The 288,358-nt window shown below is 35.7% G+C and overlaps 1 protein-coding gene across 1 annotated transcript; it reads right to left on the bottom strand.

Annotated features, from left to right (window-relative positions):
- Positions 1-117,200: 117,200 nt before the first annotated feature.
- On the bottom strand, positions 117,201-255,767 carry Rpt1 (26S proteasome regulatory subunit Rpt1). The gene is made up of 10 exons (XM_090394746.1): positions 255,567-255,767; positions 246,824-246,861; positions 240,158-240,239; positions 216,782-217,013; positions 190,720-190,888; positions 175,288-175,452; positions 156,249-156,336; positions 152,474-152,676; positions 146,026-146,122; positions 117,201-117,423 (listed from the first exon to the last, which is right to left on the bottom strand). Exons 1-10 carry the CDS (start codon positions 255,640-255,642, stop codon positions 117,266-117,268), a joined length of 1,308 nt encoding a protein of 435 aa, XP_090250872.1. The 5' UTR covers positions 255,643-255,767; the 3' UTR covers positions 117,201-117,265.
- Between the last annotated feature and the right edge of the window lie 32,591 nt (positions 255,768-288,358).

Here is a 288,358-nt window from a genome sequence, read left to right as displayed (position 1 = left end):
ATAGCTTCTTGCAAATATAAAAGTGCTCGTTTTACAGTTAGGTGTCTGTGTAGTCCTGTGGAAATGGCGCTGCATCCACAGCGCTAGGCAGCCTGAAGAATGATTGTCAGGTTCTAGTCGCCGACTGGAGGAACATTTTCTAAGGCATTTATTCGGCAAGTTCTTGAGTTAACCGATCTTTGAAATGTGCAAGTAGTGTTTTTCTTCATGAATCTCGGATTTTGTTATGATATTACATACAATAATAGAAGTGTTAGGATTTAGGATTGCCACGAGATTGCAACGGTTGTCTGCCATACTCTCGCTCCTGAAAAACTTCATTCATTGCTAGCTTGGGCTTAGTAATTAAGGCTAGAAAAATGGAGACTAGCTGCCAGTCTGTCTTCAATATTAAACTGCACAAGCTTCTTTTGTCTTCCGGATAAAAGTTGATTGTCGACTTTTATAATTTGGGTGGAATCTACATTTCCTCTTCGTTAAAATAAAATAAAAAAATAAATAAAAAAAAATAAAAAAAACGGATATTTGCGACAATAGGTGCATTAAGTTTCAAAAGCACATAAATGTATATTGCATATCTTGAACAAAGTAGTTGGAAATTGAAAAGTTCATTCCTCATCGGCATTTATTTCATTCACGCTTGGGCCGACAATACAGGTACGTCTTTCTTCCCTGAATAAATCAATGCCAGTGAAGGGAAATTAACTGCTGGAGTATCAACCTTTGTTATACAACATAAACTTCTATGAATTAAGCAAAATCAACTCTTAGCGAAAAATGCATTCGTATTGCTTTCCTAAGAGCTGACTTTGCTTGATTTGCTTACATTGCTAGTTAAAACATTTTGAACAGTTTTATATTGTGCAAGTGTACGCAAATCTTTCACTTTAGCATTCATTTAGAGTTACACAAAATCAGAGTAAACATCTGTGAATCACTAAAGTTTCAAAACAGATTTAAATTAAATTCATTAAATATAATAGATATAATTAACTGTTTCAAAGTTGTAAGAGCTGGAAAACAGTCCAATGTTTTCGTTGATTGTTATGGTAACGCTGAAATACCCACATTACATTGTCGTTGTTAATCTCTCATCCCAATAGTTGGTGGTTTCCCATTGTCTTCCTTGTCCAATAGTATCCTATGCTTGTGGATATGCGTGTTCAGGGGACAGTTTTGAGGAATAAAAAAAACGAGTTTAAGAAGCTCAGATTTTTCGTCCCTCACCTATGTATGAAACTAGCTAGCTCACCTTTGGTTGAAAAGGCGCTGATAAAAGTTCCCCATGCCATCAACGAGATTCAAACCCAGCTCTTTCCAAACAAAGGGCTTGATTGAGCCAACTGAGCTACGTAGGCTCACACATTACGTTAAATAAAATTCTATCACGCCTTTTGATTCTCCAAAAGTAGTTAGAAGGAACTGTTTCAGTCCTAACTCTTCAGAAATCTGTACGCAGCTGTCTCCATTCTTCGCCGGCATCCGAAGTCATTTCTACCAGTTTATTATATATTAAAGCATAGTTGTTCGTAGTGTATGTCATGGCCCCACAAGGGTGGAGCCGACAGGGTTCTAGGGGGGCCTAGAACGCTGTCAGCAAATTTTACGAAAACCGAGAAGCTACTGAACAAGATTTCAAAATATTCGTAATTTATCCAGTATTGAATTTCATTATGAATGATTTAAAAACAAAGTTGGAAGCAGCAGATAATATATGTGAATTATTTCTATTTTAAATTTCCACAACTTGAACGATGGTCAACTTATCGCAAAAGCAAAACTTGTGAGTATGTATGAAAAAGATCTGTTAGACGAGTTACTGAATGAAATTCTTCACCTTAAAAGTATTCATAAGATAGTGTTTGGCACAGAAACAAGTCCAGTGAGACTTCTGCACGCAATTTATGACAAAAACCTGTAAGGTATATTTGCCAATATCTGCCTCGTCATTAAACTATTTTGCACAATACCGGTTACTGTTTCTTCAGCTGAGAGATCATTCAGCAGACGGCCAATTCATTGAAAACATGGCAAAGAAGCACAAGTTGCCAAGAACGACTTAATCACCTAACAATTTTGTGCATCGAAAATGATTTTACTGACATTATGGATAAATTTGCGTCGACAAAAGCTAGAAAATATGCTTTGAAGTAATTTTGAATATTATTATTAGTTTGTATTATGTATGTTGGTAGTTTTTTAAATAAATATTGCTTTTGTGTTATCACTTAAACTAATTGATCCTAAACCCTATAGCAATGCGTTGTCCTTAACCAGAGCGACAGGTAGGGGGGCCCGCCAAAAATCCTGGCCTGGGAGCCCGCTTCAGGATGTGGAGGCCATGGTGTACGTGCATGTGTCATGTCCGACTAGCAGTCTGAAAAAGTTTCTCATAAACAGATTCGATGATTTTTCTTTCCATTAATAATATCGATGTAGGAATTCAAAGTCCGCGCGGTTAGCGTAGTGGCTTTGCGCTTCGCAACCATATGCCTGGGGAAGGAGTGTCCTAGGTTCGATTCCAGTCGATGACGTGAGAAGATGAAGGATCTTCCACAGCCATAGCCAAGTTAGTCGGTCTTGGGCGCAGGCAGTAAGGATTTTTCCTCCAGTTTAGCTGAGGGTTTTACATTCTGCAAAGCAGGTAAACTGGCCCCGTGAACACACACGGACTACAGTTCATGAATACCTCCAATAGGAATGCAGCAGAAGAGTGGCGTACCGGCTGCATTATTTCGCCGTGATTCCTCATTAGGAGGAGAACCAACTCATCTGAATCAGATGGAAGAAAGACATAGATAGATAGGAATTCAAAAAGCATTCTAAAACTGGTGTCTTGTTCTGGAAAAGCATCCGTTTGATTGAAGATAAAAAAGCGTGGAAATGGGTAGAGGTTATATAAGAAAAGAATACAAATATGTTGCATATCTCTGTAAATATCGAAATATTTACAAAAGGTATATGATCGGAGAAAAACATACCTATTTTAAAATTCGGGTAAAAACATTAACATAAAGTATATACTGTAAATACGTGCTTAAAAAAACCTGCATGTGATAAAAATCGCATATAATACTCCATTTGTGTACCATTTTTCCATTCCATTTCTCTAAGAACTCTAAAGCAATCTACAAAAACACATCGTTTATTATTCTTCTAACAGCTTCTGTTGTACCATAACGATCAATTCTAGAAGTTGATGCAGCACTCTCCTGACACTCAGCATTAGCTATTTTTTTAAAAAAGTATCAAAAAAAAACCACACCCATTTCTGTTTATGTTGATCTGTGTTCTGCAGAATATGCGCGTATATTACTTCAAGTGTGTTAGCATCAGATATTGTTATGTGAACGCTAGTGGTATTCATACGCTTTTCAGCAAAAACCCAAGATATTCTTTTAGGAAAATTTTGATCTTCACCAGAACTATCTGAATTGTCATTTTCCTTCTTAGGATTAACAATATTATCGATGATTTATTGGTCTGAGAAAGACAACTATTTCTGCTTCTTCATCAAAAGCTATTCACTTCTCGATGTCTTCATCGTTTAGATTTTAAGCTTACGATTGGCTACTGACTGCACTCTTTGTATCCTGTTGCAAATGGTTCAGCAGAAGTTGCTACACTGTACATCTAACTCCGAAAACTTCATCGTCAGATGTAGTTTAGTGTTAGATGTTTTCATTCAGTAAAGATTACATTTGGCGGCAACTTTCAGGCTTTCCTTCGGAGTAGTTTAATGATTTTTACCTTTAATTTTAATTTTAAAATATCCTCAGTGAAATAATTGCAAAATTTTCTCTAATACATCCAGTTTTTTTTTTTTTTTTTTTTGTAATTTTGTAATTTTTGTTCATTTGACGAGCAAATTTGATAATTTTTTTTTTTTTAAGTCTATCATCCATCAGAAAACATACATTCGACATTTCTTCCCATTTGTTGTTTAAAATCTACCGGTCCTCAAATAGTTACACCTTGTAACAATTTTCATAAAAATTACTCATGCGCCATCAACTCATGTTGATTTTTTCAAATCTCGTATAATGAAGACTTTTTTGTTATGCTGTTGGCCTCGGAATAAAACAGATATTCTAATTTTTTTTTTCTAATGTTTAATATAACACAATGTTGATACTCCAAAATTATATTAGATCATCGATTTACTCCTAGTTTCACCCATTTCTAATTTCTTTATTATTTCAACTTGATCACTAAGCTTTAATGTTGTTCTTGGTTCTTTGTAGAATGAGATTTATCGAATTTTGATGCCATCGTTTAGAGAGAAATTGAACTTGTTATTTAGTACATTAAAAGGTGAAGTAAATACGAAGTAGCGAGAGGCGGGGAATGCACTTTCCTCACAGCAGCGTACACTAAACAAACACGTGTAGCGTTTGTAAACAGTGGTGATTGCCGTTCGTTAGTGGCATGTGGGTACCGGATTAAGAAAAGTATCATTATATATATATATATATATATATATATATATATATATATATATATATATATATATATATATATATATATATATATATATATATATATAAATAATGGATTAAGAAAAAAAAAATATATATATATATAATATTCATCAAAGCTTGATTTGCTTCCTCAGTCTTAAGAAAAGGCTGGTTATATTCCACTAATTCGAGCCCTACCCAAGGGCCAATAAGTTGTGGAAATACTTTCTGAAAATGAAAGGTGTGCCGAACAAAGCGGCCTTTTGCAGCTGCCCAATTTTAAATCCATCTAACTCGAGTGCTTCTAGATGTTTTTCAATGTTTTAGGGATGGCGCCTAAAGCATCTATTATTATGAGGACAACGTTCGTTTTCTTTTGCCAGATTCGTTCAACTTCGATTTGCAAATATATTTGGAGATCTCTAAATATATCCTACATTACTATAGTTATTTCACAAAAAAGATAATAAACCATTTAGTTTTAGAAAGATGTTGAACTTATGTTCAAACATTACTGGAACTAAGATGTTGAACTTATGTTCAAACATTACTGGAACTATAGCATCTTGTAATTCCGTAATGGAGGAGGGGTGGAAACGAGAGTTCAAAAGGGCACAATAAAATGACTTATTGTCCCAATGAAATCTAGTTGAGGTGAGACAGAAAAATCGTAATTCGCAATTAATTCCATATCACACACACACATACACACACACACACAAACATAGATGTATTTTGAAAATGTTCGATATTGATTTCTTCGCAGTAGAGTGACCTCACTTTGTCTCTTTGGGGTGTATTTTTAGATTCCTGGTAAACAACTTGCTCAACCAACTGTTTTTATGTGTTGATTCTTCTGTGTCATTGTCCGTTGCCTATTAGAACAACAACATGCTAATACAACATTTTTTTTTCTTTTATAACTTTGCCTTTTCTGACGTCATTTTAAAATTAAATTTGATTTTTTAAGGGAGATTAACAGAACTCTCAGATTGGGAATATATTTACATTAAGTAAAAAGAACCATTCGGGTGTGAAGTTTTTTCATATGCTACTTTTTTAAATAATAATTAGCATTTTCTTTTAATGCATCAACCTTACCAATAGTGCTTCCCTAACCTTTTCCGCCTGTCTCATATCGTAGTGGCGGGTTCTTTAACGGGCAGAAACGCGGGATTTTCATCTTGCAAAATAGACAAAACATACGCAGTAACAGACATAATACTACTGTCTTCACATGGCTGGTTGTTTCGGCTGCAGTTCCAATTAAACCAAACCAGTCTCATATTTCCGGCCAGCGGCACTTTTGAAAATCCAAAAATAATCGCAGTATATCAGGAAATAAAGGTTTCTTGATTGGTTCATTCATGTTACTGGAAGTGAAAATTCGAATATGAAAATATGTTTCAAAGTGCAGTGCATTACACATAGAAGAACAGTTGTGAGGGTGTACATAATTGTATGTATATTGTCTTAATTAGCAGGGCCGCGCCAACCCGAGAGTGCAAGGGGTGCACCGCACCCGGGCAGCAACATTGATAGGGCGGCATTTTATGTAGCTAATATCTAATTTGAATTATACAATGCAGTATTAGAGGCGGCCAATAAAAGTTTGCACCCAGGCGGCAAATACCCTTGGCGTGCCCCTGTTGATTACATCATATTTGGACTACTGCACAAGTCTGATTGCTTGGATTTCGAGAGTGTGGACTGTGGAGTAACTTTCGACTGGGGAAAGATGTATAGAGAAGGCTAACAAAGATAATATCGGCACCTGGATTGTCGACTGTAAATATCAATTGAAAGCGTGTAATCTGTAGAGTTTGGTAGATAGAATGAGACTTGATATATTGAGCCTTATAAATTGAGAAGTATTTGCCTGGATAGCTGTTGGGAAGGTTTTTCAAAGAATGGGGGGAAGGGACTATTTCTTTTTCTTTTTAATCATTCTGGAGGTTATGTAGTGGAACAAGACATCATTAACCCGCTAAGCAAGTAAGACAATGCCTCGAAGCGCAAGTTCAGAGAGCGGGTAAAACCGGAAAAATTTGTATCTCAACCATAAACACTCCATTATTTTATTTATATATATTTTTGAATTTTTGCTTTATAGCTTGAATTTAGGGGCTGCAAAATAATGCTTACTTATGGGTGGTATATACCCTAACAAGTGTTCTGCGAAGGAATGAGAAATAAGTTTATTACATGACAAGTGGTGGGCGCGCTGAATGCACTGCTGAGAAAGGGGTGAGAGTGCAAATATCAATCAAGTACCATAGCGTAATTTCAGTATACGTTCTGCCGTCTAGAACAGTGCTTCCCCAACTTATGAATGTAGAGGCTCCCCTTGAAAAAATTAAAATATTTCAAAAAAAACATCGTAATACAGACATATATTATTCTAATATTTATTGTATTTATATTCAATACAAAACATACACAGCGAATATTGCAAAAATCAAATGCAAATATTACATTTTTAGCATCTTACATACACATTTTACATGGCACACATTTAGTCTTAAAACATTTTAAATTTGATTTCAGTATTTCACCGCCCCCCCCCCCCCCCCTCAACAAAACTAACGGCCCACAGTTTGGGAAGCGCTGGTCTAGAACAGACATCCTGATATGAATTTCCTTATTCTATGAATCTTGGTTTCTCTGATTCTTTCCCATCATTCCTTGCACGAACAAGAAGGTTGATACTGCAAGGAATGATGGGAAAGAATCAGAGAAACCAAGCGGGGAGATCGGTGTCATTGGGTTTCGTATGTACCGAAATTGCTGATCTCAGAAATAGTGTGCTCGCTTGTTATTTGTTTTACTGTTTGGCATTTCTAGGAATCCACGCTCTGTTATTAGTGAAAGGAGACGACTAAGGGAAGATATGCCGATTTTTGGAACACATTTGGGATAAAACAAACGCCGTGGATGTCTGAATAATATTTCAAGTCTACGAGTCAACCAGTGCTTGAAAGATCAGTATTCGGTTGTATCCGTGTCTAGAAGACAGACCGGCACATTTCAGCACAGATAAGTATAGTTTTTGTTATTATATAGGGAAGACAGTTTCCGTAAATGTATAATGGGTAATTAGTATAATTACTTTTCAAGTTTTACGTCACGACTACAGTTGTACTTTGAAGGTTATAGACAGGTCCATGTGTTTTGTTAGGAAAGCAGATAGCTGGACGCCACGTGTTTGTTTCCTAGCGCACGTAGTACTCATTAACGTTAGGCATTTTACCAAAACTTTGCTTATTAACATGTCTTTTGCCGCAGACAAAAGGAATGAGGAACAATAACTATGGAAAATATTAATAATATTTACTTTCTATATCAATTAAGAATTAGATCTCTAATTCTTAACCAACCTACGGCAACTAACATCCTATAGGTTTATTTCGTCGATATCATAAAATTAAATATAAATAATTGCATTATCATTGTAGTATTGCATTGGATTGTTATAAATGGTTTCAAGTTTTATTTTAAAGTAATTTATTTAATGATTAATATAATCTACTGTTAAATTAATATTTTAATGCCAGTCCCTCCTATGAAAGGATGGGAAAACTATTGTATTAGTATCGTGATTGTCTTAAGTATTACATGATCTGTGGTGGGGGTTGCTCTAAAGAGCGACCATGAAACATTTTTCAAACCGCTTAAGGTATCCATAAGAAAGTGGTCTTACATTACCCCATGAAACTCGTTTACCATCTTATGCACATTTACCAACATTGGAATTTGAACCCACACCCAGGGCCGGATTTAAGGTTGCTGTAACTTCCCCTCATTTATAACTAAAGTTCTCTAGTTATAACTTTTCGGAGATTTTTGTAATGATTTGAAGCCCAAAGATGTAACTTGTTTAGCTTATGCGTATTCCGGCCATGCTTACAGCCTGTTCATTGGAGGACAGAAACACTATCCACTCAAGCACTCGGGCTAATATCAGATTAATTTACACATAGCAACATTTCTGCTTTTATAATGTGCTATACCGTCAGAAAGAAAGACCGGTGCAGATACGATTCTAGTTGCCGATGAATGGAACTTATATAGCTTTTCATAAAGGATGTAACAAAGGCCGTAATAAAACAAAAGTGACAGATGCTAGTACTAGTCGGGACTAATAATTAAAGTAGTGACAAATATAGTAATATGCACGAGAGGATATTACAGACTTGATGAAGGAAGTAAGAAAGTAAAAATTAGTTCGTTTATTACCGAGATACGATAGTACTGAGTTAAGGAAGACAATGATAGCAAATGATTCTTTGTGCAGGCTATGTAGAAAAAAACGGGTGTGAATTTTTGTATCTGTGGAGTTAGTTTGATGGAAGAAAATATTTTTATGAGAGAGATAACCTGCACTTGAATGGATTTGGCATCACTGCCTGGAGAAATTGCTTATTGGAATGACGCCTGATGCAGAGAAACTAGATCATCCTGGTAGGAATATGGCAGCGTTTCTGCTTGTGGATGTGCAGACGTAGTAGTGATTGATACGAATTTCGATGCGCATGGTTATCAATCTGAAGGGATGGATTACGCTATGGATTTGGGCATTCTGAGTGTACCTTGGGAGGAAAAAAATTCAAAGCTACACACTGCCAAGCAGTGTGTAGCTTTGAATATATTAAAAAAAAACTGAGATGGTAGCTTATGTCTATGTACAAATGTCAGGAGCATTAGAACAAAATGGTTGAGTTTGTTGCTTTAGTGATTATGTTGTGGCTTAAAATTGTTGGCATTAGTAAAACCTGGTAATTGGAATCGAGTGTAAAGAGTACAGTATTGTTAGGAATGACAGAAGAGATACTCGTAGGAGAAGAGAAAGAGTACTACTAATAATATCGGATGACTTGGGTAAAAACACATGGAAGAAATGATTGTAATAATTTCCCATGTAGCACTGAGTTGGAAGCTAACAGAACGAAATGTGTGGTATTGCTATAGACCCGGCGGTTCTTTTCCTGGCGATGAAGAAATGCATCACCAAATTATCCAGATGAGTACTAAACGAGTAATTATTGTGGATCACTTAAATTATACGAATATTGATTGGGTATCAGAGGGATATTATGATAGAAAAAATTAGAATTTATTGAGCTCTTACGTGATAACTTTCTCAAGCAGTATGTGAAAGAAGCAACTCGAGGACAAAAAGTGTTAGATTTGATCAGAGTGTCATAAGGTGGCTCAATTAAAGATGTGACTATTTTGCTACCAGCTGGCGACAGTGATCATGGCGTACTGATATGGGAAGTGGCCAATTGTATGGATCTTATCCATACAGTTGTAATACAGTGATGTAATCAAAACAGGTTATATGCTCAACTACAAATTTGGAAATTATGAAAAACTCAGAAGAATACTATCATTGGTTCCATGGTATCAGTTAGATGGGAAATACATCAGCAGCGCATGGAAAGTTTTGAAATGTGCTTAAATAATACGGTATCTGAATGTTCCCCTAGAGTTCGTAAAACAAATAGAATGGGAGTGAAATCGATGTGCACTCTCATTAAACAAGAGATCCAAAAGAAGATGATAACATGGAAGGAATATCTTGAGAATATGAGTTAGAGGAAGTATGAAATATATAAAGCTCAGGCCGGAAAATTGTACGGAGAGTATGAAAAGAAGTTTGCTGCACAGGCTAAAGGCAACAAAGAACTTTATCGTTATGCCGCAAGTAAAAGAAAGAATGACTGCGGATCAGAAGCAGATGAGATAGTTCAAATAATGTGTGATTACTTCACCAAGATAAATCAACCTTGTGTATGCAACATAATGCTCAGTGCTGCCACTATATTGGATGAAGAGAGGGATGCATGAGGAGGTTCTAGAACTGTTACATAACCTGGATAAGATTCGGCAATTGGTACAGACGGGATATCAGCACGTGTGCTAAAGAAATATTCAGCTGAACTGGCTAGATCCTTGACGTGTTTGTGTAATTTGAGTCATATCTCAGGAATGATCCCATGGGGAAGAAGGTATGATAATCCATTACGCAGGAATGGTGCAAAAACTGATATGTCTATCAATCTGTCCGTATCTCCAGAGTAATTGTAAAGTTTTAGAGACGTCGGTAAGAATCCTCATACAGAAATGGGTGGACAAACATACTTTACAAGGAGCAGCATAGGTTAACTAAAGGGAGGTCATGTCTGAACAGTTTGCTCATATTTTATAACAATGTTACGGCCGAGTTGGATAAAGGGAATGGATACACTAATACTGTTTGATTTTGCTAAGCCATTTGATAGGATACCACACGAAAGGCTGTTGCATAAACTAGGGATTATGGGATTGGAATATAAACTATTGGTTTGGTAAGGGCGGCTGAGACGGGTATCAGAAACTGGTATATGGGGAGATATGATTCTGCCAGATTTAAGATAGCCAGTGGTGTGCACCAGAGATTATTCCTTTGACCATTATTTAATGTATACCACTGCACACAACCAGTCACTTTGAATCTGACAGATTCACATCTCGCATATACCATTTTCTGATACCTTGGACAGGGCTGACAAGAAATCTCAATTTGTTGCCGATGATGCAAAGACAGGCAAGGAAATCAGAGATTCTACCAATATACAGCATTCACAGGATGATTTGAATAGGCCGGAATTTGGAGAGACGATAATGGCTATCAATTTAACATTAGTAAGTGTAAAGTTATGCGCTTTAGTGTGTTGCGCTATCCAATAGCAAATTATATTAGTGGGATTACGCTTGGTAATATTACAAAATTTTTTGCAAGTTGGAATTTGCAAAAATTGCCAAGACAACTCAGAAGATAATCGCGATGTTGAAACGAACATTGATATGGAAGTCATTTTGTCACTTTAAAAGGCCCTGATACGACCGCGCCAGGGCTACTGCGCACAAATTTGGTCTCCTGGGTTCCAAAGGAATAAACAACTTGTGAAAAGGCTGCAAAGAAGAGTTACAAATATGATATCGGGATTATGGAATGTAGATTACGAGGTAAATCGCAAGTATGTGGACTGCAGGTACTAGTAGGTAGCGGAAGAAAGAGGAGTGATACGTTAGAGGTGTATGAACTTTTGAGAAGGCGTTATAGGATATCGGTTGACATTTTTTTTCCCCCTTATATGGAAGGTATAGAAAAAAAGGCAAGTGGATTTATTCTTGATTCTAAATTTTAATTAATTTTTATTAATTAAATACTTGTCCACATTCCACATCCATCTGAATGTCAGCCAGATAGGAGGCGATGTATGTTCAGTAATATCGTACAAAAAAAAAAAAAAAAAAAAAAAAAAAGAAACTTTCGAATTACATTTAACTTGATAGAAAAGCTGAACATTTTTCTTAATGCAGTTAAGCTTATTGTAATAAACACGTTTGTATTGGGCTAAAAATACAGCCACGTAAATTTACAAAAGACGTAAGTAATAATTCGTTTTTGAGTGTAGGTAATTTTTTAAGAATGATTCATTAATAAAGAAATTAAAAAAAAAAACATTTCACGCAGTACTTGTGAAGGGTATTCTTCTCGAAGACGAAGTTGCCATAAAAATGTTTCGAAATTACTGGATATTTCCCACCATTCTAAACCCGTATTCTCGGTAGCTGGCAATTGTTTTCACTCTCAGAAACTTACTTTTTGTGCATTTCCATTTATTTTCTAGTATCCTCTTGAAGAGCCATCTTAGATCAGTCGGTGGCTTTGGTTGGAAAGAACTAGGTTCGAATTTCATCTACCACGCGAAGAATCTTTTATTAAGGCAATTCAGTTGAAGGGGAGGTAGGTCTTTTGTGGAAGTCGAAAGGCTTTTCACCCCCTTCAAAAAAAATAGCTAGAAGAACACACCCAATTTACAGACTGAAGACTTAAGAGGTATGGATTAACCACCCTATTTCTTCGGATCTGATTTGGGATGCTTGCTCGATACAGTGTCGGTCTTCGTGTAAGATGTTCTGAAACAGATGTTCCTCCTATAGAATAAACAACTAGGGGAAGCTTAATGAAGTTTTCAAGTAATGTTTTTTTTTATATACTTATTGGAGTTTGTGAATAAATGTGCTACCTGGTATTACATTAAATTATGTATGGAAAGTTGGCATTCGTCTTTCAGTGGTGAGTAATTGATATCACCATAAAAGTATATTTATGTATATATGAGCGAGCGCAAAGCAACAGGCATCATAACAGAAACAGTTCATAGTAAATAAAGAACTGGATGTTAATATGAGAGCGCGCGCACTCACGTGATCAAATGCTTTCAAAAAAAAAAAAAAAAGTTAAATCATTAATGAGAACGGAGCCGCCACGTCCTGTTGTGCAATGTGTGTGCGATGCATACGGCGACAAAATAAAATTCCGCTGCAATCCATCACCTTGATTACGAAATTATACATTCCAACAATAAATATTAATCCGAAGAAAAACTGCTACATTATCATTTTAAAGTTGTAAATTAAATAATTTTATAAATAATTACGTTGTTATTCTAATTCTACTGATTTTCTTATGCGTTAAAGAAAATTTTGAGTGTGTTCATTCAACAAAAGGATTTGTTCTTGTCCTAAAGGACACCTTATTTTATTTGACATGCTTCATTTTTTAATCATATAAGCGAATAAAAATCACCTTGAAACTAAAATATTACTTGCATTTCTCTTAAACAATAAATATAAGATTAGTGTTTGCATTTAACAGAGCATCCTCTGCTTTGATTGGTCTACTTTTGAGGACTCATTTTTCAGTTTTGTCTTTTTTTTTTTTTTAATTGTCTACATGAAACGAGAGAGAGAGAGAGAGATGAAAGGTGGGGTGGAGGAGGATGAGACATGCAGAGAGAATTTACTCGAGTAAATCTACACGTAACCAAACTACTGAGTCAAATAGCCTTGCTCCAAGATCAACATTCTCGGAACATGTTTTAAGGATAGTGTACATTAGTTTTGATGTCATGCTGATTAACAAGCGAATCTTTTTTTTTGGACATAAAAAAAAACTACATTATCAAAAATTATTATTATTATTACGTGTCCAAGGACTCGTTGCTGGAGGGCACTTCACTCTATGCAACCCACCGTCTACACTACGCAATTATTTATCCACACAATACACCCATGAATCTAATAGTTGGCTACGATGAACAACCAGTATCCGAAGATGAGGGAGGCGTGTATATTTGCTAGCGGTACGCTTAGAAGCTGCAGTTATTCGGCTACGACAATCTCGTGTGTTATATTAAAAGGAAAGGTCGGGTGCGTGTAGCTCGAAAGGAAAGTAAGAGACTTGTGTCTTCGGCTGTTCAGCTAAACACTACAATTCCATTTTTATTTGTTAGCGTATCCAGAAGAAGCAATATAAAATATCACATGAAGATATGGAATGTTTAAAAAAAATTTTTGGAACATTGTTTAAAAAAAAAAAAAAACTTATTGTTCTATTTTGGAACACACAGTAATAGTCGAGAGATTTGTTAAAAAAGTGTTGAAATCAATCAATGTGGGAAATGTTCCATTTGCCTTAACCTTATCGATCGAGATGTCAAATCCGATTAAGAATAACAGCAATATCACATCGAAGTATCCGTGTGACAGAGAGAATTATCTGAGTCTACCCTTCCTCCCCCCCCCAACAATGTAACAGCATCTTACAACTCCACTTTCATTCACAGTTTTCGTGTCGCAGATTTATTGATCTTGTTTAGGTAGAAGATTAATAGACTGTACTTGCACAGCGACTGCGTCGTTACGTATTACGCCGTCGCTAGAGTAAACTAGAGTTCATGACATTTATTATGTTAGTGGTGCAGTTTGAAGAGGTTTCTCATAGGGGTGTCATTAATCACTTTTGTAATAAATATGTACTAAAACCAAACAGGAAAACATTTTAACGAATATACTTCTTTATAGCTCCACCGTAGCGCACTTGGAAGTCGTTCCCTATTACTGGAAAAGACTTGAGTTCGAGTTTTTTTCGGGACCTTTTGCAGTTTATATTAGTAGCATATTCTGACATTGAAAGTCTGCTTAAGACGTTCTGTGAGCAGCGCGGAAATTAATCTTCCTTTCTTAAAGACTTTTTATTTTGTGCTGAATAACATAAAGTACTGAATTAAAAATATAACTCATCATTGTGCCGCTGCTCAATATCATGAAGACGTCGGTAATGAAGTACGCAGGATCGAATTATCCTTCAGGTATTGATGTTCTGGTTACGTTTAAAAGGCGGGCGTTCCATAATCTTCTTACCAGTACTCATTCAGTTATTTATTTTAGGCAAAGTATCAATTCCTGTCTGTCACATTTGTTATGTATATATATGTGTCCTACTTGCCTCTACGCGGAACGTGACATACACGTGCAACAGGCGTGTCCATCAGATACATAAACATACCGTTGGCACTGTTCCAGTCTTTCGGGTTTCAGTATGCGTTTTACAGCCGTTGATTGTACGCTGAGAATTCTTGTTCCCTTTCAGAGGTGAGCCGCCAGACCTTGTACAAGGTCTAGAAAAAGGATGGAAAATAAGAATGCAGGTCATTTTCTATAATAGACAGGTCTAGGCATCAAAATTCTGAAGGAAACATACTCATTTCATGAGTGTTGAGGTCACGATTGTTCAAGCAATGAACCTAGCAAAATGATAATCATGGAAGTCATACTGTATGAGACAATCTCCTCGGCCAGTGACGGTCTTTGCAACGCTTTGTTTGAGAGGGGGAGAGGTCTTTCCTTATCAAAAGTAGATGGAATCAGATATCCTAGACATAAAAAAATAAATAAATAAAAATAATAAATAAATCCCATGTATTCAAAGTGTCCAGTCTGAGTCAGGTAATGATGTCTTTATTTGGCGGTTACCTATAAAAAAAAAAAAAAAAAGGTCCGCTTTCTTGAAATACGAAAGCAAATTACCAGATCAAAGGCATTCTTATGATTAATTAATAACCGTCTTGTTAACTATTCTGCATTAGGAAATAAATCTGTCTTAATTTACTCATTAATAGCAAGGCTATTAATGAGTAAATTTCCTTAGTTTTTAGTACTCGCTCTTAGAAAGTTTTAGTGTTTTAAGTTGTTAGACTTTTCTTTGTAGTCCCTAGTTCAATTAAAATTACTACGTCCTCTTTACAGTGAACGATTATCAGATTTTTTTTTTTTTTTCATGTTAACACCTCCCCTGTGCAAGGCTAAGGGTTAAATGAACTGAAAATCCTGTTTTTGAGATCAAACATGGCATTTTTTTCCCAAGCCATTTCAATCCTCTAATTAAGTAAGGTCGTCTCATAGCAGGCTTTTTGTAATTATGGCCAAAGCAGCTAATGATATGAAACTAGTGTTTTTCAGTTAAGTTAGTGGTCTTCTGGCTAGTTTGTTTGTCAGTATTATGGGATGAAAAATGTGTATTTTTAGAAAGAAACTGCCGTAAGAAACAGCTAACTCATTTTCAGATTGTTAGTTGTATATTTTCAGATACAGCAGTTTACTAAAGCCTTAGGTCCTTTCCCAGATAACTGAAGAAGCACGTGAAAGTTTGAATATTCTTCTCGAGCAGTCTGAGATTCATGTCAGTCTGCTCAGAAGCCAGACACTGATCAAACAATCTCCAACATCTTGTCCGCCATCTTTGTCGCACTTTGGTCCCTCAACCTTCACATTGAGAGTTTTGAATATATGGTTAAGTCGGGTTTCTTGAAATTACAGCGGAAAGCACTCAGGTCATGAGGTCTATCATTCTGTTTTAATTGTGTGTTCGCTGGGCAGTTTGGCTAACTTTCTAGGATGAAAAATCCTGCCATTCTCGTGACCGGCTAACTTAACCTCAGGTAAAAACTCTTGAAGATTCTTTGTGTCCCAGACGGGATTGGAACGCAATTTCCAGGCGAAATTGGGAGTATGTCGTGACGGCCTCTAACTCTTTACCTCTTCTGGGTAAAGTCATTCTCTACAGTCGTAGATACTAGCAGTACAGTAACTAGGGTAGGATATTTTTCCTAGTGCACAGCAAATTATACAGAAATAAGTTTAATTTTTTTTTTCTGTGGATCTTCGCGTTAGTATCAAATTATTAAAGTAATGTTTCGAACGTTATCTAAATGAAAAGTGAAAACTAATTATCACATATCTGAGGGGGAAAATCTTATGCCCGCTTTAACATTGGCTCACTTATTACCGAGTTCAACATGCTCGCATTTCTGAATGATTTTGCTGGTTTCTTCCAGTCTCTCTTTGAAGTTAATTAAAAAATAGCATTCATAAGAGAACATAAATAATTTAGTGACACAATTATAATACCCATTTTTATTTTATCGGTTTTGGCAGCTTACTCAATATTCAGAAATGCGAAATATTAATCGTTTAGTCCAAATATACACTGAAGACTAATATGCCAGCAAGGTTATAGAATTTAAAATGATAAAAAAATTTTCGTCCAATCATCTTAAGGAATTTTTAAGTTAGAAATGTTTAAGACTTTTTTTATTCGCCTACTGTTTTGGTTTGTAGTTCTGCAGTTTCTTTCCAGGAGGCTACTGAGTTTGTGGTGTCGATCAGACCAGTTCATAGAAATCTGTATTAGCTTAATTATTATAAGATAATACTTTAAAAACACTTGGAGATTAAATCATCCATACGGAGCAAGGCTATTAATGTTTACAGTGTAAATTCTTTTTCATGCTCCATCATTAACTACATTCACTAAGTAGACTTGAGCACTACTAGTGTTAACTGTATTTTCATAATGCAAGTGCGTGCTCATAAAAAGAAACAATATAATATGCTTATTTATAGCATTCCAAGAGCATATTCTAAGTTATGTCCGTATTAGTGAATAGATAATTTATAGTACGCTGTGTTTTAATTAATATTTAGAATAAATATCAACTACACAAATGTTCTTTCCTTAATAAAACTTGGCTCTCAACCGGTAGCGTACTCGGGATTTAATCTTGGGGGAGGGGGGGGAAGTTGAGTAGACGATTTGAGAATACACACTACGCATCGCATACGATCTCTGACTGAGCATCTGCAATGATCGCTAATTCATAAGTGGTATAGAAATAGAAGACACGACACAACATAAATAAAAAAAAAAATAATTTTAATTAGGAAAATATTTCTGGAAAACTTTCTAGTGTTTTTTATCTTTTTCTTTGGGGGCAGGGCGCTCCCCCCTCTAGGTACGCCACTGCTCTCAACATGAGTTTAGTCAATTTTTAAGAGACCCACCTTTTGAAAAATTGGAAACTTTATTTAATCCACGATTGTAATTATATTAAATCCCGACTCGTACTTCTATGTATTTTTTTTTTAACCTCGAGGTTAAAATTTAATTTGAGAGGCATTCTTACTGATTTCGTAATCTTTAGTATCAAGTATCTTTACAAAGTTTGTAACAAAACGTGACATTCATCTTTTTGCAGCTTATCTACAATTTGAACACGAAAAAAAAAAAAAAAAAAAAACGAACAGTGGGTTTAAGCATTCCAGTATTTTTTTTTCTAATACAGAAAAGGTCATACAAAAGCTATAATGTTTTTGCACTCGTTTATAACAATGTTAATAATACTACTATCATTATTGAATATTGATATATTTTAACACACGTTTTGGAACAATTATTAATCGGCAGAACTAAATGTGTGTGTGTGTGGAAAGTATTTTACCTTGGGTATAAAAAATGTTAAAGATACCAAGTTATTTTAAACTTGGTTTTTCTCCATTTCCCAAGTAAGCAAACAGACAAATAAGTCAAGTTTGCGCCTGCACATAATGCAAGTCTAGCTGACCCTGCAGATAGTGCAAGACCAAGGTAACTCATGGTAAAAGTAGAATAAGCTCTGATCACTAATCTTAATATTTACCCATAATGCAAAGCACATCTCCTGGAGGAGATGTATGATGCTTTGTATTAAAGGCAAGGGGCCACTACCCAGACCGGTTTCGACCTTTATTGAGGTCACATCAGTGGGAGCCAGGTTAGAAATACCAAGATTTTAGTAATACAGAGCTTATAAACCAGAACAAGTTACCATAAGGTGTTTTAACCTTATTAAATAAAAATCTCAGGAGGAGATACTCTTACCATGAGTTACCTTGGTCTTGCACTACCTGCAGGGTCAGCTAGACTTGTATTATGTGCAGGAGCAAACTTGACTTATTTGTCTGTTTGCTTACTTGGGAAATGGAGTAAACCCAAGTTTAAAATAACTTGGTATCTTTAACATATATATAGGTATCCATTAAAGCTAAACCCACGATGCATTCCTAAGGCAGGTAGACTGTGATAATATATAGAGGCAATGAAATTGCAAACTGGTTTATTGCCTCTATACACACACACACACACACACACACACACACTTTTTGATTAATGATTTAAAAAAAATCAATCTCTAGACAAAATGGTGGCACATTAGTAATATAATACATTAAAGTCATTGTTTGCGAAGAATCTTTGATGTTGCTTACATAACAAGTGTGTTATGTAAGCAACACACTTACATAACAAGTATGCAAGTGTGTAGCAACTCCACGAGTCCTACCAACTAGCACAATGCTTTTCTTTTTTATTTCTTTCTTTCATTGACAGATGCATTCAACATCTTCTGGCACCCACTCTTTATTTCTGAAGCTGCTGTATTATACACGTGTAGCAAAATAAAGAATGTAATACAACTTTCATTACTACTACCCGCATTCTTATTCAGTCTTCAGATATGGCTTCTTGTTCTCCCCCCCCCCCAACCACCACATATATTGAAAAAAATTCATTCTGCTCCTATTAAATCTCGAGTAACTTATTTTTATCTCTACTCTTTCCTGTCAAGCAACCCAGTCCAGCAACCTGCGAACTTTTAATACATCCTCATAGCGAGCATTCCATAGGCTTGTTATCGTTTCGTTTCATCCCCCCCCCCCAAAAAAAAATCCTGTTAATTACTCCATCACCTTTTTAACAGGCTACGATTTGTATTACAGTTCTTTGTTTTGGTACATACACGTGTATAGTACAGCAGGTTCAGAAATAAAGAAACGAAAACAAACGAACAATAAAAACGATTAATTATATTTGCCTACACATACGCTGTTTTTACAAATGACCACTTAACGACAATTTCCTAATAGTAAACGTTCGTGTTAACCTCTGCGTCATATTTCTGGCAAGTTGCCAGATTGGGAAACGCATTCGCTGTCATCTACGGAGAGCGCTTTATCTCATTTAGAATTAAAGGTTTTTGTTTTTTGCTTTTCGCCAGAAGCAATGAAAGGTACTTAGCGTACATCAAACATTACTTTTACTACGGCTTTTTTATTTTTCCTAAGTGAGAGTGTCCTTCAATAAATTACCTGTCTTATCCCCTTTTTCTCTTGATTACATTAATAAAAGATGTTGGTGTTTATTTCTATTTGCGTGTGTGAAGACTTTTTGAAAAATAATTTATTATAAAATACGTTTACTATGTCACTTCTAACTAAATGAGATATTAACCTTCTTCGATTCCTTTTTATTTAATACTTAACATTTATATTTTTGTAATTACAGAAACTACTTATGGTCATCCTTTGAATATTCCCCTGCTTGGGTCGCACTCATGTATTGCAGGGCGCGGTCAATCCCGGTCTTCGCCCTGGTTTTTAAACACTAGTTTTACAATGAAATATCTGCCAACTCTTCCTGAGATATAATTAAGCGTTTGAATAAACTAGGAGATAGTTTTCTCTCGGTAAACTGCTGTAGTCAACATAAATTTCATTGCTGTAAAGTGACTGCTCATTTTTGGTATGTAGAGTCTTTCCCTTTCGGAAGAAGTCGGAGATCTTACGGCAGACATCAAAATGGTAACCTCTCTCCTCTTAGTACTCTTGCCGCTGGCTGCAGCTAGTTGTGCTAACAATCTCTGTTCCCACATCTCATTTTAATTAAAGCGGCAGACTACACGCGTCTTCCAAGCATTTGTTGTGATGTCAACTATTGTGATTTCAAATGTTATTAACCCTTGGATGATGCGACCTGAGTCATACTGATTCAGTTCTTTTAATATCCAACTCTACTACAGAGAGCATACATGTACATTTCTCAAGCGATTTCTTTCAAGTTTCTAATAAAAGTGATAGTTCCCAACCGACGAGGAAATTCATCCGCTATCGAAAGATAATAAACTTTCATATCTGCAGCCTGTTAGTTGGGGAGTGGTAAGTAACCGGGGCTAACCATGTGGCATGTCGTGTATACTCATCCCAAGTTAAAAGCCATATATTGCTTTGGAGCAGGAAACACTTTAATAACATGATTTAATAACACAATTTACTGCTATTAAGTGTTAAAATATTGTGATTTTTCTCTGCTTATACATTGAATTTTATAAAAAAAGAATAATATTTATCTTTCTGATGACGATTTTGCCATTGCTCTGCTTGTTGATTGAGAATGAGAAGCCATTATCAATCTGTCCACACAATGGATGAATAGTGCATATCGCATTATTAACTACCACGACAGACAGAAAAAGGAAGGTATTACATTTCTTTGACATCCTTTTTACAACAATCTCAGATTACATTGAAGTGTTCCGTTTTACCGTAGACTGAAGCATTCAACGTGTCAACCAGTACCATTAGGCATTTTTAAGATATGGCCTCCAAGACGAAAATTTCTCAATAGGACCCAGCTCAGCTCAATGAATAGCAAATCATTTAAATATATTGAAATTTTATGGCCACATGAACAGATAAAAATAAAACTTACTAAATTTGCTTAACCCTTCAAACCTTGAAAACAGCACGCATGTACAACTACGTATCCTGCGTAGAACTCGCAACCCATAAAATAATACTAAAAAATCTTACCACAGTAGACACATATTTTCATTGTGCTATTTCTAAAAACTTTATTTGCAAGTATTTTTTATTTTTATAGCAGGATGAACAGCAAAGAGAAACGCAATAATTAACAGATCTGCCTCATATTCGAGGCATACAAAATAAGTATAATAAAATAGCTTTAAAATATATTAAGTAAAAGTAATTCTCCTGCATTTGTTGATTTCCTAAAAACGTGATTTTAAGTTATAACGTATGATTAACATTGCTTTTTAAAGAGCATTCAAAAGATGTAGTAAAGCAGCACACAAAAAAAAAAGGTATATAAAATAAATAATGCGGCTTAGAGTTGGACAATACATGTATTAATTTAACGTTAATAATCAAATCTTAATTTTAACCGGACAGCCTACACGGAAACAACAAATTGGCATATAACAGTGTGAACTGGCGAGGGGGGGGGGGGGGAAGAAACCGCAGAACTACCGTTTACATATTTAAATTTGTGTGCTGTGCAGGCTGTCATTTGGAGAACCCTGACATAGATGAAGAGAGAATATCCCTGTACTTCTTAGATTTGCAGCATTGCCATTTCCCCTTCCCCAAATGTTAGCCGTCTACAGTCCAGGTATTCGTTCCAATTTATCTCTCGACTGCCAATCAAAAATGTCGCAAACTTCTTTCCCAAATTGTCCTTTAACTCGAAATAGCTCCTGCAGCCTTGCCTGCCGTAAATGCCAAGCACAGCGTTTACTGAATGCAGTCATTGACCCGTCTGTCGTCTCCGGTACTTTACATCTACCATGCATGCACATTGGTATTCAGAAATAGTTAAAAAGGCGTTCTGACCGATTCCGCATATTGAATGAGTCTTATCACTCTGTTCGCTTCCTTATCCTCGTTTCTCGAGGCGCGAACTCAAATCACTGGGATGCACAGTGGATCGTGTCTTCAGTCACGTTTTCCTCCCCCACCCTCCACATTAATGGAAAAGAGGGAAGGAAGGTGGTAAATGACACTTAAAATGAAGGCTTACGTCTTGTCCGAAATACAGAATAATTGAAGTATCCCACACAGAAATCGATGTTTGCTCTCAATTAATCAGAGGTTACTTTGATTGACTGAGAACTCGTATTGAATCCCTACCTGCAGCCGGAGTTTGGAAACTAGATAACTAATGTATATAAAATTTTGAAGGCACTATTTTGGAACTTCGTTTTATATCTCTTGGTTATATACATTATACTTTTTTATTAGTTATAAATGCTACACGTTTATCAGTCACTACATCATCTATCCATTTAAAATCTGAAGTTATAAACTACATGGAAGATGCAGTGCAGTAGTTATTTATTTTGCTATTCATACATTACATATCGTGGTGTTCCACGAAGACAGTACCGCCTCCTACTGGATGATAACGATACTCTGCTGTATTGTACTGTGTTTGGTGGTGGGGAATGAAACCAAAGCGTCGGAAACTAGGATGCCAGAAATTCAATCGTAGGATGTTAACTGACAAGGAAGCTCAAGATTATTAATGCACATACCATCTATGTGCAGACAATCGCAATCAAGCGTGTTCCTTTTTAAAATTAGTAAAACCACAAGACCGAAACGGTTTGAGATTTACTTAGTAGAATTCGATCGTCGTTAATTTATAAGAAATGTTGTTTATTCGGCTGGTAATGATTTTTTTTTTTTTTAATATCATCGCAGTGTGCAGGATGATATTTAATATGGAGAAACTTTCCTAATTTGGCCTAAGCTCAAAAAAAAAAAAAAAAAAAAAGTTAAAACACTTGTCTTCATTTTTTTTTTTTTTTTTCATATTTGCAACTTTAGGAACGCAATTGGAAATTTTTTTTTTTTTTAGTTTACTTTTGCAATTTCATTATTTTGTTATTCTTTAGTGGCATGTACAGCTGTCGAGCCGTAACATTGTCTTTTATGAAAATCGCAGGCAGGTATTTATGCTTTGCTTTCGAAATATATATTTTGGATTGAGTAGCACATTATTTCCTTTTCGTTCTTTATTAACCCAAATGGCATGTTGACAGCTAGTCAAAAGCAAAACTAAGTTTATACGCTCTATTAATACAATATAAAACATAAAAAATATAAAAAGTGGTCCGTTTAAAAGAGGTCTCTCTCTCTGTTTTTAAGTTATTTACATGACGCCATATGTGATGATTAATATGCGACCCGACCTACTGGCATCTGGCCAATAATCTCTAACGAAACATTAGACTAGACAAATTTGTTTAATTCAGAAAATCACGAACTCGTTTTTAGCAGTCTTTTGGTGTTTTTACTTTTTCTTGCATTTTATTTTAAAGTAAAGAACCGTGTGGAAGATTTACTGAAAGAAAACACTGTAAATTCGAAATCAGATGAATCCGTACAAAAAGTAACCAAGTAGGTTAGGTGAATGGAATGAAGGATCTGATAAAACTCGTGACATGCGAAACTGGACATACGCTCTGTGTGTATCCTTATCTTATAACTGTTGTTTATAATTATGCCAAAACGACTACGGGCGCGAGTCGAGTACTGTCTACATTTCTCCGAAAATGGCATCTATTCCGGTAGGTTTGGCTATTTTTCGGGATACGGTGACCTATTTGAATTTCAGAGACGGAAACTTCCCCCCCCCCCCCTCCCTGTGTTGTGAGATCGATTAACTCGCCTTCACTTGAAACGATCGTAATAAGGAAAATAAAGCAGAATAAATCGTCAGGACTGGCGAAAGAAATTTCATAAGGCGAACCATTTGCACATTTTCTGGGATTCATATTTTTGTCCTCAAAAAGTGGATCGAAGAGAAAATAAAAAATAGTAAAGCTTCGATTACATTCTAGTTGTGTATACAGCGCATGAAGTGGCTAATAAAAAGAAGAAAAAAAACAGTCCCGATGTTGTGAGGCTTAATGCTAATAAAATTGAAATAAAAGACCGATACGATAGGTCTTGGCAACCTCAGTATGCTTCAGCGTTAAGCGAATTTAAAAAAAAAAAAATTAACTATTGGAAGATAATTTCAAATCGATTTAATAAGTCCATAGTTTCCGAATCCCTTTGTGACTTCTTTAAACTCTGTGCTGTAAACGTTTTTGCTTTCATTACGTAATGAAAGCAAAAACAAAACAGGAATCAAAATGATATGTCGAGGGTGATCAAAACTAACAAAAATATGAAATGACTATGATAATTGTGTCGTATTGTAAGATGACGACCTTTGTTAATATCTATTCAGTTTAGGTGGGCCTACCAAATATACATTTTAAAATTTGGCTTCTTTCGCCAGATACGGCTTAAGCTTTCTTGAAGTTTTGTTGTATCAAAATAACTCAAAGGAGAGAACAGGTTCAAATAATTTTTTGTTAGAAGAATGAATGAGCATTGCCATATTTTTTGGAAATTTCTCGAAAAGAGTTGCGTGTGGGCGTGGTCAGCTAGAACAGTGTTTCTCAACCTGTGGTCCGCGATGATGAAACAGGTGGTCCGCAAGCAGACTTAAATTAATTAAATAAATATATATTTTTTAATTATCCAAACAAATTAAAATTGAATAAGTAAGTAATTGAAATCAAATGGAGACTTATAAAAACAACAAATAGGTCAGAATGTTCGAAGGCGGAAGCCATAAAACTATATTGTTGTTCACTTCGCCCCTCTTTTATTACTGATCATTCTGGCACTACAATAATTTGTAGCAGCAGAATGACGAATAATAAGAGGAGTGAAGTGAACAACAATAGAGTTTTATTGTTTCCACCTTCCCTTGCTGTTTTGTCAGAGTGCAACCAATTGCTTGTTGTTTATTGATTTTTATTACTGAAGGTTTTCCTCCTTCAACCAAGGCTTCAGAAGTGCTAAATGATACTTGGACAAAGTGTGTCGTGAGTTAATCCCAGTATATATATTTTTTGGTTTATATATTATATACATATATAATATATATAATATTTATATATTATATATGTATAAGAGCACAAGAAAGTCGTTTACGATTAAGTGTATGAGAAAGTTGTTTGTAAGCTCTATGCATGAACACCTTCAAAGCTAGTATCAAAGAGGTCCGCTAGTTTTAGAGAAGTTTCTGCTGCCCGACAAGACAAGAAAAAAAGAGCGCATGGAGGAGAAGAAAGAACGGGCAGGCCTGAACGAAAGGATCATGGAGAACTGCCGATTCCTTCAGGGTTTACAACCCTAAGTACAAGGTCCTGAGAAGGCGAAAATAAAAAGGGACTGAGCCGAACATCGGGGGCAGTTTTCGGCAGAGAACCAGAGGCAGTCGAGAGGAGGCTAGGTCCAGTTGCTGACAGAAGGGAGAGGCAAAGTCCAGTTGCTGACAGAGGAGAGGGGAGATCCAGCTGCAGAGAGGCGAGGTCCAGTTACTGAAGCAGGAGAGGCGAAGCGCTGTTACCGAAGAGAGCCAGCGGTAGTAGGCGGAGAGAACCAGAAGCATACTGACCCAGAGAAACAAACTTTACGGCGAACCCACGCAAGAGGAAAAAAAATTGGGAGAACAGCTGGGTTAAAGCCAAGTGCTGGTCGGATGTCCTATTTGTTGCAGGAAGTCAGCCGAAGCCAAAAGCCACAGAACGATATTCAAGCCTGTATGCTGAAACTTCTTCCCTGAACTTTTGAGTACCGGGAAAATTGCAGTCCAAGAACCACTAATACTCCGATGAAACATCCCCTGAAGCAAGGCCTGAAATGAAAGAAAAACAATGGAGACTTTGATGCAGGATCTTTGGAAGGTGTCACGACGAAGAGCCTCCATAAGTGTGTACCTCCATAAAGAATGTACCTTTAATGTACATTCTTTTTGTAATCTAAGAGATATGTCATAGATGGACTGATAAAAAATATCTATAAGAGAGTCCTCTGATTTGCTGTTAACTGGAATATTAATTGCAAGATAACTTTCCATAGCTAGTTAATCTCTTTATGAGTAAATTAGTGTTGGCAATTTGGTTTTCTTAAGCAGAGAAGTAACAGAGTAATTATATTGTATAGTCATTTAATATTGAAAGAGAGTTTGTTTATGCCAAGCATCAAGGATAAGTAGAGAAGAGTAACCTCCCTATCGCTTATTTAATGTACTTTATTTTAAATGTAAATAAATGTGTTTTAATTATGTCAATAGGGTGCTGCCTGATTGTTTGTTTATTTTACAATGCACTGTTCCTAAAAAAAAATATCGGACTTGTGAGTGGGAAACCAAGTGAGATAGCCGAAGCATATAGTTAAGTGCAAATAGACCACGACTGTTTGTGTAAAGTTTTACTTAAGAAATTTGTGTTAGAGAAAGAGAGAGAGAAATCAACCAGCCGTATTACTGACTTTTATGCCAATTAAAAGATATTAGTGGCGCATTCTCAATAAAGTAAATTTTCTAGTATCCATAGACATAAGACTCATAGTGCGAAAGGTAGATAAACTAAGTATGCAATAGTAAGATGGAATAGTGAAATAAGAAAGGGATATTTTTAAAAGTAATAATAACGGTGGCTTTATAAATAAGCAGTAATAGCACACAGATTACAGTAGTAACATAATTATATCATATTATTTATTTGGACTAGAGTTTCCGATTATTCTCGTTACTGGTTTTGGAATTAATCCATATCCAAAATCGGTAATGAAACGAATGTTATGCAAAGTGACGTCACGGTGAGACTCAGCTCTGCTGGTGAGGAGGATAGCTGCCTGCATCCCGTTTAGCGAAGTTCCGTATCTCGTACGGTCGCTTGCAGGAATATGCGACTGAGCACACCGAATCCGTCGCATGCAGACAACATCCATACGTCCATATGATTATACAGAAACACACATCACAACGTAATGAATGCAAGCAGCACACAGGACGTATATAAATAAAACCACCACACGATTAATGAATCTACCAGATTTACGATGACCACTGTTGTGCCTCTGGATGAAACAGGATGGATATAATCAAAACCACCATCATAACACGATTAGTACAAATTGCATGCATACACATAAGGTTGCTGGCGGGAAAATACGCCCGACCACGTGGATGGCACTTTGCGACTGACATCTTGGGTTGGACTGTTTTATAGATATCGGGAATGACCTCGCATAACAGGATGTCTTAAATTTCTTTGCTGGGTCATGGAAAACTCCTCAAGGAAATAAGGCGATTCGTATCGGCTGGAAGTGTGTGTGGATGGGGCATTAATGGCTTTGGGATGTTCTGAGTGAAATTTTTGGGTATATGCAGGGAATGGTTTGGACAGGACAAGGGATGTCATCCATGATGGAATCCATCGATGTGAAGTTCCTATTCAGTATTATGATGAATGGAGTAAGATAAGAACAACATTTTCCCCTCGTCTCGCGATGCACTTAGCGAATGGAACAGTTTACATGTCGCAGGTCGAATCAGAGGGAACGTGAAGATAAAAGTTGTTGTGGGGTGAACTTCATGAGTATGGTCAGATGGATGGGGATTACGGTACATATAAAATATAAAAGTTGATGTCGGTAGATGAATGGGGATTAAAGATAAACGTCATTGTGGGCAGATGATTGAAGGTATCAACAGGACGGCGCTGACATTCCCCATTCATTTGCCCATGGTACCAACAGCGCTAAAAATGTTGTTGTGGGGTGAACTTAATGAGTGTGGGCAGATGAATCGGGATTTCAGCGTGACAGAGACATACCCATTTATTTGCCCACAGCAAATCGGAAACTGTTACCTTTTATTTGTTTAATAAAAATTAAAACTTTGTTCAGTGATGATACACTTCAAATCGTTTACTTCCAACTCAATTATGTTTCCATATTTATTTGTAAATGTTGTATGTATATGTGTGTGTGTGTGTGTGTGTGTGTGTGTGTGTGTGTGTATGTAAATGTTGTAATCCCCACATACATTTAAAAAAATTACATAATTTAATGGTCCATAGAATTGTTTTAGGAATTTTACTGGTTCTTGGGCTTAGAAAGGTTGAGAAACGCTGATCTAGAAATTTTGCTTTTGTTGGATTGGCCAACTGATCGTGTAGCTTGAGTTTTCTAATTAAAGAGTATTAATGTAACCATTCATGCAGTTCCTTAAATAGAAAGAAAGTGTTACAGAATTAGCTATAATGTGCAGGGAAATTTCAAACAAAACAGTAATTATACTCTCATTTCCTGGGTCAGATGATTACGAAAAAAAAAGCAATTCATTTATATTATAGAAATTATTGCATTGCATTTGGCTTCTGTCGTCGATTTCTTGCTAAAAGTTGAGCAAGTCCATAAAAAAAGAACAAATTTTAGAAATAACTATTTTACACCGAGAATTTACCTTATGCTACCGACAGCATCCGCAACATGCGAGTGAAGCTTCATCAAAATGAGAATCATCAAAAATTATTTGATAATCAAGCCTAGCATTCCTTGCCTAAAATGAAACAGCACTTATAATGAACTGTGATCAAATTGCTGATTCATTCGCAGAGTATATATATATATATATATATATATATAGAGAGAGAGAGAGAGAGAGAGAGAGAGAGAAAGTTTTTTACCTTGGGTGTGCTATACGTTAAAGATACCAAGAAATTTTATATACTTGGTTTTAATCCTTTTTTTTTTCCCCCCAAGTAAGCAAACAAGCAAAGTTTGCACCTGAAGTAATTTCAGGTCTGAGGCATCTCATGGTAAAGGTGGCATAAGCTCTGATCACTTGCCAAAGTATCCCATAATACAAAGCACATATCCTTACGGACATGTATAATGCTATGTATTATGGGAAGAGTCACTACCCAGACCGGTTTCGACCTTTATTGAGGTGTCTCGTCAGTGGGAGCCAGACCAAACTCGTATAGGTAAATATGAGTTCTGAATTACTTCAACCTTGGTATCACCACCTCTGGGTCGGTCTCCCACTGACGAGACCTCAAAGGTCGAAACCGGTCTGGGTAGTGACTCCTCCCATAATACATAGCATTATACATGTCCGTAAGGATATGTGCTTTGTATTATGGGATACCTAGGCAAGTGATCAGAGTTTATGCCACCTTTACCACGAGATGCTTCAGACCTGAAATTACTTCAGGCGCAAACTTTGTTTGTTTGCTTACTTGGGGAAAAACAAAAGATTAAAACCAAGAGTATATAACATTTCTTGGTATCTTTAACATATATATATATATATATATATATATATATATATATATATATATATATATATATATATATAATTGTATTTTTGCCGACTAGAAAAATACATTAATTCTTACACATTTTCCTTGCCTGAAAAAAATTTGTGGTTAATTTTATTATTTAAAATTTTTTTTTAAATTAAATTTTCCAAGCTTTGTGATGGGAAAGACAAAGGGCTCTGTCCTCACCCTCAGCTTTTTTGTAGTCCAACCTTGGCAAAATTGTTTCATTTCTATTTAACCGACTCTCTCGAGTTCTGTCTCCCTAGCATCAGAATTCAAATTAGAACTGCTTTGCAATATTTTCGATTGCGTTATTTATAGATTTCCACAACGGTCATTTCTGAATAATCCTTGCCGAGATAGTTCCTCTGAATTTTTCACGACAGTGTCATCGGCGAAAAGCATCTATACGCGCATGGTACTACAGATAGGCTAAGGAGTAAATAATTTAGGAACCCTACTGTACAAAACAAGCACGACACTTTTTCAGTTCTCCAAATAAGTGAGGTGGTGGTGGCCACCTTACTTATTTGGAGAACTAGACGATGATAGCATCTATCGCCGTATGTGTAGTTCCAGTTGGTTTCCATCTAGCGTTCATAGTGTGATGCCAAGAAATTTCTGGTCTTGATGAACAGAAATTGTGCATTATGAAGTAGCGCTATTTAAGTGTATTAAAATTTCTTAAAGCTCACGTTGCCATTTATGGACAGTTTCATACGTAGGCAGAAGGGTGTTTCATCCCGCATTGGCACAACAGCTACAAGAACAGACAATTGACAGACTGTTCTCATAGCTGTATTTGCTTTAGACGTAATTCTAAACAACCTAACTCATCCTGTGCATCTTCACTAAACTTTTTATTATCATTTCTTTTTGATTGGTGTCGCTATTTTCTGTTATTAATACCGAAGACAGTATGACTCACTCGAAATCATCTCGGCAAATATTTGTCGAGATGATTTTAGTGCTTACATGACTACGATTTGACATCTTTAAATTTAGGTTGCGAGGTAATTATGTCATTAATGTGATCGCTGGATTGAAGTTATGGAATGCGTTCCTAATACGGAATACCGTTGTACTGGAGGAAACAATGTACCAATACACCGACATAAAACCAGCAGGTGACCTCGAGGTCTTGTTAGATGGATTTATCCCTATTTTGTCATTCTTGAACATCGATTACATGATATATCATATACCGATTTAGGTCAGAGATGAATTTAGTACCCCGGTATGAGACCGTCTCGCTTTTTGAAGGCCTGAAGTGGCTTGAAAAAGTTGCGTGTTTGGTCTCAAAAGCAAGGTTTCCGGGCTAAGTAAAAATAAATAAAAAAAATATATAAACTTGATAAAAATGGAAAAATCCTAGTTCACTCAGGATATAAAATATACTATAGGTTTGCAAATACCATTTCGTGAGTAGGAGCAACATAAAAAAAAAAAAAAAAGTATGTGACATAAGAGTTTAATGTAGACATCATATGTGATATAGTCAGTATAGACAATGTAGATGCCACCGACAGAGGCAATTATTTATCTTTAGATATTTTGTAATTTATTGTAATTTAATAATTCATATCAAAATTTATATTTTTACAATTATTATAAAGAAATCGCCACACTTGATATGTATAACACTTGATCAAATGTCATGTACTTCTAGATGAGGCAAAGTGCACTGGAAAAAAAAAAAAAAGTGTACTGGGCCCCAAGATGGTAGGGTATTTCTTGGTCGGACATACAGATAGCATAATATGTTTATCAGCAATAAGAGCTTAGGCTAAGCAAGTAATTGCTTGCTCAATTTCCTAAGAGACTTCCTACAAAAGCTTGAATTCAGCACTTGACCAGGCACCAAAAACTGAATGACATTTAAGTATATATGGAGTCATCCTTGATATTACTTTTAAAGGTTTTGATTTCTTGCACACGCAGTCGACAGACTGTACCTTGACCTAATAACCTTAGCTGCTGAGGTCGTAATTCCAAGCAATCATAACACCTGCTATGGTTACAAACTGTCAATACACGATTTCAAGTTGTAAATGTATTAGGCTAATAATTCATATCAACGGATTGACGGTATTAGCCGCCTGGAAACAAACTCAAAAAAAAAAAAAAAAAAAAACGATGTTTATTAATTCTTAATTCAATGCTTTTCGCGTACCTTGAGATGGTATGTTTTCAGTGTGCGCGCGCGCAAGAGAAATATAAAATTAAGAATGTTACAATTCAGAGACGCAAAGAACAGTAAAGAAATAAATGGATAGTTCTTGTTAATAAAACACCCAAGGTTTGTGTCTCTCGCAAAAATATTTGAAAAAGGTTATTTCATGTCTCGAATAAGCTGAGTAATGAGTAGGCTCACACTGAGCGATGAAGTTCATCTCTCACCTACAGATATTTGCAAATATTCATGCCCGTATTGGGATCGACCCGACGTTCTATTGGTTCAAGGAGCTGTCCATTCGGCAAACTAAGACGGTAATAATCTGTCATATCCTAGATCTCCAATAGTTGGTATGTTTTATGGGATATAAGATGAAAAATAATCCTCATTTGTATTACATGGGGATTGGATATGTAGCATTTCGGAGGCCTCTTTGAATTTGCAGTGTTAATTGTGGTAGGCAGTTTAGGCGATTTTAGTTTGTTGGTGGAGCACTTAATGACTCTTTTTTTTTTCATTCTCTTTAATTTTCTTTCTCCCCCCCCCCCCCCCATTTGTTCTGTACTTTTCGACATCGTTGTTTTCTACCTTCCAGATCTCTCCAGAGTGTTTCATTTGTCCCACGTAGCAGGTTACGCAAGAGTAGTAGATTTAGTAGCCTCTCGGTGCTGAAAAAGCATGGAGGTCTTTTAAAGCTGCCTTTATTTCATGTTGCCTTAATAATCTTTTATATTTTATCCATCATATGTTAGATATTAAGTACATTTATAGCTCTTTTGTAGTCCTGTTTACTCAAGACCTTTGGGCTGCAGTTTTACATGACTTTGGTTTGGGCCCATTTTGTGTTAACTTCTACGAGGAGCTTAAGATCTTTTTTTAGATTCTCATTGTCACTTGAGATGTTGAACTGTTTATTACAATTAACCATTTTCCACATTAACAGTTGTTTTAAATGTCGCATTTGCCTTGTTTTGGGAGCATCCTTGGTTTTTTATATACAGGGTGGCCATAAATAAACTTTACCTCTTTGGAGGTATCTGTAGCTAAAATTAATACACGGAATGTGACTGCATTTCATATTGAGAAGGCATGGGGAGATGAATTCCGCGAAAAAAAAAGATTTAGTACCAAAAGTCGCCGATAGGTGAAATTTTGGCGCTGGCGGAGCCCAAAGCAGTCAAATATTTGCAGTAAACGCAGCTAAAAAGGATTATGCAAATTTTACTGTGCGTACGTGACAGCAGCGCCACCAATTCCACTTAAAAAGGGATTGGGAACGTTCAGGAAGTTATTCGAATGACTGACGAATTGTGCTCAATATGCGTCCTACCTTGCCTCAGCGTGCTTTACTTGTTAAGTTGTTTTACTTTAAACAGTGCAATGCCGTAGCGGCCCTTCGGGAATTTAGAAGGCTTCATAACCTGTGTACAGGTGCTATGTCAGCTGTAGCACTGAGAGCTATGATTAAGAAGTTTGAAGAAACTGGATCACTAGGAGTTAGACCTGCCAGAGGACGGAAAGCAGTGCAAGAAGAGACAGTAACAGACGTAGCTACTGCGGATTGAAAATCGTGTATGTGGTCCAGGGGACCCTGATTCTGATGAATAAAACATTATTTCCTGTGAGTTCAATCACTACATTAATTTCTGTGTCTCTCACAAGTTGTTGTTTTAGTTTAATTATTATTATTATCATCATTGTAACGTGCCACATATCCAGTTGGAATGAGTGACGCGGCTGTCGCTTACACCGTCGAAATGTTATTATTCCATTTTATCTGACTTTAATGTAATTATCTGCTTGTTTTCAGCTCCGCCAACGCCAACATTTCCCTACCGGCGACTTTTGGTACTAAATCTTTTTTTCGCGGAAATCATCTCCCCTTGCCTTCAAAAGCCTCAATATAAAATTTGTTCTCATTCCGTTTATTGGTTTTAGCTACAGATGCCTCCAAAGAGGGAAAGTTATTTTATGGCCACCTTGTATTTCTTCTGAAGAAGAGTACGCTAAACGTTGTAGATTTAAGAATTAATAAACGTAATTTTTTAAAGATTTTGTTTCCATGTGACTGATACCGATAACCTGCGACATTTAAGACAAAATGTCAGCTTCGCAGGCGGCAAATTAAATGCCAGAAAGGATAACATTAGGGAGTTGGTGATTTTTCCGCTAGGGGAAAAAAAGCAGTTGATGAATTGTATATATCGAATCGGAAAAAATATGATTTAACTAAACAATATATTAAGTGACTGTTGTTAAAACAATTTTACAAACTGTTTAATAAAGATAAAAAAAGGTGATGGAATTAAAGTTGCAAGTAATGCGTTGTTATAGATTATTTCCATCCGAAAACCGAGTTGTTGCTTTATAAGGCGAACAGATTTGTAAAATTGTTTTAACAACGTTTTTGGAGGATGAAGATACCCTCCTCTTAAAAAATAATTGTCCATGAATTTGCGTATGTTCTTGGAGATAACTTGGGTGTGAGAAGTAGTAGTAGTAGTTTCTGGGAAGAGGGGAAGAAAAAAAAATTTTTTTTTCAGTATTCCGAGATGTAGTTTGATTCACTATGATGACAGTAGTTCTGCAAAATTCCCTAATTGGAAATATGGTGGAGATTTAGTTCTGAGAAATATCTGCTTGAAACATCAGAATATTGTGTGTATATCATTTTCGCACTGTACGCCTAGAAAAGTTATGACTCAATGTTGAAACTCGGCTGGGTTATCATTAGAACTGGATTGTTGAAATTCCAAGAGCCCTGGCTCTTCATAAGCTGTTATTTCAGAATTTAGCTCTTTGTTTAAAAATCATATCAAGATGATTATCAGACATATTTTCCTAGCACCAACAGCTCATTAAGTTGTGGAAAATATTCTACCAGCCGGTGTTCTACGAATTAGAAATAGTTTTATGGAGTGTACAGATTTTATAATTAACAACCTTCGTCACTGTGATTAACTTTCTACCCTTTTATAATTCATTAATCTTCGACAATCGTTTACCATGAACGATACGTAATATCCAGGACATTATCAATAATGTAAAGAAATTATAGCGAACGGTTTGTCACTTCTTATCAGTAAAATACACTGATGGTGCTCACACCAGGAGAGTGATGAAAGATGACGAGATATTGAAGATAACTCTAAACAGCACGTGAAATATGCGTAAGATGTTTTTCTTATTTGTTCTTTAGATAGCGCAGTTCTCATGGCGCGAGGTCAGCAAAAAGATTAAATTCAAAGATCAAAGGTATTGAATCAATCAGCAGTCCAGTGCTATGAATGCTAGATCTCATTATAGACAGAATCGACAGTTATTGGGAAATGAGAACCCTGCGTTGACAGAGTAGTTGACGGAAAGTATGTATATTAAAAACACCCACAAAGTGCATAACCAACAGTAATAGAAAGAGGCACGTCATAATTACTATCGCTCTTCTCGAGACTACTCTGAGAGATGAAAAAGGCCATGTTTGGTTTCTGATTATTTTCCTCTTTATCTAACCTTCGTTTCATCCATAATTGGTAATGTGTTGTAGGTTTCCAACCTTTCATGGGTGGATCGCCTTAAAGAAAAATAAAAAAATAAATATATGCTAACCAGATGAAATAATGATGACTGCTTGTATAACCAACCCTATGGACAGTGGTGGTCAACCTTTTTTTTTACTAAGCGATTACTTTTCTATAAAAAGTTATTCGGCGATCTCTTATATAGATCACGTTCCCACAACCTGATATCTGATTACGCACAATAAACAACTAAAAATTTTATTTGTGTATTTAAAAATTTATTTATCACTTTTAATTATTTTAATGCAACAACAACAAAAAAAATATTGGAATAAAATATTTATTTCTCTATTTTGGAAAACTAAAGTTAGAAAGAACAACAGATTGATTACAAACTCACAAGTTACAGGAAATGCTGATTGATTAAAAAAAAAAGTTAATGTGAAATTTGGTATTGTTTGGACCTCGCAATATTTTCATAGTCAAGTTGATATGAAGTGGCCAATCGCAGACAATCATCCAAATGATCATTTGTATAGATGGCAGTACTAATTTTCCAATACAGTTTGGGGTATTTCTTTCCTGTTAAAGGTGGGATCTCTTAGAGTAGAGTCGTGATGCCAGCAATGATTAGGATTTTTCTGAATAATTTAATTATATGCTGGTGTCCCTCAAACACAATTTTTTTTTTTTTTTTACATAGCTCATATTTTATTCTATATTCATATTCTAAAGACTATGGGAATTCTTAGAGTATAGTAGAGTCTAGTGGCGGCAGCGTTTAGGCTTTTATGAATAAGTTAATTATATGCTGGTGCCCCTCAAAGACACACTTTTCCCCCATAGCTCATACATATTATATTCTATATTCATATTCTAAAGACTATGGGAATTCTTTCTAGAAATTCTAATGATAATTTAAATTACTTAGTCTTTCCAGAATGGCTCTTCTAAATGTGAATATTCCAAAAAATATATTCCAAAATAGTTGAATTTTATATCCACAACACAAACGCTCACACAGAACAATATTTCTGTAAACAACCAGAAAATCTAGCTGACTACATTCTTTCGATTTCCAACCGTTTGGTTCCATTCGTTAATTCCTTCCCACAGTTCTCATGCTATGTTTTCCCAACCTGTCTGTCCCCAATGACATCATACTGTTGACCTTACTAGCGATTTCCTGTTTTCGGAATTCTGGTAGATTTGTTATTAAGACTGAATCATCGAGCATTAATTCCCCATCTTGGCATTTTACAATATAACACTCACTGAGGTCCATTTCATAGTCAACTCTTCTTTGCAAGTAGCCAAGGATATCAGACCGCTTCCTGTGTAACTTTTCCCAAGTGGTCCTGGATAAATACATCACAATGTATGTGTCTTCTAAAATAATAATCGGTTTCCATCCTTTAAGAACTATGTGAAGAGTTTTGTCTCATGCTATTTTCCGGAAGAAAAGAAAATTTCAATGACTTTTGTGGCTCACCCATTATTTTACTTTACTGGACACAAATCACCACAACACAATATGATAGCTGAATGAATTGCCATAACTGCAAAGACACTTGACTCGTTTGTTTTTCCTTATAGTATTGTTTATCTGACCCTTACCCTGACTGTTCCTTCCAAAATGAAACTTTCACGCAGATGATTTGGAGTGAAAAAATTTTTTTTGTTTTCCTCCAAAGTTATCGGTATCAGTTGGAGGTGACATCACTAAAAGATATCTACAAATAATGAGCTCGCTCATCTCCACTAGGCTGAGCAGACATCTTCTGGAGGAGACGGGCGAGAGAATAGGGGGATGATGGGGGGGGGTTAGGGGAGCATTGCAGGGAAGACCCCCTGTCACCCTCTTGACTACCCTTTCACTTCCACCAGCTAATGCTATTTCTTTTTCCATCCCAACAATTTCGGACATATGAGTGAGAGAACTAGTCACATGGTCTAACATCAAAAACGCTGCTTTAGGATAAAATACTTAACATAATAAGGACAAATAATATAGAATACCCTTCAAGCCACAGATATAAGGTTTGCCCTATGTGCCACAAAGTAAGATAATCTCACATCATCATCATATCCAATACCATGTAGAAACATGTCTGTGAATCATCTGCACAAAAGTTTCATTTTGGAAAGAACGGACAGGGTAAAAAAGTTTTTACACGAGCTTTTACGAGTGCTTATAGTCGTATTCACTTGGCTCGCTGTTTGACTTCCACTGATCCAAATTAATTCATTTACCCGGACTTATAAGAAAATTACTGATTTGACAATTTTAACGAAAAATAAATAAACAATAGCAATACACTTAAAGCAAATAAAAAATAATACAAAATAATGATAAATAAAATAGTATGTTTTCAGTTTTAATTAAATTTGTAAGGAGGAATACACAAGAGATCGACCAAAAATCGCTCTGCGATCGACGGGTTGAATCGACCGGTCCTATATCATTGCTATAGGACATGCAGCATTCAAATTTAATGATGACAGAGAGGAGGAGGAGGGGGGGGGGTAGGATATCAGCCAACAATAACTTTGGACAGTGAAAGATATTTGTAGAGCATCAGGAAAACTTCCATTGGAAGCGAGGAGAATGAGCCACCTGAAAAGGATGCATTATATTCTCGTGGATGAATTCAGTATAATTCCGTCCTTAAATTATGGCCCTCTTTTAGGAAGGTTACGAACAGCATTTTCTCAGGGAAAAAAATCGAATTAAAAATAGAAATCAAATATCTTAAAAAAATTAAAATAAATGCTAATAAGCTTGTTACTTCTTGTTATTTGCGAAGTAACAAGAAGGAAAAGGACCGGAGTCTGCGTTACTCTGATGGGACTGCGAGTGCCCAGAGGTATAGAAAAAGCATTCTGTTGATCGCTGCTGCCAACACTGCAAGTTGTGACATCTGCCTACTGGCCGTGTGATAGAAGTGATTCTCTGAAGTTTTAAACAATACTAGTACGATTGCCTAGAACTGAAAGTTAAGTGATACTTGAGCGTGATTACTTTTCGAAATTTTCAGTGCTGTAATACTGATTTGTTATTTCTTAAAATTTACACCCTTATAACATGCGCAAACAAAGATCATTATTCGATTTCCTAAATGTAAATACAGTAGAGTGTTCACGTAATATTTAAGTAAAGTTTATTTCTGTTTTTTTTTCTTTATCATTATAACCAGAAAGTAAACCACTATTTAAAAATAAAATTATTATTATTGTTACTACAAACTAGGGGGCCGCGAAAATATTTTAGGATACTTAGGGGGCCGCGATTATTAAAAAGTGAAGAGCCACTGTGTTAGTGGATGCTGAAGGAATAATGGGCTCAAATTCTCGTTCATTATCAAATACTAATGGAAAATATGCTTAGCATAACAAAATGTAATCCGCAAGAACACACGGGTCTCATAGCCTTAGCTGCTCATGCAATGATTCCAACCAAACAATCCGAAATACAAGTGAGTGCTGTTCTGGCACGTACTTGAACTTACTATGCACTCTTTGCGAATGGTGAATATGTTAGCCATAAACTGAGTGCTTGTGGATATATTGCTTGAGTTAGAAAATTCATCATCATCAAAAGGAAATGAAATTTGGAAGAATCTATTTATTTCTAAAGTAAATAAGACAAAATAGCTGTTTTAAATATTTTAAATGGAATGAATATTTACGTGTTGATGAGATATCGAAAGTGTGCTAAAACAAATTATACTATAATAGTGGCAATAATCGTTTATACTTTATAAATGTGGACAATGGTAATTTAAATATATATTAAAGTACAGTGTAAACGTGTAATAATTTTTAAAAACAAAATTGTGTCTAGACAAATCCCACGAAAACTGGAACGCCTGAAATTCTACTTTTATAACTCGTCTAGGCATCAGTTCAGTCATTCACCTGCATTTGTTGGAACAACAGAAAGCATTGATTATAAATCTTGAACAACTATGGTTAGCATGGAGTGATCGCTCTAACCTAACGCGAACACGCTGTAACATATTTCTGCAACAAAAACACATCACCACAAAACCGGTTTTGTTGATCTATTAGTTTCTCCAACCACAAGCATATTTTTGCGAAATAGCATCAAATAATTTCCAATTAATTAGTCAAAAATAATAATACAGCATGTGACTCTAGATACAAACCTTGACAAGGCTAACCTAGTCTTGAAGATGCAATCGATAACCACCTGGTGGCATATCAGAAATATCGTCCCCTCCAGCAAGTAGTAGGTCAGATAAGGGGAGAGAAAGAAAAGAAGCAATCTTCAATTATCTGCATGTTATTAACGAAATTAGGAGAGAACATTTATATATATAAATGTATCACTGTTTACTAAATATAAACAAAATTCCCCATTATCTACAAATTCATTTTTATTCGTAGTTGTACAGTTAAGTATAACAAACAATTACTGTATATTTGAAATATAATAGGGGGGATGTTAATTCCTAACCACTCTTATTTTAAAAGTTCAGGAATGAATGGATTCTTTCATCTAAAGCTCATAAATTAATATCATAAATTAAGTTTGGAAAATTTAAAAATTTAAAGAAATATGTATTTATATATTTCTATTTAAGAATGCGGCTGGTCAGTAATAGTCACTAGTGTTGATCGCAATGGGAAAAACAAAGGATCTCCCGGAGTTGATAAAGGGCTTATTGTGGATGCCCGTCTGGCTGAAGCCACGATTTTGAAAGCAGCACAGCTGACCGGTTTCTCAAAAGGTGAGATATCCCAGGTGTTTAATGAGCATAAAAATAACCCACATTACATTGCTTGTGTAAAGAGGCGTAATTGTGGTCCTAAGACAGTGTCAGGAACGAGATCGCCGTCGTCTGAGAAGGTATATAAGTTCTGAGAAAGACAGAATTTAACTTTGCTGCAATTGACCGAAGCATTTAATGAAAGCTGTTCCCAACCCATCTCAGAATTGTCCTCAGGGAATCGTAGAAGTAATCGTATTCCATATTGGCAATCGTATGCCTATACGGAAACCACTGTATGAAATAAGTTCTTTTAATTCAGTGGCCGGTATGTGTAGCTTTCAGCGAAGTAGGTCTAGTTAGAACTCAGAAATAATAAAATAAAATTCGTACCTGCAGAAGAGCGGACAAAATGCTTCTAATAGGTGTTGCACAATTAGCGAAATTCATGTAAAAAAGGTCAAGTATAGTAAAATACTGACTTGGTGGAATTTTGCAACTAATGCAATAATAATAAATCAAAAACGGTGTTTGGCCTCACACTGGGTTTTGGACTGAAAAGAAACTAATCTATCGCTTCTAGATGAGCTTTTTGACAGAGTGATACATAAATGTCTTCTCCTCCCCTCCCCCCATTTTTTAAAAACTTTTCAATCCCGGCTTCCTGAATTTTTTAAGAAGCAGCTGCATTGCTAGAGTACTAACACATTAGATTCTTAATTTAAATTTTCAACTTAAATAATTTCAGTTAATTTAATAAATTAAATATGTATTAAAAACAAACGTCATCTGAAAATTAAACCCTTGTAGTATAATGAGGAACTTATCTTATTTTATTCCCATCCTGCATTATACCATTTAAGTCATGTTATGACGATTCTTCAAAATCGTCTTATCAAGAAATATATTTCTGACGTAACTTAGACTCGCCGTATCGTTTTTTCAATTGATCGTACAAAAGGCCGTATTTATGCCCTCGACCTTTATTTTCGTTATTAACCTTTGCCGACTTTGAGCTGGAGCATGTTATTTTCCTTCATCAATACAGCTAGCCTTGACTGCAACAACCTTTCATAGCCTTGACTGCTACAAAACAGCTTTTGGAAGTCAAGGAAAGAATAACTGACTGACGGTTATCAGCATAGTAGAGTCTGGAATGCCATTTTAGGTCTGCTTTAAATGCATACGAATAAGAATAACTTTCAAGAATAACGCACATTTAAATGTGCGTTATTCTTGAAAAAAAAGTAATCAATAGCGTAATATGCAGAAATCTAAAATTTCTTATTTTCTGCTTGATTATCAGAAAACCGCCAGAATTCATTATCTGTTTAATTTTGATTTCATTTTCTTTCTTTATAAGAGTGTGTCGAATTTGATTGAACCGTGTATTTGTAAGTTGATTATTAGTACCATCGCAAGCTTATATAGACTGCTGCAATGTGCCAGAGCATTTTTTTTTTTTTAAATAATGTAACTCCATGCACGAAAGGTCTTAAACCTATGTATATTAGTACCGTGACTGGGAAAAGGAATTTTTCCTATTTCTAAATAATCTTTTGTATTATTTCATTCATTCTTTACGTATTCCGAAAAACCTGCTCTAGTCATTCAGACCTCCATTGAACGAGGAGGTAGTCTCGCATTTGGCGAGGAAATTCATCTCTCAGCTAAAGTCTGAAGGAAATAAGTTTCTCGCATCCCTTGCATATATTTTTTTAGTATCTGTATAATTTTAAGTATATCGTGTATATGCCCAGTACATATGCCGCTAATTGGTGATGCCGAAGTTTTATAAGGTTTCTGAAGTAGTGGCAGCAAATAATTTTGCTACCATTATTTATAAAACCAGTAATAAAAATACACGCGCACACACACACAGTTAAAGGGAGTCTTGACTCTGCGTGTGACTTATTGAAGATTTCATCATTTCACATTCCATGATGCCTCCAATTTAATCTTTATCGAAAAGTCAAAGAAATATTAATTATCAAGGAAATTAAATGCAGATCTTCTAATTCCTGCATTCCTCATTAACACATGTTTTGACAGATCACAAAAAAATAAATGGTCACAGATGATACAGGTTCTTATTTCGAGTTTATTACCGAAAATCAGTTAAAGGAATCTGGGAATTCAACTACGACGACTTATTCGCTTTTGTAATGATTCCCTTTATATCTCTACATGTAAAGTGAAGATGAGCCTTCGTAACTCAGTCGGTATCAACAATGTGTCCTCTAGTTGGAACGGCCTGGTTCAAATCTCGACTAGGATGCGAAAAAATTTCTCAGGGTTTTTCAATGAGCATGAGAACACACGCAGTTAACAGATAGTCCAATCCAAATGAAGATGACGCTTGCTTTTTCATATCCCACCGCAAAGTGTCCAACCTGGAAAAACTTCTGATCGTCTTTGGTCCATAATTTCTTGATCCTGTTTTGTCAAATACCTCTCTAATAATAACAACAAATCTTTACCTGTTCGGGTGACTATTTACACCTCCCCATTTTTTTTTTAAACTTAAATCTCGCAAAAAAACCTACATTGGTTGTTGTGATCTGTCAAAACATGTAGGGTTTTTGAAATATCCACGTAATTCAATATGCTTATCTTAATGCTTACATTTTTAATACAAGTTGAAACACTGGCAATAAATCCAAAATCATTTTCCCTTCCTAAAGCTATAAATTCAGAATGTCCACAGTTCGATGTGCTGTATAATAATCCAGGGGCTAATTTTGGTCTTGAAATTCACGCTTGCTCTTGTTATCATTCAGGGAATGAGAGGTGTGATTGAAGTCTGATTAATGGAATAATGAATTACTGACCATTTAAAACTGTATATTTAGAAATTTATATACATTTAATCATACAAATACAAAACTTAGTTTACAAATTATATTCTATCTTTTTCAATTTAGCTACTTGAATACAAATTCTACCCTATGGTTCTTTATGAACTGGTCAATAACATCGTCATAAAAAGTTGGTTGTAACTTAATTTTCCCAAGCAACACGCACACTTGTAAAGGCTGGCTGAACTCACTGGCTAGAGCTACGTTGACTGCGTATGGCCTGTGTTTAAGACGACGTGAAGGGAGCGGAAATGGCTATGCGCGCGCATGAAATCATAGTGCTGCTGCGAGGACATGGAAGCTCCGACAACCGAGCAAGCCAAGGTAGCTTTGACTAGACCAGGTGTCAGCAAACTTTTGAGATGGAAGAGCCAAACCTGTCCCTCACAACATTTTAAAAATTATTCGAGAGCCATAAATATTTTTACAAATAATGAAAATTTAGAGTAATATTATAGTAAATTTATAGTAATATATAACAAGTTATAATATTAATTATATCTTTATTAAATGAAGAAAAAAATCACAAAAAATTGCTCTCACTGGTTTTAATTAGTGTGAGCAATGAGCTTGCATTTCCTTACAAAGTTTCTGTATGTCCAGTTTGTAACTAGTCGTTTTTAATTTAAGACACGATTCCAAGTTGGCATCAGTAATTTGGCTCCTCAATTTACATTTAATGAAATTCATGTTAAAAAACGATTGCTCACATAAATATGTAGACTCGAAGATACTGAGAACACCAAATGCGAATTTTTTCAACTCATGATATGAGTCCGGAAGACTATTCCAAGTATTGAAAATCATTGAATCTGCCTTCTGTAGTTCTTTTATAGCAGTCTGCTTGCGCTGTGAAATCAGACTGCATTTTTCTTTTTCCCGTTTTTCTATTTCAGTACCAAGACGTACAAATGTGGAGCTCCATAAGTCTTTGCTTGTGAAGTCCAGCAATTGTATTTCAAAATTAGCCGTGTCAATATCAAACAGAGAAAAATTTAATTCCTTGACATTGGCATTAAGAGGATTTGTAATAAAAGCTAGATTCGCTTTATTATTTCTGAATTCCTGAAACCTTTGAAAAAACGATTCTCTCATGTTTAAAACTGCTGTCTTGAAATAATCTTCGTTAATGAGGGCATTGTTTTCTCGGCGATATTGAGACAAGTTTGGGAAATTAACTGAAGTTCCCATCTCTAAATCTTCAGCGAACAGATTCAATTTCTTTTCAAACGAAACAACTTCCTCTAGCATTGAAAAAGCAGTATTTCCCTTGCCTTGTAATTTACGATTGAGCTGATTCAGTTGTGATGTAACAATTTTAAAAAGTACAATTTTTGCAACCACTGATCTTCTGTTAATTCTGGATATTGAACATACTTGTTGTCGAGGGATAGTTTGATTTCATTTAGGCAAGATGCAAAACGCTTTAACATGTCGCCTCTGAAAAGCCATCGAACCCTGTTGTACTGGAGATCTGAATACTCGCTCTCCATTTCACTTAGCAACTCTTCAAATTGTCGATGGTTAGGTCCCCTTGTTATAATGGTGTTGGTAATCTTAATTACCAATTCCATAATTTTACCAATTTCTTCTGTAAATGTTTGTGCACAAAGTGCTTCCTGGTGGAGTATACAATGGAAAGTAATCATTTCATGATTAATTTTTCCTTTTAAAATTGAAACAAAACCCTTTTTCGCTCCCGTCATACTTTTTGCACCATCGGTTGCAATTGATCCAATTTTATTGAGTGGGATATGATTTTTTTCCATGCATTCAAGGACGGCATTTGCTATGTCTTCTCCACGCGTTTAGCCCTTGAGTGGCAATAATCTCAGAAGTTCTTCTCTCGGATCCTCTGATGATACATACCGCACAAAAAGAGAAACTTGGGCTGTGTCCTTGATGTCGCAAGACTCATCTACCGCAATTGATAAAGCTGAAGCTAATTTAACGTCTTCGACTTGTTGGTTGGTCACATTTGAGGACATTATAACTGTCCTATCTGCTACTGGTTTGGCAGATAACGGCATGTTTTTAATTTTATTTAAAATCTCTGCTTTGTTTTTGAAATTTCGAAAAAGTTCTTCAGATGCATTAACAAAACAACATTTTATGTATTCACCATCTGTGAATGGTTTTCATCTCTTAGCGATCTCCTGATTCACTACGAAGCTTGCAATAATAACATCATTGGCAGACTCTCTCCAATAATTAAATACAGAACATAATTTTTCAACATTTTTCTGAAGTTCTTCAACTGCTCTCTTTCTCGTGTCACCGATAGGATATTTTCTGGCAAATGTGGCATGTTTTGTCTTGAAGTGTCTCTCCAAATTTGACTTTTTGTTGTGCGCCAGTTTTTCTTGGCAAATAAGACAGGATGGAAGGCCATCTGAGTTCGAGATAAACGCGAAAGATTCAGTCCATTCAGTTTTAAAGACACGATGCTCACTGTTGTTTTTCTTAGTTTTTTCTTCGTAGCCATGTTGAAAAGCACCCTAAACAATATATTTTATTTAACACGTTATATAAATACATTATATAAAAAGAAAATAAAAATAACTAGGTGATTATTCAAAATAATAAATGACAATAATTCGAAAATATAATAAAAATAAATCTCACCAGTAACACGTTTTATTGTAACAGTTGCACGTGAAATAAAACACGCCGCGGTAAATCGCGACCGTCAACGTATCTAAATATAATAAAACCAATATTATATATATATATATATATATATATATATATATATATATATATATATATATATATTTATTTAAAATAATTGCCTTTATAATAATAATAATAATAATAATAATTGGCATGTTGCGGCTTTAAAACCTTAATGCAGTTTCTGGATGCACCCAGCAAAAGAGAATACTAAGTTGCAGAAACAGCAAAGCGACACGAAATCCGCTTTCACATTTTGCCATTGACAACGTTGCCTTGCCCGGTAGAGGGCGCCCTTTTCAGAAAAACGTTACTAATAAGATCGGGAATACAACAAGAACAATCCCAAACACAGCCTTGATGATAGCGTTGAAACTGACCGCTTTGGAAAATTAAGTTTGTAACAACTAGTTAACGTAAAATCACAAAATTTAATTATCAGATGATTTGATTCCTCTTGAAGTTAACACACGAATTATGCAACCACAAATAACTAGAGACGAACTCTCATTATTGATGCTGTGAGAACGACAGGCCAAATGACACTAATTCCCCTAAAAATGCTTCCCTTTTGCAGGAAAGGCTTGGAAATATTCTTAGAAAAAATTTCCGCGAACCTCACACTTTGTAGCCCTTCCCTATATTGTTCTCTACATCTGGAAGCCATTAAAAGCTGTTTCGTTTTACCCCTTAACCGGAGAAAAGGGAAAGATTGTTGGTGACCCGAAACCTCGTCTATGATCAGCGTTCGATCACTTTGTTAAGAGGTCAGTAAAAAAATCAGAGGATATCAGCGAGAATGTTAAGACGCATAAAGGAAACGCTCAGTTTTCTTTTCGCTTTTTAGATTGTTGTCTCCAAACGACATATCCAAACGTCTTCATTCCCTTTACCAGCTGAATATCTTTGCTGATTTTCCTCAGCTGCCAACACAATGGAATTTTCCAAATAATTTCGAATCAATCTGCACCCCCAATATTTGTTGCCCCAAGCGATGCTTGGTTCACTTGTATGGTAGGGTCGGTCCTGTCTGCACTATGAATTGGAGCATCAACCCTATTCCCCAGATTTGGCTCCCTCTGACTCTTCTCAAAACAAACTCTTCCTCGCTGGTCAGCGTTTTTCTTCGAATCAAGAGGTGATTGCAGCTGTAGATGTCTATTTTGCAGATCTTACTGAGAATCACTACAGGGATGGGTAATGGTGCTGGAGCATCGCTGGAATAAATGTATTAGTCTTAAGGGAGATTATGTTGAAAAATAAAAATAATTTGGAAAGTATAAATTCATTTTTTCATTGTTAGGCAGAGAACTTTTCAGACCACTCTCGTATTTGAATAATAATAAAATTTGCTTGGAAAAACCAATCGGGTTTTTTTAAAAGCTATTTCAATTGAAAATGTTAGGAAGTCTCGCACGGCTAATGTAGGGTTTCCTCTCCTACATAAAAACTGATGTTCTACTCCACAACAGGCGCACTGGCAACATCGAGCATGCTCAATTTAGACATAAAAACGTATTTGTAAGTGAAATCATTAATACCGAAACTTAGATTACACATGCACTCAAAATTCAAAACATGTTACTTCTTTTATTTCTCTTTTCTCCTTTCCCTCCATTTAATCTGCTAGGCTTCAAATTGCTACTATGTTCTTGTTTGTCGATATACAGTTGAATTAGTCGCCGAGATCAAGATGGAATGAATGTCTGAGGCAATAGGGGGCGATTTTCTTCCCTCCCAAAAAAACAAACAAAAAATAATCTATTGTAAATTTTAATTAAGTAAATTTAATTATTTTTCACTTATCATATAAAATTTAAAAAGCTCAAAGTAGTCTGTAGTAATCTCATTAGCGGGAAATTTTCAGCTGTGGTGCGAGGCTGAGATCAAACGCCTGTGGATTCTAAAAAGTTAGGTCTAAAAGAATGCTGCATACTTCCTTTTTTGAATGAAAGGATTTATTCATTTTTTGCATGTTTTGTAAACAAACTTAAATTGTATTAAGAAACTGATTAATGTTAAAAACATTAACCTTGAGTTAGTAAACTAGTCCCTGGTATCCAAATCTTATCGCCACTAGCTATATCTGACGAAAAGGCTTGAAATCATTAATCACAGAAAGGTCTGTGGCAAATTGGTAATTCTAGTGTTGCAAATGTTTGTTTATAAACAAATATTATTGCAAAAATTCTGCGTAAAAAAAATAAAATAGGAACATAATGTAAATTCCTGGCTTGGATAAGTGGATGATTGACAGACAGGTATCGGAATTGATATACGGCGCATGTGAATCTGCCAGATTTAAGGTGAGTGACAGAAAATGTTCAACTTTTTGCGGATGACGATACAGAGACAGGCAGGGCAATCAGGACTGTTACTGATATCCAGCAGAATGATTTGAATAGGGTGGAAATGTGGGTAACTGATAATGGCAGTCATTTGAATGTTGGTAGGTGTTTAAAGTTATGGTTGGCGTGATGAGATTTACAACGGCATATGAATTGGTGGGATTATGCTACAATAAAATGATGAGGCTAGAGTTGTCTTTGAGTTATGGTGGGTAAGGAACATGAAGTTCAAAGGTCACACATAGCGAAAGTTACAAACACAACTCATCGGGTAATTACAAATATTAAAAACGAACGTTTATGAACGAACATACGACCCCACCCAGACTACACAACGCAGATTTAGTCTCCTGGGTTCAAAGGGGATAAAGAGGCTGTGGAAAGGCTGCAAAGAAGAGTAACAAAGATATCTGGATTATGGAATTTAGATTACGAGAGCAGATTGGGAGTATGCCGGATTTTAACATAAGAACTGTATACGGCAATGGATACCAGCCCATGTAAATATTGAAGGCAATGAAACAGCAGACAGTCTAGCCAAAGAAGCAAGATATTTACCTAAAAAATTACACCCACTATCACTAACTGATGCCAACGCTGTCGCCAAAATAAGATTGGTAAAACAAACACTCAAGAAGAAGAATGAATTCAGTGAAATTAATGAAAATAGAGAAATAACCACAATCATCAGCAGACTAAGACGGAACATTTTAAAGTCATGAAAATTCAGCCAGACGGTAGTAGGAGCTACGAAGCATGCAACAACTGTCCAAGAGTTGAACTAACACCAGCCCATATCTATTCTTGCCCAGCTATTCCTGCTCTACAGAAAATTGACAATAACCCCATAATAAGTTCCACTGTCATATCTAGAAGCTCTTCAATGGACTCGACAACAACAAGGGTGCTATAGGATATCGTCTGATGAAATTTTTCGTTATATGGAAGGTGAGGAGAAAACCATAGAGCATCCATGGAAGTTAATTTTTTTGCTCAGTTAAGGAATGGGTAAATGCCAGATTTTTCTCTCAGAAAGCGGTAAGCGAGTGGAACAGTTTGTCTCTTGAAGTAGTGAGTGCATCTGGTGTGAATGAGTTTAAGAAAAGATGATATGTTTTCCCTCGATGAGTCCTTGACTTTCCCTGGAGGTCTAACTGCCACAATTACTATCTTTGATATTCACCCATATCAAAATTACCCTCATCTTTATCACAAAATTACAACTCTGCCGTTTTGCGATTTTTTTTTTTTGACGTTTTTCTTATTAACTGATATCTCGTTGCATATTATAGCAGACAAAATGTTTAAGAAAACAGTTTGATCCTTCCTTTGGATTGGATTAGCTGGGATTATGGACGAATCGACTAAATCTATGAGGCCAGTGTGTTGTGTGCGTAAACTGCGTATGTTCTTCTCGCCGATTTTCTTGTTTTGCGGGACGTAAATTCTTGTTAACTCGAGTATGACACTAACCGTCAGTCGAAAGGACTGTTTGTATTAGTTACTATGACGTAATCATAACTCTTGAATTTTTAACTAAAGCCACTCCTAATTATAAATGGCATGGTCCTAAAACAATGTTTCCATTAAAAAAAAAAAAAAAAAAGCGGGTCAGCAAAATAACAGAAAGCATAATAAACTTGAACTCAATAATTGGAATAGTAATTAATGCATTCGGGCTAGTAACTGGGTCAGTACTCCATGGCTTAATAAATGTTACTTATCGCAGGCCTTCACCTGCTTCCCCAACATTAATCGTAGCTTTCTATCTTACCGAACAATTAGCTAAAACAAAATTTTAAGTATCTGTATTTCTTTACGGTTGTATTAATTTTTACATTTGCCAATGCGTACTTAATATTCATAGGAATCTAGAAAATAAATAACTGGCTCATAATCTGCAGTATCATTGTATAATGTGAATCCCTCCCAAAAAATCTAGCCGACATTTAGTGCCATGAATGAGCCGAAATTTAAATAATATGGAAAACATGCTTCAAAAAGTACACATTAAAGTTTTTAGTCAGGTCTCCAAATAAACATATAGCGAAATTCATCTATCTAACGACTTCACGTGCATCTCTGCTGGGATACGAAGCAAAACCTGTAGGTTAGAGTCTGCGTATTCTATCTACTCGGCCAACCAGGTCGTTACTTCTGATATAGCAGTCAGATTTTTTTTTCCCTACTAGAAGAGAGTGCAAGGTTGTTTTGTAATTATTACAAGTATTTTCCCTCCCCCCCATACACACATGTGGTGAAATTTTCAGGATATTGTATGTTTTTTATTTGTTTTTATGTTTTTTTTATTATTATTATGCAATCCTAAAGTTGACTTTATTTTTCATTTTTATAACAATCTTTTATGGCCTTCGAGAGCAACCTAATAAAAACGTGCATTGTTACACGAGTTGCAGAATAGCATATCCAGATGTAGAACATATTCGCACTAATATTTCAATTACATTTTAGCATTTATATTATAAATGCTAAAATAATGAATTGAGCAGTATTTTATTTTATAATTTTATAAAATTATTAAATAAAATATTTATATATAAATGTATATATTTATAAAATTTTATAATTGTATAATTTTTTAATAGTCAAACAGGTTTATTATCTTTGAAGTAAATTACCTTCATATGCCGCAGAATTTAGGCAACAATGCATTTCATTACGAGTTGTTCAGTATTTTAGCCTAAGGATAATAAAAAATTGGGCCTCAAAATATCAAAAATATTTCAAATGTGGAATATTATTTCACATTTGAAATACAATTTTTCATTTTTCATGAAATTGTTATCATCATCATTATCATGATCTCGCATAGTTAATAATATAAAGATATAATTATTTAAATTAAGGGGATATTAAATCCCACATTGTTTCAAAACCGAATAAGAAACTCAGAGATCAGAATCAAAGAGTTTCATGCCGAATATAGTAAACTATAAAAGTATCGGCGAATACTAGCGTAACCCAAAGCACCTAGTACAAACTAGGGCAACTCGTAGCAAAGGTGGTTAATATGAAACTCTTTGATTCCGATCTTTGAGTTTCTTATTCGGTTTTGAAACAATGTGGGATTTAATATCCCCTTAATTTAAATAATGTTTACATCGCCGAAATGAAGCCTATTGGCTCTTTATTTTAATTAAAGATATAATTAATGCATCATTATTAATAGGATGATTTTAGATGAGAGGAGCCTGTGCAACTCAGTATCGACGGTCCCTTCGTTGGGAAGACTCGGGTTCGAATCTCTTCTGTGACGAGAGGAATCTTAATCACGTATTTTCAATCAAATGGTGAGTTAGCGGTCTGGTAATGAGGTGTGTGTGTGTGGGGGGGGGGGTTCCTCCCGGAAACTCGGTTTTTTCTCTCCCTCAAAACGCCGATCCCGTGAACACACATATCAATAGACATAGGATACTAACTGCATGATGGAAGAGATTAGAACCTCACCATCGTTTTACTGCTCATTATGAATCTCAGGTAGAGATCCATAATAGTGAACCTTTGGATGGAGATGACTCTTGACAGAACAGAAACGGATGAGATGGAATGAATTAGTAGGGAAAGAAGAAAGTAGAAAACGAATGACCAAACAAAAACTCCTTAGCAAGTAAAGAAGAAAATAAAGTATTTTCTAATTATGTGTAAAAGAAACTAAATAGTAAATTTGTAAAGTGAGTGTGGAAGAATGGTAACAGTAATGACAGATCCAACTCTCGCTGAGTCTGAGGCTGAGTGAGCTTTTATGAAGAGTAGAATTAACACATCCTATTTATAGATGTAGAAAGTTTTTCAACTTGGGTATATTATGAATGCACATCCTATTTATGTTGGTTGGTGCCTTTTATGGATGAAGTATTGGTTTTTTAATCGTGCTTTCTATGCTTTATATGTGGTACTAAATGTGTTGAAATAACTACTACCATTAGTGTTTTAGTGTTCTATAACAGTTTCGGTGTCTTGGACTGCGTGACGGGTTGCTGAGCAGTGTGGGTTATGGAGATGCTCCCTCACAGATGAACCACAATAGTTGTCATGTGCACCTATTCGCGTAGGGTTTTGATGGTAGACTTTATATACTTTAGTAAATGACCTTTTACATATGGTGATTATTATGTTAAGCAAAGAATAATAATCGCCTTTCGCTGTAAGTTGAAAAAGTTGAGCAAACGCGAACCGAAATATGAATTGATATTTCAGTCAAATTACGATTCTTGTATCTGATTTAAGAATAAGTTCAGTAAAGTGCTCCGTATATGAATGTTCATAAAATAAATGTTATGGGTGAAAAAAAAAAGGTTTTCTGGCATTCTGTTTTTACTCAAATTTCGTAGCATTGCCAACGAGAAGAAATTATTATTTTTACACTAAACTCATAACACGAAGCTTTAAAAAAAAAAAAAAAAAAAAAAAAAAAAAAAAATCAGCTCTCTGAATAGTCTAATTCATTAGACTACTTCTTTCCACTTGTCTGTGCTAACAACTAAAATCGATTATTTAAATTTAAATTCAAACATTAGTACGATAAAAAAAAGAAAATGTAAAGGAGCAATAAATTATCACGTTATCTGTACTATCAGCAGGTGACAATGTCTTAATACAACATTAAGGTACGCCATAATCTCTCACGTATGAAGTTCCAGAACCGAAAGCCCATGATTTAACCAAAGCAAAGACCATTGTCGAAAGCAGCTGTTGTGGTGTTTTAGCAGCACACTTGGCCATTAGAATGGTAAAAGATGTTCCTTTGGCAGCCCATTTCAAGTGATCCCATGACTGTGTGTGTGTCTTGGCCTATACCAATCGATGGACGTGTATTGATGTTAAAAAATGTTTTATCTCTTAGAGCTCTTTCGTAAAATTCCATACTATGCGACTCGCTATATGTCATGGAAACCATTATAGGATTGCTGGCGAATGCTTCCATTTCTCACATTATCTAGGCTACAATGATAAGATGAGCTAATTCGTGTTCTTCTCAAGGAGCTACTTCAGCTGTCCCGTATAGTTTAGGCCTATCGTGAACAGCATCTATAAGCTTGAATTTCTTCATTGTATTGCATTCTTTGCTGACCGTTAGAATGGCTTAATTGCACAGTAGCAACTATAGATATCTTTTCCAAATGATATGGAGGTGTCACGAATAATAATAATATACGACCGTCATCTCCTCTGAAACTTGGTAACGCTTTCCATTTGTCATTGTTCAGCATACAAGATAGAATTGGAGATCAGAGGATCACTCAAAAGCGATATATGATGTTGACCTTGCCCTCTTATTCTGTGTTGGCGATAAGTAGCGTCAGCGCCGTGCCGTGACAAAATAGATAAATATCCTGGGAAATCCTGCAATTTTTGTTTTTTCTGCATCCAAAATAAGAAGGCATGCTAGTCTACTCGCTTAATCGACCAATTGGTATCTCAGGAGTGGTGGTGAAGATTTTGGAAAAATGGGTTAAGGCTCACATTCAGAAATGGGTTGACAGTGAATCTCTACTTTGCAATGAGCAACATGGGTTTACTAAGGGAAGGTCATGTTTTAGCAACTTGCTCACATTCTATAACAATGTTTCCATTGAACTAGACGAGGGGAATGGATACACCATGTTACTTTTGGATTTTGCTAAGGCTTTTGGCAGAATACAGCACATGGCAGACTGCTACATAAATTGGAGAATATGGGATTGGATTATAAACTATTGGACCAACAGATATCAAAAAGTGGTATACGGGGAATGTGAGTCTGCAAGATTTAAGGTAACTAGTGTTGTACCACAAGGATCAGTGCTTAGTCCACTGTTATTCAATCTGTACATTAATGATATTGGGTAAGATTTGACAGGCGACATGCAGCTATTTTCTGATGATGCAAAGATAGGTAGGGTAATCAGGAATGCTGCTGATATGCAGTACTTGCAGAATGATTTCAATTGGCTGGAATTGTGGGCATGGGAAAATGGGTGTCAGTTCAATGTCAGTAAATGTAAAGTCATTTCGGCGTGATTAGATATCTAATGTCGTATTATATTGGTGGGATTAGACTAGAAGAAACTTATGAGGCTAGGGATCTTGGAGTGTCAATAGATAGGATTTTGAAGTTCAGGGGGCCATGTAGCAAAGATTGCAAATACAACTCAAAAGATAACTGCAATGCTGAAACGAATTCACAAGTAAAGATAAGGATGTTATTTTGCCTCTTTACAAGGCCTTGATAAGACCTCACTTGGACTATTGTGCACAAGTCCTGTCTCCTGGTTTCCATTGTGATTCTGCTATATTGGAGAGAGTGCAAAGAAGAGTGTTGAAACTGATATCAGTATTGTGAAATACTGATTACGAAGACAGATTGAGAATTTGTTGACTGCAGAACTAGCAAATAGGAGAAAGAGGGGGAGATATGATTGAGACTTACAAATTTCTGAAAGGGTCTTACAGGATTTCAATTCATGGAATTTTTCAATAAATGGAGGGTATGGAAAGGAAGAGAGGGCATCCTTGGAAGCTGAATGAAGGCCGCTAAGAAGGGGTAAGGGTAACATTTTTCTCTCAGAGGGTAGTGCGTGATTGGAATGGATTGCCGTTGGATGCTGTGAGTGTAAGCAGTGTGAATGAATTCAAGAATATGTATGATAGCTGGTATGTTTAGTACGTGGCCTCCCTCGATGAGTCTGACTCATCGAGGGCGGACGTCTGACTCTCTTAATAATAATAATAATTACCCATGAAATTGTACATATTTTCTTAGTCTTGAATGAATAATAATTTTTACTCTCATGTTGCAATATGTAGCTTTAAAATTCTAGCAAATTGTTCCCACATGAAGAATTGTTTCATATACCAAGTTGAACGCAACACTAGTATTAGTGAGAGAAGCATCAATTGTTTATGAAACTATCTTAAACTTTTTGATTAACTCTTTAAATATTTTAGAATTTTAGACTAATAATATTCTTTTTTAGACAGTATGTGTGTGCGTGTGTGAAATCTTTATATTGTATCAGCTTTAATATTGGAATAAACGAAAAGAGATTTTTTTTTTTTTGCATTGCTAAATTTAAGACAAAATATGTTGAGATAAAAAAAGTTAAATTTTTTAATGTCTATTTTTTAATGTATATTAAGTGTATTTGCAAATACACTTAATTAGAATGACTTTTTATTTCTCTTTTTATGATGATAAAAATTATATTTAATAAATAGCCATCACTGATGGTGAATACGATTCCTCTACTTACTTATGACCATTTATGCATTGTAATAAATACGTGTAAGTAACGCATAGGTAATCAATTATCCTAAATTCTAAAACGATATCTTACAGAACAATAAAAAATTTCCATTTTCTTAATATACGACCATTTCTTGGTGATATATTAAGAAACAATTCCCAGGATGAAGAAAGCTATGTATAAAGAGAAAGTGAAGAAAATGACCATGGGAAAACTTAAGTATTACCTAAGAGCATAAACAGTATTATCAAATAATGAGACAAAACACAAAATCACATAAAAGTGGCATTTGTTGCATAATACAACAAGGACTACTTTAATGTTTGTGAATATTTTCTGATTCATCCAAACCTAGCGAATGGCAAATAATAAAAAAAAAAATTCGTTCTTATAGAATCCCAACACTAGCCACAAGTTGGTTTTCCTTATTCTTCAAGCAAAGAGGTTCTCGAATCGAAACAAAGAACAGTTTCAGATCTGCCTTTACAGAACATTACTGAGCAAATTTTGAACACCAATGTGTCTAGACGCACTCCTAATTACCATTACAGAACAATTTTTTAAAAAATTAAAGTTACTACACATAAAGCGCCATGGATTGTTGCCCCTCCTTGGTTTATGACTTGACACGTCTTCATATCGGTCATTTGCCGCAAATGAATTTAATCACAGGATTTTTTTTTTTTCACGGAGTATCTATAATAGTAGAAACAGCAGAAAACTCGCCAGCATTATGGTTACTTTCCAGAAGCGAATCTTCATCACAGGACCAACTGACTTGCTGTTTCTTTTTTAGTTGCTTCACACGTTTCGATTTCTTGCTTTTTAATGTTGAAGGCATTTTTTTCTTTTTTCTTCTTCCTTCTCCGTGCACTGGTTATTTCATTTTGCGAGAATAAAAAGCTGTCACTTTTGTGGAGTCTGTGGAGGTCGTTTTCTTGCACATTTCACCAATGCTATCGTTCACTTCCAGCAGTTACATCCATAATACGATCGGATATGGTAAACGTGAGTTCACCATAACTTCTGTTACTTGTAATGGTAAATTCCGCAAGCTGAAAACAAAACCGCACCGCCATTTCCTGTTGATGCTGTTTGATTCCACGTTTTACATTTAACAATTGGCAACCTGGAGTGATATTTATAAACAGATCTATGGCACCACTACTTAGCGCTTTCCTCCAGAATGTTTAACAGCTTGAAAAAAACCATCTGTAAAGGCTACAAAGAATGGAACAGTAGCATGGTTATCTTTCCCGAGAAAGAAAGGAGCGAGAAAGCTCGGTCTCTAAATCCTCGATGAACTTTTGCACTTGCTAGACCTTCATTCTATAAAAACGGAATCGCTTCTTTGGTATATGCAGTGAGCGGTTAAACCCGTTTACTCGAATTAATCAGTAATACAATGATTAGTCAAGGTTCAATACTCGCTCACTTAACAATGACATGTTTAAGTTTGTGCAAATTCAAAAGTGAATTTGCACAAGTCGGAAAAATTGAAATTAAATATGCGTATTTTTTGCCCTGCTCTCGTAGAAGCAGGGCCGGCCCTACCATACAAGCAAACCAAGCATCGCTTGGAGCAGCAAAATATTGGGGGCGCAGATTGATTCGAAAATATTTGGAAAATTCCGTTGTGTTGGCAGCTGAGGAAAATCAGCAAAAAGATATTCAGCTGGTAAGGGGGGGGGGGTGAAGACGTTTGGAGACAACAATCTAAAAAGCGAAAAGAAAACTGAGCGTTTCCTTTATGCGTCGTAACATTCTCGCTGATATCCTCTGATTTTTTTACTGACCTCTTAACAGAGTGATAGAACGGTGACCATAGACGAGGTTTCGGGTCACCGACAACCTTTCCCTTTTCTCCGGTTAAGGGGAAAAAGGGAAAGGTTGGCGTGTGAGGTTCGTGAAAATGTTTTTCTAAAAATGTTTCCAAGCCTTTCCTGCAAAAGGGAAGCAGTTTTAGGGGATTAGTGTGTGTCGTTTGGCCTGTCGTTCTCACAGCATCAGTAGTGAGAGTTCGTCTCTAGTTATTTGTGGTTGCATAATTCGTGTGTTAACTTCAAGAGGAATCAAATCATCTGATAATTAAATTTTGTGATTTTACGTTAACTAGTTGTTACAAAGTTAATTTTCCAAAGCGGTCAGTTTCAACGCTATCATCAAGGCTGTGTTTGGTAAGTAAAGTTAAATTTTTCATGGTGTGGAATTGTTCTTGTTCTATTCCCGATCCTATTAGTAGTGTTTTTCTGAATTATATAAGGCTCAGCGACCTCAAGTAATTTAAACTGATTGCATATAATTTATAGTAGATCTATATTTGCTTTTTAATGAATTAATTGCGCAACTCGTTAGAAATAAACTTAGAGGAATGAAATTAACGGAGATTAAAGTATTTGATCGTTACGATGACGATGATTGATATTTACAATTTTATTTTAAATATTACTGCCGTAAAAATATCTAATAATATTACAATAATATTCCGCTTTATACTATATTTTGATTTAATTATCATAAAAAAATTAAAATGCTATTTCTACTTTACAGTTAAACAAAAGATGCTTCGTTGTAAAAAAATTATCGGGTGCCCAATATCGCAAGAGAAAAGCTCAGATTCAATTAGAAATAAAAAAGCAATTGGGGTCTTTACAAGAATTCTTAAAAGAAGATCCAGCTTTGAGAGAATCCGCAATAAATGAAAATGTGGTCCTCGAAGACAAGAAAAACAAGCCTCCTTTGCATATCTCGTATCACCGTTTCATTGGGTGAAACTAGATGGGAAAGTAGAGCAGAGGCGATCAAACCCTTCAGGTTTCATTCCGGTGAAATTTATGATTCCCTTCATGAAAAAAGTCAAGATTCTTCCTTTGATCAAATTTCTCGACATGAAGCAGAAACACTGGCAAATCAAATGAAAGATTTCCGTTTTATTTGTTGCTCGTTGTCTGGTATAATATTTTAAAGACCATTAACATAGCCAGAAAGTATTCACAGGAAGAAAAAATATGCATTTCTCAAGTTGTTGATATATTAAAATCAACCCTAGAAACCCTAAAGAATTTTGTCGGTCGGACATTGCATTTGATCAATGTCTAGAAGAGTCCAAAAAAATTGCCATTGATCTAGAGGTACAACCACTTTTCTCCATAAAGAATCGTATTCGTCCCCGACGAAAAACTTTTACCTCTGCTCCTGATTGATTTGAAGATACAATTTAAAGTAGATTTTTATTTCTATATCTATGACGTAGTAATCATTTCCGTAGAAGAAAGATTTATGCAATTACATAACCACAGTAATTTATTCAGTTTTCTTTATGATGTAAATAAATTAAAAAACCTTTCTAAAGATGAACTTAAAAAAAAAAAAAGGTTTGGATCTACAAGCAGCATTAACAAACTCAAATTTCATCAGTGAGACTGATTTGGATGGCTCGGAAATGTTAGAGGAAATAACAGCACTGTCCCCTTTAATAAAATCAGATTGGACACCATTCAATGTGTTGCAATTCATTTTGCCAAATGATTTTGCTCCTAATATGGCAGTTGCATTGAAAATCATGTTAACTCTCCCAATAACTGTAGCGTCATGTGAAAGAAGTTTCTCTAAATTAAAACTTATTAAAAATTATTTGAGATGAACTATGTCTCAAGAGCGACTGTCAGGACTAGCAACTCTCTATAGAGCACGATATATATATATAAATCAAATTTGAAGATCTACTTCACGACTTTGCATCTGCGAAATCCCGAAAACAGAAATTCTTGTAAATATAGATGACTTTTACATAGAATTCAACTTTTGTTATTTTTGTTATCATTGTCATTTTAATCTTCTTATTATGTTTATTAATTTTTTATATCAGACCTTTAGATTATTAAATACATGAATTCAGAACAATCAAAATGTAAGGTTTTTCATTAGTGAAAGCATGAAAAACTAGGGTTGCCATATTCTAAAATGGCAAAATGCTGACACCCCCATCGCCTGACCAACTCGTTCCAGATACAAACATCTAACACAAAAATAAATACGTATGTTTGAAATCTTTACCTATGTAAGCTTTAAATTAATTAGATGTGATGAGTATGCTTATTAGAACACACAAAAATATGAGATTTTAAGTGTCATAAGTCTTATGAAACAAGAGTAGGCCTACATGAAAAAGAATTAGACTTATCACACTACACACATCACTTTGCAGCCCATACATATTTTTCACTAGACCTAATTTTCTTTAGCAGTTATTTGTTTCGACACAAATAGTCGAACATATTTTTACATGTAAAACGTCTGTAATTAAATTTAACTATAGCAAGTCCTTTCACAGATTCTATGGTAAGTCTGTTTCTTTCCTTGGTCCACTGAGCTTGTATTAATGAAAAAAGCCTTTCAACACTGGCATTGTGACCTGGAATTGCAAACAGAAACCGAGCCATTTTCACAATTTCATTGTACTGTTCTTCACTCTTGCAGAATTCAATGTAGTCACACCATTGACGCCTTGACCACTTGCAAGATCCCCAAACATGGTATTACAATTATCATCCCCCCCTCCAAAAACAACACATTTATTTTGAAGTCCCAAATTGTTTAGTGTTTCACTGACATAAGTTGAAATAGTTTATGCAGTTTCATTTGGTTTGCTCTCAATATTCACTATTTTAATCTGAAAACCTCATTCTTGTAGTCAAAATATTGAATAAGGATAGGAAATACTTTCACATTACCATGGTTACTCGCATCTATTGAAACACCTATAAAGGGAATATCTGCCATGGATTTGATTATAGTTTAAATCGAATGGGGAGAAAGAACAGAATTTACAAGGACTTGTGTTTTTGTGTGACCACTCGACACTTGGGCTGCAATTTTTGAATCGCTGAAAATTTGTTTCAACAATCCAGGAGCACAGTCCATGGAATCGTAACTGTTGTGATGAACAACAGTATTATATGCAAGGGCCCCCTTCAGCAGCACTTACACTGTCTTCCAATTCTGAATTTGGCTTGATAAAATAATCACTTAATTTTCCTGTTGAACTCTGTCCCCTAACACACTTTAAATGCTTTTGATTTTGCATGTAGTTCCAAGTCTCTTATCCTATGCTGTGCGACCGAAACCTATGTACCAGGACTGCATACGATACATTCAGCCTCCCATGGCTCACGTCCAGGGCGAAAACATGGAAATTTTTTCTTATGATTATCACTGAAGGAGCACTTTCTTTTAGTTTTAGACATCCCCCAGATAATTTGAAATAAATATAAGTAAGATGATAAAAAAATTATATCGTAATGTTTAGGTAGGCCTACATAACGGTTATGTCATAACCTAAAACGTGGTATATATTTTAATTCTAATATAATTTGATAATTTAATATCTTACTTACTTGGTAAGGTCATTAATACTAATTAAGAACGAACAAAACTAAGGATGCGTCTTGATTTCCACTTCAAACACCACCACTATCATAGCACTGAGCACGCAGTAACGCCATTAACGTGAGGCCAGCGCCAGCCAGAAAGAACGAAAAGTTAAAACGAGTGCGGATATCTAGAAGCGCAATTCGATTCGATTCGATTATTGATTCAATTGTTCTATAATATAACCAACCTCCTGCATTCTTGTTTCAGTAATGTTACCAACACAGGAGCAACGTCCGGGAAAAAAAAATCTAAAATGCTCCAACAGAAATGCGGACAAAACGGGGGGGGGGGGTTCGAAAATGTGTGCGGACAGATATTTTCATTATCAAATTGCGGACATGTCCGCATAAATGCTGACGTATGACCCTATGAAAAACGCATTGTAAAAATCTATGTAAATTTAATATTAAATCTGTGTAACCTTCAAAGGCTCCGCGCTTTGGGCACAAAAATTCCTTGGACCGGTCCTGAGTGCAGAACCCTTAATTTTCCAGTTGTCAGTACACCCTTACGGGCAGGTGCATTATCCTGATGAAAAATTATTTTTTTTTTTTTTCTGCAAACCGGGTCTTTTCTCACAAATTTTTAGTCTAGTCTGGTTAAAAGATCGGAATAATATTCCCCGGTTATTGTTTTATCCTTTACAAGATAATTAATAAACAAAATGCCTTTAGCATCCCTAAATACCGATGCCATGACCTTTCCTGCTGATGGAAACGAGTTTGTCTTCTTTGGCGCTGAACAACCGGCTTCGTTTTGAATCCACTGTTTTGACTGCTGTTTGGATTCTGGTGTGTGATGGTGAATCCAAGTCTCATCCATAATAAATCGACGTACAAAATCAGTTTTATTCTTGTTAAAATGCTCCAAGCACTGTTCAGTGATTTTCATGCGAGTACGTTTTTGATCTGCTGTGAGCAAGCGACACCCATCTTGCACAAAGCTTTTTCATTTGCAATTCTTCATGCAGACATATTCTACACGTTCTTTTCAAACGCCTATAGTCTCAGCAATTTCATGCACTTTGACTCGCCAGTCATCCAGTACATATCGTGCACGTGATCAATGATTTCTGGTGGTGTTACACTTTTTTGAACGTCCTTCACGTGGATCGTTTTCAAGGCTAGTACGGCCACGTTTAAACTCGGAAGGGTCCATTTCTCAATTGTCGAAAACGAAGTAGAAGAGTGTCCATAAACTTTTATGAACTTCGAATGAATTTCTTTTGGCGTTAAACCTTCTTTTACAAAGAATTTTATAACCTCACGATACTCAATTTCAAAGGATACAGACAACACTTTTGTTTCAGACAGCTGTATAAAACAAACTACTTGATAGATTCACTTGCAATTTCACATGGATGCTTATGACAGATGTACCAACTTAGAAAAAAAAATTGTGCCGATAGTGTTGCCATCTATGGTCGAGGCCGGGACCTTTTCAGACCACCCTCGTACATGTACTGTTATGAATTGCAATAAAACAGGGCTTTTATTAAAGTGTAAATAAGTTTCTGAAAAAAAATTACAAACCTTATTTACAAAGCGGGTAACAATGGCCTATTTAAAAGGAGCAGTGCTAGTATTATTTTTCATGATCAGAATATATAATTAATATTTGCTACTGCTCATAGAGGTGGAAGAAATTTTCCGCCAAGAATTTCATCCCACAAAACAGGCCAGAAGAATGCACACAATTAACAGAGATAAATATACTTGTCTTATAGTGCAAAATTATTTTCAGCGCTCCCATAAAATAAGTTTCCATAAAAAAATTTACTTTGTTAAAAGTACAAAAAGTTTATACGCATACATAAAAATAAATTTTATTTAACAGTAGTAGAACATTGTAATCACTGAAATTCATTAATAAGGAATTTTTAATAATAAACATTTTCAAAAATGTATACAAGAGAATATATATATATGTGAATGAATATATATATATATATATATATATATATATATATATATATATATATATATATATATAAACAAAAATTACATTTATTTTAATATAAAAAGAAATACTGTATTACATATCAAAGATAATTTGGATATATGCTTTTAACTATATAACAATTAGTATAAATGTGGATTTATTTCAGATATTTATCCGTCTTGCTTTAGCCGCCACAAAATTTTTAATAATATCTTTAATGTCTAATGAATCCATAATATTATTTTCAATTGATATAATTGATAAATCCTTTAGATGCTCTCCAGAAATTGTTGACCGCAAATAATTTTTTATTAGTTTCAGTTTCGAAAAACTTCTTTCCCCTGATGCTACGGATATTGGTAATGTTCAATAAATACACATCACAATCGCAGTATTCGGAAACGTGTCGGTTAATTTATTTTCGTATATATCATTTAAAACATCCTAAGGAGCCGACTCTTTTTTAATAAAACATTGCAAAGTTTTAATTCCTTAAATAAAGTCATACCATCAATATCGCGATTGTCGGAATCTTGATTGCCGCTCAGTTTTAAGTGCAAATCTTTACAACGTTTCATTAAAATCTTCATCGCTCCAATCTTTTAATTTGCTAATGTCTCTTATAACTTTAAAGTCCTCGCTATGTTGTTTTAAGAGTATGAATCTTTCCGTGACTAAAGTTATTGTCGTGTCTAAAATCGCGAAGAAAAAATTTATTTTAAAATTTTGTTTAGGATCATGCATTGTCTCATCTGATGCTTCGTAACCAAACATTTTTGTTTTTGTTCTTCTGCGAATGTCTGGAAAAATAGGATCAATCTTAAGATCGCTTGCTACTTCTTTTGCAGTTCTAATATTTTCAAAATATTGGTCTGTTCGGCGAGTATTTAATTCTTGTATAACATAATCAAGATTTTCTGTAATTTTTCCTATATCAAATGTCGGATTCTGCATTACTTTGCTCGCAACATTTACGAGATTTCGTACCAAAAATGAACAGAGCAAATAAATTTAAACGAATAAATCTTTGAAATTAAGTTGTCTGCCTGAACTCTAGAATCGATATCTTTAGTTTCATCTTCCGTAATATTAAAAAGAGCCTGGTAAATTTTCTTGATATTATTTTTAAATGGCTTTATTGCTTCTACTCTACTTTCCCACCTAGTAGCAGAAAGTGGTTTCAAATTTAAAGCACGAATGTTTTTTTTTTTAATATAGCCCAACGCTTCACAGATATTGAAAAATAATTATATAATTCCTGTATTACCTCCCAAAAAAATGTAGTTTCACAGGATATCTTAGCTGCATCATTAACTACCAAATTTAATGAATGAGCAGCACACGGAATAATAAAAAAAAAGCCCTTGAATTTATTTCAAGGATTTTTTTCTGCTGTCCATTTATGTTTGTCTCGCATATTTGAACCGTTATCATAAGCTTGGAAGCGTAAATCCGAAACGTTAATATTCAATAATTTTTTATAAATTGAAATAGTCCTTGCCCTTCTACAGATTGAAAATCCAAAAAATGTTCATGAATTTCTGCTACATTTGTATCTTTATTTTGATTAACAAATCTAATAACAATAGATAATTGTTCTGTGTGGCTTATATCCGGAGTAGTGTCAAGAATTAATGAATAATATTTCGCCTCTTTAACCATTTCTAAAATTTTTTGTTTATAGCTTCAGAAATTATATGGATGATTTCATTTTGTATTTTATCACCTAAATAATGAGCAAAGTTCCTTTTTTGTGATGTTTGGATGCGATGCAAGTGTTCTGCTATTATCGAATCAAATTTAGCGACAGTTTCTACTAACTTTAAAAAATTGCCGTTATCATTTTCAAAAAGTTTTTGTGAAGAACCTCTAAAAGGTTCTTAACGCTGTCTTGATAAATATTGTATTATGTAGATTAACTGTTCTATAACAGATTGTCAATATTTTTTCACGGTTTCGTATAATCTTTGTTGTGCAATCAATAATGCATTTCTTAATCAACGACATTTGAAGTTCGCTGTATTTTGAACAGTTTTTAATGATCGCGGAACTTGTCTCGTGTATTTTTAGTATATGATTCAAATATTGCCAATCGTTACAACCGTATTCATTAGTAAGCTGGGAATTTTGACTACCAAATATTTTGCAATAATAACAGAAAACCGAATTTCGCGATTCTGAATAAACTAAACAACTCCGTAAAAGTTTTTCTCCATTTGCTAATAGTATGAATCGGAAAACTTGCAGCCAGATTCTTCTTTGGGAAATTCTTTATTATTATTATTATTATTCCTGATACCTCCAAGGAGTCCGAAGACTCATCGCGGGAGGACATCTTCAACTGTCTCTACACCTTACCTCTACTACGAATCAACGCCATCTACCGCCCACCTCCACCACCACAACTAGTAATTTTTGTCTGTAAATTGCATGTGTTCTGAAGGGCCGAGCAATGCTCAACTAAACAAGCTCTAACTTTGGTAGTTATATGATTCGGCCAAGTACCTGGATTAACATTAAAATTTAAAGTAAATTTTGAAGTTTCGTGTTTCGCTGAATCGGAATCCAATATTTCTTCTGCTGCAACTTCTGTAGACAGTCCAGTCAGGCCAGTTTCATTTTCGCATGTAACATTTATTTCTTCATAGTTATCTTGTGTCCTCTCTTTTTCTGTAGTAGAGTTACATGGAGTACTTGCTTCGTCAGAACTTTCTGTTCTTTTTTTTTATGTGGTCCTGAAGTTAAAAATTTATTCAGCGATCCAGCCAATTTACGTTCCAGTTGTACTCGTTGCAATTGTCTTTTCCTGTTTTGTGCACCAGATAACTTCTTTGTTTTTTTTCCCCCGTCATCTAGGGGTTAACACACTTGGTTAGACTTTAAAATAAGAAGAGCGTTAAAAGTTGTCCACCGAAATAAATAATTTCTGAAATTTTCCCTTAAACTTATTTTTTAACCCCTTCACCGACTATTATTTTTAAGGCCCAAGACTGGTATTTTTTTTTTATTATTATTACAGAATTTGATTTTTCAGATGTTTTGAATAATAAATATGCTTACATTTTAGGTATTTTTTGAAAATTAACGTGTAGAGATATTAGCCACTGATTGATTTCTCAGTGATATTTATTTAATATTTTTTACATTCTGGTAATTGTTTAATAATTAAGAAATTTCTAGAATATTAAAATGTTATTAAATAAAATTAGTAAAAGGACCCCAACCCCAATGTCTTCCAACCAGAACAAGAACAAATATATAAATAAATCTCTTATTGAAAATTATTTATTTTCTAGACGTCTACCCAACATAACATAAAAATCTTTTGTTTTCAAAATAAGATAATTAACTAAAATGAAACAATTTAACTGATTTTCAAACTTAGCAAAAATATAATAGATGTCTTACTTTACGTGAATAATAATCCAAATTCACAAAAAATTTACTAAACAACCATAAATATATTTTATAAAACAAAAGGCAACTGCACAGTAACACTGTTACTGTAACGCACAAAATGAAATGATGCAAAAATACACCAAAAAAGTATCAAGAAAGCCAATTGCAGTATGTGTAAACAAAGATCATCGAAGGGGTTTTATAGCTCATAAATGACCTATGTTTATTAATTTAATTCGAGCCGCGTCAGCCTGACGCGCAGATAGGCTACCCCACATATATACGGGATTTTTAGCTATGGTCCCTCAGCTGATTAATATGTTTATAATTTATAAACTATTATCTTTAAAATTTTATTTGTCTATCAAAAATCTAAAAATAAGTACACAATTAAAATCAAAGTCGAATTGTCCAAAGTCACTTAAACACAGAATACACAATACACTCAATATATTTCACATTCAAAATTGAAATAGCTCCGAAAAAAATGTAAGAAGTGCGTATTTGGATAGACGCTATTTCGTCTATCCAAATTCGAAGCGGAATTTAAGAAAACGAACATCGTAATGTATACCTATGTTTCAGACTAAATATTTTTGGATAGATCAGTGTTTCTGAAACTTCAGATATCAGGTTTTTTTTCTCCCGGAAACTCGGGTTTTTCATCCCGCATACAGACAAATCGGCCCTTTTAGAACACACGCAATTTACAGACAAAAAATACTAGTTGTGGTGGAAGTGGGCGGTAGATGGCGTTGATGGAGATGATTGTAGTAAAGGTTCAGTGTAGTGGTTGAGACAGTTGTGGGTGTCCTCCCGCAATGAGTCTTTGGACTCCTTGGAGGTGTCACGAATAATAATAATAATAATATCCGTGTACCCTTCTTTAATTTCCATTATTACCAAGTACCTTTTCAAAATACCCTTATCAAATTTTTTTAACATTTTATTATTTATGTGATAAATTACATACATTATATGAACACAATTATGCATAACAAATACTTTCTCATACATAAAGTTTTTTAAATAATAACTGTTTACAACGCATATTATTATAATATTCATAATGCTGATTATTACAGATGTTTCTTTGCAATTTTACACTCTATATATACAATATTAATGGATATAATCACTATATTGCATACTTTTGTTACAATTATTACATACATTACATACATTTGATTACATATGATACATTACTTACATTTGTTTACATATGATACTTACATTACATATATTTGTTTACATATAATACATACATTAGTTTACATGTTACACGCACATTACATGCATTTGGTTACACATGATACATCTTGGATGAGAACTAATTTCTCTGCTTTCATCCTCGAAGCTTATATGTAAGCTTATCTGAGGATGACACTAGTTGATTATTTATTGTTTTTTTGCTGTGTTGGGAAGCTACAAAATCTATGGTTGAGAAATTTGCGCGCGCACACACACAATAACTGGAATGTATTGATGTCGCTAAACTGGAAGCCTGAACAAATATATTGTTTCATTAAGTTTGTATGGTATTTTGGGTGCGTGTTTCTTGTTCATAGTATGTCCTTAGAGCTCTTTTCAGGCTATTGTAGTTTGTAAGGTTTCTGTATTCAAAAGATAATTTGTTTATCATGTCTGGGATGTAGAAGTTTTGCATGGCCTTTCCGTAGTGATTATTATATTTATATGTGATATAATTAGTTGTCTGAGGCCTTGTTATACGGTATGTATTTCTGACTGTCCTGTAGTTGGCATCGAAATAATGTTTTAGCAAAGCTGCATAGTGACATAAATGTTTTGCTGTCAGTATTTTGTGTTCTGACATTGCAATGTATATAAGGTTGTTATTTTCTCTTTGTTCCCAAAAGATCAGTTTTATCATTTTATACTGTAGCGACATTAATCTATTTAATTTGTGGGGTGCACAGAAAGCATACGTTGTTATAGCGTATATTTTGGTATAGTGCTTTGTATATCAGTGTTTTTAGGTGAATGGGAACTATGTCTTTTAAAAAACTATCTGCATCGAAGTAAATTCCAAGGTATCGTATTGTTTCAACCTGAGTGATTTTAGTGGTTTTGCTGTTCTGTGTGTTTTTTATGTTGGAAAGTGGATGTTGGATGGTTATATATTTGTTATCAACTAGTCGAGTCAGTGGATTTCTGAATATCATTAATTCTGTCTTTTCTGAGTTTAGGTGTATGGAGTTTTTCGTGAGCCAGTCTATAATCAGATTTGTCATGTTGCATATTTGTTTGGGCTAGGCTTGCGTTATCACGGATGGATATTATTGCTGTATCGTCTGCGTATTGGAATTTTTACCTTTGAGTGGTAGCTGATTAATATCGTGTGTGTAAATATTGAATAGAGTTGGGGAGAGTGCAGCTCCCTGTGGTACTCCACAGGTTACTGGTAGCTCTCTGCTTCAGTTTGACCTGATACGTGTGATATGCTTTCTATTTTGAAGGTAGTTTGTAAACCACCTGTGAAGAGGCCCATCTATTCCAACATGCCTTAGCTTTTCTAACAAGGTTTGATGTGTGAGTGTATCGAATGCTTTAGTTAGATCAATAAAGACTACCATGGCAATTTTGTTTTTGTCTATAATAATAAATAAAAATATATTTCATTGTAAATGTCTGTTTTATTTGAATTTAGATGTACATTTAAACAAAAAAAAAAATTTATTTTTAATAGAACAAAATTTATAAAGATACTATACATTTTTACTTAATATAAATAATTTATCATCAATGATAAGAGTGAAATTGCTTATTTCTATATCTGCTATATTGCTCTTTTTTGTGCGTTTTATAAATCCAGTCTTTAACCAATCATCCATACTTAACAATTTGAAAGCTAAAAAAACTACCGTATTTACTCGACTATAACTCGCACTTTTTTCCCAAAATTAAAGCTAAAAAATCGTGCTGCGAGATATGTGGGGATTTTCGGAAACTAAAGTTTTCAGAAAGAAAAAAACATGGAAATGGGTATGACGTACCAAGAAGCTTCTATTCTCCATCAACTTCTTCTGTCCTCAAGAGCGGTTTCCTTGTGTGCAATCAAAGTTATCTACCCAAATAGTCTTCTTTCCCATTATATCAAGCAAAAATTACCAGTAATTTAAAACTTGAGATAAGTAATGAACAATCCTTGACAAATTACTAATGAGAAGTGAAAGATGTGCGCGATTGTAGGCCAGTATAATAGAGAAAAAGCCACTATTAAGAAGTGCATATGATTGGTGCGGTATTAACAAAAGATCGCACTACCCAAACAAAACAAGCTGACAATTGAATTAAAATGCTAATTCTCTTAAACCGATTTCCATAATATCTGAAATGCATTCACTATATATTTCTTAGTTTTAACACGTTCATGACGGGGGGGGGGTAGTGTCAAGCAAAACCATATGTTGCACCTGCTGTATATAGCAATTTCTGTTGGAGGGAAGATGTGATTCATTAGTTAGTGTTTATATTTCCAGTTGTCTGTAATTGCACTATTTGTTGAGAAATATATTACACAGTCTGCAAATGATATCTGTGAACCTTATCCAGTGACATGATAAAACTAATTGGTTTTCGTGTTTCTGCAGTATAATGGCTGTTGAGGATGGTGTTTACTGCAGGGAGCAAATTATCGCTCAAATCTGAAATTCGGGGCGATAGAGACTCGCAATTTGAGTAGGAGAATTCATGCATAATATAATTTAATATATATATATTTATATATAGACTATAAAAGTTTATGAAATAAACATCGTATGATACTTTATGGGATGCTTACTTCAGTATCTAATAAGTGGGTTCTAAAATGTTTAGTTTTAGTAATGTATGACTATAATTTTTTTATTAATAAAATATAATAAGTACATATCTAACTGTCAATGGGAAATGGTGCCTTTTTTATTTAACGCTGTAAAAATACAACGTTAAACTAAACGCTGTATTTTTGTAAAATATCTTGTTGCCGTAATACGGCTGAACGAGCGACCTTAATTAAGCAGCGCCGTGAGGCAGGCTGCCTCTATGCCACATCCTGTCGGTACTGGGCAAAGCACCACTTAAGGATGAATTCACGGTCAGTCTTAAACTAACAATTTCCACTAAAAATATAATAAACAATGGAGAATATTTCTAAAATTTTCGCTGAGTCAATGCTTACTCTGAGAAATAAAATCTGTAGTAATATTGATAACGTTTCGCTTCAAACGATATAATTCAAGAATAAGAAAATTTATATATTTTTTTTATTATTTCCCGTGGTGAAATGGCACCCCTATCTTCAAGCACCCTTGTGCAGCGCACAATCTCCACAACTGCACGTCTCAGCTCTGCTTGGAGTGCAGTCTTCCAGATGAGATATGGCTCATTCTTGTACAACTTGAGAGCTCACAAACATCTTTTACATTGAAGATCATTGTCGAAAACTGCTGCCGTTTTTGGTTGGATATGAGAGAACTGGGAAAAAAAGTGTGCTGTCATTGGGCCGTCCTCCTGTACCATGAAGATGTATTTCTGTGTTTTAAATTTCCGTAACTATTTTAATTTTTTTTGTCATGTTGTACCATCATTTTTTATTTTGACAAAAAAAAAAAAATCAACATGACAAAAAAAATTAAAATAGTTACGGAAATTTAAAACACAGAAATACATCTATGGAATAAGAAAGAAATTAGTCGGAACACTAAATTAGCTGTATACAAGACTGTGTTCAAACCAATTTTAACTTATGGATCTGAGAGCTGGGTCAGAAGTAAAACACTTGACCAAAGACTAGAGACCACAGATATGAGAGTCCTGAGAAAGATTAGAGGCGTGAACAGATGGCATCAATGGCAATATCATATTAAAAATGAGGATATTAGGAAAGAACTTGACATTGTCAGCATCCAGGAATGCGTTAGCAGAGCTAATCTCAGATGGTATGATCACTTAAATAGAATGGGAGAGGAAAGATTAGCAAAACAAGTGTTCTCTGCCAGGTTGGCAGGAAAACGACCAAGAGGAAGACCAAGATATAGGTGGATTGATACGGTACAAAGTGCCTTAGACGATAGAAATATAAGATCTGATAATGTTGGAGTCTTGACAAGTAACAGACTGATTTGGAGGAAAATTGTAGATAGGAAGTTAGTAATGATGTAATTTTTTCATGTAGTACTGTCATATCCTGTACACCCCTTGAGAGTACATGGCAGGAATTTGATGATGATGAACTATTTTAATGATCCGCATTGATGTTTTTTGAATTAGCACAACATGGAACTGGATGAAAATCAATAATTGGATAACTAAATTAAATATTTAATCGTTTTTGTATCCAGTTTTCGCTGTTTCTTTAAAGTGCCTCAGATAAAGCTAGCGAACTGTCGGCGTGTAAATATTTAAGTTAAGAAATTATTTTTATACCAATTTCAAGTAAGTTTTCATTCCAGAAACTTCATCATAGATCGCATCATTAAGCTGGGCAGCCATTTACAGTTGGGTCTCTTTTAGCAAAATTTAGACTTTCGATAATGAAAAGACAAACACTTACTCACATGCAAAATTAAAATTCACGGACACTCACTGCTTACACGTTATTCACGTTACGCCATAATGTGCTGCAACACGCTGTTCATTATGTACAACGGTATGAAAGTTTTGAAGTTATGCACCGCATAACTTCAAATCCGCATAAAAAGAGACCCGAGTGTATATGGTGCAAACAACCGGTCATTGAGTTTCATTGACTTGTGTGCATGGTTCCACTGTTCAGGCTGTTAGAAAATATATTGCGGTGTGAAGTACGTTTGCGAGTGAGGACTTATTCAGTGCTAGTTGGACTCCTGTTGTGTATGACCGATATGTCTTCAATAGCTCGTAGCAGACCACCTGCATTGCACGTTTAGACTACTGAAACGTAACAAAAATGAATACCATGGAATTTTTCCGTTAACATCTTTTAATTGCATGAAATTTTCAATTAGGTATCAAGGGTATTGTCAATATGAATTCAAAATTAAAGAAGGCACAAGTAACATAATGAAGAATCAACAGTGGGTCAGCCACACATGAATAAAATAGTGTAGTACGGCACAAACGAAGATCTTTGCTGTTCTCCCCCTGCATACAATTTATTTTCGATACTGAAAAGGATCAAAACATTTCCTTCCTAGACCTGCGTAGACTTCGTCAGCTAGATGGGAGCTTTTCTGTTTTTAGAAAAAAAACGCACAATGGATTTTATGTTCATGTTTGATCATTCAACCATCCTAGTCAAAAATCAGACACCTTTAAATCTTATGCACTGTTTTGCACTGAGGCATTACTAACACAAAGAAACATTTTCTCAAACTCAACTTAATGTCTAACTGCTATACTGAGGGTTTCTTCTTCTTATTTATTATTATTTTTTTTTTATACAAGACCATTATGGAGTTTGTCCATCACCATTCGCTCAATAAGTTATCGACCATATTGCCAGTCATATATCAGAAGTATCATCAAGTTATTTATATGCGTTGGTTTCAGATGGGGTTTCCTCTTTTGTAAGCTCTGCAAAGGACAACCTCCCCTCCTCTTTTCCGGCAGTCCGAGGCTGTTCGTCGTGATGAACATGTAGACTGTATTAGACACTATCAGCTGGAACAATCTTTTCCAAACATAAAATTTTTTTTTTGGGGGGGGGGGAACACAGTTTTCTTATCGAGCGAATTCACCAGTGTTGTATAGGAAAAGCTGTGAAAACTTGCCTACATCGTCCAATCGGAATAGGTCTTATGGAAAACTGATCTTCACACGGTCCACTGTAATGAGGAACAATTTTCCATAAAGAGGATACGTTCTCATGGTTTTCTTTGTTACTTGTACCTTGTTTAGGTCTGAATTCGTACTGAAAATTAAAATGATTTTTAACTTAAGTCTTCCGTTGTATTAATTTTTCTTTGTATGTTGTACATGTTCCCAGAAAGAGACTTTCAGAACGATAATGTGACATGTCACTGGGTCAGCACTGAAGAAACTGGTTCAAGTAACATTACTTTTCTTGACTGAACGAATTCACTTCTCTCAATCGAACAAGTGCGATATATTCTGGAATGTACTGTGAAATGCATATATACTACACTCTCCTTGATTAAGAATCTGGGGAATCAGCTCAGTTGAGCTAGTGACAACGTTTGTCAATTTTCCAAGTAGTGAACTCTTTTTATACATTTATTATCATGCACTATTCACGAATACAGATCCTTTTAATCTGTTCTTCTGGTCTTTCTCTGTCTTACTTCTAATCTTTCGTGTTAGTTTGTAGTTTAATGTTTGTTGGGGGGGGGGGGTGGGGGGGGGGGGGGGTGGGGGGGGGGGGGGGTGGGGGGGGGGGGGGGTGGGGGGGGGGGGGGGTGGGGGGGGGGGGGGGTGGGGGGGGGGGGGGGTGGGGGGGGGGGGGGGTGGGGGGGGGGGGGGGTGGGGGGGGGGGGGGGTGGGGGGGGGGGGGGGTGGGGGGGGGGGGGGGTGGGGGGGGGGGGGGGTGGGGGGGGGGGGGGGTGGGGGGGGGGGGGGGTGGGGGGGGGGGGGGGTGGGGGGGGGGGGGGGTGGGGGGGGGGGGGGGTGGGGGGGGGGGGGGGTGGGGGGGGGGGGGGGTGGGGGGGGGGGGGGGTGGGGGGGGGGGGGGGTGGGGGGGGGGGGGGGTGGGGGGGGGGGGGGGTGGGGGGGGGGGGGGGTGGGGGGGGGGGGGGGTGGGGGGGGGGGGGGGTGGGGGGGGGGGGGGGTGGGGGGGGGGGGGGGTGGGGGGGGGGGGGGGTGGGGGGGGGGGGGGGTGGGGGGGCGCCTTTCTCTATTTCTTCCACTCCCCTGCTCCTTGTATACTTAACCTCAAGTGCAGCGATTTTTCCTCCTCCTGGCAGCTGTCCCAAGATGAGCGGGGAAGTACTGGGGTATCCCTCAAACTAACAATCAGTGATCGCGACTAACCAACTGTTCTCACTTCTTATCTTCGTTCCCTATAGACTTAGTTCTGTTGATTTTTAGATTAATCCCTGTTTTTGCAAGCTTTCTGAGGTCTGAGAAGTTGGGGGATTACGTCATTCATTTTCTCACAGAATCGTATTGTTAATTCAGTCAGTTTATTCCAAATCTATGAGAATGCCGTGGGAATTTTCCTAGAATTGCATAGGCAGGGATTCTGATTGGTAGTATTCATGAAACGAGACCTCTGATTGGTCTTTCTCTTCGCTCCCTTTACTTGTCATCATCCCCATTTCAGCATTCTTCTACTGATTTCAGATTAGTTTGGTCATACTTTTTCGTAGGTGACAGTTGAGTCCGATGGTTTTGGTACTTGCGTATATCTAACATTCTTACAGCGGCTGAAGAACGTTTGTGGCAAAAATAGTCAGTGTTCTCCATAGAACAGTATTTCTGTAAGTAAACCTGTGTAGGTGTACGTGTGCTTGTGTCAGTATGACAAAATACATATAGAAACAGTGTATAGGGGGCGCCTAAATTTTCTGTCTAGGGGGCGTCAGATACTCTCGGACTGGCCCTGCTACAAGAGATATAATCATTTACATATTTCAGGTAACTTTGTTCGTTTAGGCAAAAATGTTTAAAAAATTAGCATAACTACAATTAGCAAATAATCCTATTGAAATTGTTTGACTATATTTATCTCGGACATTTAGTTAGTTTTTATAGGGGGGGGGAACTAGAAAAATCACACAAGGAAACAAAGTGTTTTGTTCGTAAAGAGTATCTGTTAGGAGATGTACCTGTGTGTTTAAAAAGAAAGCAATTTAATGTGTGTTATTCCACTGTTGACCTGCAAGTGGACATGGCAACGACAAAAAAACAAGAACACGCATTGCGGGTGCCTCAAAGAGCAGGGCCTGCAATATTAGTAGATTAACAGTTGAAAGACGGACAGAATTAAATCACTGTGTGGAAAGGTCACCAAAGAACAAGATGGAAGAATGATCTACAAAGGCTTCACATGAGATAGTGAACTAAAGAGAAAAACAACTGGAAAGAAGAAGGCCAGGATCCAGCAGCGGATAGAAAGAGACAGAAGAAGGAAACTTGACATACAATAATTATCCTGCTGATGCGTTTATTAATGATTTAAAGTATATGAGTATGCCAACACTTCATCTGTACAATTTCTAGACTTTAAAAGTATTTTACTTAAGTGAAATTTTTATCTGATCCCATCCACGAAGATTTATTTGTAAACCTTTAGTACATTCGTACCGTGGGCGAGCTAAGGACTTTTCCGCATTTTTATTGATTATATATATTTGTATTTTTACTTATTTTTAACCTAATCAGGAAATCCTGCTCTAGACACAAAACATGGAACCTTTTCAAGCCACTTCAGGTTTCCAATAAGTGGGGAGGTTGTTTCGCATTACACGATGAAATTCACCTCCCTCACTTACTTAGAATGGTTTTTAGATTGAACTGTGTGACTGCATTGTTTTCCTGGGAATTTTGTGCAGTTATCTTTAATTATATTTATTAAATTTTATCACATAATGAAGAGTTTGAGCTCAAAGTAAACGGAAGTGTGTGATGGCTTAAGTACTCGAGATGCAGTGCGAGATCCACCGATACCAATCGTGCTATCTCAGAAAAACACGTCAGTCATCTTCGAAACGTTTGTTATATCATGAATACAAATGTTTCTCATATACTATATAAATAATGTCTCTTTAAACTAATAAACAGAAATAAGTGAAAAATCTAGGTTCACCATTGTATATGCATCTCCTTTATCCTTTACAAGAACTCATTTGTCACCTTGTTGTAATATGTAAGCAGACTGCTGAAACTTGATTCCCCTCCCCTGTAACATACCCATGCTATCATAAAGAATACTGCTGTTATCAATTCACTTCTGAATCCATTCCTCACCCACTTCTCTAATACCTTAATAACAACCCCAGACACACACATTGACCTGTAATTTCATACCAAATTTATTATAGCAGTCATTCAGTTTAGTCTGCAGGATTCTCTGAAAAAATTTCCATAACATCATCTGCATTAAAGAGCTGAGATTAACATCTCCAATTTTACATTAGGCTAAATAAGACTTTCCTTCATAATGCGATCCATACAGATGATGAATAACAGTAGAGATATAATGTGCACCCTTGTCTCACACCTGATTTAACATCAAACCATCTTTCTGTACCTCCTTCAATTCTAACTGCTGACTTAACATTGAAATACAGACTGATATTACTTGATATAATGTGCCATTCACACACTATAACTGTAGCATTTTGATCAGCTTTTCTCTCTTGGAACATTGTCATATTCCTTGACATCTACAAAACTTAAATACTAATCCTTGTTATAGTCACAAGATTTCTAAACTATGTCTGATGGTGAAAATCTGCTGATAACCTCTACGTAAATTCAGTTCTTCTCAGGTTCTATTTCATAATTTTTCTTAACCTTTTATGACATATACTTGCATAAATCTTACTCGGAACACAAAGTTAAGAAATTCCTGTATAATTCTCATATTTAGTTTTTATTTCCCTTTTTAATCAAATACTAAGAGAAGTTTTACAGTGAATAACTGCATAATTAAAGAAGGCTTGGTCAGAGAGTCAAATTCTACCAGATCTTGAATTATGCAGTGTAGCCACTGTAAAACTTTTATACTTCTATATTTGGTTAAAATCACACTCTCTTAACTTTTTCTGTCTTCTTAACATATAACTGAACAAGCTTTGAGCACATTACTTTAGACTATATATTTATTTCAAACAGTTAATAAGTTTTATTGATTCTCTCATTTGGTCAATCAAGTATGCAATTATTCTGTCCAGCCCTTCTGGACAGAGGGACGGACTATGCAGTGCAGCCACTGCATGACTTTTATGCCTTCATACCCGAGCATTTCTGGTCGAATATCCTCTACTGTTGCTGCCTTTCCACTTTTAATGCTTTTTCTGCTTCAAATAATGGATATGTATTCCTGATTATATGCCTGTTGACTGTTTTTTACTACTGTGCTGTCACTGCTTGTTTCATTTAGCAATTTTATTTTAAGTAATTACTCCATACATCAAGGATTTCTTTTTCTCCAGTTTTCATATCTCCTTTTGCAGCTCTATTTCTGAGCTTTTCAACAGCCTGCAGAATATTTTGCCACCTTATTTTCTGTGTTCTTACAAACAAACAAACAAAAGTCTTCCTATGACTTTTGTTTAGCTAGTTTTACACTTGTCTCTGTGTTCTCTAGGAGCACAAGCTGGCTTATTTGTCACCAACTTTTGATATGCTTTCTTCTTTTTCTTCACTGCCTCTTTAACTTTCTGTGTCCACCATGGAGTTCTGATTTATCTATCCTTGCAAACAACCTCGCCACATGCCTCTCTGGCTGAACTATGGCTATGTTTTCTTCAGCATTTACCACTAAACTGAACCTCCAAGGTTTGGTTCCTGTTCCCAAACTCTCTTATTTTTTTCTTGAATAATGTTTGTGTATTTTAGTCTACAGTTCACAGCTGAGAGCAGCTCAACTTTTATTTGATTTAAAACTTTCTTACATGTTCTTCTTTTCAATGTGAAATTGAGTTTTACCCTGCTCAAGACTAAATTTTCAAATCCTCTGTACACCCTGCACCAGTGAGAAAACATCACTATCAATAATAACATAGTCAATGAGACTTTTCTTATTCCTTGCCTGTTCTTTCCATGTGAAAATGTGCACATTTTTATATTGGAACATTGTGTTAGTAACAACCAGTCCATGACCTGAGCAGAAATCCAACAGGTGTTTGCCAATGTTATTAGCTTTGCTCTTTTCTCCATATTTTCCCAAAATATTTTTGTATGTCTGACAATCATTTCCTACTCTCTATTTAGATCTCTAACAAGGATCAACTTTTCATTTTTTATTGTGTCAGTTGCTTTCTCTAAAGCCTTAAAAAATTCCTCTACTTCTACCTTAGTAGAACCTTTTGTGGGACCATAGGCACAAATAAGTCTCATTGTCCAGTTCTCATTCATATATTTACTCACATCACTCTACTTGATATTGCCTGCCACTCAACTAGATTAGCCTCGTATTTATGGTTGAGTACTATGGCTACTCCTTCTTTTCCCTGATTGTTCTTGCCTGAATATAGCATTTTGTGTTTATTGCTTAGAAATATCTCACCAGTTTTTGTATTTTTTGTTGCAGTCACCCCCTATTATGTTGATCTGATAATTATCCAATTCCTCAATGAGTTCCATTTCTTTGCCATTCAAGCTTCTTATGTTGATAGTACTTGACGAGCAGAGACAAGCAAGTTATTGTACCTCTATACCGAGTCTTGATAAGACCTCATCTCGATTACTGTGCCCAGATTTGGTCACCTCGGTTCCTTCTTGATGGGGAGGAGGTGGAGAGGATCCAGAGGCTAGTGACTAAGATGATAACAGGTCTATGGAATGAACCATATGAGAACAGGTTGAGGATTTGTGGGTTGCAGAAACTAGTTGATAGGTGGAGGAGGGGAGATATGATTGAGACATTCAAATTGCTAAAGGGATTCTATAGGATTAATTCAGAGGATATTTTTGAGATCAGGACTGGTGGTGGGAGAACTAGGGGACACCTATGGAAGCTGGGCAAGAGTGTGGTTAGCAGGGGTGTTAGAGCTGGGTTCTTTACTTTTAGAGTGGTAAATGAGTGGAATAAGCTGCCAGAGTCTGTTGTGGGTGCTATGACAGTGAATGAGTTCAAGACAAGGTATGATAGATACTGTGAGAATGTAATCGCATAGTTGTGTGGACATGATGTTTAGGGCCTCCCTCGATGAGTCTAAGGACTCCTGGAGTCGCCTGAAATAATAATAATAATAGTACCAATCTTCAACTGTGGTGATGTTGAGTTAGGATGCGTTTCAAGATATGTTCCCTAGCTGACTTTTTGCTGTTCGCCTTGTTTCCATGCTGAAAATGAAGTGGGCCTTGTTTAACCAGTAAATCCCAAAATTGCATGAAATTCTGTCATGTACTATCATTTTATTTGCAGTTTAAGCCAATAAGAATACAATTTGGTCAGCTAAATCCCAAATTACCATAAAAAATTTCCAAATTCCCATCCTCATTCATTCAGTATCCAGGTAGATGCCTAACAAGATTCACCATGAAAAGGTGAGGATTTGACATTACGTTAGAAGCCCCTGGTCATTTCACCCTGTCAAATGGCTTTGTAAAATGTAAAAAAATGGCAGAATATGCCTTTCCCCTCATCAACCACTCGTGTTACTTTATAATAAAAGGCAGTCATATTACTAAAGCAAGAGTGCTCCTTAACAAATCCATGTTGACTCTCACAGATAACACAACATTTCCCTCATTTGCCCAATGCTGTATATGATTCCTCACTAATTTCTCTAAGATTTTATCAACTACTGATGAATCATAAACTGGTCTGTAATTTGACATTTCCAATTTTCTACCACGTTATGCAATGATACTATCTTACCCTCTTTCCACTCCTTGGGTATCCGTCTCTCATCTAGACTTTCTCTTGAAAAGCCAGTTCAACAGAGCAAAAGTCGTGTCAGTTCTTTAGCACATTCTCTCAAAACCATGGCAAAATTTCATCCAGTCCCACTGCTTATTGACATCTAATCTCAGTATTTGAAACACACTCTCCTCTCGCACTTCTAAACCTCAAACTCACCCTATCCCTCTAGTATTAAAATCTACTTCTCCAGGATGGAATACCACAATGAATTGTACATTGGACAACTCCACTATATCCTTTCATCAGTCACTTTATTCCAATTTTTATTCAATAGTGTCATTCTTCCACAATAATTTCTTTTCCTACTGGATGCATAGCTAAGTTTTCTGTGGATTTAGGATTTTCTGTGGGTCTCGGGGCCAATGTCTTCAAATATTCCTGTTTGGCCTTCCCTACCATACTATTCGCACTCGTGGCATGATTTTTATATCTGCTCTCCACTCCCGCTTCTTATATCTCTTTTATAACCTCTTTTTAACTTGCAGTTGTTTCTGTTTGATATTGTTTGACATCCACTTTACACCAAATTGTGTCCTCTACTTCACTCGTATACATCTTACTATTGCTGGTAATAAATATTCCTTCACAATTTTCCAAGCACTAATAATATCCTGGCCTTCCAATTCTGCCCTCCATGGAACTGCCCCAAGTTGATATCTAAGACTATTATAATCACCTGCCTTATAATTCCACATACATTCCTTTCTCTTTGAACTCCTGCATGTCTGTTCATCTTCCAAGTCAAAACCACATGGTCACTCTCTCCAACTGGGGGCAGAGATCTCATCTGTTATAATCTGATGCTATGACAAAATCCAAAACTCTTCAACTTCATGTTCTTTCTACTACATGTTGCCTATGATATTTGTCCCTCAAGAATTCTAGAAATTCTATTCCCTTATTACTACATGCAGTTTCCTCTTCCCAATTCATATTGCTTTAGTTAAAATCTCCCATAACATCCTTCTTGCACTTGCTAAGCCCAACTACCTAAACATCTCTTGCTCCTCACACCGTATGCTTTCAAAATCTTTAGTGCTATTGCCCTACAAATTCTCCACTCTGAGAGGACATAAGGCATCGCTTATCATAAGCAGTACTCTGCCGCCACCACATTTTCCCTTCCTGTCCTGTCAAAAATTGCTGTACCCTGCTACTTCTCTTCCTGTTAGCATATCTTCTTCCATCAAACATGTCTCAGAGATCCCAATAATCTTTGGACAGACTGATGCTATCTGCACCATCAATTCATCTTCTTTATTCTGGATTTTCCTGGCATTAGTATAAAGAATAAAAATGTCACTGTTTCTATACCTATCATTATCCCTTCTCCTCCAGACTCCACTGAATACAACATTATCCAATGTGCGCCCTCCTTCTCTCTAGCAACTATTCCCACCAGAGGCCACCCCTTCTACCATCCACGCTGATAATTCTAGTTTCTCTGCATTGACACACTGACTCATTCAGAGAACAACAATCTTTCCAGATGCCTACGTCCTTCCTCATTCAAATGTAAGTAGTCTCTCGCATACAGTTCATTTATGTCCTCAAATGCCCTCCAATCATCCACATATACTAGTGGATGATTGAAGGGCATTTCTTTCTTTGTTCCCCTACTTAAGTCTCTCTATTGACACATTCTGGTTATCATGCTATTCATTATTAATGCTCTTCATTATCATACGTGGACAATACACACACATTATGTTCGCTCTCTGAGTCTTTTTCCGTACAACCTCAAGCATGAACCTCAGATCTCTTGCCACCTAATTCACACTGCCTCTCAAGTCATTTGTGCCCACCATCACAATCATCTCATTACCCTTTCACTCTGCTTAATTGTCACAGTCACACTTTTTATTGTTCCTCCAGGCAAACACTCTTCATGCATTCTATCTTGCATACCACGAATCATCGAGTCTCCATAAATCACACCTCTTACCACTTTGTTCCTTCCTTGTTCACCTGCATCTCTCACTCTCTATCCTCTAATACTTTCTTTCTTTGTTCCCCCCTACTTACTTGCTGTCCCTGCATCTCTCTATTCATGGTTCCAGCACTGCCTCCCTCACATTTTTCTCATTCCCTATCTTCTACTGCTTCTATTCTCTCCTCTTCTATCATTCCATAACTCTCTCTCACTCCTACTCTGATTTCCTTTGCATTCATCTCTTCTTTCACTCTTCTCAACTCATTCCCAAGACATTCCACCTCCTCTTTCAGCACATCTCTCTCTCTCTCTACAAGCTACCCACTCTTGCGTGCTATTCATTCTCCCAGCTAAGACTATCTCTGAAAACTTGACAGTGATTCAAACTTTCCACTTTTATGCTCCACTTTATTTTTTATTTGCATTCCGCTTGTTATCCTTATCCTCTATCATTACTGGTGTCTCTAGGTCAGTACTCTCTTGCCTCTGACTGCTAAATATTTCACTAGTATATCAACCAGCATAACTAGAATTGCCAGGTTTTCTAGATAAATGCACTCAATATTTATTATCATTACAAGACCTGTATGGAATCATGAAAAAACATAAATGTCATTATACAAATTACAACTTCCCAAATACAGGACATGGGATCATTTTTAAGTTTTATTGTCACAAGAAAGGAAGAAGGTGAAGGAACTGCTACTTATTGTCTTTTGATTTAATCATCAGTAGTCAAAGTAGGGTTGGCAGGTTCAGACTGCCCACATTCTTGAATATGGATATAATTCATAATGTTCTTATTGTAGCATCGTAATTTTTAAACAAACTTTCTCTTCTTTGTTGGACAAAATTTATAAGAGTCCAGGTTAAGTTTCATAAACTATCATTAGTGTAACAAAATACAATTGGGAAATTTAAACAACAACAATGTATGCACATGGGGAATGGTATCTTTCAGTTGATCTGAAAAGCAGAGTAGTAAATGAATCCCACCAGGCATATAGGAACATATTGGGAAAATTTGGTGAAAAGAGCAAAAGCTAATAATAATGGTAAGTATTTACTGGACTTCTGCTCAGGACACAGATTAATCATTATAACACAATGTTTCAACATAAAGATGCGCACAATTTCACATGAAGAGAAGACATAAGAAAAGCCTCATTGACTACATCATTAATGATAATGATATCAGCATACTGGTTTTTAGGATACATGAGGGTACAGATGATTTGCAGTTGGAAGTGGCCATCACTTAGTCATAAGCAGAATAAAAATGGATATCACATTGAAAAGAACAATAGGTAACAAAGTTTTTAAAAATCATTAAGTTGTGCAACTTTACAGGTAAATTGTAGCCAACAATACAAACATTATTGAAGAAAAAAATGAAACAAATAAAAAAACAAGAACCTAATCTTCATTTGAAAAAAATTCTGTTTTTCTGTATAATTATTTTTATTTTATAGAAAACTTTCTTAAAAATAAACTTAGTTAAATTTTTGTTGTATGCTGTACCTTTTTTAATTTTGTTAATACTTTACGTACATTTTTCCAACTGTTGTACAAGCAAAATAGTTACACTTTAAAAACTGCAGTGTTCGTAAAAGAAAAGCTAAATTTTCCGACCTGTAATAAACAAACACATCCCAGAAGACAGATTGATTACCCTATTATCGGAATGGATTCTCCTTTTTCTGACATGCGCAGAAGTGTCGAGGGACCTCTAATCGGTGGGCGAACTGTACATTATTATAGATCTTAAACATGCTGTCTATAATTTGCAACTTTTTAATATCTTTTTCACTGTCATATAATATTTCACGTTAAGATAATTAAAAGTATGTCTGTTCTGTTGATACTTATTTTTGGCTTAATTTGTCTACAAAATGTTTATATTTTCTAACTAACCATATTAAGAGAAATACAAACACTGAGCGTACTCTCATTACATTTTATGACATTAAAATAAAAAAAAAAATTCGCTGTCCCACTGCCTTTCCTTCTTCAGCCAGTAATGTCACAGTGGACTTGAAAAGAAATAATAAAACACAGAATGCAGAAATATTCACTCAGTGAATTCTTATTCTATTCAGACCAAATAATTACGATCTGACAGCACTTCAGTGTTTCAAATAGTTCGTACGTGGTTGTTTGGCGTAGTGACTTGCTTCTGAACGGAATCTGATGATGCTATCAGAAAAGTAGTGAAATGTGTAGATGCTTTGTTTGAAATAGGTTTAATGAGTATCCAGGGGCCATGATATATATATCTAATGATATATTTATGCACACACATACTTTTCTACTAACCTAGTGTTTAAATTATCTACATTGATGCAAACATTTTTAGGAGCTTTCAATGTTGATTATTTGCACAGCAATGGTGGCCAACAAGTCGATCGAGTTGAACACGGCTTTAATGTCGTTTGTTGACGACGAAAATTTGTGAATGTAAGTTTCATAAGGATGGTGCAATTTGCATGAATTTTAAATATTACATATCAGTCGGTTTCGACGATAGCCTTTGAATAGAAAGACCCTGGGTTCGAATAATCCCATCTAAGAGGTAACGAACCTGTATCAACTTGAAGTTGAAACTTTATCGCCTTTTCACACAATTGACAAACAATGATATATTATAACCAGTTGGTTTCATCAGATGGTGCCGTACCTGCCCGTGTGGGCCTCGCAGCCATTGTATCATCAGATGGTAATTCACTCAATAATCCAAATGTTAAAATAATCCAAGTATTCGAATTATTACATTATGATGCAGTGTTTTCCTAAAAGCCGTCATTTAAAATTTTTGGAAATGTATTCGTTGAGAACTGTAAGAAAATGCAGTGAACTTTTACATTCCTGTTTCGGTTCTCCATAATTATGTGAATCGGGATTTTTATATTTAAAAATCTGATTAGATGCAGAAGAACTATTTACGTTCTTAGAGGTTTGCAGACAAAAATTCTTTAAGATTGCCCTTATCATAACTCCCTCCCTTATTTTGGAAGCTTGGCAGAAGGCACAAATTTTCATTAATCATTTAAGAATAAGTTTAAAATAAGACTACATTTAACATGGAATGATGTGTTTTAATTTTAGTTACTTTCTTAATCATGTGCAGTGAATATAAATGGTAGCTTCTCGTTTTCTTCTTCTCTTCCGTCTAAGACGGGCTGAATCTTCTCTTGAGCAGGATCTTCCAGTTTTCTCTATTCCTTGCTGTTCGAAAAAGTTTCTTATCTGTTCTGCATCCTGAGATGTTCTTTATTAATTTCAGCCAGGTGATTCTTGGTCTTCTTTTTTTTCAGTTGGAAAAGTATTGATTAGGACGTTAGGCAGTCTATCTGCATTCATGCGTACAGTGTGGCCAAACCATTTCAGTTCTTGTTTCCTAATTTTTTCTATTGTTTTTTTATATAATAATTCTTGTCTGACTATGCTGTTTGTTTTCTTTTCTATCCAACTTGTTCTATTTATTTTTCTTAAGCATTTCATTTCAAATGCCAGCAGTTATTTTCTCCTCTCTTTTTTAACTGTCCACGCTTCTGCTCCATAGATGACTGTTGGTATAATTATTGATTCATATAATTTGATTTTGGCTTGTTTAGATATCTTGTTTGTTTTCCAGATTTTCTGTAATTTTCCCATGGTGGTCCATCCTATCGCTATTCTTGTGTTTGATTGTTTTCAGTTCATCTATTGTTTCTGTTAGTTTTGATCCAAGGTATATGAAGTTGTCTTCTTGTTCTATTTGTTCTCCATTTAGGTTGACTGAGATGGTAGTTCTGTTCCTACCTATTTTCATCACTTTTGTCTTTTGTATATTTATTGTCATGTCATATGTTTCACTAGTTTCGTTTAGCTTGTTTATCAACCTTTGTAGTTCATTTGGGGGGTTCTTGCAATAAGGACGAGATCATCCGTATTTGCTATTATTTATGTTTAAACCATTGACATTGATTCCAGACTCATTGTCTGTTGCCTTCGTCTAGATATATGTTAAATAGGCATCCTTGCATTACTCCTTTTTGGATCTCTATGGGTTCTGTTGTGAGTGTGTCCTTTTTAATTATTGCACTTGTCTTAGAGTAATATTTTATCAGAAACTGTATTATATATTTGTCTATTGATTTTTCTAGTAGAACTTTAAGTAGGATTTCTCTGTTGATGCTATCGAAAGTTTGTTTAAAGTCCACAAAACAAAAATATAGTTCTTTATGGTCTTCCCAGCTGAGCTCTGCTAGTTGGTGCAATGTGAAAATCTGGTCTATCTATTGTTGAATAGTTTCCTCGGAAACCAGCTTGTTCTATGCCTATCATTTCTTCATAGGTGTTTTTTTAATCTATTTTGTATAATTCTTACGACTATTTTATAGGTGTGGGAGAGTAAATTGATTGGTCTTTAATTTCTGCAGTCTCTTGTCTCCTTTCTTGTATATTGGGATGATATTTCCAGTTCTCCAGTCATCTGGGATCTCTCCTGTTTGTAGTATTTTATTGAATAGGGTTGTTAAATATTCTGTTGATATGCTGCCTCCATATAACCATAGTTCAGTAGCGATAGTATCAATGCTTGGTGCTTTATTGTTTTTCATCTTTTTTATTGCGTATCTAACTTCTTGTAAAATTTTTGGGTGGTCGTTATTATCTTCCATTGTTGGCATTGTAGTTTTGTTTCTTTGGTGAAAGATAGTCTTAAAATGGTTTGACCAGATTTTTCTTATATCTTCAATATTCCCGGTTTCAGTCATCTTGTTGTTTATCATTGTTACTGCTTTTGCTGAGAATTCCTTTGTAATTTCTGTTATAGAGTCATGGAAGACTTTTAGGTTATTTTGTTGGTATGGTTCTTGGCATTTCTTAGCTTTTTCTTCTAACCAATTTTCTTTGACTTTTTTTTTGCATAGGTTATCAACTTTATTGTATAGTGCTCTCTATTCTCCTCATTGTTTTGCTGGTTTACAAGTATCTTAGCCTCTCTTTTCTCTTCTATTGTAGCTACTATTTCTTGGGTTATCCATTGTTTGTTTATTTTGGGTTTCGTACCTAGAGTGTCTTTTGCAATTGATAACACTGTTCCTTTTTCCCAGTATTTTCCGCTATTCTGGAAGATGGAGGGTTTTAATTTCAAGCACATCTGTTCTAAAAATCGACTTCTGCTTCAGCTATCTTTTAGTTTTGATAAGTTGATGTTTTCTTCTTTTCTGATATTGTTTTTCCTGTTGAATTTTATCTTCACTTTAGCAGTTAATATTTCGTAGGCAGTGTCGAAATCAAAGCTTCTTAATGTTCATATATTATTTACTGATCTTTTTCATTTTTTCATTGAAAGTATTGTTAAAGGTAGCGAAAGAAAAGATTGACAGAGTTAGAATGGTGAGTCTGTTACCGCGGTATGACAGAGAGGAGTTTAGAAGGAGGGCCATAATCGCAAATGATATTATGCGCAGGTTATGCGGACGGTGTGGTGTGGAATTTGTGGACGTGTGGAATGAGTTTGATGGGCGAAAGGACTTATACAAGATGGATGGACTGCATTTGAATGGACTTGGTGTGTGGAGACTGGAAAAAGTGTTGCTGAATGAAGTGAAAATGGATGTGCAGAACCAGGGAAACTAGAACTACCAAGGAGGGGGGGAAGTGGATATCCAGACATCAGTGAGACAGTTGAGTGTAAAAATGTATATAATGTACCTGAGCCAGCAATAAGGACAAAAAATGGGAATGGGATATTTAGAATAACGCATCAAGATAGGGGTGGGACAAAGGGAACACTGCAATTCATGTATACTAATGCCAGGAGTATTAGGAACAAGAAGGAAGAATTTTTGGCCTTGATTGGCTCTTCCTGGCCACAGGTTATTGGCATTAGTGAAACATGGCTGATGGAAGATGATATAGTTAGTGGGATAGAATGTGTAGGTTATAGTATGTTTAGGAGGGACAGAGAGAATAAAATTGGGGGAGGGGTGTTATTGATGATAGCTGATGAACTGCAGCCAAGGAGAATTGAAGTATTGCAGGATAGTGAAAGGAGCTCATTTGAGGCTATTTGGTGTGAGATTGATACTGGCAGAATAAAATATACAGTTGGGTGCTGCTATAGACCAGGTGATGGAATAGATGGTGGAGATGGTATGCATAAACAAATTGATGAAATGAGTGGAAGGAGGGTAATTATTATTGGGGATTTCAACTATGGTAACATTGATTGGAAGGAGGAGAGGACACGTGTGAGGAAGGAAATGGATTTTATTCAATTATTAAGGGATAACTATCTGAAACAGCATGTAATTGAAAATACTAGGGGTGTGAGAGTGCTTGACCTGGTAATAGTATCTGAGAATTTGACTGTAATGAATATGACCATGTTGCCACCTATTGGTGAGAGTGATCATAAGGTCTTGACCTGGGAGGTGGCTAAAGGTGTGAAATTTGTGATTAAGACAGGGTATATGTGGAATTACCATGCTGGCAAGTATGACAAGCTTAGGAGATTGCTTGGATCAGTGCCATGGCATGTACAACTGCAAGGGCTGGACGTCGATAGAGCATGGGAAGTGATCAAAGAGCATTTACAGGAGGTTATGGCTGATTGTATACCTAAGGTCCGAATAGTGAAACAAGGAGGGGTTAAATGGATGAATAACACCATTAAGCTTGAGCTGCAAAAAAAGAAACAACTATGGAGGGAATTTAAAGAAAGGGGTGACCTGCAGGCACACGAACGGTATAAAGTACAGGCTAGAAGGGTAACGAGTGTGGTAAAAACAGCAAAAGCCGATTATGAAAGGAAACTAGCTATGCAAGCAAAAGAGAATCCCAAACAGTTCTTTCAATATGCTGCAAGCAAGAAAAAAACTGTACATGGCAAAATGATTTTAAGGAATGACGATGGTAAAGAGTTCACTGAACCAGTCGATATAGTGGAGTTACTGAGCGCGCACTTTGCAAAAGTATATCATCCAGGTGGTGACGTTGAAAAAATGAAGGAACCATTAGTTTATATGGGAATTGTGATGAATGAAGTGGAGGTGAATAGTCTATTACAGAACCTTAATGTGAATACATCTGTGGGATTGGATGGTATACCGGCACGGGTCTTGCATGAAGCGGCTAATGAATTATCAGAGCCCTTGACCATGTTGTTTAATCTGAGTCTCAGGTCTGGCTTAGTCCCGAAGGCGTGGAAAGAGGGGAAAATAGTTCCACTGCATAAAGGAGGATCCAAGACTATGGTTGCAAATTACCGACCGATCAGCATATCAGGAGTCGTTGTCAAGGTCTTGGAGAAAGTAGTCAAGGGAAAAATACAGGAATGGATTGAAGAAAATGAGATACTGTACAGGGAACAGCATGGCTTTGTGAAGGGTAGATCATGCCTCAGTAACTTGCTCAAGTTTTATAACAAGGTGACGGCTGAACTGGATAAGGGAAATAGGTTTACAGTGATACTGCTGGACCTGGCAAAGGCGTTTGACAGGATACCACATGGAATTCTAATCCGTAAACTACAACATATGGGAATGGATATAGGGTTGGTGAGATGGATAGCTGGATGGTTGATGGAGAGATATCAAAGAGTAGTTTATTCAGGAGTAGAGTCCAAAAAACGGCCTGTGACTAGTGGTGTGCCACAGGGTTCTGTTCTTGGACCACTGCTGTTTAATCTGTTCATTAACGATATAGGGAATGGTCTAAGTGGGACAGTTCATTTGTTCGCTGATGATGCAAAGTTGGGTAGGGCAATAGTGAATGCAGAAGATGTCAAAGTCTTGCAAGATGACTTAGATAGATTGGAGTTCTGGACTAAGAAGAATGGATGTCAATTTAATGTGACAAAATGTAAGGTTATGCATTTCGGAGTGAAAAGATTAGCAGAAGTATACCACATTGGTGGAACTGTACTCCAAGAGATTGATGAGGCCAGGGACTTGGGAGTGTTGGTGGATAGGGAGATGAAGTTTAGGGGGCACATTGCGAAAGTAGCTAAATCAGCTCATCAACTCACTTGGTTGTTGAAAAATACCTTGACGAGCAGAGAAAAACAAGTTATTGTACTTCTGTACCGAGCCCTGATAAGACCTCATCTCGACTACTGTGCCCAGATTTGGTCACCTCGGTTCCTTCTTGATGGGGAGGAGGTTGAGAGGATCCAGAGGCGAGTGACTAAGATGATAGCAGGTCTATGGAATGAACCATATGAGAACAGGTTGAAGATTTGTGGGTTGCAGAAACTAGTTGATAGGCGAAAAAGGGGAGATATGATTGAGACATTCAAATTGCTAAAAGGATTCTATAAGATTAATTCAGATGATATTTTTGAGATCAGGACTGGTGGTGGGAGAACTAGGGGACACCCATGGAAGCTGGGCAAGAGCGTGGTTAGCAGCGGTGTTAGAGCTGGGTTCTTTACTTTTAGAGTGGTAAATGAGTGGAATAAGCTGCCAGAGTCTGTTGTGGGTGCTATGACAGTGAATGAGTTCAAGACAAGGTATGATAGATACTGTGAGAATGTAATCGCATAGTTGTGTGGACATGATGTTTAGGGCCTCCCTCGATGAGTCTAAGGACTCCTGGAGTAGCCCGTGGTAATAATAATAATAATTGTTTGTTTATGATGATATAGTCTATGCAGTTCTTTATATTACCATCTGGGGATTAGGGCGTTGATAGAACAATGTGTTTGTAATCATTAGATCGTTTGCTTTACAGAAGTGGAGTAATTGTTCTCCTCTGTCGTTAAGCTCTCCGTATCCAAATTTCCCATCACATCTTTTTTGTCTGTTGTGAACTGTCCTATTTTAGCGTTAAAATCTCCCATCACTATCATGAGTTCTCTATTTTTGGAATTATGTATTTCCTGTTGTAGTTCTTCATTGAAATTTTATATTTCTTCCTCTGAATGGTTAATGTCTGGTGCATATATTTGGATTATTTTAATTGTTTGACCTCTTTCTTTTGCTTGAAGTTTGGCTGTGATTATTCTAGGAGACACTGGTTTTATTTCAATTACTGAGTGTGTAAGTTTCTTCTCAATTAATAATGCAACTCCTTCTCTGTGTATGTTATCTTTTCTTCCTGAGAAGTGCAATAATCCCTCGATTAATGCGCCCCCGATTAGTGCGTTTTCGATTAGAGCGTCATTTTTTTCCGATACCCAAATTCGATTAGTGCGCATACATCTTAAAAATAAATGTTACAGATTTTAAAAAAATGTTTATCTATACATTTTTATGGCTAACTATTTTAAAAAATCACTCACCAGAATGAAATAATTTAGTTACCGATTTAAAACATTTTACAAAGTTATTTTTAATGGCATACTTCCATGTATAATATGTTCCAAATTTTTACCGCCAAAATTTGTCGTCTGTTATAGTAGCCCACAGATTGACCCTTCGACACTTCTGCGCATGTCACAAAAAGGAGAATCCATTCCGATAATAGGGTAATCAATCCGTCTTCTGGGATGAGTTGTTTTTTTATTACACGTCAGAAAATTAACTTCTCTTTTAGGATCATTGTAGTTTTTAAAGTGGTAACTGTTTTGCTTGTATAACAGTTGGGAAATTTTATCTATAAAGTACGTGATTTCGCGTGTTGGGAACCAATTCGTACGTCCTTCATTTCTTTTTCCCCTTCAATGATAACGTCCAAGAGTTAATTAAATCTCATTCTGAAGAATTGATTGATTCCAACCTGCTAAATTTAGATGCACAGCGGGAAGATCCCGACGAATATGAAGAAAATTTAACCACTGATAATCAACCAAAAGAGATTTCACAGAAACAACTTGAAAATATTTTTCGTATAATCGAAGTTTTTAAGCAACAATGCTTAAAAACTTAAAGTAGAATAAGCAGTGCTTATTATACTTCTTTGTTAATAATAAATTTATATTCTGAATATGTTTTATTGTCTTTCAGCTTCACTTTTCCCCTTTAACTAGACCCTGAGACATATCCTAATTCTTTTATAAAAAAAAAAAAAAAAAAAAGGGTCAAAAAAAGAAATCCGAGGAACGAATTATACATTTTCCCGTAGGTTATTATATTCGATTAGTGCGTTTTCGATTAATGCGCCTGTTTTAAAGAACGCATTAGGCGCACTAATCGAGGAATTGCTGTATAGTCTTCCTTCTGGTAAATCCATGAATCCATCTGATAAACCTAAAATACTCCATTTCGGTCTTTTTAAATTTTCCTAGCCTAATTGCAATTTTCCAGGTCGGTATAACGATCTTATGTTGAGGGTTATGCCACGTGTTTCACATCCTTGGCTGACCACATTGCTGATTTCTTACCTACTCTATGCGGTCTTCGAGTAGGCGCGTCGGCTGTCCCGTACGCTAGTAGCTTACGGGACAGCCGACTCTTTGGTCCACGGCTCTTTATTTATTTATAGCAGTGTTTCTCAACGTGGGGTGTACTCCCCACAAGGGGCAATTTGAATATTTGGGGGGGGGTTAGAAAATGTATATGTACATATTTATATTATACTTTTTCAGAACTTGCTCACTATTATGCTGGGGGGGGGGACATCAAAATCTTTGAGACGTTCAAGTGAGGCATCAAAATCTTTGTGACGTTGAGGTGGGCATGATCCAAAAAAGGTTGAAAAGCACTGATTTAGAGAAACCCATTGGGGTTTCCCCCATCCGCCACCCGGGGGACGCGTCTGGTAGGAGTGTGGTCTTCCCCAAGCTGTTAGATAGCTTCTCGTTTTAAAGGGGAAAAAAGCTATTACATGGTAAATAAGTTGGTCGTAACTAGACTTGAGAATATGCGTGTTCAATAGGGGAAAAGGAGAAGACAACAGAAAAATGTATTTTTTACTTTATCCCCTAAATCGCGTTTTTGTGTGCGCAAAAAAAATGGCGGTTTCTGGAGTCCTCTCTTCTCATAAGTCGTTTTAAACAAATGGAGAATCTTTTGCGTAATGTGCCTCCCAAATTTCCATTATTTTATTTATTTTACAATATTCTTTTAATTTCTGTTTTATAGCATGCATCTATTAAATAAATTCCTCTGCAATTTAATCTTTTTATTTATTTAACGTTTAACATTGATATGCTTTTCTTCCATTTTGGTTGGCATATATCTATATCCATTTTCATATATTTTAATACATAATTTTTCATGTGATTATTAAATTTTTATACCATAAATTTGTATAATTTGGAGTTTTAACCCAACGTCATTTTCTTCAATCCTCCCCTTACATAAAAAAACATATTTTAATATTCTCTAATTTATATTAGTTTTCCATTCTTGTTTACTTAAAAAAAAAAATAGAAAATAATCTATCTGAACAAAAATCTGTTTTTGCCTATAATAGATCTGTTTTATTTCTTCTCTTCTTTTTCTAATGTTGTTAGGATCAATGGCCAAATAGCCCAGTTCGTTTTCTAAAAATTTAAGGAATGCTATGACAAAGCCGTTAATCACACTTCAAATATACACATTTGTTCAGTACTTGAATTTTCTGGTCAGTTTGTCTATATTGCAAAATGAAAATGCAAGTTTCTGGGAGGAGGAAACAACAAAAAAAAAAAAAAAACAGCTAACTTATTTTCAGTTGAAAAGCCCTGATAAAGGTTGTCTTAAATGGATTCGACCCAGATTTTTACAGACAAAGGCATAATCTTCTAATTGAGCTACATAAGCTACCTGCTTCTATTACAGGCAGAAATATAGCTATTTCTATTTTAATTTAAACAGCTGAGAAGAAGCTTGCAGACTTTGCATTCTATAGTAGATATGTTATTCACATCTGTCCTCTTGTTCATCACTTACATTCTATGTATATATATATTTTTTATATTTATAGAATGAACTCATTATTTGTCTCTTCCACTATTGTTTATTGTCTGAATTCTTTTATATCATTGCCTTTGTTCAAAACATTTTTGGAGCTCATCTTCTGGAATGCTTTTCATTACTGTGACACTGTCAACATATGACGTTGGATGTCAAAAAGTGATTTCTTTCAAAGAATTATTCAGTTTTTGTAACAGTCAAAAGTCGCAACGATAATAGAACACAGTGATGGTCTAATTTTGTAATTGTTTTAGTCAAAAACTCACGGACAGCTTTTTTTGCATTATGTGCAGAGACACTGTCTTCATGGATGATCCAATTGTTCAAAGGTCAGGTCTCTTCTTATGAACAGCTTCACACAACCTTGCCAGCACTTCTAAATAACGATCGTATCTTTCGTGCTTTTTTTCGATTTTGGTGAAAATCATGTTTACCACTGCATGTTTTGTTTCATGATTGTACTGAAAGCCCCAAGTTTCATCACTAGTAGTAATTCCATGATGAAGAAATAATAGAACAAACATGATGCCATCGCTACTTTTCATCTACACTGTTTCTCTGTCTAAATTTAATTATTCTCCATTAATCGTACACTTAATGTCGGCAGAACTAATTTCCAAGCTCTTTTCACATCGTTCGATGAGTTGTAGTGGTCAATTCTTTCTCAAATCTTCCTGGCCTTCTTTAATCCTTTTATGCCACCCACTACACTTTTATCAACAACATAAACCACTCTTAACATGCCTCGAGATTCACTTGCGCTTTTGCCCAACTTTGCGCAAAACGATGTCAGTGCACATTTCTAAATTTTGTTCTAATTTTTCCACCGAAAAACTACACACAGGTAGGTGCTAACTCTACCACAACTCGTCAGCTACTGGCTCAATTGTTTTGATAGACACAAGACAATGGCTAGTTGATTTGGATTTACGGTCGAGGCAACTCAGGCTAGGAAGTAAGTGTATGAGACCGGCTCACCTTCAGGGTATCGTCAAAAACGACTGAGCTACGGAAGCTACTCAGGACAATAGCACAGACGTGTCCAAACATGCACAGTGACATCGTTCCACTTGATTTGCCATTCCGAGAATGTTATTTTTGAATTCAGTGGATTAATTTATAACACAAGATGTTATAACTACTTAGGATAAATTTCAGAGGTCTTAATATTCCCTTCATTTAGTCTACCCATCCAGAATATTTTTGCTATTCACACAAGTCAACTGGCAGTTTGTCATGCTTTTTGCTTTGTCAATGCTGAAATCATTCATGAGGAATGTTGAAGGAAGATTAAGTTGTGGATAATTGTTTAACATTTATATTGTTTAACAATTGTCGTATTAAATTCAGTAAGTAGTGTTCCATGTTTTGGGACCGACTAAATTGTCCTACAGATAAAATGCATGTAGTGAAACTTTGAGAGATAGAAAATGGTCCCTTGGACCATGCTAAGTTCACTGTATTTATTACATTTATCACCTGTTATTTTAAAAAGTTATTCGCTGCTTCAAAGACTTTTATGTTCAGCACATCTATCGCAGGAGGGAGATAAAAAAGTAATATGATTATGAATAGGTAATTTCTGTGATTTAGCAGTTCTGTAGACAGTTTCCGGTATTGTGACCACATGTTTTACAATAAGTAACGAGAGGCAATAAGATTGCCAATGTATAGTATACGCTGAAGCAAATAAATATGGCAGGCTACTTTATAGTTATTATTATTATTACGTAACACCTCCAGGGAGTCCAAAGACACCTCTACAACTCTGTCTCCACACTCAATCCACCAACTACAACGAACTGCAACTACCATCATCATTTACACCAACACTATCTACCGCCTATTATACATATCGACACTGCAATTGGAGACTTTAAGATATAAGCAGGACGACCAAATGGAGGACAAATATGAAATAGCATAAAGCACTTTAAATGTTTCTTTTGTTGGATTACCCCAGTGGTTAAATTCTAAACGAATAAGTTCCGGGGCTCTATACAAAATAACCAATTGTATTTACCTATGGATGCTATCCAGGGAAGCTCCAAACCTCTCCGTCCCTTTCATCATGCATTCGTAAACAGACGACTGTTGATATTGACTTTATATACACATTCAAAGCTGTAAACAGTTGTTGAATAATAACACAGTAATGTAGGCATGATTACCGTAAAGGAAGAAAAGTCACAAAACAGAGAAATGTTCCTACAAAATAACCAATTGTATTTACCTTTGAATGCGATCCACTGATTTGCTGACTTGCCGAGTGTCCAGCAAGTCAGCAAATCTTTCCTTTCGTTCAGCGTATATTAATATTATCGCATTGCAACTGATGGGAATTCTGTGTGGGTGGATTTGCTACAGACCTCTTTCTCTTCAGAAACTACACATTGCAAACTCGTTTTGTATTATCACTGTTATCCGAGCTATTTTTCCATTTAAAGAAGGTGCCAATGTACTTATCCATAGTTGAAATGCCGTATTTACTAGAATATAACTCGCAACCCTGATTTCCCTTTTCAAAAAAGGGAAAAAGTTTCACATATACTTCGCACATGAAAAAAAGCTTAACTACATCGCTGCCAATATGGATAAAATACATCACTCCTCTACACCTTTGTATCCATCATTTCAATGTAATATCAATGGTATTACAATTTTAATATGCATTTTGCATCCATGGTAACCCGTACATATATACTTGGCTGGTTAAACACGTTCACATCCAGGCAATAGTAACTTGCTCCCAATAGCCAGTATACTGAAGAAGCAAGAAAAACAAGTGTAATATATTTCTCAACAAACGATGCAATTAGAGACAACTGGGATAAAAACAACACTGATTAATGAATCACATGTTCTCATACAGAAACTATGCTGTATAGACTCAAGCAAAACCATATGCTGCACAGGCAAACACAGGATCTAACTAAAAACTATTGTTATTAATTAGATATGTGTGAGCGTTTGCTCGCTGCAAAGCAGTAATAAAATTCAACAGAACCTGTTAAAATTCGTAAACGTGTTAAAACTAAGAAAAAAACAATATATATATATATATATATATAGTGAATGTTGTTATGGCAGTTTCACATATTATTGGAATTCAGTTGAAGAGAGTTAGCATTTCAACTCAATTGTCGGCATGCTTTTATCTTTCTGTCGTGCAATCTTTTGATAATACTGCACCAATCATATGCACGTCTTAACCTGCCATTGCTGTCTGTTTGGCATTAGGCTTAATTACTGTAAATTACAAAACAGAAAAAATGTTCCAGGTCTTCTCCCCCCGAACATTTTTCTGCAGGATAGTCTGCATTAAAAAAGTTCTTGGGCTGGGCCCCGGCTGAATTTAAGTACTGGAGTACCCTGAATACGAGAACTGTTCTAAGTTAGAAGAAATATAAGATTTGTAATGTTAAGTAAAAAGCAGGGCCTTGAATGAAACTTGTGTGGGAAGTTGAAGGAGTGCTGCAAGGTTTGCCAAATTATGAAGAGGAATGGAGTTATTGCTATTAGCTACTATATAAGAACTATAAAATTTCAGTTTAGTAAAAGTTCATTAATGTATTAAACAGGGGATGAGCAAAATACAGAGTACTCAGGCATTGGTGAGGAAAGAAGACCATCTGTCATTACATACATACAGTAAATAACCAGAAAGTGATGATCCAATTCTGCCAACCTGGTTGAGTGGATATCTGTTCTCTGACCACCTAGTTTCGAATTTCACTGTAGCATGGACATTTGTGCAACTCCTTAGGTGATAGGATTTCCACTGCCCATGTCATGCCCCCACCTCTTCTTACTGGAGGCAGGCTTGAGAAATTATCATGCTTGGATGGTGGTAGGGAATTTTGGGCAAAATTAGGGGAAATGACAGCATTAATTATTTCAGTTATTTGAAAGCTCATTACCAAGAGTAGTAATTGATCAGACCCTAATATGAATGTCACTGAGATCATCCTATTAGGTACAGCTGTTGCAAAGAATGCAAGACTCAGAATGCCATTGTTCTGCAGAAAAAGTCATTATATGAGAATCACTAACTGCAGAAAGGGAAGGACGTCCATTTTTTCCAAAAAAGGTTTTATTGAGATCTCTTAGTGCTGATTAAATATGAATAATACTCGAAATTTTGATATCAATGGACTATAAAGATATTAAGCTCCAGAAAATTACTTAAGTAGTTCAAAAATGAAACTTTTTTGGTATAGTTTTTGTCATGTTCTTCAATAACAACTGAAAGTATAGTTTTAGGTTGTTCTTGTAGAAATAATTTACAAAAAAATAAAATGTTTCACTCCGAAATAATTGTCTGAGGATCAAAAAGGATTCGTTCTTCAGATATTTATTTCAACCCGTTTGTGCATACGCCAGGTATGTACAAAAACCTAAAATTCATCATGTGCGTGTGGAGTACAGGTAAGGACCGAGAAAGAAGAAATCTCTTGACAATTTTCTTAGTTGATGGAAAATGCATTACGAGTAAGGCGGTTCTAGAGGAGAGATAGATGGAACAAATGAAGAGGAAAAGCAGTTCGATGTGTTTGCAGTTGTATACTGAAAAGGAATGTTGGGCAGCTGATGCTCGTTTTAACAGGTCTAACAGAAAGCAGAGGAATGATGATTAGTTCACTAGAACAGTAACCACGGAAGTAAAATACTTCTAGAAGAAACAAGTGAGTGTGAGAGGGCTAATGAACCGAATCTCTCCTCTGGACAGCATCAAAACTTTTACTGATGTTTTAGGTGCACCATGCAAATGTGTGAACAGCATTCTAAGGTGGGGCACATTTTGGATTTGTATAGGCGAATGTAAAACGGCTTCTTGACTAGAAAAGAGTGCCAAATTTCTTAAAGGCTGAGGAGGATACTAATGTGATGCGTTTATGCTAGGAGAGACTGGAGGTAAATGTCAGTTGAATGAGGCAGTTCTGATCCTGTTTTGTGTATTACCAAGGATAATGGAAAGTAACCCGAGATCCCTTTTGCGAAAGAAATGGCAGGACTGTATTTTGGTGACATTGAAGATGAATAGGCTATCGTTGTCCCCCCCCCCCCATGAAGGATGGTATAGAGACTGGAATGTAAGGCATTGGTTGCAGATGACTTTAAAAGATTGCTATGACTGCAAACTTACATGGTTTGTCAAAAGAATATGATGGAATGTACTCGCACCAATGAAGTTGTGGATAGAATTAGTAGTGATTGAGACAGGTCATTTATGTAAGGGGGAATGAAGGTTGGTGATAGAATAGAGCACTAAGGCACTCCTGCATTTGTGGCATAGCTCAAAGAGAGGGTGTCATTCATCATGACACGCAGTGAATGACCAGAGCGAAAGCTGGCTATCCAGTTACAGAGGGTAGCAAGCAGACTCAAAGGAAGGCAGTTTGCAAAGCAGGCCTCGATGACAAACATGAACTTTTTCCAAACTTTTTGCTAAAGTGGGGCTCTAAAGCAAGCAATTTTTTTTTTGTAGGGGGAAGCCCTCTGAACTCAATCTTTAAAATGAACACGAAAAAAGGAAGAACTCGATAAACACTCACCATTTTACAATTTAATCCTCCATAAATTAAAAAAAAAAAATTCATTTTAATGACTACATTGCTGTTGTTTTGATTTAGCATACTGCATTTAGCCTGTTTCTATATTTAGTTTTAGTAGCTGCATATAGTGAGAACGTCTTTTCACAGAGATATGTTTGCATGAATTAATGAATTGCATTCGATTCATTAATTTAAAAAAATAAGTATGTTTATTTGTAAACAAGTTTCGCAGAGCTCTAGAATTTCATTTGTGGAACCTGCTTTGGGAAACACTAGGCAGAGATTGGTGGTTGCTGATTAATTCAACTCACCATTTATTTTGCTTATTTGGAATTTGAATTTAAAAGTTACTCTTCCTCATTTCTTTCATAATGAGTGATGTTTTCAGAATTATGACAGATATAATAGAGATTGACATTTCTCCTTTCTGAGGGTACATCTTTAAAATAGTTGTTCTGCAATGCTGCTAGAGAATAGCAGCATTGTAGAATATACTAGACTGAATCTAATGGTAATGTTAAATTTAGGAGGTTTCTGGGTCAGGTAGTGAACAATCTTGCTGATTATTCTGCAATAGTCATACAGCATCCAGGTATAACTGGATGGTGTATGAATAGTAGTAAATTCGCCTAACTCCTCTGCAGGGGCCAACATCAGCAGAGGAGTTAGGCGAATGTATATGTCCTATCAACTAAAAAAAAAAAAAAAAAAAAGCAAGAAAAAAGTGAATATGGACAGTCCAAGCTCCAAACCTCACCTAGGTTCACAAATATATGTGAACCTAGTTTCATATCCCGTCTGCAAAACCATACATGCTTTTCCTAATTTCAGCTTCAAGCACTCACTACTTACCTTGCTCTTTTTCTTTCTGCATTTTGATTAATTTTTCTATAAAATGTGCATTTTTGCCTATGTTCACTCTGATATACCATGTCAGTGTGTTTGAAACTTAGATTCTGCCCTCCAAGATTTATCTCTAGTCACCTATGTAGGAGATTTTAATATTGATGGCTTTCCTTTTCTCCAGGGGTGCTAGGTGTGCAGTGCACACCCACGGCATAGCAATATCACCGATATTATATTTTTGCATTTACTCCTGTTAAAGACTCCAAGATTCCTAAAATTAAACACAGTATACTAATACTTCATGAAGAGGGCACTTTTCGACAATGGTAAACATTGCATTGCATTCGCGTTAATAGCCTGGGTGTGTGCGGTCACATGTACTGACATCTTTAAACAGACGTGCAGATGGTGCAGCGTGTCAAATTCTTATTCTTAGCGTTCCAGTGGTTTTAAATGGCTCAGAAAGCGAGGTAAGGTGTGTGTGCTGAGACAATAGCACACAAGTCATTAGGGACTGTGATTGGTTATTGTGTGAAGTAATCCATTTGAATGTTGTAATTTGTCATGAATTGCAGTTTTTATTTTGAGTTTCCTGTTTTACAAAGTATAAAGTGCCGTGTTTATGAGACTAATATAGACAAGTTTTTAATATACTAAGGGAAGGTCGTGTTTTAGCAACTTGCTCACATTCTATAACAATATTACCATTGAACTAGACAACAGGATACTTTTGGATTTTGCTAAAGCTTTTGACAGAATACAGCATGGTAGACTGTTGCATAAATTGGAGAATATGGGTTTGGATTATAGAATATTAGGGTGGATAAGAGGATGGCTGACTTATATTAAAAAGTGGCACATGGGGGATGTTAGTGTGCAAGATTTAATGCAACCAGTGGTGTACCACAAGGATCAGTGCTTGGTCCATTTATTCAATCTATACATTAATGATACTGGGAAGGATTTGACAGGTGACATACAGTTATTTGCTGATGACACAAAGATATAGGGAGGGTAATCAGGAATGCTGCTGATATGCAGTACTTGCAGAATGATTTGAATAGGCTGGAATTGTGGGCATGGGAGAATGGATGTCAGTAAATGTAAAGTCATGCACTTCGGCATGATTAGATATCCAATGTCGTTTATATTGGTGGGATTATGCTTGAAGAAACTGATGAGGCTAGGGATCTTGGAGTGTTAGTAGATAGGAAGTTGAAGTTCAGGGGCCATATAGCAAAGATTGCCAATACAACTCGAAAAATAATTGCAGTGCTGAAATGAACGTTCACATGTAAAGACAAGGACATCACTTTGCTTCTTTACAAGGCCTTGATAAGACCTCACTTGGATTATAGTGTGCAGGTCTGGTTTTGGTTTCCATTGTGATTCTGATATTTTGCAAAGGAAAGTGTTAAAAATGATATCTGGATTTATGGAATACTGATTATGAAGACAGATTGTGAATTTGTAGACACTAGCAAACAGGAGAAAGAGGGTGATATGATTGAGAGTTACAAACTTCTGAAACTGTCATACAGGATTTCAACAGATGGATGGATGGTGGGGAAAGGACAAGAGGGCATCCTTGGAAGGCCCTCTTGTCCATATTTACAATGGGGAAACAGTGTTGAAGATGTACTGAATGTCCCGTTTTCTGCCAGAGCTTTGGCGGATTGTATGATTATAGTCGAATGAGTATGGAACTTGTGTATAAGTAAGCAAAACAAGTTATTTCAGCATTTCTTTGGTTCAGTCCAGAAAAATTATTTTCTAAGTGATCACTTTTCCAATTTCTGTGCATATATGGCTGTATTTAAAAATCATATCAAAATTAAAATGATCTGTGTCTTAATCCAGTATTTGTCAATGATAATCTAATCTCATCACGAAGCGTAAACCCTTTCTGCTTCTCACATAAATGGTGCATGAAGCATAGTTATTGTTCATTTGACCTTTATGCTTCCCATATTTAAAATCATATTAATTGATAAATTATTCAAAGTTATCATACAATTAATTGCATTGGACCAATTAAGATGGATGCTGATGCGCTATACACTCTTAAAACTTTCATACATCAATAAAAATGCAATATGGCCAAACTGGCATGAATTTTATAGCATGGGTTGCATACAACAGCAAACATCCAACCTAAATGGATATGTGACACCACTGTGTGCAAATCAAGCAGCTACAGATGCTGAAACATTTGCTATCACATTCAAGAAGAAATTAACATCATATGTGTTGATTTCTTCTTTCATGAAACAACTATACAGTTACTATCATCCATGTGCTGACTGGCATAAGAACCAAGTGGAATGATCTTCATCTACATTCCTTCAAATTTTCAACTCTTATTTGGTTCTCTAACAAGCTTGTCAAGGCACTACACAAAAGAACCGGGCATACTGCAATTACCTCTGATCAAAATCTCCATCTTCCTTCTTTGTTTATACCAAACCCACAAAATTTCTGCAAGCGAATATAACTGGTTTTTAAAGGACCAAGAGGAGAAAAATTGTAAATCAAAAATGCCAAGAAATTATACTCCCGGTTTAATCTCTTATCCACATGCAAACTTTGTTTGTGCGTGAAGCAACTCCACAACTCGCACAAGCGAGTTGGCCAGTAGGGAATGGTATCCTTGGATGTTAAAATGTGAAAACTGTTCAGGCGTCTTCCTATTTGAACATAAATTTACTCAAATGGGAAAGAAAAGATCAAAGGTATCTAAGTAAGATGTTTGTGAATAAGGAGGATACATCATAACTGACCATCAAATTAGAGGAGCTTTTTATATGTGAAGTGCTACAAGTAATATGAGCACTTTGGCTAGTTTGTAAGGGTGTAAGTCTATGCCATTGCCTTAGAGATACATTTTACTTATGAATTTTCAGAAGCCTATATACCCGGGAGTGATCTGGAATTGTAGGGTTATTTCTTGACAACCACTACTGGCCAGGAGGTGACATCTTTCAGAGGTCTACGGATGGTTTGATCTGTGTGTGTCGGTGGAGGTATTATTTAATTGGCTGCATGTGGACTGGTCTCTTTTTGTGTAATTTGAGGACCACAGTAGCATTGTCTGTTTTTTATAATTATTACTTTTTATTTTTGAGACTCAGCAGGGCTTTAAATTCTCTGTTGAAGCAGGCTACTTTTGGAAGGTTTTGCCTGAATACTGTTCTCACATTTGGGGTGGTACTCACCTCAATACAGAAATAGTTTCTGCTTAGCTTATTTGCATTTTATACAAATATTACCACATGCTATTCATCAGAACTGACATCGATTCTATCACTTCTAAATCTGTTAAAATATATGCAAAGCTAGTCAGTATTTGTTTACAGTTCATCTGCAAACTCATAGAATAAACGTTTCTTCCATCTATTTCTTCTACTGCTGTCTTTTGGAACAGTCTTCCTTCTTATAATGTATTATATTATATCCTACAAAATAAAATCTATTTTCTTACCACCACACTAATGCACTATTAGTTTTAACTTCTTATGGATGGAATTACTTAAAAAGCCACCTTTTGAAAACTCTCTTCCTGAATTCATCAGAAAGAGAAGAGATACCTTATAAAGATGTGGAGCTTGATATTATTGTGACCTATTCTTCATTCTGGAATTACTAGTAAGATATAAGGAGAGATTTGATTGCTCTGGATACAGCTATAGCTGAAAAAAAAAAAAAAATTATTGCACCCTTGGATGCCATGGTAGGGAAGCTGTTCAATGTGCTGAATATATGTTGACCTTTTAAAATTTTAAGACCATTTTTCTGTTTGGGCAGAATTGTTTGATGATGGCCTCACAGGCTTCAAATTTTATTTTGTACTATTTTCGGTGAAGTGTAGCTATTGCATATTGAATGAATCCTGTGGAATTCTTCCAGCTCATGATGGGAAAGTTGTATTTTGCCATTGTGAATGAATGGAATGTGGTGTTATTCTTTATGTATGATGTTAAGTGCATCCAGTTTTATCTCTGTACAGCTGGTGGTATGTATATATTTGATTCATATCCAGAGGGCATTCTTTAAGTAGCTAGATGTCTTAATTTTATAAGAAATTTAAGATATTAAATTAGAGCTGTTGTAGCTCAGTTGGTATAAACAAGTCCTTTGGTTGAAAAGAGCTGGGTTCGAATCCTGTCTACCTTTTCTCCCTCGGAATAGACAAACTGGCCCTGTGAACAATGAAGTTCTACAGACATACAATACATCCATAGGGATGCAGTAAAAAATTGGCATGCCAGCTGCATTAAGTCCTTAATCAGGGAACTCAACCCATCAAAAAATGAGAAAAAATTTAATTAAATATTAAATTTTCTTTGAATCTTGCAAATAGACCTCTTCTTAGGGAATTGCTATAGATTTACCATGGTTATTATTAAGTGTAAGTTCAGAAAATTGTTAGGAGTGTTTTTAATTTTTTATAATTATCAAATGAAGTTCTGATACCTGGCAATATTTTCTTAAAATCCTATCAACATCTGTGAAAAAGAGCATTCATGAATCTGAGTTAATGATTACAATAAAGCTATATGAAAAATTTCATATTAACTGGTTCAAATCCTATCTTGGAGCAGAGCTACTACGACCTAGCGGATCCTCAAGTGGCAAATAGGGTAATGGCAATCAGAAATGGCAGTAGGGAAATACCTCTGTAATTCTCACATTCAGTTTTATTTCCCTTTTTATATATGGGTAAATTACAGCTGTACTCTAATCATCAGGAATTCGTCCCTCTGTCCAGGCATTCTGAACTATGCAGTGCAGCCCCTGTAAGACTTTTATACCACCATACTTCAGCATTTCTGGTCGAATATCATCTACTCCTGCTGCCTTTTTCTACTTCAAATATCGATTCAATTCCTGTTAAGTGTTTTTTACCACTGTGCTATCACTGCTTCTTTCATTTAGCAATTTTTTGAAGTAATTACTCCATACTTCAAGGATATCTTTTTCTCCCGTTTTCATGTCACTTTTATCATCTCTAAGTTTCTTCAACAACCTCCAGAATATCTTACCACCTTCTTGATATTTATTTTCCATGTACTTTCCAAAGTCCTCCCATGACTTTTGTTTAGCTAATTTTATACAGTGTTTCGCTTTCTTGCATTCGTCTCTGTAATCTCTAAGAGCACAAGCTGATTTACTTGCCAGGAACTTTGGATATGCTTTCTTCTTTTCCTTCACTGCTCTTTAAATTCTTGTGTCCACCATGGAATTCTGATTTTTCTATCACTGCAGAAAACCTAACTACATGCCTCTCTGGCTGAATCTATCAGGGTTTTCTTCAAGGCTCTCCCAATGAATCTCCAAGGTTTGGTTCCGGTTCTCAAACTCTTCATTTTTTATTCAATAATCTTTGTGTATTTTAGTCTACAGTTCACATCTGAGGGCTGCTCAACTTTTATTCGTTTTAAAACTTTCTTACATGTCATTCTTTTCAATATGAAATTCAATTTTATCCAGCTCAAGACTAAACAGTGATTGCTTCCAATTTCAAATCCTCTGTACACTATGGTATCCTGCACCAGGGAGAAAACAGCACTATCAATAATAACATAGTCAATGAGACTTCTAATTCCTTGCCTCTTCTCTCCATGTGAATTTGTGCACATTTTACTGTTGGAACATGGTGTTAGTAATAATAACCAATCCATGTCATGGGAGGACTCCTAAAGCACACCCCAGCTCAACATCACCAGAGTTAAAGATCGGTACTATCAACATAAAAAGCCTGAATGGCAAAGAAATGGAGCTGGCTGAAGAACCAGATAAGTACCAGATCGACAAAATAGTGGTGACTGAAACAAAAAAGACAAAAACTGGTGAGATCTTTCTGAGCAAAAAATACAAAATGTTATATTCAGGAAAAGAAGGAGCAGCCATAGTATTCAACACAAAATACGAAGCTAATCTTCTTAAATTCAGGCAGTCTCAAGTAGAGTGATGTGAGCAAATATCAGAATCGAGAATTGGACAATGAGACTTATTTGTGTCTATGGTCCCACAGAAGGTTCTACTGAGGTAGAAATGGAGGAATTTTTTGATGCTTTAGAAAAAGCAAAAGTTGGTCCTTGTTGGGGATCTAAATAGCAGAGTAGGAAATGATTGTCAGACATACAAAAATATTTTGGGAAAATTTGGAGAAAACAGCAAATACCTGTTGGATTTCTGCTCAGGACATGGACTGGTTATTACTAACACCATGTTCCAACATAAAAATGTGCACAAATTCACATGGAGAGAAGAGGCAAGGAATAAGAAAAGTCTCATTGACTATGTCATTGTTGATAGTGATGTTTTCTCCCTTGTACAGGACACCAGAGTGTACAAAGGATTTGAAATTGGAAGCGATCACTATTTAGTCTTGAGCAGGATAAAATTGAATCTCATATTCAAAAGATTAACATGTAAGAAAGTTTTAAAGCGAATAAAAGTTGAGCAGCTCTCAGATGTGAATTGTAGACTAAAATACATGAAGAGTTTGAGAACCGGAACCAAACCTTGAAGATTCATTGGGAAGCCTTGAAGAAAACCCTGACTGATTCAGCTAGAGAGGTATGTGGTGAGGTTGTCTGCAAGGATAGAAAAATCAGAACTCCATGGTGGACACAGGAAGTTAAAGAGGCAGTAAAGGAAATGAAGAAAGCATATCAAAAGTTCCTGGCAAATAAGTCAGCTTTTGCTCTTAGAGAATACAGAGACGAATGTAAGAAAGCGAAACACTGTATAAAACTAGCTAAACAAAAGTCATGGGAGGACTTTGGAAAGAACATAGAAAATAAATATCAAGAAGGTGGTAAGCTATTCTGGAGGTTGTTAAAGAAGCTTAGAAATAGAGGAAAGAGTGCTGTAAAGCACTCTTTCCTCTAAAGGGGTGCTTTAGGGTCAAAGCTGTATAACTGAGAGGAGACCTCCACATAGCCTTTAAAGGAATGCGGAGAACCGACCAGGGCTTCTGACCTAATGTCCAATCCTCACCTTCTCGTGGTGCACCCTGTTGGGTATCTACTTTGATACTGAACGAACGAGGATGGGCTGGCAATTTGGGATTTAGCCGACCAAATTGTATTCTTATTGGTTAAACCAAAATAAAAAATGATGGTACAACATGACAAAATTTCATGCCGGCTGGTGCGTCGCCCGGTTAAACAAGGCCCCCGTTGTTTTCGCCAGGGAACCAGGGCGAACAGCGAAAAGTCAGCTACTGGAACAAATCTGAAAACAAACCCCAGCTCAACATCACCAGAGTTAAAGATCGGTACTATCAACGTAAGAAGCCTGAATGGAAAAGAAATGGAGCTAGCTGAGGAATTAGATAAGTACCAGATCGACATAATAGGGGTGACTGAAACAAAAAAGACCAAAACTGGTGAGATCTTTCTGAGCAATAAATACAAAATGTTATATTCAGGCAATAACAATCAAGGAAAAGAAGGAGTAGCCATAGTATTCAACACAAAATACGAGGCTAATCTTCTTGAATGGCAGTCAGTCTCAAGTAGAGTAATGTGGGCAAATATGAGAATGGGGAACTGGACAATGAGACTTATTTGTGCCTATGGTTCCACAGAAGGTTCTACTAAGGAAGAAGTGGAGGAATTTTTTGAGGCTTTAGAAAAAGCAACTGACACAATGAAAAAGGAAAAGTTGGTCCTTGTTGGGGATCTAAATAGTAGAGTAGGAAATGATTGTGAGACATACAAAAATATTTTGGGAAAATTTGGAGAAAAGAGCAAAGCTAATAATAATGGCAAATATCTGTTGGATTTCTGCTCAGGACATGGACTGGTTATTACGAACACCATGTTCCAACATAAAAATGTGCAGAAATTCACATGGAGAGAAGAGGCTAGGAATAAGAAAAGTCTCATTGACTATGTTATTGTTGATAGAGATGTTTTCTCCCTGGTGCAGGACACCAGAGTGTACAGAGGATTTGAAATTGGAAGTGATCACTATTTAGTCTTGAGCAGGATAAAATTGAATTTCATATTGAAAAGAATAACATGTAAGAAAGTTTTAAAGCGAATAAAAGTTGAGCAGCTCTCAGATGTAAACTGTAGACTAAAATACAGAAATATTATTGAAAAGAAAATGACAGAGTTTGAGAACAGGAATCAAACCTTGGAGATTCAGTGGCAAACTCTGAAGGAAATATTGATTGATTCTGCCAGAGAGGCATGTGGTGAGGTTGTGTGCAAAGATAAAAAAAATCAGAACTCCCTGGTGGACACAGGAAGTTAAAGAGGCAGTGAAGGAAAAGAAGAAAGCATATCAAAAGTTCCTGGCAAATAAGTCAGCTTTTACTCTTACAGAATACAGAGACAAATGTAAGAAAGCTAAACAGTGTGTAAAACTAGCTAAACAAAAGTCATGGGAGGACTTTGGCAAGAATATAGAAAATAAATATCAAGAAGGTGGCAAAATATTCTGGAGGTTGTTGAAGAAGCAGTGCTGTAAAAGGAATTAGAGATGATAAAGGTGAAATGAAAACAGGAGAAAAAGATATCCTTGAAGTATGGAGTAATTACTTTGAAAAACTGCTAAATGAAACAAGCAGTGATGACAGCACAGTGATAAAAAAACACTGACCAGGCATGCAGTCAGGAATACATATCCATACTTGAAGTAGAAAAAGCCGTCAAAGGCTTGAAATGTGGAAATGCAGCAGGAGTAGATGATATTCGACCAGAAATGCTGAAGTATGGTGGTATAAGAGTCTTACGGTGGCTGCACTGCATAGTTCAGAAAGCCTGGACAGAGGGACGAATTCCCGATGATTGGAGTAGAGCTCTCATAGTACCCATATATAAAAAGGGAAATAAAACTGAATGTGAGAATTACAGAGGTATTTCCCTACTGAGTGTTCCTGGCAAGATCTATGCAAGTATACTTGAGAAGAATTGTGGAAGAAAAGCTTGGTGAAGAACAAGCTGGATTCAGGCTGTCAGGATCAGATCTTCACTTTACGACAAATAGTCGAGAAAGCATGGGAATATAACAAAGATCTGTATTTAAGTTTTGTCGATTTGGAAAAGGCATATGACAAGGTGCCAAGAGAGAAGCTATTCAATACGCTGCAGTTATATGGTGTCAATGGGGCATTATATCAAGCAATACTTAGTCTTTATTTGAGTTGTGAGTCAGCAGTTAGAATTGAAGGAAGTACAGGAAGATGGTTTAATGTTAAATCTGGTGTGAGACAAGGATGTACATTATCCCCTCTGTTATTCATTATCTATATGGATCACATTATGAAGGAATGTGGTATTAAACCTGATATCAAAATTGGAAATGTTAATGTCAGCTCTTTGCTTTATGCGGATGATGTTATACTTCTAAATAAATCCGCTACAAGTCTGCAAGATTCTCTGACTAAATTGAATAGCTGTTGTAATAGATATGGTATGAAGGTCAGCAATAAAAAGACAAAGACAATGAAAATAGGCAGAATCATTGAAAATGTCAACTGTGTTGTGAATGGAGAACCTGTGGAACAAGTAAAACATTTCAGCTACTTAGGCACAATTTTTACTGAAGATGGTAAACTAAATATAGAAATAGACAACAGAATCAGCAAAGCTGGTATTGTGCGAAGTCAATTGAATAAATTCATATGGAATAAGAAAGAAATTAGTCGGAACACTAAATTAGCTGTATACAAGACTGTGTTCAAACCAATTTTAACTTATGGATCTGAGAGGTGGGTCAGAAGTAAAACACTTGACCAAAGACTAGAGACTGCAGATATGAGAGTCCTGAGAAAGATTAGAGGCGTGAACAGATGGCATCAATGGCAATATCATATTAAAAATGAGGATATTAGGAAAGAACTTGACATTGTCAGCATCCAGGAATGCGTTAGCAGAGCTAATCTCAGATGGTATGGTCACTTAAATAGAATGGGAGAGGAAAGATTAGCAAAACAAGTGTTCTCTGCCAGGTTGGCAGGAAAACGACCCAGAGGAAGACCAAGATATAGGTGGATTGATATGGTACAAAGTGCCTTAGACGATAGAAATATAAGATCTGATAATGTTGGAGTCTTGACAAGTAACAGACTGATTTGGAGGAAAATTGTAGATAGGAAGTTAGTAATGATGTAATTTTTTCATGTAGTACTGTCATATCCTGTACACCCCTTGAGGGTACATGGCAGGAATTTGATGATGATGATGATGATGAGTGCTGTAAAAGGAGTTAGAGATGACATGAAAACAGGAGAAAAAGATATCCTTGAAGTATGGAGTAATTACTTGGACAAATTGCTAAATGAAACAAGCAGTGATAGCACAGTAGTAAAAAAACACTCAACAGGCATACATATGCATACTTGAAGTAGAAAAAGCCATCAAAGGCTTGAAATGTGGAAATGCAGCAGGAGTAGATAATATTCGACCAGAAATGCTGAAGTATGGTGGTATAAAAGTCTTACAGTGGCTGCACTGAATAGTTCAGAAAGCCTGGACAGAGGGACGAATTCCCGATGATTGGAGTAGAGCTCTAATAGTACCCATATATAAAAAGGGAAATAAAACTGAATGTGAGAATTACAGAGGTATTTCCCTACTGAGTGTTCCTGGCAAGTTCTATGCAAGTATACTCGAGAAATGGTTGAGAAGAATTGTGGAAGAAAAGCTTGGTGAAGAACAAGTTGGATTCAGGCCAAATAGAGGCTGTCATGTTCAGATCTTCACTTTATGACAAATAGTTGAGATAGCATGGGAATATAACAAAGATCTGTATTTAAGTTTTGTCGATCTGGAAAAGGTATATGACAAGGTGCCAAGAAAGAAGCTATTCAATACGCTACAGTGATATGGTGTCAATGGGGCATTATATCAAGCAATACTTAGTCTTTATTTGAGTTGTAAGTCAGCAGTTAGAATTGAAGGAAGTAAAGGAAGATGGTTTAATGTTAAATCTGGTGTGACACAACGATGTACATTATCCCCACTGTTATTCATTATCTATATGGATCACTTTATGAAGGAAAGTGGTATTAAATATGATATCAGAATTGGAGATGTTAATGTCATCTCTTTGCTTTATGTGGATGATGTTATACTTCTAAATAAATCCGCTACAAGTTTACAAGATTCCCTGACTAAATTGAATAACTGTTGTAATAGATATGGCATGAATGTCAGCAATAACAAGACAATGAAAATAGGTAGAATTGTTGAAAATGTGAACTGTGTTGTGAACGGGGAACCCGTGGAACAACTAAAACATTTCAGCTACTTATGTACAATTTTTACTGAAGATGGTAAATTAAATATAGAAATAGACAACAGAATCAACAAAGCTGGTATAGTAGGCAGTCAATTGAATAAATTCATATGGAATAAGAGAGAAATTAGTCGGAACACTAAATTAGCTGTATACAAGACAGTATTCAAACCAGTTTTAACTTATGGATCTGAAAGCTGGGTCAGAAGTAAAACACTTGACCACATATATGAGAGTCCTGAGAAAGATTAGAGGCATGAACAATATCATATTAAAAACAAAAAGATGAGGATTGGACATTATGTCAGAAGCCCTGGTTGGTTCTCCGCATTCCCTTAAAGGCTATGTGGAGGTTTCCTCTCAGTTATACAGCTTTCACCCTTAAGAATGGCAAAATGTTAAACAAATCATAAAGCCAACAGCATACGAAGCCATAGGAACAAAACCGCAAAGAAAAAGGAAAGGACTCAGAACCTGGAACCTAGAAATAGAATCTTTAATAAGAAAGAAAAAAGAAATCCACGTTAAATGTCAGAACCATAGGAAGTGAAACTGAATATAAAAGAATCAAAGCAATAACAAGAAGAGAAACCAGGAAAAAATTTGTATCAAGATTAGCATGACATAAATAGACCTCAAGAAACAAAGGATAATCTACAATTAGAAGGATCCTCCACAAAAGAATGGACCAATCACTATACCACCTAGCTTCTAAACAATAATAAGTCTAGAAACAAATGAAGAACCAATACAGTTAAATGATCTAAAGAAAATATTGGAAAAAATAGAAAAGCTACAAGAGAAGTTCTTCATGTTGGAGGCTTAATGGATTTTTTACAACACTCAAAAAGAATTAAAATAGAATTTAATACTTCCTATATTTCGTCCTAGTCACTAGGACATCTACGGGGATTACAAAAACAATTAATGTAACATATGCACAAATAACAAACAATACTAAGCCCAACCACATGGGTGACACTAAAGTCCTATCTAGGTAGAGCGCCCTCTAAGGGCAGTAGTAGGTGGCCTGGAATGTAAGGTGGGAACTCTGGTGATGAGTGTTTCCCAAATCTTCGGAAGTTTAATGCAACCATATTTATTGAGATTTGGTTGGTTTTTGAGAGCTGCTGCTGCTTCTAAGAAGAGTCTCTCTTTCTTGAATTTGCTGTGGTGGAGCATGGTGGTTTTCTTCCATGATACTCTGTGGGTGGTGTCCAAAACATGGTCAGCCAAGCCTGAATGGCCATAGTTGTGTTTGAAGATGTAAGACTTGTGTTCCTCTAGACGGATGGATGCTGATCTGCCTGTCTGTCCAAAGTACGCCAGCTTACAGGAACAGGGTACTTTGTAAACTCCAGGCAGAGAGAGAGGAGGGAGCTGATCTTTCGTAGAACGGATAAGGGTAGCCAGTTTGCGGTGGGGCTTATATGCTGTGTGTAGATTGTACTGTTTTAGTATCTTGGCTATTTTTTCAGATGTGCCACGGATGTAGGGTATGGTGATGGCATTTTTAAAATCTTGTTGACGAGAAGGAAGGGGAATGGGGGAGGAGTTGATTATTTTTTTGATACTGTGATCACTGTAGCCATTGGAGAGGAAAGTGCTGTGTATGTGGTTAAGCTCATTAGTGAGGGCGGTTCCACTGGAACAAAGATTGTGGGCTCTCTTGGTAAGAGTTTTGACTCTTACCAAGAGAGCCCATACATGCGAATTTCCCCAGATCTTCCTGTTTGTCCTACGTAGCAGATGCCACAAGAACAATAAATTTTGTAAACACATGGTTTTTTAAAGCCATAGGAACAAAACCGCAAAGAAAAAGGAATGGCCTCAGAACCTGGAACCCAGAAATAGAATCTTTAATAAGAAAGAAATCCACGTTAAATGACAGAACCATAGGAAGTGAAATTGAATATAAAAGAACCAGAGAACAAAAAGAAGGATTGGCTATGGGCTCTTCCCTCTCTCCAGCTTTAGCTAACCTATTTATGGAAAACTTTGAAAATAATGCTTTAAACAATTATCATAAAAAACCAAAAATATGGCTACGCTATGTAGATGATATATTCATTATATGGCCAGGAACAACAGATGAACTCATTGCTTTCAAAGATTACCTAAATAATTTGCATAATAATATAAAATTTACTTTAGAACAAGAAGAACTTAGGAAACTGCCTTTTCTAGACATTCTATTAGAAGTCAATGAAAAGGATAATAAACTTCCTTTCTCAATATATAGAAAACCCACCAACACAGGAAGATTTCTTAATGTGGCCTCACACCACCACCCTTCGCAAAAAATAGGTCTAATAAAAACCCTAAGGGACGTATAACATTTTCAGCACAGAGAAATGAAGAATTAGAATATCTAACAGATCTTTCAAAAGAATGGTTATGAAACCAAGACTATCAAAAAAATCCTCCACACACCTCCTACAAGCATCTCTCAGAAACAAGATTTCAAAAATGCTATCATGTTTCCATATATCAAAAATGTTACAGACAAGATGGCTAAATTACTTAACAAATATAACATCAAAGTAGCCTTTCTACCGCTGGAAAAAATTTCGAGATTTCTACATCCCTCGAAACCTCCTCATCATCCTTTTAAAAAAACCAGGTGTTTACAAAATTTATTGTTCTTGTGGCATCTGCTACGTAGGACAAACAGGAAGATCTGGGGAAATTCGCATGAACGAACACCAAAAGGATGTGCAAAACAGAAGAGAACACAAATCAGGTCTAGCTTTCCATACCACTTCCACCGGCCACAATGTACTCTGGCAGAAAACAAACATGTCGTACATAGAAAAAACTGTTTCAGAAGGAAATTTAAAGAAGCTGCAAACATGCTTAAAATACCACCACAATGCAATAAAAATCTAGGATTAATCCTCCACCAAGTTTGGTCAGCTTTAATAAAAAAATATACCTCAATCAGACCTCGGACATTATGAACGTGAACAACAGAACATGGCATCATCCAGCATTGTTTAAACTCAGCACTGCTTTGAATCTACATTCTGATTTTTAATTTTATGAATAGTCAGATGGCTACAACTGTTTAGTATGAACTATTACTAATAATTTCTATTTTCTTTGTGTTTTAAACTTTGTTACCTTTTATCTCTGAAGATGTAAATCAAACGACTTACGAAACTAGTCAGGTCTTTTATTAATTCATTGTTTTTTATATAGCTTAAAAAAAAAATGTGGTCCAATTACCAGAATATGCCATGTGAACTTTTAAACCACAGAAACCTCCATTTATACAAATACAGCTCTAAACCATTACAATTAATTAAATTTCTAAACAGAATATGGGAAGAAGGAAACATCCCGTAAGAATGGAAGACAGCAATAGTCATAAACATATTAAAAAAGGAAACAGGAAGGATTGCAGAAACTACAGAGGAATATCCTTATTAAATACATGCTATAAAATATATCTAGATATAATTAAAAGTAAATTAACACCACGGGCTGAAGAAATTATTGGAGAAGAACAATGCGGCTTTAGGAAAGGAAGATCCTGCACAGATCCCACATTTACACTCAAACAAATTATAGAAAACAGAATAGAATTTAGCCTTCCTAGATTATGAGAAAGGATATGATCAAATCAACATACTGTATGAATTGAAAGCTCCACCTCAAACTACAAAAGCAATAGCAAATATAATTGAAGAAAGTGATGTTAAAATTAAAACCAACAGAGGTCTCATTCAAGGACGATGATTATCACCAATACTCTTCAATATACAGGGTGTTCGGGATAAATTTGACAGTTTCGTAAGGAAAAAGAAAATCTTCTTTGTATCTATTAAATTTAATGAATTGACAAAAAAACATTACAGGCAGAGTTAATTACAATACTATCAACAAGATTTACTCAAAATAACCACCATTAGCATCGATCACAGCTTCAATTCTGCTTCGGAACCTCGAACAAGCTGATGCTACAGTCTCCCTGGGAAGGGCCGCAAAAACTGTTTTAATTTTATCCATTAACTGGGCTTTTGTATTACTGGACGTGCGATTGGTGTCTTTTTCAACTGCGCCCCATACAAAATAATCCATGGGGTTAAGGTCTGGGGAGTTTGGAGGCCAAACATTTGGACTGGTGAAGTCGTAGAAATTTTCAGACAACCATTTTTGACTTTTCCCAGAGGTGTGGCAAGGGGCCGAATCCTGCTGCCATACATACGGCCTACCATTGGCTACCCTTGTTATCCAGGGCTTGACTACAGTTAGCAACTCCACGAACAAAGCCCGAATTCCAATGCCAGGGTTCTTCAACACCTGTTCCTGCAGATTTGCGAGGAATTCTGCTGTACGAACGCAATCAGATCGTCTGCTAGGGATCTTTCTTCTTGCTACATCCTCGTAGTCACCATTGCAAGTCTCTAGTTCATGCCTGATTGTTTTTACTGTATTCAGGGAGCATTGGGCAGCAGTCGTAATATCCTTATTTTGATGGCGGGCACGAATCATCATGATACAAGTTATTCTCTTCCATGATTCAGGTGGGTTCCAGCTATCCATCCTTTCTGACATCTTGTATATGAATGAAGAAGGGTCCAAACTTTTAAATGAAGAGAAGTGTGTGTTAATACATGTAACTTACGGAAAAATATAATTAATTATAAATATGTCAAATTTATCCCGAACACCCTGTATATATATATATATATGTGGAAAAAATTTCAAGAGAATGGAGGAAGAACAAAATCATAGGAAATAAAGAATTAACCAGCCTTTTTTTATGCTGACGATCAAGTTGTTTTTTCTGAAAAATCTACATGTATCGAACAAAATAATACAACAGTATGATATGAAAATCTCAATAAATAAAATTAAATCATTTCAAGGTAAAGAAATTAAAAGATGCAAAGTAATAGAACAAGTGAACAAATTTAAATATCTAGGAAATTACATAAGCCCTAATGGAGAAATCGGCACTGCATATAAAAAGCAAAAATTCCTAGCAGTCATTGGAACTTTGAATAGACACTTCAGTAAACAGATGTCTATTACAACCCAAATAAAACTATATAAAATAATAGCCAAACCAATTCTGAAATATGGCAGTGAAACATGGACTTGGAGAGAAGAGATAAAAGACAAGTGGAAGCTGCAGAAATGAAGTTCCTAAGATCGCTCACAGGCTATAAAAGAATAGACAAGATAAGAAAACAGTTATCCATAATTAATATAACAGAAGACATCACAAACTATAGAAAGAACTGGAAAAAACCACATAGAAAGAATGAATGAGGAGAGATGGCCAAATATTGCTTGGAAATATAAACCAAAGGGACACTGATCAAGAGGAAGACCCAGGAGGAGATGGACAAAAGACTTTTTAAACCCTGGAAAATGTTACAGGCAAACAATTGCCTAATATGGAAAGCCAAGAAGAAGAAGAAGTCTTACTACTGAAGAATTTACCAAATTACATATGGAATATGCTACTACACATGAAACTGGACTCGCTGTTTACAATCACGAAAGAAAAATTCCACGTTTCGTGATGCACCATAGCAAAATATAAGTCTTGATTACAAACTGGAAACATTCCACAGGATTCTTCCCACCCATATACACATGATATGAAAGGAAATTTAAAAAACGCCTGAAATCAAAAATTTGGTTCACACATTCCATAACTCACATATTCAACTTTAACAACTATGTTGTACATAGACAAAACAGATCTTTCTTTCCTAATGACCTATAATGCAAGACTGTAGGTGGGTACACTGATTTTCCAGTTGAACTGGATAACAAAGATCAATTTGTTGATCAGCTAAGTGAGCATATGGTTACATGATACTGTTCCATGAATTAGATAACTGTCCTTTATTCTGAAAATATTAGTAAGATAATGATTTCTCAATTAGTTCAATTCCCCCCCCCCCAAAAAAAAAAGACTTCGCTATTCTACACAATGGCATTTACATATGTTTATCTATGCTGCCAGACATTTGTAAACTAAGTTATTAGCAATTGCCATTATGTTACTTAATCTTAACAGCACTCTACACATTTTTTTTAATACTGTAATTCCTTCCCCTCCAAGAGTAAGCATGCAATTTTGTGATAACTGCATGTTTATGAAGAGGTCTAGTCTGAGTGAATTAGTTTCACCTTATTGCAGTTTACCATCCCTTTTGTATGTGTGTCTTTAGGAGGACAGATTTTATAGTGAATGCCACTTATATTGCTCTTCTTCTGCAAAACAATAATAAAATCAGATGATGCAAAAAATACAGTGCAGACTTCAGAATATTTATTTTTGGGTTATTATAGCCTAGGAGCAATAAATTTTTTCATTATTTTTATTTTATGAAAGGAACTTTTAAAAACTTATGGGTAATTTTACAAGGTGCTCACTGGCACGGATCTAAGATTAAGGCAATGTTCATAACTGATGGAAGTAAAGATTCATTTTAATAGATGCACAATACAAAATACTACTAGTTTACATTTCAGCTTAGTTATATGTCATATATCGTGGGGTGGCGCTAAACTTAGCATAAGATTTAATAACTTTATTGATGGCTTCTAAGAAGTCTTTTTCTGTAGCAACTTTGCGCCTTGCACGGATAGCAAACATTCCAGCTTCTGTGCATACACTACGAATCTCAGCACCTGAAATGTAAAAAGCAGTGTTCATACACATCTAATTTTGATAGAATATTATTTAGTAAATCAATTCTGATTTCTATTTTCTGATTATGATCAAATAGTCATTACACTAAACAGAGTTCACAATAAGATATGCTAATTAGTCTCCCAGGCTTTTGCCAATGTGATGCAGCCAAATTTGTTTAGGTTTGCTGTTTCTGGAATTTACCACAGCACTATAACACTCTCCCAACTAAACAAATTAACTACATCACATTACCAAAAATCTAGGATACCATCAACAAAATTCCATCCCTACACTCAGAGGGTGACGGTTAAGACTGCAGGAGTCCATGTTTAGCATATTTCTTTGCACATAATGATGCCTTGGTGATCAAGGTGAAACACTGCTTAATACATATATATATCAAGCAATGTTTCACTTTGATCACCAAGGCATCATCATGTGCAAAGAAATATGCTAAACATGGACTCCTGCAGTCTTAAGTTAGAGATGGCAGTGAAGTTTTATGACCGGATGCCCTTCCTGATGTGAACCCCTCACTATTTATACAGGCTTCGGACTAGCCCCCCCCCCCCCCCTTTGGTCGCTGCATAAGACAATGAAACAGCAAAATAGGAAAGATTTACCCCTAGCCCTCGAATACTCTAATAGCATTGGAGGGAAGAAGCAGGGAGGGACCAGTCTACAGATAATATAACATATGTATATTACACGAAGCAAGGCAGGTTTGTCAAACCCATACTCACTAAAGTGAGCCCTTGAGGAAAGTGTTCAGACCTGCCTGGGAGAGACAGAAAGCTTTCAAGTGACAGTTGGTTTGCATCAAGGGTCTCAAGTCCGTTCCTGTTTAATATTATGTTGGAGGTGGTGATAGAAGAAATGGCAGGTAAATTGGAAAGATGAAGGAGAGTACTAGAAGAGAGAGATATGAGGCTGAGCAGAAATAACAGAGTACATGTGTTGCAAAAGGGGGGAGGGGGGGGGGGGATTTCAGCCAAGAAGCAGATCTGAAGCTAGAAGAAAATGTCATCAGGAAGGTTAGTGACTTTAGATACTTAGGCTCAACAATGAAGGACGTGGGATACAAGCTGGATGGAGTAGTATGTCGGTCAATCTAAAGTAAAAAATCTACAGGACAGTGGCGAGACCAGCTATGATGTATGCTATGGAAACTGTGGCCCTGAGGAAAAATAACATCAGCAGGATGGAGGTAGCAGAGAATGCTTTAGTAGATGTGTTGTGTGACCAGAAAGGATCGTCTGAGAAATGGCTATGTAAAGGGAACGGTGAAAGTTATAAACTTAGGAGCGAAGATACAGGAGGCAAGATTAAGACGGTTTGGTGATGTGATGAGTAGGGAGGACGAGTATGTGAGAAGTAAGGTCATGCAGATGGATGTGCAGGGAAGGAGGAAGCTGGGGGAGGAGACTCATTAAAAACAGCGACTCTACTTAAGTGGGATAAGCTGAAGAAGATCAATTTCCTGATATGTACCCCCCCCTTCCCCAAACAGGTGTTCAGGTTATTACGACAGCACTACATGATTAATAATAATGTAAACTTAATCTCCTATCGACAGTTTTTCCTTCAAATCAATTATCACTTGTGAGCACTCCAATATAATCATATCTAACATTTCATGCTTCTAAGGCACTTCTGACTGAATCACTCCCCCAAGACCTTGGTCTTCCCCTGGGTCTCATTCCTGCCATCTTGGCATCAAACACATGTTTTGCTAAAACTTTTCCTCACCCATTCTATTTAAGTGGCCATACCACTTATATTAGCTCTACTGACACATTCTAGAATGATAACAATATAAAGTTCCTTTCCAATATGATTCTACCATTGATGCTATCAGTTCACTCCCCCAATTTTCCTGAGAACCCTCAAATCTGTGGTCTCTAGTTTTTGACCAAGGGCTTTATTTCTAACCCAACTTTGGGATCCATAACTTAAAACTGGTTTGAACACTGTCTTATATACTGCTAATGTGGTGTTTTGGCTAATTTCTCTTAAATAAATTTATTCAGCTGGCTACCCATCATACCAGCTTTGCTTATTCTGTTGTCTGTTATCTTCACTAAAAACTGTGCCTAAATAGCTGTAATATTTTACTTGTTCTATAGGATCTCCATTTAGAATACAGCTGTGCTCCTGCCTATTTTCATGCCAAATTTGTTACAGCTATTATTCAATTTAGTTAGAGAATTCTGGAGACTTGCACTAATGTGTTTAGGAGTACATAATCTGCATAAATCAAAGAGCTAAGTTTGACACTAAGATTAGGCCTAATGCCACTTGATTTCATAATGTGGTCCATATACATGATGAACAACACTGGAGGTAATGTGCATCCTTGTCTTACTCCTGATTTTACATCAAACCATCTTCCTGCATTCCTTCTATTCTAGCTGCTGCTATATATATAATTTTTTTATGTGGTTACATGCTAACCTATCATTTGCTTGTACTGTGAATGGGCTAAGATTATATATATATATATATATTTTTAATTTTTTTTTTTTTTTCCTTAACCAGAAAACCTGGTCTAGAGACCACACATGGAACTTTTTTAAAGCCACTTCATGCCTTCAAAAGTAAGGTGGTAGTCTCACAGCGGGCGATGAAATTACTCTCTCACTTAGACAATCAGAAACATCAATGCTCACAGGGAGATTCAAAACTCAGCTTGTTGGTTGGAGAGCAGATGTACTAACCATTCAGTAAGCCAGGCTAGCAAATTAGCTAGTTAATTATATTTATATGTGATTTTTCTCCGCTACACAGCAACATCTAAGCAGCCATACCAGCTCAACTTTTCTTTTCTTGGATTGACTCTTATACATCACTCAGCTTCCAGGCTACATCCACTTACTCTCAATACATTACATTTAATCTGTCTGGCTACTTACTGTACAAAACCTCTCTTACAATAAGCATCCTAAACATTGATCTCCATACCATCCTGGTCACCTTCAATGATAGACTCTTCAGATACCATCTCATACCTTGTCTGCTTCATTATGTCACTTGCATGGATATTTCCATCAGTGTTATTTAGTAGAACTTGCATCCGTTATGCTCCTCATTTCTGCTCAATTAATAACTGGCTCACAAAATTTCTAAAAATTAAGTCATCTTGCTCAAGCATGCTACTGGTAGTGACCCTCTCTTAATAAACAGTATTGTGTATATCCAAAAGAAGTGTACTTTGCAGTATGGAATACTCAAAGCAATTGAAGTGAATTCATCAGCCTCTACCAATACTTCACATACAAATTTTGTTTCTTTACATTTGGATAAAGGGTTAAACAGGAATATTTCAAGTCATTAGAGAAGTCAGATGACAAAGAAAGCAGAAAAGCTGGTCCTTGTTGGTGATCAAAACAGCAGAGTAGGAAATGAATCTTGGGTAATTTTTTGGTTCCCACTAAGGAAAGATTGTAAGCCTATAGTACATTAGTAGTGTGAGTGTGCAAAGGATATTTTATTAATTTCATAATTTTTTTTAAAATTATTTCTTTTACATAGTCCAGAAACCCTGTCCTAGAGACATGGAACTCTTCCAAGCCACTTCAGGCCTCCAAAAAGCAGGGTGATGATCTCACACTGGACAATGAAATTCATCTCCAACCTGGATGGAGAGTAGATACTAATAACCACTTGGCCGGAACAAATGTTTTTGGATAAATTTTTAGAAAAGGGCAAAGATAATCATAACAGTAAGTACCTGCTGGATTTATGTTCATAATATGGACTAATCATTACCAACACCATGTCATAGGTACTAGTTCATGAAGAGAAAACCCGAGAAAATGTCTCATTTACTATGTTATTGTTGACCGTGATATATTCATGCCAATTCAGTAGACAAATGATCATCCTTTAATTTTAAGTAGGATAAAAATGAATAAGTTGAGCTGCTTTTAAAAGGTGAACTGTAGACTCAACTATATAAACATTATTCAAGGAAAAATGAATAGTTAAAATGAACCAAATCTTGGAGTCTTAGTGGCAATCTGAAGAAAACATTGAGTGACAAGAAGTTAAGTAGGCCTGGAAAAGAAAAAAAGCATACTGAAAGCTCCTAGCAATAAGTTGGTAGATGCCCCTAAAAGAATGTAGAGAAACATTGTAAGAGAGAGAGAGCATGTATAAAAGCCAAACAAACAAACATCATGGGAAGACCTACATTCTTACCAAAGATAAACACATGGATGGTGGGAAAATGTTATGGAGACTATTGTAATAAGCTTAGAAATGGAGGAAAGAGTACTCTAAAAAGAAGCAGAGATGATTCGAAAACTGAAGTTAAGGATATTCCAGAAGTTGGAGTCATTACTGTGAAAGGCTTAAATGAAACAAAGTGACAAAATATATTCAAGAGGAATGTATATCAATACTTAAGGTAGAAATGTCATCAATGTCCTGAAATGTGCAAAGGCAGCTGGAGTGGATGATATTTGACCAGAAATTTGCCGACCTGGTTGGCCAAGTGGTTAGCGTATCAACTCTCCAGCCAAAAGGTTCTGGGTTCGAATCCCGCCATTGGCATGGATGTTTGTGATTTTCTGTGAAAATACTAGTGGTGGGGTAGATGACAGAGAGTTATAGAGTTAGGTACCCTCCCTCAATGAGTCTTGGACTCTCTGGAGATGTCAAATAATAAATGCAACTGGAGTAAAGTTCTCATAGTTCTCACCTATAAAACAGGGAATAAAATGGTGTGAGAATTAGAGGAATTTCATTACTAAGTGTTCCAGATAAGATTTATGCTAGTATACTTTAAGGAAGAAAAACTGGCTGGTTTCAGCCCAAATAGAGATTGTCAAGATCAGATTTCACTTCACTGCAAATAGTTAAGTTGAGAAATCACACGAATATAACAAGGATAGGTACTTGCGTTTTATAGTGCTCAGAGAAAAGCATTTTGAAATGCTATAATATATGGAACATTATACAGAGCAATACATAGTCTATATTTAAGTTGTGATTCAGCAGTTAAAGTTTGATGTAAAATCAGGATAAGGGTGCAATACCATCTCCACTCTTATTCATCATGTATATGGATCACATTATGAAATAAATTGGTATTAAATCTGATATTAGTGTTGGAGATATCAAACTTAGCTTTTTGTGTTCTGTAGATGTGTACTCCTAAACAAGTCAGTGTAAGTCTTCAGGATTTGCAATCTGAAATAAAGTAACAATGGTAACAAATTTAACATAGAAATCAGCAATAAAACGACTCAAAAGTATGAAAATAAGTGAACATAGAAAATTTCAACTGCATTCCCAATGGGGGGGAGGCTCCTATAGAACGAGTAAAATATTTTAGCTATTTAGGCAGTTTTTTGTGAAAACGGAAAATTAAATATAAAAAACAAAAAAAAAAAAAAAACCGGAATAAGCAAAGATGGTATGCTGGGAGCCAGGTGAATAAATTTATAACAATGAGAGAAATGAGTTGCACTTAACTAGCCATACAAAAGGCACCGTTCAAGTTCTAGATCTGAGAGTTGGGTTAGAAATAAAGCACTTGATCAAAGACTAATTGCAGGTGTAAAAGTTCTGAGAAATATTAGTGGCCTGAACAGATATCAGTGGCAGAGTTATATTAAAAATGAAGATCTTAATAAGGAACTTGACACTGTTTGCATTCAAAAATGTGTAAGCAGAGTTAATCTAAGGTGGTACAGTCACTTAAACAGAATGGGAGAAGAAAGGTAGCAAACCAGGTGTTTGATGCCAAGATAGCAGGAAAGAGAAAGATGAAGTTCTAGAAATGACATTATTGGGGGTGAGGATTAAGAGACTAAATTGGAGAAACGGGGTGCTTAAGGGTCAAAGCTGTATAACTGAGAGGAGACCTCCACATAGCCTTTAAAGGAATGCGGAGAAACAACTAGAGCTTCTGACCTAATGTCCAATCCTCACCTTCTCGTGGTGCACCCTGTTGGGTATCTACTTGGATACTGAACGGACGAGGATGGGCTGGCACTTTGGGATTTAGCCGACTGAATTGTATTCTTATTGGTTAAACCAAAATATAGAATGATGGTACAACATGACAAAATTCTATGCCGGCTGGGGCGTCGCCCGGTTAAACAAGGCCCCCGTTGTTTTCGCCAGGGAACCAGGGCGAACAGCGAAAAGTCAGCTACTGGAACAAATCTGAAAATAAACCCCAACTCAACATCGGTACTATCAACGTAAGAAGCCTGAATGGCAAAGAAATGGAGCTAGCTGAGGAATTAGATAAGTACCAGATCGACATAATAGGGGTGACTGAAACAAAAAAGACCAAAACTGGTGAGATCTTTCTGAGCAATAAATACAAAATGTTATATTCAGACAATGACAACCAAGGAAAAGAAGGAGTAGCCATAGTATTCAACACAAAATACGAGGCTAATCTTCTTGAATGGCAGTCAGTCTCAAGTAGAGTAATGTGGGCAAATATGAGAATGGGGAACTGGACAATGAGACTTATTTGTGCCTATGGTCCCACAGAAGGTTCTACTAAGGTAGAAGTGGAGGAATTTTTTGAGGCCTTAGAAAAAGCAACTGACACAATGAAAAATTGGTCCTTGTTGGGGATCTAAATAGCAGAGTAGGAAATGATTGTGAGACATACAAAAATATTTTGGGAAAATTTGGAGAAAAGAGCAAAGCTAATAATAATTGCAAATATCTGTTGGATTTCTGCTCAGGACATGGACTAGTTATTACTAACACCATGTTCCAACATAAAAATGTGCACAAATTCACATGGAGATAAGAGGCTAGGAAGAAGAAAAGTCTCATTGACTATGTTATTGTTGATAGTGATGTTTTCTCCCTGGTGCAGGACACCAGAGTGTACAGAGGATTTGAAATTGGAAGTGATCACTATTTAGTCTTGAGCAGGATAAAATTGAATTTCATATTGAAAAGAATAACATGTAAGAAAGTTTTAAAGCGAATAAAAGTTGAGCAGCTCTCAGATGTGAGCTGTAGACTAAAATACACAAAGATTATTGAAGAAAAAGTTTGAGAACAGGAATCAAACCTTGGAAATTCAGTGGCAAACTCTGAAGAAAACATTGATTGATTCTGCCAGAGAGGTATGTGGTGAGGTTGTCTGTAAGGATAAAAAAATCAGAACTCCCTGGTGGACACAGGAAGTTAAAGAGGCAGTGAAGGAAAAGAAGAAAGCATACCAAAAGTTCCTGTCAAATAAGTCAGCTTGTGCTCTTAGAGAATATAGAGACAAATGCAAGAATGCTAAACACTGTGTAAAACTAGCTAAACAAAAGTCATGGGAGGACTTTGGCAAGAATATAGAAAATAAATATCAAGAAGGTGGCAAAATATTCTGGAGGTTGTTGAAGAAGCTTAAGAATGGAGGAAAGAGTGCTATAAAAGGAATTAGAGATGATAAAGGTGACATGAAAACGGGAGAAAAAGATATCCTTGAAGTATGGAGTAATTACTTTGAAAAACTGCTAAATGAAACAAGCAGTGATGACAGCACAGTGGTAAAAAACATTGACCAGGCATGCAGTCAGGAATACATATCCATACTTGAAGTAGAAAACGCCATCAAAGGCTTGAAATGTGGAAAGGCAGCAGGAGTAGATGATATATCGACCAGAAATGCTGAAGTATGGTGGTATAAGAGTCTTACAGTGGCTGCACTGCATAGTTCAGAAAGCCTGGACAGAGGGACGAATTCCCGATGATTGGAGTAGAGCTCTCATAGTACCCATATATAAAAAGGGAAATAAAACTGAATGTGAGAATTACAGAGGTATTTCCCTACTGAGTGTTCCTGGCAAGATCTATGCAAGTATACTTGAGAAGAATTGTGGAAGAAAAGCTTGGTGAAGAACAAGCTGGATTCAGGCTGTCAGGATCAGATCTTCACTTTACGACAAATAGTCGAGAAAGCATGGGAATATAACAAAGATCTGTATTTAAGTTTTGTCGATCTGGAAAAGGCATATGACAAGGTGCCAAGAGAGAAGCTATTCAATATGCTGCAGTTATATGTCAGTGGGGCATTATATCAAGCAATACTTAGTCTTTATTTGAGTTGTAAGTCAGCAGTTAGAATTGAAGGAAGTACAGGAAGATGGTTTAATGTTAAATCTGGTGTGAGACAAGGATGTACATTATCCCCTCTGTTATTCATTATCTATATGGATCACATTATGAAGGAAAGTGGTATTAAACATGATATCAAAATTGAAGATGTTAATGTCAGCTCTTTGCTTTATGCAGACGATGTTATACTTCTAAATAAATCCGCTACAAGTCTGCAAGATTCTCTGACTAAATTGAATAGCTGTTGTAATAGATATGGTATGAAGGTCAGCAATAAAAAGACAAAGACAATGAAAATAGGCAGAATCATTGAAAATGTCAACTGTGTTGTGAATGGAGAACCTGTGGAACAAGTAAACCATTTCAGCTATTTAGGCACGATTTTTACTGAAGATGGTAAATTAAATATAGAAATAGACAACAGAATCAGCAAAGCTGGTATGGTGGGAAGTCAATTGAATAAATTCATATGGAATAAGAGAGAAATTAGTCGGAACACTAAATTAGCTGTATACAAGACAGTGTTCAAACCAGTTTTAACTTATGGATCTGAGAGCTGGGTCAGAAGTAAAACACTTGACCAAAGACTAGAGACCACAGATATGAGAGTCCTGAATAGATGGCATCAATGGCAGGATCATATTAAAAACGAGGATATTAGGAAAGAACTTGGCATTGTCAGCATCCAGGAATGCATTAGCAGAGCTAATCTCAGGTGGTACGGTCACTTAAACAGAATGGGCGAGGAAAGATTAGCAAAACAAGTGTTCTGTGCCAGGTTGGCAGCAAAACGACCCAGAGGAAGACCAAGATATAGGTGGATTGATATGGTACAAAGTGCCTTAGACGATAGAAATATAAGATCTGATAATGTTGGAGTGTTGACAAGTAACAGGCTGATTTGGAGGAAAATTGTAGATAGGAAATTAATAATGATGTAATTTTTTTCATGTAGTACTATCATATCCTGTACACCCCTTGAGGGTACATGGCAGGAATTTGATGATGATGATGAATTGGAGAAACATCAGTAATAATATAAACTTAATCATGTAATACTGTCATCTTGTACAACCCCTTGGGGATAAATATCAGGAAACTGATGATGGTGAAGTGAGACAGTTGGATGGCGATTTTCACCCTTCTTGGAAATAAGCTGAAAATGGCATAGTCTGTAACTAAGATAAAGCATAAATAGCAGTGGCCTTTTCAGAACAGCCAGAGAACTGCTAAAAGAACCAGAAGATGCTTTGGTATCCAGTTTAGACAAGATTTTTCTTACTCTTACCAAAAGTTTTAAAGATGGCATTAACTGACCTCATCTATGTAAGATGCTAGGAAATTGCTTTTTTGTTTTTTTTTTTAAAGAAAAAAAGTAGAAAAGCCAAAACAGCAATGATTTAAAGTCACACTGGGGGGGGGGACAGAAATAAAAAATCATGACTATCATTTGGACTCTGCACATTTCCTGCTTTTGTCCCTATTCAAAATCAGTTTTGGATGTGTTGACAGTATAAACATATTTTAATGAAAGCCTCTTGCAAAATACAAAATACTCTTTTTACTTTATATGAGAATATAAAGTAGAAAGAGTGTTTCTATACATAATAAGAATTGTTTCAATCATGCATTGAACACTAAGTTCTAAATAAAAAGAATGAAACCAGTAACCCAACAAGAAAATGAAACAATGACGACAGAAAAATAACTACATTGGTACTCTTACTATGCAAGACAAGTGGTACATGAGAATGTGGCTGTGTCATTCTTGTTCCATATGAGAAGAAATCAACCCTGTGGCATTTGAATTACCTGAAGGACAAAACATAGAAGGATCAAGAATATTTTAGAGAGCAGTTAGAATCATCTGATTTTCTGATAGGTTCTATGAACAATTTGTGGAAGTTCACTTGGCAATATAACAAATGCCTGAGCTCTATGCTTACCAGATCACCTGCAGTTGGAACAAGAAAGTCAAACGGAATTGTGAATGTAAAATATCTGCCTCTGAACATCATTGAGGTTGGAAATGAGACTATATTTGTGAAGTCCCAGACAACCAATACATGAGAATGGTTGTGTGATTATTTTTCTATATGAGAAAATGCCAACTCTGATGTATTTGAATTAGTTAAATGACAAAACTTCATCCACAGTATATGTAGAAGGATCAAGAGTATTTTAGAGAATGCTTGTGTGAAAAAAGGGCAATCCATAAGTGGCTGTTGTTTTAAGGTAAGATTAAAGTGGGAAGGACATGGATTATACCATAAGCTATCCATATGTAAAATTTGACCATGGTCTGCTGCAGTGCCATCTCCTCCCCATTCTTTTCCCCACAAACTAGTAGCTGTAAGATTTGCTGCTTGACCTGTAAGCATCACCATCAGGTTTGGTCCAGTACACTATCTAACAGCCACTCTGCAGAATGTTTCAAAGTTACACCTCAGAAATAAAAAATGTTTAATTTCTCCATATGTTTGATGTAACTTTGAAAATATGACTAGCGCTGTATGCTGGAAGAAGTGGAAAAAAAAAGTAAAGTAGGACTCTGCTGTGGAATTCAAAACAAGATTTTCCATTCCAAGCTTCCAGTAAACACAGTGGTGATATTACACTGTACTATGAAACTCACCTACATCCTTTTCTTCGAGGACTATGGAAGGCACATCTGTGTTGGTTCAACTCCTAGACAGCTTCTTTCAGTTTTAATGCCTGTTGGCTGGAGATAGAGGAGTGAAAAGGGCTTGCCAACTTGAAGTAGGATAGAATTGCTCCAGAATGACCACAGTTAACCCCACACACATAACGTGGTGGCCTAAATCAGTAATATCAGAATTTAACCTAGTTAGGCCTACAAGTCTCACTGATTTAATAGACAGTGAACCCACTCTCCAGCAAACAGGCTGAAGGTTCAAATCCTAACATGAGTCTGTGATTATCTTTAGGTGAGATGTGAATGGTATGTTGTCTTAAGATAGGCCCTTGGCCTACCATGGTATCAATACTAATACGCAACAGCTCATGTTAACAAAGTTTTGGCAGAAGTTCTGCTTAGATGTATAAGAGCAGCAAATGGGTTGCACTGTCAACTACTATCCTACAGAGAGCTAGTGATGAGGAGACATACATCTACGTTGAAGCATCTCTCAAGGGCAGGTAATACCTTTGTACCATCTACCCTCTGCTAAGCATCTTCCCAATACCATCTCGGGGGAAGAAGCAGGAGCAGTATAAGTCAATCCCTTCTTCGAGAAAATCTTGCATCTTGGGATCAACCTTCTCTCACTTAACGGAGTTCAATTACAGCTAAGTTGCATCATTATCTGGAAAAGAAATTTGTCAATCCAAAATGGAGTGAAGGGATATAGCATAGTTTTCTAGTAGGGAAGTAGAGTGCTGCTTGACAAATTCCTTTTCCAGATAATGATGCAACTTAGCTGTAATAGAACTCCGTTAAGTGAGAGAAGGTTGATCCCAAGATGTAAGACTTTCTCGAAGAAGGGATTGACTTATACTGCTCCTGCTTCTTCCCCCGAGATGGTATTAGGAAGATGCTTAGCATAGGATAGATGGTACAAAGGTATTACCTGCCCATGAGAGATGCTTCAACATAGATGTGTATCACTTGCTCCAGAATGATATTCTTACAGAACTTTTATAATAATCTTTTCCTTCTAACGATATAGTCTTTCTTAGCCACTTTGGCTACAAGACTAGAATGCTAAATTTCTATTAAGGAATTTAGCAATCTAGTCTTGTTCATTTGGAGGTTCAAGATTTACTTCTTGAAACACAGACAAAAGTCATTTCATGTTCATCTTTTCCTTCTGTTTACCACATGCCTACCACTGTCTTTGCCAGTCTAGGATAGTGTTCATTCCACTGGAAGGTACAGATGCATCTTCCTATTATCATTCAGTTACAGATGCTTCTACGTTTTCTTCATAAGGTATCAGCTAAACATCTTCAAACATCCAGCATAACTTTAGCTAAATGGGCTTGATCCCCAGGAATGAATGTGCTGGGAAAATGTTCATTTTTGTATTTGGATCTCAATACCAATTTAGGTCTTTTCTTATGACTTACCTGGATCTTAAAAAGGCTTATGACGGTCATCTCCCTTGAAGCTATGCTGAGTCCTATCTACTGCAAAATGTCCAGAAACTTTCTGCACCATGTTTTCATAAATTTACTCTGCAAATTCTCTTGCTATCAACTTGGGTTCCGGATCAGTTCCTAGGAGACCCTATCTCCTCTTTACTTCAATTGCTATTGATAAGTTACCTAACTCCTTTTCAAAACATATTAGCTACACACTCATCACAACCCCTCTTTAAATGCTATGCAAGACCTCTTAACCAAGCAATTGACTTTTTTTCAAGTTCAAAGCCTAAATGTTACCACAACAAAGTTGACACTTTCTCTTGTGTTTAGTTCGCATTCTGTACAGAAGTATCCATTTTTTGTGGGATGCCTGGTGGCTTTTCTTTCAGTGATACCATAATTTTTATTGACAAATGGGTTCTCAATGGACAGTATCATTTTAGATGTTTCAGGAATGAGATTTTAAATAGTCAGGTGACTAATGTGCTCTGAAAAGAAGCACTCACAAAGTTCAGATTTGCTGAAATTATCAGATGGTGTAAAAGACATACATGATTGTGTCACTTAACTTCTTAGCCTAGGAGGATTTCAAAACAGGTGTTGTGATGAATGGATTCCTCTTTGCATCATATTATGAGATATCTTGTCTTCTTTTTCATCCTTCAACCATGCTGGATGGTCTTGCTCACAGTTTACACATTTAGGTTTCTTTGCAAAGAGAAATTTATTAACATGCTCCTCATTACCAAGTTAAGCATGCTTATAGCATCTTAGTGGATTAAGGATGTAGAGCTTAACAGGAGAGCTCAGATATCCTGCTTTTCCTAATGTTGGAGTTTGGATGTATTAAAAATAAGGATGATAATCCTGGTCAGAACCAGCTGATCATCCCTACATATCAGGAAACACATCTGATCTGAAGTGTCATACCTTAATCTTTAAGCTCTAAACATATCTCCGTATCTGGAACATCATGATCCCATTCTTGAAAGTCTTTTACGAGGCACGTTAAAGATGCCAAGAAATTATATTCTTGCTTAATATTTTATTCAAGTGTAAGCAAACAAAGTATGTGCATGAAGTATCCTCATGACTAAGTTACAGAAGAGATACTCAGTTAAAGTAATATGGAAAACATGATTTCATTACTTCAACCATGGTCTTCTAGGTCTGACTCCCACTCACAAGATCTCAATAAAAGTTGAAACCAGTCAGGGTAGTGGCTCTTCCCACAATGCATAGCATTATACACACCCAAAAAGGTGTGTGTTTTGCATTATAAGATACTGAAGGCAATTAATATAAAGTCATTAGCCCTATACAGTGCTTAGAAAGAAGTCAACAGACACCATCTTCAAGGTGCATTTTACCATTGTAGCAGGTGCAAACTGGAGGAATATGATACTCCCAAGTCTGTGCAACTATGTATGGGTTAAAATGGCTGGGAGAAGGGAAGCGACAGTTTGAAAGAGATGTGATAAAATGCCTATCTGTTGAGCAAATCGTTAACAAATTGGGCCATCCCAGCTCAACAATCAGTGATACCATACTGAGATGGAAGCACAGGGAGTCATCTGAAAGTGCTACCCGCCACACTGAATGTGACTGTAGATTGCTAAGAAGGGAAAATAAATAAAAACCACCACGTGGAATGCAGAGTTCTGGGCATTGACTGGAAAAGAATCTGCACAAAAACATTCAGAACCAAGGTTCACAACATGGGTTTCCATGGTAGGACGGATATGTGCAAGGCCCACATTACCTGAACGAAGATGCATCATCATCATTTTCAGTGTTGCAAAGAGCTTGGAAAACTGAATCACGTGGCACCCTTTTACCAAGCAGATGGATGGGTGTTGGTGTGGTGGATGCGAAGTGAACGTCTCTTACCACAGTGCATAACCCCGACTATGAAATTCGGAGGTAGCGGTGTGGGGCATGATCTTGTTTTTCCTGGTTTCACCTCAGACCTCTTTTTTATGGCGCCACGAACATTGAATTCGGAGAGGCATCTGAACATTCTGGCCAATGCAATGCTTCCTACAGAACTGATCACTGTCTCTTTCAGCAAGATAATGCACCGTGTCAGAAGGCTGCTGCTGTGACTGTGTGGTTTGTGGATGTGAACGTAACTGCACTTGATTAGCCTCCGTCCCACAACAGTCCAGGATCTCATTACATACTTACAGGAAGAATGGTCCAAAATTACCATTGATTACTGTCGTACACAGGGGCTTAAGGGTCAAAGCTGTATAACTGAGAGGAGACCTCCATCTATCCTTTAAAGGAATGTGGAGAACTGACCAGGGCTTCTGACCTAATGTCCAATCCTCACCTTCTCGTGGTGCATCCTGTTGGGTATCTTCCATGATACTGAACGAACGAGGATGGGCTGGCAATTTGGGATTTAGCCGAACAAATTGTATTCTTATTGGTTAAACCAAAATAAAAAAAATGATGGTATAACATGATAAAATTTCATGCCGGCTGGGGCGTCGCCCGGTTAAACAAGGCCCCATTGTTTTCGTCAGGGAACCAGGGTGAACAGAGAAAAAATTAGCTACTGGAACAAATCTGAAAACACACCCCAACTCAACATCGCCAGAGTTAAAGATCGCTACTATCAACGTAAGAATCCTGAATGGCAAAGAAATGGAGCTAGCTGAGGAATTAGATAAGTACCAGATTGACATAACAGGTAACTGAAACAAAAAAGACAAACTGGCGAGATCTTTCCGAGCAATAAATACAAAATGTTATATTCAGGCAATGACAATCAAGGAAAAGGAGGAGTAGCCATAGTATTCAACACAAAATATGAGGCTAATCTAATTCAATGGCAGGAAGTGGAACCTTCTATGGTCCCACAGAAGCTTCCACTAAGGTAGAAGGGGACGAATTTTTTGATGCTTTAGAAAAAGCAACTGACACAATGAAAATGGAAAATTTAGTCATTGTTGGGGATCTAAATAGCAGAGTAGGAAATGATTGTCAGACATACAAAAATATTTCGGAAAAATTTGGAGAAAAAGGCAAAGCTAATAAAGAATAAAGGCAAATACCTGTTGGATTTCTGCTCAGGACATGGACTGGTTACTACTAACACCATGTTCCAACATAAAAATGTGCACAAATTCACATGGAGAGAAGAGGCAAGGAATAAGAAAAGTCTCATTGACTATGTTATTGTTGATAGTGATGTTTTCTCCCTGGTGCAGGACACCAAAGTGTACAGAGGATTTGAAATTGGAAACGATCACTATTTAGTCTTGAGCAGGATAAAATTGAATTTCATATTGAAAAGAAGAACATGTAAGAAAGTTTTAAAGTGAATAAAAGTCGAGTACCTCTCAGATGTGAACTGTAGACATAAATACACAAAGATTATTGAAGAAAAAAAAATGAAAGAGTTTGAGAACAGGAACGAAACCTTGGAGATTCAGTGGGAAGCCTTAAAGAAAACCCTGTTTTCTTTAAGGCTTCGCTAGCTGATTGATTCAGCTAGCGAGGCATGTGGTGAGGTTGTCTGCAAGGATAGAAAAATCAGAACTCTATGGTGGACACAGGAAGTTAAAGAGGCAGTGAAGGAAAAAAAGAAAGCATATTAAAAGTTCCTGGTAAATAAGTCAGCTTTTGCTCTTAGAGAATACAGAGACGAATGTAAGAAACTGAAACACTCTCTAAAACTAACTAAAGAAAAGTCATGGGAGGACTTTGGCAAGAACATAGAAAATAAATATCAAGAAGGTGGCAAAATATTCTGGAGGTAGTTGAAGAAGCTTAGAAACGAAGGAAAGAGTGCTGTAAAAGGAGAGATGATAAAGGTGACATGAGAACGGAAGAAAAAGATATCCTTGAAGTATGGATTAATTACTTCGAAAAATTGCTAAATGAAACAAGCAGTGATAGCACAGTGGTAAAAAACACTCAAAAGGGATACAGTCAGGAATACATATCCATACTTTGAAGTAGAAAAAGCTATCAAAGACCTGAAATCTGGAACAGCAGCAGGTGTAGATGATATTCAGCTAGAAATGCTGAAGTATGGTGGTATAAAAGTCTTACAGTGGCTGCACTGCATAGTTCAGAAAGTCTGGACAGAGGGACGAATTCCCGATGATTGGAGTAGAGCGCTAATAGTACCCATATATAAGAAGGGAAATAAAACTGAATGTGAGAATTACAGAGGTATTTCCCTACTGATTGTTCCTGGCAAGATCTATGCAAGTATACTCGAGAAACAGTTGAGAAGAATTGTGGAAGAAAAGCTTGGTGAAGAACAAGCTGGATTCAGGCCAAATAGAGACTGTCAGGATCAGATCTTCACTTTATGACAAATAGTTGAGAAAGCATTGGAATATAACAAAGATCTGTATTTAAGTTTTGTCTATCTGGAAAAGGCAAACGACAAGGTGCCAAGAGAGAAGCTATTCAATACACTACAGTTATATGGTGTCAATGGGTCACAAGAAATACTTAAGTCTATATTTGAGTTGCAAGTCAGCAGTTAGAAATGAAGGAAGTACAGGAAGATGTTGTGAGACAAGTATGTACATTACCTCCTCTGTTATTCATTATTTATATGGATCACATTATGAAGGAAAGTGGTATTAAACATGATATCAGAATTGGTGATGTTAATGTCAGCTCTTTGCTTTATGCGGATGATGTTATACTTCTAAATAAATCCGCTACAAGTTTGCCTGACTAAATTGAATAACTGTTGTAATAGATATGGTATGAAGGTCAGCAATACAATGAAAATAGGTAGTATCGTTGAAAATGTCAACTGTGTTGTGAACGGAGAAACTGTGGAACAAATAAAACATTTCAATTACTTAGGTACGATTTTTAGTGAAGATGGTAAATTAAATATGGAAATAGACAACAGAAACAACAAAGCTGGTATGGTAGGAAGTCAATTGAATAAATTCATATGGAATAAGAGAGAAATTAGTTGGAACACTAAATTAGCTATATGCAAGACAGTGTTCAAACCAGTTTTAACTTATGGATCTGAGAGCTGGGTCAGAAGTAAAACATTTGACCAAAGACTAGAGATCGCAGTTATGAGAGTCCTGAACAGATGGCATCAATTTCAATATCCTATTAAAAACGAGGATATTAGGAAAGAACTTGACATCGTCAGCATCCAGGAATGGGTTAGCAGAGCTAATCTCAGGTGGTATGGTCACTTAAACAGAATGGGCAAGGAAAGATTAGCAAAACAAGTGTTCTCTGTCATGTTGGCAGGAAAACAACCCAGAGGAAGACCAAGACATAATTTGATTGTTACTGTACAAAGTAACTTAGACGATAGAAATATAAGATCTGATAATGTTGGAGTCTTGACAAGTGACAGACTGATTTTGAGGAAAATTGTAGATAGGAAGTTAGTAATGATGTAAATTTTTCATGTAGTATTATAATATCCTGTACACCCCTTGAGAGTACATGTCAGGAATTTAATGATGATGATCACTATCGTACACTTGTGGAAAGTATGCTGGTGCCATGGCTGTTTGTTCCTCACACTATGGTATCTGTTGACTTCTTTACAAGCAGTATACACAAGTAGCCTAGTTGTGAAAAGAAATTTAGTGTGAACAAAAGGATTAAACCAAGAATATAATTTCTTGTGATCCAATATTCTAATATCAGAGCCTGCAGGGACAGATGTCTTTAGGTTAGAGACCACTAACCTTCATGTTGGAGGCCTGAAGTGGCTTGAAAAAAGTTCCGTGTTTCGTCTACAGACGCGGAAAAAATTAAAATAATGGTGAGAAATAAGCAGATTATCAATGCATAAGTACATAGAAGGAAGGTATCATAACAGTGAAAGCACAAATAAGCTCGGTATTCTAATTTTTGGTTCATTTTTAATACATGAGAAAATCATGCAGCATAATTTTTTCACAGCTTATCTATAGTAAAAAAAATAACCTATTAAGTACAAGTGTCAATTAAAATCACCTGGTTTCTGATATGCACTTGGAGTTATCTACATTTATTTTAAAGAAATTTTGGGAAACTTTGCTGCAATAGTACAACATATCGCAGCAAAGCTATGAAAAGCAAAATCGCTCATCTTCCCAAGTAGAGTACAATAATCCTCACTATTTTCACTGTTTTCTCCTTTCAAATATACTATAGAAGTCAAGTTAAGGGGATAATAAATCCCTCATTATTTTAAAGCCGGATACGAAACTCGGAGATCGAAATCTAAGAGTTTTCGGATGGGTATACCAGTTCGTTTCACTTAAACCTTGGTATTATTCAGGTCTACCTACTCACTGATGAGACCTCAATAAAGGTCGAAACCAGTCTGGGTAGTGACCTCTCCTCATAATGTAAAACAGTAATACATCTTCTAGGAGCTGCATTTTACATTATGAGAAAATATTACGAATAGTGACGGAGTTTGCTCCACCTCTGCTCTGAGTTGGCCTAGTGTTGTACTACCCAGGTGTTGACTTACGCTAGAACTCGCCGATAGTTTTTCGGTACGAAACTCTTAGATTTCAATCTCTGAGTTTCGTATCCGGCTTTAAAATAATGAGGGATTTATTATCCCCTTAACTTAATTTACGCTGCCAAAAAAAAAAAAAGCCGCTTGGCTCTTTATACTGTTGAGGTCATTGCTCCTCGCAATAGCCCAGACAATCCTCTTCTCAGCCATTCTAAACATTGTGCCTTTTGGCACTACAATAGCATCAAGTCCTAGAGAAAAATTTGACATACTTTAAGTGGCTTGAGACAATAACTCAACTCTCATTCTTAGTCTATGCTGAAGTGCAAAACAACAATCAAAAATCTACACCTGAGTCCAAAGAGGCTAAATGCAGGAAACTCTCTCTCCTGTAAAAGTTGTAGGTTGTGCCTTTTGGTTCCCTTGCAAAGACTGTTAACTGCAACTTCTACAGAAGGTGGCATTCTGCCATGATTCCTGCATAAACAGCTAAGATAAATCACATCTTATTATTTTTCTCCAATGGGGGAGAGGATAACCTACTTGCCTTCAATGTTACAAAAGTCTTATTTCTACCTTGCAAAAAAAGATCTCAATTCATTTTCCCTTCCCTCTGATAATACGCAACTTACCAGACAGGATCAGCTCTCTTTTTTGGAGTCAATATTTATCTCTAGCCTTTCCAGGCATAAACACATCACATCTAAAAAAAATCGTCACCCTTTTTCACTTAAGGTGCTACTTAGCCCATCCAGAAACAGTAATTCCAAAACTGCCCAATCTTATAGGTGAGCAGTGCATCAAAAACCTACATAAAAATTCTTGATGATGGCCAGAAAAAAGGCAATTCAGCCTTATGTCTTTCTGCCTGTATTTCCATGAGTATTTCTCTAATGGACTGGCATCTATTATTCTATTTTCCAATAAACTCCTTGAAACATACAAAGCAATCCTATGAATCTGTTTCTCCTTTTCACTTTCATTCCACCTACCCTCTATCCTCAGGAGCAAAAATACAAAATCTAATTAGTGAAATGCTTTTGAAAAAAAAAAAAAAACATTATTAATCATGTGTAAAGGCAAAGAGAGTGGCTTCTCTCAAGAGGGAGGAAGCAAAGAAGAAACACATGAATAGGAAGGTATGAGCACTGCCTTGCATTCCAGAGCTAACAGGAGACTGAGAGAACACAGGACACTAATATGTTATATAAAATGAGGTATAGAATCTAAAAAGCTTCTGTTTAGCTTATTTATAATATTAATATGGAGGATATTATCAAATGTATCCATATTTTATAGCCAAATGTAAATGAAACTTAAGTTTCTAAATTTAGCAGCTTATGAGAACGTAACATTTGGCAGAGTTGCCTTGGCTTATGCTATTTAAAGAAGACAGAGTCTGTTCAGGAGTCAATATGTGTTTGCCTTTTATTAGATTTCACAGGTCTGACAGCTGTTTTAAACTGTAATTTCCGATCAGAGACCGGGCAGAAAAACCCTCTACAATCCATAGCAATCCTATGCCAGAAAGTTAAATTCACTGTAAGTGAACTGTTATAAAAAAGGCTTTAAATTGGCTTAGTTAAGATACACTAGTGGCCAATTGTGGAAACCTTTTGGAAAAAGTGTATTTTTGAGGTTTGATGGCTCATAACGCCACAAAATTATATATCAATGGAAAGATAATTTAATCAAGAATGTAATGCAACAAAGTTTCAATTATCTGTATTCTATGAAAAGTTATAGAATAACCAGAAAAAAGATGCACAACTTGCTTAGGTTGATATGAAGTAGCTTTCCTTCATTTGAATGTAGCCAATGAGCATGAGTGTTTAGGGAGCCAATCAGGTGTCATCTTGTTTTGGCAATGAGCCAATAAGGCTACAGTAGGCTTCAACTATTGATGTCATGTATTGGTGCTGAGAGGAGGGCATTTGTCAGTGTGTTATGTGATTGCTATCAAGTTAGTTGGATTTTTTTTGTGTTTTTGTAAAATGTAATAAAATTAAAGAAATGGCGCAAAGAGTTGAGTGGTCACCCAGAAAGCGATGTAAAATAGTACTATTAAGTGAACAATGCTACAGTTATGAAGAAATTAGAAGAAAAATTGGTGGAAACTTAACCAAAGGTGGCATTTCTAAATTTTTGATGAGGTATAAGGAGACCCAGTCACTACACAACCAGACTGGTAAAGGCAGGAAAAGGTGCACAACAGCAAGCGATGATAGAATAATTGAGAGACTGTGCCTACGTGACAGAAGAAATCATCTGAGTGTATACAAGATGAAATGGCACAATACAATGTGAAGTTGAGTGCAAGGACTGCAGGAATTCCACGAAAAAAGCCATTTTTATCTCTCAAACGAAGGTTGAAAAGATTAAACTGGGCTATAACCCATGTTAACTGGACAGCAGAACAACGGGACAGTGTTATTTGGAGTGATGAGACCAAAATCTCCCTGTTTGGTAGTGATGGCATAAAATACGTAAGGAGAAGAATCTGAGAAGATTTGCATCCTGATTGCATTACACCTACCGTGAAACACCCACTTAGTATTATAATCTGGGGTTGTATGACATCAAAAGGTGTGGGCAGAATTTGCATGATTAATGGGAATAAAAATGCCCAAAAATACATAAATGAAATACTTGAGCCCAAACTGAAACCTTCTGCACGTGAACTTTTCCAAGATAATGAAGCATTTATATTTCAAAAGGATTCAGCTCCATGTCATGTTGCTGCTGTGTGCAAAAAGTGGTTTCAGGATAATCATATTCCACTGCTGGAATGGCCTGGGAATAGCCCAGACCTTAACCCAATCGAAAATCTATGGAGCCGACTAAAGAAACTTGTTAGTCAGAAGCAACCCACCAATAAAATTCAATTAATAGAAGCAATAATTCAATCTTGGTTTCACATTATAACAGCTGCAGAACTAAAAAACTTGGTTCACTCCATGGGAAGGTGTTGTAATTAACGCTAAAGGTTACCCAACTAAGTATTAACTCACATTGTGAGAATTTTTGTATATCTCATTTTTTCTATGTTTCACTTTTCTTCTTTACTTTCTTTTTCACTTTCACTTTTTCTTCTTGCTGTTCTAATAAAAAATCCTTCATAAAAGTTATTGCATTACATTCTTGATTAAATTATCTTTCCAATGATATATAATTTTATGGTATTACTCCAAAAAAAAGTGGTGTTATGATCCATCAAACCTCAGAAATACACTTTTTCCAAAAGGTTTCCACAATTTTGGCCACTAGTGTAGTAATATGGTATATATTATAAATACATCCATATTTTCAAAACTAAGTTTCATATTTACATATGCATATAAAATATAAAAGCATTTTATAGCCATATGTAAATGAAACTTAAAAATATACTCAATATTAATATCTTTAATAAGCCAAATTGAAACCTTTTAGACTATATGTTTTTAAATGAATATGCACCCTAAGAGTTGAGTTAGATGAATTTCTTTCTGCCATAGGGCTGCTAAGATATTGAACAGAGGAATTCTTGCCCTCCTAATGTTTCTGCATGGTCTCTAATGATAATGGTAAGTCCATGCAAGTTGGTAGCCTTTGTCTACCACTTGGCAGCATGTACAGCAGTCTTGTACTTTGCTTGTGGCTGTGTTTGACAGTGTTCGCAAGCAAAGCCAAGAGGTTCATAAGAGGTCTAGTCATGAGCAATGAGCTTTTTTTTTAAGTCACTCATAAATTTTACCAACCCCAGGTGCATTGGACAAACTTATTTCTGCCTGGTCTCTGATAAGAACCAACAGTTCAAAAGAGATGCGAAGCCAGTAATACCCAATGTAATCACTAATAAAGAGCTAACATATGGGCTCCTAGACAGAGTCCTTGTCCTCTAAGTAGTGAAAGCCAAGGCAAGCAACTCTGATGCTTATGGTTTCATTCTCATAAACTCCCCAGTAAATTTCAAAACTTTGTTTCATTTACATTTCGCTATAAAATATAGATGTATTTATAATATCCTATATATTAGTAGCATGTTAATTTTAGAAGTGCAAGTGATACACAACAGAACACATAGCCAAAATATGCATGGCATCTAACAGATGAAACTATTATATTATATTGGACATTCTGTGTTATGTGCAACCAGAGCAGAACCTGCTAGCCATTTGCCATTTATTTCAAAGCTGCAGTTTGCATTACTGACAAATATGATTGATGGCTGTCAATTATTGTTGGGTTCTTCCACTCAACCTACCAAAAATTGAAAAGAACCATGCAGAATTTCTTATTTCAACGACATAAAAATCAGCATGTTCTGCTTCAAATTGGGAAAAGCTTCGAGAAGGAGAAAAAAAAACTTAGATACACTGTTGCATTCAGAGGAAACAATCATCATCATCAAATTCCTGACATGTACCCTCAAGGGGGTGTACAGGATATGATAGTACTACATGAAAAATTTACATAATTATTAACTTCTTATCTACAATTTTCCTCAAAATCAGTCTATTACTTGTCAAGACTCCAATATTATCATTATCAGATCTTTTATTTCTATTGTCTAAGGCACATTGTACTGTATCAATCCACCTATATCTTGGTCTTCCTCTCGGTCGTTTTCCTGCCAACCTGGCAGAGAACACTTGTTTTGCTAATCTTTCCTCGCCCATTCTGTTTAAGTGACCATACCACCTGAGATTAGCTCTGCTAATGCATTCCTGGATGCTGACAATGTCAAGTTCTTTCCTAATATCCTCATTTTTAATATGATATTGCCATTGATGCCATCTGTTCACGTCTTGAATCTTTTTCAGGACTCTCATATCTGCAGTCTCTAGTCTTTGGTCAAGTGTTTTACTTCTGACCCAGATCTCAGATCCATAAGTTAAAACTGGTTTGAACACTGTCTTGTATATAGCTAATTTAGTATTCTGACTAATTTCTCTCTTATTCCATATAAATTTATTCATTTAAATTCCTATCATACCAGCTTTGTTGATACTGTTGTCTATTTCCATATTTAATTTACCATCGTCAGTAAAAATCGTGCCTAAGTAGCTGAAATGTTTTACTTGTACCACAGGTTCCCCGTTCACAACACAGTTGACATTTTCAACAATTCTACCTATTTTCATTGTCTTTGTCTTTTTAATGCTAACCTTCATACCATATCTATTACAACAGTTATTCAATTTAGTCAGAGAATCTTGCAAACTTGTAGCGGATTTATTCAGAAGTATAACATCGTCCTCATAAAGCAAAGAGCTGACATTAACAGCTCCAATTCTAATATCATGTTTAATACCACTTTCTTTCATAATGTGATCCATATAGATAATGTACATCCTTGTCTGACACCAGATTTAACATTAAGCCATCTTCCTGTATTTCCTTCAATTCTAACTGCCGACTAAGTATTGCTTGATATAATGTCTCATTGACACCATATAACTGTAGCATATTGAATAGCTTCTCTCTTGGCACATTGTCATATGCATTTTCCAGATCAATAAAACTTAAATACAGATCTTTGTTGTATTCCCATGCTTTCTCGACTATTTGTTGTAAAGCGAAGATCTGATCCTGATAGTGTTAAACTGTGAATGAAATTGCTTTGTATGTTTTTATTCTTCATTCACATTTAACATAATCTACCATATACTAAGCAAGACTTGTTTAAATATTATTTGTTAGTCCCTTGCTTAAGATTTATTATTCATGTATTATCCTTGAATTTTATCAGCTATTATTTAATTATATAATTTTAATGTATATTATACTATTGAAAGGACTCTGTAGTAAATAACATTTATCTTATTCCTTCAATAATATTATGAAGAATTCTATGTATGTAACTTTTATGTGACTTATATAAGCTGTAACATATATTTTATTATTATTATTTGTAAATGAAATGAAAGAGAAATTAAGTAACTATAATATTTTTATTATTATTTTTCATTACTCAGTGTAAAGGTATAACCTTATGTAATGCTAATGTTCTGATCGTTGCTATGGAGATAGAAATAAAATAGAACGCAAAAGGTAGGGCGTGAGCTTCGATAATTGGGAGAGGAGAAATTAATGAGTTGGACGGAGTGAACAAGTTTTAAGCGGGAAGAAGGAAGGCAAATAAGCGAGAGGTAAAAGTAAGCAAGAACACTGAAGGGCACGGAATTCAAGTAGTAGCACTGAGAAGCATATGGAGATGAGGAGAAAATTTACAGATAGCTGAGAGTAAAGTCAGTGGTGGCAGTAATAGGAATTTAGTACCGTAATAGGCTAACTAAAAGACCGGAAGATTAATAGAAGATTCAGAATTACTACGTATTCCTACATCGCTTTAAAGAAGGATTGTACAAAGCTCAATTTGTTATACAGTAGTAAACATGGAATAATTATTCTGCCCTATAGTAAGCCAGTCTAGAATTGTGTAGCGCGACAAATAATAATTCAATTATCTCCTTGAAGAATTCTTTTGAATAGTGTTCCATTGGAGTAATAAGTGAAGATAAGTTTGAAATGTGCTCACATTGAATTTGATGTGCTAAGGATTAATTCCGGTAAGAACAGTCCTATTTTATTTTGTTTCAGTGTGAAGGTTTAAGTGATAGTTCCGTCTCGAATATCCTAACATTTAATGTGGCATTTCACTGAATTTAGCCGAAGTAATTATCCTTGAAGCAATAACTGCCGTGATTAATAATGTTATAAGTGCTTGCTAAGTGTTAAATATAGAGTGTAACTGAGTAATACCAGCAAATTTGTTTAATAAGTAATTCTGTGGTATTGATCAGTGTGAACAATCTTGATTATTGACAGAACTGTGAATTTTGTATCTGATGATTTGAAGTCTAATTTAATACGAATGTTTGATCTGAAGAACTAAGTTAATTGTATTATCTTATTTTCGGAGTTAAATTTATGTATTTGTCACATAACCTTGTATTAAATGTTTTGTTTTATTGATTTCAATATTGTGTGTGCCTGATTCTTTTTCATTACACTGTTCATAAATAGTTCGAACCTTACGGGAGCCCTAAGTGAAAAATATTAAATTTGGCCTGTATGAGTAAGGAGACTGCTAAGTTAATTGAAGATCGATTCTACTATTATACATAGACCAATCTAAATATAAATTTCCTTACATTTTGATTAGTAATCAACCAGCAATTAATTGATTTTATTAAGAACAACATTACAACAAGATGGCGAACAATAGAACCAAGAAGGACGTTCCAACAATAGCCTCTATTTGGCCTGAATCCAGCTTGTTCTTCACCAAGCTTTTCTTCCACAATTCTTCTCAACCGTTTCTCAAGTATACTTGCATAGATCTTGCCAGGAACACTCAGTAGGAAAATATCTCTGTAATTCTCACATTCAGTTTTATTTCCCTTTTTATATAGGGGCACTATTACGAGCTCTACTCCAATCATTGTGAATTCGTCCCTCTGTCCAGGCTTTCTGAACTATGCAGTGCAGCCACTGTAAGACTTTTATACCACCATACTTCAGCATTTCTGGTTGAATATCATCTACTCCTGCTGCCTTTTTCTACTTCAAGTATGGATATGTATTCCTGACTGTATGCCTGTTGAGTGTTTTTTTACCACTGTGCTATCTCTGCTTGTTTCATTTAGCAATTTTTCGAAGTAATTACTCCATACTTTAAGGATATCTTTTTCTTCTATTTTCATGTCACCTTTATCATCTCTAACTCCTTTTACAGCACTCTTTCCTCCATTTCTAAGCTTCTTCAACAACCTCCAGAATAGCTTACCACCTTCTTGATATTTATTTTCTATGTTCTTGCCAAAGTCCTTCCATGACTTTTGTTTAGCTAGTTTTACACAGTGTTTCGCTTTCTTACATTTGTCTCTGTATTCTCTAAAAGCAAAAGCTGACTTATTTGAAAGAAACTTTTACTATGCTTTCTTCTTTAAGTTCCTGTGTCCACCATGGAGTTCTGATTTTTCTATCCTTGCAGACAACCTCACCACATGCATCAATCAGAGTTTTCTTCAAAGTTTGCCACTGAATCTCCAAGGTTTGGTTCCTGTTCTAAAACTCTTTCATTTTTTTCTTCAATAATCTTTGTATACGTTAGTCTACAGTTCACATCTGAGAGCTGCTCAACTTTTATTTGCTTTAAAACTTTGTTACATGTTAATCTTTTCAATATGAGATTCAATTTTATCATGCTCAAGACTAAATAGTGATTGCTTCCAATTTCAAAACCTCTTCCAATTTCAAAATTTCATACACTCGTGTCCTGCACCAGGGAGAAAACATTACTATCAACAATAACATAGTCAATGAGACTTTTCTTATTCCTTGCCTCTTCTCTCCATGTGAATTTGTGCACATTTTTATGTTGAAACATTGTGTTAGCAATAACCAGTCCATGTCCTGAACAGAAATCCAACAGGTATTTGCCATTATTATTAGCTTTGCTCTTTTCTCCAAATTTTCCCAAAATATTTTTGTATGTCTGACAATCATTTCCTACTCTGCTATTCAGATCCCCAACAAGGACCAACTTTTCATTTTTCATTGTGTCAGTTGCTTTTTCTAAAGCATCAAAAAATTCCACCACTTCTTCCTTAGTAGAACCTTCTGTGGGACCATAGGCACAAATAAGTCTCATTGCCCAGTTCCCCATTCTCATATTTGCCCACATCACTCTTGAGACTGCCTGCCATTCAAGAAGATTAGCTTCGTATTTTGTGTTGAATACTATGGCTACTCCTTCTTTTCCTTGATTGTCATTGCCTGAATATAACATTTTGTATTTATTGCTCAGAAAGATCTCACCAGTTTTTGTCTTTTTTGTTTCAGTCACCCCTATTATGTCGATCTGGTACTTATCTAATTCCTCAGCTAGCTCCATTCCTTTGCCATTCAGGCTTCTTACGTTGATAGTACCGATCTTTAACTCTGGTGATGTTGAGTTGGGGTTTATTTTCAGATTTGTTCCAGTAGCTGACTTTTCGCTGTTCGCCCTGGTTCCCTGGCGAAAACAACGGGGGCCTTGTTTAACCGGGCGACGCCCCAGCCGGCATAGAATTTTGTCATGTTGTACCATCATTCTATATTTTGGTTTAACCAATAAGAATAAAATTCAGTCGGCTAAATCCCAAATTGCCAGCCCATCCTCGTCCGTTCAGTATCCAAGAAGATACCCAACAGGGTGCACCACGAGAAGGTGAGGATTGGACATTAGGTCAGAAGCTCTAGTTGTTTCTCCGCATTCCTTTAAAGGCTATGTGGAGGTCTCCTCTTAGTTATACAGCTTTGACCCTTAAGCATCCCCCCCCCCGACCGTTAAACTCAAATATTTGATTTCCAAGTTCAAATGGTGTGTGGAATTTAACTCAACCTTATGTGGTTGGTGGGGTAGCAACATGTTACTTTACTAGGGAATTGATTATAGTACAATGTGGTTTTCCGTTGCCTTCTTTGCTCTACAGTATTTATGTCTGTAGATGTCTGTGTTCAAAGGACCAGTTTGCCTATTTTGAGCGATGAAAAACCTGAGTTTCTGGGAGGGAAAAAAAAACTTCCACTTCTATATGAGACTAACTCACCTTTAGTCAAAATAATATCTGATAAATGTTCTTCTCATCATAAACATGAATCAAACCTAGGTCTTTCTGACCAAAGGGCTTTGTCTATACCAACTGAGCTATGGACACTCCCCAAGTTCAAATGTAGAGTAATAAATGCTGAGAAACCAAATCATGTGCAGAATGGATGAAATAAAATGGTATGGAACTGTACCATTTTATTTTTATTTATTAAGATACTTAAAAAATATTAAAAAAAAAAGATCATGAAAGCACTATTTTTTTTAAAATCAGCCTAAAACACTTAACAAGCAGTCAAATATCAATGTAGCCAATTAGTTTAGAATATAATCATACAAAAAAAAATCACAAACCTGTGCTGTTCGGACAAAGTCTGGCTAGAAGTTCGAACCTAATATCACGCTCAACACTCATTGATCGTGCATGTATTTTAAAAATATGAGTCCTTCCCTAGAAAATTAATATTTTAATGAAAAATCAAGTTGCATTTATTATTATTTTTAACTGAAGCAAAACTTTTTTTCAATAATAAATGAACTTATTACTTTTTTTAAATCCTTAGTTTATCAAACTTTAGCAATTAATGTTTTATCATAATATTTACTGATATACATATTGTAAGAAAAACGAATATAGATTTCCATTAAAGAATCGATATTTAATTTGAATACAAATATTTGTTTAAAAAATTAAGATAACACTAACAAATACTATGACAGTATGAAATTTATATATACAGTTTTATATTTGGGATAAATAAAGTTCAGTATAAGCTCCTGGTGTAGCATGGCATATATCCAACCCATAATTCAGCACTTGGCATCATGACATTTCTAGACTAATTGCAAATAAAGAATTCAACTTGTCTTAGTGTTAACTTTTGTAGTGTCCTTTTTCATGTATATACTTTATGTGATCTGTATAACAGAAGAAAATTACATGTGTAAGATCAGAACTATAAAATGATGGTACAACATGACAGAATTTCATGCCAGCTGGGGCATCACCTGTTGTTTTCTCCAGGGAACCAGCAAAGTCAGTGGAACAAATCCTGAAAAAACCTAACTCAATATCACAAGAGCTCAAGATTGGTACTATCAACATAAAAAATGGAGCTAGCTGAGGTATTGGATAAGTACCAGATCGACATAATAGGGGTGACTGAAACTGATGAACAATAAATACAAAATGTTATATTCACGGCAATGACAATCAAGGAAAACAATGAGTAGCCATAGTATTAAAGACTAAATATGAGGCTGATCTTCATGAATGGCAGGCACTCTCAATTAGAGATGATGTGGGCAAATATCAGAACGGGAACTGGACAATGAGACTTATTTGTGCCTATGGTCCCATAGAAGGTTCTACTAATGTAGAAGTGGAGGAATTTTTTGAGGCTTTAGAGAAAGCAACTGACACAATGAAAAAATGATAACTTGGTCTTTGTTGGGGATATAAATAGCAGAGTAGGAAATGATTCTCAGATATACAAAAATATTTTGGGAAAACTTGGAGAAAAAAGCATAGCTAATAATAATGGCAAATACCTGTTGGATTTCTGTTCAGGACATGGACTGGTTATTGCTAACACAATGTTTCAACATAAAAATGTGCACAAATTCACATGGAGAGAAGAGGCAAGGAATAAGAAAAGTCTCATTGACTATGTTATTGTTAATAGTGATATTTTCTCCCTGGTGCAGGACACTAGAGTGTACAGAGGATCTGAAATTGGAAGTGATCACCATTTAGTCTTGAGCAGGATAAAATTGAATTTCATACTAAAAAGAAGAAGAGGGTAAGAAAGTTTTAAAGCGAATAAAAATTGAGCAACTCTCAGATGTGAACTGTAGACTAAAATGCACAAACATTATTAAAGAAAAAATGAAAGAGTTTGAGAATAGGAACCAAACCTTGGAGATTCAGTGGCAAGCCCTGAATAAAACATTGATTGATTCAGCCAGAGAGGCATGTGGCAAGGTTGTCTGCAAGGATAGAAAAATCAGAACTCCAGGGTGGATTAAGAAAGTTAAAGAGGCAGTGGAGGAAAAGAAGAAAGCATATCGAAAGATCCTGGCGAATAAGTCAGCTTGTTCTCTTAGAGAATACAGAGACAAATGTAATAAAGCTAAACACTGTGTAAAACTAACCAAACAAGTCCTGGGAAGACTTTGGTCAGAACATTGAAAATAAATAACAAGACAGTGGCAAGATATTCTAGAGGTTGTTGAAAATGCTCAGAAATGGATGAAAGAGTTCTGTAAAAGGAATTAGAGATGATAAAGATGACATGAAAACTGGACAAAAAGATATCCTTGATGTATGGTGTAATTACTTGGAAAAATTGCTAAATGAAACAAGCAGTGATGACAGCACAGTATTAAAAAACACTCAAAAGACATGCAAGAAAGAATACATATCCATATTTGAAGTAGAAAAAGCATGAAATGTGGAAAGGCAGCGGGAGTAGATGATATTCGACCAGAAATGCTCAAGCATTGAAGTATTACAGTGGGTGCACTGCATAGTTCAAAAGGCCTGGAAGAGGGATGAATTCCAGATGATTGGAGTAGAGCTTTCAAAGTCCAACATGTAAAATCATATGTAAGAGCTGCAACTGTTGCTGGTAATAAAAAAATAAAAAATAAATAAAAAAAAAAGCCTTGAAATGTTCTCTTTTTTTGGAAATGCACAAAAGAATACTATAGATATTTGAATCTCTCTTATACTTACATCAACAATACTCTTTTATGGATGGATTTTACCATATCTGAAGATATGGTGAAATATTTTATTAAAAATAAACTGCATCTATGAAGGAAATTAAAAATAGCAAAACACATTCTCTTTTTATAATATATTTTGGAAAATTTTCGAAATATTTCGAAAATCCTTGACGGAAAAAATCAGTATGCTGATGAAGATGTCCAGTTTTGCTCTATGACTAATAAAATGCAATGATACCTGAGAACACAAATAAGAGTGTATGATGTAAAGTTGTATTAATTCAAGTGCAGGGCCATGTTGGTGCAGAAAAGTACAATGTATTCTGAAAAATAGCTCTCTTCATTGTCTAGATTACTTCCTGATAGCAACTGTTTCAACATAATAATGTATCTTCACACAGTAGCAATCTTGAAACAATGACTAATATCATGGCCTACAATTTTACCTAAACAAGCACCTTGTGGCAACTTGTTTAGGTAAAATTTATAAGCTCCGCATTACTTCAACCTTGGCATTTTTAGGTCTGACTCCCACTGACGAGACCTAATAAAAGTTGAAACCGGTCTGGGTAGTGACCCCTGCCTTTAATGCATAGCATCATACATCTCCGCAAGGGGATGTGCTTTGCATTAGGAGAAAATACCAAGGAAAGTGATCGGATCTTACTCCACCTTTACCACAAGTTGCCTCAGACAGTTGCACTTACGGGCGCAAAATTGACTTGTCTGTTTCCTTACTTGGGAAAAAGGGTTAAAACCTAGCTTATAAAATTGCTTGGTATCTTTAATATACTATATACCCAAGGTAAAAAACTTTCTACAATTAATCATGCTTAAAGGTTATATATTTTTATAAGCAACCTTTCAATCAATGTGACAACATAAATGAATGAAGAAAAGATCATAAAGTTGACTTGGCAAAAAAATTTTATTAAGAGAAAGGGATAATATTTCCTGGAATTTATGTCAAGCAATGACGAGAGAAAGGCAGAAGCTATAGCATTTAACACTAAACCCAAACACAGACTTCTTGAATGTGACTCGTTTGTTTCATGGTCACTACTAAAGAAGTGAAAGTTTTTTTTGATTTACTAGAAAATGCGGCTAATGCTAATTCTTGGAAATCTAAAGAGCAGAAAAGGAAACAAACACCAAATTTTCTTAGAAATATTCTGGAAAAAAGAAATTAAGGGTAAGCACCTGCTGGAATTTTTTTCATGACACTTGCAATAGTCATGACATGACAAATTACATAACATCTACTAAAAATTTATTTCCCCCAAAACTCTCTTCCCACCTTCCATTTTTTAATGATATATCCACATAAGTCAACAGGAGTTTCATAAAGTGATTAGTAGTGATATATCACAGAGAAGATTTCCTTGTGTGATAAGCATTTGAAGAGAGAAAATGAATACATGATAATACGAAGAACAGTAAAAATAACATTTTTTAGAAAATATAATTTATTGCATTAATTTTTGTTACAAACAGCTCTTTATATTATGCATATTTCCATAAAAATATTACTTATCAATTGCACATTCTGGTTCAAGCAAAATTAATCAAAGGTCCATTAAAAGATACTGTCATAATCTCTATATTGGAACCATAAATCATAGCACATCATCCAATTCCTGATATGTATTCCAAGGGGGGTGTTCAGGCTACTATGACAACTATACATGATTAAGTTTACATTCTTATTATTCTATTACTTGTCAGCACTCCAATATTGTGGTATGTAACATTTTGTTCTTCTGGGGGCACTTCTAACTGAATCCACTTAGACTTTAGTCTTTTTCCTGCCATATTTGCATCAAACATCTGTTTTTCTAACCTTTCTTTTCCCATTCTATTTAAATAACCATACTACCTTAGATTAGTCCTGCTCACACATTCTTGAATACAAACAATGTGAAGTCTTGCTAACATCTTCATTTTTAATATGATTCTACTATTAAAGCCATCTTCAGGCCCATAAATTTTTCTCAGAACTCTCATATCTGCAATCTCTAGTCTTTGATAAAGTGCTTAATTTCTAACTCAATTCTCAGATCTATAACTTACAAGTGGTTTGAACACTGTCTTGTATACTGCTAGTCTGGTGTTTTGGCTAATTTCTTAAGGGCTTTCAAGTGAAAAATGGCAGCAGTATAGTTTCAAATTTAGATCTTAATCCAATGTCTGACTGGACACTTAAATTTTTCACATTAGTAACTAATTTGAAACATGAGTGACCAGTTTGTTAAGTATCTCATACATTATGCTTTTCTACTTTACTGGAGACAGTATCATGTCTATTTCAATCTACATGGTAGGCAGATATTGAGAGACATTGCAATTTAATACAATAATGGATTAGCAGTGCAATTTAAGTGCCAGTGGCACTGTATTTATAGACAGCACTAGACATGACAGTCTAGGCATCACAGAAATTGTTACTAATTATACTGGGTTTTATCCTTTGCGCCTGAAGTACTTTCTGGACTGGGGCAACTCATGGTAAAGGTGGTATAAGTTCTCATCACTTGCCTTATGCCTTAGTATCTCCCATAATGCAAAACACATCTCCTTGCAGACATGTATAATGCTATGCATTAAGGGAAGGGCCACTATCCAGACTGGTTTAGACCTTATGAATAAGTAAAGCCGTCTCTAAAAATTCGGACGATCCCTAGGCCACTCAATTGTGGGCGAAAGAACATCCATCTCAGCATTGGCTACACTCAGTGATGGCCTTCCACCCACCACCACCACCGAGCAGAACTGCTCATATTCTGAAGAAAAGCATTCACCGACAAAGCCCCTCACCGTGCCGTGCCGGAGAACACTTTCCCCGGAGACTCAAATTGCTCCCTTAAGGCAAAAACCTTACGAGAACGAACTCGTCACCGCCCTCACCGGTTTCAACCTTTATTGAGGTCTCATCAGTGGGAGCCAGGCCCAGAGGTGATGATACTAAGGTGGAAGTAATGGAGAAGTCATATTTATCTATACGAGTTGCCAAAGGGTGTCACACCCTATTATTCAAATTATATGGATTAGAGATAAGTTTATGGAAGTTTTTTCACTTGGCTATGCTACTAATTATATATTGGGTTTTATCATGCTTTGCATTATGGAAGATACTAAGGCAAGTGATGAGAACTTATACCAACTTTACCACAAGTTGCCCAGTCCTGAAAGTACTTCAGGCACTTGTTTGCTGACTTGAATAAAGTCAGCAAACAAGTGCCTGAAGTTAACACTTCAATAAAGGTTGAAGTTAACTTTATTCAAGTTAACACTTGAATAAAGGATAAAATCCAATATATAATTAGTAGCATAGCCAAGTGAAAAAACTTCCATAAACAGAAATTGTTACTTTATTGCAGTAGAATGTAAAGTGTATTAACAATGTTACAACTACACACCCATCTTACCAATAACAGTCTTTCACCAGAATCAGCTTGTTAACGTGTGAAAATGATGGAAAGTTACAAGATTTATGCAGTCCACAGCTGTCTGTGCCAGAACCATACGGGAATGCACAATACAGTGGGCTCTGTCACACGCGTGATATAGCAGATTATCCCACAGTTTAACCTATGAGGTAAAAACATACAGCTGGACAAAGAGACAAAAGCACTTGCCTGACTAATCTAGAATCAATAGATTGAGTTGCAACACTATAAAATGATATGTTTTTTTGGTATGTCTTAGGTTACATTGGAGGATTCTACTAAACATATATCTGAATATCACACCAGATACATCCCTTTATGCTCAAAATTTATCCAGCTGATAACAGTTACTTCAGCAGGATGTTGCATATCAAAAGGCACAGCCCATTTTGGAACAGGAGTACGAGTGGCTATGATTCAATGGCATGCTCATTCATATGTTCAATTGGGTTGAACATCTAGGCTTTATCCTGTTTGTGAGGGAAGTATCCAATGAAGTCTAATTTCAGCAACACTACAAAATACATGTACCAACATGCTTGTGGAGTTCACACCCCAGTAAATTACAGCTATGGCAAATTCGTGTGTGTGTTACATGCAAATTTATAACAATTATGTATCCATACCTCTAAGTCTGGAAGACCAAATTCAATTTTCCTATCTAATCGTCCAGGTCTCATAAGAGCAGGATCCAGAATATCAGGTCGATTAGTAGCCATGAGCACTTTGATGTTCCCACGAGGATCAAAACCATCCAACTGATTTATTAATTCTAACATAGTTCTCTGTACTTCATTATCACCACCTGCTCCATCATCAAATCTTGCACCTAAAGAATATTACCAACATCTTTATATTTGCTATTAGATCCCCACCCCCCAAAAAAAAAATATATATATATATATTTAAAATTCATTGCAATATACTACTGTATATACATGCCACTATACTATCTAATCTTTGAGGAAAGATATTCCAAATTATGTTTTTAGCATATGATAAATTCTTTGGGTTTTTTTATTTTTTTATTATTTAAGGACTCTAAACACGTACAGTACAGGTAACCCTCGTATAACGCAGTACTTATACAACGCGGTTTCGATATATCCCAGTCTAAAAATTGTAGTAATCCTTGTTGAACGAGTCACTTATACAATGCGGTTTCGATATAAGATGGTCTTATATCGCGCGCAACTTAAAAATAAAGTGTATCTTCGTTAATTTGCATCTGCCAGTATCGTGCATGTAGTTATAAGTAGTGAATTTATATTAGGGGAAATACTCTTTAGCATGCATGTACGTCAACTGTTTACTTATAAAGTATTTATTATTGAAAATTGTCTTCATTTTCTGCCAGGAAAGCGCATTAAAAATCATAAGTGTATTAATCTCAAACGGAGCACTTTATTTTTTGGCGAGTTACATACAATATGTAATGCTTTTTTACGTAAAAAAAATTATTTTTTATAGTAATGGCCACTTAGAGCGCTTTTGCGATATACACATGTGTTAATAGGGATAAACCCACCCACTGTAAACTGCCAAGGCAATAATTGAACAAGACTGAAGATACATTTGGTTTCGATCAGCACATGAGACTCAACCTACGTGAACTTCTTTATAAGTGCTCCAATCTCTTCAATAGTGAATTAATTGATGGGGAAATAGATTTAAATGAGGAGGAACTGGTACAATTAATAGATGACATCGAACAAAATGGCGGGAAAAGTTCTTCCGAAGATTCTGATTGTGATGAATCCGTTAAAGAATTCAGTTTAAAGAAATTAGCAGAAGAACTGGACTTGGCAAGAAAGTTATTTTATGGATAATAATCTCTCAATGGAGCATTCTGGAAAATTCACGAGACAACTGGATATTTGTTTAGCTCCATATTATGAACTTAATAAAAAATTGCAGCATAGTGGTATGCAAGGTCTTCTTGATAAACAAAACCAACCAAAGTATGCAATGAGAATTATACAAATGATGTCCAAGAGATTTCAAGTGATGACGACGTCTGGTCAGTCATAAATAAAGAACATCTACGAAATGTTATTTTTGAAGACAGTGATGACAATTAAAATACACACTTTATTTTATTTTGCCTAAAACATTTATGTATTATGTGCAATGAAGTTTACGTACAATTTATAATTTTATACTATGTATTTGTTTCATAGTTTATATGTTTTCTTAACTTACTGAATTACCTGAATTAAATAAAAATATTTTTTTTGTTGGATATGTCGTTTATATAATCTTAAAAAAATCAATGCCATATCATGAACTATCATATCGAGTGTTAAGGGACACATGCATTATAAATAACATTTTCATTAAGAGAAATAATATTTGTTTTCCATCTTTGGCCACAACATTGTACTCAACTCCTGCTAATGAAAAGGATGTGCCTAGTTTTATATTATAGCTCATTCATAGATATTCTACTGGGTTCGTGTCATGGCTCTGTGCTTACCACTAATGTTTTGTGACACTGAACATTATCATGATCAAAAGGCACGCAGTTATTCAGAACATTAATGTAGGACCTAGCAATCATGATTCTATGCACCATAACCATTGGACTAATTCCTAACATGAAATGCAACACACCCATAGTGTGAATGACTCATCACTTCACATTGTATGCCTTAGTCCATGGTAACCATCTAAGATATGATAGAAAATTTGAAAGGCAAGATAAGAAAGCCAGTTTTAGGAATGTTAGACCATACTGTCAGTTTTTTAGTCTGACCTGGTCATATGCCGGGCTGTAACCTATGGCCTTAGGAACACTTAACCTGGTGTACAAAAGCATGAAAGGCTTCTCCCAAATGATATCTGACAATCAATTACTTGCTTTGAATCTTCTATATATCCACTGCTCAGGATTGAAATTAGTTACAGCAAACTGCTGATCTTCACAGCCAGCAAAATTTGTATATTACAATGTTGCATTCATTTCCTGTTAACAGATGGATGACCCATTATAAAAATAATCATGATTTAAAATTCTGAATATTTTTACGAATTGTTTATGTTAGTATGTTTATTAGTTTTGGTTTCATAACACACATTGTCGGCACTTACGATGTGACCGTTATTGAAATTATTTTGTCAAAGTGATATGTAAAGCAGTTAAAAATTTATTGTAGTTTAAAATATTAAGTTGTGTTTTATGAAGACATTCTCTTGTCGCTAATGGAGACAACGTGACAGCCATTATATTTAGTTTCTCGCTTGCCAGTTTCATGAAGTGCGCATGCTCGCTGAGAAGTTTGATGTGTGATTGACCGCTGACAAGGAGAGCATTTGGTATCGAAGTAACGGGAGTAAACAAGAGAGCGTTCGAGAAGAAATAAGAACAGAGGCCAGCAGATGTTTAGATTCGGAGGAACTTAAGTTTTTTTTATGTGACAGTTGGAGGAAAATTAATAGTATATTCCGAAAAAGGAATCGTGAAACTATGAAGTTTCAAAGTGGAATAAGTATTGATAAATAAAAGAAAACATTGCTATAGATGTTTTAAAAGGAATATTCGAGGAAAAGCTAATTGGAAGATTAGTAGTGGATTCCGAAAAGGGAATCATAGAACTGTGAGTTTTTAAAGTGGAAGAGTTAAGACTGTCAATAAGCATTAGTGAACAAAAGAAGAAATTGCTATTTACGTTCTAAAGGAATGTTTGAGGAAACACTGATTGGGAAGTTTCATCTGTCTTAAGGATGCCAGATTTAACTATTATTTCTATTGGAAAGGAGACAGAATTGAGTCAGGAAGCACTAATGTGTGCTACATGAGTAATGAGAAAGGATCCTATGAAAATGAAGAATAAAGTCATACATCTTTGGAAAAGGGCCTTGACAGAGAAAGAAACTGGCTATGAACATTTTGTCATTGTGAAAACAAAGTGTTTAGTCTAGTCTTGAGTGTAAGTTTATTTTTAAAAAGGCCTTGGATCCAATTAATTCTGTAGTTAGTTATAGTTATGTAAAATTTGTTTGAAGTGTATATATATTGTTTTGTTTTATATTTTGGTCTTGAGTCAATGATTTTTTGGATTCTGAAAGAAATAGTAAAAAAGGAGGTCATTGCACCAATTGGAATGAACCCTAGTGCAAATAAATAAAAGCACTCTGAAATAAAAAAAATAATTGTTGAACAGAGATCTTCTCTATAAAGAGATTAAATTTAAAAAAAATCTTTCCTTAAACACCATGACTAAGTAGAATAGTGTAGTAGTAAATTCAATGGTTAACAGTGTCAACTCTTTACTAATCACCATTCTTCACTTTTGTTCTACAAATCTCACTATTTCTGCTAATGAAAAGATATATAATGAAATTATATATATATATATTTACTATGAAAATTTCTGTATTTAGACTAAACAAGGTTCTTACCTCCAATAGCATCAATTTCATCAAAAAATATGAGACAAGCTTTTTTGCTTCTGGCCATTTCAAATAACTCCCTAACCATCCTTGCACCCTAAAAGATACATTTATTTAAAAAATTAACAGAAGTGGATGGTTCACAATAAAGCAGTCATTTTTCAAACAAAACATTTTAAAAAATATCCAAGAACCTTTGATGATTTTGCACAGAAAAGAACTAAAACCATTCAGATTTTTCAAATTTGAAAATTTGTTACCTATCTATAGGAAAGATTAACCTTATGTTAGCCATTTTGATAAAAGAGAAGTTGGTAAACTAATATGATCCACCGTTGAACAAAGCAGGATTCTTTGTGCTACAAGAGGCTGTAAAGCTTGATAAGTAGACTTGATCATATTATCAGCTAGGTCATTAGCTGATAATATGATCACTATAGCAAACATTATAACAAATTCAATATAATAAATTGCTGAAAAGTTCCAACCAAATCCCCACAGGCACAGTGATATTCTAAAGGAAATTCAGTATAGTAATACTGTCCACTACAAGTTTGCTATAGTAATTGCACATTGTATCTGATAGCATAGCTTAATTCTAATCTAGTATTAAAGGTAACAGTGCTGTTTCTTTCAGCTGTGTTGAGAGTAACTACTTTTTTTTTCAAGTTTGTTAGTGCCTTTTCTAAGAACATTCAGGTAATACTGGGGGGGGGGGGGGGTGCATAAAGACTACTGGTTGTTTGTACATCTATGGCATGACCTTCAGTCATGCCATTTTCTACATCATATAAAAATTTATGGCTATGGATCACTATGAAAGACAAAACACTGTACTGCATTACTACAAGATAGAAAGTAGCCAAACACACACACACATACTGAAAAACAAAGATGCCTTGGTAATACAATTAACATATTCATATAAGACAGTAAAACCTTTTACAAAGAACTGCAGAAAGTCACAGATAAAACAGACTATTTCTTACTAGCAGGGGATTTAAATGCCAGAATAGAAAATACAAAACAAACAGGGAGATTTGGTGATGATATATGTAATCAAAATGGACACAAACTGCAAGATTTTATAATTTATAATAATATGAGCATAATTAATTCAGTATTTGAACATAAATAAATAAATATACATGGTTATCCAGAGGATGCTAGCCAGTTATTGACTACAATATCGCAAATTTTAAATTAGCCGAGTTAATCCTAGATGTAAGAGCATATGAAGTCTCTGAATTAAACTGTGATCATTATATGGTATTGGCAAAAACTAGATTTAAACCAAAATGGCTAAAAATAAAAAGTGGAAAATAATTGACTGAGTTACAAAATTTCTTCATTAGAAGATACCCACACTATGCAACTATCAGAAATGCACTGATTTAAAAATAGAAACCATACATGAATCAAATGCCACAGAAGAGGAATGGCAAAATCTGAAAAAAAAAAAGCTTAGGAACAAAGAGTAAATGGAATAGAAAAAGAGGACTATAAAACTGGAACAAAGAAATAGAAAGGATAATAAAAAAATAATAAAAAATCAAGTTCCCAGAAATGGCTAAATTCAAAGACAGTAGAGACAAAAATAGAGTACAAAACAAACAGTGCAGCTGTAAAATGAAAGGAAAAAACAGTGAGATGGAACAATTTTGTAACAGGACTAGAAAAGGTATACTTAAGCCACAACCAAAAACCTATAAAATACATGAGCAAAGAAATAAAGGAAAAAGTAAAAACACAAACAACAGATTAAATTAAAAAAAAAAAAAAAATGTGTAACTTATTTTCAAAATCTCTGGTGATAATAATGAAGTGAAATTTTATACAACAAAGAATGATCTAACAGAAAATTTTACAATCTCCTTTGGAAAGGAGAGCCATGAACAGAGAGTTTTGGAGTAATGAAAGGCCTTCATCCAGCAGTGGAGTGACAATGGATGATGATAATATATAAAATTATAACCATCTGGAAACAGCTTAACTTATTTGGTATTCAAATAAGCCCACAAATAAAGATAGATACAATATCATTTGCAGATAATCAAACTGTATTAGCTACATCAGAAGATGATCTACAGAGATCACTAAAATCATTGAATGCAATTTCAGAACAATATAATGTGAAAATATCAAAAGTAAAGACAAAAATAATGATTTTCAAAAGATAAAGACCAATATGAAGTAAAATAGTAATCGATAATAAATAAAATATAAGGGCAAGTAAATACTTTCAAATGCCTGGGATGTGACTTATGAAGATAAAAAAAAGATGGGCATTCAAGTATCAAATTCTGTTAAAGTAAATGGCATAATAAATAATATATTTAGGCCATCCCTAGTACAAAAATCACACCAGAATCAGACTATGTAATGTCCTGTCTTAACCAACTTTATTATACAGTGAAACCATGGACCATAAACAAGAACAAAAAATAGATCCAAACAGCAGAGATGAAATTTCTCAAAAAAATAGCTGGATATACCAAGTGGGACCAAAAAACAAACAAGAAATTTTACAATCCCTGAACATAAAATCATTTTTGTTTATATATAGCAAATATAAACAAAAATGGTTAGAACATCTAAATCGAATGGACAATAGCAGACAGCCAAAAATACTATATGGATATAAAATAAGTGGAAAAAGAAGAATTGGAAGACAAGAAAGCAGGCCACTTGCCTAAAATACATGATAGGAAGGAGTATGAGAGAAAAATCTACAAAAGAAACAGCCAACCAATAAAGCTGTATAAGGTTATACGAAGTTAGCATTATGTGCTGGTTGAAGCTCATGTTAAGGTTTAAAGGTTCCAATATTTCATCTGTCACAAAGACACAATCTGGGATTCACTATAAGAGTTGTAATAACACACACAACACAAAAACCAAGTGGAAGATATTGGGAAGTTTCATACAACAATTTATTAAAATTGTTGTTATTAAAAATTATTAAAATTAAAAATTTAATAATTTTAAATTTTAATTTAAAATTATTTAATTATTTTAATTATTTAATTTAATAATTTAATTTTAAATAATTTAATTATTTAAAATTTTAATGACTTTTTAAATTAAAAGTCATTAAAATATGGTTGTTGTCCCCACCCCCCTCAAAAATGCTGCCAATTCCAAAAGGTCTGCCATGTCTGTATGCAATTGTTGTGAAGTATGGTACTTTTTTTTTTTATTTGACTCTGGGCAAGATGTCCAAAGGCATATGACTGACCATAATTGTGGCAGAATCTGCTTTCATCACCCATCCTGAAGATGGAAGCAGATTTAAAAAAAGTTGCGAAACTTTAAGACTGGGTAAATCATGAAAAGGTTCACACTCACCAGTCAAGGCTGCCTACCAAGCCTGCAGACTAAGCATGGTTTCTGTTTTAGTTGTGTGCATTAAGAGTCAAAAACCGATAACAGGGAGAAGACCTCTACATAGCTTTTAAGGAGTGTAAAGCACAGCTAGTGATCTAATATTAAAATTCACCTTCTAGTGGTGGGCCCCATTACTAAGTACTCGCTGGGTAATACATGGGCAAGGAGAGGGTTGACAGTTTGGGACTTAGCTGACTAAATTGCATTCTGCATTGGCTTAAACCAGAAATAAATATGATCGTACAACACAATATTTCATGCTGGCTGGGGTATAATTTGGTTAAACAAATTATACCCCAGCCAGTGGTATAATTTGTACCCACTGGTGCTTTCATCAGGGAACTAGGGCAAATAATGAAAAATCAGCTACTAGAACAAACACATCAGAATAATTTGCTATGTTATTGTTGATAGTGATATTTTCAAGCTAGTTCAGAAGATTTGAAATTGGAAGCAAATGCTTAGTTTTTAGCAGGATAAAAATAACATCTTAAAGAAAAATATGTAAGAAAGTTTAAAAAAAGAATTAAAGTCAAGCAGCTTTTAGAGGTAAACTGTTGACTTGACTATACAAATATTATTCAATAAAAAATAAGTTGGAAAACAAGTAGCATGTAAGTCAGTAGGTGCCCTGAAATAATGCAGAGAAAAATGTAAGAGAGCTAAGCTATGCATAAAAGTAGCAGTAAGACTATCATAAGAATATGAAAGACAAATATCAAGATGATGCAAGGCTGGGAAAATATTCTGGAGCTTATTGAAAAGGCTATGAAATGGAAGAAAGAGTACTGCAAAAGGAATCAAGGATAATAAAGTTCATTTAAAAACTAAAGATAGTTATTTTTGATGTCTGGAGTAATTACTTTGAAAGAGAGCTAAATAAAACAAAGTGACAAAACAGTGTAGAAAGCACTCAATACTTGAAGTAGAAAAAGTCATCAAAAACCTGAAACATATAAAGGCAACTGGAGTAGTAATATGTGACGAAATGCTCAAATATGGAGCTACAAAATTACTGTTGGTCTTAGTGATTAAGGTCAAGATTAAGGTGTGTCCTCAATAGTCTATTGAGCCATTGTAGGATATCTGTATTAAAATTCAGATGTGACTGTGCCACTTATATAAAAATGGCACAGTCAAAACTGAGTCTTAAGAATAATTTTTGTAGTATTATATTTTAATGATTAAAATGAATGAAAAATAAGCATAATAGGTGAAAGTTCTGAATTTTCATTACAGAATGAAGAATTTCAAAATATGTTAAGTCAAGCTATAGCAAATCGAAGTAAAGGATTAAACTAAATATATAATTTAATGCTATAGCAATCTTTAATGGTGAGCAATCTCTCACTCAAGATTGCTAAGCTGTAGAATCAGTTAAGAAAATTGGTAGATGGTCTGAGGAAAAGATGATTTAAATTTTAGTTTAAACTTCAAGTCAAAGCCAAACGTTCTGTCCAGAATGCCAGAAGGTTGAAATTAGCTGTAGACTATGCAACCTTTTGAAGAATTTTTTAAAAGACAGGAACTTGGTCCAAATTATTTGGAAAGTACACCATATGTACAGATGCAAAAAGTTTCCCAATCTTATGACTGGTTAACTCAATTATTATATGATTATACAATTGATGATTATGATATGATAATGAATCTTTGAAAGAACCCATTTCAGAAATTGACCGAAGCCAGAATTAAAAAGTTCAGTTTACAAATAAGAGTTTACTGATATCAAAAGAGCTCTTGAAGTTGCTCGGAGGGAAGAAACACTGATTCAGAATGTGTCCAAACATAGTTAAGTCTATTAATGCAATTGATGAATCAAGCTCTTTCATGCCATTTAAGAACTCCTGTAAATCCAGAGTACCTTCTTATACTACTGCTGAATGCTAAAATATGAATTAGAAAAGGAAAAAGATGATAAGGTGTTAGTTATTTCAAACATACGATGAAATTCTGAAATCAATTTCAGAACTTGTAAAAGGGAAAAATGTAAGTTGTGTTAATCAGAAAAGAATACATGAAAGGCAGATGGGTGGAACTGTTAAATGCTTCAAAAGTGGGAACTAGATCATCTCTAGACATTGTTCTGTGGGGTCGGCCAAACTTAAATCTTGAAGAGATCCTAAGCAGCTGTAAGGCTCTGTCTTTGCATGCACAATATGTACCTAGAAGTGAAGTGAAGAATTCTAAATCTTTACATTCTCAACCTTGTTGTAAGACTTTAACAACTCGAGATCTATCTGGAATTTGATGATGATGATGACTTACCTTGATTTTAACCTTGTGAAATGAAGAATGTCATAAACTCTACTTGTTTCATTACGAAATTATAATTAAGCAACATTATTATTGTTTTCAAGCACAGTGCTGAAACGAGTAATGGTGGTGAACAACAGCTGACTGAAGTGAAAGTTGCGCTAGTATATTTCCACAAAAGGAACGGAATGTTAATGGCCGTTGCTAAGTTCCGATGTTTGAAAGAAGGATAGGATCATAGGAGAACTGTGAAGTTTCTGTGTCGACTGAACAGAAATAGCTGGCCAAGTGGTTAGAGTACCTACCAACCAACTAACAGGTCATGGGTTTGAATCCTGCCATGGGCATAGATGTGATCGTCTTTTGGTAGGAGATGAATTTCATCATCAGGTGTTATATCACCTTCCTGCTTATTGGAGGCCTGAAACAGTTCCATGTTTGGTCTTTAGAGCAGGGTTTCCAATACTATGCAAAATAACCAAAAAATTACAAAAAATGGGGGGAAAAAAGTGCTTATCTCACCCATGTTAACTATAGGTTTGCTAATAACCTTTTATAGGTGGGAACCACATAAAAAAATGGAACACAGAGGATATCCTTTAAAAGAGAGAACTGAAGTTTTACAAAGACATTAATCCATATAAGGTTTATTTCAGTTAAAACTGTAAAAGAGTTATAGGAAAAAACTGATGCCAAGAGTTTTCCTTATCTTTAGGAGATGCTACCATTATACCATCCAGGATATGAGAGGTGAAAATGTGGAAGGACAGGAATTGCAACCTGGAAAAGGGGCTAAAGATCTAAATGCCAAAAATTTTAAAACGAGACAAATTTAGTACATTTGGGCATTGTAAAGTCCATTTTGGATTCACTGATGAATTTTTTTTTTTTTTTTTTTGCAGGTGTTACGAGGTTGTTTCGATGTCTTTAAACCTTGAAAGTGGAGAAAATACGTCTATAGGTAATAATTACTAAATAAATTTATGTAGACAATGAATTATTAAGCCAATATTTCTCCATGGTCAAAGGTGAAATCTTGATTTAATAATTTATTAGCTAAACAAATTTAAGTTTAGTCTAGATGTGTGTTTTCTCCATTAAACATCAACATGAGTGATAATGTCCAAGCATCCAGACCAGTTGTTCCAAGCTGTGGCATAAGCAGAGTGACAGGCTGGAGTTTTTGACTTGAACCATTGAGCAAATAATGAATTTTTGAATTGCACTGCATTGACATGAGTGATGGAGAACTAGGGGATGAGGGCGCTGAGTGAAATAGGGAATAAAAGCACTCATTCATGTGAATGAATTCTGCTATTAGGTCCAAGCAGGTGCTAGGATTAGAAGAGAGGAATCAGTAATCAGACCATAAAAACAAAGCATAGAAATCCTGAAGATCATCCCAAACATATCCCAAGAGGATATGAGACTGCAAATAACTGAGAGAAGGAAAATCTGCAGGTGGTACACTTGTTAAGTGTACATCAACAGCATTATGGAATTCTGGTGGATTGATGAACAACATGTTAAATCATTATTGACAGCGAACAGTTCAGCTTCTCTTCCAGGTTAGTCTGTGAAGTTGGAAAAGAGAAGTCAGTCTGAATTGTGGATAATGAAATATCCAAGAAAGATTATCTGACTGTTAGGGTAATTAGACTGTATGTAATCAACTTTCAGAGATAAATAGTCAAATAGGTCAATAAATTTATCAGAGTTCAAATGGTAGAGAGGTCAGTAAATGAATGCAAAAAACCACCAGAATTCCATAATTTTGGTGGTTTTTTGAGCCAAAGCAATTTTGAAAGGGAGATTCCAGGTCCAATAGCTTTTGGTAGATGAATTTTATCTTTTATGAGATCACTGCTCAACTTATTGGAGGCATGAAGTGGCGTGAAAAAAAATTAATTTTTGGTATCTAAAAGAGGATAAAACCTGATTATATACTCCTTCCATGTAAATCCCACCTCACAAAGATGGGATTGAAACCTTAAATCATTCAAGGTTTAATTGGCATAATCGTTTCAATATTCATTTATTTTCTAAGGGTATTTTTAAGTGTATAAATGAATACTGTCTGAGAGGCAAGATTCATTCCAATGCAACACAGGAGAAGGAAACTATATCTTAAATGATCTGGCAATTGATAAGAGTGGAGTTAAGGATAATATATTGCCTTTGATAGAAAGTAGATTGTGTCATGTGATTCATTGAAGATAAGTAACCACTTATCTTCAATGAATCACAGCTTGGGAATGCCAGGGACATCAACTTACTGCAGTAAGCAAATTTCATTACTAGTGATCAATAAGAACCATCTTCCAAAGGGGGGGAGGGTTAAATTACCTAAATTGCTGCTATTATAATCATATATAGATGGTGCTTTAATAAAGAATATATTAAAAAAAATGTGTTCATGACCTCTTGTTAAAATAAACATAACCTGTAAATTACTTTAACAATAATAAAAATCAGAAGAATTAAACAAAAAATTGACTTTTTGGAAGCCCATGGTTTCCAAAAAAACAAAATTCTTCTTCTTCTTTAACGAAATAATTAAAAACAAACAAACATGCATTTTCATAATAATCATCATCATCATCAAATTCCTGCATGTACCCTCAAGGGGTGTACAGGATATGATAGTACTACATGAAAAAAATTACATCATTATTAATTTCCTATCTACAATTTTCCTCCAAATCAGCCTGTTACTTGTCAACACTCCAACATATCAGATCTTATATTTCTATCGTCTAAAGCACTTTGTACCGTATCAATCCACCTATATCTTGGTCTTCCTCTCGGTCGTTTTCCTGCCAACCTGGCAGAGAACACTTGTTTTGCTAATCTTTCCTCGCCCATTCTGTTTAAGTGACCATACCACCTGAGATTAGCTCTGCTAATGCATTCCTGGATGCTGACAATGTCAAGTTCTTTCCTAATATCCTCGTTTTTAATATGATACTGCCATTGATGCCATCTGTTCACGCCTATAATCTTTCTCAGGACTCTCATATCTGAAGTCTCTAGTCTTTGGTCAAATGTTTTACTTCTGATCCAGCTCTCAGATCCATAAGTTAAAACTGGTTTGAACACTGTCTTGTATACAGCTAATTTAGTGTTCCGACTAATTTCTCTCTTATTCCATATGAATTTATTCAATTGACTTCCCACCATACCAGCTTTGCTGATTCTGTTGTCTATTTCTATATTTAATTTACCATCTTCAGTAAAAATCGTGCCTAAATAGCTGAAATGGTTTACTTGTTCCACAGGTTCTCCATTCACAAGACAGTTGACATTTTCAATGATTCTGCCTATTTTCATTGTCTTTGTATTGCTGACCTTCATACCATATCTATTACAACAGCTATTCAATTTAGTCAGACAATCTTGCAGACTTGTAGCGGATTTATTTAGAAGTATAACATCGTCAGCATAAAGCAAAGAGCTGACATTACCATCTCCAATTTTGATATCATGTTTAATACCACTTTCCTTCATAACGTGATCCATATAGATAATGAATAACAGAGGGAATAATGTACATCCTTGTCTCACACCAGATTTAACATTAAACCATCTTCCTGTACTTCCTTCAATTCTAACTGCTGACTTACAACTCAAATAAAGACTAAGTATTGCTTGATATAATGTCCCATTGATACCCTATAACTGCAGCGTATTGAATAGCTTCTCTTTTGGGACCTTGTCATATGCCTTTTCCAGATTGACAAAACTTAAATACAGATCTTTGTTATATTCCCATGCTTTCTCGACTATTTATCGTAAACTGAAGATCTGATCCTGACAGCCTCTATTTGGCCTGAATTCAGCTTGTTCTTCACCAAGCTTTTCTTCCACAATTTTTCTCAACCGTTTCTCAAGTATACTTGCATAGATCTTGCCAGGAACACTCAGTAGGGAAATACCTCTGTAATTCTCACATGCAGTTTTATTTCCCTTTTTATATATGGGTACTATGAGAGCTCTACTCCAATCATCGGGAATTCGTCCCTCTGCCCAGGCTTTCTGAACTATGCAGTGCAGCCACTGTAAGACTCTTATACCACCATACTTCAGCATTTCTGGTCAAATATCATCTACTCCTGCTGCCTTTCCACATTTCAAGCCTTTGATGGCTTTTTCTACTTCAAGTATGGATATGATACATATCCATATAACTGCTAAATGAAACAATCAGTGATGACAGCACAGTGGTAAAAAACATTGACCAGGTTTTCAAAGTAATTACTCCATACTTCAAGGATATCTTTTTCTCCCGTTTTCATGTCACCTTTATCATCTCTAATTCCTTTTATAGCACTCTTTCCTCCATTCTTAAGCTTCTTCAACAACCTCCAGAATATTTTTATCCTTATTATTTATTTTCTATATTCTTGCCAAAGTCCTCCCATGACTTTTGTTTAGCTAGTTTTACACGGTGTTTAGCATTCTTGCATTTGTCTCTATATTCTCTAAGAGCACAAGCTGACTTATTTGACAGGAACTTTTGGTATGCTTTCTTCTTTTCCTTCACTGCCTCTTTAACTTCCTGTGTCCACCAGGGAGTTCTGATATTTTTATCCTTACAGACAACCTCATCACATGCCTCTCTGGCAGAATGAATCAATGTTTTCTTCAGAGTTTGCCAGTGAATTTCCAAGGTTTGATTCCTGTTCTCAAACTCTTTCATTTTTTCTTCAATAATCTTTGTGTATTTTAGTCTACAGCTCACATCTGAGAGCTGCTCAACTTTTATTCGCTTTAAAACTTACATGTTATTCTTTTCAATATGAAATTCAATTTTATCCTGCTCAAGACTAAATAGTGATCACTTCCAATTTCAAATCCTCTGTACACTCTGGTGTCTTGCACCAGGGAGAAAACATCGCTATCAACAATAACATAGTCAATGAGACTTTTCTTATTCCTAGCCTCTGCTTTCCATGCGAATTTGTGCACATTTTTATGTTGGAACATGGTGTTAGCAATAACCAGTCCATGTCCTGAGCAGAAATTCAACAGATATTTGCCATTATTATTAGCTTTGCTCTTTTCTCCAAATTTTCCCAAAATATTTTTGTATGTCTCACAATCATTTCCTACTCTGCTATTTAGATCCCCAACAAGGACCAATTTTTCATTGTGTCAGTTGCTTTTTCTAAGGCCTCAAAAAATTCCTCCACTTTTACCTTAGTAGAACCTTCTGTGGGACCATAGGCACAAATAAGTCTCATTGTCCAGTTCCCCATTCTCATATTTGCCCACATTACTCTACTTGAGATTGACTGCCATTCAAGAAGATTAGCATCGTATTTTGTGTTGAATACTATGGCTACTCCTTCTTTTCCTTGATTGTCATTGCCTGAATATAACATTTTGTATTTATTGCTCAGAAAGATCTCACCAGTTTTGGTCTTTTTTGTTTCAGTCACCCCTATCATGTCGATCTGGTACTTATCTAATTCCTCAGCTAGCTCCATTTCTTTGCCATTCAGGCTTCTTACATTGATGGTACCGATCTTTAACTCTGGTGATGTTGAGTTGGGGTTTATTTTCAGATTTGTTCCAGTAGCTGACTTTTCGCTGTTCGCCCTGGTTCCCTGGCGAAAACAACGGGGGCCTTGTTTAACCGGGCGACGCCCCAGCCGGCATGAAATTTTGTCATGTTGTACCATCATTCTATATTTTGGTTTAACCAATAAGAATACAATTCGGTCGGCTAAATCCCAAATTGCCAGCCCATCCTTGTCCGTTCAGTATCCAAGTAGATACCCAACAGGGTGCACCACGAGAAGGTGAGGATTGGACATTAGGTCAGAAGCCCTGGTCGGTTCTCCGCATTCCTTTAAAGGCTATGTGAAGGTCTCCTCTCAGTTATACAGCTTTGACCCTTAAGCACCCATATAAACAACCACACATATCCTTATATGTATGTATAATGCTATGCATTATGGCAAGGGTCACCAACCAGACTGGGTTCGACCCTTATTGAAATCTCATCAGTGGGAATCATACCCAGAGGTGATACCCAAGGTATCACCTCTGGGTATGATTATACATAATAATAATAATAATAAAACACATTGAAAATTATAGCAAAAAATAAATAATAAACAAAAATATGTTAAATCAGTAAGCAAGTCACCTCTCAGCTTTTTCAACAATATAAAAATTTTGTATTCAAATCTTAATATTTGAATATACAAAATTTCATATTCAAATTTTTTGTTTTGCTTTTGTTTGAAATTGCATTGCTTTTTCATTTTTGTGAGCATGTCATAAATAGAAAACAATTCACTTTAATATTTATAGCAAATCATTAAAAGTTTGCTTTTAATAATTAAAACTGGTCAAACTCCAAAATCACAGACACAGTTTCTATATACCAATGAATGCAGCGTATTCATGTGTAACAAAGTTTTCTTGGATTTCTTTTTTTTTGATACAGACCTGCAGAATGTATCTTGCTATCTGGTATAAGATGAGATGAAAAACTGGAAGCAAAAAGACATCTTGCTAATAACTGGATTTGAAAGAAAAAAAACTGAGTGCACATCCTACTTAATATCATTCTATGGCTATGGTTCAGTAGGTTACTCCCAACTACAAACTTATTCCTTATATCAAATTTCACTTGTTTGGAACTGAAAGAAAATTTTGCATGCTTTCAAAAATCTTGTTCAGTCTCCACTTGAATGAGATTATTTTCACAGAAAGCAGTATTGCAGTATGCAGATGCCCTCTTCAGTACTCTCTTAATGAAAATGTGCATGGATTATTCCAATTCATAAGGGTAGTACTCCAGAGTGGATTTTTAAGATCCATCTTATTAGTGTTCCAGACAAAGTCATGGAAAAATTAATTAGAAATCATATCCACAATATTTTTAATTGGGATCATTTCAGGAATACAGTACAGTTTTGTTAAGAGGGAGATCACTTACACTTGACTCTCACTATAGAAATCAGTTAGAAATTTCCTTACTGTGACAAGCTACTGGAAAGTTCCAACCAGTCTCATGGATGCGATGCAATTCTAAAGGAAATTAACAACAGCAAGCTATTTGTGTGGTCTATATGACTTGCTAAAGTGAGAGTTGATTAACCTTTTTTCTTTAATGAAAAAGTCATGAGGGAAATACATTAAAGGAAAAACAGAAAAAGAATTTAACTGAAATTTATTAGTTATTCTAGAACAAATAAGACAGATAGATAGCAAAGATTTATTGCACTAAACTAAGCTTTACCAAAAAAAAATGAAAATATAAGGGTCAAAAAATATGTTCAATGGCTTTTTAGAAGTGGCAAAATTATATCACTATAAGAAACAATCAACAAATTGTATTAAAGAATGATGTAATTGTTATGGCCAGGAGACAGATCAAAAATGTATGTATAATGATTATCTAATTTAGATTATTGAAATGTTGGTATTGTTTTATGTTTATATAGTTTATGTATGTTAAAATAAAATATAAAATAAAAAATGTGCGAGAAAATGCAGGAGACAGAGTTAGTTTATCCTTACTTCACTTTTTGAAATATGAAAACACTTTTTTCATATTTCAAGACAAATATTGGGAGCAAAAAGGATTTGCCATGGGTTCTACCCTTTCTCCAGCCTTAGCCAACCTCTTTATGGAAAATTTCAAAACGAATGCAATAAAAAAACTAATCAGAAAAAAAAAACAAAAATTCAGTATGTTATATTGAATATTTTCATTATTTTGTCAGGAACAATGGATGAGTTAATTTCAAAGCTTATATGAATAACTTGCATCCCAATATAAAATTTGTTCTTGCTCTTCCAGTTCAAATTACCATTCCTTGATATCCTTGTCAAAGTAAAAGAAGAAAAAAATAGGTTATGCTTTTCCAAAAAAAAAGGTTATGCTATACAGAAAACCCCTCAATGGGAAGATTTTTAACTGCCACTTCACGCCATCATCCATTACAAAAGATAGGCATGATTAAAACATTACAAGATAGAGCTTATAATATATCAAGTACATCAATTAAAATTAAAAACTGGACCACCTGAGTTAGAATCTTGCACTTCATGGTTATGAACCTAAGATAAACAAAATTCTTAATCCACCTCCTGCAGAACCCTAACATCAAAATTATGTTGATCTGTGAGTACGACATCAAAGTGGCTTTTTAAAAAAAAAAAAAAATTTTTTTTTTACCAGATTCTTACATCCACCAAAAACTCCACATCACCCCATGACTAGGCATTTATAAGATTCATTGCTTTTGTGGCATTTGTTAGGTAGGCCAGACAAGAAGGTCAGGGAAGATCCACATGTAAATACCTCCTACATGTAAAAGACATTGGGAAAAAAAAACCAGCAAAAATCAGGCTTGGCATTCCATGCAACTATCACAGGTCATCAAGTAGTTTGGCAACAAACAAAAATGCCATTTATTGATCACGATTGTTTTAAAAGAGAGTTTGAGGAGACCTCACAAATGCTTAGGATCCCCACACAATGTAACAAAAAATCAAGGCTTAATCTTACACCAAGAATGATCTGCTTTCATTAAAAATCTAACTGCCATGGACTTAAGATATGACACCCATGATGCCACAGAACGTGACAATAACTAGCAGTGTTCCAATACATATACAGTAATGAATTTAACATTTTTATTCTGGTTTCTTATTTGTATGTACCAGTTGTGAAGTTATGATAAGATCCAATATGTGTAGTAGTAGTCTATTACACATATTAGATGGATTAACAAATTGATACTATGGAAGACTATTAAATTATTTAAGGAATTTACAACATATACTGGAATATTACTTAAAAGAAACATTAATAAATACCTCCTATATTTCGGCAATGTCACATTGCCATCTTCATGGGAACATACAACTATGACACATGCATTACAAAAAGAAAATGAGGCAGAAGAGAGAATGCTACTGTTTTTCCTAGAGTTCTAAAGGTGCCCCCTAATGGGCATATTGGATTGTCTTGACTGCTGGGCTGAAGTTCTCCAGATGCATGCTTCCCAAATTTGGGGCAGTCTCATGCATCCAAAGTTGAGGTTTGGAAAGTTTTTTTTAGAGCTGAGGCTGATTCCATGAACAATCTTTCATATTTAAATTTGATGCAGTGTATTAACGTGGCTTTCTTCCAACGTATTCTGTGGCGGGTATCCAGAGCATGGTCTGCAAGCCCAGAGTGGCTGTATTGGTGAAACAGGATGTAGTCTTTGTGTTCTGAAATCCTGACATTTGCTGTCCTGCCTGTTTGGCCAAAGTAGGACAGTTTACAGTTGCAAAGGACCTGGTATACCCCAGGTAGGTCTAGGAGAAGTGGCTGGTCTTTGGTAGAGCAGATAAGGGATGCCAATTTCTTATATAGTTTGTAACAAGAAGTCAGGTCATATTTTTTAAGATTTTGGTTAACTTTTCAGAGGTGCCCCAGATATAGAGAATGGTGATGGATTTAGTGTAATCTTTGTTATGAATTGAGGGGGATGGGGGGGGTTGTGGTTAACTGGTTTTAATATTTTTTGGGGGTTGTAGCCATTAAATGTAGCTTTAATTAAAAGAAACTTTAATAAATATAATAAATTAATAAAAAATTTTAATAAATATAGGTGATATTTATTAAAGTTTATTTTAATTAATATTCCAGTATAAGTTGTAAATTCCTTAAATAATTTAATAGTCATGTGTTACCAATGACTAAGAATTATGATCATCCACGGAGATTCTATTGCATGCAAGGCCAGCCAATACGGCAAACTAAAGCTTAAGATATCGAGACAACTAAATCGTTGGAACCCCTCTTAAAACACTGCCGGGATAATGAGGTAATCCCAAATTGTGTAAAATTAAAGCATTGTTTCTCTTCACAGAAAACTCTCCACATTTATAACTGTGCTAGCTTCGCCTTACATGAGAACAAATTACCGCTACTCATGTTCTCCTGGCTGATGTAAATAAAACTATTCGGACGCTAAAGGAGGAGCTTTCCAAAACACTGAACCATGACCTTTGGACGATTCTCTATGATGTCTAGTGTGCTTTGGCAGCAAAAGAACTTGAAAAGATATGAAGTGGGCACATCAAAAAATTTGAAAACTTGAAAAAGGACACTACCTCCGAACCTCAACAACCACTCAAAACTGTAGTCAACCTTTCTTCCGTTATTTTGAAGCCTGAGGAACTCAATGCACTGGCACATGGCCACAATTTCACCATAACTCCTAAGAAAATACCGGCCGAAGAAATAATGATTCAGATAAAATGTGGTATCTGCAACCTTCCAAACCGTATTGCCAACAATATCAGACTGGATGCAGCTGTGTTCTCACCAAAGCAAGACGACCAAAAAACCAACCTATTCAAAGGAGAATATAAAGTTCTACAAGAAATGAAGAAAAACAAAGAAATAGTAATCACGTAAGCAGATAAGGTAATGTCACTGTGGTTCTCAACTAAATTGACTACACAGGTAAGCTTGATGCTTTATTGTTAGATCGGGCTACCTCCCTATTGAGTATAATCTCACCAGCTTCCAAATTAGGACACTCCAAAGGATCCTTAAGAAGGTCACTTCTTGGCCTGTGGAAGTTACCAACAAACTAAAACCTTTTAACTCTAGACCCCCCCGAAATATATGGACTTCCAAAAATACATAAACAAAATGTTCCATTACGTCCCATAGTGGATGGCATTGATTCCCCCACATACATATTAGCCAAACATTTAGCCAAAATGCTCACACACTATACTGGCAACACACCATCACATATAAAAAAACTCAGCCCACTTCAAAACCAGTATAGAAAACCTCTCACTCCAACATAGTGACATAATGGTCAGTTTTGACATCTCCTCTCCTCTCTATTCACAAATGTCCCACTCAGGGAAACCTTAGAGCTCATTCAAGCCAAATTTCCTCCAGATATAGACTGAATGATATAATCACGTAATCACAAGAAAGATATTTATTTAACCAAATATTTCGGTCTGGAAATAGCAGACCATCGTCGGTGGTATTACAAGAACAGTTTAAAAAATATACAAGCTAGAATACTAACAATAGATCGTTGAAATTAGAACATGCCGCGTGATGTTATATCACTAAGTATGAAACGAAATATTTTGAAGTAGAAACATGATTGAATTTGCTATTAAAAAAAAAAAAAAAAAAAAAAAAAAAAAAAAAAAAAAAAATTAATGAGTAATCTTGATTAGGCTTTCCCAGATTTTTGATATAGATATGCAGTCATTACGATTCAGGTTGGGATGATGGAGCAAGGCCTCCACGCTTTCCTTGAACAAACGTTCGAACCTATAACGGGATCTATGTAAGAGGCGCGTTTTGGACCAAAGGATGCTGTGGTCAGTTTCAATCCCGTGTTGAGCCAAATATCCTTCGCAAGTATCCTTAAAACAACAAATTCCTCCAGATATCTCAGCCCTATTTCAGTTCACAATGAACTTAGGCTATTTCGTTTGGCAAGGAAAATTCTACAAACAGATACACGGGACAGCCATGGGTTCACCACTCTCCCCATCCCTTGCCAACTTCTTTATGGAGACTTTTGAAGAGAAAGCCTTAAACTCAGCCCCACAAAAAACCACTTTTGTTTTGCTTAGCTACATTGATGATATGTTCGCTATTTAGCCACATGGCTCTGATACACTCTACTTCTTAACACGCTTAAACAACCAACGCCCCAGAATTCAGTTCACCTTGGAAAAAGAGGAAAACAACAGTCTCCCTTTCCTAGACACTCTAATCACTCGCCAGCCAGATGGATCCTTGGCTTTTTCTGTTTACAGAAAACCTATCCATACAAGCAGATAATACATTCACCAGCAATTCCCCACCCACAACAATATGGGGTTATAAAAACACTATATAACAGGGCAAAATTAATTTGTTCAGGTGACAATGCCCTAACCACATCCTTAACATTTTCTTAGCCAATGGCTACAACCCCCCAAAAAATATTAAAACCAGTTAACCTCAACCCCCCCTCCCCTTCATAACAAAGATTACACTAAATCCATCACCATTCCTTATATCTGGGGCGCCTCTGAAAAGTTAACCAAAATCTTAAAAAATATTATCCGACTTCTCGTTACAAACCATATAAGAAATTGGCATCCCTTATTTGCTCCACCAAAGATCAGCCACTTCACCTAGACCTACTTGGGGTATACCAGGTCCTTTGCAGCTGCAAACTGTCTACTTTGGCCAAACAGGCAGTTTGGCAGAACACAAGAACTACATCCGTTTTCACCAATACAGCCACTCTGGGCTTGCAGACCATGCTCTGGATACCCGCCACAGAATACATTGGAAGAAAGCCACGTTAATACACCGCAGCAAATTTAAATATGAAAGATTGTTCATGGAATCAGCCTCAGCTCTAAAAAAACTTTCCAAACCTCAACATAATTGGATGCATGAGAGTGCCCCAAATTTGGGAAGGGTGCATCTGGAGAACTTCAGCCCAACAGCCAAGACAATCCAATATAGGGGACACCTTTATGACTCTAGAAAAAACAGTAGCTTTCTCTCTTCTGCCTCATTTTCTTTTTGTAGTGCCTGCATGCACATGCCATAGTTGTATGTTCCCATGAAGATGGCAATGTGACATTGCTGAAATATAGGAAGTATTTATTAATTACAAATGTTTCTTTTAATATTCCAGTATACGTTGTAAATTCCTTAAATAATTTAATAGTCGTGTTACCAACATATAACCCTATCTACAAGAATGACACTATGGAAATAAATTTTTTCCCTAAATTTTTGCATTAAGAGACAGTGTAAAACTTTTTTGTACTAGTACAAAAAAATTTTGTACCCCTGCCAATGTAAGTCTGACAACTTACGAAACTTGTAGGTTTATAATTGCTTATTTTTATGAAACTCTTTATTTACATTAGAATGTGGCCTGACATTGTAATGTAAATACTGAAAGCTTCCCACAATTTCTATACTTCTTCAGTATTTGAATCTTCAATAGGAGAACAGAAAAATGAAGCTGTCAAATTTCCTATTTTGAAATTGTCAGTATTACCTTATTTGAGAATACTTTTCATTCATGAAGTTTACCTTTGTGTTTCTTTTAAAATATCATAATTCTAGTAGTGTCACTAAAATTAACAATAATTATGCTGTTAGTTTACTTCATATAAACCAAACATGCATATCATTATGATTTAATGGAATAAAGAGAGTACAAAGAATGGATTTTAAGATTCCAAGTTCCTGTTATCTCAAATTTCTGAGAAGATGCAAAATATTGGAGTCATTAAACTTCTGTTTAAATACACATTATGTGATGTATGGTATCTCAAACAAATTGACACTATGGAAACAAATTTTTTTCCCTAAATGCTAAAAGATTCTTACCTCGCCTACATATTTTTGAACTAGTTCAGAACCAATCACTCTGATAAAGCAGGCATCTGTTCTATTGGCTACAGCACGTGCACATAATGTTTTTCCTGTGCCTGGAGGGCCAAACAGCAGAACTCCCTTAGGTGGTTCAATTCCTAAGTTCACAAATTTCTCTGGCTGTTAAGAAAAATAATTAACATAATTATATTATACAAAACAAGTAAAGAATGATTAGAAGTATGTTTACAAATGTACTACCAGGATAGTGCTATCAAAGATTTTTAGCTCAATCAATCTAGTAATACCTTTTGCTATTTACAGAGAATTGTTACTATAGCAGAACTAAGACAACAATTAATGACTACAGGAATCACGCTGAATTAGAGCATTGATATCTTTTTTTTACTAAGACGACAGATGATTTTCATCACTTAATATAGGACTTGAACTGTGGTGTACTTTACACATTCTTGAAGTGTTACTCATTTTAGTTAGTCAGATGAATTTGTTGAAATGCATCCAGAACACCAGAATAAAAAAATAATAATACATAAATGAATAAAACATTAACACCTTTCTTAAAGATACCAAGCAATTTTATAAGCTAAGTTTTAATCCTTTTTCCCAAGTAAGCAAACAGACAAGTAAGTCAAGTTTGCACCTGCACATAGTGCAAATCTAAGCAACTCGTGGTAAAGCTCCGATCACTTTCCTTAGCATTTTCCCCTAATGCAAAGCACAATCCCACTTTCTACATTAACACCTTTTATTCTCCAGAGGGAGTGTGCGAGGCTATTTAAACCTTTTTGAAGACTAGTGAAAAAACAGTCTCTGCTCTTAGCCAATCACAGAATGGCTGGCCTAAGTCAGTGATTTTAATGAGCATCTCAGGAGGAGAATATGGCAGACAACTGCTGCCATCTTGTGATCCCTAACACTATATATTATTTATTTGAAACAGTACGATTTCAGCAATTGATTTTCTTACAGTTTATGGGATAAAAAATCAGAGTTTCCAGAAGGGAAAAAAAAAAACACTTGCAAGGGTGAGAGATCGATTAAATCTCACAAATTATGAGGCATGTGGTGAGGTTGTATGCAAGGATAGAAAAATCAGAACTTCATGGTGGACACAGGAAGTTAAAAAGGCAGTGAAGAAAAAGAAGAAAACACATCCAAAGTTCCTGGTGAATAAGTCAGCTTGTGCTCTTAGAGAATACAGAGACAAATGTAAGAATGCCAAACACTGTGTAAAACTAGCTAATGAGTCATGGGAAGACTTTGATAAGAAAATAGAAAATAAATATCAAGAAGTTGGCAATATATTCTGGAGATTGTTGAAGAAGCTCAGAAATGGAGGAAAGTGTTCTGTAAAAGGAATTAGAGATGATAAAGGTAACATAAAAACTAGAGAAAAAGATACCCTTGATGTGAGGAATAATTACTTCAAAAAATTGCTAAATGAAACAAGCAGTGACAGCACAGAGGTAAAAAACACTCGACAGGCATGCAATCAGGAATACATATCCATACTTGAAGTAGAAAAACTCATCAAAAGCCTAAAATGTGGAAAGGCAGCAAATAGATGATATTCAACCAGAAATGCTCAAGTATGGAGGTATAAGAGTCTTACAGTGGCTGCACTGCATAGTTCAGAAAGCCTGGACAGAGGGATGAATTCCAGATGACTGGAGTAGAGCTCGTAGTACCTGTATACAAAAAGGGAAATACAACGGAATGTGAGAATTATAGAGGTATTTCCCTATTGAGTGTTCCTGGTAAGATTTATGGCACTATACTTGAGAAACTGTTGAGAAGGATTGTGGAAGAGAAGCTTGGTGAAGCAAGGTGATTCAGGCCAAATAGAGGCTGTCAGGATCAGATTTTCACTTTACAACAAATAGTTGAGAAATCATGGGACTATAACAAAGATCAGTATTTAAGTTCTGTAAACCTGCAAAATATACAGAGGTTCAGAAAATTATTAAACACAAGATCAAAAAAGCAAAAGAAATCTGGATGAATGAAAAATGTAAAGAAATAGAAATTCTACAGGAAAAACATGACAATTTTAATCTACACAAAAAGATGAAAGTGACCTCAGGTATATATAAGAAAAAACAATTCTGTATCCTTCGAAACAAAAAGGGAGAAATTATATCCAAAAAGGATGACAAAATACAAGAATGGGTGAAATATGTAGAACTCTTTACTGATAACAGACAGAACCCAGAAAATACTTATGAACATATGGAAGGTCCATGCATTCTAAAATGAGAGGTAGAATGTGCATTAAACTCAGCTAAAAATGGTAAAGCCCTAGGACCAGATGGAATACCAGCAGAAATAGTAGTTATTAGAAGGTGACAACATTAACATATTAGTAAAGCTATTTAATAAGATCTACGATACAGGCATAATCCCTCAATACTGGTTACAGTCGACCTTCATCATGCTACCTAAAAAAGTAAATGTGAAACTTGTAATGACTATAGAATGATCAGCCTAATGAGTCACGCTCTCAAAATGTTTCTGAAAATAATTCAAAAAAGAATATACAGAAAATGTGAAGACACCATCAGTGATACCCAATTCGGCTTTAGAAACGGCTTGGGAACAAGAGAGGCCCTTTTCTGTTCTCAGATCTTATTTCAAAAATGTATTGACCAAAACAAGGTAATATTCATTTGCTTCATCGACTTCGAGAAAGCATTTGACAAAGTCCAACATGCTAAAATGATTGTACTATTAAAAAGAATTGGATTAGATGGTAAAGATATCAGGATCATTGAAAACTTATATTGGAACCAAAAGGCATCTGTTCAAGGTGATGACATTATTACAGACTCCATTAACATCAAACGAGGAGTAAGGCAAGGATGTGTGCTGTCACCTCTTCTTTTTAACATCTACTCAGAAGCCATATTTCAAAATGTCTTGGAAGGAAGAAAGGAAGGGATTAGTGTAAATGGTGAAATCATTAGTAACATCCAATATGCCGATGATACAGCTCTTCTGGCTGACAATATTCAGGATCTTCAAAATCTTTTGGAACTAATAAATGCAGAGAGTGAAAAAATGGGATTAAAAATAAATATCACTAAAACTAAATTCATGGTCATAAGTAAGAAACCAATTCTTAATTTAGCACTTTCTTTAAATAGGAAACAAATAGAAAGAGTAGCAAAGTTTAAATATCTCGGATGCTGGTTAAATGAAGATTGCAATCCAGAAATGGAAATAAAAGTTAGAATTGAAATGGCAAGAAAAAATTTTCTCTTGATGAAATCAACACTGTGTAACCGCAGTTTAAACTTAGAGCACGCATGGTTAAATGCTATGTATGGTCTGTACTGCTGTACGGTGCAGAAACTTGGACCTTAAAAACAACATCAATAAAAAGACTTGAAGCCTTTGAGATGTGGCGATACAGATAAATGTTAAAAATACCATGGACAGCAAAAAAGTCTAATCAGGAAGTACTGGAACAAATGGGGAAATCATGTGAACTTTTAGATACCATAAAAAGAAGGAAAACTGCATATCTTGGTCACCTACTTCGTAATGAAAAATATAAGATACTTCAATTGATTATAAAAGGGAAGATAAATGGAAGAAGAGGACAAGGAAGACAAAGAAAATCTTGGTTGGCAGATATCAGACAGTGGACTGGTATGAACTCTGAGAGACTGCTCAGAATAGCTGAGAATCGCTCAAAATTTGCCAAGGTGGTCGCCAACCTCCGATAGGAGATGGCACTCAAAGAAGAAGAAGAAAGCTGCAAAAGGCATATGACAAGGCGCCAAAAGAAAAGCTATTCAAAACTCCACAGTTTTATGGTGTCAATGGGACATTATATCAAGCAACTTAGTCTTTATATGAGTTGTAAGTGAGCAGTTAGAATTGAAGGAAGTACAGGAAGATGGTTTAATGTTAAATCTGATGTGAGACAAGGATGTACATTATCCCCTCTGTTATTCATTATCTATATGAATCATATTATGAAGGAAAGCAGCATTAAACCTGATATCAAAATTGGAGATGTTAATGTCGCTCTTTGCTTTATGCGGACGATGTTATACTTCTAAATAAATTCGCTAAAAGATTCCCTGACTAAATTGAATACTACTGTAATAAATTTGGTATGAAAATCAGCAATAACAAGAAAAGACAATGAAAATAGACAGAAACTTTGAAACATCAACTACATCGCAAATGGAGACCCTACAGAACAAGTAAAACATTTTGGCTACTTAAGCACAATTTTTAGTGAAAATGGTAATTTAAATATGGAAATAAACAACAGAATCAACAAAGCCGGTATGGTAGGAGTCCACTGTACAAATTTATATGGAATAAAAGAGAAATTAGTCAAAACACTAAATTAGCTGTATACAAGAGACAGTGTTCAAACCAATTTTAACTCACAGATCTGATAGCTGGGTAAAACTAGCATATAAAGACATGACCAAAGACTAGAGACCACAGATATGAGAGTCCCAAGAAAGATTAGATGATTGAACAGATGACATCAATGGCAATATCATATTAAAAATGAGGATGTTAGGAAAGAACTTCACGTTGTAAGCATCCAGGAATGTGTTAGCAGAGCTAATCTCAACTGGTATGGTCATTTAAACAGAATGGGAGAGGAAAAAATTAGCAAAACAAGTTTTCTCTGCCAGATTGGAAAGAAAAAGAAAAAGAAAGAAAAAGGAATTTGATGGTGAAGATGATGATTCTTTCAGAGATGAAGGCAATCTTGAATTCAGCCTCTGGATGTAACTTTAATATTCATGTTTACTAAATGATAATAAAAATATAACACTTTTGCTGCTCGAACTCCTATGCATGAAATGTCTTTCTTTAACTACGTAATCATTGACAAGGGGCATATGTAAGGAACATACTTTTAAAAAGTCGGTGTATGTGTGTGTATCATTGACAAGGGGCATATGTATGCAACATACTTTTAAAAAGTCAGTATATTTATGATTACATTGCCTTTTACTGTTTGTTATTCTCGGCATACACCAATGAAAACAAAGTGCAATAGAGCACTTCAAATCCTAGAAAACTTTACAACAAAAATTAATAAGAAAGAATAATTATCTAACAAAACTTGTAGTTATTTTGTAACAACATAAAGTGTATTATTTTATAACATATAAAAGTTTTTTTTTTTTTTTTTTTTTTTTTTTTTTTTGGGGTGTCAGTAATGGTACCTATATTTGATATTTTTTTTCACAGTTTTATTCTGTAATCAATTTTTTCCCCTAAAAATATAATTATTGAAAAATCATGAGAACATAGCAATGGTTTATATTTATTTAATTTTTGTAGATTTGAAAAAAAAAAAAAAAAATTATATGAGAAAAGCTATTCATAATTATATGATTCATATAATATGAAATATCACTATCATCATCATGCATATCAAGGATTTAGGCCTAGCGTGACCTGTTCTGGCCTTAGAAGTCATCGTTGAATTGTTTGAGAGGATGTCCTGGTTTTCTTTTTCCTGATGGCTTGTACTTTAAGGCTTGTTTTGGTAATCTTTCTATTTTCATTCTTTGAACATGTCCATCCATTTATGTTTATATTTTTTAATTTAGAAATTTTAATAGAAATAATAAGAAATACAAATATATAATCTATACTTAAGTTGTATATCAGCTGTTAGAACTGAAAGAGTTATAGGAAGATTGGTGTAAAATCAAGTGTAAGACCAGGATGTATGCCATCTCCAATGTTATTCATCGTGTATATGAATCACACTCCAAAGAAAAGTTGTATTAAACCTTAAATCAAAATTGGAGATATTCAGCTTTTTTTTTTTGCACATGATACATGATATTATATTCCTAAATTCTTGAACTAATGAATTAAACTGAATAACTGCATTAAAAATTTGACATGAATTTCAACAAAAAAAGCTGTAAAAACAGGCAGGATACATGGAAAACATCACCTGTATTCTCATTGGAGAATCTGTAGCATATTATTATTATTATTACATAACACCTCCAGGGAGTCCAAAGACTCATCGAGGGAGGGCACTTACTCTACAACTGTCCGTCCCCACCACTCCACCAACTGCAACTATCATGACCATCCATGCCCCCAGTGGGATTTGAACCCACAGCCTTTTGGCTGGAGAGCGGATACGCTAACCACTCGGCCTACCAGGCCGGCCTATATAATAAGATACTTCAATATTCAAGTATCATATTCAATGATACTTGACTTTGTAAGCATTTAAGAATATGTGATTAGAGCTAATCTAAGATGGTATGGCTACTTAAATAGAATGACAGAGAAAAGATTAGCAAAACAGGTTTTCAGTGATAGGAAGTCTGGAAATGAAAAATAATCCAAAGATCTAGGTGGAGTGACGCAATTAAAAGTGCATTAAATACAAAAAAAATGTTATTATTATTATCTGAGACCTCAGGGAGTCAAGGATTCATCAAGGAAAGTAATAAATCATCCAAACAAACTGTCATACCTTCCCTTAAATTCATTCACACTAGATGCACTCAAAAACTCAGCTCCTACCGCTTTCTTGACTGTGAACAAACTTACCTTCCATGGACCCCCCCCCCGATCTCTCCCCGCCTTTCATATAGCAAAAAATTTCATCAGACAATATCATATGACACCCATTCAAAAGTATAAACTTCTGAATAGAGGTCTATAAAGACCTCTATCATATCACCCCTCTTTCTCCTGTTAAAGTTCACTTTAACATCATAATTATCCTCTGAGTTGTATTTGTAACTTTTGCTATGTGACCTGTGAACTTCAAATTCCTATCCACCAATATCCCTTGCCTCCTCAGTTTCTTGTAGCACAATCCCACTAATATATGCCACCAGAAATCTCATAATGCGAAAGTGCATAAGCCATTTTCATTTGCCCAAATTTCCAGCCTATTCAAATCATTTTGTAAGTGCTGAATATCAGTAGCCCTGCCTATCTTTGCATCATCAGTGAACAATTGCACATCTGATGTTAGACCCTGCCTCATGTCATTAATGTATAGATTGAACAATAATGGCCTAAGGACTGAATCCAGAGGTACACCACTCAATAACTGCATCACCTTAAATCTGGCTGATTCACACCCACTGTATACCACATTTTGATATCTGTCTGTCAACCATCCCATGATCCGGGTCAAGAGTTTACATTCCAATCACATATTGTCCAGTTTATGCAACAGCCTTTCGTGTGATATCCTATCAAATACCTTAGAAAAATCCAACATTATGATAGAGTATCCATTCCCTTTATCCAACTCGGCTGTAATATTGTTATAAAATATGAGCAAATCGCTAAAAAATCACCTTCCTTTAGTAAATCCAGAGTATAGCTTGTGTGTCTACCCATTTTTGTATGCAAGTTCTTACCAACTCCAGTAAAATCTTCACTACCAAACCAAAGATACTGATAGGTCGGTAGTTTTTGCACCATCCTCGTACAATCCTTCCATTCCTGTGGTATCATTCCTGAGCTGAGACGCAAGTTATACAAACATGTTAAAGGCCTAGCCAATTCAGCTGATATTCCATCTGTCCCTATTGACAAATTCTTATCCAGGTTATGCAACAGCTCTTCAACCTCATTTTCATGAACCTCTAACTCTTCATCCAATGTAGTAGTAGCACTGTGCACCATGTTATATACACCTGGTTGATATATCTTAGCAAGGTGAGCAAATATGATCTGATAATACTGGAGTTCTGAAAAACAGCAAATGAATATAGAGTATGATTATCTAAAGAAAGCTAGTAATAATGTAGCTTTATCATGTTGATAATTTCATTTCATTATATGAAGTAGTTTATCCGTATAATAATAATATGCATGTTTCATTTAAACAAGTACCAATGATGCATATAGGTAAACTTGAAGTTTATCATGAAACCACAATTATTAATAACATTGCTTTAAGCAGCAATTATATAAATATATCATCATCATCATGAACTATGTATTCTCATTGCCAACCCAACCTTCTATTGACAATTTCCTTCCAAATAAATCTTATCTGACAAGTCTCCAATACTGTTAAACCTATTTCGGTCTTCTAAGACCCCTTTTACTCTATTAATCCACCCAGATCTGTCTTCTGCTGGGTCTTCATTCAGAAAAAAAAAACCATTTGTTATGCAAACCTTTCCTCTCCCATTTTGTTTACGTGACTATACCACCTGAAATCAGTTCTGCTCACACATTCATGAATGATAACACTGTCAAGGTCCTTCCTAATAGCCTAATTTTTAATACGATTCCACCACTGATGCCCAATGTCCACTCCCGTAATCTTTCTCAGACCGCTTATATGTGGTCTCCAGTCTTTAATTAAGTATTTTATTTCTAATCAAGTTTTCAGATCCATAAGTTAAAATTAGTTTAAACACTGACATCTAGAGTAGTGTGACAATTTCTCTCTTATTCCATATAAATTTATTCAAGTGACTGTCTACCATAATCTGTTATCTATTTCTATATATAATTTGCCATTTTCACTAAAGATTGTGCCTAAAAGCTGAAATGTTTTACTTATTCTACTGTGCTTCTCCATTCAGAATACAGTTGATGCTTTCTATGTTCCTGCCTATTTTCATAATCTGTCTTTTTTTTACTGCTGATTTTCATACCAAATATATTATAGCAGATATTCAATTTCTGGAGACATGTACTGAATTTGTTTAGAATTATAACATTATCGCATAAAGCAAAGAACTGAGTTATATATCCAGTTTTATCATTAGGACTAATACCACTTGCTTTGATAATATGTTCCACACAGATGAATAACAGTAGAGAAAATGTGACTAATTACTTAAATACTGATTTTATATTGCTCTTTATAACATTTAATTTTCACCATATAATTGTAGCATCTTAAACAGTTTTTCTCTTGGCAACCTGTCATTATGCCCATTTTCCAGATCTACCAAACTTTAGTACAGATTCTTGTCATTTTCTCATCATTTCAATGTCGCAAAGTGAAAATCTGTCCCGACAACCTCTATTTGGCTTAAACTCAGCTTGTTCTTCTCCAAGTTTCTCTTCCTCAATCTTTCTCAACCTCTTTTCAAGTATGTGTGCATAAATCTTACCTTGAACATTTAGAAGAAAAATTCCTCTGTAATTCTCACATTCAGTTTTATTCCCTTTTGTACAGATGGATACTATGAAAGCTCTACTTCAATCATCGAGAATTCAACCTTCTTGACCAGGCCCTCTGAATTAAGCAGTGTAGCCACTGCAAAACGTTTATACCTCCATTCTCGTTAGATATCATCTACTCCAGCTTCCTTTCCACATTTCAAATTTTTGATGCCTTTTTCTACCTCAAGTATTGATATGTAATCCTCTTTGCATTCCTCCTGAAAATTTTCTAATATTCTTCTGTCACTGCTTGTTTTGTTTAAGTCTTTCAAAGTCCTCCAGACATCTAAGATATCGTTATATTCAGTTTTTGTCTTCTTTATCATCTTTAATTCCTTTTAATCTTTTTTTCAAAAGCCTCCAGAATATTTAGGGAGGCAAGAGTCATTTCAACATGAAATGACTCTTGCCACCTTCCAGATATTTACCTTCTATACTCTTTACTGAAGTTGTCCCATGACTTTATTCAGCTAATTTTACAAACTAGTTTGCTTTCTTAAATTTTTTTGTATTCTCTCAGAGCACATGCTGATTAAATTCTCAAGAATTTTCGATACACTTTCTTTCTTTTTTTTCTGAGTGCATCATGTTTTGATTTTTTTATTCTTGTGGGCACATTCACCAAGTGCCTCTCCAGCTAAAAAAAAAATCATCGTCTTCTTTAGGGCCTGCTACTGAAACTCTGAAGTTTGGTTTCTCTCTTCATACTCATTTTGTCTGCAGTTCACCTCTGAAAGCCACTCAACTTTGATTCTTTTTTAAAACATTCTCATGCTTTTCAATAATTGAATTTTATCCTTATCAAAACTAAGCAGTAAACTACAGAAGTCGCTTTTTGAAAAGCAACTTCCATTTTCAAATTCTTGTATACTCTTGTCTTCATGTTGGTTCAGGACAGAAGAGTGTACACAATCCATTGTATAGTTCAACCACAGATGATAGACCCCTTGACAATTCTGCACATGGCAGAAAAAGGAGACTCCATTCCAATAATTGGGTAATCAATCCATCTTGTGGGATGAGTTTGTTTATTTGTTCGTTGTATAGTTCAACCACAGATGCGAGATCCCTCGACACTTCTGCGCATGGCAGAAAAAGGAGACTCCATTCTGATAATAGGGTAATCAATCCATCTGGTAGGATGAGTTTGTTTATTATTATATGTCAGAAAATTAGTTTTTCTTTTATGAACATGCTAATTTTTCAAGTGGTAACTATTTTGCTTGTATAATAGTTGGAATAGTGAATTACAAAAACATAGAAACAGATCAAATAGCAATTAAAAAAGAAGTTATGCAAGGCTGTCCATTATCACCATATTTATTCAACCTATACCTAAAAAAAAGTAGTAGACGAAGGACTACAGATGTGTGAAGGCATAACTATAAATGGAAGAAATATAACACATTTAAAGTATGATAATGACAAAGTTATCACTACAGACAGCAGAAAAATTACTAAATATCCTGACCAAGCTGCATCAAACAAGTAACAAATATGATATGAAAATCAATTTTAGTAAAACAAAACTAATGGTAATAGGAAGAAAAAGGGAAGCAATCCAAATGAAAATAAGAAACAATACTATAGAACAAGTAAAGCAGTTCAATTACCTAGGATCAATGATCACTGAAGATCTAGACTATTTCGAAACAATCAAACACACAATCAATAATGGATGGATAACAATGGGCAGACTACAAAAAATATGGAACAATAAAACATTAAGCAAAGAACTCAAATTAAAGATATATAAAACAATGATAATTCCCACAGTACTCTATGGCTCAGAATGCCGGATCTTAAGGAAAAAAGAAACGGATAAACTCAAAGCTTTTGAAATGAAATGCCTAAAAAAATCAATAGAACAAACTGGACAGAAAGAAAAACAAATGAAAAAAGTCAGAGAAGAACTTAACTTTAAAGACACAATAATTAAAGCGCTACAAAAGAGCCAACTAAGCTGGTTTGGACATGTTTCTAGAAGGAACCTAGAAAGAGTGACTATGATGATTAAATCGTAGAATTGAAGGACAACCCAGCAAAGGAAGACCAAGAAAGAAATCAATTGACAACATTAAAGAAAGCACCCACTTAAACTCTATAATAGAACACCATAAAAAAGAAAGCAGACAGAAAGAAATGGCAAAAATTCGTCTTTGAAGAACTCAACCCATGATGAGCGGAAGAGAAGAAGAGAACAGTTGGAAAAGTTTACATATAAATCACGTGATTTCACATGTTGGTGACGAATAGGTACATCACCTTATTCCTTTCTTCCCTTCAATATGAAATGACTCTTCATGGTTGTTAGAACCCTAGCACTCTGCCAGCTAGGGTTCTAACAACTATGGGCAGATTATAAAATAACGTCAAGTGTTCAGAGCCCTCTAGCGAGTAATGTATTGGACGAAACACACCAATGTTCAGTAGACATACACAGTGGAACATGGGGATTCGATTTAACAAAAAAAAAAACAAAAAAAAAACCAAAAGTTGCCAATAGGGGGAATTTTGGAGCTGCCAAATTAATTAATAGGTGTGACTAATGAATGACTAAATGGCAAATGAGAGACAGTACACATCAATTTCATAATGATTATTGTTAATTACAAAAGAGGTTCAATATGACCACCATTCTGATGTTCCAGGAAGAGCATATGATGCACGACATTTTCAACAGTGGCTCGGAACATATCAGAATTGATTTGTCTCATGTGTAACGTTATTCGATCTTTCAAAGTTGGAATATCAGGTACATGTCCTTGATACACAATGCTTTTGAGAAATCCTCACAGCCAAAAGTCACAAGGATTGAGATCAGGCGATCTCGATGGCCATGGCGTGGGAAATGCATGACTAATGATTCTTCTATTTAAATTATACATGTTTTTGGTCATAAAATGTTACAAAATACAAGACTTATTGTTAAATTGACCATATATTTAATACGTACGTATGTTCATACAAATTGCCTACCGGTTCTGCCAGTAACTGACCAGCTTTCTCACTCAAGGCTTGCACAGTACAAAAAATGGTAAATGCAAAAAAGGTTTAAGAATACAAAAAAACGTTGGTACCTGTTAGGTAGCTAAGGTAACACGTTCGCGTGACATTTCTACTCAGCATCATGAACGCGCGTTACATGCAAACGCATAATATGATTTTTCGCGTACTGTAGTTCTGTTGAAGTGAGGGAATTAATTAGATTTTTTCAAGTATCGTTCAGTATGGCCCCCTTGATTTCTGTTTAGGTTGCTGCCTGTACGTAGCACAACTGCTGCTTCTTTAAATAATCGATGTCTGTAATCTTCGTCCACGTAGGGCATAAAGCTGTTATTCCAGTCTATAGTGTGGTTCGAAGTTGAAAAGTGATGTGCTAACCCGGAGGTGATCGTTCTGTTGTGATTAACATCGCCAACATGTTCTTTCTGTCTTATTTCCAGACCTCTCGAAGTTTAACCAATGTAGGAAAGACCACACGTGCATGGAAGATCTCCTAAAGACAGTGTTCCATTTTATAAATATCCAGGTGTGTATAATATTCCATCACGTGCGGTCTTTCCTACATTGGACAAATTTCGAGAGGTCTGGAAATAAGACAGAAAGAACATGTTGGTGATGTTAATCACAACAGAACGATCACCTCCGGGTTAGCACATCACTTTTCAACTTCGAACCACACTATAGACTGGAATAACAGCTCTATGCCCTATGTAGACGAAGATTACAGACATTGATTATTTAAAGAAGCAGCAGTTGTGCTACATACAAGCAGCAACCTAAACAGAAATCAAGGGGGCCATACTGAACGATACTTGAAAAAATCTAATTAATTCCCTCAGTTCAACAGAACTACAGTACGCGAAAAATCATATTATGCGTTTGCATGTAATGCGTGTTCATGATGCTGAGCAGAAATGTCATGTGAACATGTTACCTTAGCTACCTAACAGGTACTAACGTTTTTTTGTATTCTTAAACCTTTTTTGCATTTACCATTTTTTGTACTGTGTAAGCCTTGAGAAAGCTAGTCAGTTACTAGCGAAACCGGTAGGCAATTTGTACGAACATAAATACGTATTAAATATATGGTCAATTTAACAATAAGTCTTGTATTTTGTAATGATTCTTCTGTCAGAGAAATGTTGTCGCAAAACACGCTGTACCTGAAGTCCGATGTGGGGTGGTGCACCATCCTGCATGAAGATGGTCGAATTAGGACATCCTCTTTGCTGCAGTTGTGGAACCACGTTCTGTAGCATGTTGGCATACCTGTTAGCACTGATGGAATAGGTCACTGGTTCATTTTGGTGATTTTCCTCGTAAAAGTATGGACCGATGATAAAAGAAAACGTAAATCCACACCACACTGTGACTTTGGGCGAGTGGATAGGCATCTGCAGACACACGTGCAGATTAGTTGCATCCCAAATGCAACAGTTGTGTGTGTCAATATCACCGTTCAAATAAAAGTGCGCTTCGTCACTCCATAAAATCTGCCACGGCCATGCATCATCCACCTCCATGCGCACTAAGAATCTCAAAGATAAGTTGATTCGTGTGGTCACATGACTAGGGTGCAATTCTTGAACATGACTGATTTTATAGGGGTAAAACTTCAACATCCGATGTAGGATTTTCCACACTGTTGTGTATGCAATATCCATTTGCCGGGATATTGCTCGTGCACTGCTGGTACCCTGCGCATTCGTCATCTCCTGTTCCACAATAGCAGTTGCAACTTGTTCAACTTGTTGGTGATTGATTGCTTTGCGTCCCCTGCCTACCTGCACTGCTAGAGTTCCAGTAGTTTCAAATCGCCGAATCAGTTTTCATAAGTTTGTTACGCTAATCGGTCCTTTTCATAAATTTTCATACGCCAAAAATCACGAAAACAAGCACTGACATTATTGATCCACTGATAATAGAGTTTGACTAACAAAGCATGCTCACATAAGGTAAGAGGCATCGAAAAGCAGTTCGTCTATGAATGATAAGAAATCTCACAGGCTTTCCTTTTATTGCATGATCGCTCACAAGAAACGTGATAATGCAAATTAATGCATTTTACTCGGTAAACAGTGCCACAATTTCCCCCGTTGGCAACTTTTGGTACTATTTTTTTTTTCGTTAAATCGAATCCCCATGTTCCACTGTGTATGTCTACCGAATATTGGTGTGTTTCGTCCAATACATTACTCACTGGAGGGCTCTGAACACTTGACGTTATTTTATAATCACCTGGTACTTTTGTCCTAAACTAGCATGAAGATATCATCACTAACAACAATATAATCATCAAGAGCTTATTTCTTTTGTCCTCTCTCTGTGTGAATTTGTGCACATCTTTATGTTATAATGAGAAAGTCCATGTCTTGAACAAAAATCCAGCAGGTACTTACAATTATTATTACCTTTGATTTTTTGTTCAAATTTTCTCAAAACATTTCTATATGTCTGGCAGTCATTACCTTCTCTGTTATTTAGATCTCCAACAAGAACCAGCTTTCTTTTTTCTTTACAACTAGCTGCATTCTCTAATGTCTCAAAAAAAAAATTCTCTTTAGTAGAACTTTATGTGGAACCATAAGCATAAAATAAGTTTCATTGTTCAATTCCTGCCCAAATCAATATAGGAATATTGCCTATCATTCAAGAAAATGATCTTCTTATCTAGCGTCGAATACTAATCATTATTGCCTGAATATAACATCTCTTATTTGTTGCTTAGAATAATCTCACCTGTTTTTTGTCTTGTTTCAGTAATATCTATTATGTCAATGACGTATGCATCCAACTGTTCTGCTAGTTCGATTTCATTTATATTGATGCTTATTATAATTGGTGGTGGTAATCCTGAACTTTGCTAATGTAGAGTTGAGGTTTCGTACTAGTAACTTTTCAATGTGATTCCCTAAAAGAAACGGCTGGGTTGTTGTTGAAATTTTGATTTAGGCTAATAAGAATACAATGTTCTTAAATCCCAAATTACTAGCCCACCCTTGTTCATTCGTTATACAGGTAGGTAACCTAACAAGCACTGTAAGAAGAAGATGAGGATTGGTAGTTTGGTCAGAAGCCCCAGTTGGTTCTTCACATTTATTACAAGGCTGCATAAGGATCTCCTCCAAGTTATCCAGCCTTGATCATTAAGTAATCCACTGAATGTATATTGATAACTACAAAATAAGTCATTACTTATATGAATGAACATTATTATAGCTAGTAGTAAAGTTTAAAACTGCATTACATACTCACATGTAGCAGAGGAGTCTCAACAACCTCTCTCAGTTTTTCTATCTGTTCTTTGCACCCTCCTACATCACTATATGTAACATCTGGTTTTTCTTCCACTTGCATCATAGTCACTGTTGGATCAATTTTTGGTGGCAGAGGGATGTGAATTTGGTATTTATTGCGGTCAACTCTAGATATAATATAGTAGATTATATAATGAACCATAATTATTATTCTTATATATTTAAAACACGATAAAAAGTATTCATTCAGAAACTACTAAATTCACATTAGGAAGTTTATTTTCTACTTGGTTAGACTACAAAAAATTTAGTTTAATCCTTTATCCAAGTGTAAGCAAACAAAGTTTGCACCTGAAGTTATCTTCAGGACTGAGGTAACTCATACTAAAGGTGGACCAAGCTCTCGTCACTCCTTGTCTCAGTATCTCCCATAATGCAAAACACATCTCCTTGTGGACATGTTCAATGCTATGCATTAAGGGAATGACCTCTCCATAAAAAATATGACGAGTTGCCTCAGTCCTGAAGATACTTCAGGCGCAAACTTTGTTTGCTTACACTTGGATAAAGGATTAAACTAAATTTATTATAGTCTAACCAAGGGGAATAAACTTCCAACATCTTTCCCTAAATTCAGAGTAATTTAATAATAAGGTGGTACACCTTTTGGCAACTCGTATAAGTAAATATGACCTCTCTATTGCTTCTGCCTAGTGTATCACCACTTCTGGGTCTGGCTCCCACTGACGAGACCTCAATAAAGGTCGAACCGGTCTGGGTAGTAGCCCTTCCTTTAATGCATAGCATAGTACATGTCTGCAAGGAGATGTGCTTTACATTATGGGAGATACTGTGACAAGGAGTGATGCTTGGTCCACCTTTACTACGAGTTGCCTCAGTCCTGAAGATACTTCAGGCACAAACTTTATTTGCTTACACTTGGATAAAGGATTAAACTAAATTTATTAAATTCACATTAACTCTGGAATAACAAATAATACTATGCATTGCAGTGAGATATACCTTTAAGACTAACAGAACGTCTGAATTTTTTGATTAATGTTCTGAATAATGTTTTACAAGCCTGTCAGGTGTCCTCTCCCTCCAGGAGATCGACTACCATGTGTCTCCATCATGCCCTATTCTGTGCATCTCTGCTGCATTCCTCATATGAGTGATAGGTCCATTCTTCTATATTTTTCATCTACTCCAGTCTTTGTCCTTCTCTTTCCCTCAACAGTTCCATCAAGAATTTTCCTTTGTAGGCAATTGTGTCTAAGAATATGTCCGAAGTAGCTGACTTTTCTCTTCTTAATTTCTTTTATCAGGTTTCTGTTTTCACCTGCCATCTTTAGAACCGTTTTACAAGCAGAATCTTCTAAAAAACTGATCATTATCATCATCAAATTCCTTACATGTACCCTCAAGGGGTGTACAGGATATCATAGTACTACATGAAAAATTTACATCATTACTAACTTCCTATCTACAATTTTCCTCCAAATCAGTCTGTTACTTGTCAAGACTCCAATATTATCATTATCAGTTCTTATATTTCTATCGTCTAAGGCACATTGTACCGTATCTAATGTTCTGAATAATGTTTTGCAAGCCTGTCAGGTGTCCTCTCCCTCCAGGAGATTGATCGATCAATAGCATATCAATCCACCTATATCTTGGTCTTCCTCTGGGTCGTTTTTCCTGCCAACCTGGCAGAGAACACTTCTTTTGCTGCTCTTTCCTTGCCCATTCTGTTTAAGTGATGATACCACTTGAGATTAGCTGTGTTAATGCATTCCTGGATGCCGACAATGTCAAGTTCTTTTCTAATATCCTCGTTTTTAATATGATATTGCCATTGATGCCACCTGTTCACACCTCTAACCTTTCTCAGGACTCTCATATCTGCGGTCTCTAGTCTTTAGTCAAGTGTTTTACTTCTGACCTAGCTCTCAGATCCATAAGTTAAAGCTAGAACACTGTCTTGTATTCTAAATTAGTCGGAACACTAATTCAGTGTTCCGACTAATTTCTCTCTTATTCCATATGAATTTATTCAATTGACTTCCCACTATACCAGCTTTATTGATTCTGTTGTCTATTTCCATATTTAATTTACCATCTTCACCAAAAATCATGCCTAAGTAGCTGAAATGTTTTACTTGTTCTACAGGTTCCCTGTTCACAACACAGTTGACATTTTCAACAATTCTACCTATTTTCATTGTCTTTGTCTTTTTAATGCTGACCTTCATACCATATCTATTACAACAGTTATTCAATTTAGTCAGGGAATCTTGCAAACTTGTAGCGGATTTATTTAAAAGTATAACATCGTCAGCATAAAGCAAAGAGCTGACATTAACATCTCCAATTCTGATATCATGTTTAATACCACTTTCCTGCATAATATGATCCATATAGATAATGAATAACAGAAGGGTTAATGTACATTCTTTTCTCACACCAGATTTAACATTAAACCATCATCTTGTACTTACATCAATTCTAACTGCTGACTTACAACTCAAATAAAGACCAAGTACTACTTGATATAATGCCCCATTGACATCATATAACTGTAGCATCTTGTCATATGCCTTTTCCAGATAGACAAAACTTAAATACAGATCTTTGTTATATTCCCATGCTTTCTCAACTATTTGTGATAAAGTGAAGATCTGATCCTGACAGCCTCTATTTGGCCTGAATCCAGCTTGTTCTTCACCAAGCTTTTCTTCCACAATTCTTCTCAACTGTTTCCCAAGTATACTTGCATAGATCTTGCCAGGAACACTCAGTAGGGAAATACCTCTGTAATTCTCACATTCAGTTTTATTTCCCTTTTTATATATGAGTACTATGAGAGAGCTCTACTCCAATCATCAAGAATTCGTCCCTATGTCGAGGCTTTCTCAACTATGCAGTGCAGCCACTGCAAGACTTTTATACCACCATACTTCAGCATTTCTGGTCGAATCTACTCCTGCTACCTTTCCACATTTCAAGCCTTTGATGGCTTTTTCTACTTCAAGTATGGATATATATTCCTGACTGCATGCCTGGTCAGTGTTTTTTACCACCGTGCTGTCATCACTGCTTGTTTCATTTAGCAGTTTTTCAAAGTAATTACTCCATACTTCAAGGATATCTTTTTCTCCCGTTTTCATGTCACCTTTATCATCTCTAATTCCTTTTACAGCACTCTTTCCTCCATTCTTAAGCTTTTTCAACAACCTCCAGAATATTTTGCCACCTTCTTGATATTTATTTTCTATATTCTTGCCAAAGTCCTCCCATGACTTTTGTTTAGCTAGTTTTACACAGTGTTTAGCATTCTTGCATTTGTCTCTATATTCTCTAAGAGCACAAGCTGACTTATTTGACAGGAACTTTTGATATGCTTTCATCTTTTCCTTCACTGCCTCTTTAACTTCCTGTGTCCACCATGGGTTTCTGATTTTTCTATCCTTGAAGACAACCTCACCACATTCCTCTATGGCTGAATCAATCAATGAGGTATTTCTTCAAGGCTTGCAACTAAATCTCCAAGGTTTGGTTCCTGTTCTCAAACTTTCATTTTTTCTTCAATAATCTTTGTGTATTTTAGTCTACAGTTCACATCTGAGAGCTGCTCAACTTTTATTCGCTTTAAGAGTTTCTTACATGTTATTCTTTTCAATATGAAATTCAATTTTATCCTGCTGAAGTCTAAATAGTGATCGCTTCCAATTTCAAATCCTCTGTACACTCTGGTGTCCTGCACCAGGAAGAAAACATCACTATCAACAATAATATAGTCAATGAGACTTTTCTTATTCCTTGCCTCTTCTCTCCATATGAATTTTTGTGCACATTTTCATGTTGCAACATGGTGTTAGTAATAACCAGTCCATGTCCTGAGCAGAAATCCAACAGGTATTTGCTATTATTATTAGCTTTGCTCTTTTCTCCAAATTTTCCCAAAATATTTTTGTATGTCTGACAATCATTTCCTACTCTGCTATTTAGATCCCAAGAAGGACCAACTTTTCCTTTTTCATTGTGTCAGTTGCTTTTTCTAAAGCATCAAAAAATTCCTCCACTTATACCTTAGTAGAATCTTCTGTGGGACCATAGGCACAAATAAGTCTCATTGTTCAATTCCCAATTCTCATATTTGCCCACATCACTCTACTTGAGACTGCCTGCCATTAAAGAAGATTAGGCTCGAATTTTGTGATGAATACTATGGCTACTCCTTCTTTTCCTTGATTGTCATTGCCTGAATATAACATTTTGTATTTATTGCTCAGAAAGATCTCACCAGTTTTTCTTTATTGTTTCAATCACCCCCAATTATGTCGATCTGGTACTTATCTAATTCCTCAGCTAGTTCCATTTCTTCGCCATTCAGGCTTCTTATGTTGATAGTACCGCTCTTTAACTCTGGTGATGTTGAGTTGGGATGTGCTTGGATCACAAAATGATATATTTGATACTGAATTTTTGATAGTGAACGTAGATAGCCACTCTGATCCTTTGCTGGAATATGTAGCATGGAAATGTGTCAGGTTCAATAGCCTGTTACAGCTAAATAATTTGGCTTCACAGAAACCTAATGTTTTGATAACACAGATAATCCTATCTGTACTATGAGATCTACTGCTATATCTACCAAATGTGTGATTTCTTGTCCAGTTTGTCAAAAAAAATAAAAAACTGCAATTTTCCAGAAAGAAGACTGTCATCATTGTATCATTTCATTTGTTCACCATTCTATGAGACATTATAATTCCTTTTCATCACAGTGGGTTCCTTCTTCTAGGTCTCTGTATTTCCAGCTAATCAAAGCACATCTAATAATATATATTTGGGTCACTCTCTTAATTTTTTTCGCTTCAGATATGTTTACAATCCATTTGTTATGCCTCCATACATGTGTATCAGAAATTTAATTTTAGATCCTATGACTCTCTTCTTCAATACATTTCCAGTCTTCTGCAGTAATAGTCCAAGTTTCACAACCATATAAATCTAAGTGATTATGTCATTTATGTTGGGTCTATAACAGAGATATTGGTAAAATAGATGTGAAGGAGCTTTTTGTAGTGATTTTGATATATATATTGGAAGAGGAAGGACCAAGGAATAAGTTTAAAGAAGAGGTATTGAAAGAAATGAAGTTACCAGAAGATATGGAAGAATGGTGGGACGTTAATAGTCAGAATATTAGAAAAATTGGAGAAGAGGTGCTTGGTATAATATCAGGAAAGGGACCATCTGAGGATAAAGAGGCATGGTGGTGGTGGTGGAATGAGGAGGTGCAGTTGGAGATCAAGGAAAAGAAAGAGGCAAAGAAAAAATGGGACATGACTGGAACTAGAGCCGACAAGGAGGCATATAGATTAGCAAAGAAAAATGTAAAGAGAGCTGTGGCAAGGGCAGTTGATGAGGTTTATGAAGAGCTGGAGAGAAATGGTGGCGAAGCTCAGTTGTTGAGAATAGTGAAAGCCAGAGATAAGGCCTCAAAAGACATAACATCAGTCAAGCAGATAAAGGATGCCTCAGGAGTAGTATTACAAGACAAGGACAAAATCAGAGGAAGATGGAAAGAATATTTCCGAAAACTACTAAATGAGGAGAATCCAAGAGAGAGGTGCGAGGATGGAGAGGTAAATGAGAAACCGGTGCGAGACATAAGTAGAGAGGAAGTGGTTTGGGTACTGAGAAAAATGAAGAATGGAAAGGCTGTGGGAGCAGACCAGATACCTGGGGAAGTGTGGAAAAGTTTGGGCAGTGAGGGCGTGGATATGTTATGGGATCTGATGTGTAAAATAGCCCAACAGGAAAAGATACCAGAGGAATGGAGGAAAAGTATTCTCGTCCCAATCTACAAAGGAAGAGGAGATGTTCAAGACTGTGGCAACTATAGAAGAATCAAGCTGATGTCACACACATTAAAAATATGGGAAAGAGTAATTGAAGCAAGGTTACGGCAGGAAACGAAAATTGGTGAGGAGCAGTTTGGATTTATGCCAGGAAGAGGGACAACGGATGCAATATTTGCGCTAAGGCGATTGATGGAGAAATATAGAGAGATGTAAGTGGATCTGCACATGGTGTTTATAGACCTGGAAAAGGCATACGGCAGAGTGGCCAGGCAGGAGGTACGGAGGTGTATGAGGAAGAAGGGGGTGTCGGAGAAGTACGTGAGGTTGGTGAAGGAGATGTATGAGGGAACAGAAACTTGGGTCAGGTCTAGTGTCGGCATGACAGAAGGGTTCCCTATTGTCATAGGGCTACACCAAGGGTCAGCTCTGAGCCCCTACCTCTTTGACCTGGTCATGGATGTACTAGTGGAGGATGTCAAGAAGGAGGCACCATGGAGCATGCTGTTTGCCGATGACATTGTTCTATGCGAATCATCCCAAGAGAAGCTTGAAAATACCCTGGAAGAGTGGAGAAAGGCATTGGAGGAGAGCGGCATGAGAATTAACCGGGTGAAGACTGAATATATGTCAACGGGGAGTGACGAGGATATCATCATACGACTCCAGGGTGAAAGGCTAATTTCAGGGAAGAAATTCAAATACCTTGGGTCGGTTGTCGAGAGGAATGGTGACCTGGATGAGGAAACACAGCACCGAATAACATGCGGTTGGATGAATTGGAGGAAGATGAGCAGGGTCCTGTGTGACAAGAAAGTGAGTTGTAAGAGGAAAGGAAAGCTCTATAAGATGGTGGTGAGGCCAGTGATGCTCCATGGTGCGGAGACATGGCCTATAACCAAGGCACAGGAGAGGAAGATGGAGGTAGCGGAGATGCAGATGTTGAGATGGATGAGTGGTGTGACAAAGGAGGACAGGATAAGGAATGACTACATCAGAGGGACGGTTAAGGTGGGACCAATTGGCAAGAAGATACAAGAAAGTAGGCTGAGGTGGTTTGGACACGTTGAGAGGAAGGGTGAGGAGTATGTTGGTAAACGAGTGGAGTATATGGAGTTGGAGGGAAGGAGGAAAAGAGGCAGGCCCAAGCTCAGGTGGAGGGATAAGATGACATAGGATCTTAGGGAGAAAGGATGAAGTCCGAAGGATGCTCTGGACCGGAGAACTTGGAAGAGAAAGGTTAAAGATGGTGCGCCGACCCCGTTTAACATGGGATAAGGCAGAGTGAAAGAAGAAGAAGATAGGTAAACAAAACATAAACAATTTTTATATGTTTTGTTTAAATACAGGTAACTCTCGCTACACCAATCACTACTATAGAGGACTACCACATTATAACTGAACAAGGCTTCAAACCAATACACCATTTAATACCAAGAGGGTATAAAGGGGGTTAGACAAGTCAGGAACACTATTCCACAGATCAACTGTGGTACTTCTGAAGCTACAAAGTAATGCTTGCAGTCAGCAAGATGGCAATCTTGCTGGACAATGAAATTCATCTCCCTCTAAACAAACTACTAAGAGTCCCAAGACACACCGCTTTTCTAAAGAAAATTCATGTTTGTCAGTATGAGTCTGCTATATAGTGAGAGTATTGACTGGGAATGAGATTTCTTTTGATCTATTTTTATTTCTTTTCTGTTAATGATTATATAAAAACAGCACAATCAAATGGAAACGGTTTTCATGCATATGTAATTTATTTCCAAACAACTAATTTTTTTATTTATTATATACACTACAGTCAGATGGATGGATTTGTAGTCATTTGGTAAGCTAGGAATATAATCATCATCATCAAATTCCGGCCATGTACCCTAAAGGGGTGTACAGGTTATGATACTACTACATGAAAAAACTTACATCATTACTAACTTCCTATCTACAATTTTCCTCCAAATCAGTCTGTTACTTGTCAAGACTCCAATATTATCAGATCTTATATTTCTATTGTCTAAGGCACTTTGTACCGTATCAATCCACCTATATCTTAGTCTTCCTCTCAGTCGTTTTGCTGCCAACCTGGCAGAGAACACTTGTTTTACTAATCTTTCTTCGCCCATTCTGTTTAAGTGACCATACCACCTGAGATTAGCTCTGCTAACGCATTCCTGGATGCTGACAATGTCAAGTTCTTCCCAAATATCCTCGTTTTAAATATGATATTGCCATTTGTTCACGCCTCTAATCTTTCTCAGGACTCTCATACCTGTGGTCTCTTGTCTTTGGTCAAGTGTTTTACTTCTGACCCAGCTCTCAGATCCATAAGTTAAAACTGGTTTGAACACTGTCTTGCATACAGCTAATTTAGTGCTCCGACTAATTTCTCTCTTATTCCATATGAATTTATTCAATTGACTTCCCACCATACCAGCTTTCTGATTCTGTTGTCTATTTCTATATTTAATTTACCATCTTCAATAAAATCGTGCCTAAGTAGCTGAAATGTTTCACTTGTTCCACAGGTTCTCCATTCACAACACAGCAGACATTTTCAATGATTCTGCCTATTTTCATTGTTTTTGTCTTTTTATTGCTGACCTTCAACCATAGCTATTACAACAGTTATTCAATTTAGTCAGAGAATCTTGCAGACTTGTAGCGGATTTATTTAGAAGTATAACATCATCTGCATTAAGCAAAGAGCTGACATTAACATCTCCAATTTTGATATCATGTTTAATACCACTTTCCTTCATAATGTGATCCATGTAGATAATGAATAACAGAGGGGTGCTTAAGGGTCAAAGCTGTATAACTGAGAGGAGACCTCCACATTCCTCACCTTCTCGTGGTGCACCCTGTTGGGTATCTACTTGGATACTGAACGAACGAGGATGGGCTGGCAATATGGGATTTAGCAGACCAAATTGTATTCTTATTGGTTAAACCAAAATAAAAAATGATGGTACAACATGACAGAATTTCATGCCAGCTGGGGCGTCGCCCGGTTAAACAAGGCCCCTGTTGTTTTCGCCACGGAACCAGGGCGAACAGCGAAAAGTCAGCTACTGGAACAAATCTGAAAACAAACCCCAACTCAACATCACCAGAGTTAAAGATCGGTACTATCAACATAAGAAGCCTGAATGGCAAAGAAATGGCCTAGCTGAGGAATTAGATAAGTACCAGATCGACATAATAGGGGTGACTGAAACAAAAAAGACCAAAACTGGTGAGATCTTTCTGAGCAATAAATACAAAATGTTATATTCAGGGAATGACATTCAAGGAAAAGAAGGAGTAGTTATAGTATTCAACACAAAATACGAGGCTAATCTTCTTGAATGGCAGTCAGTCTCAAGTAGAGTAATGTGGGCAAATACGAGAATGGGGAACTGGGCAATGAGACTTATTTGTGCCTTTGGTCCCACAGAAGGTTCTACTAAGGTAGAAGTGGAGGAGTTTTTTGAGGCATTAGAAAAAGCAACAGACACAATGAAAAATGAAAAGTTGGTCCTTGTTGGGGATCTAAATAGCAGAGTAGCAAATGATTGTGAGACATACAAAAATATTTTGGGAAAATTTGGAGAAAAGAGCAAAGCTAATAATAATGGCAAATATCTGTTGGATTTCTGCTCAGGACATGGACTGGTTATTACTAACACCATGTTCCAACATAAAAATGTGCACAAATTCACATGGAGAGAAGAGACTAGGAAGAAGAAAAGTCTCATTGACTATGTTATTGTTGATAGTGATGTTTTCTCCCTAGTGCAGGACACCAGAGTGTACAGAGGATTTGAAATTGGAAGTGATCACTATTTAGTCTTGAGCAGGATAAAATTGAATTTAATATTGAAAAGAATAACATGTAAGAAAGTTTTCAAGCAAATAAAAGTTGAGCAGCTCTCAGATGTGAACTGTAGACTAAAATACACAAAGATTATTGAAGAAAAAATGAAAGAGTTTGAGAACAGGAATCAAACCTTGGAGATTCAGTGGCAAACTCTGAAGAAAACATTGATTGATTCTGCCAAAGAGGCATGTGGTGAGGTTGTCTGTAAGGATAAAAAAATCAGAACTCCCTGGTGGACACAGGAAGTTAAAGAGGCAGTGAAGGAAAAGAAGAAAGCATATCAAAAGTTCCTGGCAAATAAGTCAGCTTGTGCTCTTAGAGAATATAGAGACAAATGCAAGAATGCTAAACACTGTGTAAAACTAGCTAAACAAAAGTCATGGGAGGACTTTGGCAAGAATATAGAAAATAAATATCAAGAAGGTGACAAAATATTCTGGAGGTTGTTGAAGAAGCTTAAGAATGGAGGAAAGAGTGCTGTAAAAGGAATTAGAGATGATAAAGGTGACATGAAAATGGGAGAAAAAGATATTCTTGAAGTATGGAGTAATTACTTTGAAAAACTGATAAATGAAACAAGCAGTGATGACAGCACAGTGGTAAAAAACACTGACCCAGCATGCAGTCAGGAATATATATCCATACTTGAAGTAGAAAAAGCCATCAAAGGCTTGAAATGTGGAAAGGCAGCAGGAGTAGATGATATTCGACCAGAAATGCTGAAGTATGGTGGTATAAGAGTCTTACAGTGGCTGCACTGCATAGTTCAGAAAGCCTGGACAGAGGAACGAATTCATGATTATTGGAGTTGAGCTCTAATAGTACCCATATATAAAAAGGGAAATAAAACTACTGCATGTGAGAATTACAGAGGTATTTCCCTACAGAGTGTTCCGGGCAAGATCTATGCCAGTATACTTGAGAAACGGTTGAGAAGAATTGTGGAAGAAAAGCTTGGTGAAGAACAAGCTGGATTCAGGCCAAATAGAGGCTGTCACGATCAGATCTTCACTTTACGACAAATAGTCGAGAAAGCATGGGAATATAACAAAGATCTTTATTTAAGTTTTGTCGATTTGGAAAAGGCATATGACAAGGTGCCAAGAGAGAAGCTATTCAATACGCTTCAGTTATATGGTGTCAATGGGGCATTATATCAAGCAATACTTAGTCTTTATTTGAGTTGTAAGTCAGCAGTTAGAATTGAAGAAAGTACAGGAAGATGGTTTAATGTTAAATCTGGTGTGAGACAAGGATGTACATTATCCCCTCTGTTATTCATTATCTATATGGATCACATTATGAAGGAAAGTGGTATTAAACATGATATCAAAATTGGAGATGTTAATGTCAGCTCTTTGCTTAATGCAGATGATGTTATACTTCTAAATAAATCTGCTACAAGTCTGCAAGATTCTCTGACTAAATTGAATAGCTGTTGTAATAGATATGGTATGAAGGTCAGCAATAAAAAGACAAAGACAATGAAAATAGGCAAAATCATTGAAAATGTCAACTGTGTTGTGAATGGAGAACCCGTGGAACAAGTAAAACATTTCAGCTATTTAGGCATGATTTTTACTGAAGATGGTAAATTAAATATAGAAATAGACAACAGAATCAGCAAAGCTGGAATGGTGAGAAGTCAATGAATAAATTCATATGGAATAAGAGAGAAATTAGTCGGAACACTAAATTAGCTGTATAGAAGACAGTGTTCAAACCAGTTTTAACTTATGGATCTGAGAGCTGGGTCAGAAGTAAAACACTTGACCAAAGACTAGAGACCACAGATATGAGAGTCCTGAGAAAGATTATAGGCGTGAACAGATGGCATCAATGGCAATATCATATTAAAAACGAGGATATTAGGAAAGAACTTGACATTGTCAGCATCCAGGAATGTGTTAGCAGAGCTAATCTCAGGTGGTATGGTCACTTAAACAGAATGGGCGAGGAAAGATTAGCAAAACAAGTGTTCTCTGCCAGGTTGGCAGCAAAACGACCCAGAGGAAGACCAAGATATAGGTGGATTGATACGGTACAAAGTGCTTTAGACGATAGAAATATAAGATCTGATAATGTTGGAGTCTTGATAAGTAACAGACTCATTTGGAGGAAAATTGTAGATAGGAAATTAATAATGATGTAATTTTTTTTTCATGTAGTACTATCATATCCTGTACACCCCTTGAGGGTACATGGCAGGAATTTGATGATGATGATTGTCTTACACCAGATTTAACATTAAACTATCTTCTTGTACTTCCTTCAATCCTCACTGCAGACTTACACTCAAATAAAGACTAAATATTACTTGATATAATGCCCCATTGACACCATATAACTGTAGCGTATTGAAGGGATTCTCTTTTGCCTCCTTGTCATATGCCTCTTCCAAATCGACAAAACTTAAATACAGATATTTGTAATATTCCCATGCTTTCTCGACTATTTGTCGTAAAGTGAAGATCTGATCTTGACAGCCTCTTTTTGGCCTGAATCCAGCTTGTTCTTCACAAAGCTTTTCTTCCACAATTCTTCCCAACCGTTTCTCGAGTATACTTGCATAGATTTTGCCAGGAACACTCAGTAGGGAAATACCTCTGTAATTCTCACATTCATTTCCCTTTCCCTTTTATATATGGGTACTATGAGACCTCTACTCCAATGATCGGGAATTTGCCCTCTGTCCAGGCCTTCTGAACTATGCGAGCCACTGGAAGACTTTTATACCACCACACTTCAGCATTTCTGGTCGGATATCATCTACTCCTGCTGCCTTTCCACATTTCAAGCCTTTGATGGCTTTTTCTACTTCAAGTATAGATATGTATTCCTGACTGCATGCCTGGTCAGTGTTTTATATGTGTTGTCATCACTGCTTGTTTCATTTAGCAGTTTATCAAAATAATTACTCCATACTTCAAGGATATCTTTTTCTCCCGTTTTCATGTCACCTTTATCATTTCTAACTCCTTTTACAGCACTTTTTCCTCCATTCCTCTGCTTCTTCAACAATCTCTAGAATATTTTGACACCTTCTTGATATTTATTTTCTATATTCTTGCCAAAATCCTCCCATGACTTTAGTTTAGCATTCTTGCATTTGTCTCTGTATTCTCTAACAGCACAAGCTGACTTATTTGCCAGGAACTTTTGATATGCTTTCTTCTTTTCCTTCACTGCCTCTTTAACTTCCTGTGTTCACCATAGAGTTCTAATTTTTTTATCGTTGCAGACAATTTCATCATATGCCTCTGTCTAGCTGAATCAATCAGGGCTTTCTTCAAGGCTTGCCACTGAATATCCAAGGTTTCAGTCCTGTTCTCAAACTTTCATTTTTTCTTCAATAATCTTTGTGTATTTTAGTGTACAGTTAACATCTGAGAGCTGCTCAACTTTTATTCGCTTTAAAACTTTCTTACATGTTATTCTTTTCAATATGAAATTCAATTTTATCATGCTCAAGACTAAATAGTGATCACTTCCAATTTCAAATCCTCTGTACACTCTGGAGTCCTGCACCAGAGAGAAAACATCACTATCACCAATAACATAGTCAATGAGACTTTTCTTATTCCTTGCCTCTTCTCTCCATGTGAATTTGTGCACATTTTTATGTTGCAACATGGTGTTAGTAATAACCAGTCCATGTCCTGAGCAGAAATCCAACAGGTATTTGCTATTATTATTAGCTTTGCTCTTTTCTCCAAATTTTCCCAAAATATTTTTGTATGTCTGACAATCATTTCCTACTCTGCTATTTAGATCCCCAAGAAGGACCAACTTTTCCTTTTTCATTGTGTCAGTTGTTTTTTCTAAAGCATCAAAAAATTCCTCCACTTATACCTTAGTAGAATCTTCTGTGGGACCATAGGCACAAATAAGTCTCATTGTTCAATTCCCAATTCTCATATTTGCCCTCATCACTCTACTTGAGACTGCCTGCCATTAAAGAAGATTAGGCTCGAATTTTGTGATGAATACTATGGCTACTCCTTCTTTTCCTTGATTGTCATTGCCTGAACATAACATTTTGTATTTATTGCCCAGAAAGATCTCACCAGTTTTGGTCTTTTTTGTTTCAGTCACCCCTATTATGTCGATCTGGTACTTATCTAATTCCTCAGCTAGCTCCATTTCTTTGTCATTCAGGCTTCTTACGTTGATAGTACCGATCTTTAACTCTGGTGATGTTGAGTTGGTGTTTAATTTCAGATTTGTTCCAGTAGCTGACTTTTCGTTGTTCGCACTAGTTCCCTGGCGAAAACAACGGTTGCCTTGTTTAACCAGGTGACGCCCCATCCAGCATGAAATATTGTCATGTTGTACCATCATTTTTTATTTTGGTTTAACCTCTCAGTTATACAGCTTTGACCCTTAAGCACCTTGGAAATCAAGGGACTATTAATCATTGGTTATTTTTTCCATGAGGAATCCCACTTCTCATAAGTTTTATTTTTTTTGTCTTAAGTTCGTCATCATGTATATGCATGCGATTTGTGGTGACAGCAATTTTAAGTATGTAATTTCATAACCTAACAACTTATACTGTCCACATACAGATATCCTCTAAATTATTGGATTTTATTTATTTATTTTTTTTTTTTTGTAGCAAATTATCTTTTGAACTTTTCTTCTTCAACTTTTAAACACACCACTCACATGAACATTATGAGCGAGATGCGTGTTCTCTATCCTATAAGTTCACATTTAATACATTCTACTCTCATAATCTTATGAAGTATACAAATAAAGAAATTCCATTAATCTTCGGTTATTTATTTTGAAATAAACAGATTCCACTTCATTCCATGGAATAAGGAGTTGAATGGTAAGGAAATAAATGCTGCTTGGGAACTGACAAAGAAATACATAACAGCAATGTGTCAATGCATTCCAAAGATCATAAGGCTGAATGAGGTAGGTGTTAAATAGGTGAATGAGGAGATTAAACATGAAATCTAGAAGATGCTTTGGAGGCAGCACAAAATGAATAATGGTAATCAGTTGCATGAAGAGTATAAAGAGCAGGCCAGGAGAGAGAGAGTCAGTTGGTAACTGACAACAAAAGTGCAGTATGAGCAGAAATTAGTAAATTAAGTCCAGGAAAACCCTCATGAGTATTTTCGACATGTGGCAAGTAGAAAAAAGAATGATTATGGTAAGATGATGATGTTAACGGGTCCGCATGGTTAGCCTAGTGGTTATGCGCTTCGCAACCATGTGCCTGGGGAAGGAGTGTCCTAGGTTTGATTCCTGTCGACGACATGAGGAGCTTCAGGATCTTCCTCAGCCATAGCCAAGTTAGCTGGTCTTGGGTGTAGACAGCAGGGTTCCCCCACCCCCCCAGTTTATCTGGGGTTTTTCATCCCACAAGCAGGCAAACCGGCTCCTTGAACACACACACACACACAGATACAGTCATGAATATCGCCCTTAGGGGATGCAGCAGAGGAGTGGCGAACCGGCTGCATTAATACACCAATAACCCTAGATGGATGAGAAGGATAGGATGTTAATGGATGAACATGAGAGATTGATAACTGCTGCAGAGGATATACTTGAGGTAGTCGTGAGCAGTTAATCATTCAGTGCGAAACCGGAAGCTCAAGTGTAGAGAATGAAACGAGAGAAGACTTACTGGTGAGTGAGCAAGAGGTATATAAGATATATATATATACACGCTAGATGTCAACAAGGCAACAGGACAATGACATATCACCATGTGTGTGTTAAGGGAAAATCTAAATTATAGACCAATCTGCATATCTGGAGAAGAAGTCAAGTTATTGGAGAGTTTGGTGAGAGAAAGGATACAGAAGTGGGTTGATTAACAGTAGTATTCTTTGTGCTTGTCATCATGGGTCTGTTAAAGGATGGTTGTGTTTTACCAGCTTGTTTATGTACTATAACAAGGTGATGAATGTATTGGATAAGGGAGAGGCATATACAGTGATATACTTAGATTTTGTGAAGGATTTTGATAGGTTACCACACCAGAAGTTATCTTTTTCAATTTAGTAGGATCACTAAATTGAAAAAGAGATGGGACTGGATAACAGACTAGTGAGTTGGCTATGGGGGGGGGACTACCTCAAAAGAGGAAATTCCCTAGTGGTGTGCCACAGGAGTCTGTTTTAGGACTATTGTTATTTAATTTGTATATTAATGATACAGGAATAGATTAACTTGTGATATATTGTACAACTGTTTGCATATGATGCAAAACTGGGGAGAGTGATAGGGAATCAAACAGGTGTGTTCCTTATAGGAGGACTTGAATAGATTGTATTAGTGTGCCACAGTATGAAATTATCAATTCAATGTTGCAAAAGTGTAAGGATCTGAAATTTGCTAAGGAACAATCAGCTGCAAAGTATACACTTGGTGGGGAAATTCTGGAGGAAGTTAAGGGGATAAGAGACCTTGGAATAATGGTAGACAATGATCTGAAGTTCAGAGGTCACATTACATAAGTTGTGAAGACATCACATCAGACTATGGCAATGATGTGTAGGATCTTAACTTACAGAAATAGAGGTTCTGGTTCCTTTGTATGAGGCCTTGATCAGGCATCATATGGATTATTGTGCACAGATTTGGCCCCCCCCCTCGTTCTATTGGAAAGGGTCCAAAGAAGATTAAGGTCATAACTAGTCTTTGGAATGTGGAATATGGAAACAAACTGAAGGAATGCAGTTTGCAAAGCCTTGTGAATAGGAGTAAGAGAGAAGATATTGACTGAGACGTTTAAGTTGGCAAAGGGTTTACTTGGTCAATGTGGAAGAAATTTTTCATAGAATAGGAGAAGGGGATAGAACAAGAGGACATACCTGGAAGCTGTATAAGGAGGGTGTGAGCAGGAACATAAGGAACAGATTCTTTGCAAGGAGAGTGGTTGGTGAGTGGAATTTGCTGTCTGACACAGCAAATTAGTTTAAAGCATAGTTTGATGGGCTTTATGTTGTAGCAGTGGGTGCCTCCTGCAATGAGTCTTCTGACTTCATCGAGTTAATAATAATAACAATAATCTCTTCTACATAGCTTTTTCTGCTTTCATTTGAAACAGTTTCCTCTTGTTCTATACCACAATCTGTTGCGCACCTCTTCTCTGAATTGGCCACTACCATTCCTCCACTTTCTTATAACCATTTAAGAACTAGAGCAACCACTGGCTAACATCCATACACTCTCCAACTCCAAACATACCAAACAAACTTCATCATCTTCTTCCTTCATTCTATTCACCTCTATTCTTTGAAACAGTTTCCTCTTACTATTTTTCCTGCTGAGTACAACCTCCAGCTCTTTAAGAAACATATCAATAGACTACCTTTTTCTCCTTAATCACTTACCAACACCTATGACCAGTGGCGGCTCATGGCTTGAAATCGTGGAGGTGCTGCAACTCTTTTGAAATATACATACACACTGTAAGTACAGTGTATGTATGTTTGGATAAAATATCAAAATTATGTTTAATTAAAAAATTAAACATGAAACAATATTGTTTATTATCGATAAAATTATACAGTTTGGTATAATTCAAAATTACTTAAAAATAAAATATATTCTTCTTGTTTTGTTTCATGAAAAAATATTGTTTATTATCAATAAAATTATACTGTTTAGTGTAATTCAAAATTACTTAAAAAATAAAATCCATTATCATAACCTCAATAATGTTCTAAAATAAAAACTATAACAAATGTTGTCTTTAATTGTAATGTCCAAATATTTAAGGAGATGGAGTAAACACGATAAACACTACGAACACTCTACTACTGGCGCAAACTGCATATAAACGACAGTGGAACTGTGTGACAGACAGTGGTGCATTATGCTAATAGCTTGCATTTCACTTGATGTGCATATGCTTGGGCGTGTAGCAATATGACACTGTGGTAAACACGGTGCTGCTAGAGTCCTTCGCCCTCCTAAGTGCTATAAGATGAATTTTTATTGTTTTTTATATAAAATAAGAGAACTGTACAAGATTGTTGTGTTAAATTGTAAATGAAGATATTTTGTATGTTTTAATACTTCATTCACATTTAACATAATCCACCATGTTATAAGCAAGACTTGTAAATATTATTTGTTGTTAGTATCTTGCTTTTAATATATTATTCATATAAATCCTTTAAGTTTTGTTTGTTATTAATTAATTATTTAATCTTAGAATATGTAATAATAATGAAAAGACTCTATATAAATATGTCATTCATTTTATTTAGTTTATTCTATAAAATTTATTATAAGAAACTGTGTGTAAGTAAATTTAAATGTACATTATATGAATTGTGATATATCTTTTTTATTTCTGTATGTAAGAGTGATTTTATGTAATTCTTCTGAATGCATTTGATTGGCTGCTGAAGGAGAAACGGAGTTTGTTTTTAGTCAGTGCATTTTTAGAACGTGAACGGCTGTGATATGGAGTGAAGCCAGTAGATGTAAGCTGAACTGGCTAGAACCGGATTTTGGCAGGAAGAATGAACGATTTTAATTGGAAAATGAAAGTAAAGAGAGAGGAGAAGCGTTCAGGACAGCAAGGAGTGAAGTAACAGGTAGCAGTAAGGGGATTTGGGAAATGCCGTAAATAGATTAAGAAAAGACTGGGAAATTAATAGGCAATTCGGAATTCTAAAATTATGACGGATTCCAATTGTTTTGAGGAAGAATAGTGCAAAGCTGAATTTAATGCATAGAAGAAAATAAGGAATAAGTAGATTACCTAAAACGAGTGCATCATGACTCATGAAGCTCTATATTTAATATTTCAGTTATTATAGTGAAGATTTCTTTTGTAGTTAAGTATTATACTTTGAAGTAACACTATTCAAAAGAAATCTTCACTATAATAACTGAAATATTAAACATAGAGCTCCACAAGTCATGATGCACTCATCTTAAGTAATCTACTTATTCCTTATTTTCTTCTATGCATTAAATAATAACAGTCTTTTTTATATTTCAGCAAGAAGAATTAAGAGTTAGCTCCGCCTGATATATCTTCACATTAACTGTGGCATTCTACTAAAAATAGTTGAAGTAAGGAGCTTTAAAGTGTTTCCCCCTTGAAATGATAACTGCCTCATAATTAAATTAAGTGTTTGTTGACTAAGAGAGAATTAGAGAATTCTACCTTAAGAATAATTACTGTAAAATTCTGGAACATCGAACTGTGTGAACTATTTTAAATTATTCAGAAGAATATAGAATTGACAGCTGAATGTTTGATGCCTAATGTTTTATGTTTGTTATGAGTATTTGAAATAAGTTGATGTATAAAAGAATTGAATTATCTCATTGAACAGTTGTGATAATAGTATTTAAGTGTTGAAGAATAAGATCAGTAAATTTAACTTTAATCTTTAAACCAAACCGAATGGCTACTAATGTCTCAGAGATATTTTGAATATTGTTCCTTGCTTAGAAAATTATGCTTAAATGTACATGTTCTATAACCCTGTATTAAATGTTTATTTTATTGAATTCATTTGTTGTTTGCCTGATTTTTCTTCATTGCACCGCTCTTAAAACTTATTCGAACCTTGCGGAAGCCTTAAATTATAATATTAACCTCGGCCTGTATAAAGCGAGATTGCAAAAGTCAGTTGATGATTGATTCCTCTGTATTATATAGACTAATCTGAATATAGGGTGGCGCAGGATAATATAAATTTCCTTATATTCGGATCAGTATCAATCAGCATCTAACAAAATAAAAACGGAATTTAAAGAAATAAGAATAAATCCAACTAACCAACATAAATGGATCAATTAGCAAGATAGGACGACACAACAGTTGATTATAAAATTAAATATTACAAGCAAATATAAATAAATTAATAAATATATTGATATAGAGAAAAATTGGGGATGATGCTGCAGTTCCGCAGTGTCTATGAACGAGCCGCCCCTACCTATGACACTACAGTGTTATAGGTCCTGCGACTTTTCAAGGACAAATTCTCCCTGTTCAACATTGCGTTACTTAAAACTAATCAAGGAAATGCAAACTTTAAAAAAGCATTTTGAATTTATTTTTTAACTGTTTGGTCACAAAAGGATTATTTCTTGTCAAAGAATAAAATGAGCAATCTAACTCATTAATAAATCAACTACTTTGAGCAACGACTACAAAACAAAGCAAAAATTGTCTAGTTTCAAATATTTTACTTACCAGAATGCACTGTGCTCTTCAAACACAATCCAATTGTTAACTTAAAGTAAATTCAAATATTATTTTAATAACATTTGCATTTACTTCAAGGACAACATCATTTATGCTGTCCAAAATTAAATTTTTCAAACACGACACTTATTTGCTTAAGAATGGGTTGAGCCAGTTGGAGTTATGGCCACAGCAACTTAGTATAAGTTGCTGTGGCCATAACTCCAAAAATTATAAAAACAGAAATATTTTTATCCTTTTGCAATAATTTCATCATAGGAATAATTATCTTGACCTGGATCTGTCCTTAACTAGCGGCTTAATGGTAATGAACAAGCAGGCAAACCAGTCAGAGAATAGTTTCAGATAATTAAGGACAGATCCAGGTCAAGAGAATTAGTCCTATGGTGAAATTATTGCAGAAGGATAAAAATATTTCTGTTTTTATAATTTTTCTCAGTTAACGTAAGCCATTTAAAATTTTATATCAGTTAGTGTAGCATCTACAAAAAACTGTTCTTCACAATATTTTAGTAAATATGTGCATTCTTTAACAGGTCTCCATAAAATGAAATGCTGACATTTTAAATACAAACATCAAATAACGAATGACAATTTGAAGTGTTAAGTTTTTTATTAGGATATACAAGTTCAATGAGCACTATATGCTGTCCACAGCATGCATCCAACTTATAATCAGTTCTTGCCATGTGTACTCCATTACTAGTGTCCCTCATTAATGTTTGCATTTGTCCATTTTTCATGATGTTGTTTTGCATTCTTTATGTTACATTCTGGGATTTGTTCTAGTAGATGACTTTGCACTGGTTCCCTGATGAAAACAATGGTGGTGGTGGTGGGGGGGGGGCTTGTTAAACTGATCATTGCAACAGTCAGCATGAAATTCTGTCATGTGGTACTATCATTTTACATTGAAATTGTGGTTTCCAGGAAAAAATCCTGGAACACATCCCAACTGATTATCAACAAAGAAGATTGGTACTATTGGTATATCAAGTAGAATGATGTGGGCAAATATCAGAATGAGGAACTGAACAATGAGACTTATTTCTGCTTATGGTCCCACAAAAAGTTCTACCTAGGAAGAAATGGAGGAATTTTAAAATGAACGTAAGAAGCATCTATGGAAAAGAAATGGAACCAGCAGAAGAAATGGATAATTACTAGATTGACATAATACAAATGAATGAAACTAAGAAGACAAAAACAGGTGAGATCTTTCTAAGTAACAAACACAGAATGTTATAATCAACCAATAACAATCAGGGAAAAGAAGAAGTAGCTATAGTATTCAACCATAAATATGAGGATAATCTTGAATGGCAGGCAATATCAAGTAGAGTGATCTGGGAAAATATCAGAATGGAGAACTGCCCAATGGGACGTATTTCTGCTTATGGTTCCAAAGAAGAAATGGAGGAATTGCCACAATGAAAAAGGAAAAGTTGGTCTTTGTTGGAGATCTAAACATCAGAGGAGGAAATGATTATGAAAATTTGGAGAAAAGAGCACATGCCTGCAAGATTTCTGTTCAGGGCATGAACTAGTTATTACTAACATCGAGTTCCATAAAAATGTGGGGAAATTCATATGAAGAGAAGATGCAAGAAATAAGAAAGTCTCATTGAAATAGGAAGTGATCATTATTTAATCTTGAGCAGGATAAAACTGAATTTCATACTGAAAAGCAGAGTGCATAAGAAAGTTTGAAAATAAATCAAAATTCAGCAGCTTTCAGAATTGAAATGTACACCCAATACTACTGTTCAAGAAAAAATGAAAGCATTTAGAACCAAGAACCTTGGAGATTCATGGCAAATCCGGAAGAAAACATTGATAAATCAGCCAGAGAGGCATCTGGTGATATTGTCTATAAGGAGAGGAAAATCAGAACTCCATGGGCTCAGGAAGTTAAAGAGGCAGTCCAGGTAAAGAAGAAAACATATATATAAAAAAAAGTTCTTGGCAAGTCAGCTTGTGACTCCAGAGAATACACAGAAAAATGTAAGACTGGTAAGGAAAGAAAATAAATATCAGGAAGGTGGCAAAATATTCTGGGGGTCTACTGAGAAGGCTATAAAATGGAGGAAGGAGTATTAAAAAAAATCAGACAGGACAAAAGGAGACATGAAAACTGAAGATATTCTAGATGTCTGGAGTAATTATTTTGAAAGATTGCTAAATAAAATAAGCAATGACAGCATGGTGGTAGAAAACACTCAACAGGAATAGGGGTGCTTAAAGGTCAAAGCCGTATAACTGAGAGGAGACCTCCACATGGCCTTTAAAGGAATGTGGAGAACCGACCAGGGCTTCTGACCTAATGTCCAATCCTCACCTTCTCGTGGTGCACCCTGTTGGGTATCTTCCATGATACTGAACAAACGAGGATGGGCTGGCAATTTGGGATTTAGCCGACCAAATTGTATTCTTATTGGCTTAAACCAATATACAAATTGATGGTACATGACAAAATTTCATGCCGGCTGGAGCGCCGCCCGGTTAAACAAGGCCTTCGCTGTTCGCCCAGGGAACCAGGGCGAACAGCGAAAAGTCAGCTACTGGAACAAATCTGAAATTAAACCCCAACTCAACATCACCAGAGTTAAAGATCGGTACTATCAACGTAAGAAGCCTGAATGGCAAAGGAATGGAGCTAGCTGAGGAATTAGATAAGTACCAGATCGACATAATAGGGGTGACTGAAACAAAAAAGACCAAAACTGGTGAGAACGTTCTGAGCAATAAATACAAAACGTTATATTCAGGCAATGACCATCAAGGAAAAGAAGGAGTAGCCATAGTATTCAACACAAAATACGAGGTTAATCTTCTTGAATGGCAGTCAGTGTCAAGTAGAGTAATGTGGGCAAATATGAGAATGGGGAACTGGACAATGAGACTTATTTGTGCCTTTGGTCCCACAGAAGGTTCTATTAAGGTAGAAGTGGAGGAATTTTTTGAGGCTTTAGAACAAGCAACTGACACAATGAAGAAGGAAAAGTTGGTCGTTGTTGGGGATCTAAATAGCAGAGTAGCAAATGATTGTGAGATATACAAAAATATTTTGGGAAAATTTGGAGAAAAGAGCAAAGCTAATAATAATGGCAAATATCTGTTGGATTTCTGCTCAGGACATGGACTGGTTATTACTAACACCATATTCCAAAATAAAAATGTGCACAAATTCACATGGAGAGAAGAAGCAAGGAATAAGAAAAGTCTCATTGACTATGTCATTGTTGATAGTGATGTTTTCTCCCTGGTGCAGGACACCAGAGTGTACAGAGGATTTGAAATTGGAAGTGATCACTATTTAGTCTTGAGCAGGATATAATTGAATTTCACATTGAAAAGAATAACATGTAAGAAAGTCTTAAAGCGAATAAAAGTTGAGCAGCTCTCAGCTCTCAGCAAAATGACCCAGAGGAAGACCAAGGTATAGGTGGATTGATACGGTACAAAGTGCCTTAGACAATAGAAATATAAGATCTGATAATGTTGGAGTCTTTACAAGTAACAGACTGATTTGGAGGAAAATTGTAGATAGGAAATTAATAATGATGTAATTTTTTTCATGTAGTACTATCATATTCTGTACACCCCTTGAGGGGTACATGGCAGGAATTTGATGATGATGAAGTAGAAAAAGCTATCAAAAACCAGAAATGCCGAAAGACAGCTGATGAATGAAATGCTCAGATATGGTGGTATAAAAGTTTTACAATGGCTGCACTGCATAATTTACATCTGGTCAGAAAGTCAAATTCTGGATGATTGGAGTAGATCTCTCATAGTACCCATCTATTTAAAAAGAAAAAGAAAAAAATATGAGAATTACAGAAATATTTCGCTACTGAATGTTCCTGGTAAGATTTATGCTAGTATACTTAAGAAACAATTGTGGGAAAAAAGCTTGATGAACAAGCTGGATTTAGACCAAATAGAGGTTGTCAGGATTTATTTAAGTTTCGTAGGTTGAGAAAAAGCATATGACAAGGTGTCAATAGGAAAACTCTTCAAAATGCTAGTTATATGGTGTAAATGGAACATTATATCAAGCAATACATAATCTTTAGTTATCATTATATGGTGTAAATGGAACATTATATCAAGTAATACATAATCTTTAGTTATAATTGAAGGAGAACAAGAAGATGGTTAGATGTTATATCAGGAATGCAACAAGGACATTTTCTACATTGTTATTCCTAATCTATATTATGGATTACATCATGAAGGAGTGGTATCAAATCTGATATCAAAAGTGGTGATGTCAATCTTAGCACTTTGCTTTATGCGGATGATGTTATACTTCTGAAGAAATCCAGTACAAGTCTGCAAGATTCCATGACCAACTTGAACAACTGTTGTAATAAATTTGGTATGAAAATCACCAATAAAAAGATGAAGACAATGAAAATAGGCAGAAACATTGAAAACATGAACTATATCCTGAATAGTGAACTTATAGAACAAGTAAAACATTTCAGCTATTTAGGCACAATTTTTAATGAAGATGGCAAATTAAATATGGAAATACACAAAAGAATTAGTAAAGCTGGTATGGCAGAAAGTCAGCTGAATAATTTATATGGAATAAGAAATAAATTAGTCAAAACACTAAATTAGCTGTCTACAAGACAGTGTTCAGACCAATTTTAACTTATGGATCTGAGAGTTGGGTTAGAAATAACACACTTGATCAAAGAATGGAGATCATAGAAATGAAAGTTCTCAGAAAAATTAATGGATGAACAGATGGCATCAATGGTAGTATCATACTAATAACGAGGATATTACAGAAGAACTTGCCATTGTTAGCAACAGTAATCTGATATCGCATAAAACAGAATGGGAGATGAAAGATTAGGAAAAAACTGCTCTCTATCTTGTTAGATAAAAAAAACCAAGAGGAAGACCAAGGAGTAGGCAGAACTGATACAGTAAAAAGTGCCTTAGATGACAGATATATATATAAGATCTGATAATGTTGGAATCACGACAGATAACAGATTATTTTGCAGAAAAATTGTTGATCCGAATTTGGTAACGGTGTAACTTTTTCCTGTGGTACTATCATAATATCTTGCATCCCCCCCCCCCCCCTTAAGGGTACATATCAGGAATTTGATGATGATGAACTACCCAATATAAACTATTCCTGCATGCAGAAAAATAACAGGTGAGTAGCATGCAGAAAAAATAACAGGTTAGTATTGTTAACTTGATTATACAACAATGAATGCCGGTCTGGGTGTTTAAGTAGGATGCTTCCATGCTTCAAACAAAAGGTTGTGGGTTAAATCCCATAATGTTTATGAATGCCTTTAAGTGGTAGATGATTTTCATCACTACTACTACATGCTAAATGAAGACCTGAAGTGGATAAATTCCCATGTTTGATTGCTACAACAGAATTTTCAGATACAACATTGTAGTTGCAATACAAATGCTACCAACATGCAAAGCAGACAGACAGATGCAATTCAATGAATCACATGATGGAAACAACCAGAATGGCATGCTTGGAATTGCATTCAGCCAAAAGGGTCATCTTCTGCAAGTTGCTGTTGCTATTTGTTTCAGTGTTTCCAAGTCATACAGTGGTGTTTAGCAATTGAGGCGAGTTCACATTTTATTGAATTGGAGGATATGCATTTTTCATATGGCATATGGCAACGTTAATGGATGTTTACTATTTATTTCATATTCATTATGCTGATAAAATGTTAATCTTTTCATCAGAATAGTAAAGTTTCTGCACTAACAAGGAAGGGGCTGAAGCACCATGTGCATACAGGAAAATAAAGAAAACATACTGAACCTATGGAATCCAAGACCTAGCACAAAGAGGATTATAGTGGAAGAGGGTGTCTCTCACATTTTCAATCATATCTGAGTGCTCCAGCTTTCAATTGAATTTCTACATAAAATAGTATCTAAAACATAAACAGAAACAATTTATTTGAACAAATCTGCAAAATATAAATGGTCTGCTCTGTATAATAGAGAGGGAGAGAAAGATGCAATTTTTAAACTGATAAAAACATAGTTATGGTAAAGTTTGCAAACTACCTATTCTTATATTATTTACATAAATGCACTTTATTATGCTTACCCAACTCTCATCCCTTCTTCAATATCAGTAGGTGCAACAGAATCTGCAAGGTCAACAACAAATTTTGCAAACTGCTTGACGTTAATAATATATTTTGGTTCATCTGAATCAGCATTGATAATTTTTGTACATCGTGCAACCTGAAGTGGCTGTTCATTTTGCAGGGTTTGTTTATCTGCAGCAAGGTCCCAGAGAGCAGGTGGGGCAAGTCCAGTGTCAGATTCCTTAATACCTACAAGAGTATAAACTGAATTGATATAGGTATCTTAATGGTTAAGGAAAATGATATAGTACACATATTTTATAATGGTTGCTATAAAAATCAAGCGAATATTAAAATCCAGCATTATTTCAAAGTCGAATACAGAAACTATAAAAGTTTTGTATGAAATTTAACCAGAGAACTCATGGGAAAATACTCGCCTGCACTTACAAGTTGCCCTAGCCGATCCCTATAGGTCACACAATCGCTAGCCAAAGCATCCGTATATTCACCTCCTATTGGTCCATTTTGATAAAGGTTTTACTGGCCTGACAGCTGTTCAAACTGGTTGGTTTTCATCAGAGAACAGGCAAATAAGTAAAGCCCACTCTAAAAATTAGGTGATACCCCAGACCACTCCCTACAAGTGACCGAAAGATTGTCCAACTGAGCATTGGTTCCACTCAGTGACAGGCTCCCCACCACTGAGCAGAACCGCTCATATTCCAGGGAAAAGCATCCACCAACAAAGCCCCACATGGATAGCACTGGAACACACTTTCCCCAGAGACCCAAGCTGCTCTCTCAAGGCCAACCCCCCCCCCCCCCAAATCTTTAAACCCTCCCCAGGAGCTAGACTTGGAAGAAACCTTAAGAGAGCAAAAACTTTCTTTCGATACTAAGGAACTTGAAACGTCAGAGATGTGCATTTTTCATAAGCAAACTCTTGGTCGGTGTGTAAAAGTATTTACTAAAATAAACAGTCAAAAGGTTCAGTTCGGTGATGCAAAATTTATAAAAATCAAGTGGATATTAAATCCAGCATTATTTCAACACAATACAGAAACTATAAAAGTTTCATATGAAATTTGACTAGAGAGTTTATGGGAATACACTTGCCGGCATTTACGAGTTGCCCTAGCCGGACCTTATAGATAGCATGATCGCTAGCCCAAGCATCCGTATATTCACCTCCTATTGCATTTCTAAATAACTTAGGGAATTGAAACAACGTAGATCCGAATATAAATTAAATAATACTTTAATAGATATCTCCGATATTTCGGCAATGTCTCATTGCCATTTTCTATAGGAACTTACAAAAGGCAGGAGCACAACAAGCTCTAACAATATAGTAACTGGAAATGAAGATATGAAGCTATCTTTCTCCTAGAAGTCCTGATGGTGCCCTCTGGTGGGCTAAGTAGGCATTCTTGGCCGTTGGGCTGAAGGTCTGCTGATGTATGCCTCCCAAATCTGGGGCAGTCGCATACAACCAAATTTGTTGAGGTTTGGAGAGTTTCTTAGGGCAGAGGCTGATTCCACAAATAATCTTTCGAATTTATATTTGCTCCGGTGTATTATTTTTGCTTTCTTCCACCGTATTCTGTGGCGAGTATCCAGAGCATGGTCTGCAAGACCAGAATGGCTATATTTGTAAAACCGGATGTAGTCCTTGTGTTCAGAAATTCTGATATTCGCTGTCCTGCCTGTTTGGCCAAAGTACGACAGTTTACAACTGCAAGGGACCTGGTATACACCAGGTAGGTCTAGGGGAAGTGGTTGGTCTTTGGTAGAGCGGATAAGGGATGCCAATTTTCTGTGAGGCCTGTAACAGGAGGTGAGGTCATGTTTTTTTAGAATTTTGGTAATTTTTTTTTCCGAGGTGCCTCGGATGTAGGGAATGATGATGGATTTAGAGTAATCTTTTTTGTGGAGTGGGGGAGGAGGGGGGGCTGTGGTTTGTAGGTTTTAATATTTTTTGGATTTTTTTTTTTTGGGGGGGGGGGTAGCCATTGGCTGAGAAAGTGTTTAGGATGTGATTTAGTTCAGTGTTAAGGACTATGTCGTTAGAACAGATTAGTTTAGCCCTGTTGTATAGTGTTTTTACCACTCCATATTGTTGTGAGGGGGGGGGGGGGGTGAGATTGTTGGTGGATGTATCTGCCTGTATGGGTGGGTTTTCTGTAAACTGAGAAAACCAAAGTTCCATCAGGCTGGCGGGTGACTAGTGTGTCTAGGAAGGGGAGGCAGTTGTTTTCCTCTTTTTCCAGGGTGAACTTGATTCTGGCGTGTTGGTTGTTTAAGTGTGTGAGGAAGGAGAGGAGAGTTTCAGAGCCATGTGGCCAAATAGCGAACATCATCATCAACGTAGCGAAGCCATATGGTTGGTTTTTGTGGGGCAGAGGCTAAGGCTTTTTCCTCAAAGGTCTCCATAAAGCAATTGGCTAAGGGTGGGGAGAGTGGTGAGCCCATGGCTGTCCCCTCTATTTGTTTGTAGAATTTTCCCTGCCAAACGAAATAGCCTGAGTTCATTGTGAACTGAAATAGGGCTGAGATATCGGGAGAAAATTTAGCTTGGATTAGCTCTAAAGTTTCCTTGAGTGGGACATTGGTGAATAAGGAGGAGACGTCGAAGCTGACCATTATGTCATTATGTTGGAGTGTAAGGTTTTCTATGCTGGCTTTGAAGTGGGCTGAGTTTTTTATGTGTGATGGTGTGTTGCCAGTATAGTGTGTGAGCTCTTTGGCTAAATATTTAGCTAGTTTGTATGTGGGGGAATCAATGCCATCCACTATGGGACGTAATAGCACATTTTCTTTATGTATTTTTGGGAGTCCGTAAATACGGGGGGGTATAGAGTTAAACGGTTTTAATCTGTTGGTAACTTCTACAGGCCAAGAAGTGACTTTCTTAAGGAGGCTGTGAAGTTTTCTAATTTGTGAGTTGGTGGGAGTGTAATTGATAGGGAGGTAAGTAGCCCGATCTAATAGGAGAGCATTCAGCTTACCTTTGTAGTCCTTTTGGTTAAGTACTACAGTTGCATTTCCTTTATCCGCTTTGGTGATAACTATTTCTTTATTATTTCTCAATTCCTGTAGGGCTTCAAATTCCTTGTTGGATATATTGGTTTTGGGTGGTTTTGCTATGGAAAGGACACAAGCTACATCCAGTCTTACACTGTTGGCGATTTGATGTGGAAGGTGGCGGATTCCTCTTTCAATCTGGATCATTATATCCTCACTTGGTATTTTTTTGGGAGCAATGGCGAAGTTGTGGCCACGTGAAAGCACGTTGAGAGCTTCAGGCTTCAGGGTGACTGAAGAAAGGTTGATTACGGTGTTGGTAGCAAGTTCTGGATTGACGGTGGAATTCTTTTTTATTATTAATTTATCGAATTTCTTCATCTGTCGGCTTCGTATTTTTTCAAACTCTTTGTCTGCGGAGGTACACGAGACGTCATGTAAAATTGTCCACAGTTCTTGATTCAAAGTGCACGACAGTTCCTCTTCGAGGGTACGAATAGCTTGGTTAATTTTGGCTAAGCCTAACCACGTGGCGGTGATTTGTTCGCGTAGTAACGCGTAGCTGGCGCGGTTGTATATACGGAGCGCTTTTTGCGAAACAAAACGGTGCTTCAATTTCACACAGTTCGGGATTACCTTCTTATCCCGGCAGCGTTTCAGGAAAGTCAGACGATTTAATTGTCTTGACAGCTTCATCTTCATTTTACCATATTGGCGAGCCTTCCGTGCGATAGTATCTCCGTGGATGATGTTGATTCTCGTAGATAGGCTTATACGTTGGTTATGCATTTCTAAATAACTTAGGGAATTGAAACAACGTAGATCCGAATATAAATTAATATAGCCATTCTGGTCTTGCAGACCATGCTCTGGATACTCGCCACAGAATACGGTGGAAGAAAGCAAAAATAATACACCGGAGCAAATATAAATTCGAAAGATTATTTGTGGAATCAGCCTCTGCCCTAAGAAACTCTCCAAACCTCAACAAATTTGGTTGTATGCGACTGCCCAGATTTGGGAGGCATACATCAGCAGACCTTCAGCCCAACGGCCAAGAATGCCTACTTAGCCCACCAGAGGGCACCATCAGGACTTCTAGGAGAAAGATAGCTTCATATCTTCATTTCCAGTTACTATATTGTTAGAGCTTGTTGTGCTCCTGCCTTTTGTAAGTTCCTATAGAAAATGGCGATGAGACATTGCCGAAATATCGGAGATATCTATTAAAGTATTATTTAATTTATTTTCGGATCTACGTTGTTTCAATTCCCTAAGTTATTTAGAAATGCATAACCAACGTATAAGCCTATCTACGAGAATCACCTCCTATTGGTTTATTTTGATATTATGGAATATACCATTTTGAATATACGGACACTTGGGCTAGCAATTGTCTGGCTAGGGCAACTCGTAAATGCTGGCGAGTGTATTCGCGTAAGCTCTCTGGTCAAATTTCATATGAAACTTTTATAGTGTCTGTATTCGGCTTTGAAATAATGCTGGATTTAACATCCACCCGATTTTTATAAATTTTGTATTGTCAAACTGAAGCCTTTTTGCTCTTTATTTTAGTAAATATTTTTATGCACCAACCGAGAGTTCGCTTACGAAAAATACACCTCTCCGACGTTTTAAGTTCCTTAGTACTGAAAGAGAGTTTTTGCTCTCTTAAGGTTTCTGCCTGGTCTCTGACAAAAACCAACCAGTTTGAAACGACTGTCAGGCCAGTGAAACCTTATCAAAATGGACGCTTGGGCTAGCAATCATGCCACCTATAAGGTCCGGCTAGGGCAACTCATAAATGCCAGCAAGTGTATTTCCATAAGCTCTCTGGTCAAATTTCATATGAAACTTTTATAGTTTCTGTATTCAGCATTGAAATAATGCTGGATTTAATATCCACTTGATGTTTATAAATTTTGCATCATTGAACTGAAGCCTTTTGGATCTTTATTTTAGTAAATGTTATTAAACAGATTTTATTTATTAGGAAAAGCATTAGCAATACCACTGTGTCAAGTAACTCAACTCTACATACACCACGTGGAGCGAGTTATTTGCATGTAGCTTTTCATGCAAATACATGCAGCATATATTAAGCAGTGATTTACAAATTTACTGGAACTTGCAAAATCAATTTTTATAGCCTGACATCAATAGCTATCACAAAACTGTTATGTAAAAATGAATGTTTTTTGGATAAAAAAATATTTAAAGTTCATAACATCATACAATAATCCAACACTGACTTAATTTCAGAACTGGTTTATCTCTATATGCAAGGTTTTTCTCTCAAAAATGGAAAAGTTGTAGAATTAATGTGACTGGCACTCTAAACAGACTTCTGTCTCCTAGTGGAGGTTGATATAAGAATACACGCAATGCATCACTAGTCCATTTTCACAAATCACTAATTGCTCACTGAAAATGATATCTATAAACATCTGTTTGTGGAGTAAAAGTGCAAATGTCTTGATCATGTCTAAGAATTATAATGCTATGCTAAAAAAAATTCATTTAGTAATAAAACAATCTGCAAGAGAAGAATTTCTGAACTATTTATAATTTTCGATTTTGTAAAACTCACTGCAAGTCCCACTTGTCTGCCTGTGTTCTTCTAATCATTTATTATCGTCAACAATTCAGTGAAGTTTTCTGAGAACATGGCAATATCTAAGAATGCTTAGTACTTCATAGTGAAAAATTTATGGAGACAAAAACACGTGGAGTAATTACTTTACTCCAACTCTTTACTCCTTTATAATAATGAAAATAACACTCAACATTTCAACTTCTTCATCCAGGTCATCATTAGGAAAACATACAAATGCACAGGATACAACTAGGGTTGCCAGATTTTGGAAAACCGAATACAGGACATGGATAACCTATGTCCAGTATTTGGAACTTGAAATGCTCAATTAATGTTTCTGAGTGTTATGTGTTGTATAATATCCGATCATCTTCCCATGTGCAATAATAAACATTTGTCTAGATTTTGCATTCAACTTCGTCATTATGTTTTCCTTTTACAATAAAATTCCATGCTTCGAATAATCATCGTTAAAAATGCACTTTCGTTTTGACATTGTTAAGGGCTTAAGGAAGCAAACAAAATTTAATTTACCTTTGTAGAATTAATAAAGAATTCACCGATCTTGTACTCACCAGAGTTCAAGATCAGTACTATCAACATAAGAAGCCTGAATGGCAAAGAAATGGAGTTAGCTGAGGAATTAGATAAGTACCAGATCGACACAATAGGAGTGACTGAAACAAAAAAGACAAAAACTAGTGAGATATTTCTGAGCAATAAATACAAAATGTTATATTCAGGCAATGACAATCAAGAAAATGGAGTAGCCATAGTATTCAACACTAAATATGAGGCTAATCTTCTTGAATGGTAGGCAGTCTCAAATTGCATGCATAACTGACAATGGTAAATGTCTCCCAACCATTCCAGACACCCAACATACAATGCCCCCATATCCTTTTGCCGGGATGAGATCCAAAAAAGTCTCCTGACTGTAGACTAAAATACACAAACATTATTGAAGAAAAAATGAAAGAGTTTAAGAACGGGAACCAAACCTTGGAGATACAGTGGCAAGCCCTGAAGAAAACATTGATTGATTCAGCCAGAGAGGCATGTGGTGAAGTTTTTCTGCAAGGATAGAAAAATCAGAACTCCATGGTGGATACAGGAAATTAAAGAGGCAGTAAAGGAAAAGAAGAAAGCATGTCAAAAGTTCCAGGCAAATAAGTCAGTTTGTTTTCTTAGAGAATACAGAGTCAAATGTAAGAAATCTAAACACTGTGTAAAACTAGTGAAACAAAAGTCATGGGAAGACATAGAAAATACATATCAAGAAGGTGGCAAAATATTCTGGAGGTTGTTGAAGAAGCTTAGAAATGGAAGTAAGAGTGCTGTAAAAGGAATTAGAGATGATAAAGGTGACATGAAAACTGGAGAAAAAATATCCTTGAAGTATGGATTAATTACTTCAAAAAATTGCTAAATGAAACAATCATTGACAGCCCAGTGGTAAAAAACACTGATCAGGCATGCAGTCAGGAATACATATCCATACTTGAAGTAGAAAAAAAACATCAAAGGCCTGAAATGTGAAAAAGCAGCAGGAGTAGATGATATTCGACCAGAAATGCTCAAGTGTTGAGGTATAAAAGACTGGCTGCACTGCAGAGTTCAAAAGATCTGAACAGAGGGATGAATCCCAGATGACTGGGATTGGAACAGAGCTCTCATAGTACCCATATATAAAAAGGGAAATAAAATTGAATGCGTAAATTACAGAGGTATTTCTCTATTGAGTGTTCCTGGTAAAATTTATGCCAGTATACTTGAGAAACGGTTGAGAAGGATTGTGGAAGAGAAGCTTGGTGAATAACAAACTGGATTCAGGCCAAATAGTGGCTGTCAGGATCAGATTTTCACTTTACGACAAATGGTTGAGAAATCATGGTAATATACAAAGATCTGTATTTAAGTTTTGTCGATCTGGAAAAGCATATAACAAGGTGCCAAGAGAGAAGCTTTTCAATACGCTACAGTTATATGGTGTCAATGGGGTATTATATCAAGCAATACATAGTCTTTATTTGGGTTGTAAGTCAGCAGTTAGAATTGAAGGAAGCACAGGAGATGGTTTTTTATTATTAAGTCTGGTGTAAGACAAGGATGTACATTGTCCCCTCTGTTATTCATGATCTATATGGATAATGAATAACAGAACTAAATATCTATTATGAAGGAAAGTGGTATTAAACCTGATATAAAAATTGGAGATGTTAATGTCAGCTCTTTGATTTATGCTGACAATATTATACCTCTAAATAAATCCACTACAAGTCTGAAGGATTCCCTGACTAAATTGAATAACTGTTGTAATAGATATGATATCAAGACAAAGACAATGGAAATAGGCAAAAGCACTGAAAATATCAACTGCATTGTGAATGAAGAACTTACAGAACAAATAAAACATTTCAGCTACTTAGGCACAATTTTTAGTGAAGATGGTAAATTTAATATGGAAATAGACAACAGAATCAACAAAGCTGGTATGGTAGGAAGTCAACTGAATAAATTTATATGGAATAAGAGAGAAATTTGTCAAAACATTAAATTAGCTGTATACAAGAAAGTATTCAAACTGATTTTAACTTATAGATCTGAGAGCTGGGTCAGAATCAAAATACTTGAACAGAGAGTAGAGACTGCAAATATGAGAGTCCTGAAAAAGATTAGGGGCATTAACAGATGGTATCAATGGCAATTATCATGTTAAAAATGAGGATATTAGGAAAGAACTTGACATTGTCAGCATCCAGGAATGCGTTAGCAGAGCTAATCTGAGGTGGTATGGTCACTTAAATAGAATGGGCGAGGAAAGATTAGCAAAACAAGTGTTCTCTGCCAGGTTGGCAAGAAACCGATCCAGAGGAAGACCAAGATATAGGTGGATTGATACGGTACAAAGTGCCTTAGACGGGAGAAATATAAGATCTGATAATGTTGGAGTCTTGACAGGTAATAAATTGATTTGATGGTGGAAAATTGCAGATAGGAAGTTAGTAATCATGTAAATTTTTCATATAGCACTATTATATCCTGTACATCCCTTGAGGGTACATGGCAGGAATTTGATGATGTATTAATAAAGAAAATTAATTTACCTTTAATTATATATTTTATGTATTAACCAAATAACACACATTCAAAAAAGGACAGATATTATTTTTTAATAATTATTGAAATAACATCCATATACTCGACTGATACCACACGACACAATGTCCAAATAAGAACTGTTTGAAAATAAGCAAATGCAATATATCTGTACAGAATTATAAATAAAATGCTTATATTAAATAAAAAAGTGATCAATGAAAGGGGCTGTCGTGAACACAAACTGTAGACAAAATTAATTTCCTCAAACTGTCAGTTTTTATTGCTTACAAATCAATTTAAGTTAGATTATTCGAAAAGAATATTGAAATTTATAATTGCTTAACATAATATTTAAAATTTTATCTTTTCATTAAAATACGGGACATTAGGCTCTCACTATAAGTACAATATGGGAGAGCAAAATTCAATGTAAAATATGGGACGTCTAGCAAGCTTACACTACACAAAAGTAAGATAAATCTAAACGTTTTGTTAAGCATTTATCCTAGCCTGACATCTGGTGAAAAAAAAAATAATAAGAATAAATAAAAAATATACACAAAAATATAAATTAATTAACAAAATAAAATATACAGATGATAGTGGAAAAAAAAAAAAAAAGAAAAAAAACTAAATAAATAAAGTTTTATAGCAGAACTACATTAAACTAAGGTTTTCTTGAGTTGCGGTTCTAACATTATGTTCTGGATGCTATATAGGTTGCAGATGGGTCCTCCAGATTCTTGGAATTACTAATCCATCATTCTTGTTAAAATTTGGATGATGTATCAGCATTTCACAAGCTTCTTGGAACTTTCTTTCAAACCAAGTTTTGTTGCAGTGTAGGGACTTGGCCAGTTAATTCTGTGATATGTTTGAAGGAATTTAATGCGCCATTTATGTTCGTCTTTTCTTATTAGGATGGTGCATCTGTTTCCCCTATGTAGGGTAGGTTACAGGTGCACCAAATTTTGTAAACTCCTGGGTGGGTAAGGTAGAGAGGTCAGGGGTCACCAGAGGTCAGGCTAGAGTAAATAATTAACAAAACACATGAGTTTCATTAGGTAGTACCATTTTTATCCCAGTTGTCTCTGTACCATATTCAGTGACAGCATAATGGCTGTTGGAGAGAGCATGTTGATCACTATATAGGGACAGCTACATCCAATCTTCAGACAGTATACATGTAGGGAGTAAAAATTTATCTATTCCTAAATGAAATGAATCCTTCTATATTCTATAAAAAGAATGCATCTGATAAAAACCAACGAACTAGAAACATGTGGGAAATTCACATATTCTAGTGATGAGTTTCCTGAGCTGCTATCAAAAAAAAAAGAGACCTGGGTTTGATTCTCATCATAATGAGGGGAATCCTTATATGGGTTTTTTTCAATTGAAGGTGAGTTAGCCGATCTTATAGAGAGGTAGCAGGGTTTTTTTTCCCCTCCCTGAAACTTTGGTTTTTCATCCTGCATACAGCCATATCAGCCTTCAGAACACACACGCAATTTACAGGCAAAAAATACTGTCGTTGGTGATGATGGGTGATAGATTTCAATGGTTGTAGCGTCGTAAGAGGATTAAGTAGTAGTAGTGGAGAAGGTTAGAGTAGAGTGAAGTAGAGTAGAGTGCCCTCCTGTAATGAGTCTTTGGCCTCCCTGGAGGTGTCATGTAATAATAATAAATGCATCTGATGAAGTTTGAATTTCTGGAGATGTAGCAAATAATTCAGATGATGATTTCAATTGGGTATTGTATTTACAGAGCAGTTCCTCATCTGATGAGGAAGATATTTCACAAAGTAAGGTTTCTGAATTTTCAGTTTCAAATGAATGGAATCCGGCAAGCAACATGGCAGTACCGGTTCAGGAGTACAGTAGAGAAGATGAGCTACTTTTACCACCTGATGCAGAAAATCCATCTGCAGTGTGCTCTGTGTTTCTAACTGATGATCTAATGGAATTTATGGTAAGAGAAACTAACAGGTATGGAGATTAGTGCTTATCTACAACTCAGAATTGTGAAACTCCAAGTAGACAAGTGAATTCCAAGAATTAAACTTATTAAGAACAAAATTATTTATGTATATATTATACTACTACTATGTAAAAAAAAAAAAAAAACAATCATTAATAAATAAAAGAAATATTAGAAAATAAAGTGAAATATACAAAACAAGAAATATGCATAACAATCACAGTAAATTGTACAAGATGATTTGCTCCTCTGTCAATCCACATGTATTCCTGCCACACCCACACAAATCACCTGATCAGCACCATTAGATCATAGGATAAGCCCCTCCCTATAGTTATTTACTGAGCTAGCAATATATTCAATCCCTGTTTCTTATTGGTTAGCGATTTATATTTTGCAAACAAAATCCTTTTTCATCTATTCATAAGTTTTTGTTTTAGTTATGCACATCATTAAATGCAATTAACAGGTTAATAACATGTTAATTTAATTAATAGGTTATTTTTTGTTATTATTTCCTGTTATTTTAAACAAATTTTGGTGAATAGGCCATCATGAATATGTTGGAAAAACACTGTAGTGATTTCGCCGACATAAATGAGTCACTGTTCATAAAACATATTCGACGAATGATTAGGATGCAATCACACCAATCGCACTGCAATTGGGTCTTTTGTTAATTTCACATCGAAACCTTTCAACATTTGGGAAAGGGAATACTGCTGTTTATGACCGGTCATAAAACTTGCCTGCAAGTGGATTATAACAATGGGTGGCGTATCCTCTGTTCTCAAAACTGAAGGAAATAACATCTGTGTAGCAAATGTCAGTGACCAATCAACAAGGAAGTATAAAGTATTTTTCCACTGAAATTGAAGATCAAGGTAAATTTCGAAACTGTAGTGCTGTGATTTTTTAAAAGTAATAGGCCTGCATAGTTAAATATTAATATGAATAAGAGACAAGGGACTTTGTTTAATTTTGGTATTAAGAAATCTCTTATTGAAGGTGTGTGTGATGCAACCGATAGTGAGTCATCTACCACCAGCCTACAAAGCGATCTCCAGGATGTATAATAGGAGGGGAAAACTAAAAACTACCTGCACACTTTTTGGTGATCAGAATGGGATATGTCAATGAAAATCAGCACAAATTAATTTAATGATGTTTATGTTTAATTGATGTTTAATTAATTATTAATTAATAATAAAAAATCAGCTAAATTAACAATTAATTATTAATTAATACATTACAAAATAACCAAGCTGTTCCGTGAAAATTTCAGGATTTGTGAAGTGTTCCATCATAGGAAAAGTTTGGGAAACACTGCCCTAGGCCATGTAGTTGTGATCCAAATTCGCTGACATAGAGTTGTTAAAATTTTAACTGCCTCTTCTCCCAAGGCTTTGAGCAGCTTGATAGGTATTCCATCTCCTCCTGGTGCTTTCTTACTGGATAGTTGTTGCAGTTCCCACCTCACTTCACTCTCCAGTGGTACTGGCTCCTGTGTATAATCCTGCTGTTCAAATTTCTCAGTAATTTTGAAGTCCTTTCTGTAAAGGGCTTCTGTATACTCTTTCCATCTTTCTTTGATGTCTGCAGCTTCTGTAAGAGCCTTTGTTTTTACTTTTCAATATTGTCAACTTGGCACTAAACTTCCCTGTTAGTTCTCTGATCTTTTTTGAAAAGATCCTTGTTTTGGTCTTCTATTTGTTGGCATTCTGGTTAAAGTATTTTTCCTTGTCTCTTCTGGCTTGTCGTTGAAACTCTGCATTCAAATGCCATACTTCCTGCAAATTTCCTGTGGCCTTCATTTTCTTCCTTTCCTGAGCAATTTTGATGGCATCTTCTGACACCCATTTAAACTTCTTCTTCTTAGAAACTGTTGGAATCTTCTTCTTTGCTTCTGTTTTAATTATATCTTTAATCTCTTCCCATAGTTCATCTGGTTCTCTTTCACACAAATTGAGTGTGTTAAATCTGTTTGTATACTAATATTGAATTCAGCTGGTATGTTTTCAAGATCATATATGATCGATATTTCTGTTGTTTTTAGTTTCCGTAATTTCACATGTATCATAGCCACTAATAACTCATGGCCTGTTCCACAGCCTGCACCTGGAAAAGTCTTGGGAGACTGAATTGCACTTCTCCATCTTCTTTGTCCAAGTATATAGTCAATTTGATTTCTGTATTTCCATCAGGTGATATCCATGTGTAGTCTTCTTTTGTGCTGTTTAAAGCAGTGTTAGCAATAAACAAAGAATTCTCTGCAAAAACTCAACTAGTCTCTTCCATGCAGTGTTACAAATACCTAAACCAAAACGATCTGTTATTCCTTGTTCCTCAGTCTCTCCCACTTTTGCATTCCAATCTCCAATAAGTAGCCATAAATCTCACTTTGGTGTTGTATCTATCACTTCTTGTAACTTGCCATAAAATTCTTCAATGTCTTCTACTGGTGCCTCTGTAGTGGGTTCATAAACCTGAATGATGGTCCTATTCATTGGATGTCCACTCACTCAGAGAGAGAAATGATTGTCACTCAATGGATTATAACACATACCTAGCCATCTTTTTCCTGAGTAAGAAAGATACTCCATTTTAACGACTTGTCTCGTGTCCTGAGTAATACACCATATAGTCCCCCTGACTGAAAATGGGACATTCCTGTCCATCTAAGTTCACTTATTCCCAATATATCCAGCTTCTTGCACTCCATTTCCATCTTACCTTGGTTCATACTTCTAATATTCAAGTTCCAATCCTGTGGTTTCTTGTGAAACAGGGAGACTCCCTTTTCCAACCAGCAACATCCATGACAAGCTTCCTTCCGTGTTTGACCTGGATACATCATAAAAACTAGTTCTACTTGTGGAAGCCCTCTGTTCTTCCCCAGTAGTTGCATATTGGATGCCTTCAGGCCTGAGGGAGGGGGGGGGCCTCTTACTATCCAGCACCATATCATACTTTCTCATTTTTGGCATGTTCATAGAATGTTCTTGGCAAGGTACAGAGGTAGTTTGCCATTGCCTTCCTCTGGAATATTTTTCAACTTTCCAGGTCTAGATCTGCACTGTTCTGTGAAAATGGGGGCACCTCTGGAAGGATGCAACTCTTCACCACGCAGTATGGTCTTGGTAAAGAAGAGGCTAAGTCTGTGTATTAGAGATGTAGACCCAGAAATTTACCCTGGAATAATTCTCAGTTAAGAAATTATCCCTTACCCCTAAGCCTTAAGATTACTCCTGTAGTAAGCCAGCAACTTATTCCTGTCAATGTTTTTCAAAGCTCTGGGGTTTTGTGAATGGTAAACAAGAAATGGTTTTAATTTAAAACCAGCAGCATTTCCTCCAAGAAGAAGCATAATCCTATCTTTAAATGCCTTAAAACCAGGCGGCAATGTAGCTTCTCTGTGAATGTAAGTTTGTTCTGGCAGTCTTTTCCAGAACAGTCCAGTTTTATTATATGTTAAAAATCTGCTCTGGCAAATAGCCATCATCTTTTATCATCTCTTTCAGATTTTTCTTGAAAATTTTTAGTCTCAAAAGTGGAACTAGCAGCTTTTCCCATTATTCATGTATTATGTACCGTATTTGCTGGCATATAAGACGCACCCCCTTTTTTGTACACATTTTTTTAGGGAAAAAACTTTATCATTGAATATTATAATGAATTTACAGTATTTCAAATATAAAGTAATAAGTAGGTCTACTTTCAACAAATACCTAATTTAACTAGGAAAGAGTACCTACCTTTCAATCTTTTTCATCAAAACCCAGAAATTCATCTCCAGAGCTAAATGAAGAGACACTTGAAACCTCTTCTAAATCAGAATCTGAGTCCTCATACAACAAATTGTCCTCCGTACCATCCAGTGCCTTACTAATGCTACACTTCTGAAATTATTTAATCAATGTCTCAGTTTCCATGAAGCTTTGAGCCACTCACAAACTTGCAAAATGCTAGGCCTCTTCCTTCTTCGTGATGGCGTAACCTCAAAATCTGAAGACTGCATCCAGCTATTCCACTTCTCCTTCATAAATCCCTTAAATGGTTTATTAATACAGACATCTAAAGGTTGAAGCTGACTAGTTAGACCTCCTGGAATTACAGCTAACTGAGTTTTCAATTCCTTGAGTTTATTTTTAACATCTTCTGTTCTGTGAGAACGAAACTGATCCCATACTAGCAGGGCAGGCTTTTTCAACAGCCCGCCAGGGCGCCTAGACCACAGTTTAGTTATCCATAACTTCATTCCTCCTCCATCCATCCATCCATCCTTTTGTGTGAACATGTACAAACACTCCTTTAAGCAGTTTTAAGCGCATCCACTGAACTCTACATAACTGGAATGCTCTCACACACTGCAAGGAAGCAAGAAAGAAATTGCGTAACTCGGAACAGAGAAAATTTCCAGAAATGAAAGAAATAAAAAAACTGAGTATCATCGTATAAGACGCATTCTGTTTTTCAGACCTAAGGAAAAAAGTGCGTCTTATACGCCGGCAAATACGGTAAGTTAAATTGGCTTTTGAATCGATAAAACCAACCTTTACTAGAGTTAAATGTATGCTCGCTGTATTTATCTTCTTGTTTCCTTAAGTCGTCAAATAGGCTGCGTGCTTTTGTTTGAATCGTAAACAAACTGAGAGGAATATTCTTGTTGATTTGATCATCTATCCATATCATTAAAAGCTTCATCATTTTATGAATTGGCCCTTCTCTTTTTTTCGTTAAAATTGTATATTTCATATTAACTGCCTCCATTATTCTTGATTTATCTTTTATAATTGTTGAAACAGTTGAATGCGATAGTTTTTCTTCTCGTGCTATTTCACTGACTTTCTTTCCTTTGTCATATGCTTTAATGCCCTTCATTTTAACATCTAAACTTAAAGCTTTCCTCACCTCCTTTTTTATGCTGGAATTTTGATCAGTAGTATTACTTCTCTTACTGGAGATGTAGGGTTACGACGAGATGCCAAAATTGCAACAAGAGAAACGAACACTTCAACTGCCGATTAGTAACTAACATGCCAAAGGCTGTGATAAGTTAGAAGTGGGTGAATCATAGCAGCGGCTATTGTGTATTGGTGATAGGCTTTGCTTGTCGACTAATGGCGATGCTGCGATGTGTATACAAAAGTAATGTAATATATGTATTTATATGCTGGCAGCAAAGTTAATTTGGAGAATTTTTAATAATAATTTTTGGCTGTCCTAAGTGCGAATCGTCATAAGTCGAGGACTACCTGTATATATGAAAGTGTAAACAAGTACCCTGCACCCGCTAGTTCTATTCATGATAAAATAATATAACAAAAAAAAAAACTTAAATTTAAAAAATAGCCACAGTTTACACTCTCAGACACAAACTGGATTAAAATACAAATATTACTGGGAAAAGTAAAGGCCTAAAATCAGGAACAAAATCTGAAGAAACAGTGATAACTGCAGGTAAAGAAGTATGTGGTAAAGTTGTGTTCAAATGAGAAAAATAAGAACAGACAAGATGAACATCAGGAAAAACTTGTACAGAACCTTTCTGGCAAGTAATCAACATGTGCCATTAGAAACATAAAGTTGAGTTAGGTGTAAAAGTAGTTAAACAAAAGTGAATGGAAGAGTGTAGAATATACATAAAAATGGGAAGTGGAGGCTACAAAATTGCTTAAAAATGGAAGATCTTATATAAAGACACCTGTGGGATCTCCATATTTATAAAATACAAGTAACCATGGAAAAATTAATCGAACTACATGGAATAATGTTAGTGGATTATATATTTTGTTTTACATATAATCAAATTACAAATACAGTCATACCCCGAAGTTACACGGTAGGTGGAACCTACAAAAAGCGCACAAGTCGAGGTATAATTTTGCATGTAATTTATACATACAAACATACAAAATATTAGTTAATTGGGACTAAAGGCTTACAAAAACACCTATTTTTTTTTAAAGAAATATAATCATAATTGTAGTTTTTCTTACATAAAAAAAAGAAAGTTATTTCTATGTCGATCGTTTCATAAAATCTAATAGATTCTCTGACAGCATAATGTCTTTTTCTAGTCATGCAAAATTTCTTCATAGCAAGCCAATGATTTTTTTTATTCTTCGCCTTGTGGCTACAATTTGTTCCTCATTAGAATCTGTCCTCCAAAATCTGTAAACCTTTCTTTTATGATTGTTCTTACTGTGAATTCGTGTAGACTGAATTTCTTTGCTAGCTCACAAATTTTCATTCCGCCTTCAAAATCCTTAATAATGTTGAGTTTTGTTTCCAAAGTCGATGTTTTTCTTTTCTTGCTAGCTATATCAGAATCGGACTTGCTTCTTTTGGATGACATTATTATTTTTTATGTGATAAAATTTGTATCAAGAACATAACATTAAACAATCGCAAGGTTTGTAGACTATAAAAATCGTGTATGAATGGAGACTGCGTGAAACATGTCAGTGCTTGTTCACAGCATGTGCGACACTGGCGAATGTGGCTGGCACTGGAAAAATACGACTAGTGGTGAAGTGGAATGGGAATACGTACATATAAGAAACTGCATAACTCCGGATTCACGTAAGTCAGGGTATGACTGTATTTCATTTTTATATATATCATAAAACATCATCAGTGTGGCCGAAGAACACAAAAAACAGAGGAAAGAGTATCACAAAAGTAATCAACAATCACAGAAATATGAAATTTCAAGACAAGGATATTCTGGATATTCGGAAATTAGCTTCAAAATTATTAAATAAGTCAGACAGTAATAAAACAGTGGTACAAAATAGTAGTAGGTATTGCAATTGTGAATATATTTCAATAGTGAAGGCAGCTATTAGAAATGTGAAACGTGACATGTTAGCACTCCAGCTCTACCCCCCCCCCCCATTCAACCTCAATGACTTTTGCGCTTTTTTTTTTTACTTCAAAATTTCAAAAAACTAGAAAATCTGTATATCATGAAATAAACTGTTCCTACCAATGTGCTCCTGTTGTCATTCAAAGCAGACAGATATAATCCTAGTTAAATGCTAATCTGAATACTGTTAGCAACACATGGAGAAGAGCCTGCAGACTTTGAAAGAGATGTATGCTTAAGATGCTATACCAGTGGCCTATATATGTAGAATGTTAGTAAAAAGCTGCATCACCTAAAATCAACTATAGGTAAAATTATTAGTTAATGCAGATGTTAGGATGCCACTAAAAGGAAATGCAAGAAGCTTATATCAAGAAATCCAAAAGTGCTTGAAAGGACAGTATGGATACCTTCAGTCTAGTGTAAAAAATGATCAATAGTATTCAATGAAAAATCTAAAGAGGTAGGTTAGCAGTATAACAATATGAAAACACCACACAATCTCAGTTTCTATGAAAATCCAGTTGCATGAGTCAAACATCAATCTTAAACAATCGACAGAGCAGACTACATTAGTGAAAGGGCATTGTAACGTCCAGACACCTGGTTAACCAAGCAGAGATTGTCTCTACTCTACAACCAGGTTGTGGATTAGAATTTCACTGTAGCAAAGATGTTTGTAAATGTAAGTCAAATTATTTTTCCACCAGTGACCAATGTAAGAGTGCCACCCAGCTTACTGAAGACTTTCTTTAACAGAGTATGGTATTTGTGCTCTACAGCAAGGTTATTATAATGAAATGGTACATGGTGAGATTTCTCCCCTGCTCAAAAAGTAGCGGAAGAGTTGGAAGTTCATGTTATGAAGTCATAAATCAAGCTACACACATTTCCGCCCAGATGAGTAAGTATAGGTGTGAGAGATGTCTGGGAAACACTTTATTCCATCATCCCAAATGAGAAGTCCAGTGGTGGAAGTAATAAAAAGTAATATTGAAAGTTTATTTTTCACTTGGTTAGACTATAATAAATTTAGTTTAATCCTTTATCTAAGTGTGAACAAACAAGTTTGCACACCTGAAAGTATCTTCAGGACTGGGGTAAGGTGGTACAACACCGGGCAACTCGTTGCAAAGGTGGAGCAAGCTAACATCACTCCTATCTCAGTATCTCACAAAATAATGAAAAACACATCTCCTTGCAGATATTTATAATGTTATGCATTAAGGGAAGGACTATTTGACCTTTATTGAGGTCTCTTCAGTGAGAGCCAGGCCCAAGTGGAGATACCAGGCAGAAGCATTAGAAGTGTTTGGCAACTCCTATAGGTGGAGATGACCTTGCTAATGCTTCTGCCTGGTATCTCCACTTGGACCTGGCTCCCACTGAAGAGACCTCAATAAAGGTCGAACCCCTTTGGAGGACTATCCTCCAATAGTCCTCCAAAGGGTTGTTTGAAAAGTTTGGTAAATTTCCAAACGACATAATTCGTTCATTCATACCAGTGTTGGCACGTATCATCTTTTTCATAATCCCTGGCAAAATTTTAGCCACATGCGATGGACAGTTCTCATTTGGCAAACATTTAAAATAACCATGCTTGCATTTTGGGGTGCTTAAGGATCAAAGCTGTATAACTGAGAGGAGACCTCCACATAGCCTTTAAAGGAATGCGGAGAACCGACCAGGGCTTCTGACCTAATGTCCAATCCTCACCTTCTCGTGGTGCACCCTGTTGGGTATCTACCTGGAACTGAACGAATGAGGATGGGCTGGCAATTTGGGATTTAGCCGACCAAATTGTATTCTTATTGGCTTAAGCCAAAATACAACATGACATTCATGCCAGCTGGGGTGTCACACGGTTAAACAAGGCCCCCCCGTTGTTTTTGCCACGGAACCAGGTCGAACAGCAAAAAGTCAGCTACTGGAACAAACCCTAAACACACCCAAACTAGATATCACCAGAGTTGAAGATTGTTACTAACAACATAAGAAGCCTGAATACAAAGAAATGGAGCTAGCTGAGGAATTAGATAAGTACCAGATAGATATAATAGGGGTGACTGAAACAAAAAAAGACAAAAACTGGTGAGACCTTTCTGAGCAATAAATACAAAATGTTATATTCAGGCACTGACAATCAAGGAAAAGAAGGAGTAACCATAGTATTCAGCACAAAATACTAGGCTAATCTTCTTGAATGGCAGTCAGTCTCAAGTAGAGTGATATGGGCAAATATCAGAATGGGGAACTGGACAATGAGACTTATTTGTGCCTATGGTCCAACAGAAGGCTCTACTAAGATACAAGTGGAAGAATTTTTTGAGGCTCTAGAGAAAGCTACTGACACAATGAAAGAGGAAAAGTTGGTCCTTGTTGGGAATCTAAATAGCAGAGTAGGAAGTGATTATGAGACATACAAAAATATATTGGAAAAATTAGGAGAAAAGAGCAAAGCTAATAATAATGGCAAATACCTGATGGATTTCTGCTCAGGACATGGACTGGTTATTTATTACTAATACCATGTTCAAACATAAAAATGTGCACAAATTCACATGGAGAGAAGAGGCGAGGAATAAGAAAAGTCTCATTGACTGTTATTGTTGTTTTCTTCTTGGTGCAGGACACCAGAGTGTACAGAGGATTTGAAATTGGAAGCGATCACTATTCGGTCTTGAGCAGGATAAAATTGAATTTCATACTGAAAAGAATAACATGTAAGAAAGTTTTAAAGCAAATAAAAGTTGAGCAGCTCTCAGATGTGAGCTGTAGACTAAAATACACAAATATTATTAAAGAAAAAATGAAAGAGTTTGAGAACAGGAACTAAACCTTGTAGATTCAGTGGCAAACCTTGAAGAAAACACTGATTGATTCAGCCAGAGAGGTATGTGTGAGGTTGTCTGCAAGGATAGAAAAATCAGAACTCCATGGTGGACACAACAAGTAAAAGAGGCAGTGAAGGAAAAGAAGAAAGCATGTCAAAAGTTCCTGGCAAATAAGTTAGTTTTTGCTCTTAAAGAATACAGAGACAAATGTAAAAACACTAAAAACTGTGTAAAACTAGCTAAACAAAAGTCATGAGAGGACTTTGGCAAGAACATAGAAAATAAATATTAAGAAGGTGGCAAAATATTCTGGAGGTTGTTGAAGAAGCTCAGAAATGGAGGAAAGAGTGCTGTAAAAGGAATTAGAGATGATAAAGGTGACATGAAAACAGGAGGAAAAGATATCCTTGAAGTATGGAGTAATTACTTCGAAAAATTGCTAAATGAAACAAGCAGTGAAAGCACAGTGATAAAAAACACTCAACAGGCATACAGTCAGGAATACATATCCATACTTGAAGCAGAAAAAAAAAAGCCATCAAAGGCTTGAAATGTGGAAAGACAGCAGATAGATGATATTCGACCAGAAATTCTTAAGTATGGTGGTATAAAAGTCTTACAGTGGCAGCACTGCATAGTTCAGAAAGCATGGACAGAGGGACAATTTCCTGATGATTGGAGTAGAGCTCTCATAGTACCCATATATAAAAAGGGAAATAAAACAATGTGAGAATTACAGAGGTATTTCCCTACTGAGTCCTGGTAAGATTTATGCTAGTATAGTTGAGAAATGGTTGAGAAGAATTGTGGAAGAAAAGTTGGTGAAGAACAAGCTGGATTCAGGCCAAATAGAGGCTGTCAGGATTAGATCTTCACTCTATGACAAATATCCGAGAAATCATGGGAATATAACAAAGATCTGTATTTAAGTTTTGTCGATCTGGAAAAGGCATATGGCAAGGTGCTAAGAGAGAAGGTATTCAATATGCTACAGTTATATGGTATCAATGGGACATTATATCAAGCAATACTTAGTCCTTATTTGAGTTGTAAATCAGCAGTTAGGATTGAAAGAAGTACAGGAAGAATGTTTAATGTTAAATCTGGTGTTAGACATGGATGTACATTATCCCCTCTTTTATTCATTATCAATATGGATCATATTATGAAAGAAAGTGGTATTGGACCTTATAACACTAAATTAGCTGTATATAAGACAGTGTTCAAACCAGTTTTAACTTATGGAAACCGAGAGCTGGGTCAGAAGTAAAACACTTGACCAAAGACTAGAGACCACAGATATGAGAGTCCTGAGAAAGATTAGAGGCATGAACAGAAATTAAATGATAAAACACTTTTATTTGAAGAAATGGATGGCCACGCAGATCAAAACCGAGTTAGATGTAGTTCATGGGGACTCTGCACCAGCATTAAAGACTATTTATTTTTGGATAAATGAGTTTAAACGTGGTTGTAAGTCCATCAACGATGAAGCGGCTCCAGAAATCTGACTGAGGACACTATGAACGAAATGATTGACAAAATCCATGGTATTGTTATGGAAGACCACCCAAGTGAAGGTGTGTGAGATTGCTGATACTGTGGGCATCTCAATTGAATGGGTGTATAACATCCTGCACAAAAAAAAGTTGTTTGCGCAATGGGTCACACGCTTGTTGACTGTCGATCAAAAACGCATGTGAAAAGACATTTCAATGCAATGTTTGGTGATGTTTAATTGCAATTTGCAGGATTTTTTGTGTCGATTCATGACTGTAGACGAAACTTGGATCCACCACTACACACCTGAGTAAGTAGCAGTCAAAACAGTGGACAATGCCCGGTGAAAGAGCACTGAAAAAAGCAAAGACCATTTTGTCAGCTGGGAAGGTGATGGTCACTGTTTTTTGGGATTCCCAAGTAATTATTATAATAGACTATTTAGAAAAGGATAAGACAATAACAGGAGTCTATTATGCATCATTGTTGGACCGCTGAAAGAAGAACCGAAGAAAAAAAAGTCAAGATTGGCATGTAAAAAAGTGCCTTTTTTTTCATGAAGACAATGCACCAGCCCACACATCGGCCGTCACAATGGCAAAAATGCACGATTTGAGGTTTGAATTGGTTCCGCATCCACCATATTCTCCAGACTTGGCCCTGTGTGACTTCTTCTTGTTCCCAAACTTAAAAATTTGGCTCGGCGGGAAAAAATTTTCTTTGAACAAGGATGTCATCAAGGCTGTCAATGACTATTTTGCACAATTTGACAAATCCTACTTTTTAAATGGGATGAAAAAATTGGAAACTTTCTGGAACAAATCTATAGACCTCAATGGAGACTATGTTGAGAAATAAAGGTGATTTGTTCCAATGAAATATGTTTAACTTATTTTTTTACCAAACTTTTCAAACATCCCTCGTAAGCAGGATGGTAGTCACACACCAGCTAATGAAATTTATCTAGCACGTGTATCACAAACAATCGTATGTATCATAGCATTCAAACCTACATCCTAATGATTGAAGAACAGCAGAAGAGATATCCACTTCATTAACCAGTCCAGCCAGGATGATGAAGACACATGGCTAATACAGCACAGCCAGACTTTTTAGCATACCTGTAGAAGCCTTTGGTCTATGTATTCTATATAAAAATATGCTAAACAGAAAGGAAGTGAGATGGTTACACAACAGCCATAGCTATATAACTGACCCTATGGGGATGGGGCATGAGCTAGATCAACAGTCCTCTCTTTTTACATTACAAATGAACTGTTACCATCAGTTATGATATCTAATCAGAGCCTGTGCTTTAAAAATTATTTCAATTCAGCAAAATAGCAGCACCTTAATAAATTACATAGTTTGATTCTGATAGTGTTATGAGTTAGTACTATTAAAGGAGTATATGAATAATTCCACTGTGATTAATTAAAAAGTTACACAATTTTACTTAACATCAGAGAAAAACATTAATTACCAGTCAGTTCATTAACCTTCTTCAAAATTGACTGAACATCATCTTCTACTTGCTTGATAGATTTGCTGTACTGTCCTGCTCCCTACATTGAATCAAGTAAATCATATTGTAATTTCAATTAAAAACTTATTTCCAAAAATCCAAAGCATTTATGATGAACTTGAAAGAAAGTGGAGATGAATACCAATGCAAACTGAAAAGCCACCCTAATGAATGACAGTTATTTTTCTCAATATAGTTTTGCTGCATACACATAATAATGCATGTTTTTAAAATATTATAACACAGAGTATTTTCCCTTCTTTGAAATATAACTTTGCAGCATTCGGATTAGTTTTTGCAGTAAAGTTGTTAGCCAAATAAAAAATTTCTGATTTCTAGTTTAAACATTACAAAATAAACTGCTCAAAAGTTATTAAATTTTTCTCAAATTTAGTCAATGAACAATGATATGTATTTCTCAGAGAGAGAGTATAAGAATATAATCTTCAGCACTGGAGTTGCCATGGCTTACACTACCAAGAGAGAAACTGTGCCCACAAGCCTGTATATTCACCTGTCATTAGTGCACTGATTTGGTTTCACTGGCCAGATAGCTGTTTCAAAACTACTGGTTTTCATTGGAGATCAAGCAGAAACCTAAGAGGACAAAAACTCTGAATTCAATACTATGGAAGGCCCATGTCAGAGTTATATTATTCATAGGTGCATATACCAAGATATAGAGCCAGAAAGGCAAAAATTTGGCAAATCTACACTTTAAGGATAACAATGACTAATAAACAAGGATTGTTTATTAGTCATTGTAAAATTTAAAAACTTGTACCAATTAGTTTCACTTACACACAGATTCTTCAGGATTTATATAAAGCACATGAAAACAACTACAAAATTGTTCAACATTGAAAAAATCTTTACAATGGAAATGAATAAATTCCCATTCTAGCAAGATTGTGTGGCATGTGTGTCAACTATCACACAGTAAAGATTGTAGATAATTGCTTTAAAAATTGAAATCTGACATGAGAGATTTCCAGATGTCATTTAATACAAGTCCTTGATTTCTATTAAGAGAAGAGACTCATGTGAACAGATAACTATCTAGGATTCTTTGACAGTATCTATTGACATCAGTATTTAGGAGAGTTATCTAAGTATGGAATGGTGGAAATATTCCGGTCTACTGTATAGCTAGTGGTTGAGGTATAGTGGGCTAGACTAGATCTTTTCTTTCTTTATTGTTCAACGTCTTCAAACATGTTCCTTCTTTCTCATTTTAAAACCATGGTTTGTCTGCCCTATTAGGCAAAACCACAGGAGTATTGGTATTTTAGACTCCCAGGTAGTTTGTAGAAGGAAGTACTGTCCTTAGGAGATCTGAAAAGGTTTTGAAAACAGCATGAATCCAAATAGATAAACTGCGAATACTGGATGTTCTGATTATGAAGGAAGGGGCGATTTTAAAATGAAATCTTGTTAACTGTTTTTTGGAATATCCATTAAGAACAAAATCAGAAATTTTGCTTGGTCTTAAGTTGATCTTTATTTTGTAAAACAGAAACTGCTAGATTCTTGAGGGTGTGGATAATGCCTAGCTATTAAGAAGGATGGTAAAGGGACGAAGCATGAAGATATGATCTTATTTGAACAGTAATCCAATTTCTTTCAGTAGAATAATATTATTTTATTTATATTTTTTTTAATATAAACAATGGTTTAGAACTAGCCTTTATCTCCTTAGGAGATCTGAAAAGGTTTTGAAAACAGCATGAATCCAAATAGATAAACTGCGAATACTGGATGTTCTGATTATGAAGGAAGGGGCGATTTTAAAATGAAATCTTGTTAACTGTTTTTTGGAATATCCATTAAGAACAAAATCAGAAATTTTGCTTGGTCTTAAGTTGATCTTTATTTTGTAAAACAGAAACTGCTAGATTCTTGAGGGTGTGGATAATGCCTAGCTATTAAGAAGGATGGTAAAGGGACGAAGCATGAAGATATGATCTTATTTGAACAGTAATCCAATTTCTTTCAGTAGAATAATATTATTTTATTTATATTTTTTTTTAATATGGTTTAATAATGGTTTAGAACTAGCCTTTATCTCCTTCATTAGCTGATCTCTTAATGAAGAATTCTGAAAAATGTTTTCTGGCTCAAGCTACTTTTAAACCAGCCACCTGGTGGAAACACATGGTTGATGTTTTCATTACTTAGAAACATAACCTTCCAAAGCCTACAAGTATTTCTTCACTCTTTTTTGGTTTGTTTAAACCAACGATTAATTTCACATTAAAACTAGAAAAGGATGACAAGCTCTCTTTCCTAGATATCCTCCTCATAAAGAAATCTGACAACGGTATCACTTTGGAGGTATATTAGAAGTCTACTAACACTGAATGCAATCTTCATGTTTCGTCCCTTCACCATCCTTCTCAAAAGCTAGGCATTATCTACACCCTCAAGAATTGAGCACTTGCTATTTTACAAAAAGATTAACTTAAGATAGATCTCCAAGCCCTTTCTGATTTATTTGTTCTTAATGGATATTCCAAAAAACAGATAACAAGATTTTATTTTAAAACCATCACTTTCTCCATATTCAGAATATCCAGTACAGAGAATTGATTGCCATTCCATACATTGAAATTTATCTATTAGGAGTGCTGCTCTTTTCAAAGATCATAACACACAGTGATTTGAAAGTCAAGCAATGACACAGAATTCACACTGATACCATTACTAGCATCACAAGATAATAACCTTTGGATAACAAACATTCTCATAAAATATCATATGCACAGATCGTACATTAATATATACAACTCATGAAGAGAAATATGATCATTTATAGTGCAGGAAATTCTTGAGCATCAAAATCAACTGCATTAATGATTATTATTGAATAGAATTATATGCATAGATTATGCATCAATGTATACAACTGATGTTGAAATTTTTTTCTGCTTGGTATTTTCTTTTCTTTCGCTGTAAACTTAAAATGCCAATAAATTATATTCTTGGTTTCATTCTTTATCCAAGTGTAAGCAAACAAAGTTTACACATGAAGCCACTTCGCATCTCAGTTAGTTGTATATAGAGCAGGAATGACCAACCTATGGTGCATGCACACCATAGGTTGGCACACTGGATCCCAATGATAAAAAATATCATTGGGGTCCATGTGCCAAAAAATGTGTTAATCAAAAACTGATTTGTAGAAAAAAAAAGCTAACACTTAATTATTTTTAGTGATTTTATTGTTTTGTGCACATCTTTTGCACATTCAGTTGTTCGATCTTTAGGCACCAAATGTTAGTAAAGGTGGTGTGTCGCAGGTTTTTGTCAGTTTACAAATGATCATGTGCTGTGAAGTTGTGCTTTGTTCATCCTTTGTGAACATTTGCAGTTTTATACTTTTTCAAAAATTAAACCTTGTTTCTACATTTGGTTACCCATCACAGTGCAAAAGAAAACCAATGTGCACTGTTTATGGAAACACTCTCTCACATAATAAAAGACACGATCTTAACAGACACTACAAAACAATCATCAGACTGAAATAGATGGAAAAACTGAAGCTAGTGCTTGGGTATGAGTTACGGAGAGAAAATCTTGTTCTTATATCAAATCAGTATATCACATCTATATTAAATATGCCTACATTAAGATAGTTTTATGGGAGTTTTTAAAGGTACAAGAGTTGTATGGTGCATTTGAACTTGTACGTGAAAATACTGGCACACAGAATGTAAAAGGTTGGCCACCCCTGATATAGGGGCTAATGACTTCACATCACTTGCTAGTCGCGAAGTGATCTCATGCGTAAACTTTATTTGCTTACACTTGAATAAAAGATGAAATCAAGAATATAATTTCTTGGCATCTTTAGTTTATAGTGTAACCAAGTGGAAAGTCCAGAATATTTTAATAATAAGGTATGACACCTTTTGGCTACTTGTATATGGAAATATGACTTCTGCACCTTGCTATCACTTCTGGGTTTGGCTCCCACTGATAAGACCTCAATAAAGGTCGAAACTAGTCTGGATAGTGGTCCTTCCCATTACCTTATATTAACTATACATGTCCATAAAAATGTGTGCTTTGCATTATGGGGTATTAAGGTAAGTGATGTGAAGTCATTAGCTTCTATATACAAGTAGCCCAGTTGTGAAGTGACTTCATGTGTAAACTTTGCTTACACTTGGATAAAGGATGAAGCCAAGAGTATAATTTTTCATATGGGCTTTATGCATGCCTCTTCATAAAAAAAACTATATACAAAGAATTTCCTGACAGGAAGGCCAATTAAGGTGATAGAGCTAGCAAACAATGTAAATTTAAGAAAATTATCAATGATAATCAAGATATGAAAAGTAATGTAGAACAAGCAGTTACTTATTCACATCAGTGTTCCACACTTTAATGTCAACAATGATAATAAGACAATGTAACATAATATGTCAAATAACCAAGTTCTCTTTTAGCCAACTACAAATAATTAAATTCATATTACATGCAGCCTTTAAGATTTATCATACATAATTTGTGATATGATTTTTGGGAAATTTTTCTTTTAATATGCTGTAAGGAACATTAATTATTCCTATGTGATTACCCAAGACTTCCATACATTTGAAGTTACTTATACAGTAATATCCCGATTAACGCTCAGGATGTATTCCTAGAAGACAAAGATCTAAACAAAACAGCGTTAAACAGGGTAATTTAAACATATAGTAAACAGGGACATGCTTTACTTCAAGTTATTTTCATATTAACTTACAAAAGCAAGATGAGGCATCCAAAATGCCTCAGCATGCTTTTGTACTTCTCTCAAAATCTGGATAATTTGCTACAAACTGATCAACACTTTCGGTATCATCGCCCAACTTTTACTAAGGGAATCTGTAGCAAATTCTTTGGGTATTACGTTTTCAGAATCACTATTTTCAGGTTCTGCATGAATCCCTTGTTCTGTCTGTACTTGAAGGTCATTGTTGGTAAGACTCTCTCGCCAGAAACCTGCAGCAACGCCTCAATATCCTGCTCATTTACTTCTAGTCCTCCTGTATTGACTAGGTTGACAATTTGGTCAACAATGGGTTCTTCTTGTTGAAAATCCTTGGATATCTCTGGCCATACCTTCTTCCACACTCCTTTCAAACATCATACATTTATCAGTAATTTCTTCACACCCACCGATTTTGAATGATTTAAAAAATGATAGTAATGATTAATTTTTAATGTTCAAATAGAATTTTTATTGATTTGAAATCAATAAATTATTGACCAAGCCCTTGGTGGTGAATCTCCTGGGTTCAGGGGTTGGAACCATTTCCTCTCCTCCTCCTCAATCAGCTGATTCTCTAACTGAATGAGGTCTTCTGCTGACAACTCCTACGCATGAGATGCTGTGAGACATCTTCAGCCTCCACTTCCAAATTCATCTTCTTCCCCAGGGCAACAACCTTCTCTGTGACAGCCTCAACTGTCTCCTCATAGCCACGGAATTCATTCACAAACTGGGGACACAGTTTTTTCCACACACCATTCAGATTTGTCTGCTTCACTTCATCCCAAACATGCTCAATGTTTTGTATGGCATTATAAATGCTATACGATTTCCAAAAGTCTTTGAGGGTTAAGTTCCTGTCTTTTTCAGTTACCCTGAAAGACATAGAAAATATCCTGCAGAGGTAGTAGGCCTTAAAGGAAGCAATAACACCCTGGTCCATAGGCTGCAAAAGGGCTGTGATGTTTGCTGGAAAGTAAACCATCTTAATATTAGGGTAAAAGCCATCCAAGTGGGCAGGGTGACGAGGGGCATTGTCTAGCACTAACAATGCCTTAAAGGGCAGACCCTTGGCTGTACAGTACCTCTGAACTTCTGGCACAAAATGATTGGTAAACCAGTCCTCAAAGATTTGAAGTGTCACCCATGCCTTCTTATTGGACCTCCAGACACAAACAAGTTCGCCCGCGACGTTTGAATTTTACGTCGCGCTGCTTCTAGTCGAAATTTATTTTTTAAATTATTTCTGGAATTATCGCCATAAAGTCGAAACGACGCGTGTCGAGAACCCCCCCCTGTGTGTGTGTGTGTGTGTGTGTGTGTGTGTAGCATACACAATCACACGTAACTTGTATGCAATTTTGTAGCAATGCCGACATTTTTCAGCCATAATTTGCCAAAAAATTTAGAGAAAATTTAACGGTCAGAAATTTATCACTGTTCACAACAACTGTGACAACAATTGGAAAGTTTAAATGGACAGGAACACAGCTGCGATCGTCGATGACAGCGCAAGCACATCCACTGAACTCTACGTAACTGGAATGCTCTCACACACCGCAATGAAGCAAGAAAGAAATCGCGTAACTCGGAACAGAGAAAATTTCCAGAAATGAAAGTAATAAAAAACTGAGTATCAGCGTATAAGACACATCCTGTTTTTCAGACCTATTTTCAAAGAAAAAAAGTGCATCTTATACGCCGGCAAAATATGGTATATATGTTATAGCTATATATATATATATATATAGCTATAACATACTTTTCATATAAATTACAGTTTTTATGTGAAGATGACCACTGTAAGTATCAACATCATGACCTATTGAATAAAAACATAGAAATAAAACAAAGCAATTACTTACATATGTTTTCAATAAAGCAATATCTCCCTCGTCCAGAGCTGAAATAAAATCAATTAAAAACATAAGGTATACTATAACCCAAAAATAAAAATACAAATAAAAAATAAAAAATAAATAAATAAAATAAAATAACCAAAGCTTAAAGCCTACTTTAAGGTCACTTGAAGATGAATGAATGAATGGGAAAAAATCTTCATGTATTCAGGCTTAGGTGTTGATTTATATAAATAATACAATTTAATGCAATAACTACAGCATAAAGAGGAATAATGAAACCTGCTGTTTAATTATTTCTCTTTGTGGTGTGGTTATCTTCATGTATTCTATAAGAAATATGCAAAACTGAGTCTTGAATAATTTCCATATATTCCTATAGTACCAAGAGCTATATTAATGCATATGGAGTGTACTCATCTCCTTGTTTGTTATACTAATTTGTACACTGATCCTATTAACCAACAAATTTGCAAATTTTTCTACCTGAAAAGAACAGAAAGAGCAACTACACATTAAAAAATTTCAGCAAAATATTATCATTATTTGTATTATAAAGCCAATAAGGGGTGCTTAAGGGTCAAAGGTGTATACTGATAGGAGATGTTCACATACCCTTTAAAGGAATGTGGAAAACGACCAGTGCTTCTGACCTAATGTCCAATCCTCACCATCTTGTGGTGCACCCTGTTAGGTATCTACCTGGATACTGAACGAATGAGGATGGGCTGGAAATTTTGGGATTTAGCTAACCAAATTGTATTCTTATTGGCTTAATCCAATATAGAAAATGTTGGTACAACATGAAAAAATTTCATGCTGGCTGAAGCGTCGCACGGTTAAACAAGGCCCCCCCGTTGTTTTTGCCACGGAACCAGGTCGAACAGCAAAAAGTCAGCTACTGGAACAAACCCTAAAACACACCCAAACTCGATATCACCAGAGTTGAAGATTGGTACTAACAACATAAGAAGCCTGAATACAAAAAAATGGAGCTAGCTGAGGAATTAGATAAGTACCAGTCGACATAATAAGGGTGAGTGAAACAAAAAAGAAAAAAACTGGTGAGATTTTTCTGAGCAATAAATACAAAATGTTATATTCAGACAATCAAGGAAAAGAAAGAGTAACCATAGTATTCAACACAAAATACGAGGCTAATCTTGAATGGCAGGCAGTCTCAAGTAGAATAATGTGAGCAAATATGAGAATTGGGAACTGGACAATGAGACTTATTTCGGCCTATGGTCCTACAGAAGGTTCTACTAAGGTAGAAGTGGAGGAATTTTTAGATGCTTTAGAAAAAGCAACTGACACAATGAAAAAGGAAAAGTTTTGTTGGGGATCTAAATAGCAGAGTATGAAATGATTGTCAGACATACAAAAATATTTTGGGAAAATTTGGAGAAAAGAGTAAAGCTAATAATAATGGCAAATACCTGTTGGATTTCTGCTCAGGACATGGACTGGTTATTACTAACACCATGTTCCAACATGAAAATGTGGACAAATTCATATGGAGAGAAAAGGCAAGGAATAAGAAAAGTCTCATTGACTATGTTATTGTTTCAAATACTCTGTACACTCTGGTGCAGGACGCCAGAGTGTACAGAGGATTTGAAATTGGAAGCAACCAGTATTTAGTCTTGAGCAGGATAAAATTGAATTTCACACTGAAAAGAATAACATAAAAGAAAGTTTTAAAGCGAATAAAAGTTGAGCAGCTCTCAGATGTGAACGGTAGACTAAAATACACAAAGATTATTGAAGAAAAAATGAAGTTTGAGAACAGGAACCAAACCTTGGAGATTTGGTAACAAGCCTTGAAGAAAACCCTGGCTGATTCAGCCAGGGAGGCATGTGGTGAGGTTGTTTGAAAGGATAGAAAAATTAGAACCCTATGGTGGACACAGGAAGTTAAAGAGGCAGTAAAAGATAAGAAGAATGCATATCAAAGGTTCCTGGCAAATAAGTCAGCTTGCACTCTCAGAGAATACAGAGACAAATGGAAGAAAGCGAAACACTGTGTAAAACTATGTAAACAAAATTCATGGGAGGATTTTGGCAAGAACATAGAAAATAAATATCAAGAAGGTGGTAAGATATTCTGGAGGTTATCAACGAAGCTTAGAAATGGAGGAAAGAGAAGTTATGGAGTAATTACTTCAAAAATTTGCTAAATAAAACAAGCAATGATAGCACAGTGGTAAAAAAACACTCAACAGGCATACAGTCAAGAATACATATCCATACTTGAAAGAGAAAAAGCCATCAAAGGCTTCAATTGTGGAAAGGTAGAGTAGTAGATGATATTCGACCAGAAATGCTGAGGTATGGTGGTATAAAAGTCTTACAGTGGCTGCACTGCATAGTTCAGAAAGCCTGGACAGAGGGACGAATTCTCAATGATTGAAGTAGAGCTCCAATAATACTCATATATAATATAAAAAGGGAAATAAAACTAAATGTGTGAGAATTACAGAGGTATTTCCATACTGAGTGTTCCAGGCAAGATCTATGTAAGTATATTTGAGAAACGGTTGAGAAGAATTGTGGAAGAAAAGCTTGGTGAAGAACAAGCTGGATTCAGGCCAAATAGAGGCTGTCAGGATCAGATCTTGACTTGATGACAAATAGTTGAGAAAGCATGATAATATAACAAAGATCTGTATTTAAGTTTTGTCGATTTGGAAAAGGCATATGACAAGGTGCCAGGAGAGAAGCTATTCAATATGCTTCACTTATATGGTGTGAATGGGGCATTATATCAAGCAATACTTAGTCTGTATTTCAGTTGTAAGTCTGCAGCTAGAATTAAAGGATATACAGGAAGATGGTTTAATGTTAAATCTGGTGTGAGACAAGGATGTACATTATCCCTGCTGTTATTCATTATCTATATGGATCACATTATGAAGGAAAGTGGTATTAAACATGATATCAGAATTGGAGATGTTAATGTCAGCTCTTTGCTTTATGCAGACAATGCTATACTTCTAAATAAATCCACTACAAGTTTACAAGATTCCCTGACTAAATTGAATAACTGCTGTAACAGATATGTTATGAAGGTCAGCATTAAAAAGACAAAGACAATGAAAATAGGTAGAATTGTTGAAAATGTCAACTGTGTTGTGAACGGGGAACTTGTGGAACAAGTAAAACATTTCAGCTACTTAGGCACGATTTTTACTGATGATGGTCAATTAAATATGGAAATAGACAACAGAATCAACAAAGCTGATATGGTGGGAAGTCAATTGAATAAATTCATATGGAATAAGAGAGAAATTAGTCTGAACACTAAATTAGCTGTATACAAGACAGTGTTCAAACCAGTTTTAACTTATGGATCTGAGAACTGGGCTAGAAGTAAAACACTTGACCAAAGACTAGAGACCGCAGATATGAGAATCCTGAGAAAGATTAGAGGCATGAACAGATGGCATCAATGGCAATATCATATTAAAAACGAGGATATTAGGAAAGAACTTGACATTGTCAGCATCCAGGAATGCATTAACAGAGCTAATCCCAGGTGGTATGGTCACTTAAACACGATGGGCGAGGAAATATTAACAAAACAAGTGTTCTCTGCCAGGTTGGCAGGAAAACAATGACCCAGAGGAAGACCAAGATATTGGTGGATTGATACGGTACAATGTGCCTTAAAGTATAGAAATATAAGATCTGATAATGATAATATTGGAGTCTTGAGACAAGTAAGAGACTGGTTTGGAGGAAAATTGTAGATGGGAAGTTAGTAATGATGTAAATTTTTCATGTAGTACTATCATATCCTGTACACCCCCTTGAGGGTAAATGTCAGGAATTTGATGATGATGAAGCCATTAAGGATACAATTAGTTCAGCTAAATCCCAAATTGCCAGCCTATCCTCGTTTGTTCAGAATCCAGGTAGAAACCTAATGGTGCACCTCAAGAAGGTGAGAATTAGACATTAAGTCAGAACCCTGATCAGTTCTCTGTATTTCTCAAAAGGCTATGTGGAGGTCTCTTTCTAGTTATCTAGCTTTATTTATTTTGTTCCAATGATGTTGTTTATACTGCTGAACTGTCATTATAATCACTAACACAAGCTTATCACTATATGTACAAATTCTATACAAAAATGTTGGGACACTAATACCATTTTCAACTTTTTGATATTTGAGCAAGTTTCATTTTTATCAACTAAATGTATTCATACAAGGCAAGAAGTAGAGCATTATTAAAACAGACTGGCAGCATCAGAGAAATGTAGAGGATAGACCACAGCACTGGACAGAAAACTGTCTACAGGTGTGTGTGGTCTATATTTCTAATTCTGGCATCACTCCTGCACAAGTGACAGATAAAATACTAGATTTATTAAACCAGATCATTTAATTCATTCCTATTTGTTTTAATATTGGAATACTATGAGTTGGCATAACTATAAAAATGGAGAAAAACTCACATTGAAACTTATTTATTGTAAAATATAAAACTGTCAACATGAGATTCAACTAGCATTAAAGCCTAAATACTGATTAATGAAGTATGCTCTACTCTACCATATATCTTTTAAGAAAGATATATGATGGTAGAGTAGGTGGAAAATTTAAGTTATCAGCAAAACTTTAACAGCAAACTTGTAAAAAGTATTGCTGAGAAAGTTTATATCATGCCATCATAATCCTAATATATACCATCAAGAGGTGTACAAAGATACCATGATGATACTACATAAGTTCACATTATTACTAAGTAATTATCAACAATTTTCCCCCAATTAATTGTTATTAGTCAGGACTCCAATCCAGGCAGGTCTTATATTTCACTCTTCTAAATCTTTATCAACCCTCTGAATCTTTTTCTTGGCATTAAACAAACACCTCTTACCTTTCCTCTCCCATTCTGTTTAACCATGCTACCGGCCAGGTCATACATATACATTCACATTTCCATGGATGCAAAGTGCATATTAAAATTGTAATACCATTGATATTACATTGAAATTTATGATGGCTACGAAGCTTTTGAGGGTGTGTATTTGATCTTTAAGGGCCAGTAAGGTGGTTAAGTGGCCATATTATATTAAATTAGCTCTGCTCACATATTTTATATATGTGAGCAGAGAAATTAAGAAATTAATGTAAATCATTAATTTCTTTCATGCACTACACACAGAAAACTGTCTTAAGTTCTAGTCACATAAGATGATGATGCCATCACATTGCTATAATGTTTCAGTCGGATATCTGGATGGAATAATATTGCATTTACTAATTTATAAAGCAATAATGAACACTAAAGGGCTGATTTAATGGTAAAAACTAGAAAACTTGCAGCAATGGTAACTGCTTGTAAATTTGTTAAATATAATAAACATCTACAAGGCTTGGGGGGGAAAAATCATTATTTTATTTGTTCTCTCAGCAAAATATATTTTCTAGATATAGGACTTTCGTATAAAAACAGACAAAACCAGAAAAATGTGTCACATTACCTGACATAATTTTTACACTGGTGTTCTAAGGTGTAGGGGTTAGGTTAACTCACCAACAGTCAAGTCTCAAGAACTATGATACTCAATGAAGACCAAAATTTTTATACTTTTTGTTTAAGCATGAAGTTTGTTTTTTAGTGTGATATAATGAAATTATTATCCTTTGTTTAATACTGGAAGTATTAAATAAAAAGCATAACAGTTAATGTAGATGGCATTAAACCATCTACATTAATATGCATATGTGCTCTATGGCCAGTTCAGCTGTTTTACAGAAGAGATCATAGTTTTCATGAGAAAAACTCACTGTGGCAGGAGATTTAAATTCCTGACATGGATTTCAAACCAAGCTTTTCCAATAAAAGTGCATCATCACTACCAACTATGAAGATACTGTTTAAACTTAGAAAACATAAACAAAAAAGGTTGATATAGTACAGCAAAATCAGTGCTCACTTAAAACAATATTTTCTTAATTATAATTATTTTCTTAATTTTTTTAATTGACAATGCTGTAGTCTAGCAACAATATATATTTTTTTCATATATCTTCATTTCACTTAATAATAAATTTAAAGACATTTATTTAAATTTAAAAATAAAAAGCAGGGCATTTTTATTAATTAATTTTATTAAGTTTTTGCCTACATAAAATATTTCCTATAACACAGAATAAAAAGGGTTATCTAAAATTGCAATTAAAACATTCCTGAAGAATTCAGCAAACTAACCTGCCTTGAAAGATAGGAAAATTCTTGGTTTCTGCAGCCTTAGGAAACAGTATGCTATTTGAGATAGTTTTTGTGTGAAATGTAGCAGTTGCTTGATTTATAGCTTATTTCAGGTTTGCTATTACTTCCAGCTGGAAGCTGTACAGTTATGTATCCAATGTGGTACAGGTGTTTGTGAAACATTTTTGGTGATAAAGACTGGTGCGAAATCCCTTCAACTAACCTGACTTTTTATCTAACAAACCCATCTCCTCCATCTACTTGAACATATGTCCATATTATCCATACTAACTTGGAGAGAAAATACAAATACAGGAGAAGAAAAAAAGCAATTAGCACTACATTTTAATAGTACCTTCACTGACTTCAGAATGTAGAATTTAAAATACTTCAACCATTAAAAACACTCGGCCAATTTGATGTTTTCTTACTGCATTCTGTTTAATTTCACTGCTGGCATTCCTAGATTTTTTTGTATAGTTTTTGTAATCACTTAATGATGTTGACAAGTGGCCTTATGTCTTTCAGAACAGTATGACCACAAAAAACTGTCACTGTTTCTTAAGAAGTAGCAACACATGGTCATATATTTACCATTCACAGGAATGGTAAATTAAATGTAAAAGATTTTCTACTTTCAAAAACATCAAGGCAACATGAGGGTTTATGCAGGGAAAGTGAATATGCTACAGCTATAAACAATTTATCAAAAAGTTACACAAAATCGTACTTGAAACTCACTGATATTTCCATAATATATCACTGAATAACATGACTACATCACAATGATAATTGCCGCAAGAAAATACTTAAATTGACCTCTTATAACTTGTCCTGCTTTATATATATATATATATATATATATATATATATATATATTGGCCCTTATGCATGAAGAGGTCACAAGACATATAATACAACTGTGCCATGTGTGGGAAAGTGGTCAACGACAAAGAGAAACCTGGGGGTTGTACTCACTGTGAAAAAAGCAGCACGGAATGAAGGAAGAAGGTGAGATCTTGGTTCAATAAAGTTTATATGGATGTTGACTAGTAGCTGCTCTAGGCTCTAGTTCTTATATGATTAAAGTGGAGGAATGGTAAGGTCGAGTTCACTGATAGGCCAGTGCCTGTAAAGAAAAAACAAAATCTCACTCAGATAATGGTCCCCCTGCTACCCCCCCCCTCCATCACATGGAAAGCAAACAGAAGTGGAAGATGGCATGCAAAGACCAAGCAATTTCAAGGATAAGATATGTCATGGCTGGAGCCAGCAGACATCCAGGTGCAAAACACCCAAGGGGGCACCCAGTCTGTGCCTCACAATGACCTGTAAATCACAAACAAGAGAAAAAGTAAACACTTACCATTCCAAGGGAAGAAGACATGCTGAGGAATTTAAGCTGTCACAGTAATGAAAAAATCACCAAACAGAAAACACTCTGGCATGAAAGGCCTGCACATCAATAGGTGCCGGATCCAGGAAGATACTAAGGTTGAATCAATGCAGAATTCATATATTTACAATATACAAATAGCAAAAAAGGTGTATCGCTTAATTATTAAAATAATACTCCAGATCAGAGATAGTTATTGGAAGTTTTTTCATTTAATTACAAAAATTAAATAATTTACTTTGCAATTGACAAGAAAATAAATAAATTCTTGTGTAATTCTTTAACCAAAGTGTAAACAAATCATGTTTGCAACATGGTTCATAACAAGTAGATAATTCCTATACAGGAGTAATCTTCCAGAACATTGCCAAAGCATGGCAAAATGGGCTTCTTTTCAAACACCTGCAGGCCAAATTCCCACCAGGAATTTGGCCTGCAGGTGGTAATTTGGTTTGCAGAGTTATAATTTGGTAGGTCAAACCTACCAAATTATAACTCTGCAAACTCTGTGTGATACTACAGGGAATTTGATTGTCTGAACACATCTCAGCAGGTGTCCCCTATGTGGCTGACACAAGAACTCACTTGGACTATTGTGCACAGGTATGGTGTCTGTTGTGATTCTGATACAGTGGAAAGAATGCAAAGGAGAGTGATAAAAATTATATCAGGACTGTGGAATATTGATTATGAATATAGATTGAGAATTTTTAAACTGCAGACACTAGCAAACAGGAGAAAGAGGGGTGATGTGATTGGGACTTATACACTTCTGAAAGGGTCACACAGGTCATTCATTTTATGAAGGGTGGGGAAGGATGCGAGGGAATCCATGGAAGTTGAGAATGAATGCTGTCAAGAAGGGGAGCTAAGGCTAAATTTGTTTTTCTCATAGAGTGGTACATGATTGGAATGGATTACCATTGGATCTCGAGTGGATGAATTCAAGAACTATGAAGCTGATGCATACAGTATGTCGCTTCTCTTGATGAGTCCCTGACTCCCAAGAGGTCTCTCTTAATAATAATAATAATAATAATAATAATAACTTCGACAAATGCGCTTTTTGGAAGTTGAAAATCTAGTGTGTAATCATATGTTCAAAATCTGCTTTGTCATAGCGATGTCTTACCTTTAATATCTTCTTCCTTTTCTTCTTTGTCTTCTTTTCTCATCTTTCGCATATCATCTCCTAAATAATCCGGCATCGGTGTTTTGGATTAAACTTCAAAATAAACGTAAATACAAAAATTCACCTACAATAACCTGCTATATCAAGAGCACCTAACAATAAACATACAGGTCGGAACCCAAAGAAGTCAGTTCCTAGAGTAGTCACAGTTGCCCCCTACATCCCGTTGCATTTGATGTTTTAAAAAAAAAACTTTCACTTTTTTTTTTAATACTAAGCTGAATTAATATTTGAGGGCAATCAGCATTTCACAAATTACTGTTATAATTAAAAATATATAAAAATAAAAAAAAATCATGTAACACATTTTATTCTACTCATGAGTAGGCAGAACATAGGAAAGGATCTGAGAGGAACAGTTCATTTGTTTGCGGATGATGCGAAGTTGGGTAGGGCAATAGTGAATGCAGATGACGTCAAAATTTTGCAGGATGATTTGGATAGATTGGAGGTCTGGGCTAAGGAGAATGGATGTCAATTTAATGTGGCAAAATGTAAGGTTATGCATTTTGGGGTGAAAAGATTGGCGGCAGTTTACTGCATTGGTGGAACCGTGCTCCAGGAAATTGATGAGGCACGAGATTTAGGAGTGTTGGTGGATAAGGAATTGAAATTTAGGGGACACATTGCAAAAGTGGCCAAATCAGCTCATCAAATCACTTGGTTGCTGAAGAATACGTTGACAAGCAGAGACAAGCAGGTTATTGTTCCTCTGTATCGAGCCTTGATAAGACCCCATCTCGACTACTGTGCCCAGATTTGGTCACCTAGGTTTCTTCTTGATGGGGAGGAGGTGGAGAGGATCCAGAGGCGAGTGACCAAGATGATAGCATGTCTGTGGAATGAACCTTATGAGAACAGGTTGAGGATTTGTGGGTTGCAAAAATTGATTGATAGGCGGAGGAGGGGAGATATGATTGAGACATTCAAATTACTGAAGGGTTTCTATAAAATTAATTCAGAAGATATTTTTGAGAACAGGGTTGGTTGTGGGAGGACTAGGGGACATCCATGGAAACTGGGCAAAAGTGTGATTAGGAAAGGTGTTAGAGCTGGGTTCTTTACTTTTAGAGTAGTGAATGAGTGGAATGCGCTCCCTGAGTCTGTGGTGGATGCGGTGACAGTGAATGAGTTTAAGGCGAGGTATGATAGATACTGTATGAATCGAATAGTTGTGATGAATATGATTTGGGGCCTCCCTCGATGAGTCTAATGACTCCCTGGAGTTGCCTGTAATAATAGTAATAGTAATAATAGTAACATTTTAGAACAAATATTTGAAAAATATCGGACAGACAGCCATCCTTCAACCATTTACTAATAAAAAAGAAACAAGATATTTCCCCAGAGCTCCCCCTGTTGTAGCGCGACTCATTAACAGTCCAACAAGAGATAACCTCATAAAGCCAGCAGGATAAAAAAAAAATTTAAAAAGTGCCTAAGGATCTCAAGAGAGCTCACAACCATACCCTAATCTTCCTGTAGGGGTACTTAACACCATATTATCGGAAACTATTCTACCATACAAGGAAAGTAAAAAACAGAAAAAACTACCGATTTTTAAGGGTACGAGATAGCAAAACATTCCTTAAAAAGACACAAAGCCAATCCTAATAAAATCTTTAGAAAATCTCAACAGGTTACCACATTAAAAGGAACACTAATGAGTCTTAAAGAAGAGAATAACATACCAACCACACATGAACCCAAGCCACCAAGCATGTCTAATTATCCTAAAATATGACAGCTGCCACATTCTAAACTCAGTAACTAAATGGAAACAAGAGATTACATATGTCCAAAAAAAAAAAAAAAGGACTATCTATTCTCCATATCAGAAGCATTCCAAAATACTGGCAGAACCAAGCTTATCTGAAGGAAGATATAGACAACATAGAAATTTTACTATTAACAGAAGTTTCCACCACAAAAGGAGAGGCAACCAGTTACCAAATTCCAAACTTTCAACAACACAAACGCTGCAGACAAATTAAACGAGGTAGTGATATAATAATATATAGCAAACATAAATCACAAGTAATAGAAACAAACTATAAATTAGAATATGCAGAAAATATATGCATCGAAGATAAAAACATTTTGATATTAAACCCAATCTACAGACCACCGAATTTAAGCACCACAAAATTTCTTTCTGAATACTGATAATAAACATAAATATACACATTATGAACATAAATAATGACACAGCACAATACCTAGGCCTCCTATCAGCATATAATATAATTCCCATCCATACGGTCGTATACATTAAAAGAGATAGTTGAAAACACAAGTACCTCATCCTGTACTGGCCACTAAAATATATAAATCCCTCCAAATAGCTACACAGCAGCCGAAATAACGTATAAACTGGAAGACCATTTGCCACTGCACTACAATCGCATACTGAACCAGAACTCACTGAGACTACAAAACAGCATAATAATATTATAAACGAAACTATAGTAAAAGACAAAATTTAAAAATATTAGCATCTTCAGATTCTGACGATGCTACACATACTAATCATAAGCTTAGATTTAATAAAATATATAACAAAAAATGTAATTCATGGATAACAGAAAACATATTACTAGATATATAAAGAAAATATGACTTATGGAAACAAATTAAAACGGTCGTCTAACAATATAAAAGAAAATGGAATTACTTCGCTTTTCCGTTTCCGCAAAAAAGACAGTATTATATAAACACATTAACAACAGCTGAGAACGACTTAAATGAAATCTAGCACCTGATCAATGAAATGCTAGACATTACACACAGATGTTTGAAACCCCTCAAACAGTTAGAAAATAACTTTAATCGCAAACATAAGCTCTGTCCAAAAACTGCAGGATACATTCTCCTCTCACACAAAGAAATAGTCTACACTATGACCACGGTCAATCCAGTCAATGGGGTTCTATAACAAAAGAATTGTCACTTGCAATTCATCAAATTAATCCTAACAAACGACCAGGAATAGACGAAATCAGGCCAGACCTCAAAACACACTTAACTCATCTGTCTTCTTATACTAAAACTTAAATAAAATCCTCTAAACGGGGCACATACCTGAAACAATAAAGACTGCATTAATCACTCCCATACATGAACATTGAAACAGAAAGATAATATGTTACTACAGACCCATCACCATATTGTCTGTAATCGACCAAATCATGTAGCGAATTGTGTATTGCAAACACTCCACATACATGGAAAAAGAATAATAACCAACTAACGCCTTTTATTTACTAATAGGGAACAGGCGTGGTCTTTTAACTCCATGCAGCTTTTGGAGACTGAGTGGACTGTTCTACCTCCTCTGGTAGCGAGTCAGAGATAGCTAGCTCATGGCTACCACTAATTATAGGTGGCAACCGATGAAGAGACGCGAAAACAAGTGCTGCCATCTCTTGGTACCTAACAGTATGTGTTACTCACTAAAATAATGTGGGATCTACGGGCCGATTATCTTGGGTTCAAGGAACGAAAAACCCGAGTTTCTGGAAGAAAAAAAACACGCTTATCCGTGCCAGAGATCGACTAACTCGTAGAAACGGTGGAAGAAAGGTTTAGAAAAAGTTTCTCCAACCGGCGATTAGACTTGAACTTAAGTCTATCTTTTGGTTGGTTTAGTACAGATGATGCAAGTGTCACTTCTGCTGAACTATTATCATAATTATTGAATTGCATAGTGAATTGTGTGTTGTTCTAGTACATTGCATTGTGAATTGTATGCACTTCCTGTCTAAATGCGATGGATAAATATTTAGCTAGTTTTAAAAAATATGTATATTTATATATTAAAAAATATTAAGTACTCATCATTTTGTACAGAATCTCTCTACTGTATAGAAAATATGTTTCATTTATTTATATGTAAATACTCTGTATGATAATAAACCTTGTCATTGTAAAAAAAAAATATTATTATTATTATTATTATTATTAGCTAACGCCTTTTTTATTCCCGTATCGGAAGTAGGCGAGGCCGATTTAGCCCGATCTAACTTTTGGAGACTGAATGGGTGGTTCAATGTCCGCTGGTACCCAATTACCCAATCAGAGATAACTGGCCCAAAGTTATCACTAATTGAGCGCCACCAGTGAAGTGAATAGCTCAAGTTCCGCCATCTCGTGGTCCCTAACCCTAACAATATATTTAATGTCTAAAATAGTGTGGGATCTACGGTCGTTTTCTTGAATTTATGGGACGAAAAACCCGAGTTTCCGGGAGAAAAAAACCTGTTGCCCATGCCAGAGATCGACTAACTCGCAAAAAAAGCTTAGAACTGGCAAAAAAAGCTTAGAAAAATTTCCTCTAATCGCCTACTAGACTCAAAACCAAGTCTTACTTCGTGCAGTGAAGCACCTTGGTGTGCAAATGCCACATCCACTGAGCTAGATGGGGCTCTATTATTATTATTATAAAAAAAAATAAAAATAAATTAAAAAAATCAGCTAACGCCTTTTTATTCCCATATATAGGGAGTAGACGAGGCCGTTTTTAGCTCTATCTAATTTATTATTATTAAATAGGCCTGTGTAACTCGGTGGAAGTGGCGCTGGCATCGTCCGCTTGGTCGCTCGAAATAATACTTAGGTTTAAATCTAGTGGCTGACTGGAGGAACTTTTATTCGATCTCTGGCACGAGAAAGCGGATTTTTAATCCCGGAAACTCGGGTTTTTTCGTCCCTTAAACTCAAGAAAATCCACCGTAGTACCACATTATTTCAGACAGTACCATATCCCATTAGGGTTGGGTACCAAGAGATGGCAGCACTTGTTTGTCAGCCTCTTCCTCGGTGGCCGAGGAAGAGGCCGGTCACTAATTCATGTCTATAATTAGTAATAGACATGAGCCAACTATCCCACTCAAGGACTCACTTTAGTGAGTACGGGCATGGCAAACGCGAGGTACCTGATGCTGGACCATGCCTTACTTCATGTAATATACATCTGTTATATTATCTGTAGACTGGTCCCTCCTCTTCCTTCCTTGCTTTTTTCTTCTATTCTTGCTGCTTACCCCCAATGCTATTAGAGTATTCGAGGGCTAGGAGTGAATCTTTCCTATTTTGCTGTGTCATTTCATCTTATGCACTATTGTGAGGCACCAACTCTTCTGGCCAGGTTGGTGCTATAAGGCCAAATACTTCCCCATGAAGACAATGCAAATGATGAATAAAATAGGAAACATATATACTGGCTCGTCCGTCGCCCAGCATAAAAAGGGACGTGTCCTGGACTTAGGCAGAGGGTCTAGGGCAAAAAATATGCTACAGTCTCCACTAGCTACAATGAGTCCACCTACAGTGCACAATGATAGAAGGATATTAGTAGCAACATACAACTGCAGATCTCTACGGGATGATGATAGATTGGAAGAACTGATGAAGGAATTGGAACATATAAAATGGGGTGTTGCGGGCCTTTCAGAGATAAGAAGAAACTCTCATGCGATTAAAAGATGGACATCTATTCTACCACTGTAAATGTGACAGAAACTCAACTGGTGGTGTAAGATTCCTCATAAATAAAACAATCAAGAACAATGTCCTGTTTGTTAATAAAATAACATCAAGAACAGCTGAACTAAGTCTTTTCATAAATAAAAGATACCAACTGAAAATTATACCAGTATATGCCCCAACTATAGACCATCCAGAAGATATAGAAGATTTCTATGAAACATTAGAATCCACAATAAATAATTCTAAAGAATTCTACATAATTATAATGGGTGACTTTAATGCCAAGATTGGAAGCAGAGATGACCATCTGAACTCCATCGGTAAATTTGGATTTAGACAGAGGAATGAAAGAAGAGAAAGACTTATTGAATTTGTAGAACAATATAACCTCTTTATTATGAACGGCTTTTTCAAGAAAAAATCAACCAAAAATAGACTTGGAGAAGCCCAAATAGACCAACTCACAATGAAATAGACTTCATCCTCTCCAACAGAAGATATATAATAAATAATACCGAAGTGTTTAATAGATTCAATACAGGAAGTGACCACAGGCTATTAAGGGCAAAAGTATGGATCAACAAAAAATGGGAACGGAATAAGCTCATAAGAAAAAAGTCCAATTTAGTGAATCTACAGAACCTCTACCACAATAAAAGCTGTTATAGAGAATCACTCAAAAATGAACTAAAAATAAAGTTAAACACAGCTACTACCATCGATGATGCTAATGAAATATTAACACAATTTCTATCTTGAATTCTGCATTAGAAATAGATGTAAAAAGGCACCAAAGAGAGGAAAAACTAAGACAGCAAATCTTAGATCTGATGAAGAAAAGTAGAGATATGAAAAGAGATTTGAATGACACCAATTAAATAGAATATGCGGAAATTTGTAAAACTACACGTAAAAGGTTGAAACATTAACTTAGATCGTATAATACTAGGAAAATTAAAGAAACGATAGAAAACAATAGTAATATGAAGGTCCTAAGACGAACATTATCAGTTGAAACAAAGGAAATAGCTGCTGTAAGAGGAAAAAATGGTAGACAAAAAATAAACATGCAATAATCAAAAGAATTCAAGAATTTTATACTGACCTCTCTGAAGACAAAGAACGTAACATCCAAGAATCATCTATGGATAACTCGAGTGAGGAAGAACATGATGCCCCTGATATCTTACAAGGTGAATTGGAAAGGGCACTGTGGGAAATGAAGAATGGAAAGGCCCCAGAAGAAGATGGAATTATGGTTGACTTCTTAAAACTGGGAGGAAGCCCTGTCATCAAACGGCTGACTAAACTCGTTAATAAATGCCTAAAACGGAGAAAAATCCCAAAAAATTGGAACAATTCACTTCTAATATTAATTTTTAAAAAGGGCAATAAGGAAGAAATTAAAAACTACAGACCTATAAGCATACTCCCCACCATATATAAAGTTTTCACAAAAAGTATAAATCTATTCTATACATATGAAAAGATAAACCGAAATTGAAAAGTTTTTATGTCACATTTTTTGTCTTACCGGCTCTTACCAGTCCGGAACTCGGGGAGTTGGGCACAGTAGGAGCAGTGGGGGAGGATCCCCCCTAATGATATAATAAAATCTAAAATAGAGGGAATGCAATCCTGTGAACAAGCTGAATTTAGAAAGAATTACAAGACTTTGAACCATATTCACACTTTAAGACAGCTCATTGAAGAATCAAATGAATACATTAAACCCTTATGTCTGGCCTATATAGACTATGAAAAAGCATTTGATTCAGTTAAAACATCTGCAACACTAAAAGCACTTGAAATACAGGGAGCTGACAAACCATATATTGAAACACTAAAACATGTTTACAATAATGCAACTTCTGTAATTATATATAAAAACAGTAAAAAGTTCCAATACAAAAAGGCAACCGGCAAGGCGGTTGCCTTTTTGTATTGGAACTTTTGTTTAGGGCATATCTCCCAAATTATTTACAGCACTAGAAGAAGTCTTTAGAAGCCTTGATTGGGAAAAAAAATGAATAAACATAAATGGAGAAATGCTGAATCATCTGAAATTTGCAGATGATATTGTCCTAATAGCAGATAATCTTGAAGATATGGAAGAAAGGCTAAATCAGCTAAATGAAGCCTCCAGAGTAATTGGATTAAAAATAAATAGAGAAAAACTAAAATAATGATGAATAAATATATTAATCATAGAACTGTCAAAGTTGAAAATGAAATAGAACAAGTTACTTCATATGTATATTTGGGCCAATTGTTATCCTTTGAGGAGTGCCAAAGAAAAGAGATTGAACGAAGAATTCACCTTGGATGGATGGCTTATGGGAAAGTGAGAGACATATGCAAAAGTGACATCGCTATGAGTCTAAAAAGGAAAGTTTTCGACCAGTGCATACTTCCTGTCCTAACATATGGAGGAGAAACATGGACTTTAACAGAAGCGCTAAACAAAATGCTGAGAAGAACACAACATCACATGGAAAGAAGTATGCTAAAAATAACATTAAGAGATAGGAAGACAACCTGGGTAAGATCTCAAACAGGTGTCATGAATATTGAAAAATACATTAAACAGGCTAAGTGGAGATGAGCTGGCCAATCTGCTAGATGCAGTGATGGGAGATGGACTAGAAAAACAACAGAGTGGAGACCAATGGATGGAGCAAAAAAAAAAGAGGAAGACTGAGAAGAAGGTGAAGGGATGAACTGGAACAAATTGCAAGAATGAGATGGATGGAAGAGGCAGAAAAGCGAGTAATCTGGAAAATCATGAGGGAGACCTTCGTCCAGCAGTGAACAGAACCAAAAGGTTGATTTTCTGATTGGTTACTGATTGGTTACTGGTGGTAATTGAACTGCCCACTCAATCTCCAAAAGCTAGATAGGGCATAAAGGCCTCGCCTACTCCCAATAAGGGAGAAAAAGGCGTTAGCCGATTTTTTATTTTATTATTATTATTCATGCAGTCCAAAAAGAGCAAAAATCACATATAGTAATCACAATATATGACTAGTGATAAAATTCAATTTTATCACTAATTGAATTCGACTCAAGTATCTTAAAATTGTATATAAGTACCATTGAAAATATGGACTGGAAGCAAACTTGTCCACTCCTTCAGAGAAAGGATAAGGGCCTTATTTGTTTTCGGGAGAGGAATTTCGGGAAGCAATTAAGAGCATGTGGGTGACTCGATTCGATCAATATCCTCGGTCTCTAGAAGTATCTCAATCTGCTCGTTTACAATGTATTGTGGCATTGTCATTCATTAAAATGAATTCTGCACCTACAGCACCACAGAACAATCGAGCATGACATTGAAGAACTTCGTTGCAATATTGTTCACCAGTCATATTTCCTTTTTTACAGCATTTGTATCTCGATGCGTTTATTAAGCATAATGGCTCCCCAAACCATGATCCCAGCACTGCCATGGCTATCCATTTCAATATCATTCTCGCGATGGAAAGCAGTGCCACTTTCACGACAGATAAAGTGTCGTTAGAATCGGAGGAAAGACTAAAATGATTCTCATCTGTAAAGAGAGTATTAGCTCATTAGTATCCTGTACAATTTTCATGAATACGTCGCCACTGAAAACTTGCCCTCCGATGAGCCGAGGATAAAGAGACGCAGCCTACAGGCTTTCGGGCGTATAGGTCTACTTCTCGCAGATGTTTTGCCACAATTTGTGGAGATATCGGTATACCTGTGCTTAAATGAAGCCTCTTGCAAGCTGACCTGCCATGATGTGTCGATTACATTTTGCTGTTATAACCAAAAATCTGTCTTCATGATCCACCCTGAGCCTGGATACAAAGCTATGTGAGATTCCATACCCTAGAAATATCAGTAATTCTCTGCTTGAAATCATCTAGATGTCTTTGAGACATTACAAGAAATCTAAGTTTGTAACTTTATTCCTTCGCGAAAAGAGCTTACTTCAAACACAATTCTCTTAGCGCAGCCTTTTGTCTTTTATCTTGTTGAGCGCTACTAGGTGACCTCTTTCGGGGATTCAAAAATATGATTGTGTACCCGCTTTCTACTCGAAGTTGTCAGTTATACAAATTGCCACGAGCTGATCAGTCTAAATCTGCGATTGTAATTTTCAGAAATAGTATTCGTCCTTAGGTTTTTTGGGACACCAGAGCATTTACCAATCCTATGAAAAAGCAAATTTTAGTTCATGCGACTACAAAAAAATTCCTATCACGAAGTGATTTGCACGAATATTTATTTTATTAAAGTCACTCAGAAGCTAAGTATACACTTTGAGAATCGAATAGTTGGTTAACGGTTTAAGAAACTGAATTCGTTTCTTTGTAATATAATAATACTATTTTTTCTTAGTTTAGAACGGATAGCATACAATTTTACCTTAATCTCAAAGCCTGAAAGTGTATTATCAAAAAATTCTGCTGGCAGCCATTATACCTCAAAAGAGAGGAAGGGGACTACATTTCACACTAAGTTCTGAAGCCAGATAAGTAGGTAGGCTGCATCCCAGCCTTCACTAATAGTGATCCCGATCTATCAATAAACCAAGACAGAAGGAAGAGTACTTCTACTCTTTTTCGCTTCAATTCCTCTGCTGTTATTAACAAATTTCCGCCCTCCATCCTATTTCTTTTATCCTTATCCTCTTTTATCCTCTGTATTACTAAAACCAAGGTTTTAGTAATACAGAGCCTTATCAACTTTACCTATACAAGTTGCTACAAGGTGTTTTTATTTTGAATATTTACATCTATATCTCCTCCAGAGATTCTTATTCAAAATAAAAACACCTTGTAGCAACTTGTATAGGTAAAGTTGATAACGATCTGTATTACTAAAACCTTGGTGTTTAGGGTCATTCTACTCACTGAAGAGACCTCAAAAAAGGTTGAAACCGGTCTGAATAGTGATCCCACTCATAATGTATTGCAGTATACATCTCTTAGTGAGATGTGCTTTACATTATGGAAAATACTAAGAATAGTGGTCAGAGCTTTACTCACCTTTACAATGAGTTGCCCTGGTGTTACACCACCTTTAGACTTGAACTATGTTCAGGCACAAACTTAACTGTTTGCTTACTTGGGATTAGGAGTACAATAACCAAGTTTATAAAATTACTTGGTAACCCTAATATATATATATCTCCACCAACACGGCAGTAGAAACAGTGAGATTATCAAATATCCGATGTAGTGCTTAGTGGCAAAATTTTATACCATTTTTATCTTCTGTAAATAAAAACCCCGTGTTCCATAGTATACTCACATCAAGTTTCGTTGAATTTCGTCCCATCCATTTTTCGCTACTGAACACCTCTTTGATTATGGCCATTCTGTGTGTGTATGTATATATATGTACACGGTGATTATAATTCAAGTTCACATTTCGAAAGGCTGTAACTGGGCAACTACTCAGCAGCAGGAAATAACTCAGGGGACCCTGTAACCCCTAGAGAGCGCGTCCCCTGGGTGGCAGATAGGGGAGCCCACCATGTGTGTGTTTGTACATGCGAGTGCGTGTGTGTGTGTATATATATATATATATATATGGTGGGATGGTCCGAATATACTGAATAAGGACTCGTGGACCAACAGGGCCATAAGGGGCAATCATCTTGATTGTAAGGGAAGCAGCACTCCCATGGACCACTAGTTGGATCTATCCTCTCCTTCTACTTTGAGGAAGATCCACTTACTTTAATCTTTCCTATGAGGCTTTATCAGCCAACTCTTCTTACTTTATGACCCTTATGCTATTAGAGTACTCGAGGGCCATGGGATCTTTTCATTTCTGGCGTTACAACTATGCCTTCTCTATAACCCTTACTATATTTCTTCCATAATCTACTCCTTCCCCTTCAATATACCCTATTCCTCCTATTGGTTTAAATTCGGAAGGCGGCTAGTTCAGAAGCCTTAAGGTAGCAGCCCTACCACTGAACTATTCCATCGTCAGGCTAGTCCCCTGACATGGAGATATAATCCTACTTGTAAGCTGACAGAAAGAGATAATCGGATTGAATCTATGGGAAACGACCCTGGAATGGAAAAGGGAAAACGAAAATGGAAACAACAAAATATAATACACATAGCAAACTGGAATGTAAGAGGAATAGCATATAAAGAAATAGAATTAGACCAGCTATTAAATGAAAGAAATTTTAAAATAGCAGCAATCACTGAAACAAAAAAGAAATTAAAAGGAACTATGAGAACTGAAAATTTTAATGTGATATACAGTGGAGTCGACAGAGACCAAAGAGCACAAGCAGGAGTCATGATTTGGATTCATAACTCCCTTTCAAAACAGTTAAAACATTATAAATTATGGAATGAAAGAATAATAGAAGCTAGAATAAAAATAGATAGAGGCTATTTAACAATAATTGGTTTATATGCCCCAGAAGAAGGAAGAGAACAGGATAATATTGATTTTTATAATCAGCTACAAAACATATATAATAAAATAAATAAAAATGATTACATAATTTTAGCAGGAGACTTAAATGCAAGAATTGGAAACATGAAAATTAATAATAATATAGGAATACATGGAGAACACACTCTAAACAGAAATGGTAAAAAATTGATTGACTTTGTAGTTTATAATAACCTAAAAATAATGAATTCCTTCTATAAACATAAAGACATACATAAATATACTTGGCAGCAAGAGGATGGAATTCAGTATTAGATTACGTCATATTAAATGAAAAGACATCAAAATTTTCACTAGATGTTAGAGTTCACAGAGGATATGAAATAAGCAGTGACCACTTCCTTGTTAAAATAAAATTAAGATTACCACCTAAATGGCTACAAGTAACAAGAACAGAAAGAAAAATTGAAACATTTGTTTATAAAACTAGACTATTGAATGACACAAATGTACAATGGCTATATGAACAAAGAATTAACCAATATCTAGATAAAATAAAACAAAATGAAGAAATAGAAATAGAATGGCTTAATATAAAAATTATACTAAATGCAGCAGCAAATGAAAGCTTAGGAAACACAAAAAAATTCAATAAAAGAAAAAACTGAAGATCTGGGATGATACAATCAAAGAAATAATCAAAAAGAAAAAAGAAGCCTATCACAAATGGTTAAGCAGTAAAAGATTAGAAGATGAAATAGAATATAAAAGAATAAGAGCCATAGCTAAAAGAGAAGTCAGAAAAAGACATAGGGAATCATGGAATAAATTTGTTTCTAATTTAGAACATGATTTATATAAAATAAGACCCAATGTATATAAGATTTTGAAACACCTAAATGCAGATACCAAAGAAAACATAAAATTAAACACTGAATTGAAATCAGAAGAATTTCTAAATTACTACACAGAACTGTGGACAGACAAATATTTTAAAAAAGATAACTGGCAAACAATTAACGAAAATGAAAAGGAAATAACTGAAGAAGAGTTAGAGATCAGCCTGAAAGAAACAAGAAACGGAAAATCACCTGGAGAAGATAAGCTAGGTTCAGAACTATATAAATACGCAGGAACAAGATTCAAAGAAAGACTCTTATTATTTTTAAATAAAATTTACTCAACTGGTATCCCCCCAATAGAATGGAAAAAAAGCAATTGTGATTTCTATCTTTAAGAAAGGTAATAGAGATGACCCTAAAAACTATAGAGGTATCAGAATACTAAATTCCTGTTACAAAATATATAGCAGAATCTTAAATAACAAACTAATGAAATATTCCAAAAACTTTATTCTAGAGGTACAGAATGGATTTAGAAAAGGACGATGATGTATAGACCCAGCCTTTTGCCTAAAATTAATAATAGAGAAAAGAAGAGAATATAATTTAGAAACACATATTGCATTTATTGACTTTGAAAAAGTATTTGACAAAGTTAAAAGAAACATATTATTTAACATATTAAAAGAAAGACGAATACCAAATAATATCCTAAAAGCTATCACAAGTATATATGAAAATAATCAAATACAAATAAGATTAAATCACGCGCTATCATATACAAGAGAGATAAACCAAGGGTTCCGACAGGGATGTCCTCTCTCAGCAACTCTTTTTAATATCTACTTAAATGAAATAATAATAAAATGGAGTAAAAATTTACATCAAGGAATTAAACTTTCACCTACAGTTAACTTAAACACTCTTCTCTTTGCAGACGACCAAATACTAATTACAAATTCTGAAGATAACTTACAGAAAGCTATTTTAAATCTAAATGAGATATCCAAAGATTATGGTATGATAATATCAACGGAAAAATCAAAAACTATGACCTTTAAAGGAAAAGATCTAGCAAGAACTAAAATAATAATAGATAACAAGATCTTAGAACAGGTGAATTCATTTAACTACCTAGGATGTATGATCACATATGAAAATGAAAGAGATATAAACGTAAAAATTGCAAAATATTTAAAAATAACAGGTGTAATTAACTCTATATTTAAACCAAACCTAGTTCAAAAACAAACCAGGCTAAAAGTATACAATACGTTAGCCTTACCGGTCTTAATGAATGGAAGCGAAATCTGGACAATAAAACAAAAAGACAAACAAAGATTAACAACAGCAGAAATGAAGTTTATGAGAAAAACTGCAAAGTATACCCTATTTGATCACAAAAGAAACGAAGATATTATGAAAGAATTAAACCAAGAACCAGTAATAGAAAAAATTAAAAAATATAAACATAAATGGATGGAACACGTTCAAAGAATGAAAACAGAAAGATTACCAAAACAAGCCCTAAAGTACAAGCCATTAGGAAAAAGAAAACCAGGACGTCCTCTTAAACGATGACTTCTAAGGCCAGAACAGGCCATGCTAGGCCTAAATCCTTGGTACATATGATGATTTCGAAAGGCTGTAACTGGGTAACTACTCAGAAGAACGATTTAATATGTATAATGAATTTTATATTGCGAAATTAAGATCAGGGCGATACATGGCATTGCAATATATAGTAATTCAAAAACATCACAAAACGTAGGCTAAACATGGTGCACTGTGTGGTTACAAGTGTTCAATTTGCTGTCTCCATTGTCGACAACTTACTGAAATCGCAAATGAATATGCTCAATGACAGAACGTAGTTTTACTCAAAATGTAATGTTGGTGCTGATGTCCATAAGTTGGCTGTCCACAACAGAGAACATCTTTGTGATGCCCCTCCAGCCAAAAGTCACAGGGTTTCAGATTCGGCAAGCACTCTGGTCGTGTTGAGAAAATGACGATTGTCTTCGGTAAAATGTGTCTGAAGCAACCACTTGATAGGGATGGCAATGTGAGATGGCACCCCATCGTGCATAGAAAAAATTATTGAATCCAGGCATTGATGCTAGTGTTGGAATCACCTGATTGGCTAAGAGAGATGCATATTGCCAACCATTAACAGTGCAGGTAATGAGACAGTAGAACCGACCTCTTTTCAAAAGAAAGATCCAATAATGAATTCTGCTGTAAAACCACACCCAAATGGTGAACTTCAGGAAATGAATGGTTATTGCCTTACCAGCCGCATTTTCGAAGAATGGACGGATGATGCCTCCAGCCCAAAATCCGCACCAAAGTGACATGTTATGGATGCATTTGTTTCTCAACAATCACTCGTGGATTTTCTGAACCCCAAATGCGACAATTTTGTCGATTAACGAAGCCATCAAGATGAAAATGAGCCTCATCGCTGAAGGTGATTTTGTTCGAAAAATAAGCATCCACTTGTTGTTCCAGGAGCCTGTGTAGCTCAGTGGATGTGGCGTTTGCACACCACCGCACTTGGCCGCACGAAGGAAGACTTCGTTTCGAGTCTAGTCGGCGACTAGAGGAAATTTTTTCTAAGCCTTTTTTCGACCGGTTCCCGAGTTAGTCGATCTCTGACACGGGCAAGCAGGTTTTTCCTCCCGGAAACTCGGGTTTTTCGTCCTGTAAACTCAAGAAAATCGACCGTAGAACCCACATTATTTCAGACATTAAATATATTGTGTTAGGGTTAGGGACCACGAGATGGCGGCACATTTGAGCCGTCTCTCTTCACTGCGTACCGCTTAATTAGTGATAGCTTTGGGCCATCTGTCTCTGATTGGGTACCAGTGGAGATTGAACTGCCCACTCAGTCTCCAAAAGTTAGATAGAGCTAAATGGCCTCGCCTACTCCCGTATACGGGAATAAAAAGGCGTTAGCTGATTTTTTTTTTTTTTTTTGTTGTTCCATAATCCATTCAACGAACTCTCTTTGCTGTGTGTGGTCACTAGGCTTCAGTTCTTGAGTCAATTGAACTTTGTAAGCATAAAGATGCAAATCTTTCGTGAGAATACGCTGTAGAGAGCTTCTCGAAATGCCCAATTCAAGACCACGGTGCCGAATTGATGTTCCTGCACTCTCACGAACTGCTTCGCTGTTGAAGGACGGCCAGAGTGTATAAGATCACTAATTGGTCCAGTTTCCTTGAATTTTTTAATTAATCTTTTCACAGTTGAAGTTAAATCACTATTCCGACCATATTTTGTACGAAAATTGCGAACTGTAGCTGCTAAACCTTAATTATTTTTAAAATATTGCTCAACAATGAAAATGCGTTGTTCTTTCGTGTAGCGCTCCGTTTTTAATAACCCTGAACTGTCAGCTGTCTTTCTTTTCTCATTGGCAACACTTTACCGCACAAATGGCGCTAAATGTAAATCTTGCGAGAATTTTGAGACACCCTTTATATATAAACAGCGGTATCTCGCTAATCCGAACTAATAAAAACCGTGCTCGTTCGGATTAGCGAATTTTCGCCCAAGAGAGCACAATAACTAGCGTTTAAGACAAAAATAATCAGATTCTAATGGTACATCAATTTAATTCTGTAAATAAATTGTAGTATCTGATAGAAAAAAGGGTACTATACTGCAATGTAAAACTTAAAAAAGAATACAGTATACAAGTTTATTTTAGTAAAATATTTAGTTTGCATGTATACCTGTATTGTTGAGGATTCTGATTTAATAAAACTGCAATAAAAAAGCTATCAGTACATAACTTATGTGTAAAAAATATTACTTTCTTGTACACAACCAACAAAAAAAAGTTTCACAAAATAACACAAAAAAGTTTTATTTCTTTGTAAAAAAATCACTGATTTTCTTTTGCTTCTTGGAAGCTAGGCTTTCTTCGAATGCTTCTTCTCGGAGCTGCATTAGCAATAAAATTTTGTGGAATGGTGTATCATTCTGCTTATCCCATTCTATACACATATTAAAACTGCCAACTGCCTCTTTATGTGTTACTCTTTTTCCATTTCGTAACATTTATTTTTGAAATTTCAACATCTGGATTTATATTTTTAACCAAATTATGCATGATTTGAATTTCCTCTTTTTGTGTATCACTGTAGTTATCTTGGTAAATTCTAGCAAGGTCATAGTTTTTTGCATAAAGCTCGAATTGCTTCAGGTTCAACGGCTTCCAAGGCAAACGCGAACACATAATAAATCAAAAGACCTACAGTATAACCGTACAATCGACAACGTGAAAAAATACTCTACTGTAATAATAATAGTTAAAATAATAATTATTAAATAAAAATAATAGTACACAAAATAAAAACACGTAATAAATAAAACTTTTTTTTCTTTCAAACCCCACTTCGGATTACTGGAGGGTTCGGATTAGCGAGATACCACTGTGTGTGTATGTGTATTCTAACCATATATATGTATGGGAGGTCTAAAAAGTTCTGATGAACACCTAGAACAAAAATGATATTCAAGCAACTGATATAATCACAAGAACATTATTATTATGTGACACCTCCAGGGAGTCCAAAGACTCATCGAGGGAGAGTGTGCCAACAGCATCGAACGATTGATTCCCTTCCAACTACTAACTGCGCTCTAACTTGCTTAATTTTTTGTGAGCCATTAGTAGTGAAGGCTCTACCAATCGACCTACCTTTGCTGGCAAATATACAAGGTTATAAGGTAAGAATATAAGTTACCCTCATAACTCTGTTACTAGGATGTTTTCTTTTGGCTATATCAGTTGCTTTAATGCCATTTTTGTTCTAGGTGTTTATCAGAACTTTCCAGATCCCTCTCATATAAAAGCTAATGCCTTTTATTCCCACATCTGGAGTTGGCAAGGCCGTTTTAGCATACTCTATTTTTGAGACTGATAGAGCAGTTCAGTCTTCACCAGTAAACAATCAGATAGCTAGCAAATGATTATCATTAATTAAAAGTGACATCTCTATCCATTCTAACACCGTATTTATTGTGTGAAATAATGGGTTCTACAGTTGAGTTTCTTGAGTTTATGAGGGGAAATGACTAGAATTGAACTAACATCATTATCTGGGCAGCCGAATACTGTGGGTGCCAATGTCACTTCCACTTAGCTACACAGATCTGTTATTTAAAACATGACAAAAATTAAGCATTGTTAGGTAGTCTATTTTCTATACAGTGATAAGGTTCCTGTTTCCATGATTAAGTTGCACTTCTGATAATCACTGCTAAAATGGAACAAGCATGCTGCTTGCTAAGACCATTAAAAAGCACATCCACTAACATCTAATATCATCTCCTTGTAACAGTTTGCTTCTTCTTCTGCAGTTTTTCTCACTTAAGTAGGGTCACCATTTGTGGTGTTTCCTCCACAACTTCCTGTCTTGGGATGTAGCCAATCCAAGTTCTTCATCCTTAAGTCCTCCTCAACCCTCTCTTCTTTGGCCGTCTGTGCTTCCTCTTCCCCTGCACATCCATCTGCATGACCGTTCTTCCCACATACTCTTCCTCCCTCCTCATCGCGACCAAACCATCTCAACCTTGCCTCCTGTATCTTTGCTCCTAAGTTCATAACTTTCACCATTTCCCCTTACATAGTAATTTCTCAAGATGATCCTTTCTGGTCACACTGCACAATCCACCTAAGCATTCTCATCTCTGCTACCTCCATCCTCCTGATGTTATTTTTCCTCAGGGCCACAGTTTCCAAAGCATACATCATTGTTGGTCTCACTACTGTCCTGTAAATTTTGCCTTTTAGATTGATCGGCACCCTCTTATCACATAGCACTCCAGCCATCTCTCTCCAGTTCCTCCATCCCACTTCCTTCTCAGCCTCACCATCCTCTTTCATTGTTGAACATAAGTATCTAAAGTCACTGACCTTCCTGATGAAACAGTTTGCTACAAGGAGATATTTTACTGTGCATTTTTGCAGTGGATGAGCATATAAGCAACTGAAGTCAACCTGTCTACTGAGAAGTTAAACAGTAAGTTATAACAATTTACAGAATGATTGCAAAGGAAATCAATGCCACTGGAGTAAAGTCTATCACCAACTCCTTCTTTAGTCACAAAATGCAATTAAGTCAGTTCCCTTCCGAAATCTTTGATTTAGAGGCATTTTTAAGTCTTAAAAACTTTTTGGCTTTTATTGCATTTTTGCTATGGCAGTATAAAATAACTTTTTTTTTGTTTGCAATATCAAAGCTGTACAAGGGAAGGGGTGTCTGGAGAGTTCTGATAAACACCTAGAACATAAATAATATTAAAGCAACTGATATAGCCACAAGAAAGAACATACCAGTGGCAGAGTTATGACGGTACCTTATGTTCTTATATATCTTTATATGTTCCTTTCTTGTGGCTATATCAGTTGCTTTAATATTGTTTTTGTTCTAGGTGTTTATCAGAACTTTGAGGATCCTCCTCCTGTATGTTTTTCTTACCCAAAATGATGAAAGAAAATCACCTACTCGCAAAATGAGATGAGACTCTAATTTCACACTACACTGGAGCGTTACTAAAAGACAGATTAATATATATATATATTTTTTTTTAAATAACAAAACCTGTGGTGAGAGATCATAATTAAAAGAAACACACGTAATAACCACAGTGAAAATTATTTACTTGTAAATATTTCATCCTAAGTATCTTAGGACATCATCAGTACAGTAGCTTAAACAATAATAGGAATAACATACAGTTAGGGTGCATGATTACAATAGAATCTCATTAAACGTGCGTAACGTGTAACAGAAGTAAAAAAAAAAAAAATTAAAAAAAAAACAACTAATAATTATTTTACACAATTTTGTATGACAATTTCCCATACTTTAGGAATAGTAAGAACGTCGCTGCGGTTTAAATTTGGTCTGTGTAGTAGGGCTTCAGAACTTTCTTTATATAAATGTCCATGTTTATATAAAGATCTATGTAAAAGTTTCGACTTTTCCCAATGGATCCTATGGCATGGATTTTCAATTCCGTGTTGAGAGAGGCCAAATTTCTGCGGTTTAAAAAGACAAATGTGGTCTTGATGTTCCGAGATGCATTTCTGAACATACCTACCTGTCTGTCCAAAGTAAGACAATTTGCATGAGCATGGAATCTCATAAATGCCAGGCAACATCAAAGGTGAGAGTTTGTCCTTAGGAGAAAGTAACAAGTTGACGTCAGGCATGGGAATCCTATGGACTTCTTGTCTGGTTTGATGTGTGGGAAAGTGACTGATGATTTTTTGAGTTGTTTTAGGATTATATCCATTTAGGATGGCTATATTTTTGATTACTTCTAATTCTTGGTTTAGAGATTCTTCAGAGGAGCAGAATTTGTGCGCTCTGGAAACTGGTGATTTAATAATGCCAGATTTCTGAGATTTGTGAATGTAGGCTTGCGAAAGACAGACGTAGCAATGGAACTGTCTTCTTTTCTTTGAATGTGTAAATCCAAAAAGGAGATACCCTGTGGAGATTCTTTTTCTAATGTAAAGTTGATACGATGATGAAGAAGGTTAATTTTATCTAGAAACAGTTGTAATTCATATTCGGGATGATCCCAGACTGCAAATACATCGTCAACATATCTTAACCAAATTTTTGGTTTGGGTTCAAAAGTGAATATTTTTTCCTCAAGGTGTTCTGGAAACAAGTTTGCTAGGTTTGGTGATAAAGGAGATCCCATTGCTATTCCTTCTTCTTGTTTGTAAATTTGACGTTTCAGGTGAAGTAACCTGATGAAATAACAAACTTGAACAATTCAACTATATCAGACAGAAATTTTTGAGTTAGTAATTCCATTGTGTCTTTATGGGGAATGTTCGTGAAGAGGGAGACAATATCGAAGCTGATCAACAAGTTAGTTTTTGAAAGTTAAATGTCTTTCATTTTTGTGTGAAACTCTGTAGAATTTTTGATTGAAGAGACTGAGTGGCCTATGTGAGGATGGAGAAGGTTAGATAAGAATCATTGATAGCTTGTAAGTTGGACTGATGATACAGTCTACGACGGGTCTGAGTGGAACATTAGTTTTGTGTAGATTAGGCAAGTCATAAATTCTAGGAGGTCTGGCATGGTATGTCTTAAGATTTTTTGATTGTTTCTTCATCTAAGGAGGAAGTTTCATTAAGTAGCTTATTTAATTTTCTGAGTTGACGTTTTGTAGGATTATAATCCAATTTGGCGTAAGTATTACCATCTCAAAGAAGTAAATTCATTTTTCGGTCATATGAATTTGTATCAAGAACCACGGTGGTATTTCCTTTATCAGCTCTGGTAATGATTATGTTTTTATTACGTTTTAAAGATATAATAGCTTTCAATTCTGATGGTGGGATATTTAATTCCGAAGGTTTGGCATTGTAGATCACTTTAGCTACCTCAAAACGAAGTCTGTTGGCTTCAATACTGGAGAGATGGTTGACATTTCTTTCTATATTATGTATGAAGTCTAAATATGGGAAACATTTTGGTGAAATCGCAAATTTATGGCCTCATGCTAGGACATTTAATTCGTCTGTTGTTAGTGGACAATTAGATAAATTGACTACCCATTTTTCCATTGGTAATTTGTTAGTGAATCGATTTAATAGATTAAGGTATTTATTATGTAGAGCACTACTGCTTTTATCAAAAGCTTTTTTTCCTGAATTCTTTGAGACAGTTATAATTAATTGTAGCAATTCTTGATTTAACATATTTGACAAGTCTGTTTCTAGTTCTGTAATATTTAAATTGTTTGTCGCTAATTCATGCTTAGAAACTCTTAACTGATTGAGTAGTAAGGAATGGCTTGCTTTTTGATAGATTTTATGGGCACCTGGAGATTGGATGACTTCCTTCAGTTTTGTAAAGGTTGGAATGAGATTATCACGTCTGCACTTTTTTAAAAAAGATATTCGAGCTCGGAGCTTACCCTGTTTTAATTGCAGTTTTCCTAGTAAGTTTGTCTTCTGCGCTGTCCTTTCTCCGTGAAGGAATAAAACTTTTTTAAATAACGAAACCTGTGGTGAGATCATAATTAAAAGAAACACACATTATTTATAAGTAAATAATTTTCACTGTGGTTTTATTTATTGTGTGATGTTTTACATATTTTGTTTTAATTGTTTTTTCCACAGTTGAAATTTTCAGTTTTCTAATATGCATAGGTATTCAGTTGTCTGGTTAATGTGGTGTCACATGGCTGAAGACGATGGATGTAGTTTACATCATGTGACTTAAGCTTTTTTTTTTTTTTAATTCTCAATTATTGGAGAGAAGCCCACTTCCAACTGTACTGGTACTGCAAGCACTACTGCAGTTGGTTACTTCCAGACAATGATGTCGTTACTTCTCGTAACAATTTTTTTATTTCATCACCAACTATTGATTAAAATTATTTCTGAATAGCATTTTTCCAATTCTGAGAAAGCCATCTGTAGCAGCAACACATCACAGTTCAGGAAATCAAGTGAGCACACCAATTCCAGTGACAAATAACTGTCCATTCCTTGTTTCAGCAATTCAAGATAACAAAATTCACCCCCCTTTGGGGGGGGGGGGAACCCTGTAACCTCTAGAGATCACATCCCCATAGGTGGCAGATAAGGGAACCCACCAGATATGGTGGGGTGTTCAAAATATATTGAATAAGGACTTATGAACAAACAGAGCCATAAGGGGCAATCATCTTGATTTTAATTGTCCCATAGCTGGATCTATCCTCTTCTTCCTCTACTTTCAGGATGATCCACTCATTTTAATTTTTCCTATGAGGCCTTATCAGCCAACCCTTCTTATTTTATGACCTAATGCTATAAGAGTACTCGAGGGCTATAGGGTCTTTCCATTTCTGGCCTATATTTATGTCCTCTCTAAAATCTACTCTTTCCCCTTCAATATACCCTATTCATCCTATGGAATTAAATTTGGAAGAAGGCAAGTTCAGAAGCCTTAAGGTAGCAGCCCCACCACTGGATTATGCATCGCCAGGCTAGTAACCTGACGTGGAGAACACTAATTTACTTCTAAGCCAATAAAGAAAAGTATTTGAAATGAACTATGGAAAATGTTCCTGGAATGGAAAACGTAAAACTAAAATGTAAACGACAAAATATAATACATATAGCAAACTATAACATAAGAGGAATAGCATATAAAGGAATAGAATTGAATCAAATATTAAATGAAAGAAATTTTCAAATAACAGTAATCACTGAAACAAAAAAGAAATTAAAAGGAATCAAGAGAACTGAAAAATTTAATATAATATATAGTGGAGTCTACAGAGAGAAAGAGCACAAGCAGGTGTTATGATTTGGATTCATAATTTCCTTTTAAAACAGTTAAAATATTATAAATTATGGAATGAACAAATAATAGAAGCTAGAATAAAAATAGATAAAGGTTATTTAACAATACTCGATATATATGCCCCAGAAGAAGGAAGAAAATAGGATAATATTGAATTTTATAATCAATTACAAAATATACATAATAAAATAAATAAAAATGGAATTATGTAATATTAGCAGGAGACAAATGCAAGAATTGGAAACACAAAAATTAATAATAATATAGGAATATATGGAGAACATACTCTAAACAGGAATGGTAAAAATTGATCGACTTTGCAGCTTATTATAACATTAAAATAATGAATTCTTTCTATAAACATAGATACATACATAAATATACTTGGGAAGCAAGAGGATGGAAATCAATATTAGATTACTTTATCTTAAATGAAAAGACAAAGTTTTCTTTATATGTTAGAGTCCACAGAGGATATGAAATAAGTAGTGACCACTTCCTCATTAAATTTAAATTAAGATTACCACCTAAATGGTTACAAATAACAAGAACAGAAAGAAAATTTAAAACATTTCTTTTTTAAAGCTAGATTATTAAATGACATGAATATACAATAGTTATATGAACATTAACCAATATTTAGATAAAATAAAATGAAAATAAAGAAATAGAAATGCTTAATATAAAAACAGCAGCAAATGAAAGTTTAGGAAAAGACCAAAAAATTAAAAAAAAAAAAGAAAAAACTGAATATACGGGACAATACAATCAAAGAAATAATCAAAATGAAAAAAAGAAGCATATCATAAATGATTAAGCAGTAAAAGATTAGAAGATGAAATAGAATATAAAAGAATAAGTGCCATAGCTAAAAGAGAAGTCAGAAAAGACAGAATAAATTTCTTTCAGTTTAGAACATGATTTAAAATAAGAGCCAATGTATATAAGATTTTGAAACATTTAAGTATATGGTTTCTCTAGTATCTCTACAGATACTAGAGAAAGTAAAATTAACCACCAAATTGAAATTAGAGGAATTTCTATACAGAATTGTGGACAGATAAATATTTTAAAAAAAGATAACTGGCAAACACTTAATGAAAATCAAAAGGAAATAACTAAAGAAGAATTAGAGATTAGCCTGAAAGAAACAAAGAAATGGAAAATCAACTGGAGAAGATAAGTTAGGTTCAGAATTATATAAATATGCAGGAATAAGGTTTAAAGAAAGACTCTTATTATTTTTAAATAAAATCTATTCAATAAGTAAGAGACCAAGAGAATAGAAAAAAGCAATAGTGATCCCAAAAGACTTGATATGAGAGTCCTCAGAAAAATTAAGGGCATGAACAGATGGCATAAATGGCAATATCATATTAAAAACGAGGATATTAGAAAAGAATTTGACATTGTCAGCATCCAGAAATGCATTAGCATAGCTAATCTCAGGTGGTATTGTCACTTAAACACAATGGGTGAGGAAAGATTAGTAAAACAAGTGTTCTCTGCCAGATTGGCAGGAAAACGATCCAGAGGAAGACAAAGATATAGGTGGATTAATACGGTACAAAGTGCCTTAGATGATAGAAATATAAGATCTAATAATGTGTTGGAGTCTTGACAAGTAACAGGCTGATTTGGAGGAAAACTGTAGATAGGAAGTTAGTAATGACGTAAATTTTACATGTAGTACTATCATATCCTGTACACTCCTTGAGGGGTACATGGCAGGAATTTGATGATGATGATTACAAGTGTACCTTACACTTCTACAATATTCAGCACTTTAAATACTAAACGTCATTGTGACTGATATTTAAAGCAGTAAGACAATCAGCAGAAAAGAGAAAACAGTTGACTGCAGAAGAGAAAAGAGGGACTGTTGAAATAACGGTAATAAATAAGGCAATAAGGATAAATATAAAAGAAGATATTAAAAAAAGAGAAGATGAAATGATTCAAAAAATCACTGATGAAAATAGAAAAAATGAAAGAGTTTGAGAACATGAACCAAACCTTGGAGATTCAATGGAAAGCCCTGAAGAAAACTGATTGATTCAGCTAGAGAGGCATGTGGTAAAGTTATCTGCAATGATAGAAATATTACTGAGTGTTCCTGGCTGTGAAGGAAAAGAAGAAAGCATATCAAAAGTTCCTGGCAAATAAGTCAGCTTGTGCTCTTAGAGAATACAGAGACAAATGTAAGAAAGCTAAACACTGTGTAAAACAAGCTAAACAAAAATCATGGAAGGACTTTGGCAAGAACAAAGAAAATAAATATCAAGAAGGTGGCAAAATATTCTGGAGGTTGTTGAAGAAGCTTAGAAATGGAGGAAAGAGTGCTGTAAAAGGAGTTAGAGATGATAAAGGTGACATGAAAACAGGAAAAAAAGATATACTTGAAGTATGGAGTAATTACTTTGAAAAATTGCTAAATGAAACAAGCAGTGATAGCACAGTGGTAAAAAAACACTCAACAGGCATACAGTCAGGAATACATATCCATACTTAAAGTAGAAAAAGCCATCAAAGGCTTGAATTGTGAAAAGGTAGCAGGTAGATGATACTCGACCAGAAATTCTGAAGTATGGTGGTATAAAAGTCTTACAGTGGCTGCACTGCCTAATTCAGAAGGCCTGGACAGGAGGACGAATTCCAGATGATTGGAGTAGAGCTCTCATAGTACCCATATATAAAAAGGGAAATAAAACTGAAGGTGAGAATTACAGAGCTATTTCCCTACTGAGTGTTCCTGATAAGATTTATGCAAGTATACTTGAGAAACGGTTGAGAAGAATTGTGGAAGAAAAGCTTGGTGAAGAAAAAGCTGGATTCAGGCCAAATAGAGGCTGTCAGGATCAGATCTTCAGTTTACGACAAATAGTTGAGAAATCATGGGAATATAACAAAGATATGTATTTAAATTTTGTCGATTTGGAAAAGGCATATGACAAGGTGCCAAGAGAGAAGCTATTCAATACGCTGCAGTTATATGGTGTCAATGGGGCATTATAGCAAGCAATACTTAGTCTTTATTTGAGTTGTAAGTCAGCAGTTAGAATTGAAGGAAGTACAGGAAGATGGTTTAATGTTAAATCTGGTGTGAGACAAGGATGTACATTATCTCCTCTGTTATTCATTATCTATATGGATCATATTATGAAGGAAAGTGGTATTAGCATGATATCAAAATTGGAGATGTTAATGTCAGCTCTTTGCTTTATGTGGACGATGTTATACTTCTAAATAAATCCGCTACAAGTCTGCAAGATTCCCTGATTAAGTTGAATAACTGTTGTAGATATGGTACGAAGGTCAGCAATAAAAAGACAAAGACAATGAAAATAGGCAGAATCGATGAAAATGTCAACTGCATTGTGAATGGAGAACTTGTGGAACAAATAAAACATTTCAGCTACTTAGGCACGATTTTTACTGATGATGGTAAATTAAATATGGAAGTAGACAACAGAATGAACAAAGCTGGTATGGTGGGAAGTCAATTGAATAAATTCATATGGAATAAGAGAGAAATTAGTCGGAACACTAAATTAGCTGTATATAAGACAGTGTTCAAACCAGTTTTAACTTATAGATCTGAGAACTGGGTCAGAAGTAAAACACTTGACCAAAGACTAGAGACCGCAGATATGAGAGTCCTGAGAAAGATTAGAGGCATGAACAGATGGCATAAATGGCAATATCATATTAAAAACGAGGATATTAGGAAAGAACTTGACATTGTTAGCATCCAGGAATGCGTTAGCAGAGCTAATCTCAGGTGGTATTGTCACTTAAATAGAATGGGTGAGGAAAGATTAGTAAAACAAGTGTTCTCTGCCAGGTTGGCAGGAAAACGATCCAGAGGAAGACCAAGATATAGGTGGATTGATACGGTACAAAGTGCCTTAGATGATAGAAATATAAGATCTGATAATGTGTTGGAGTCTTGACAAGTAACAGGCTGATTTGGAGGAAAACTGTAGATAGGAAGTTAGTAATGATGTAAATTTTACATGTAGTACTATCATATCCTGTACACTCCTTGAGGAGTACATGGCAGGAATTTCATGAAGATGATGATGATTACAAGTGTACCTTACACTTCTACAATATTCAGCACTTTAAATACTAAAAGTCAAAGTGACTGATATTTAAAGCAGTAAGACAATCAGCAGAAAAGAGAAAACAGTTGACTGCAAAAGAGAAAAGAGGGACTGTTGAGATAACGGTAATAAATAAGGCAATAAGGATAAATATAAAAGAAGATATTAAGAAAAGAGAAGATGAAATGATTCAAAAAATCACTGATGAAAATAGAAAAAATGAAAGAGTTTGAGAACATGAACCAAACCTTGGAGATTCAGTGGAAAGCCATGAAGAAAACTCTAATTGATTCAGCTAGAGAGGCATGTGGTGAAGTTATCTGCAAGGATAGAAATATTACTGAGTGTTCCTGCCTAGATTTAACAGAGGAAGTTAAAAAGGCAGTGAAGGAAAAGAAGAAAGCATATCAAAAGTTCCTGGCAAATAAGTCAGCTTGCACTCTTAGAGAATACAGAGACAAATGTAAGAAGGCTAAACAGTGTGTAAAACTAGCTAAACAAAAATCATGGAAGGACTTTGGCAAGAACAAAGAAAATAAATATCAAGAAGGTGGCAAAATATTCTGGAGGTTGTTGAAGACGCTTAGAAATGGAGGAAAGAGTGCTGAAAAGGAGTTAGAGATGATAAAGGTGACATGAAAAGAAGAAAAAAAGATATACTTGAAGTATGGAGTAATTACTTTGAAAAATTGCTAAATGAAACAAGCAGTGATAGCACAGTGGTAAAAAACACTCAACAGGCATACAGTCAGGAATACATATCCATACTTAAAGTAGAAAAAGCCATCAAAGGCTTGAATTATGGAAAGGCAGCAGGTAGATGATATTCGACCAGAAATTCTGAAGTATGGTGGTATAAAAGTCTTACAGTGGCTGCACTGCGTAATTCAGAAGGCCTGGACAGGAGGACGAATTCCAGATGATTGGAGTAGAGCTCTCATAGTACCCATATATAAAAAGAGAAATAAAACTGAATGTGAGAATTACAGAGCTATTTCCCTACTGAGTGTTCCTGATAAGATTTATGCAAGTATACTTGAGAAACAGTTGAGAAGAATTGTGGAAGAAAAGCTTGGTGAAGAACAAGTTGGATTCAGGCCAAATAGAGGCTGTCATGTTCAGATCTTCACTTTATGACAAATAGTTGAGATAGCATGGGAATATAACAAAGATCTGTATTTAAATTTTGTCGATTTGGAAAAGGCATATGACGAGGTGCCAAGAGAGAAGCTATTCAATACGCTACAGTTATATGGTGTCAATGGGGCATTATATTAAGCAATACTTTGTCTTCATTTGAGTTGTAAGTCAGCAGTTAGAATTGAAGTACAGGAAGATGGTGTAATGTTAAATCTAGTGTGAGACAAGGATGTACATTATCCCCTCTGTTATTCATTATTTATATGGATCATATTATGAAGGAAAGTGGTATTAACATGATATCAAAATTGGAGATGTTAATATCAACTCTTTGCTTTATGCGGACGGTGTTATACTTCTAAATAAATCTGCTATAAGTCTGCAAGATTCCCTGATTAAGTTGAATAACTGCTGTAATAGATATGGTATGAAGTTCAGCAATAAAAAGACAAAGACAATGAAAATAGGCAGAATCGATGAAAATGTCAACTGCGTTGTGAATGGAGAACCTGTGGAACAAATAAAATATTTGAACTACTTAGGTACGATTTTTACTGATGATGGTAAATTAAATATGGAAATAGACAACAGAATGAACAAAGCTGGTATGATTGGAAGTCAATTGAATAAATTTATATGGAATAAGAGAGAAATTAGTCTGAACACTAAATTAGCTGTATACAAGACCGTGTTCAAACCAGTTTTAACTTATGGATCTGAGAACTGGGTCAGAAGTAAAACACCTGACCAAAGACTAGAGACCGCAGATATGAGATTCCTGAAAAGATTAGAGGCATGAACAGATGGCATAAATGGCAATATCATATTAAAAACGAGGATATTAGGAAAGAACTTGACATTGTCAGCATCCAGGAATGCGTTAGCAGAGCTAATCTCAGGTGGTATGGTCACTTAAATAGAATGGGTGAGGAGAGATTAGCAAAACAAGTGTTCTCTGCCAGGTTGGCAGGAAAACGACCCAGAGGAAGGCCCAGATATAGGTGGATTGATATGGTACAAAGTGCCTTAGACGATATAAATATAAGATCTGATAATGTTGGAGTCTTGACAAGTAACAGAGTGATTTGGAGGAAAACTGTAGATAGGAAGTTAGTAATGATATAAATTTTTCATGTAATACTATTATATGCTGTATACCCCTTGAGGGTACATGGCAGGAATTTGATGATGATGAGTAAAAGAAACTACTGAAAAAAGTAAATCAAAACTATACTATGAGAATATTATATGGCGAGGAACAGCACAAATAATCAATATTAAAGACAAGAATGTCAAATTAATTCAGGAAAGACAAAAAAATAATAGAAAGAATCAAAGAATTATACAGTAATTTATACAGCTCTAAACAGCCCAATCAGGACATCGAAATCCACTACGACGTGGAAGTACTATCAATACTGATTGAATAGAAAAAAGCTTTAAAAGAAATGACAAATAATAAAAGTCCGGGAGTAGATAAAATAACAACAGATAAGATAAGACATGGAAGAAGAGAATTACTAAAAAGGGTTCAAATGCTTTTTAATAAATGCTTGACAGAATCTAAAATCCCAGATGATTGGAATAAAGCACAAACAGTCTTAATATACAAAAAACGGTGATCATACAGTTCTAAAAAACTACAGACCAATCACATCCTGCTGTCAAATATGTATAAACTACTCACAAAAAAAAATAACCAATAGGATGAAAAACAAATTTGAGTTATCACAAACAAAAGACTAAGTAGGATTCAGAGGTGGATACAATTAATGACTAGCTCTAAACTATCATCATCATAACACTCCTTACGGGTATAGCCCATATTGATCTCTTCCGCTCTCATTATCCATCCAATATCCTTTTTTGAGGTCTACCATGCCTTCTCTTTCCAACTGGCTTATTTTTTTTTTATAAGCCAATTATAGTTTCTCAGGGGCTCACATTGGTGAGTACAGGCATGGCAAACCTGAGATACCCACGCTAGACCTGATCTTACTTCGTACAATGTACACTTGGTATATCATATCTGGAGACTGGTCTTCTTTCCCTCTACTCTCTCTCTTACTTCTTACTCCCCCCCAGTGCCAATAGAGCAATTCGAGGGTGAGGGGGTGACTCTTTCCTCTCAAACTGTAGTTTCCACTATCTACTAAAAAAGTCAAGCCTAGTTGTCTTAAGGTGGCAGCCCCACCACTAGGATACCTATCGTCATGCTAGTCACTTGACATATGGAAACACACATTACTTTCAAGTCTGAATGAAATCCTCTAAACTATTAATCTGATAACAGAAAAAAAAAACAATTAAATACAAAATACCACTTTGTATTCATCGATTATGAAAAAGAATTTGATACAATAGATAGAACCGCAATAATAGAGAACTAAACAACTAACTGAAAAACCATACATACAATATATATACCAGAATGCAAAAATATGCAATTAAATAATTATTATTATTATTCAGGCCTCCAAGGAGTCAAAAGACTCATCGAGGGAGGTCCTTCCTAAGACATAAAGTCTGTCAAGACTCATCGAGGGGAGGTCCCCCCCCCTGAGAAACACAAAGTCTATCATAGCACTCTTTAAACTCACTGACTGTTCTCGCTCCCACCACTCCATCAGGCCATGCATTCCACGGCTCAACCACCCTCCACACAAAGAAACCACTCTTTACCCTCTTGCTCACAGTTTCCTTTCGTAACTTCCAGGGATGGCCTCTTGTCATCACTCCTTCCCCCTACTCAACCAAGCGAAAGAACTCCCCAGTGTCAACCCTGTAAACACCTCTCAACAGTTTAAAAGTCTCAATCATATCACCTCTCCTTCTTCTATCCACCAAACTCTGCAGTCCACATTCTCTCAGTCGATCCTCATAACTATCCTTGTACAGTCCTGAAACCATCTTTGTCATCCGTCTTTGTATCCTTTCCACAGTTAATTTATCCACTTCAAATCCTGGGGACCAAATCTGAGAACAATAGTCCAAGTGTGGTCTGATCAGAGACTTATACAATGGAATGATAACCCTCTTATCTCTGCAGGTCAGTGTCCTTCTCATAATACCAGCAATCCTCTGTGTTACCTTCACCACCTTTGCAATATGTCCCCTAAACTTCAGGTTTTTATCAATCATCAACCCCAGATCTCTTGTTTCCCCTACTTCCTCCAGTATAACTCCTCCCATAGAGTATGCAGCATCCCATCGATGTTTCCCAAACCTCAAGACCTTACATTTTGCTGCATTAAACTGACACCCCCATTCATTTGCCCATTTATCTAGCTTATTTAAATCCTCTTGCAGGGCTACCACATATGCACTATTACTAATAATCCTTCCCAGCTTCGCATCATCCGCAAACAACTGAATATCCCCCTGCAATCCACTGGCTATGTCATTGATATAAAGGTTAAAGAATATAGGTCCTAGTACTGAGCCCTGTGGGACCCCACTTGTAACCCTCTGCCTCCTGGAAACTGCTCCACCATACACAACTCTTTGATACCTATCAGACAGCCAATCCTGAATCCAGTTGACCAATCTGACATCCAGACCCATGTGCTGCAACTTAAATATCAGCTTATCATGTGGCACCCTGTCAAATGCCTTCACCAAGTCTAAGAAATTTGCAGTATATGCCTTTCCCTCATCTAATGTTCTTGAAACTTTATTATAAAAGGCTAGCATATTGCTAAAACAAGAGCGTCCTTTCACAAATCCATGTTGATTCTCACAGATAACATTACCCTCATCTGCCCAATGCTGTATACGGTACCTCACTACTTTCTCCAAGATCTTAACAACTACTGATGACACACAGACTGGCCTATAATTAGACACTTCCAGTCTGTTACCACCCTTATGCAATGGCACTATCTTACCTTCCTTCCATTCCCTGGGCACCTTTGCCAAAGCCAGACTTTCATTGAAAAGCCACGTTAAAGGCACTGTCAATTCCCTAGCACATTCTCTCAAAACTCGTGGTGAAATACCATCCAGTCCCACAGCTTTACTGACATCCAGAGTACTCAGTATCTGAAACACATTCTCCTCCTGTACCTCCAGACCTCGAACCAGTCCTATCCCTCTAGCATTAAAACTGACTCCTCTAGGATGAAATACTCCAATAAAGTGTTCATTGAACAATTCCACTATGTCCTCTGCATCAGTCACTCTATTCCCATTTTTATCCCACAATATCATTCTTCCACAGTCATTTCTCATCCTACTGGCCACATAGCTAAAAAATTCCCTAGGATTTTCTTTGGATCTTAGGGCCAATCTCCTCTCATATTCCAGTTTCACTTTCCTTACCACACTAGTCACTCTTCTGGCCTGTGTCTTATATTCCTCATGCATCTCTTCACCTGTCTCCTTATATCTCTTCCATAGCCTCTTTTTCGCATGCAATT

The sequence above is a fragment of the Typopeltis vanoorti genome, chromosome 6 (assembly GCF_054136105.1).
Source record: "Typopeltis vanoorti isolate ZY-2024b chromosome 6, IOZ_Tvanoo_1.0, whole genome shotgun sequence".
Classification (NCBI taxonomy): Eukaryota; Metazoa; Arthropoda; class Arachnida; order Uropygi; family Thelyphonidae; genus Typopeltis; species Typopeltis vanoorti.
This window is presented reverse-complemented; position numbering and strand designations above follow the sequence as displayed.

Bases quoted from the DNA above. Each gene is read 5' to 3' on its own strand.
- Rpt1 (XM_090394746.1), bottom strand. From the start codon at position 255,642: ATGCCGGATTATTTAGGAGATGATATGCGAAAGATGAGAAAAGAAGAC. The intron at 190,889-216,781 runs GTAAGCATAATA...TATTATATCTAG, and splicing joins GAAGAAGGGATGAGAGTTGG to AGTTGACCGCAATAAATACC. The intron at 156,337-175,287 runs GTAAGAATCTTT...TGTATCTTTTAG, and splicing joins TTCAAAAATATGTAGGCGAG to GGTGCAAGGATGGTTAGGGA.